Source organism: Falco peregrinus, chromosome 5, assembly GCF_023634155.1.
Source record: "Falco peregrinus isolate bFalPer1 chromosome 5, bFalPer1.pri, whole genome shotgun sequence".
In the NCBI taxonomy this organism is placed as follows: domain Eukaryota; kingdom Metazoa; phylum Chordata; class Aves; order Falconiformes; family Falconidae; genus Falco; species Falco peregrinus.
The window spans coordinates 3,329,764-3,552,763 of NC_073725.1; the positions used below are offsets into that span (position 1 = coordinate 3,329,764).

The 223,000-nt window shown below is 43.1% G+C and overlaps 1 protein-coding gene across 2 annotated transcripts; it reads right to left on the minus strand.

Annotated features, from left to right (window-relative positions):
- Nucleotides 1–8,785: 8,785 nt before the first annotated feature.
- Nucleotides 8,786–170,998, minus strand: RAPGEF5 (Rap guanine nucleotide exchange factor 5). Of its 2 annotated transcripts, none has more exons than XM_055804925.1 (26): nucleotides 170,744–170,998; nucleotides 140,689–140,739; nucleotides 139,460–139,566; nucleotides 138,349–138,470; nucleotides 137,329–137,497; nucleotides 131,252–131,318; nucleotides 123,208–123,256; nucleotides 107,814–107,890; nucleotides 102,100–102,225; nucleotides 73,314–73,417; nucleotides 72,887–72,975; nucleotides 44,066–44,144; nucleotides 41,873–42,017; nucleotides 40,121–40,218; nucleotides 39,320–39,350; nucleotides 38,293–38,350; nucleotides 35,146–35,295; nucleotides 32,327–32,424; nucleotides 30,485–30,607; nucleotides 29,107–29,285; nucleotides 25,743–25,833; nucleotides 23,048–23,098; nucleotides 21,851–21,938; nucleotides 18,442–18,506; nucleotides 13,847–13,901; nucleotides 8,786–10,469 (listed from the first exon to the last, which is right to left on the minus strand). In XM_055804925.1, the coding sequence occupies exons 1-26, from the start codon at nucleotides 170,930–170,932 to the stop codon at nucleotides 10,351–10,353; spliced, it is 2,580 nt and encodes an 859-aa protein (XP_055660900.1). In that variant the 5' UTR covers nucleotides 170,933–170,998; the 3' UTR covers nucleotides 8,786–10,350. The 2 variants fall into 2 exon arrangements, with proteins under 2 accessions (XP_055660900.1, XP_055660899.1); XM_055804924.1 differs by having other exon boundaries at nucleotides 38,293–38,371; nucleotides 170,744–170,996.
- Between the last annotated feature and the right edge of the window lie 52,002 nt (nucleotides 170,999–223,000).

Consider the following 223,000-nt stretch of genomic DNA (forward strand, 5'->3'; position numbering starts at 1 on the left):
TGTGGAGTAAAGGGCCCACACAAGCAATGCTACAGCTGCGATGCCAAGCAGGAAGTTGGGCGATTGCCTGGAGATAGGGGGGCCGTGCCCTGCCGCACTCCAGCTCCCCGCTGCCTCTGCCAGGTTCTTGCCTCTTTTGCCTTCCCTGACTTTTGTTCAGTGTATAATTGGTTTAGTGAGCGAGAGCAGGAGAAGCGCCGACGGTCTGGAAGTGCTCAAGGACAGGTAAGAGCAACCTGGACTGTGTCCTAGCTCTGTGCGACCTCAGCCAAATCTCTCGGCGTCTCCCTTTCTGAAGTTTCTTCATCTGTGAAACAGGGACAGCAACTCCTCTCTGCCTCCTGGTGACTTTAACCAGTTAGCATTTTCTATTTGTCCTCATATCCCTCTGAGTGGCACTAAATGAATGAGGGTTTTTGACATTTTTTTTAGCTGCTGTTCACAAGCACCCCTCTTCCCAATTCCAGGGAAGAGCAAGCGTTAACAGCCCCTGTTATCACCCCAGACCCATCAGTGACTGTCCCTGTGTCCCTGTGACCATAGTCCCAGTATCACAGCAGCTAGTCTCTGGGGAGACCCGCAATAAGCTGCAAGCACCAGGCCCAGTAGTAGGGTAAAGCACAATTACCAATTTGCGTACCTCAGATATGAGGTTTATTGTGTAGAGGAGGCTTGCCTTGGATGTGATCATTTCCCAGGTTCGTTATTTGTCTCGGTGTGCAGGCTCAGGAGCAGCTGCATCAGCACAGCAGTGGGAATGATTGATTGCGGCTTGTCTTTCCTTCCTCACAGCTGAAGTCAGCTCATCACAAAGATATTTCTTAAAGTACTTCCCTATTAGTTGTTTCGAGCCTTTTGCTGAGTATGCACAATTTCTCAAACAGCTACAGCTTAAACAAATATTTGACTCTTTTGGATGCTTCTTCACAGCTGTGTATGTGACAAATTCACAGTCCTCCTGCTCGCCAAGTCACACCAAAACCTGATTGACCTGACTTCCCGCAGAGTCCCTACAGCCGTCCCTGGCCAAGAGCAGGCATGGTCAGCCTTTCTGGATTTTGCTTATTTTAGCTGTCACTGGCTTATCAACCAGCAACTTACAACCAATTCCCAAATCCTCCCATCTTTTCTATTTGCAGCTTCCCTGGGACACCACGTGGCAGCTCCAGCTGTGCTCATGGGAGTACTGCAGATACGGGGAATTCGGGGTGGTTTGCCCACTGTAAAGAGGACATGACCCATGATGGCACAGGGACAGCAGACCAGCCCCAGAGCCCCTTCCCCAGGGCACACAAGCCAGCACAGCCTTGCTTCACACCCTGATGACCGCAGCATTTAAGAGCTCTAAACTCAGGAGCACCCTTTTTCCTTCCATAGTCCAATTCATTTGCAGCACACAGTATCCAGGATCAAAGCCCACCACTGCTACACAAAGCAGTTAAGTTGCTCAGGTCTCCCCCTTATCAAAATTTGGGTGTAGATAGCTGCGAACTGTCATCAAGAGCATGTGTACAACAGCACCTTCCAGGGAAAACCTGCGCCTTGGGCTCACAAAACTGCTCCTTTGGTCGCACAGTGAATTCAGCCTCACGCCATTAACCCGGCAGACAGGGGATTTGCTTACTTTTGTGAGATGCGCCCAGACAGCGCTGTGGTGTGTTTGGAGAAGCTGCCCCAGACCAGCTGCTCACACTGCAGCCAACCGCTCTGGGTGAGACGCTGACTCCGGGGCGACCGACAGCTGAGAAGGCACCAGTCTTTATTCCCGTTAGCATCTGTCCTAAGTGAATGTGCACTCTCATCATAAAGCCTGAACGCTAAATCCATGGGGAAATGTGCACAAAAAGGCTGAACAGATAATCCCATCAGGCCACTTAAATGGGAATCTGAGTCAACAAATCTAATAAACTGGGGTCAGTGGACCACGCAGATGACAGAGGAGCCTCTCACTGCTGCATTATGTCCTGCAGTCCCTTGAGGTCACACAGGCGGTTTCGATGCAATAAACTGACTCTCCAGGCACAGGATTTCACCACTAGATGTCAAAGGTATCTCAGCTTTCAGAAGGGATGAGATTGCCTGAAGGAGGTTAGCTGCTGGAAAACCTTGTTCTAGCTAGCAGCAGCTTTTGCTGCGACCAACCACAGCCAGCCAAGCCCTTTGCTTGGTCAAAATGGTGATGTGCCCTTTGCGGAGACTTCCCCCATAAAAACCCTGCCTGTCTTTTTGTAACAAATAGCTCTGGCAGGTTCTTGTCTAGTTATTTCTAGGAAATGATACCCACCTTTGCCACATTACTACTACCTCTCGATGTCCTCTGAAAACCTTAACATTTAGCCTAAGTCTTTTTTCATTTGCACTTGTACAAAGCCATACCAAGTTCCCTGGAGTCACCCAAATTGCTCTGAGAAATAAATCAAGCTGACAAAAAGCACAAAATGAAATCTGATTGGCTAAACTAAATTACTTTTAAATAAGAGTTTCTGCTGAAGAATGTAAAGTGAATTACCTCATTTAAAATGAAGTAAACTTCATCAGACAAGCACTAACAAGGGTGTCTACATGCACTTCAGACATGTGACTTTTCTTCAAATTTGTATGTTATTTTCCTCTGCCATGTTGGATTTATTCAATTCATTCCCAGTCCTCTTTTATACCTCTCTGCTAGCTCCTGCTATCACATCGTCAGCTACTGGACCTAAAACGTGGCCTCCAACCAACGACGTGCCCTGATGCTGGAGCAGATAGCTGTAGCCTCGAGCCAAGGTCGATGCTGGCAGCTAGCATCAGCCACGACAGTTTTCATCCCTATGAATGTGACAGGGTGCCCAACACCCAGCAGCTCTGCCTGGCCCTCTTCTGGCACAGCACCACGACCAGAGGTGCTGACCTTGTATGAAGCCCAGCAGCAGCAGCAGATGAAGCAGTTTGCAGTTATCGGCTGCTTTTGCATTCCGTTTCGTAGTGTAGGCAGGGACTCGGCCTGCCAGCAGACCTTTGGGCATCCAGAGTTTTTAAAGCCCAACAGAAATCAACAGAAAACCAACCTGACTTCACGCAGGCTTTCGGAACGAAAGAGAGGGACACCCAGCAGCTGGCCTTGTTTTGATGGAAGTTTTTCCAAGCTGCTTGATGTAACGTGAAGACTTCAAACTTTTGAAGGATTTATGGCTGATGAAGGAACGTCAGCTGGAGCAGCTGAGCAGAATTCCTCAGCAGACACTTGTCTGTGCCACAGTCACCCCCACCGACAGGCACACTTGCTGGGAGCAAGCCCCCACAGAAATCAGGCCCCCACAGCCCCATAACAGCTTCATTGCTTCAAGCCTTCACGGAGCACGATGGAGATGGAGATGGAGAGCTCTCACAAGCATTTGTCAAAAGCCTGTATAACTTACCATGGATGCGCTCCATCTGGGGCTCAATCCTCACCATCCTTTGTCATCTCTGGGTCTGAATCATCCCTGGTTACATTTGCTGGCAAATTCCCCTCCAGCAAAGCGCAGCTCTGCGCTTCCAAGCCATCTGACACAGCTGGCAGTACCTCTCTCAAGAGGCACTTCATCACTTCGGTTAAATGGGCAAGTTCTGCCCATTCCTCTCGCTTCTCCCTGCTAGGTGACACTCCTGTCTCACCCGTTTTCCTGCAAAGGCAGCTCCACACTCAGCACAGTCAATGGCAGGACTTTTCCTTTCCTTTCTTCCCCCCCCCCAGTTTTTTGGTTGGTTGGTTGTTGTTGCAGTGCCATTTACCTCGTGCCTAATTATTACAGCGTACAGAGCGGCTGTTTGCTGTTGCTAACCGCTTTTTCTTTACAACCTTACTCAGAGCACTAGCAGTCCCTCTGAACTAGCTCTTCCTACCACTGCAGGCAGGAAAGGACTTGCACCGGTGACAGTGACAGCAGGAGACCAAAACAAAAAGCTGCAAGTTGCAGAAGCCCTGACAACTTTCTGCAAGAAAACATCTTTGAAAGACCAGGCAATCAATAACCTGTCTCTTTCCACAAACCATCACCTAAGACCCATCTATTCAAGGCAGGCAGCGATTGTCCTTCATGCTAAAAAAGGCAAAGTAAGTTTGGTTTTCTGATCAAATGCTACTCTAAACTATGTTGATTTGCTATTTCTTAGCACCCCCAGCACTGCTCTGACCCCTTCCTACACAGATGGGAGCTGAAACTACATGGAGAGGAACTAACAGCACCAGGACTGTAAAGAGCATCGCATTAAAGCCACCCCACAAAGATCTCTCGTTAGGCAACGGTACTACTTGCACACAAACCCAGCACTACCCACCTCTCCCTGCAAAGTAACAAACAGCCAAATAGCCAGGTGCAATCAGTCAGACCCCTGCAGACGACACAAAGGGAGAGCTTCCCTCTCACCTGCTGGGTTTACGTGACCTCCTGAATGGCTCTTCTCCTTCCTGACCCCCAAATAAAGTTTTTTCCTCGTTTCTCTAGGATTGTTGTGGTTTTCTCAGTGGGGAGGTAAGGACGAGGATTGCCTCTACCCTGAGGATTCCCCCTGGGGAGGTGAGCCTGGAAAGGGTCAGCAGCACCCTTCAGAGCAAAGGAAGCTTTCCAAGGCTTTCAAGATGATGCCACTTCTCCTCCTCCTCCCGTAGTCTGCCTGGGATAGGAAAGGGACAGAAAAAAACATGCTAAAGCCCAGCCAGTTCCCTGAATGCAGATCTGCAAAGATCTTGGTGCCTCTTAAGCAAACGGCAATACAGACCTCCTGGGGAGACAGCCAGCGGCAGCTGCTTACCACTGCGGTGGGCAGTGAAAATCAGAATTATGCAGACTCTATTATTGCCATTCTTTGGTGTTTTAAAGGCTCTGAGGCTGGGCTGCTGCTGAAGCTCACTTTTGCCAGGCTCTCTGGACCTTTACAAGAGTCTTATGAAATCCATTGACCTCCCAGACAGGAATGCAGGGGAGAACACCTCTCTCCTTGCTTAAGAAATTGGTCATTTGCCCCACGTTTGCAGGCCCCCAGTTCTCCAGCTGTTACTAACTGCACCGCACGCTTCTTCTCACCGATACAACTACGGGCATTTTACAGCACTGCTGTAGCCACGAGGTAGGGTGCCATCACGCAGCTCTCCAGTGTGAAACGGTGATCACTGCAGGTGCAGAGGTAAACAGCCAGAGGAAGACTTACCTTCTTCAGGTTTTGCTGTGTGTGTAACTTGGCTGCCATTCCCACGGCACAAGAAAGCAGGACTCCAGGGCAGATGCTGTGTGGCACGAAAGCTCACTGGGATGTGAAACAGAGAAAATATTCAGGGGGTTTGCTTTTCAGGCTGGACGTCTTTTTTTCCACTGAGAAGCAGGAATCACCTCTACCCCAGACAGAGCAGCGATCCCCACGCAGGTCAGTCCCACTCTGCACAGGGCTGCGCCGGCCCCAGAGGAACCTGCCCCCACCTGCTGCCTCCCACCTTCGCTCAGCTCCTGCGGGAACAGCTCATCACAGGCCTCTCTAATCACTTCAGTGACAATTCAGAGTCCATTGAGCAGCTTAAATTGAGCAAGCCTTTGCCAATAAAGCTTTCTGGTTGACAGGAATAGAGGAGCCCTTGTCTGAATAGTTCAGCAGGGTGGTCTGAAGCAGGCGCAGCAGCCTCTTCTTGTGGCTCTGCTAGCACAGGTGGAGCTGTAAGGCAGCTGGCCTCAGCTCTGCACCTTCCCGTCTGCAAACCATCCTAAAGGTACTGTCATTCTAGCTCCTTGTGACAACGTCCCAGCAAGGCTGATGGGTGCAAGGAGAGCCCTTTGGTGCCAAGTTAGCTGCTTGTATGTAGCTGCGTGTGGCTTGAAGTGATTCAGCTGATTAATTGCAACTGGTTAGGAGATACTCCCCAGGTCTCCTTCTGAGCTACACTGTGGAGAGCAATAGTCTCCATTGAAGGGACAGTGATGAACAGCTGGGACTGTAAATTCTTCAGCTTGCACAGCTGGATCTGGAAAAGAATGTCTGGCTGTAAGGTATCTTTAATCATCATTATAGAGCTGTGTCAGCAATTTGGGCTTGCACTGTTTTAACTGTTCCAGTTAAAATTCACCCTACCTGTGTATTAACACTGGCACAAACACTCTGTAGGTCAGGCTCAAGGCTATTTAAGGTGCAGGCCCTCGGAGGATGAAGTACTGCCTAATTGTAAAGCTCTTCGAGCAGACATCGTGCTGCAAGTTACTCCTGTGTGAAATAGCCAGGTCTGGCGTAGTGGTACCCAGGGTTCGCAAGTGGAAAGAGTGGAAGGGCAGGAGAAGTCCCAGCTGCCTTACGGCACACTTGCAGCCCATCACGGGTTCTGCCTTCCCTGCTGCAGGCTAGCCAAGAGGAGGGAGAGGAAATCACATCAACAGGGACATCTGATGACAGGGGAAAGCATTTGCGGTCCCCAGTAAGAGATAAGTGCTGATAAGCAGACTCCAGAGGATATGAAGATAGATTTACTCCTCCCCTCTCCCACACGGACTTCTCATGGTGGCTCCAGGCCCCTCTTAGACTGTGCCGTGATAACAGGGCACAGCTGAGACCCCATTAACAGCATCCCTGCTTCTGAAACATCAGCACCAGTGAGTCCCACTGACCAGAGGCAGACACACAGCTCTGAATGGGGTCAGGCTCCAGGGCCTCTACACGAGTCTGCATCCACCTCACAAATGTAGCAAGGGTTTGTGGCACTGAAAGACTGGAAATAAAATACTCCCGTTAGGAACAGTAAGTGCATGTGATAGGCATGAAGGCACAGAGCCCAGACTTCATTAAGGTAGTTTTTATATTTTGTAAAGCAATATTAAAAAACACTGGAAAATGCAAGATAAATGTAACTGTTGCTTCTACAAGTTTTAACCTTGTATTGCTTGGCCATTTTGACATATAAATTATTGCTTACTAGCTCTCATAAATACACAACACAATAATATATACAGAGGCAGACAAGCATGAAATATGAAAAGGACAACATTGGCAACATTGATTCTGGTAAATCAGATTATTTCATACATACCAGGTCTCATAACGGTGGATAACTACTAGCTGTAGTCCCTGAGAAGTTAGGTAAATACCTTGATTTGGGGTTTTCTATTTTATTACTTTTAATGCAAGCTGACAGCGCGATGGCACTCAGAGAGAACAAACAGGCAGGTGTTCTTACCTCAGCTCACTGACTTCATCCCAGTATTTAACAGTGTATAAGATGACAATAAATAGGCTATGCAAATAAATACTACTCTGCTAAAACGTTTAGTATTTACATCTTTCTGTGTAATGTTACAGCAGCACATCTTATTATTTCTGATAACACCTTTTTTGTTGCCACTGTCATGCAAATGTGCTTTATTTCTATTCAAGATGGGGCTGGAATCAAAAAGCTGCGTCATAGAAACATATAAATTTGATGCAACAAAATCCCGTGCCAAAGAAGTACAGTGACCCAGCTTTCTCCTTTGTTCTGTCTAATTACTCCTCCTAGCTACTAAGAAAATATGCTGAGTATTTAACCTCAGTGTGATTGCAATAAACTGAACTTAAAAATTCATGGATTTTATCCTATGTAACACAATTGCAATATTGAAGGATATAAAAAAATCCTACAGTGTCACCAGTGCTGGACCCTGGCAGAGGCTGTATAGTGTCACCCTTCCTTGTCACAGGGCTCACTTCCATTTCTCCTCCCAACCACACCTTCAAGCTGCTTGCCGGTCTGCAGCCCAGTCCTGCAATACTTCACCTGTTGAACACAGACTCTGAAGGGCCTTTTTTTTTGTACGAGACACGCTACGTACAGATTTGGGCTATCTGCCTTTCCTTTATGCTAACAGTTTCAAGGTCCATATTTTCAAGTGAAACTGATGCACCCACCTCGGCTCCTCAGACCAGCAATTTATATCCCAAGTTATACAGGCCCCAATGAAAACTAGTTCGTAAAGTTTTCAACGGCAGTCCAAGTAGCCACCACACAGATAACGAGGTTACTGCTGGCTATGTGCCTTCAAACCATTCAGTACAAAGTCACAGCAGTGCAGATAGCCAGTGCCTCAGCTGGCTCGAAGCCTACTGGTACAAGTTAACCCATCCATTTGCTTCAACCATTTTGAACTGGCAGAGGTGGCTCTAGCATGCTTTCAAATCAAAGCCTGAGCCCAGAGTCATCTTTCCTCTTCTGTTTTTTGAGGGTTTCTTATTTCTTTTTTCCCCTTCTTTCATTTCCTGTCTTTCATTCTTCGCTGGCGCTGCTGCTGCTTCATCAGCAATAACTACCAAAACTATCACAGAGCCAAACGCAGCGAACTGAGAAACAGCCCCGCTTTCTCAGCCTGAATCTCTTCTAAAGCTCCCTTTCCCACAGGTTCCAACAGAACAATTTGTGGACTAGAATGTTACGCCATATGACCCGAAGCATGCAGGCTGGGCTACACACAGGCTCCTAAAAATAATGCCGTGTTAAAGAAGATTTCACAAGGGGGAGCTGAAAACCCAGCAAACCAGTCAGGTAACGAACGCGCTAAGGTGGGAATTCCGCAAGTGCTGTACCCAGAGAAAGACCTGCAGGAACACAGCATCTGGTTTGTGTTCCTACACCGCAAAAAGGAGCCCACCGCAGCTAGTATCCTCATCTGAACAGTTTTGGTCTGTTTGCACAAAAGAGTTATTTACAATATGTGCAGTCACATCTACAGAAGAACATAGGAAATTTTTACTCCATGGCCAGCAAGAGTTTATTTTTTTTTCTTTTTACTGGGTAAAAAGAAGATTTTTTTCTAAAAAAAAAAAAAAAAAAAAAAAATCATATAGTATTTGATAATAACAAAGTACAAGCAAATACATTTCTGAAACATCTGTTTCCTTTACAATAATAGATCTATACAATATTTCACAGATGGGAAAACCGAATGCATCCTACAGATTCCCCCACAGACTACTTGTTAAAGCTGCTTTTTTAAAAAATCCCTTTAAACCAGAGATAACACAATGATGAACAGCATGCTACTTCAGTATTCCCACATTTCAGTAAAGGAGCATTTTCTTGGAAGTCTTCCTCATGTGGAAAACGTACAGTTGAGATGGGCAAGCAATGCAATGTATCCTCCCTGCCCTGCAAAGGGACCGTTACGGTGAGTGTACAAACACATGCCAGACTGCACAGCACACCGAACACTGCCTGTGGCATTCACTAGATTATTTCAGGGCAACTTCTTAGCACTGAAAACCAGAGCCACGGTGACGGTGATGCTTAGATGTAGGTCAGCTACAGAAAAGACTTTAGAAGTGCTGCCTCAGTACATGCCCAGTAGTACTTTTAGCTACAGGAGAATTGGCTAGGGGAGGGGTGTGAGAGAGACAGAAGCAGTAAAGGGACGCTGATGCCGACAGCCTGCTGTGTACGCAGGTAATTACACCGGTACCCTGTAAGGTGTACCCATTTGTTCTTTAAAAACTAGAAGCGCGTGCAAGTTAGGCGAAGTTTTAGCTGCTGAAACAGTATTTCCAGGAGGTGAGTTAGGAATGCAGGCGGACCTAGGCATTGCCTCTGAATAGACACCAAGAAGTCTGTAATCCAAGCAAAGCTCCTGCTATCATAATTTATAACACGTTAACTGCAGGAGCTGGTGCTAAATCTGAGATAACTGAAAGGAAGAAAATAACATTTTTTCAGCGTACAAACAATTGTGTCCATAAATTGCAACAAAAGTGGATTGGCTCTTACAGTGTGATTTATAAAGCGGATTCTTAAGGGGCCATGCCGGCGTGAACAAACGTTTACTGCTGACCTCTGCATCACCACGTGCTCTTGAGTTTCATCTGGTGCACTGTCTTTTTATATTTCCATTCTTGTTTGTCCGCACTTATCTCAAATGAGATACTCCAGTGGGCTCAGGGGAGCTGGATTGCACAGTATTTTTGGCAACGATACTTTGGCAGCCTTGAATTAGTGAGGTACGTACTGCGGTGAACTGAAAATCAATCCCTCTGTGGCATGTTGCTTGCTGAAATGTTTTGCTGCTGTGACACGATGATTCCTTTCATTCTAATACTGGCAGAATCTGCATTGAAAGCTACACTGGACCAAACAATATTTTCACAGAAACCAAGCTCCTGAGCTCAAAGGACGCTGCTCCACGCCCTCCCATCCCGGTGACCAGCGCGGATGGCACCAAGCTTGCCCTGCAACTCTACGAGCAGCTGGCTCTTGCCTGATTTTCCTGTGCATGTTGTGTGAGCTACTGATAAAACTCAGTAAACTGTTCTTATATAGGGAAGCAACATGCTTGGCATAAACATTCACTTAATTCAAAGTGCTGCAGTTACAAGGTTATATGAAGCTGTGTACGCTCACACTCGCGGCTCTATCCTGTGAGAAAGCTCAAAGAGAGCTTGCTGGTTGTCGATGACATGCAGGTGATGGATGTATGGCTTCAGCTCATGATGCTCTTTCGAAGGAACTTCATTGCCTGCAAGACAGGAGAAAGGGGGTGGATCAGAAAGCCATGCCTTGCCCGCTGCTCTGTCCTGGGCGTTACCAAGTCCCCGGTGCTGGGTGCCAGACAGTCACAAGTACGATGGGCAGTGATCCAAAGGACTTGCTGTTTCCCTGCAATGCATGAGGTAACAGATATAGAAAAGGGGAGGAAAGGCGGAAGGAAAGGAGGAAAGGCAGAAGGAAAGGAGGAAAGGCGGAAAGAAGTAAGCAACGCTAGGCAGCTAGCGTGCGCACAGAAGGAATGAGTGGATGGCAAGAAGCTGACTCTTACCAAGTAGAAGATTTACTCCTGCTGGCAGTGCAGGCAGTCTGTCCCCTGCAAGGGTGGCTCAAGGTTTCCTTTGTGCTGCTCTGGCAGCACAGTGGGACCTTGAGCTGGGGTGGGCGACCCAGCCTGTAACTTTTAAACAACCTTAACACGAGTACACAAGACAGCAGGCCCCAGATAATTTCCTTCAGAGCAGGTGAAAGGTGACAGCACAGCAGATGGATACGAGCTCTTCAAAGCTGCTCTGACAAGGCCCCTGCGTTTTGATCTGTTATGCTTTTGATTTCTGATCTAGTAACAGAGACGAGAGTCACGCTGTCATTTCATGGGTGTTTATGTGGCAAGAGGAATTAGCTGTGTAACAGACAAACTGAAGGGTGGCTTGAATAGCAGATGGTTTTTGTTACAGGCTCGATGCGCGACATCGGCTTGTGGGAACTTGCCACCTGTGAAACCCTTCAGCATGGCTGGTGACCAGCAGAAGTGGAAAAGGAAAAGCTAAGCCCATGGCCACGAGACCCACCAGAAGACAGGCAGAGAAAGCAACATCCCCTACATGTTGCTGACTGCTGACAAACAAGTGAAGGTTGAAGAGCTTTGTTCTAACTCCCTGTCCTCAAGGAATGTTTAATAACATGACCATAAATTAAAAAAGAAACCCCCTCAAAATTCCCCAAACCAATCAGCTTAACTCACACGCTCCCTCCTGTCCTTTGTTTCATTATCATCCTTTTCTCCACGCTCACCAGACAGATGAGAAGCTTGCTGGGAACCAGCCACCCTACTTGTTTTTAAAGAGCACTGTGTGATGCTGTGGGTAGCGTGGGATGCCAGCGCAGCCAGGTCTGCATGCGGCTGCTAACAGGGCTCCTGGCAGCTACTCCTGAGCAGCCCTAACTGCAGAAATGTGGGAGAGAACGGGACAACGTGGTAAGTTTGTGTCAGGATACAGAGATGATCTCTGTGTTCTGAGGGAATAGAATCCCCACAGCTGTGCTGAACGTCCTGGAAAACATTTGTATTTCTCATTAACACCTGAAATGACAAAAGCTTGAATTACGTTATTTTCTCAGGCTGCTTTGCCTCTTTGGAAATGCTATTATTTGTTTTCAGGATTATGGTATAAAAGTGTTATTTCCATTAAAAAGGTATTTCAGTCTTAATTGGAACTTAACCAGTTTCTAATCCAGGAAGACTTTGGCCTGCAAGCTTAATACACATGATACAGTTCATGAACAATAATTATATTCCTTGCTTAGTTTTGTTTGAATTCTTCCCTACAGTGAGATGCCTGCTGCTCTTAGGTCAATCTGGGAATTGATGCAGCAGAAAGATTCACATTCCTGAGAGCAAAATAAGCCCACTAGAAAAGGAAACTATCCATAAAGTCTCAATAAATATTCAGTGAATTCATTTCATGCCTAAACGAATTTAAGAAAAAAAAAAAAGTGCCTACAGGGATGTCTGTATAAGCTGCTTTTTAAATGCCAGCTTGACAATAAATCAAGCCTGTGGTAAAATAAAATAACAATCACATATTTCAAACTACTAGATCATATGATAAATCTCAGGTATTAACCTTGGATTTATGTTGCAACACTTACAAAACCATTTGGAAAAAAAAAGGCAAAAACAAGATGAAAGATTTACAGCAGAGAAGCTGTAAAAAAAATTCACATTAAAAGAAACCAAAACTCCATTTTATAATGCCAAATAAGAGATGTTGTAACTTACAGAGGCATAGTTTGGATTAATCAATATTTCCTTCAGTATCCAGTTTAACAGAATAAAACCAAAAGGCACGTCCTTATCCCTCTCCTTCTGTCTCTCTCTTGTATATATCTCAAAATAACACAAAAACCATAATACTGAGCAGCCTTTGTTTAAAAAAATGACTGCACACACACGGCACACGGTAAATCTATGGAACAAATGTTCAGCAAAGCTCTTAACAGTATCTATCATTCTCCGAGGAATACGTATTTATACGTAAAATTATTGTTGTTTTTTTTGTCACAGTCCATGCTGACAGATGCTGAAAATTCAGCTGGAAAAAAGAAATGATTCAAACTCTTTTTTTTTTTTTTCCCAAAGGCTACAGCACAGTTCTAAACTTCTTTCTGGAAAAGAGGTTTTAGTGGCCTCAATAAATGACATGTTTCGTGGGTTTGGCTTAAAACCCAACCACTTCCTAACGTAGCACTGTGTTTGTCCCCTTCCTGTGGTTAACCTCTCCACAGAGAATGAGAAATGCTGAGCAGGGAAAAACCAAGGTTCTCCACTATGAGCAGCAATGCAAAGCGAGCTGGGGTCTTCTGCATGGTCCTTTAGGGTTGGATTCTCTGGTGGCTAATAAGGTGGAAACACAAAACAAACGAAAAGTCTTTTGTGCAGCTGAGGCACCCTGGCCATCCCCATCAGGGTATATCCTCCCGTGCCCAAAGCAGGCAGAGCTCTACCTGCAGGCTTCCCCCAGCAGAGGTATTAACCATTAACACACACCACCACCCCCCTTTCTGCGTCAACCACTTTCACGAAACCTGCAGGACCTCAGTGTCTTCAAGACCTCTACCATTTGGTGAAACGACCTCAAGAACCCAAACCAAGCAAACAAGCGCTTTTGGTGAAAAGCCAAGTGAAAAGCTTTGGTGATGAATACCACCTTTTAGCTACTGAAAGCCAAGACAGCTGCGAATCCATCAGCAAAACCCAGACTAGCAGGAGCCTGAGGTAACTCGGTTACAGCAGGGCAAGTGAGAAAGAGCAGCATACACCAGAGGCCTCATTATCAAGTGGCACAGATCTTGCACTGTATTTTGAAGAGGTGATAATTTTTGCAGGAAAATAATTTATCAAGAATTTGAAAGCTGTTTCTATAAACATTTTGTAAAGCAAAACCTCATCCAACTGTGATTTCTGTTACGTTCCAACAATGACGCCCCTTCTTACCAATGGGTTAAGTAATTGTCGACCATGTTTTGCTGCTGTAGTAAACCTGAGCAAGTGGAAAGAAAGTGGGGGGAAAAAAAACCCTCAAGGATGTACAAAGGCAAAGTAAGTAACAAGTTTTGACTACTCACCAAACTGGTTATTTCTGCAATGTCTCAATGACCGAACAGTATCCGCAATCATGTGCTGCAAAGACCAAATATAAAAAACACCAGCGTAAAAATCTGAGATGAATACTGTCATTAGAAAAGCCTGAAAAAAATCTTCTTACCCTACGCTGTACAGCAAAAAGCAATGGCAGTAAGGTAGAAAAAGAAGACAGCAGGAGAGAGACTTTGCTTTTTGTTTTAGTGATAATACATGATGAAGCAGAATTAGTCTAGAAGGTCCTTATTGATATCACACAGATCAAATGAGAACTCCCTGAGAGCCCTAAGGAAAGCGGTAAATGAAAAATAGCTCAAAATTGGCTTACTTTTGTTCCTGTGACTTTTATTAAACCAAATCCTACAGCAGGGCAGGCGTGCGGACTGGATGGGTACTTCTGGGTTCAGCCCCCAGCTTTATTGCATTATCAAAGTCTGCAACCTCACTTTCTGTCTCCATGTGTTGTCTAATTAGGCTGCAACCCCCTTTGTGGTACAGACTACACCTTTACGTACACCTGTACAACGCCTAGCACAATCAGGCACCGGTATCAGCTCGGCAGTTTTCTGCAGTATGATAACCAACACCAAACCCCAGCCCACAGCCTAAACCCTGCAAAGCAAGCACCCCGACATCTCCGCAGACACCTACCAAGTAAGACTATACCCTAAGTGTATTATTTAAAGAAAAGCTGGTGCTAACAAAATGTTGGATGTTCACTTAGATTAAGCAGAGAAAAGAAAAGGTTTAAGTTTGGTTTCTCAATCAGGCTCAGGTCTATAGGTTATAAAAAGTGGAATTGTTCACTATAAATCAGTGGAGTGTGCTCATTTTCACTAGATGTCACCCATAAAGTTCTTGAGGTATTACTTTTTTTTTTCTTCTTTATTTGACCGCTTCCGTGGCAACTCTTCACCAAATCTAGTAACTAATTAAAACAAATTGCAGTTAGCAGGAATGATTTAATAGCTCGTGCAAACAGCTGAGGCTCTTCTCACATCTCTTTAAAAAATAATTAGAGCCAGAAAAGATTAACTGTCTTGAGCAGAGTATGTTTTAAGACCAGAATGACACAGAACAGCTCATCTCTCAACACTCTGGGAGTGGCTTACAAAGCTCCTCCATAGAAAAGCTTATTCAATGGAAACTTTGTATTCCTTTCATCAGTAAATATTTTTTCCTGTTACCCACTGTGCTTGATTTGCCATGAAATCATGCGATCTCTTGTGTTAATGTCTTTGCACTGATTATAATGAAGTTCTAATGAGATGATCTAGATTTCATGCACAATAGTGTGAGTACTGGGAAAGCTACAACTTCCCCCAGTGCTGCTGCTGTGGTATTTTCCAGCTGATATCCTTTGCCCTTGGCTTTTAGAACTGAGAGACCCCACCATCACACACACTGACATTCTTTGCTGTTTCTCCTTTGTAGTCAGTCAGTGTGGGGTCCACCCCCAGACTGGCTTCTGAAGGTGATGCTCTCCTAACAAAAAACCTCTTTGTGTAACACTCTCTTAAAGCAGAATCCCAAATCTCCTGCTTTTAGTAGCCCAATTAGGCATTTCTCTCTGTTTTCGACTCTTTGAGATCCAATTGTAATACAAAAAAAAAAAATCAGTCAATTCATCTGCAAAGCAAATGCTATTTCCTGACTGTTTTAACAGGTGCTTGCATACCATTAGTGTGATGAGTAACACATTTCTTGTGGCCTTTCAGCCACAAGATCTGGGATCATTAGCACTCCTTTAGCTGCAAAGGATAGCAAAACCTCAGGTTTAGGAATTGCATAGATATTTGGGGTGGGGGTGGTGTTTGATATCCTTCAGCTGTGTGTACACAGACCTTACAGCGGAAGGCACTAGGTGAGAAGGTATTTTCTACAACGGTAATGGCCATTGACCTGTATTAGAGTTTGCTGGAGTGTGGCTAAGACATGTCATTGCTAAGATGTGGGTGATGGCTGACTGGAGAAAAAAAAGTTAATAAGCCACATTTCAGTGAAGCTGGTTAGTAAATACCATGGAAATACCTTGAGATGCAAGAGTATAAGACCATATTCCTTCAGATTTAGTTGGGGAAGTGGGTATGGTATTAAATATTGATGTAACACTATTCTAGACTAGAGTTTACCCAACACGGAGTGAAGCAGACCACTGCAATCCCTTCAACTTTTGCTAAAACTAGGTAACGTTAGAGCATTTCATTCCCTTCTGTTTGCAAATTCCCTTCTTTATATTTTGAATTAACTTCGCCTTCACTGCAATGATGTCATGTCAAATCAAGTTCAGTCACAGTAGGATTGTTGAGGTCCTTACGGTCTAAGAATATAAAGAAGTGGGGATTGCAGAGGCAGAGAATATCTTTTATTTAACCAACTGATAAAGTTGGAAAAAACAATGGTTCAGACTGACAGGTCCTCGTTCTTCAGGTGAGACGCTTAATACAGAAATGAAATATTTCAAAATACTGATCTACAGGGAGATACAAAAAACCATCTTTGCTTTGAAGTTCATAAGTAGAAATTCTGTGCATTTATGACAGTGAGTAAGTTCCTTCCCCAAAGCAGTAATCTGCTACGGTAGAATGATTCTTTTCTTCTTTTTCTGCAACCGCAAATGTGCAGGTGAGGTTCAGTGGCTTGATCCAAACCAAGCAGAAGTCAATGTCAATCCTAATTTTCCTCAGCAGAGGCCAGAAAGTGCTCAGCACAGTACAGAACACCAAGGAAGACGCTCTTCCTTGGGACAAAGCCCTTATAAATTAGAAAAGGAACGTGAACACACTGTGATCACACACTGTGATCATGTGTGATGCATCTTGTTAGGAAGTTCACGCCCATTGACTGAACACCTTGGCATCCAAACGAACCAGTCTAATACACATACTGCCTGAGCCTGCCTGGCACTCACAGTTAAATCTCTCTTAAGCCCCCATTCCTTAGTTAGCACTATTGCCTGCATTCAGATGTACACAGGGCTTGTGAGACAGCATGTTCCTGAGGGCATGATCTGACTAATAATTTGGAGGAAGCGTCAGTCTGAACAACCCTCACCCCACCACCATCACCCCAGACTCCCCCCCTGCCGTTCGGAATGCCCAGTATACATCTGCATGGGAAAGGTGAAATCCTGGCTCACGGAAGTCAATTGGTGAATTAGCAAAGCTCCCAGTGCCTCTGGAGACACGATGGTGGCAGAAAGGATTGGGAATCTTACCCAGCGAGTCCAGCATACAGGATTAAACAACAAACAAACAAACTAACCAGGTCTGGCTAAGACTGAACAAGAATCAGATCCTGCACATTCACTAAATAAATCTATGGACCAGTGGGGGGATTTTAGTATCAATTATTGTGCATCAAGGGCTAGTTTAATTTACATGTTAATTGGATGTACTTCCAAGAGGCAATGAAGAAGAACATGCTAATGAGTTTTATGCAAACACCTAAAGGTCAAACAGTTAATGGACTTGGGACAAGAAAACCTTTCAGCAAATGCAAATCGGTGTTCTTGTAAACTCTACAACAAGAAAAGGTACAGAAATCAAATAGAAAACACAAAAAGAGGAGCTCAGGTTCAAAAGTCAAAGTCTACATCTGCTTGCAAGTTGGAAGACAATGTATATTATGATAGGATGTGAAAATAAGTTCAACCTCTGGTTCATGAATAACTCCATGGTTCCACATTCATTCTCTAACAAGTGTAAACATGTGGAGAAAATAGTTGGGAACAATTCATCTGAACAGTCCCATGGCACATCTAGAGCGAGCGGGAAGAATATTTTGGTTTCTTGATCAAATAATCCAGGCCAAGAAAATAAAAATTAACTGAAAGTTTCTCCTCTCCACTCCACCACTGTTCAGATACACAAACTGTAGCTTTCAGTGCTACGCAAATGTTATCAACAAAGAAATGAAATATGCAAATTAGAGAAATAAAACCTCTATCAGTAATATCATGCCAGAGTAGATGTCATATGATATCTAGAGTAGATGTGGCCAAAGATACAACGTCAGTAAGTGCCTTTATGCATAAAAATTAGTATAGTGGTATTTACAGACAGTTTAATTCATATTTCAGGCATTATTTTCTTCATCATCTAACCTAGATCAAAAATATTACTTTCATTTAACATCCCTGGAATTGGCATACCAGTGGCAAGTGATAAACTAGAGAAACCTTTAGTGCCTTGAGGGGAAAAAAAAGAGGAAATATAATTCAGAGAAAGCTGAGGCAAGAGAACCGAGGAGAAATAGCCCACGAGGTGGTGCAAAGGAATAGATCTCACTGGGGGGTGGGGGTGGGAAGAGCGGAGTGTGACAGTGATGCTGGCCATTACTGGCTTAGGCATTTTAAACAGGAGTGGGGGAGGAAGGAGTCAGAAAGGAAAGGAGCAGTGAAAAGGGGAAGGGGAGATGGGACTGTTGGCTGTTTTATCCTGCTTGCTCGTTTTTAACCCTGTTTATTTCTTCCTGATTCAGCCAGAAGAAAATCTTTCAGTCTTACAAGATGAGGAAGGGAAAAGGAAGACGAAAACATAAACCTTTTTGAAAAACAGGAAGGACAAAATTAGCTTACCAGCTTTTCAAAATTAACAAGGTTATCCAGAAAAGTTTTATTTCCTTCATGGATGAATGTTACATCTGAAAAAAATAAAGGAGAAAAAATTATTTTTCACGGCTTTGTTGTTCAATACAAAGAAATAAAATGACTAAATGACAACAAAAAGAAAAAAAGCGGAAAAGTACCCCATTAAGGATTGACACAATACCTTGTAACAGGGGAACAGAAGCCTGGCATAAGGATGACATGGAGAGATTATTAGATAGCACTACGTACACTTCGTGACAAGAGGATTTTCGAGTGGGAGCATGGATTTCTTATTATACCTGTTCTGTGCTACTTCTGGGCACCCCAAGGGATGGCCCTGCATGGCATGCCTGTGCTCTGCACCCTGCGTCACCAATCCAGCCACGCTGCCCACGGCCGTGCCCAGGCTGGGGCTGGCTGGTCCTTGAGTCTAGAGCTCCATAGGGGCAGGACTGCCAGCTGCTGGAGTCAGCTCTGACACCCCCTTACTTCCCTCTGGGGGACACGACCACTCCAAAGTCTTCTTCAGAGACACTGCTACAGCAGTGGCCAGCCAGGGAGGTTAAACACAAGCTACCAAACCGAAGTGCAAACCCTTGAAATAAGCATTGTGGCTGGGGAACAAACATTTTTATGCAGTGGTGTTGGAGAGACTTTGCAAAGGTAACAAAAAGGTCAGCGTTAGGAAAAGGAAGAGGTCTGTATTTGGCTCCAGGAAGGGAACTGAACACGGTGTAATGAACTGGGGGTTGGGGAATATCAGGAGAAACAAATGTTGCTAAATTAAGATTACAACTAAAACAGTAGCTTGAGGTCATTTTCTCTGTTTTTCTCATGCACATTAAGGACATGAAGTGAGACCTATCTCAGACACGAAGTACTAAGGACATGGAAAAATTCCCTGTGGGGACTGAAGCTCTGAATCCCATAGTGCATCCTCTGGGTTGCTGAAAATACTAGCAGGAGCACCGCCACCATGCCCCCTATCAGCTCTCTCCTGGATGTGTGTGTACCCAGGAGTACCAGAAGTCAGCACTATTGCGATGAGACAGCATTCCAATACCATTACTTCTTAAATGTCACAGCTGTGTCTGCCAGGAGGCAAAGGGCACAGAGTCAATGGGCAACATCTCCCTCTCAGCAGAGGTGCCAGCCTCCAACCCACCAGTTTAACTGTGCATCTCAGCATTTCTCCTGTGCCCATCTCTAGGACTCCCTCTGATGCCCACTTGGTCCCCCTAATTTCAGGGATTTTAGGACTGGGAACCTGCAGCTGACACTGTGGGATGCTTTGTCACGCCATACACCCCCTTCATCCTCCCCCAAAACAGCCAACCTGATTTATTTCCTTTTGTTTCAAAGACTCACTCTGTGCCTGAGGGGCATTTTGTAATTGCTCAGAATGGAAATGATAACGGCTTCATAGCTGGTGGAAACCCAGAGCTGGGACTCATTAGGCAGAGGTCTGCGCCAGGAGTGCAGAGAGCTCCCATGCCCCCAGGGCAGCTGGGCTGGGGTCCACCTTGGGCGGGTGGGCAGGATGGCCACCACGCCAAGTCCAGCCAGCACTCCTGAGCAAGTGGGGCAAGCATGGCATACACTGGGGATGCCTCCAGCACCTCTCTGCCCCTGGGCAGCATCCCAAAAATCAGGGGCAGCATCCCAAAAATCATGACCTTCTTAAACCTCCTCTACCAGGTTGCTTTGGGGTACACCCAGAAAAAGGGACTGGGAAAGGACACAGCTTCATGACAGAGGCATTACTTATCCCATATCAATGCAGTTAAAAATCGTCCATCAGTTTAATGAAAAACTTAGACTGGAAGCAGAAATTTCCACACAGCTTTTTAAGTCAATGCCAGCAATGTGTGTATCTCTGAGGGTGGAAGGAACAGAAATCTGCTTTGCGGCCAACAACTTAAGAGTCTAGATAAATTCAGTGGAGCAGAAAATTGCATCTGAGTTAGGTTGTAAGGGTACATCACAGTATTTCATTACACATGTGAAAAATCTGGCCAATTTTCAAAAGCTGTGTCTATGTGCTGTAAGAGAGCCCTACATTTATATTTAATTAACTTTAAAAGGACACTCAACTTATTTTTCATAATTAAAGGTTATTAATGATTTTCATTTATTTCTTGAAATTACTTTTGTTCCTTTTGTGTTGAAACAGTAATCTGTTCAGTTGCTAATGATTTCTATGTGACCCATGCATACTGCATTGGTCTTGGAAATGACACTAATACAAACATGCTTGACATGGAATAAAGTCCTACATACTGTGCAATACCTTGGCAACACCTCCTTATGGATTACTGTATTGAAGAAAATTACTGTATTAATTTTCAGAGTCTCCTTGCTGTCTCCAATACAGTTTAGAGCCATGAATGCTGCTTATGTGCACGTTCTTATACACCATATTGTACTGCTGCACAAATGTCATTGCTACAAGCTACTTGTTTATGTTTGGTGCCTTTGTTTGCAGGCAAGACATGCTGGAGAACACTTAAAGGATATTGATTTTGAAGCCTTGATAATGGTATCCATCTGAATTAATGCAAACTCCTTTGATGTGTGCAAAGAGGGGAAGTGCCTGATGGCTCCCAAACTGTCGCTGACTGATCTGGAGAACTGTCTTCAAACATTTTAAACTGGCAGCAGCAGCAGCAGGTTGGGATAAACAGCCTAAAGAGAACACTTTCGGAATACAGGAATAATCAAATGAATTTGCCATGTTCAAAGACAAGGCAATTAATAATTAATGACTCCAAGACAACAGAATATTTGAAATACCTGCCACTTAATTAGCTGCCCTGCTTACTGTGTTAACCAAGTAGTTGTATTTTATTTCAATAGATTTTTTAAAAAGTATTTTTTTTATAGTAAGAATTTATCTCTTCCAGACCTACAAGAGACCCCAAAATCCCCTCTCAGGACAGACAGATGGGGCAGGTTCTGCCTTTCGGGTGATGCCAGGTCGGTCCAGCCCGGCGAGGCAGGGCAAGCATCCCAGAAGAGCAGCATGACCAAGGCCGCTTGTGCGGGTACCAGGTGGCCCCATTCCGGGGTCTGCAAAGTCTTGCTTCTCCACTGAAGAGGACGTGGCCAAAGCAATAACACACCGCTCTACCCACACCTGACGGGAACGTACTGAAGTTTGAAAACCCGTGTGAAAACTGCTCTCTTCCCCTTGTCTGAAAAGGCAGCTGCTTTTTATCCAGACCAAGTGGTATCTTGTAGATACTTTACTACACGTACTGTATTACTAGATACCATACTCCTGTAGTTCCATACTACATCTGCCACGTGCTGATCACAAGACCACATGAAGGAAAAATCACCTTACACTTATTTTAATTAATCACAATGAAGAAAAGCAGCCAAGCTTTAACATTACCTTTCAGAAGTAAGGGCATGAAGGGGATTTTCGGAGATTTCATTTTCTTGAATGCATCTCTGTAAGCTTTGTGATTCAGAGAAGGGTCCTACAGAACCATTTGGGTAATAGAGAGAAAAATCAATAGGCAATAAAAAGAGCAATTCTAAATCCATTACGAGCTTATGATCTGAACATGATTTAGATATAAAAGGTTTCTTCAGGAAATGAGGTAGATAAAGGTTTTCTAAGCTAGATGACTTACTAAACTGAACAGGAAATGTAAACAGTTGAAAGGAACAAGAGCAATTGCATTCCTCTAGATGAAGCAGTGCTAAAATGGGAGTGAGCTGCAGAATAGTCACTTGGACTGCTCTGTAATTTCCCCACAAATTTCTATTGGCAAAATCTCTTCAGCTTACTATCTAGCACAAAATGTATCCCAGAATATATTCCTGATTAATTTCTTCTTTAAAAAAAAAAACAACAAACAACACACCACTACCACCAAAAAACAACAAAATCCCCACAAAAAACTGTTCTAAGATCAATGGATCATACTGGAGAATTGCAAAGTAAATAAGAGTGTATTTCAGTCGTGCTGTGTAAGCAATTCAGAAAGTCATCTCAGTTTCCCATATAAATGAATGTTTTTGTACACCAGCTTGCGCACAATACTGAGAGAACACATTAATTTATAACAGATCCCAAGTACAGAAGCGTGACAGCCACTGAAGGCTGGATTGCACGTTCCCCACACCAGGCAGCGAGCTCACCATGCACCCACCTCCATGACAGCCAGAGGAAACGCTTGTTTATTCAGCTTTGATAATGCTGACAAAGACCCTTAGCCCTGGAATTTTATTTTATTTTTTTAAAAAATTTCAGTTGTCCTCCTTTCCTCCTGACCTACAGCATGTTGCTTTAGATAAAGGCTGATTAACCACCACAGCAAAAGAACAGCTTCCAAATTGATGCCAGGGAACCAACACCACATTCTCCTCTCTCTGCTATTCCTCCAGCTGTCAGGAATTCAGCCTTCTCCCTTTTCGTGTTTGAAGACCGCCTCGGAGCTCTGGAGAGCTGTGAGGCCTTTGGCAAATCACAGCTCTGACATGACAAGTTCCAGCTCCAGACAATAACAGGCAGCTCCAAATAAATTATGAAGAAGGCACGTAAGGCCAAGCAATGCCGTTCTGCTGTCAACACCATACTCACCGTCAAACTTTCAAGTTCAGTGAAAAGTTTCTTGAATTTCCCAGGAATTTTCTGAAGTGGGGGGGGAAAAAGGAAATTTGATTTAGGCAGAAAAATGCTGAGGCATTTTTTTTTCCATGAGACTGCTGTGGGTGAAGCACCTGCTGAAAGTGCAACAGGTAGTTAACCCGCACCACTCAGCTCCAAGAGCTCTAATTACAGACCGTGATCAGTGCAACACCAGTGAGGTACCAGACCCCGCAGCCCTGCCTCAGGGCCCGGCATCCTTCTTTTATGGAGGCTGCTTGTTAGCAGCTGGTTTTATTTTCTTCCCTAGCTCCCAGGCCTGCTGCATTTACCTTACTGTCTGTATCGAGTTAGAAGCAGTAACACCAGCTGAGAATTCAAATAATGTGATCACATCCAGGTTAAATCATTTGCTGTAATCAATCTTCCCCTACAACATGGGTTCTAGAAATTAACAAGCGTCATGCTTATTAGTGCTGTTTGATATACTGCTCCCAGTGCTGACCGATGTTACTACTGGTATATGCTGGTGCCAGAGAAAGAGATCTTTCCTTTACAGACGACTACTCCATCTCTGATTTCTCATCCTAATCCCACGGCGAGGAGCACAAAGCACCTTCCAAGGGAGCCCGGGGAACAAGCTACCTCCTTGCCCCACATGCTGACACCTGCTCTCCTCCACAAGCATCCGCTTCCTTTATCTGTGAGGTGCTTTAATGGATTCGCTTCATTATACCCAAAGCAATCATTCTACAGTTTGAAATTTCCTGCTGATATTTCAGACTTCAAGAGTGGAGTGCGGACCTTACAGTCTGTCTATTTTTTCCAACCATACTACTTTGTATTGTAAAAGACATCCCCCTCCTAGTACAAATCCCGTCTTGTTTTTGTCTTTAGACCCTGACACCCAGTGACACTACCAAGAGAAAAAAGATTCAGAACAACTAAGACTAAGTGAATGTGCTGTATGATTAAAACGCTAAAATACCTGAATATGGAATTGCACTTGCACCTTTTAATATCTTCAATCAGAGAAAGTTAGGCTCATTAAAACACTGCATACTGTAGAAAAAAAGTAGAGGAATATGCTTGGGAGCATACTACTACTTGGTTAAGAATTCAAGTGCAGAGCCAATATAATTTAGTGACTAAATGGTTGCTTCAATTTAGGTGGTTTCATTTACATGTGTAAGTAATTATAATTAATTTATAAACATTGCTCTACTTTCTGGAAGTCACATTACTAATGCAAATAACCTTCTGTTTTTGACATTTCCAGTGCAATGAAGTTTTATAAATAAAAAAAATATGCATGCGACTTCATAAATATTTTACGCACAGAAACATGACGTATTTACAACAATACATATGCAGACACACTCCCTGTTCCAACAAGCAATATTTTCTGCTCTTCCTGAGAGAAGTCCACCAGCAGCACACGATCTCCAGAGGTCTCACCACACAGCAGAGTTCTGTGTGTTTCCATGTGGGAGAAATCCACACCACTGCCGCCTGGTGCCTTTGATACAATACTTAGTTTCTTCTGCTCTTCTACCACAGCTCAGAGAAATAGGATGAAGGCAACCCGTAAGAGCAGGCAAGGGCAAATGTTCCCTATAGGGGCATTTTAGAAATAGGAGAGACAAGGGGCTTCTGTATCATCATCCTCAGGTATGTTTTTTTCCATAAAATTTTTGCTTTATCTGTTATTGAAAGTTAGCTTCTCCTTGCCTGCCTGAGCCCCTGTAACTCCCACAGACACAGTCACTGCCCTTGTTTCTCTGCCTGCCAAAGCCACCGACATATGCAGCAACGCCTCCACATGTCTGATTTCAGCTAAGGGGGAAGACTTTGCTCTGGAAAGTGTTAGATAGGTTTGTAAGTTTCTGATGGCGGTTTGATTTCAGCTGTTGGTGCACAAGAGTATCACCAAGGCAGGAGATCACAGCCGTTCTCTGTCGCTTTGTATTACAGGTTGATATTTTTCTGAGTACTGCTCACTTGTGATGTTGAGGGCATGGAAGAGGGATAAGCCTTCACCCCATCACACTAAATTACTCCTTCACCAATTCTTGGTTCATCAGCAGATATAGCAAGCTTGCAGATACTACCACTCAATAATTTACCTGGATTGAAAAAAAAATCCTCAATATAAACACAGAACCCATTGGGACCCTCCTCTAAACATCCCATGCTGTTTAGCAACCGGTAGCTTCTTTAGCAGATAATCTTTGCTCCCCAGTATGCTCTTTTCTCAGGGTCAATTTCCTAACTTTGTTGTTCAAGATGAGCAGCTGCAAAAGAGCTGATAAAGGAGAATTAAAGAAGGTTTATTTCTACTTTGTATTTTTTTAAATGACATTGTTCCATAATAAGGTATTGCCACCTTTATAAGACTTTCTGTTCTGACATCTACTTAAAATGCTAGGATAATTTATCGCACTTTTTTTTTAAGAGGGTAAGATCTCCTTGCTTTGTTCTTATTCAAAAACCCTGGAAGGACACATTTAGTTTTAGTTGAATAGCTGTGTATCTAAGTTTTCAGGTTGCAGGGAAGTACTGACACTAACTCTGTGTTTGATTTCAGCATGAAAAAACAGTAATTAGAAAGGAAAGGTAATTCGCCAGTATACAACCTTTGTAAGAAATGGTTTTGACAGCATCTAAAAGATAGGAAGATGCATCTTACCTCCCAGGTCTGAGACAGACGGCTGACAGATGCAGTGTTGAGACCCATAACAATAGCAAAGAATGAATTCAGATTTCTTTGGGCTTTACAGCTGTGGAATAAAAATATGAATGCTGTATTCTGAGTTTTTGTACTCAGGATCAGAGATAAATGGAATGCACAGGTATCCTAGGTTACTGAGTCACATTTCAACCCTCAGCACTAACATACAATCATCTTCCACATAATGAACTCATTAAATGTCCTCTCATGACCACCTGCAGTCTAGGTGATAGGGCCTCTAAGAAGTTTTTTAGCAAACGTTCCACTGTCTCATCAAGCCCGTTGTTGGCAGGTTATTTTTTTCCCTTTGCTGTCAAAAGTAATTTTCCATTTTCAGTGTTCAAGTTGCTCTCAGCCATCCTTTACCATACAGAATAATTCCTTGACCTCTATTCTGTTGTAGTATAAATATTTTCAACCCCTATTTCATCTTTTCTCAAATTGTACATCATTGGTTCCTTCAATTTCTCTTTGTGGTCATGGCCTGCAATCTACTTTTCCATATCATTATTATCCTTCATTGAATTCTTTGTAATTTATTTTAACTTTTCTCTCATCTGTTTCCTTCTTACCAAGGAGATGTAGTGAGACAGCGGGGAGGGAAGGAGAAACGTAATTACTATTTGGGATCTAAGTTCTTACACCTTTCTCCTACGCAAGTATAAAACAAATAGCAAATTATTTATTTGGAACAGCATCACACTTTGTCCTTGCCTTTAATTTGTCATCTATTATCACCCAAGGACCTCTGTCACAGCACTGTTCTTTACAATCATGCATTTATTTCTTCAGCTCAGTATTAGCATTCTCTGGCTGAATTACTTTGCATCTATCTAAATTAAATCTTATCCTACTGTTGTTTGCACATGCCACTAGACTCCTTAGATCATTCTTTTTTTTTTTTTTTTATCCCCCAATGCATTTGCAATCCCTCCTCATTTTTATTGTCTGAAAATCTGATTAATGTTCAATTTACATATCCCTATAAATTAGTTGCAGTTAGCACTGGTTCCAGTCCAGGTCCCTACGGAATGTCCTTGATACCTCTATTCTTTGACATTTTACTATATACGATAAGATCCTGCCTATTTCTAGTCCATAAGGGAATTTGAAATCCTGAAATATTGTGTCCTTTTCAAACAAAAAAGATTCCCCTTTCCCCTGCAGATTCTTGAAGACCACTATAAACATAGGTGTGTGTGTGAGAGAGAGGGAGAGTAAGAATCCTCTTTTAAGATAATTTTAAGTACAAATGAATCTACTGGCTTCACTGGGATTTGTCATCAGGGAAAAGTACATGCCCAGGCCTTAGACTGGGCACTTGCCAGCACTTGTTACAGGTTTTACAAAGCTTGTGCTCACCGCTCTACTATCTTGAAACGGTGTGTTTCTCACTTCACCTGTCTTAAAGTTAATCCTAACTTTGTTGCTTAGACTCCTTTTATTATTAAAGTCAGGCAGCTCCCGAAGGTAACTCATTCCAGGACAAGGAAGGTGTCCAACACCGCCTGAGCGAAGTGCCTGCTGGGTGAGCCCATGTCTCACAAAGAGCTGTAGGGAGAAGGTCTGTCTTGCAGCCAGTCACTGCCTGGGCTGCTGTTACAATCTACCTCTGTTACTCTAACCCTATGTTGACCTGGTCTGTAACTCCTCAGGATGTTCATTTCTAACAACATGCGAATTCATTTTCTTTACTGAATTACTTGTTTTCTGTTTTAGACTAACTCATCAACAGAAGCATATGTATCTGTGTTTCAAAACCTCTGTTTCCCTTTTATGTATTGAACACGTTCGTGTAAAAGCCTTCCATCTTCTTCAGGTGTTCCTCAACAGTGAGGCACACAAATGTTGAACATCACATCTTAGTCCTGCTGCTTTCCTGACAAGCTGAAAGTCATAGACAAAGATCAGGGCTGAATCCAGGAGCAGAATACAGCTGCTCACAGCTCCCTACTGATCTGCCTTAGTCATAAACAAAATAGCAGGGCTGCTTGTCTTGTGCCTCACGGTGAGAGTCCTGTGCTTAGCATGCTGTCTTTCCACCCTAACTGTTCATCTTTCATCAGCTCCTCCAGAACTGATGGGATATGATAATGTCTTCTTTCAGAAAGCTGCTTTCCTGATTAAAATAAAGGATTGCGAGCAAACACCACAATCGCTTATCTGTGCGTCCATTATTTCACCATCTACATGCTATGATGATGGGTGCTTCTACAGTGCACTGGGAAAGCCTGTCTACTGTTTACCGACAAATGTATTTAGTCTCCAGAACTTCAGCTTTTCACTTAACTGAGATGGAAATAATTCAAATACAGCAACATTTTAGTCGGATGACATATATATCCCTATTCTTGTGGGACAGACATGAAACTTTTGCTGGAATGCAAATTAATACCTCTGTGGCGCAAGCAAGGCACAGAGAACCAACCATTTCTGACATCGTTGGACCAAACTTGGCCATTGATAAGGCAGAAAATGAACGTATTACTGGATACCAATCAGCTTACAAACTACACCAAATTACATTTATGAATTACACTAGATCCCATTAGAAGAATTCATTTCACCAAAGGCACTGCTTCAGCAGAGGAGTCCTTTGTATATAAGTGCCTTGCAAATTAAATCAACCCAGCTGATGAAGGGAACAAATTATGTATTTTTCCATGAATGTGCATATTCAAATATTGCAGAAGACCAACAAGTGGAGAATGTTGCACATATTTAAATTGCTCTATTTTCTTTGTTACTAAAATTACAGAGAAAAGTCGTCTGTGTATATGTGTATATTGTATATCTCTATTCTGTTCCAAGGCATAGAATAAATGCTAGCACTATTTAGTAGTACTGCAAGAAATCAAATCTCCATAAATACAAGAGTACTCCAGAGAAGATTACATGGGGCAACACCTTACTGCAGCTATTTTCTTCTCTAAAGGTAGGACTTTCAAGATTATAACAGTTTTTTGGTTTCTGTGTAGTCTTTAGTGAATGGCTGCTCAAGTAGTTTTGTATTATGTTCCTCAGGTTATTTCTGCTAAGAAAGGAAATATCTCTGCACCATCGGAAATTTTGCAGTTGATACTGGAGATAGAGCAGCTAAGCTGCTGGTGAAGATTTGAGCAGCATATACTCTACCACATCCACATCTAGCTTTGGCCAGTGTGTGCTGTTGTTACTTAGGGATTGCTTTACCCAGGTATGCTTACTACGCTACTGAAACACAGGATGACAAATTAAGTTTCCTTTCTTTGCTTTTACACCTACTTCTCACCAAATAAAGCGTGTGAATTCAAGGATTTTTCTTGCAACATTAGTAACTTACTGGGCAGCAATCTTGATGAACTTTTTGACTAGCTGTACACGTTTGCAGAGCTGGCTGCAGAGGAGTATCTCGGTGGCAACCCAAAGCTGGACCTCGTTGCACCTTTGAAGCAGAAGACTGAGATTCTCGGTGTTTTCAGCGCTGCCCTGTCTACTGAACGTGAAGTATATCAGCTCTTGCTGGAAGACATTGGCAACATTATTAGGGATATAAAACCAACTTAAATGTAAATAAATCATAACTTATTTAGAAGTACGTTTTTGAAACGAGACCTGGTTACAAATGGTTATTTTTTTCATTGTCAATGAGTCAATCTCAAATGATTCAGGGTCCAGGTTTGGCTTAGCAACCTCTAGGGGCTTATTACAGTAGGCAGGTGGCCTCGACGTCCTGCAAGACATGCTCTCCTTGTGAGATTTCCTGCAGTTCCACTTCTGGCTACAGCCAGCTATAGGACATCAACAATCTCTCTCTTTCTATATTTCATCACTTCTGTTCCAGCATTAAAAAGCAACTGTTGTAGGACCTGAAAAATTTCTATTCAAACTCCTTCCCAAAGGTAGCCAAATTTTCATCAATAGAGATGTGGGTCTTGATTTGTGTCCAAAAAACCCCAAACGTGACTAGCTGGCAAGTGTCTAACCTGAATAAAAGAATCTGAAATGAAATATCAATGAAATTATCTGATAAGCAGCAAGGGAATTTCCCACTCATTTTCTCAGAAAGCCACCATGCTTTTCAATGATTGATATTTTAAAGTGACATTTTGTACTGTGAACTGCATATTTTACTCAGCAGCTCACACCAGAACCTATCAAAGTCATTGAAACAACCCAATGGGCACTGAAGTGGGCCATTATCCCATTTTATAAAGCCTGCCCAGTATTTTTTATCTCAATGAAGCCTAACAAGAACAGTAATGTCACCATCAAATTTGCTGAAACTGTGAATTCTTTTGTGGTTAAAGTGATATCAAGGACACCTATTTGTGGAGTCCTGTATTTACTGGAACATTACGGAGTGCAAAGGATAATTTGCATATTTAACATATTCACACTGTTTCAGACAGCTTTTAAAGAATAATCACGCTCTTTGCCCTCTTGAGACAAACCTCAATAAAACCTACCAGGTATACAGGGAACGTATGAGATGCCCCAGGACAGGGAAGTTACAAACCTTTGACAATTTTTTTTCAGTATCAAGGATTGCAACACATCTCTTGGACCTGATTCAATGCCCCCACCAATAAGACCTACCAAACCATGCTGTTATCACAGCAAACCGAGCATCAAGGAATACTAAGGCCCCCAAATGCATTGTAATGGCACAACTGCTGCATGAGATTAATACACCTGGAAGTGGGCATGGTGCTTCTTACCTCATGAATTGCATTGAAGAGGCTCCAGTCAAAGTTTGTTAGCTCTAAGGCAAGATCCCAGGTGTTGATTCCCAAAATTCTCACAGACCTTTGCTGCAACTCCTCATTTTCAGCAATTGGGTTCTAAATCAATAGCCAAGAGCAAAAGAATCCTCAGCAAATGCCAAAAGTTCTGCAACGGAACAGCTACTGGACCGTGGCACAAAACCGAGCTGAGTAAGCAGTCCTCTTCACGTGCACTGAGGGTTGTTCCTCCCCACCCCCCAATCCAAATCAAGGACTTACAGCCTATTTAATAAATAGCTTGAAACAGTAAATGGGTCACTAGCATCAATGATTTGCTGTTGGATTAAGCCTTCTCCCTCTTTCTCTAAACCTTGAATACAAACCGCAGACAGCATAATCAAAATAAAGTCTGAATTAAGACACCAGGAAATTTTTGTATTATAAGATACAGGAACCATTCTGCAAACACACCGGATTTAGAATAAAACCACAGAATTTGCCCACCAATCCACCTTTACAAATAACATAAATCTGTACTTTTTATGTTTAATCTACTCCAAATGTGATCATCAACAAAAAGCAATATACTGTAGATCCTGATTCATAAAAGTTACTTAGCACATTACTGTGGAGTGCACTGGTACTGCTGGTGTTAAGGGTCATTTGACATTTCCATTATTAGCTTGGATTTTCAAAGGTTTGCATTTCTCTTGGGTTATTTCACCTCATCAGGCTGAAAACTTGGCACATGAACCGTCTGCCAAGATGAAAGATTATTCTTATCAGTTAAGCCATTACTTTGGTGCTACATTTCTGACAGTTACAGCAAGTTTTGAGATTTTTATTATGTAACTAATGAAACTAGATTGGCTGTCACCTGTCTGCGCTGGAAACCTTCCCTTAATATTCACATTTTTAGAGGTGGCAAGAACGCCGGAGATAATGGGGATGACAGATTACAATGATAGTGGCGTGTCAGTTCTTCGGGGCACATTGATCCAGCAAAATGTAAATAGACATTTCTCATCCCTAGGATGAATGCACAGATCCCAGCAGTACTGACAACACACAAAAGTCAGTTGCGATACCAGCCTCCTTGAAACACGTGCATAATTAGCAGAAAACTATCAAAAGAGTAATTTTTTGAGTGCCTGATTGTTCCTGCCTCACTGAGGTTTTGGGAAATCATGGGGGGACAGACTCTGCAGTCCTGTTTTCTGAGGACAGAGGGAATGAGAGAGACTTGCTGCCCTTCGACCTGCTCCCCTCCCCAGCACCAGCGAGAGGATGGAGAGACAGACAAAAGGAAGAGGACATACCACCAGCAACGTATGCCAGCCACAGGCTGACCATGTGGATGCCACAACACTAGGTCACACTGGTGCCCAGTAATTTTGGTAGAACTCGCACAACACCTATTTCTACATGTAGTAATTCATGGAGTTTGTCCGTCATCTTGTATGATTACGTTCCGGCCACTTCAAGGGTTACAGAGGCACAATGTGGGGAAGAAAGAGTCACACAAGCCCTGAATAATCCTCATCCCATCCAGTCCTTTACAAGCACAAGTCAGCTTTTCCAGGCTGATGTAGATTGAAAGATTTAAGCTGTAGAGAAGCTTTGGTCTATTTGAAATTGATGAACAAATTCCATTACTGTTCAAATAACTGCTGTTAATGCAAGATATTTTTTTTCCAGGTAGACAGCAGCTCTGTAAGCTTTACTAAGGAAGCAAAAAATAAATGCTTTATTGAAAAAGTTCTCCGAGAGAATATTAAGTTTTTGATCTGGAGACAGACAAATCAGAAACGGGAAGTGTACAATACAGATCCTTACCAAAGAATCAGCCAGATCTTTTCGGTAGACAAACATACGACTGGATGACTCGAAAGTTTTTGAGATAGCCAAGTCATTTGGTTGTAGTTCATGTTTTTCTGTAAAAACAGAAAACAAAATACAAATGCTTCAGAAAAGGAGTAAAAGCTGTATATAAACATGAGAAAAACATCACAAATTATTTGTAAAGTCACATCAGCTTCTCAGAATGCATCTAAGCATCGAATTCAGTCCCTGTGGGGACCATCATCTCCACACTATTCAGGCACAATAAAGGCAAGATGTCTCTGATTGTGGACTAGAGCACAAAAACTTCCAGCATCTGCTTTCAACCTGGACTTCACATAGCACAGAACTGAAAGAAACCCTGAAATCATCTAGTCTAACCTCCTAAGTGTTATAGAACATTTCATTTCAACCCAGTGTATCTACTGTAAATGTAGTGACTTTCGTTAGGGCAAAGTGTTTCAGCCTCCAGAGACTGAGCTGTTGCGTGTCACTGGCAGAAAAGAGCAGGGGTGGAGATGTCATCAGTAGTTACAGCCAGTTGACAGCAAAAGAAGTTTAAAGGATCCCAGCACCGATGAAATTCACTCCATGGAGCAGAGTTGAAGAGTCCTTTATAGTACAGTATTTATATAAATTTATCTAGATCTAGAATAATTCATTTAGGAAACATCTGAGTAAAAAAAGCAGGACACACCAAACCAGTAGCAAAGAGAAAGGATGCTTTTTTCTCCACTCCAGAGTACTAGTTCAGCTCTGGGCAATCTTGGATGCACCAGAGAAAGGCATGGGGGAAAAGAAAGCAAAATCCAGAACACAGCTAAAAAAAAATGCCCTGGAAAAACTGCCTCTTCTTGCAGGCTGCAAATAATCTTCTGGAGACCTGACACATGAGACTTGATTACAGTGACTGTATTGATGTAGACCTGAAAGCACTACAAGCATGTTGACAGCTGCCTTGGACTTTTCATTGCCCATGAGGGAGGAGTAGGACCAGGAGGAGTCCGAGAGCCAAACATCATTTCAGACCATTTTCCCTCTTCCCCTCCTACTCACACTGACACCAAATACGTTTATGTTGAACTACCAATATGCTTCTTCAAGGTAATTTTGAATAAAAAGAGTTTATTTGCTCAGCATATCAAGAGTACCATAAAAACATGCTCGCCAGTGCTCACACTGCTGCCCTCCAAAAGGAGGGCAGCTGACAGTTCCAAGTCATGAAAAGAGCAAAAAAACCAACCAACAAACAAAAGCATGGCAGGCTGGTGTTTATTGCTCACAGCACAGGAGCGGCAATGCATAAGAACAAAGACACTGAAATAGTGGTATCTCTAATTAACTCAGGCAATGTGACTAAATAACATTTTAGGGGTTACAATGGTCATGTATAAATGAAAGTCCTATTGTACCTGCATTTTAATCACTGTTTCTTGTTGAACAGCCAAGGGGCAACCACTTCTATTGTGTGGCTTTCTTGCAAACCAATGTGGTCTAAAGATAATAGTGTGTTTCATTATTTATGAGTTGTTGGTTTTCTTTAGCTAAGTAGGCAGTTAGCAGCAGATTTATTGCTATCAGAGCAAAACTTGCCCTGCTGTTGAACAGGAGCGCATGACCTGAAATACAACAGCAGCACGGTGATTTTGCAGTGCTGTAAAATGCACTGGAAGCAAGCTTGGGTACACACAAGGGTAAAAAGAGTATGCCTGCAAATGACGTAGCCTGGCTGGCCAGGACACCTACACATAAAGCTCCTGTGTGACCACTCTGTGCCCAGGCTCTCAACAGCCAGAGCAGGGCACCTTCTCCCTGACACCCACATTGGTATCCTGCAGAAAAATGGTTATTTAATTAAGCTCAGCAGGGGGGAGAAAAACGTGACCTTCCACTTCTGAATCAAATGAATCAACAGAAATGAAATATATACAAATGCTGGCTGGTTAACTAGACTGACAAAGTAGCAGTACGTGCTGTGTCTCCAAGGGTGCTGCCTTTGTCCCAGGGGGTCAACACCAACTAATGTGATCTGAGAATATGGCCAAGATATTCTACACTCTTCGCTCCTCTTTGTAGATTCAGCTTCACATTTCTATGCACCTACTTCAATTGCTTCCTTTATATCCCTAAGAGCCAAAAGACACCACAATGAGCAAAACAATCTCACCAAAGAGCCTGAGACCTGCCAGACACCAAAGAAAATTCTGGGGGTTTGGCTGGTCCCCAGTATCGGCTCATGATCAGTCTGGTCTTCCTTAAAAAAAAAACCAATAAGCCTTCCTGTTCAATGAGAAACGCTACAATAATAGGCAAAAAGCATCAGCTGTAAGCAAGACTGCTTAGAAAATATTGCTTAGATTGCTTTCAGCATCTCAACTGTGCAAATACGTCTCGCTCCTTTCTGCTGGAGAATATTCATTACCCATGCCGTAAATGAGGAAACAGCCACGCATATAGCATTTGTTATTCCCTTTTATATTTTTAAAGCAAACCATGCCTCATTGCCTTCCAAATTAATTTAAATGTGAAAGTAGAAGATTTATCAGTGCGGAAAAAATAAAATCTTGCAATACTGCTGGAGACTGAGTCTCCTTTGCACTCCCTTCCTAGCAAGGAGATGCTGTATCTGGCAGTACCCAAGAATGAGCTGTTGCCATGGAAACAACTCTCTGGGAAGCAGCTCCTCATTGTTCCCGTGGTCATCCAGCTGTGGGCCCGCACAGGAACAGCTGTACCCTTGCACCAGAAAATGTCAGCCCTCTCTTACGTGATGCATTAAAAGGTAAGTAATCAGATGAAGGGAAGTTATTTACCACCAGAGAACGTGACTGTCACCAGCGCCAATTCCTCCTCCGGGTGCTGGATCTTTTCTGCTACAATCTTCAGTATCTCCTGAGCTGAAGTGGATACTTGAGCTTTCACACTGACATAGGAGTGCTCCGTTATATACACTCGGCAGAAAACTGCACAAAGGAAGACAGACAGGCTCAGCAGCAGGCAGAGACACCCAAACAGCAGGGGAGCATGTCGCAGACCCGACCATGGCAGTGCCCCGGCTGCCTGGCTGCTGCGGCTGCAGGAAGGGCAGCTGCTGCGCCCTGACCCACAGGGACACGAAACTAAGCATCAGTGTCACCATTTCCCCCCTTCCCACCTCCTCTCCCTGGGAATCGAGAGGGGCAAGCAAATGGAAACAGAGATACCCACAGCAATGCTTGTTCAAGACATCCTGCCCTGAGGATTTGTCAGGGATAACCCCCTCTACTGCCCATCATCTGTGCAAACCCAGCTGTTGCCATCTTTTCGCCCTTCCTTTTAGATTCAAACAGATTGCTGTCCTTTCAGTGTACTTCATACCCATTGCAGAAATTATTTTGGAAGTCCACTTCCACCTGGACCAGGAGGCTTTGCAAGAGCAGCGCTCCCTGGTCTCAAACCACTCCTGCTAGCTTATCACCAGAGTATTTTAGCACCAGCAGAGTCTGCCTAAACAGCAATGCAATTAGTTCCGACAACTCTTCCCTTGAATCACTTGCAGCACACATAAAAGGGACTGGTTTGGAGAAATTCCCTGCGCCCATCACTCCTACTGAAGTCCATGAGTCGGTTTGGCTCTGGCAGGGAGATTCCCACCGGTAATGCTGTGGTCACGGTCAGCTCAGCTAACAGTTTGTTTCTGTTACAAAAAGGGCCGTATGCTCTCTCTGCTTGCCAGAATTTTAGGTGTACATCTTTTGCCAAGTTTGCTGTAGCCAATTCTTTGGAATACATCTGCATTAAAAAGGAAAAACCAGAGCTGCAGACTTGCATAGGTATTTCAAAAATTGCATCTGCTATTAAGAAACTCCACAGCTCTTGGTTTCATACTCACTTCAGTGCTTAATTACAACTTTCCATTTCCTTCTACTCCAGAACTTCTTATTGCGGACAGGCTGCTACCATGTCAGCATAAGAAAAAACTTATTTTCTCCAGAAATGCTGTATTTTTTAAATTGCTTTTTATTGACGGATGTATGTAGCAATAGCTCTTTGCTTGTCCTACAAATCTTCATGCCTTCAGAGCACTTTCATTAAAGCAGACCATGCCAGAAGCAGTTAAAAACTCTATCCATGAGAATACCTTTTTTTTTTTGTGTGTGTGTGTGGTAGCAAAGAAAAAAATCAAGATGAGAAGGAAGAAGGAGCTTAATATTTAGCCTTGGGGAAGAAGAGTAATTTGATTTTATAATTTTTTTCTTAACCTGTCTCAGCTGACAGACAGACAGTAAATCAGATGCTCATCCTATGGCAGAATACCTCTTCAGAATGGATATAACTCATGAAAAAATAGAGACATCAAATGGCACTGTAAATTACTAGGTAGAAAAATACATTTTAAAAAATGTGATGGGAATATTTGGATTTCATATGAAGAGTGTGACACAACTTGCTTACAGTGAATTTGTTTGAAATGTCCTCCTCTCTGTCATTTGGGAGGGGAGAACGACAGCAATGTTAATTTATAACTGGGCTGTTGACATATCCTTTGTTTAACATTGAACTAAACCAACCCACAGGTCAGGTCCTCAAGCACAGCCATCACACTGGTTCCCCTAAAGCCTGTTCCCCCGCGCGCCTTTCAGACAACCTGTCTGCAGTATCTATGGGCATGGACCGTTCCATCTCTTCCAGGAGCCTGTGCTGCTCCTGTGAGGTGCAGAAGGGAATGCCAGTGGGATGAAGCAGCCATGGGCTGCTTCAATAGGGGATACAAATGCCTCCAGTCAAGTGGCATGGTGGGGCTTGGACAGAGCCATCCTTCACAAGCACCATCAGTCAGCAGCACTCCACCACCACCTACTTAGACGTCTACCCTCAACACCCGTCTCCTTTCTCCAGCTCCACTTCTGTTATTTCATTCTCTCAACCCCATCAGCTTCTGTAGCTCAGGCTCTCAAAGAGTGAGATAAAAGCCATTTAACCCTGCTGGAGCTAGCCTTGCTGGGTCCTTCCCTTCCTGTCCTGCTGGCCATGCACTCTGTCCCCCCATCTGGTGCCACCACACTCCCCTCCCCACTCACCCATGAGCTTTGCCTGACTTTTTAAGAAGAATAATGAGTGTGGGGGTTCTCATCTGGAAATAACATTTTTAGAAGCAGCCTTGGTAACATAAGCCTCAAATCTCTATTTGAAGCATGGGAAGAAGATACCTATCAGCAGCACGTATTGCGCAGAAAGACTTGGCACTGAAGGAGCTCGGGTTTTATTCTGCCACAAACAAGCACTAGAAATACACCGACTCTATCTGAACTCCCAGAGTTTTGTTCCCAGCGAGAAATGAAGATATATTGTCAAAGGGTGAGACGTCCAGGTAGGAGGCCCTTCTCCCTGTTCTCCGCTCATCCATGGTGCTCCCCCTCCTCTCTGCCTCCTTCCTTGTGCAGGCATTACAGGAGGGTGATGGTCTCGCTGTGTTTGTGCATTAGCCGTGATGAAGGGAAATTGCATTTTGAAATGGTTGCCACTAAAGTGAAGTGGCACCTTGCACTCCACACAGGGAGACATTTTCGAGAAGGAACTAAGGTGGGTTCCCAGTGAGCAGATCCTGGCCCATTTCATGTGACAGGCTTATTCATTCACCTTTCGCAACCAACATCTAGGTCAAGAGGCCGAGAGCATGAAATGCAGCATGAATAATGCCTGGTAGACGGGCAGCCCATCCTGGGAGGCACACAGCTCTGCTACAGGGCTGCTGGACGAACTGGACAGGGCAAAAGCCCCTTGAGATACCATGTCACTGTTGAACCCCTGCAAAGCAGGGGGCAAGAAGGTAGTCTTACACAGCCAAACTTTCTTCTTTTGTGACCCTAAGGTCCTGTTCAAAAGCTGTATGTCAGTTTTTTAAAAAAATAAATTACATTACGGGCACCTCATGAGAAACAATTTTGCAGTTTTTCCTCCACTCTTCCAATCATACTTACTTTCCTCTGTTTCATTCATGGTTCCTCTGTGCTGCAGCCAGTTCTCCTTTACACTGAACTGGTGGAAAAAGGTTTTATTCTGTGAGGGAGTGGGAGAGAAAAAAAAAAAAAAACAACAAACAACAAAACAGTGATTCTTTGCATCCCTGCCCTTTACAAAGCAGTAATTCACAGGACACAGCATTCAGCCCATACGCCTTTCCAAAAAGGTTCCCGTCTAGGAAATCCACCCACCGTTTCTAGGGTCAGTAAACTGGGAGTTGCTTTACTAACTGATGGCTAAAGTGGGGATTTTGGAGGAAGTGGGACACGCCAAAGCTAAGCAGCCTGTACGATTCAAGGTTCTCTGTAGCCATGTTCAGAGCTCATTTCTTATACCCTTATTCTTATATATGTTTCCTATGTACCAATCTGCCTATTTAGCAATTTGACTACAATCTCATGTTCTGCCTTCCAGATTTCTGCAGTAACATTTTAAGCTTATTACACACTTCAGCTTCAGCCTAGTAAATTTGACAAGCACAGCAATTCACCTCTGTGCAGTTTGTACGCCAACTTTCACTGGCTGCATCTTCTCCCTCCGGTTAAATAGACAGATTCATGTTCCTCTCTCTCCTCCTCTGTCCCTGTCACAACAAATCCCCTCTTTGCTCTGTCTTCTTGACATCCATGTCAATATGCCTGTGCCCAGCCTGGTTTGCCCAGGTTGCTACATTTCTCCACCCCAGTGAGGACACGCTCCCAGGCCTCTCCTGAATTCTGACATCTCAGAGCATCTTGTTAAGATGCTAATACCGTCACAGTCACTGCAGGTTAGCTCACACAGCTGATATCCAGGCTGCACTGGCAGGAAAATAAAATTCCTTAAGCAACATTGCAGGTCTAACCTCACTGATGTACCCTGTCATGTTTTTGGCCATCAGTCACTCTCAGCTGAGAAGCCAAGAAAAGACAGGGAAGCAGGCAGAAGGGGAGAAAGTGAGGTGATAAGTTATCTAGCAACCAGCAACAATCAGGTTTGTGTTACCTTTCGATGAGGTGAATACTCATCTACAGTGCTGAAACAAAAAGGAAAATCCAAATTATTCTTTCCAGCCAAAGTTTAGGAAAAGGAAGTTTTGGCTATTACAAAGTTTACAACATCAGAAAGTTTTTTAACATTAAATAGTCATCACAGAACAGCTGCAGAGCTCCTTCAGGGAAACGTAAGGGTGTCTGGCTCAGCCGGAAATTTTTGATGTGACTTGCACAGTCGATGTAGTGAAAAGCAATGCTGGCAGCCCACGGAGAGCACAGGCACACAGGCCCCCAGGGCAAGCAGTCAGGGTCACTCTCAGGGACACAGCTCCTTCCACTTACCCAGTGGCCAAACCACGGACACAAATGCCATTTGTTGGAAAAACGTGGCAAGGAAATCTCTTTTACAAATATCATAATTATTAGCAAAATAATAACCCTGAGATGACTACTGCAAAAGAGATTTGCTTCTCAGTACCACAGGCTGCAAAGATTGAGAATGAAGGTACCATCTGAAGTCACAGACTGCAGCTTCTGAGGGAAATTTTGCCAGCTTTTCCACAAAGAACCGCTTTACTGCAAGTCATCCCAACCAAAACTGATGGGAGTGACTGGTGAACCACACACACCACCCAGCAAACATCAGAGAAGACTGAATAATCTAGCTTTGGTTTAGAGAGGAGACGATTTATAAAAATGAATATAGTGCTTGTATCACTCATTGCTTTACTGAATTGCAGCAAGATGACAACAGGAATAGATTACGCTCTAAATAAAAAGGGACTTGATCACAAACATAATCAATACTTACTGACGGCGATGCATCCCAAGTATCTTCTGAAATTCTTTCAGGTCCTTCTCAAGAATGGGATATTCATACACATCATCCAACACATTCCTGTATATCGTCTACAAAATAAAATGGTATCTGCAAATATCTGATAACTCAAACATAAATCTAAGGCATCACATCAGTGGTCTAAATCAAATCAGGCACTAGCCTACTAAAACAAATATCATTATATTCATGCAAGACTCATAAGGAGAGAAAGTTCCTGTTTCAATTTCCCAACTGATCAAAATTCAGCTTGCCTTTGGAGAAACACTCTGTATCATCATCAAGTGAGAGAGCAAAACGTTGACACTCTTGTCTACAAACAGGAAGATTTAAAAAAAGACTTGTGGCTGCTACATGAAGTCACTTATCCAAAATGATAACAGGTTCGTTTGGTTAAGACTTTTAATATGGAGAATGTTGTCCTTTACTTTTCCTCATGTTTTCATGCACTTTAAATTGAGTTGATGTCTCTGACAAACAAATAATACACTCCTAGGTGTATACCAATAAATAAATAAATCAATCCTGTTTCTTCTTTTTGGGGAGGTATTGTTTGGACATCATCAGGGTATCAATCAGGAACCTCAGTTAAATGTAAAAGACACTACCTCAGATAAGATGTAAATAAACTGAATCGGCTTTTATATTGTAAGCAATATTTTCTCCATTTCAGAATCTGCACGTAGATCCTTCTTTTTTCCCTTCCAAGAAAATGAGGATCATATATATGAGCTGAGTCATCAGGTTTGCTTTAGCCCAGTTAACACTCCTGCATTCATAAATCTCAGCATGAATGATTCTGGCCTACAATCCTATATATTGCTTTTTGCACATATAACTTCAACCATCATTAATATTACTGCTGTTTAATATTGCACAGAAATTGTGCAACAATACCCAGCCACACACCTCCAGGGTCAGAAAGACAAGCCCTGCATTAAGATAGGTGCAACACAGCGTAACCTAACTGATGGATCTCCAGTTGCAGCCAAAGAGTCTTATTGGGAAAGGTGGACGATCCTGCAAAGTCTCGTAAAATGCTTTCATCTTTCAAACAGCAGGGAAAAAAAAAATTTAAAAAACCCCAAAACAATCAACAACCAGATGGAGCTTGGGTTAGTGACAACATGGCTGTTTGCAAATTTACAAGGGAATTACAAAAGCTTCTGGAACTCATTCAGAAAGATCAGAAGATCCTTGTTAATAAGTAAGGGTGTAATTTTATGTATTAAAAATAACATAAAGCTGTGCTGCTTTCTATGCGCACCTGACACAACACTGTGGAACAGCATTTCACTCCTCAGCTGAAGCGGCACCTCTTACAAGGCTCTCAAAACTCTCTCTTTGTCCATGATCCTCTGGATAATGACTGTTGACCCCGTTCTGGCAGACACACCAGTATGTCTAAGGAACATGCCCATCTTTGTAGTTTTATTTCTTACCTTCCTAATTTTTTCCATTGTCTAGAGAAGAGAACATGAAGTTCTATAATTTTCGTATCTGAAAGTAGTGGTTTTGACATTGAACATACTGACATTACAGGCTTCCTATCCAAACTATCTCTAAGGCATTCAAGGAAGACACATGTGAATCATTTTATATTATAGATTTAATGGAGAAAATTTAGTATGAGAAATTATGCTCTATAGCTTTTGCTTCTGGGACTTTTTAGACACAGAATTTTAATTAAACAGCGCTGAAATGCATCAGAAAGTGTGTTAATACCTTTAAAAATTGTTTCAAATGCTCATCTTCGTGTAACCAGTCTTTGTAGAGAGAAGTCCACTGAGACACCAAATGCAAGACTTTTCGTTTTCTACAGGACACATCAGAGTCATCCTCTTTCCCTTGCTGGTTCTTAGCACAATAGGTACAATAGATTAAGGAACAAATAACAACATTTCACTGAAATTGAAACATCGAAGTGATGGAAAAGGCTCTGCAATCATCTCATTTGCTAATGAAAGATTTTTTTCACTACGCTGCTGAGTTTTAAAAGTTTTATCCCATCTGGAGCTTTAGGAGTTTCATCAACTTTTTGGAATGAAATTCACAGTAATAGAAATGTCAGTTCATCCTCTGTGCCAACAGGATTTTTTTCCTTTATAGATTAGAGAGGCAAGTCTATAAAAGTAAAATCAATTCAAAAGGAATTATACAATGTTGAGTCATATATTTTCTGTGGAACTGGGAATAAACCTTTGTCCTGCACACCGATGCCAACTTGAATGCCTGTGGGAAGAAGGGCAATGCATCATTAACAAAAACAAAAAACTCAGGCAGAGGAAGTCAGTTTCTTTTCCTCTGCACAAATTACGCTATCTGCAGAAATAACCCTATTAAAATAAAAATAAGGTGAAAGAATCTATTTCCACCACTGTCCTCTATCCACAAAGCAGAAACACTAAATGTCAGAAGATACCCACTATGTACATTGTTCCTGTCTCTTCACTGTTCTTTCTTTTATTAGGTAAAAAGATGTTTTCACCACAAAAGGTAAAGAGGAAAAAAAGTAAAAGGAAAAAAAGAAAAGCAAGTTCATTTTATAGCTTCAAGTTCATTCAAACAATGCTTCATAGCTTACGGAAGTAACTGAAAATACAAGAAAAAAACCCTTTTATCTCAATATGAGTTAGACTAATATACCGTATCATAGGATAAAAGGAGCAGAGATTGCAAAATACTTTATTCTTCATTTCTTCTCTTCATGCATTCTGAAATGTATTACACAGATATAGGTACTCTAACAATTAACATATAGGTCTGGGTAGGTTTTAACCTTACTTTATATGTTACTTTGTAACAGTTATAGAGGTTCATTTATCTTTAAACAAAACCAGCAGACATAAGATTGCATTGTTGCTGTGAGTTAGGAGTCTTTCAAGCATCCTTGTGAAATAAGTATGCACATACACAAATGTGTATGTTTTGGATACAGGTTTATTCAGGGGCAGCTTTAGCTTTGTACATTCAATGTCAGAGCAGGAGGTTTCTGTTTATTGATTCCTCAGCTATGCAAATTCTAAACATTTTAACAGGTGAGTATCTCCCCCCGGCCTGGCACATGCCAGTTAGGGGAGCTCATATCCAATAATGTTTCCAGATTGAATCTTTTCCTCCACAACCCATTTGAGTTAAAAAAGCCAACATAACCTGAATTTTGGGAAGCTACAGATTTGAATCAAATTCCAAGTATCATAAAACCTTATGAAAATCAGAAGGAGAGGAAAAGTCCTTGAAAGATCAGCTAAACTAGTCCATCCAAGTCCACCCTAAGAGAGGCTTAAGTATGCCCTGTGTTATCCTTGGAACATATTTTCTAGTTTCTTCTTCTTAATATTCTTCAGTATCAATGATTCTACTGTCTCACACATTTTCCACTCCAGCGTTTCTTTTCTTAATGTAAAAAAAAAATAAAAAAATTCCTAATATCTAATATTTAAACTGACTTACACCAGTTTAATCTCACTGCCTCTTGTCTAGCATCCATAAAGGAACAGATTCTTCCCCTCCTCTTTAGGTACCTGAATATCGTCTCATTTATAGTTTCCCATTTTTTAGTAACACAGCCCAAATTCTTTGCATGTCTTTTTTTTCTAGAATGCTGGCAATTCCCACTGCTCTCTTCTGAAGTTGTTCTTATTTATTCATGCATTTCTTGGGGTGTGATGCCAAAAGCTCAGGTGCAGTCCACCTTCTAAGGATGCCACAGTAAATATTAGACAACTGCTCTCTTCTTCTCACCATTTTTATTTGCAACCTCAAAATAATCACGTGGGGTTGCACTTCAATAATATCAATATGCAAAGAACAAAATTATCCCAGGCATGGAATTTACTATGATATAAGGCTTGACAATAGATAAACCTAGGTGTAAGTGTGTGACCTCTGTTAATAGAACACTTAATAAAAGGATATTGCCTCAGAAGTGCCTGGCACAAGTCATCAGTGGTCATGAAGACTGTGTATGTGAGAAGGAAGTCATCCAGGAGAGTTTCTGCAGAGGAAGACAAAAAAGCCCAAGGTACAATACGTTAGTGAAAGGAGGCAGAGAGATTCTACTCCTGTTAGTGTGCATGGCAGGAATAGGACTCCCTCCCCCAAAAAAAGTCCTGGTAATTAAACTCTATAACTCGAAAGTTATAAAGTAGGTATGTTTATTGCGCGCAGATGCACGGGGGATCGCTCCTCCACAAGCGTGCATGCCCGAAGTGACGAACCATCTCACATTTATACAATGAAACAAATGAATATTCAATTAACGCCTACAGATATTCGTTACCTAAACCGCTTACTCTCGTTTCGTATGTTAATTAGCTTATCAATCCTTTGCCTGGAATGTGGTGGTCTTGCAGGTTTGCAGCTAATTCATGTCCTTGTCGGCCATCTAGTTTTCTTTAGCAAAGAGATTTAGTGCTCCCTCTAGATAACACTGGAATGTTTCTCATCCTTTTTATAAATAGCCCCTTTTGTTAGAAGAAGAAGAACAGACTCTTTCTATCATTAGTTATTTCCTTAAAACTATATGGTTACGTGACCAATCACCACACCTAAACTCCTTGAGCATATACAATCACGATCGATGTTTATTATCCCTCTTTCGCACTATTTCTTCAGATCAGTCCCAAAGCATACAGAATACATCAAACTTTTAAGTTTCAAACAGTTAATAATATGTTGCCAATGCAGAGATCAGATCTTTTATTTAAAAAGCACATCCTAAGCTCTCAAAGAACCAACAAGCACAAATATGTGCAAAATGAGCCACAGTTTAGGAATCAGTAAGACAAGAGTCGTTATCACCAACACCACCATCCTGGTTGGCCCTGCTGCATGCAAAGCAACCTTTCCATCAGCTAAGTTGTTTTAAAAATTCAGAAGAAAAAATTTTACTAATAGGAGAGAAAAAAACGTGATCAGCATGTACTGTGATTAACACCTACGCACAGTAGTTGAGAACCATGAAACAAACATTAAAATCTTTAGCAGGTTAGTCCATTGGGCATCAGTAGAAGTGCTGAGAATTTTTCTCTAAGGTTTATCTAATTACATTATGGAAGGGTGTTTTCTCTACCCTGGTTTCTAGAAGTCCTGCAGAAATGGGCCGCAGGTACTTGCTAACAAACGATCTCTACTCACAGCAGTTGCAGCATCTCAGAGCAATTTCCTCATTCCTCATTCCCATGCCACACTACTTTTAGGATTTTTCCAAACCTTTACCACACACAGTAGGAGGCTGAAAGGACTGGGTTTGCTCTAAGATGAGAGCTCAGGGCTTATCTCATGGTGGTCTTCAGCAACTCAATGGCAGAGCAGAGATAAGACCAAGCCAGACTTCTCCTGGAGGTATGCACCATCAGAGAGTGCAAAGGAAAATTTGTCTAGACACAAGGGATTACGTTACGTTCTTTCTCCTGTGAGGAGGGTCAAGCACAGGGATAGGCTGCCCGGACAGACTGCAGAATCTCCAGCATCAGGTATATTCAGGGCCTGAGCAAAACTCCAGAGCATCCTGGCCTCACTGGGCCTGCTTCGAGCAGGGGTTGGACCAGATGCCTTCACAGATCCCTTCCAACTGAAATTATCCCACAATTCGTAAACAAATTGGCTTCCAATTTTAGTAATCTACTCATATATGATGCATGATCTAGGAATGAATTTGTATTTGGTTCACAAAACCCCAAAATCTAGCTTTCTGCAAACAGACAAGAGAATTATATAGGTTGTCTTAACCTCCAAATAAAAATGTTTGTGTTTGGATATTCTGGTTGTTTTTTCTTCCCCAAATGGTAAGATTTTCCTCATGTTTTGAGGAATTCTTATTCACCATATTTCTCTGAATTCCACCAGGTATACTGTGTTCCCTTTAACAAGAAAACAGGTTTGCACCACCTTCTTTATCAGATAAGAACAGGAACAAGGACAGAGGCTGAACAGTAACAGAATTCCAGTTATACTGCAGAGCAAAAAATACTTTACCAATATAACTAGTTGTTACTAATTAGGACCAATTAGTTGTGATTTACATGGTGGATTTAGAACTGCAACGACTAAGGGCCGAACCATACCTCACATGAGGAAGATAAGGCTGAGCCCTGGTTTCCCTACTCTGATTTTCTCACGAATTTTGTTTGCAATCTGTTCCAGCCCAAGCTCATGATTGTGTATGAGTTTGTAACTGAGAGCATCCCAGCAGCATTTCACACCAAGGCTGCAATTGCACAAACATTTAGACCAATTTCAGTTACAACCGCTTTGGACCTCTTTGTCAGTGAATTATTGACCCCATAGCAGCAGTGCAGGATGGCAATAAGAATTAATCCATTTGTCATTCAAAGCCAGATATCATGTGGATATCAGATGGATGGATAGCTAATGACATCCCACCCTCTGAGCATGGGATTCAAAATACCTCCATTGTCTTTAAAAAAACCCAACAAACCAGCTAGATCAATGCATTTAACACAGCTGGTCTAGAAAGAACCCTGATCTAAAGACACATAGCTAAAACCCCTTGCATTCAGAAACAATTAAATTCTTTATATTTCACCAACACTGTTAAAAACTTTGGGAAGTATTATCTCTCCATAAAAAGAATATTTTGTCTCAGTAAATGAGAAGACATTGTGAACAGCTTGTTCTTTATCTGAAAGGTCATCTATTCATTCTGTTGAATCATCTTTTGGATGATACAATGCAGCTATTAAAGTTGGAGGTTTCACAAACATTTATTTGGAAACAGCTGATCTTGGAGTCAACAATCACATTTTAGTCCTTCACTAAACTATGTGTCTGTGCGGTGATCCTCACGAAAACAGAGACATTTACAACTGATTATTTCCCCAACTTTCTATTCTGTATATATGATCTCTGGGGCCCCCAGCATAACGAGGACATGGACCTGTTGGAGCAAGTCCAGAGAAGGGCCACAAAGATGATCAGAGGCTGGAGCACCTCTCCTATGAAGACAGGCTGAGAGAGCTGGGGTTGTCCAGCCTGGAGCAGAGGAGGCTCCAGGGAGACCTTACAGAAGCTTTCCAGGACCTAAAGGGGGCCTACAAGGGAGCCGGAGAGGGACTTCTTACAAGGCCATGTGCTGATAGGACGAGGGGCAACGGCTTTAAACTGAAAGAGGGTAGATTTAGATCAGGTATTGGGAAGAAATTCTTTACTGTGAGGGTGGTGAGGCACGGGGACAGGTTGCCCAGAGAAGTTGTGGGTGCCCCATCCCTGGAATGATCAAGGCCAGGTCAGGTGGAGCTTTGAGCAACTTGGTCTAGTGGAAGGTGTCCCTGCCCATGGCCGTGGGGTTGGAACTACATGGTCTTTAAGGTCACTTTCAACCCAAACCATTCTATGATCCTATAATATCCGAGTTTCAGCAATACATAGCCACGTGTTCAGAAAAGAAATTAAGCACTACCTGAAGCAAAACTGCAATGCTTATCAATGAACTCCTGCAATTGTTCAAAATAGCGTTACTTTATCATACGAACTTACATACCAACATACTAACACACCAACTTAAAAGTTTGTTTTGACTACCTGATCATCTGTTTTCCAGATGTCTATCTTCAGTTATTCCAGCATCCCTAAGTGGTGGAGTGGTTAGAAAGGCTGGTTTTGACATGATTTGAGTTTTGTTGCTTTTTTTTGCTTAATTTTTTTGCAAGAACTATGCTACAGTGCTATTATGTACTAATGCAATTATCTGGAAAAAAATTAGTGAAGGGAAGATTAAAACTGTGTGCTTGTTCACATAACTTACAACTGTTTTCAAGCTCTCTGTTCATCTCCCTCACTCTCCGTGCTCAATCATACATCCATCTATTCACAGCCTCTGGCTTCTAACCACCTTATGAAAACAAGGTATATCACTCAGCCAACTTAAAAGTTGCACATACGTATACATAGCGATTTCTTTTTTCTTCTAAATGGAGGAAATGCTAAGAAAAAGAAGAAAAACCTCATAAATTATGATTCCAACAGCCTGTACATAGGGTAGATCTTTTCAGATCTTTGCCTCTGAATTTGTTTAGAAATTTAAACCCTAAAGGAATGTTTTGAACAAAAAGAGTCTGGATTCTACATGTGGCCCATTAATAGCATCACTCATCCATTAAATTACTTTAATAAGCAAGCAATGGAAGTGCTTTTGCTAGATTAAATATCTATTACCAGACGTCACCTAAAGACTTCACGTTAATATTCACATTTTTTAAATGCCTGCACTACCTTGTAGGTATTTCCCTGAAGTCCTACTGTTCCCTGTAACTCTCTTCTGTATTTTTTTCCTAAATGCACTGTAATTTAAAATCATTCCAGGATGGTTCTTCATGCCATAGCAAGGACACAAAACCTGAGGGTGTACAGATTCTTCAAAACAAACAACTGCACACTTCTCAGATACTTTTGGGCAGTAATACATGTCCACAAATAATGATTTGCTGGTCTTAACCTGCAAACAGACAGAAAGGCTAACCATGAAAGGCCAATCTATCCAAAGCAAATTATTCATTCTGTTACTAATGGCCACCAAAAGCTGGAAATTTGAATGAGGAAGGGCTCCAAGTGTACAAGTTGGGCTGATAATTATGAAAAGAAATCTTTCTGGAATTTTTCTATTTAGACACAGTTGATTTAAGAGGTCGTTTTTTTAAAAAAAGGCAATTCTAGTCAGACCATTAATTATTCACAGTGCACCATACCCCCACTCAGAATGGCAATGAAATGCATACCTCTGCTTTTCTATTTTACTGCATCACGGTTTCTGCATAAATTTGTGATCATCTTCCCCATTATGCCCGTAGAAAAAGTTTTTCTAGTATTTGTAGCTAACAGGGTGAATAAAGTGCACAGCAATAGTTGGAAAAGAAAAGCTTCCACTGGAAGGGAAGTCTTTGTGTAAAAGCTGTGATGCTATGCCATTTTTATTTCTCTTCTTCATGAATTTTTTATTTAATCATTTTCTTCTAGCCATCAATCTAATTTTCCTTTGTTCCTCACAATTTTCCTTTATTTGGCTAAGCAATTATTACAAAGCATGCAGTTAGCTTGCAGCTACGGAATATTTCATTTCAAAGAATCTCAAGCATTTTAAAGCTTCATTAAGACATGCAACAGAACCAGCATGAGTTCAACGGGCTCCTGTTCTTGCAGCTTTTTGGGGGCAGCCTCAGGCAGTCATCTCACTGCACCGAACATGTGCAAGTACCATAGGCATAAAAATAATAAAAAAGCAGGCACTGTGCTTGTTCGTTATTAAATAATCAATTCACACCAGCTTCTGATGAGACAGTTCCTCACAGGCTGTGCATGTCCCTTCCTTTCCCCAGGTGAAATAAGGCAGCACGGACACCCGCTTTACCAGGAGCAGTTACTACCACTCTTCCCATCTTTCTGCAATCTACAGGTGCTTCTGCAACATACATTCAGGGTGGCTGAGGGGTGGAAAGAGCAGTATATAGGCATGGGATGTTCTCACACATGTGAATTACCCAGGGAACATTTGCTTTCAGCTGGCAACTAAAGGACGCAGCAATATGTCTACAAGGGAAGTTGCAAGTGTATTGCACGTATAAAGTGATGACCGCCAGCAGCAACGACGGTGTATTTGGTGGGGAAGGGAGAATCTAGAATCTCAGACAGTAAATGGTCATTTATTTGGATAAATAACACACCATATATTCCCACGTACTTAAAATATCCAGAGGATTCCCTGCTGCTTTCCACGTGCCCACTTACCTCTCTAACCAGACCATACACTTTCTCAGCGAGAAGGCAACTGTACAAATATTAAGTCATTGTGATGGCACAACTGTAAATGCCAGTAGAGTAGAATGGGTTTCTCACATGGGTTTAAATACCAAATTTGATTTTTCAGTGGTTTCTTTTCTCCCTTCTCCACCCTCTTCTCTAGGCAGAGTATCAATTACTAAGCCTTAGGACAGAAACGAATACAAACTGTAGCAAGAAATTGCCCGTGATGCACATTTAACAAATCAGGACAGGCAGTATATTTCATGGTGTTTCCATCTTCAACACCTGTAAGGTCTCAAACCTGAGCATTTTCTTAAACAACCACAGTGGTACAAGTCATCAGTGGAGCAGCCGCACATTGTCAACTTGTTACATAAACATGAAAAGAGACTTAATCTGAAGGAAATGCCTTTGTCAAATGGAGTAAAAGTTAAATTATTTTTATTAAATTAAACATATTTGAGGACAGCTTTTAAAAAGCGAGTATTTCAGCTTAGATATCACACAGAATGAGTACAGAAGGAAAAGGAAGGAAATATTTCAGAGTTACAGATAGATACACCTCCCTAACTACCCACCTAGCAATTCCTATGTCCACGTATTAGTTACTAGTATGTGTGTGCAGCAACCAGTGTCTTTCGACCATCACAGCTAAAACAAAGCTCTATACACATCTACATTACAAACATGTTCAATAGCTCAAACTGTGTTCAGAATATACCTATTGCTCTATTGCTAACATTAGACACCTGTCCGGCTAAGCCAGATACAATTATTCCTAATGGCAGTCCTGAGTCATTAATCCCTTTATACCCACAGGAATAGATAACTTGAAGGCAAGTTCCATTTTTTCCTGGTTTTCTGATCACCTTGTTACATCCTGAATAGTTTTTGCTTTGCTGCTTTCTCAATGGCTACCAAGAAAAAAAACCAACAAACCCAAAAAAACTGGTAAGAAATAAGCCAAACGAGTCCCTTCACTTTCAGTGACAAACTGAATGCTGAGATGACAAGAACCATTCTCTTTTTCATACTGAACTCTACAGAGCAACTTTTCAGACCCTATTCTTCCTACTCCATAGCATTTCTGTTTCCATGTTCTTTCCTTTGCATTACATGTTTATTCAAATATTAAGAAAAAATAAAGCTACGCAAAACAAGGTGACCAACAGGATTTAAATATGCAATGCATCAGTCTTTTTTCTTACAATTACATGGTTTACAAAAGGCAACTTCCTTTTGTTGTAAAAGAGGAGTATAAAAATATACTCTGCGCATATAGACTCTATATTCCTTTATCTGCAGATTGTCTACGTCACGTACTGTTAGTTAGGGAGAGGATACTGATAGTGAAAACAAGTAATCTGTTCGTTTTGGGTTTGTTTGTTGTTGTTTTTTTTAATAAAACTTATCACCATTCTCAACCCACGTCTCTTCCACTTTGCACTGTACAAATCCATTGTGAATGGCTGTGCAAGAATTACAGAAAGATTTAAGGGTTTTTCAGGCTTGTATTCCCCACTAAATCGGATTACAAGAAAATATAGATGAAGTACTGGAATGTAAGTCTTTTTTTCCACTTTATGCAAAGCAGCTATACAGCTTTCTCCAAGGATTTGCTGGAGGAGGCCAAACCTGTATGGAGACTGGGGGGAAAAAAAAAAAACAGGAATGGAAAAAGAAGAAAAAAATAGTAAAAAAAAAAAAAAAAAAAAAAGATTGCGTGAACAAACAAGCCACTGGAATTCAGTTACCTTGTAGGTTAAAATGACTCTTATGGCAATCTTGTGGTGTCAGTTTGGCAACCCTATCTCATGCCACACAGCAGTTGTGGTTTTCACTATATGAGAAAATTAAACTGAGTAAAAGGATGGAAACTCACGTACTGAATTAAGAATATTACTCTCTAAACTCCCTTTCTTCAAAGCCGAGGAAATCACTAAATGCCTTTACTGCTCAATTTATCTTTCAGAAGCATACCAAATCGAAGGAGATCATAAGATCTTCTTCATCCTGAAGCATGTTAGAACCCGAGTATAATGCACTGGTGGGCAGCGCGCAGGAACTCCAGCAGCATGACTCATGAATGGGGGCTACACATGCACTGCTCAAACATCAATGCAAACTCTAAGTTTTGTGCGGTAACGGTTGGTGTTTTGTGGAGTGGGTGGATTTTTTGAGAAAAACAAAGACAAAGAGAGAAAGAAATGTATTGTAGACAACATACAACAAATTCTAAAACTCTTCAGCTATGTCATGTCCCATTTGTGATTAGGGCTAAGATGATGGGATGACCATATGGTCAGCTCCTGACGTCCCCTTATATTAATATACTTACCAGTATTAGCCAGAATTCTGAATTTAAAGCTCACCAACAACTTCAAAATCTGCTCTCATTTACACTCACTGTGTCATCCCTATCTTGCAGGACCAGCCACTTCCCTCTAACCTTTAGTGAGGCTCATACTCCAAAGTATGGTTGGGGGAAATAAAACCAACAAAACCCACTGAATCCTTTCGGGTTTTCTATCTTCCTATGTATGACTGAAAAGCTAGGCTCAGTAACGCTAATGCACCTTGTGAGTTCAAAGCACATACCGGAAATCATTTTTTAAAAGAAAATATTCACCGATGGGTTTAGCAACACCGTAAGTGCTTGGGAATAGGTAAAACTTGCATTCCTCACAGTCATCAAAAAAAGCAGCCCTGTGAGATGGGGTTACAGCTGGGCAAACAGATGAGCTCCCTGTGCCTGAGTAAAATGGATGCCGATTACTTACTATTCTATAGGGAATACACATTTTTTGCTATTAAATCTTCACTCGCTGGGTTCAAATTAAACTAAATGAGAGCTACAGCAAAGAATTTTCAAGTTTTTCAGCCTCTCAGTGCTGAAAGCTCTTAAGCTTGATAAATTCTTGTCACCCCTCTTACTCCTTTCTGTCAAATGCGAGAAATTATAATTACACCTCAAGGCAGACACAGTTACATGCAGATTTTTTGCATGTTTTCGTTCACATAATACCACAAAATCTGAAACCTTTCAGCAATGCAAACGCATGTCCAGAGAGTTGTAGTTGTAATCAGAAAAATGCTTGTTCTGCAGAAACGGAAAAACGATTTGAGGGCAACGCTTTCCAAAGATAGGAGTTTCTCAGTAATCTCTAATTCCACTGCATTTTACAAAAAATGTCAGGACGTGTCCGAGTACAAACAGTAAATGCAAATTGCTATCATTACTATCTGATCTAGCAAGACATTGTTCACGTCTGAGATGGTGCCGAGTGGTCCCAGATTTCCCTTGCATTCAGCAGATGGCCATGGTGCTCAGTACCTTGCAGGATTAGCCCTCAATTCCAAATCAAATCCTCTAATAATGCTATGCCACTATGGACACAGCATGAAGCAAAAAATGAAAATTATGCTGAGAAAGAAAGGTCAATGGAAAAAAGAACATCGATATATAATTTGCTGCTAACGTATTAAAATAATTATAGTAGTTATGTCATCTAACCACCGAAGCACCAAGAAATCAATGCACAAAGGAATAAAGAGCAAGCCATTTATTTCTGGTATTAGGCTAGAAAAAGAAAATATATAAGGGCAAGATATTTAACCTGTACAACCAGATTTTTTATTAGAGCACAAAAGTCCGAACTAGGAATAATTTCTAAGGTCATCTCCCAGAAATTTCTGGCAGTGTTTTAACATCTGCAGAATGAATCAAACACATTCTGTCTGGTAAGGTCAAAGATCCTCCTAAAGTTCCATTCCAGTTGCTGCTATCACATGTATTGGAGCAGTTTCTTATTTTGTTTGAGGGACAAAAAGCCCTGAAACCACAGGCAGAGAGCAAATGTCAAACTTGTCTAGCTTTAATGAGACACTAATTTTTCCACGTAGAAATCTGAGGCTCTTTTATTTTTCCCCAGGTAGGAGGGAGCCCTGGTGATTAATGTGCAGCTATAATGGTTTGGGTTATTTGAAATTACTGGACAAATCCACTACGCTTTATACATTTCTAAGTACTAGAAATATTGCCTATAGCAGTCACCCTAAAACATTGCTACTTTTTGTTAAAAGAAGCCCTTGACTACTGCAACTAAAACACTCAAGTTTTCCAGGCAGTGAAACTTCACTTGACAGTAAAATGAGGTATTTCAATGCACATGTGAACTCCTCACACAAGCCTCACTGCAGAAGGCAGCACTCTTTGTTCCGATCAGGTATCTTCCAAAGTACTTTAGGGAGAAAAACCCATCCTCTCTTTCCATTAATTGTTTAAAATAAGCCAGCCAGGCCAGGAGCAGCAAGACTGAGGATAAAAGGTTTAATGGTTCCCTTTCATCCTTCTGCCCAGGGTCCAGCTGCCTTATGGGGCAGAAGAACCCCAAAAATATAAATATTTATATATATATATATATATATATATATACACACACAGAGAGACCTTAATTGGCATTATTTTAAAGTAAGTTAGGACTATTAGTCCAAAATGTTTTAACTTCAGTACCTAACGACAGGCTCCAAAATCCACTGTGTTTGGACAATACAAAGTTCAGCAAATTATGATGAACACGGTATAGCGACCAGAATACATTCCATACCAATACTTAATACGGATAAAGGACAGGACAAACCATACACGGCAATACCACATATAAAGCTCTGCAGGTCAGGTGCAATGCCTGGACTTCAGTGTGCAGTGTTATCTCCATCACCTGCTGCTAACTGCTTTCCATACCAACCGGAGGGAGAGGTCCCTTAAGGGAACAGAAATGTATGGATCTGCACTGTGTATTTTTAAAAGCGTTTAGCGAGAAGCTTTGATCTGTTATTTTCCCCCTACAAAGCAGCAAGGGGAAATTTCTTTGTGCTTTGGCCCAGGGAAGGAGATGTAAGAAGAATCTTGTTTGCCCCTGGGAGCCCAATTATCATAAATATGCTAAGCAGTGCAGGCTCCCCAACATGTGGCACTGGAGCATGTGCAGTAAGCATCACAGCATCTCTTCAGGGAAGCCTAGCATGACAAAGCCTCCACTGGCAAAACGCTCCTGGCTTCTGTAGATTTGGCAGAACTGCCTACAAAGGGAATGACGGCATTTTCATCTAAGCAAGAGCTGTTGGATTTTGTCCAAATCTCTGCGTAAGACAGCAATAACATGCGCTACACTAACGTGCAGATCACGCACTTCTTCCAGCAAAGACAAAAGCAATGCGTTGGGTCAAGTGATGGGACATCTTTGGTGTACTGGGTCGCACCGCCCAGGTTAGGGTCTTGCATGTGCAGCTGCGGTCCACTGTCACGTAACCTCAAAAGCGGCAAGTCATTTGCCAACATCTTCTGACATATGGAGGCAAAAGGCCCAGCAAAGGTGGGTAGGGCTGAGATGTGTTACAGGCTTTGCTGAGCAGGGGGCAAGGAACAGGGAGGAATATACTTTGCAAACCCCATAGGAAACCCAGAGGGCGTTAGCATACCGAAGCGTCACTGCAGTTCTGAAGGACGCCACTTCTTGCATATTTTGCCCCAGGGTGTACAATACTTCAGGCTGATGGGCACACACTTCTCAGATACCTCTGAAATAACTTAGGCAATATCTAAACACCTACAACACACAGCAGAGACCTCCTTGTCCTGGGAGGGAATGGCAAGAGGGACACAACACCCAAAAGAACCTGAAAACCAAACAGGGCCAATATTTGCATCTTAGATTTCCATACGTGCTTTCCCCTCAGCTCCTTGGGGCAGCGAAGCACGGCTTTACAGCGTAAAGCCGCAACAATGAGCATCAGAGCAATCATAAGGCAGTTGCATTTTGCTTCCCTGTGTGGTGAACAGGTTCCAAAAAAATCCTGATGCGTTTTGTGATGATGATATTAAAACACAAGGTTACATTAATGGTAAACGTATTTACATTATATATGTCCTTGTATTTAAGAACTTAAAATTGTACTTGCTATACTATGACACCCAAATCATTCTAATGACAGGTTAACATGTAATTAAAGACATCTTTTCTCCTTATTACAACTTAATGGAAGACAGCAATAAAAACCCACTTTGTACATAGTCTGTGTATGTATTAGGAACATCTAACAACTTCAAACTATCGGGTTTGTCAGCACAACACTGTACTGACAGCAGAAAGAAAGAAATAACAAAGGTTTTTGCTTGCACAGTTTAAAGATCATACAGGGGTAAGACATGAGGGACAGACATCATTATCCACAGTTCAGCTGCTTGCGAGTATTAAAATACACGCACGGGCATGTTTCCCTGTGGCAGCAGAACTGTGTTCTTGTGCAAGCACCTTTGGCTGCTTCCAATATGCTGTAGTTCAATGTGACACTTTTGAGAAAGAACACCTTTATTTTGATTATTTCCAAATTGTTTTCACTCACCGGGGAGCTCAGCATTAGATCCTTCATTCAGCTGTACCAGAATTACTCAGACTATTTGCCAGCCTTGCTTATTTCAGTTAAATAAAGTGGAGATATTAAACAATTACTGGATGAAAGCCCGGTGGGGTAATTTTCTAAAGCTGTATATTCACTTTTACCATTATTTTGGATTTTTAGTGCTACCTGTTGATTTAGTCACAAAAAAAATACATGTGGAATACAACTCTCTGATAGGCATAACTTTGCACTGGTATAGTCCAGCTTTCTTCTTTTGCATTTTTCTTTTCCAAGTCTTACAACGTACTGTATGTTTCATGCACACACTGGAAAATGTCTACTGCAAGGGATTTCTTATGCAAGAAGATTTCTTGTAGAAATTCTTTGTTCAGTTTTTTACCCCTTCATCAACACTGCCACTGTTCCTTGGACTTCCACGGGGCAGAGAGGAATCTCCTTGGCCAAGACATAAACACTTTTCTGCGCAAGCATACATTAATCTAATGCAGTGTCTAAGATAAAGGTAAAAACCACAAACTGCAGTAACAGACTGGATACTGGGCCTCTTGGCTCATCTGCTCCATGACCGTGTTTCATCACTACACATAACATCCAGCTGTGACTAGTGCTTGCTGCCATCTTTCATTTTTATAGCTCTTTTTGGCCGTAAGTACCAGCACATTTTTATAAAACGTGGTTTATTTTTCCAGTGTACAGAGAAAGGGGAGGCAGACAGGGGCGCAGCAGAGGCAGGATGTACCTGCCACAGCTGACGGTACAGACCCAGCCTCCTCACTCCCATCCTGCTCGCCTCTCCATGGGCCCATGCACACACCACCAGTGCAACTGGTCTCCTGCTAGCAAGGCCAACATCACAAATGGTGAAATTCAGATGGTGACCCAGCTCCAAATCACATTTCCCTATGAAATTTCCAAACCCTCTTCAAATTAAATAGGACAACAGCAGCATACTTTCTAATTTCCCCCAGCACTTCTTTTTTTCTTGTTCCCCAATGGAAAATGGCTTTTGCAACTGAACTGTCTGTCCAACTGTCTGTCAGTCTTGCCCTCCCTTATCCCTGTAACCTTTGAATCTGTTGACCAATTTCAACCAAATTTGAGACAGCACAGCAAATTCTCAAAGACATCATGTTCCTATAAGTAATGGGAGTAAGCGCATCTGTGGAAGAAAGAGACAAATCATTGTCTTGCTGAAGTAAAAGGCTGCCATTAAGCACAGCTATGTTTGTAGATATGAAATAACTCAGCCAAAGGAGATGTACTGATAGCACCTCAAGCTGCTGCTGGTAGGACTGGGGTTTTTTTTGATTAAAAGATACAATCTTGAACACTGGGACTACTAGCATCACTGAGATATCCTTTTTATTTAAAATTCTGCAAACTGTGTCCATATCCAGTTTCTCTTACAGGGCTTCCTGTCACTATTCTTCCCATCTCCCTGCTTGCACCAGGTTGCTGGGTCTTCTCTTAGTGGACCCTATAAACTCCCAGGGCAGAGCACTGTCTCTCACTTTGTCTTTGTGTAGCACCAGTCACACACACTGTGGCTCCTGAATGCCTGTATATATGTAAAATGATAACTCCTTATCTTTATGAAAATAAGGTCGGTTTTTTCATTAAACTGCCTTGCTTATTCAGTTAGTCATTAAGGTCAATTATAAAATCCATTCTTAATTTTTTTTCTTACTAAGAAGCAGTATCCTTGCTGTATTCACCCCTGGTCAGTCTATAGAAAACAATCAATTACACAATGACAGGCCCAGATTGCAATCACTTGTCCATGGCTGCAGCCTGGTAGACACTTCTGCTACATGCAACGCTTCCTATAGCGTCTTTCAGGTTACAAAACAGTAAGCATGGATTTATTTTTACTAAAGACTGCCTGTCAGAGAAGGTAGCAAAGCATCTTAAAGGAAGACTCGGAGGATTACATACCACTCTTAAGCTTGCTAAATACTCCCTATATCAGAACACAGATTTAGAAACAATTTTCCAAATCAGTTTTTAGAAACACATCACCGATTACAGTAAATATATAGGAGCTGGAATCAATTCCATTAGGAGCTGCTGTTTTAAAGACACAGCAGCCCACATCCCAGAAGAACAATGACGTATAATATGCAAGCTCATTTAATCACTGTATCCAATTACAAGGAGGAATAAATCATCACACACATATCTATGTCTGAATTTTAAAAAGTAAATAAATCATAAATAGTCAAGCCAAATGCTGTGAATCTCTGGATTCACTGATTAACAGAGTTAAGTGGTGCATTCCCTTCCTGTTTGAAATGAGAGCATCCAAAATCTATTAACAACATCTAATTATGTTAAGATAAATAAAAAAGCTGCCTCTTTTTTGTTCAGTTTGGTGCTCGATCATACACTACTGCCATTCTCTGCAGTAGGGAACACAAAATCATGACAGACATTGACCTAAACGGCATTTGTGTATGGTCTAATGACTTTCCTAGTCTCTCTGCCCCGATTCATACCCAGGTCTCTCCTAAGTCATAGGGGTTCAACAGAGGAGCTGCCCTTCTTGCTAACACTACATAATAGCACTTTGGGCAACTGCTCCTTTGCTGTAAACTCCCTCACCCCAGACCTACACCACTGTACCCTCTAGGAGGATTTAAACGTTCTCCATTTGTCAAGAAAACCCAAACCAGCAGTCTCTTGCAAGGCTGATGGCACTTTCATGTTTTTTTCAGACACTTTTGAAAACTGTTATTAAAGATTCACCATTCTTTCTAGTCAAGAACATAGCTGTAACTGCCCAAATTGCTTCTTAATAACTTTGATTCCCTGAACAAATTTCAGTCCTTTAAACGGGGATGTTAAATCAAATGCCTTATTGGCCCATCTGCATGTCAAACCCCTGACCCAAGCAGGGAGATCAATGACAATCTGATACTAACATAATCTGTATGCACACATCAAATAAAAAAAGCTGTTCAAGATATTTAGATAACCTGAAAAAGCAACCCAAACATGTCTTGAAACTTTTGCCTAGAGATGGGCCATTGTGCTGGACTGTAACAAAACTTGCCTCAACCCAGTGGTGCCTCAACTGCACCAGGACAGGTCCCAGGAAAATGCTATCCTGCTGCTTTGCAATAGAAGAGAAATATTTGGGAGAGTACTGAAGGGGACCCATGGGAGAAACACAGCTTCAGCTGGCAGAAACCGTCCCCCGCCTACAGGTTTAGACTTCGCTTGCCCAACATGCCCAGGTTTCCCAACTGACCACATCCTAAATCTCCACGTGTGTGTTTTGGGGTTTCTGCCCACAGAACACCTCACAGGTCCAGGGGGGTCCCACGGTGGCAATGGCTCCCCAAGGTCTCACACTGCCCTGGGGACGAGCTCCGAGCCCACCAAGCAGCCCCGCAGGGCTGTTTCCTCGCAGTCAGGTTGGGCTCAGGCAGGTTGATCCAGGTTTGTGCCTGTTTCCCCACCTTATGAATTACTCAGCCGTCCCTGTGCAGCCTCTTTGCTCGTGCCCTGCAGCTGAAGGGGCAGGTGAGGGGGTGTTTCACCTCCTGTGAAGGAATGCGTGTGTGGGCGCTGAACTTCCAAATCATCCAGTTGTTACCTCCCTGCCACTGCTTGCTGGCACATACCAGGATGGCCATTTTCCACCTGTCCATTACAGAGTTACCTCTACAGAGGGCAATGCAACAGTAAGAGGAGCAGCTGTAGTCACCTTAACAGGGAACATGCTTGCATTTGCCCATTATTGGTGGTTTCCATGCTTTGGAGCAATGCTGCACACCCACTGCGGCTTTAAGACTGTGAATGAAAACCCCTGATAAGAGGGATCTGACAAATGCTATTTGTTTGTGGTTGTTTTTCGCTGCTGTTTGTTTGCTTCAAGCTTGTGGCTGTGTATGCCCTATGATGTACTAACAGTAACAAGGAACAAAATCCCACGGACCAGGCTCCTATCGGGGCGGGGACTGAAAACTAACAAGGGTTTCATTATTGTACTGATGCCAGGGCTCTGAATTCACGACTGGGAAAGAACAAAACCAGTATCTGGCTTTCTGGTTTGTTTTTTTTTTATCTGCACTGGTTCCTAGAGAGAGGTCAATCAGTCCTACACCCTAAGAAATGGAGGTGGGGAGGGTTAAAGAAAGGCTGCCTGGGAATCAGTAGAGCCTCTGGGAAGGAGGAGAGGAGGGGGGGTATAATGGCTGGAGGGGGAGGGAGGGTACAGGGAAAAAAAAAAAATGGAAAGAAATTGAAAAGCGATGGAAGGTGAGGTATAAAGGCCTCTAGCAGTCCCAGGTCAGACAGCATGATTTCTCCATGATTACATCCCTGATTCTGGCAATTTATACCTCCATCAAAACTGAAGTTCAAGCAAAGGAATAAAATCCTAATTCATTCCAAATGCTGTCACAAGAAAGCCTAAGTTGTTTTTTTTTATTATTAGCTTCCATCAAAATTAGATCCATCAACACTGCCACTTTATTTACATTGATCTATTTTCCCTGTTCTCCCACCCCAGAATGTTTTTGCACTCGGTGTCCTTGAAAACAAGCCATCACATTTTCACTTCAGAGAGAGTACTGGTTTGGTTCCGGAAGGATCTCACAAGTGTTTCTGAACTGAGACGAGGTCATCTCATGATCTCAGCCTGGCTCAGGAGATGGTGATGTGAGCTGCTGCTACAGCTACAACTCACATTGGTGTTTTTTACCTTGTCTAAAATACGGGACAAGCAATTTACTTTATTGCAGTAAACTGATGCTATATTGAAAAGCTTTCTGCCAGAATCGGCTATACTCCATGAGGGTAACTGACATCTCACAAGAAACCTTTGGTTGTCAGAGTAATGTAATTCTACTCTTATTTCAATCTCTGAAATGATCAAAATTGACTTTAAAAAAAACAAGCAGGCTTGTCTCCAATGCCAACTACATAGACTCTCCTGAAAGGTGTTATATACCCCAACTGATACCAAACTGCATCAAGCTTTTTCTTCCAAAAAAGCAACAGCAATTTAAAGCCTGCATTACAAGCTTCCCAACTGCAGTTAATGCACAAAGCTTCCGAATTAATGCCAAGCACATTCTGCTTCACTTAGACAGGCCCCTCCATGCTCACAAAAGTGTTCCTACTACAACCACCTCTTCCTACATCCAGCAGCCAATCTTCTCACTTGCCCACTAAAATCAGAATCTAGCAAAATAATACAAACCACAGCAGAATCCCCTGCCAACCTCATCCAGCACACAGCAAACCAGCCCTTCAGTAGCTGCTGTCGCAGCTGTCCCTTCCCCTCCTTTTTCCCTTGGACATGATAGCGAAGGCAGCAGCCAGCGTTAGGGCAAGGCAGAGCCAACCTCCGCTGCACTTGATAACCCAGAGTGTGTTGGCACCAGTTTGCCAACGCCACAGACAGGCTTTCTCAAGCAACCGTGTTTATTCAGCTACGCAGCAAGCAGAGGTATTTGGTGCTGTAATGCAGCTCAGGGTTCACAGCTATTAAGGGAGGTCTTAAAATCCCACAGAAAACCTCATCAGGCACTATGTATCAGGAAATAGGCATCAATCTGTTCCAACTAATGGTCCACAAATCACTCTTGGGCTGTGGCTTTTTGTTCTTGATTTCCCTGCATGTCTTTTGAGCACAGGGACTTACAGAAAATGGTAACGTGGGAAAGAAAACGGCTGCATCAGCATACTATACAACAAAGCATCACCTAATGGTAGTAACGGGCAGCATGACAGCGAGCTTAGTAAAGTAACAATAATTGTAGTTTGGCTATAGCCAAAACCAGTCCCACTCCTGCGTACAAAAGGACTGAAGCTGCTACTTCCATAATACCATGAAACTGTTTGAACTCAGGGCATGTTAAGAAGGATTGCAGGGGAAGAAGGAATTAACAGCGTGAGAGTAAATTTAGTTCACAAGGGGGAAAAAAGCAGCTTTGAAGAACAGATTTCTTTCAGATTTTTAACACAGAACCTCAAAGCACAGGTCTTCAGTGAATCCATCCTTCCACCCTGTGGGCAGCGAATGAACATGCTCTTTATATTCCTCAGAAAATGTTAATCTCACAAGAAAATCATTGTATTATAGCAACTTTGAGCACTGGAACACTGGAATTCAAACCCTGAAGACAGTACATGATCTGTATTCTTGGACTCAAAGATGCAGCAAGTACGTCAAGATACAGTTTTATGTTTTCAGCATTCTTACAAAAAAATTCCACCACTCGGGGAAAACTTCCAAAAAACTCTAAATTTCAGAGCACCATCTCAGAGTTTTATAACGTTACAGAGAGCCTGCTCTTGGGAAGGAGTGCATTGCTGTATTCTGAAAACAAGCTTCCGAAAGTGCTGACAGCAACACAGCAGTCATTAATGGACAAATTATTTATTTTTATATATCTTATAAATATATTTATATATTTATTTATGAATCTCTGTGTTGCGGAAGAAGAACACAAAAAGAGAGTACTGAAGATAGTGTCCAGTTTTTTGACAGTCTGCAGGTCAGGATTCAATAGTAAAAAGCCTCAAGAAGGAAGGAAAGGAAAACAACGTTCAGCGGTGAGAATGAGTAAATACCCAGGAAAGGGGGGGGGGGGGCTGTGGTAAAGGGGACATGGTTGGGGTTCCTGAAGGCCTGCATGGTCTGCAGCTCCCACTGAAGGAACAGGACGTGCAGACACTTCATAAGAAGGAGCAATACGGATATTTCAGTTTTGCGTTCCCAGTTCTTACCCTCACAGTTAACTGACCTGCCAGCCCACACACCATCTGCTGCTATTATCTCCTACAAATCAGGTCCCACTTCTCCTCTACTAGAAACAGCAGCTCTGAGATAACTGGGTATGTTTTGTAATCAGTCGGCTTCAACGAGCCACATTCTGGGAAGACAGGACTGTACCTGGGGGCTGAGAGGATCTAGACAGTTGTGTCATCTTCACAGTTCATGGTTGTCTTCTCCTTTCAGACCCCACACGTGGTGGTTTGATCCCCGCAGAGGAACGGATCTCCAGCAGAGAGAGAAGTCAGTAAGTTACCATGAGTCAGACTGATTTCAGAATTTGGCCGTGACTTGCTGCTAAGCTGATGCTGACTGCCTTTGCCTTTGCTGTTCTTAGGGCTTACTAGCACCAGTATGACATTAGGTGCAACAGAAGGAAAAGCTCCTTGTCTCCAGACCTGCAGCTGTGGAACTGACCCAGCCTCCAGCGGAGCATTTAAGCCAGACAGGGAATCAACCAAGTGGCTGGCATACATTTAAGATGACAACTCCCTTGTCATGAGAGATCTCTTTGGCATCACCTGTGCATGACTCATTCCTTTTTGCCTTTATGGCCCTCAGTCCCAAGCTTCCGACTTCAGAACACTAGTTATTTCTACTATATTTGACACTGACCAGCCACACTCGGGTGATTAGAAAAGGACTCAGAGGCAGAAAAGGCAGAAACTAAGAGGCAATCTCTGCTATCCTTTTTATCACTAAAATACAAGCATTTTTATGAAATAAAACCTTGCAAGTATTTTTTATCCCTTCCATACTCACTTCTTGGCTTAACACCACCAAACAATCATGAATTATCAAAAGCATCATTCTGAAAATTGTTCTACAGAAATATTTCTCAAATAGAAAAATATGCCTCTATGATCTGAGCTACTTAATGCACCTGTTTATAGATAGATAGATAGATATCTATACACACATGACCATGTAGCCTTTCATACATCTGAAACACTTACTCCATTGGTTTCATAATTTGTATCACCTAGACTTCCAATGTCATTAAAGCAAAAGTGATTTCACAAATAACTGATCAGAACTCTCTAGGGTCACATTAGCTTTCCAGAAACCTTACCAAATTCACAGTGTCAAAACAACTTGTCTTCCAGGTACCCCATCAAAATATTTGTATCACCCAAGCTTATTTTGCAGTACAACAAATTAATACATTCTGCCTCTTACAACTTTAAAACCAAAATAAAATTAAAAGCCTTTTTCACCGACTGAAGAAAATTATTGTTCTTCACCTCTAAAAAAACTGTCCTGTTAGACCTACACTTCCCAATTTCTTTCTGTTTAAACCACTAAAATCATCAAAACCCCTCATATTGTCTACAATGCACAGCATAATAAATGGTTTCACACTAGGTTTTCATGATGGCTCCTTATCACTGTCTCACACAGCAAAAGGTGACAACTAGCTATAATGCACCACAGAATTACACAGAAAAAACTGAGGAACTAAGAATACTATGATCTAATTGATTATCATATATAATGGGTAACTTTTTCCTCTGCAAATTTGACTCAAACACAAACCACATTAAACCATTGCCTCAAGCTATTCTTGTACATGGTACAAAAACTTTTATTTAGGTGCCCAAGGTGCTCAAAGGTGCCCTGGTGCTTCTGGGCACGTTGAAACCATATGTTTGTCTGATGGCTACCTCAGTTCCTTTCCCACCTTGCTAGGGTGTGTTTATGCTATCAAAAGTATTTGTGGTGCTGAACTGAAAAAACACCATCAGTGTCTACAGAGCGAGTCCTGATCATGAAGACAGCTCTGATCACTAAGACTTATCACCATTCCCCATGCTGCCTCTAGTTCCCCAGGCACTGGATATCATGGTGAGACAATCCAGGCGCAGCATTCCTGGACTCCACCTTTCCAAAAGTTTGCCCCAAACAAGCTTTAGTGCCCAAGGGCAAAAAAACCCACTTTTTCAGGTTTCAAGTCCTCATTTCCCAGAAATAACTGAGCTCCTGCCAGAAGACGGCATCTTAGACATATTCCCCTCACTGGCGTTCCCTATTAGCTTAGGCATGGCTGCAGTGAATCCCAAACACAGCACTCCTCCTGCAAGCTGATTCATCTCACTAACGTTGCTGAAAATAATTCTACCAAAGGAAAAAAAGAAATAGCTTCCTACTAAGATACTTAGATCTGCTTGGCACAAGGTCAAACCAAGTACAGCAGAGAAGGGGCTACATGGCAATGAACTGGAGAACAACTGGAGGATGTCAGATCTTCCCATGTGAGTAGAAGCCAGTGTCACTGCCACCAGCCTTGGTCCCAACCTCATGCTACCCCCAGGGCTTCTGCTTCTCTTGTCCCAGCTCCTAGCCCTTTGCAAAGCCATTCAGCTGAAAACTGTTAACTCTGCTGCCAACTGAACTGGCAGCTTGCTCAGTTGTTCTACCTGAAGGAACTAGTCTCTTACTATACTCTGATTAATCACTCCCAGACTGCAATGTGCTGCATGTGATACACTGGGTCAGATCAAAGGTCCCCAATGAAAGAGAACCAGGTCTTTGACAGGAGCCAACAGAGGATACCCAGAGGAAGAAAAAAACTAAGAAAATGACAAATTCAGAGTTATCTCTCTGATGCAGCCTCCTAGCTTCCAGGGTGCAGCGCAGACTTTCCGAACGGGAAGTTGTATCAACAACACTGCAGCCATAGAGTTTCTGCCATGATTTTGCCTAATTTGGTTTTAAACCCTTCCAGCCTTCGGCTTCCACAAAATCCTCACAACAATGAGTTTCACAGTTTTGCTCTTTATTAGTTATAAACCCAGTAATTTCACCGTGTTACAAAACACTTCCCACATTATGAGAAACAATGAAATATCTTTCTATACTCACCTTCCCCACACAATTCATAGTCTCATAGGTCACCATATGCCTCTTTTATAGATACTGCTTTTCTATGACGACCAGACCTAGACTATGTATTCTTAGATGTATTCAATCTATACTTCTAATCACTCTTGCTGTTGTTTTTTGGCTTTCTTTAGTTCATTTACAACTTTTCTGAGCAAGGAAAGAAAGAACCATATTATACACACCATACTGCACAGTTATACAATGGTTATAACTATAGTTCTTGCTTGTCTTCTTTCCTAATTGTCCCAAATACTGTTTGCCTTTTTGATCAATGCTGATCAAAACTTTCCAAGAACTATCCACACTATCTCCAAAGACCTATTTTCTGCATATTAGCCAATTCAGCACCTCTGCTGAATATGTATAATAAGGATTTCCTTTTCTCCATGTTAGAAAACACATTACTCTGCACTTTTCAAACTCAGATCTCATCTGCAATTTTATCACGCGGTCACACAGATTTTTATTCCTTTCATCTTTCTTCAGCTACAGGGCTGCTTTGAGGGGGCCAACTCCCAACTTATTTTCCCAGTCCTACTCTGCCCCATTCTTACTACTTTCATGAGGCTATTTTTGACTTGGATCAGCTTCCTGATCTAACTCACCTTGCAGGGACACCTAAGCAAAGTTTGTCGGTACGATGACAAGACAACACGACAGCTCAAACAGGCAGTGGATAACAGGTGGGGATAATGGAGTATACAAGAACATCATCTTCAATGGTCACCAAAGGTGAAAAACCATGGCTTAATTTATGATGAGACCCTCAACCATTTAATATTATCAGTACATGCTGTTAACTCAGTTTTCACCCCACACTCCGCAGCGCCCAGTCTTCAGTGAAGACTCCTTTTCATTTTAAACACTGACACAATTTACTCTTACCTTTCATTTTCTCTCTTTTAAGTCATCACCAGTCCTGAAAAGTTTCTTCTCCCTTATCAAAAGGATCTTTAAATTTCTTTATGGATTTCTGGCAAGGGACTTTATCAAAAGCATTCTGGAAGTACAAATATAAGATATAGGCAGACCAGACCATATATACCCTCATACTCCCTCAAATCTTTAACAGCTCTAAAGGATACACAAGATCTGACTTACCTCTGAAAAAGAAAAAAAATGCCTTCCCTCATTGCAGTATTGCTGCATGCATTTCTTCCTTCTACATTTACTGTACTGCCACTCAATTTCCCAGCACAAAGTCCTAACTTTATGCTGCAGTTTTGCATCTAACCAAACTCCTGCAATAAGTCCAGCTGCTGAAGGTCCTTCTCTCCTGTTGTCCTCACCTGCACACCTCCCGCTCCCTGCTACCCTGTCCCTGTGTCACCGGCAAACTTTGTGCCACTGACAGACAAAGTGGGTCAGGAGACCACTCCATCTTAAAATTAATAATTTAGTATTTCCTAGGTTAGTATCAGCTAGGACCAGCTCCCTACTTGAGCCTGCTACAGAATCACATGACAGGCTGTAGAGACACAGAGGGACCAGTACAGAGGCAGGAATGAGTGGCTGGGGAAGGCTGAACTGCTACATTTGACTACAGCACCAGTTTATGCTGGAATAATGTACTGGTAAAACGACAAGCTTATTGCTCAGATGTTCCCCAAACAGAACAATTTCTTTTAATTGGCATCAAATTTTCCCCCTTCCTCTGCCACCCCAGCTGATTTATATGATAGATTACACAGCACTGTTAGGAGTTCAGTAATTTCATATCTGAGATCCTTTAGAAGTCTTTGGGGAGTAACATCTGATCCTGGTGATTTGCTACTATTCATTTTATTGATTTATTCTAAACCTACTTCTACAGATAAGACAGCTTAGACTCATGCTGCATGAAGCAACGGTCCTGTGCAAGAACCTCCCCAGGTTCTCTCACACTGAATACTGAGACTAATTATTTTAGCTTTTCTGTTATTCTAATGCTGATGTTGCTCCACGCAGTCTGCTAAACTCTTTGCCTCTCCTGTGGGCATGGAAGTAATATGTGTTTAGCCCACTCAGTTCACCAAGCTTTCCTAAGACTTCAGGGAAAAGTTTACAAAATCCCTCAAAATGATGACAGCTAACATTTCATTATAAAGGACTGGTAAGAGGAAAGGCTAGCAGACATTTATTGTCTCCATCCTAAGAGCTGGAAGATAGGATCACAAAGCGTTGGACAAACATTCAGCCCATGTGCATCAGTTCCACTGACGTCGATTGTATGGAGTCACAGGACTGTTTTTTAACGCCTTTTACTCACCAAGAATAAAGCGCAGTGAGCAAAAGTCCTAACAACATCCTTTATAGCCAAGACACACAGAAAAAATATCAAAAAGCAATCAGATTTTTTTTTCTGGGATTATTAAACTGAAGACAACACCTAGAAAGGAGGAGCCGTATTCCTTTTTTGCAACATCATTTAGCTGCTGACTATGATCAGCTCATGCAAGACAGCACTGTTCTCCTAAAAAAGTCACATACAGTTAATTCCGCAGAGAGTGCTCTTACCCAACATCAAAGCAGTGTCATTGGTGCAAGTGTAGAAACAGGATGGATTAAATAAAAGCAACCCTTACTGCACAGCACTTCCAGGACAAACTGACATGGTCTGAAGGCCCCTCCTAGATGCTAGGTCAGGATCCCAAAGCTAAAACTGCTCCTGTGTGTCAGGGCACAGTCCCAGATAAGGTGACACAGCATGGTACAAAGGTCATTACTTCTTTCTTTTCCTATTCCTAAGAAATTCACACCATACTTACACCTTTCTGCATCTGTTTTATCTACATCGTGAAGAACTGTTCCCTTTTTCTGTCCCATTAACACTTCTCCAGGCCATCTTTTGTCATACTAACTTCTCCCCCCTTGCCACAATCCCTTCCACCCAGTTCACTAAAAACGGTACATCAGTTAAGACCGACACCATCAAGTTCCTCCAGACATACCATTCCTCATTCACATTCTTTCTCCAGATCTCCACTTCCCACTGCTGCTTGCTCTCAAAGACCTTCACAAATCAATCTCTTCTCTCTACTCATTCCCTAAAATGAACCCCACAGTAGGGAGGTGAAAGACATGTAGTGTCATCAGATGCGAAGAGGAAGATGATGTTCTGCTTCGGCGACGTTCTGCACTTAAGCTGCCTGAGAGCGGTGGCCCAGTGGCCAGAAGGATATGGTCTGGGGCATCCAGGCAGGCCTGGAGAAGTAGCAGTGGATGTCATGATCACTGTGTCATTCCAGAGACTGCCAAACATTGAATGTAACCACCACAAGGCAAAACGGCATGTTTGAATAGAGACCACCAGTCAGAGGATATTTCCAAGACCAGATCAAGATAACATCCAGAGAAGTAAATGCTGGTAATGCTCAAGAAATAAAAAGGTTTTGCAGAAAAGGATGACAATTCTGAAAGAAATGTTGTAGTCAGTGGGAAAGGACTATTGATCCTGAGAGGCTAAGATTTGGCCTCTTGGAGATTACTTGTTCAAATCCCCGTCCTTGATGAGGATTAGCCCAGGAGGCATGCCTTGCATTTTCTGCCTGGATATTGACATATTTAAAGTGTCTCACTCTGTTCAGTTCTTAAAACTTCAAACTGTCCTCTGAAGTACACACTAGGCAGACATCCCCCAGTGATCCCAACAACCTTAGAGATGACTCAGAGAAGTTGTTCGTCACAGAAATTTGAAATTTCCATCCATGTCATGGTAGGAAACAAGAACAGTCTTCTTGGGGGTTGGTACATTACAGGCTACAGTAAGTCAGCAAGACGAAATCTCTCCCCTTTCAGTTGGAAGCCTGGCAAATCTTTGTCACTGGCAAGCCCAAATTTAAGGTGATGCCACAAGAACTCACATACACTCCCTGGCATCACACATAAACCCTCAGTCATTAAACAGTTATTAAGTACATTAAGCTTAAAGAGTCTTGCAAACCTCAGGCTTCCAAGACATCCTTGCCTACAGAAGTCATCTGAGCAATAGAGTCCAGCATCCTCTTTAGCGTCCTCATTTGCTGTAACAGTGCTCAGCCACGTCAGACAATGGGACGACTCTTCTGGTCAGGTCCCCACCTGTTTATTATAGCAGAGGATGCCACAGCAGACTGCTTAAGGTATCTTGCTACAGGTTTAGCAGCAGCTGAAGGGAGCCTTGAGGCCTGGACTGGAGCCCAGCTAAATTTATTCCAGACCAGCCCCACAGCTTCCCTTTACTCACCCAGCTACAAACAGTACCTGCTGACTTGGGCTAAAAAATGGAGGATGGCTGGGAGCAATACATGGAGCATCATTCAGCCATGTCAGTGTTTATAAAAAGTGGTGCTCCGTGACCATGCTAGCCTCGGGAGATAGTGGATTTTTTAATTATTTTTTTTAATGACCACAGAGGGTTGCGGTTATGATTTGTTATACAAAGGCTAGGAATGAAAACATGCAGAGCATCCCTCCTTGGGAAGCAGTGCAAAGGGTCAAACAGAACAACAGTCCCCCATGCACCAGCGTATGTAAGAACAGCTCTTTCTCATGTTCTTTACAGACACAAATAAGCAAACTGGGCTGGGGGCTGCAGGGAAAGCAGGAGGCCAAGGAAGTCATCCTGGAATTGGCAAACTGACAGCAGGAGCAGCAGCTGGGTACAAGAACATCGTCCTTTTATGTTCCACAAATCTATGCCTGCTAAAACACAAGCCTGCGGGACTCTTGCGACATAACTGTCCTCTGAGATTGGCCAGACTGGAACTACAAAAAATACAAAGAACGGCAAATCCAAGCACACAAACAGCAGGATGCCTTCAGGTACACACTCAAAGATGTACACACGTACAGCCGATATGCCATACATCCTCATGTCAAATATCACTGAGTCTGCAAAACACAGCGATAAAAGCCATTACAGGGGCATCTGCCACATAAAACACTGGGAAACATAACTCCCAAAGTCTTCTATTTCGACAAAGTTCTGTATCACCAGATTAATCAAGTCAGAAGAAAACAGTACCTGAGGAACTACCCTTGAAGTGGAGGGCGACTGGGCATGCTTCTTTTGTGATGGCAAACAACTGAAGCCACAGCTACTTTGTTCTGTCCCCAGGATCAGGTTAACCTTGGCTACAGGGCAGAGCTAATTGTTTCTTTCTAAAAGGAGTTAGGATAAGGCACAAGAGGTGAGGGGAAGCCAATCAACCTTTAAATACATCGCCATCTGTTAACAACCAGTCAAGTAGTGGTTTAGCATTTGTTTTGAGGGCAGTTTACCAGCCCCTCTCTGTAACAATAAGAACAGGCTTAGGAACAGCCTCCCGGAGATGTGAGGGAGAGAGCGCAAAGAAGAATGAAAGAAAAGGTAGAACACGTGAGGATGTATACAGCATCTAATGCTTTATGTAAGGAGTGCTTTGTATTTACTAACACTAAAATATAATGCGTATCGCTAGTGAAAATTTCATTGTTTTCCAGCAAGCTCGTGATCTTAAAAAAAAAAACAAACAAGGAGATTATAAAGGCGGACAGCTAATGCTCCTTAATCTGCATATGATAAACATTAACGGGGAAACTTAATCTGGATCCAACATTTGACCTAAAGGGCCAAGGAAGGACCCTTACTACACCGCCTAAGAGCTGGCTCAAGTAAATTACACCCAGAACTAGTCTGCTGAAGGAAAACAATCGCAGCCTCTCTCTGCACTAAATATTAATGCCTAGGCAGACAAAAGCAGCACTAGGAATACCATAATAATATCACCAGGAGACACTCTATACGTTTCTTCGGGGCATTCATACATCAGGGCTAGGAATATGCCTATTGTCCCACATTAAACTAATGACTTGTCCCGAGAACCCAATCCTGACATTCCTCTGGGAATTGCAGATGTTATTTCTATTTTCAGTCACTTAAAAGGATTAAAGTGTGTTTATTCTCAGTAATCTCATTTGTAGAGAGAGAGATACAGAGGCAGCAGGAGTATGCGTTTTAACTCTAGTGGGAACGATCAAACGCACAGCTCCATTTACTGCCAGCTGCCTTCCTCGGCTCTTCGGTGTTCCGGACCTCCGGAAAGTCTCACCAGCCTGGCCGCTTCCACTCAAACCATCTATGAATCGCAGCTTGCAGGCACTTTTGATAAACTGCCCCAGGAGCTCTTGGTGACAGCAAGCTGTGCATATAGCCAAGAGATCCAGCTGAAAATTAAACTGCACGTCAAGTAGCCCGATCAATATAATAATTGCTTTAGGCTGGAACAAACTACAATGTCTGTCGAAGACACACAAGTACAGCACCAGGCTACACGCTGTGCCTCGGGTTATGAGGAAATTTATAAGCCGTGCTTATGACACAGAAGATGAGCCGAATTGCCGGGCGGTGGCAGAACGGTAGTTAGCCCGGGGGCTGGAGTGCGCGGCAGGTATTCTCATCCCTGTAACAACAGCTTATGCTCATCCCCGTAACAACAGCCTGGCTGCGAGGGATGGCAGCCTCTGCCGAGGCGGCCGGTGCTACACGGAGCGGGCCGGCCCCGCGGCCCGGGCAGCGGCGAACGCCCAAGGCAAGAGGGGCTCAAGCTGCCGCCGAGCGCGCGGCTGCCGAGGGCTGCCCCGGCCGCCGGCGTCCCCGCTGCCGGCGTCCCCGCTGCCGGCGTCCCCGCTGCCGGCGTCCCCGCTGCCGGCGTCCCCGCTGCCGGCGTCCCCGCTGCCGCCGCCCGCCCGCGGTCCCGCCGCCCGCTGCCCGGTTGAACACCAGGCCGGAGCGCGGCTCTCGGCCGGGGGTGCCCCGGAGCGCCCGCCCCGCTCTGCCGGCCCAGCACCGGGACCTCTTCCCCGCTCCCACCCCGCACCGGGGACGGGCGCTCCCCAGCCGCTGCGCCCATCCCCCGCCCCCCCCCCGCGCCCGGTTCGCTCCTTACCCGTCTCTTTGTCCTGGGCGGCTTCCAGGTGCAGGTCGCTGAGGAGATGCTCCAAAATCTTCTCCGGCGTCCCCGACACCACCACGTATCTGTCGGAAAGCAGAGAGTCCCCGGAGTCATCCTCGGTGGAAGACTGCGAGCGGCTGCTCCACTCGTCCTCCTCGTCCTCCTCGTCGATGTACTTGAAGTAAGGCACGTCGAAGGTGGGCAGCGGCCGCTCCCCGCCGCGGCCCGCCAGCGCCTCGGGCACCCGCACCCTGCCGCTCCCCATGGCGCCCCGCTCCCGCCGCGCCGCCCCCCTCAGGCGCGCCCCCCGGGGGCCATCGCCCTGCCGGGGGCCGCGGGCCGCCGCCCCGCCCGCTGCCGCCGCCGCGGAGCCCGGCCCGGCCGGCCCAGCCCCGCGCTCCCGGAGCCGCGGAAGCCTTACCTCCCGCGCCGCTCGGGGGCCGGGCTGCGTGACCACACCTTCCGCAGCACCAGCGCTGCGCCGGCCTCCTGCCGCGCCCGCTCGCCGCCGCCTCCATCGTCCGCCTTGGTGCGCAGGGGGGGAGAGCGACAGAGAGAGCGCGGTCAGTGCCCGCCGCCGGCCGGGGCCGCGGGCTCTGCCCGGCTGGGCTCGCTGCTGGGGGGGCTGCACTGGGGAAGGGGCTCCCTGCCCTGCGGGGCCGGGGGGAGGAACGGGCTGCGCTTTGTGAGCCGCGCTAGGCATCGTGTGTTGGATGTAAATTCGCGGGGGGGCGGGGGAATGCGGTTTCCGTGCCCCCGAGGTGACGGCTCGCTCAGTTCCCAGCCGGCCAAACAGGGCAGGGGCAGGTAACAACAGCCCGAGAGCGGGGCGCGCTCCCGAGCACGCCGGTAACGCAGCAGCAGAACACACCTTCCGCGAAGCATCTCCCCTGTACCTCAACAAAGGCGATAAAACCACTGGGACAGGCATGCGATGCGTGCCGCTCAGCGCCTCCGGAAATACTCCGCGTACAAATAAATCCCCCGCCCCCCCCCCCCCCCCCGCCTTTTCAACAACTTTTGAACTTGGGGAAACAAACCGCCCCACAGAAAGTTATGCGCTGTGACCGCCTCGCGTGTGAATCTCGCTGCGCTGCGGACACTGACTTTCTCCCCGGAACGGACGGGCGCACAACGACCACCCGTTTGTGCCCAGCCCGCCCGGCCGCCCCGAGCAGCAGAGGAGGCCCGGCTGCTGCCCGACACGGAGCGCTGCAACGCGGCGGCTGCCGGAGACCGGCTCGCAGCCCCCTGCCAGGTCCCGCCGGCAGCCTCCGCCACCGGAGGGTGAGCAACACGAAAGAGGCAGCAGGGTCAGTGCAAGTGCATCCACTAGCTGCTGTTCCTCTCGTTCTGACCTGGTTTACTTAAATCGTTTAGTATGTCAAACGCTCGTACAGATACTACTCAAGTGAAAAAAAACAGCGTTTGCGCATCAAGTGCACGGCATCCAGCAGTGACAAAGTCTTCAAGTGGGCTACAGACTGCTGAGGAACAGATCTTGGCAAAACAAGGGAAACAAACCACTTTATGATTCCTGTTTCTGTTATTTTATTTCCTATTCCAAGACCCAGCGAGACTGATTGCTGCTGCTGGTTGTCACTGTGGTGCAGGCATGTCCAAAGATTCAGCCCCTGCCCTGAAGAAGTTTTCTTTATCAGTAAACAACATGTAAAATTGATCTGCTAAATTTCTACAAGGTCAGATGTACAGGTACTGAGCCAATTAATGTCAGATATTCATTGTAACACTCCCAGGGGACATTACTGAGCAGCCGCGTTACAGGAATACTGATGCATTAATTGTAATCTTCCATTTCACTGGCCATGGGTTTTTGTTGCCTACATATCTGAAAAGCTGCAGTGAAAGAAGCAGCAAAAGGGAAAGACAGGAAGAACAAGAAACAGGTGCAGCATTAAAGCCATTCACTAACAGAGAGGTTTACCCAAAGAAATAAACCTCTCCATTTCTGTCTTTTCTCTGGCATCCTCTAAACTAGCCCCGATCCTCATTTCCCTGTGCTCGCTGACATTCCAAATTGCAGTGCATACAGGGCATATATGTGATGCATAGTGCTGTTTATACAAACCATCTATTTCCACATATATGGGAATGGATTTTAAGCATACCTACATACATTACATACATGAGCAGCTGGCAGCAAGTCAACAGGGAGCACAGGGAGGGTGAAAGCTCTCTCATACTGAAAGGACATTAACAATGGTTGTTCTGGAAGACGGTGTTTCTCCTTCAGCTTCTCACCAAGCAGAAACATTTTCAAAAACCCTCTTGGGTGACTGTACGCAAATTAATTGCATAAAGTGCCCCAACGGTAAGATTTTCATAAGGCTCTTCCTCTTGTCCTTGCTGTTTTATCAGTTTTGAGGAAGAGAAAAATCAATCTATTTTATCAGGAAAGACAAAAATTGTGCAAAATCAAGGCCAATCAGATTTAGTTTGGATTTTCCTTACCTATAATAACTATTTCCAAAAGAGAAATTCATTTATTTTGCTATCTTCTTATAAAAATAATTTCACTTTAAGGGAAGAATTATTATTTCATTGAAATCCCACTTATGCACGACATTTTTAATGTTCAGTCAGACCCCTTAATCATACTACAAGCAGCAACAATTAATGCAAACAAAGCAAAACACAAAGACAAATCCTACGTATTTTCCCCGTTTTTACAAGTTCTGATTTCACTACAGATATTACTCTAAAATGACATCAAGGCACACTTCATTTATCAGAATCTTGAATGGTCCGTGAAATAATTAATTCTTTCTGGAAGAAAACCAGGCTGCTTGCAGCATGTTCCATCTAAATCTAGTGGCAGATGAAGAGGAGGATGCAAGTGGCCCCCAAGTGACAGCACCGTGCACTGAAGAGCAAGGCAGCACCCTAGCTGAGTCCCTAGAAGTCAGCAGGCTGACTCAGGGACATCTTCATCATACCCCCGATCAACAGCAAAGCCTCCTTTTTCAGACCTTTACGCAGCCCTTGCTTGAGCAACCTGCACCAGCCATGCAGGAGCACAGCGGCCCAGTGTTACCGTCTCATTTTACGGCTGCAAAGATGAATAGGGGCAAGGAGGAGATCAACAGCGGAATTGCGGTTCACTGGGGTGATGCTACACTGGCACCTTGCCTTTGAGCTCCCCACACTGTCTGTCTGACGTTTATTTGACTCCAGTGCAGAGGGTAGGGAACAACTCCCAGCTGCCTGGGTCAGAATATATTTGGACTTGTGCTTTCATAGAGGTGGGACAGGATTGTGTAGAGCACCAGGAATGCTGCAGAGGTGAATCACTGTCTCAATTCGCATGTGGCCATAAGCAAGTCACTCATGCAGACTCTCCCTGTCTCGGTTCTCCCTTCAAAAGCACCATTTGCATCCTGCTGGGATGTTAGAATCAGCTGCTGGTGCACACCACCCATCACAAGGAAATTTAGCTAGCATCCATGAAACTGTGCGTGGCAAACATTGAATTTCACATTTATTACAACTTTTAATTAATCATCTCTTGACAGCTAAACACAGTGCTATGAACCTCTACGTCACTTCCCAGCAGGAGTTTCAAGTAAACAGTAAGGCCCTCTGGACTCAGTGGATGTTCTAACCAATATTATGGTAAATTTTCCATTCCTCTCATCCATCTTCCCAATACTGAGATTAGCCGTTTATCTCCCAGGTAATATATTTTAACAGCAGACAAGTGCTACCTTTATTTTCATCATGAAAGGAACCCTGGGGTGGTATAAATATTTATATGATTATAAGAATGAAACAGCTGGAAGTCCTCGCTTAGCAGGCCTTAACTTCTGCAAGTTACGCTTTGCATCAGTAGGAATATGACCCTCTGAATTACCACCGGGGCAGAAGAAAGCAGAGGTATGTACGGTACTGCTGAAAATAGCCACAGTGTGCCGGCTTCCTTATGCAAGACATTAGATTTCTGGGTTATTTGCAATTGGCAGGGAAGAATCTGACCTATGGCCAAAGGAACCGGTAACTTTGGTGTCAGTCAGGGATATTTCCATGTCCCTTGAATTCACAGAATCACAGAATGAACCACAGAACGGTTGGGGTTGGAAGGGACCTCTGGAGATCATCTCGTCCAAGCCCCTGCTAAAGCAGGCTCACCCAGAGCAGGTTGCACAGAATTGCATCCAGGTGGGTTTTGAATTATCTCCAGAGAAAGGGACTCCTCAGCTGGGCAGCCTGTTCCAGTGCTCTGTAACCCTCAAAGTAAAAAAGTGTTTCTTCATACTCAGATGGAACTTCTCGTGTTGCCGTTTTTGCCCGTTGCCCCTTGTCCTGTCGCTGGGGACTGCTGAAAAGAGCCTGGTCCCATCCTCTTGACACTCACCCTTAAGTTAATTGATTACATTGATGAGATCCCCCCTCAGCCTTCTCCTCTCCAGCTACACAGCCCCAGCTCTGCCAGCCTCTCCTCACCAGGGAGGTGCTCCAGGCCCCTCACCAGCTCCGCAGCCCCCGCTGGGCCCTCCCCAGCAGCTCCCCGTCTCCCGTGACTGGGGAGCCCAGCGCTGGGCCCAGCACTCCCGATGGGCCTCACCAGCCCGAGCAGAGGGGCAGGATCAGCTCCCTGCACCCGCTGGCCACGCTGCCCCTAACGCGCCCCAGGCTCCCACCCGCCTTCTCGGCCACAGGGCCACCGCTGGCCCGCGGGCAACCGGCTGTCCCCCAGCACCGCCCGGCCCTTCCCCGCAGAGCTGCCCCCCAGCAGCCCACCCCCAGCCTGTGCCGGTGCAGGGGCTGTCCCTCCCCAGGGCAGGACCCCGCGCTGGCCCCTGTGGGACCCCATGAGGTCCCCTCCCCCCGGCTCTCCAGCCTGCCCAGGCCTCGCCGAGGGCAGCACGGCCTGCTGGTGTCCCGGCGGTTCCTCCCAGTGTGTGCCATCGGGAGACCTGCCGAGGCTGCGCTCCGTCCCCTCAGGTCACCGATGACCCAGCTGAACAGGACGGGACCCAGCACTGACCTGGGGCACAGCGCTGGCTACGGGCCCCCGGCTGGGCTCTGCGCCGCTGGTCGCAGCCCCTGAGCTCTGCCCTCAGCCCGCGCTCAGCCCATCACTGCCCACCCGCCTGACCCACGCTCCTGAGCTTGCCCGGGGGCTCTGGTGGGGGACGGTGTCAAGAGCCTGGCTGAGGTCAAGGTAGGCACCATCCACCGCTCCCCTCATCGACCCAGCCAGTCATTCCGCCGTAGGAGGCTGTCAGGTTGCCAGGCATGGCTTCCCCTTGGTCAATCCACGTTGACTGTTCCTGGTGACCTTCTTTTTCTCCACGTGCTTGGAGCTGACCTCCAGGATGAGCTGTTCCATCACCTTTCCAGGGATGGAGGTGAGGCTGACCAGCCCATAGTTTCCTGGGTTCTCCTTCTTGCCCTTTTTGTAGACTGGAGTGACACTGGCTTTCCTCCAGTCCTCAGACACCCTCCTGTTCTCCATGCCCATCAAAGATGATGGACGGTGGCTCAGCAATAACGTCTGCCAGCTTTCTCAGTGCTCGGGGGTGATCCCATCAGGGCCCACGGGTTTGTGGGTGTCAGGTTTGCCTAAACGATCTCTAACCCGATCCTCCTCGACCAAGGGAAAGTCTTCCTGTCTCCAGACTTTCTTGCCTCCAGCATTTGGGGTTGCTGAGGTCCGGCCTCAGCAGCAAAGACGGCATTCAGTACCACCGCCTTCTCTGTGTCCTTTGTCACCAGGCACCCCTCTCATTCAGCAGCGGGCCCACATTTTCCCTAGTCATCCTTTTGCTACTGATGTACTTGAGGAAGCCTGTCTCCAGCATCTCTCCACATGCTTTTATTAAAAAGGGACCAGACCCAGAACTACCCCAGCAAACCCCAGATCCAGAGAGACTCTCACATTGCTGGCTTCAGTGGGTAAAGGAGTAATAGAGCAATTAAGAGGTAACTTATAAGCACCTATAAACTTAATGGAGCATGGAAAATCCAGTCTGCAGACAGATTTTCCTGCTGCCAAACAACCTAGCAAAGGCAAAGAGAATCTTCTTTGGGCAACACGCTACAAAGCAAACTTTACACAGGCTATCTGCTTCAAAATCACATTAAATAACAAAGAAATTCCCTCCTCTAAGAGTTACAGACGGCAGGAACATTTTGTTTCCATAGCACAATTTTGTACAACTGACTCAACGCTATCAGATAATGCTCATCACTTCTGCTGCTATGTCTTTTGATGCTGATGCCAGGGCATGGCCTTGAGAGGTACAGGAAAAGGCATACACAAAGGATTCCTGGGGCTGTTTGTGCTCTGAAAAAGAGACCACTCCCCTCAATGAATCCATGGCGCTTCCCTGCACACACGGATACAATTCCATGTAAAAACTGTGAAATACAAGAGTGGAGGCTGGAAATGGGTTCAGAAGCACAAGTGTAGAGAGGCTTCCACTGCAGTGCAGGGAAGTACTCAGATAACTGACAGAACAGGACAAAAGCCACAAAATGACAAGATCCTGATTTCAGAAGACTGATTGCTTTCCTGGACAGGTATTTTTTTGCTTTGATATTATAATCAGTTCCTGGTGCATATTACCCATGCAAAACAAGAATTACAAGAACGTGATTAAGACAGAAAGGTAGAGTCCGAAAACTGGAAAACACTGACTAGTATTCTTTAATTTAGATTCTTTTAAAACATAATAAAACTTTTTTTTTTCTTGACTAGGCCCTGCTCCATCCCTACAGCTCTGCCTTGTTCAGCACATGTTGAGGTCTTGCTCTGGGACTGGGTCCAAGCTGCGACAAAAGGTCCTTGTCTGTTGGGACCCTGCTGTACCCACTGCAAAGGCTGGAAGCACCTGCCTCCACAGTGTGACACTGAGGTCCCCAAACCCAAACCTGCCCACTGAGAACTAGTTTGAACACAGCAAAAGTTACAGTTACAGCTGCTTTAGCTCAGAGCTCTGTCCAGGCTCATTACATCCTACAAGCAGATCCTGGCCGTAAGAGCAGAGAGCTACAGCTGTAAAGGAAACCCTTCACGGCTCAGGCTGAAGCATGCTCAGAGCTTACTGGGCCTTCAAATATTAACCTGCAAAGCTCTAGAAACTCTTTACACAGCGTGTATAAACTGCATTTTTTGGCTCTAACTTGGGCCAGATTTGGGCAGATATTTATGAAGATGGTACAAAAAACCAAAGACTTTTCCCCAAAGGGATTTCAGATCCCACTTCAGAAGTATAAGAGGAAAAGAGCTTTTCAGAGAACTACTGCCAGATTTTTTTTCAACAAAGCAGAACAGTATTTACCCCTAACCTTACTCTCAGCAGCTTCTGAAACATGTTGGCTGCATTTTTCATTAAAAATTTAAATAGGCTGAGGCAGACACCTTTCAAAATAACCAGATAAGATGCAACAACTCTTAGAAGCAATGGAAAATGAAGTCTTACAACGTGAGGCATTTGCCAGTGCTAGTAGTAGACAATGAGATGAGTTCTGGCTGTAAAATACAAACATATTTATATCACAGACATGAAAGAAAGTACAACCCCTCCCTCAACATTCTATTAACATCTCCTCCTGTAAGAGACACTTTTTCAGACAGCATCTATCAAAGACTAAGATGATTGCCTGCTTACACTTCACTCTGTTTTCCCCTGGAATCTGTCATTGTGGAAACTGCAGAATTAGATTTAAAGTCACCAAAGCACAAACAGATGTACAAAAATGACTCTATTCTTTAAAGGCTATTCCTCTTTATTTTCCAAAAATGAAAATGAAAACACATCACAATTAAGTGGAGATGGATGACAATATATCTGATCTCTGTGGATAATCCATCTCAGAATATGTTGCTGTATTTCGCAGAGTTTTGAGAGAGACCAAAATCTGCATTAAGAGGTTTGATTCTCTTTCAACTACAGCAGGAGAAAAGCATTCCAAAGTCCCCAGCACAGCTTAACCCAGCTATATAAGCAGGAGACCGGTATTTTTTCTGTGGTGGCTACCCTCTTTTTATTCTAGAAAGACAAAACCAAATATGAGCTAGTACTCTACCTCTATTTAAGATACCACAGCACAAAACATTTTCAGTGGAACTGCCTACCTTGTAGTCAGTTGCATGATAACCACTTTTTCCAGATTTCAAGGGGAAAATTACCTTACAGGACTGCAGGAACATCAACAGCAGCTTTTCATATCACAATTCTTAAGAATCAAGAAAATTCTTACATAAGGCTGTGTTATTTTATATCACTATAAAATACAGCTCATAGCATATACATATTACATTTTATTATTTTTCTCATCCAATGAACTTTTCTCAGGTTCTTCTTTGTACTCTGGTATTTTTTATTTCCTTCTGCAGTTGCTAAATCTACCTTCATAAACATGCACTAATTCACTGTATACTGAGAGAAACAGAAATCCACCAGTGACAAAACATAAAATACTTTAAATGATTTGACCACCATGTTCCCCAGTAAAGGGCACCCAGGGATCGTACCAAAACTTCCCGCTGGTCTCACGCTGAGCTATCGGTCTCAGAGATGAACAACAAAGAGCCGATATTTGGCTCAACACAACCACCTCTGAATTTATCAACTTTGCAAATGGTGATAAAATAAGCATGAGCTACATCACAGAAAAAAAATCAAAATCCTTTGTTGCTGAAGCCGATTTTGAATATTGCATCTGATAATGCACAGAACAAGCCCTTTTAGAAAAACTGTTGGTGCTGTCATCTGCATACTGAGTATCTGCGGCAAAGGCAACGTTAATAACAAGTTACCCTTGTAGAGGGGTCAAAAGGACAGTGCTGGTAAGACACAGATGACAGACAACAGGCATCAGGGAAAAGATTAATATCCCTACACAGTCATACATCAAGGAACTCAATTTTTGCCTGTAATCCCAAAACTGCTGAGAGTAGGATTATTCCTGCTTTCCCTATTACTAAGAAGAAAGAAACTGCTCATGGGAATAGGGCACTGCTAAATGCAAGTCCTTATGTGAGCAGAAAGGCTGTGGTTAGGTCCTAGGGCAAAAAAAATAAAGCTTAACCTCATGATGTTCCCAAGCAGTGGTCCCACCGCAGGTGAGGTTGCGGCTTCATTGTGCAGGCAACTTAAAAAAACATGAAAAAAAAATCTATGTAGCTCAAGAAAGACAAAAGGAGTGACAGAAGAGGACCCTCACATGGCATTTCATTGCAGATTAGTAGCAAGAAATGCCCTAAATTGAGACCAAATTGTCTGTACCCCTGACTAGCCTCCAGTTACCTCCAAATATCACCATTTAAGGTGAGTGCACTTTTACAGATCAGGCTTTAATGAAAGGAAACAATATGTCTAACACAGGGAAAAGGGCACACTTTCTAAAATGACATGAAAAAACTCATTACTGGTGTCACAACCACCGAAGTAACGATATCATAACCTTAACACTCCACAACTCTTTGTCAGCTAATGAAAAATGTCTTTTTAAGACGACTGAAGGCTATGCATGTTGGTTTTCCATTTCTTGCAGCACATGCTCTTCAAAGCTCTTAGTAGGTACTTTTGACAGCCTGACAGAGAGCTACTTCCTTGGCAAGGACAACCTAGGAGACGTTCTCTCTGTAACCATACAACAGCAGAGGGGAAAAAAGGGGGAGGGAGGGAGGAGAAAGAGACAAAAGACACGAGGACGGTATTAATATTGTTATCATTCTCTCACAGCTGCCAGGGCAGCACTTACTTCAAAAACACCAGGATATGGAAGAATTGCAGGCCTGGAGCATGCGTATTTGTAGAAAAACCTGCACCACACCAGGGCAAATTAACGTGACTGTAGAACAAAAGAAGCAGGTACCAACCGTCCCTTGCAGTGCCCTTGCAATTAACATGCTGGGGTGTGGAGCTGGCTGGAAATTTTCCAACGCAACTTTTTTTAAAATGTGGATTTACTACAACTCAAACAGTGCCAAAACACATCAGTTCAAACAAAAAGCACCCTGCCAGGCTCCCTGCACCGCCTGCAGTACTGCCCACCCAGGCTGGCAGGGCTTCTGCATCCCCTGCCCTCCAGGAGCTCATCAAGCCTGGAGGTCCAGGTCCCAAGGGAAGTGGCAGGAAAATTAAATCTCGATTTCTATCCTAAGAGAGTTTTGCAATTGTACTATTTTCATCCGAATGGAAACTTCCCCTGCCCCCCACCCCCCAGCCCAAGAATGTAAAGTTTCCTGTAGGACAAAAATTCAAACGCCAGATACAAGTATCTCATTTGCCTATAGAGTAGAATAGAATAGAATAGAATATGTAGATGAAGCAACAGTTTGATCCCACAGCTACAGAAGAGTGTCTTCCAGTGACGTCAGTGGCAGCGGATCAAGCCTTATCTGCCCTGAAAAGTATGAGGGAAATAATATAAAAAGTGCAGGAGTGCAGGACTTACATCTTGGTCAGGAAGGGGCAGGAGTGCTGAGGATTTGAGGAGGACTGCAGAGTTAACCTAGATACCCCAGGACTGATAAAATATACTACTATTACCATACACCTCAGGGAAAGAAAAACAGAAGATGATTGACTAGATATACAGAAGTTATACTTGAGAATAATCTTAACATCAGAAGAGTGAAATTCTAGAAATTACTGGGGTATGAGGGGAACTAGGTAACAACCTGATTAACATCTAGCAGGGCTGGAACTTGGCTTCTACGGCAGCCCCCAGACAGTTTTCACACAAGAACGAAAACTGCAGCTCACTGACATTAGTGGATTTAATTTATTAATGTAGACTAATATTCAACTTTGTAAGGACACGTGTACAAAGGCCTTACAACCTTTATAATGGGTATAGCGATAAATAAGGTCTCCTGCAGGAATGAGAGAGAGAGAGTAAATATATGACACTGTCAGCGTTATATTGCTCTAATTACCCGTGTTGGACACATACGGCTTCTAAGTCAGACAGACAAGATTGCTGATCTCTTTCTTCGCCTTTCCCTCCAATTTATACTTGCTGTGAAGTGAAATATTATTTTTAAAAAACTGACATTACTTACTACCTACCAAAGCAACCTTTCTCTCTTGCCTTATGTCCATAGCACCTCTCAATGCTGCCAGTGCCGTTACTCCAATAAAAATAAAATAAAATACATACTCTATCCACATTATATGCTACAATTCCAAACTAGGAAGGCTAAAATTTGTCTAATAAACTGAGGTGCTGCTCATTACATTTACCACTGTAAGGCATGTATCTTTTTGTTGAAGCATTATGCCCACAGAAGGATTCAGCTGAATTTTCACAAGTGAGTACTCAGCAAAGGCCAGGAGCTGGTTCTGGCCTTGCAAAAGCCTTAAGATAAACTCTGAAACTGAGAACACTATATAAAGCTCAGACTCATTCTCAGGAACTCCAGAATTAAACTCTTTCAAATGCACTGACATTTAACACAGTCTTCAAACAGCAAGTGTGAAAAAGCACTGAGTAAAGGAGTAAAAAAAAAAATATATCTAAAGCTAATGTTTAAAATAAACCAAATGTATTTAACTTCTAGCCCAACAGTAGATGTCACAAAGTAGAGTGCACATTCTGTGTTTTGGTGGTTGTTTTCAACTAAGTTAGATACAATGTAGTGATTTCTTTCAAGAAAAGCATGAATCACTACAACTACAGTTTTCTTGGGTTTATTTGATGGTTTTAACTCCCTTCAAAACAGGCTGAAATGACGAGCCTTTTAACTAATGCTTTCTAATTCATTCATTTCAATCATTCAAAAAATAGATAAGCCACTAATCACTCACAGATTTGATAATGTATCCTAAGTAGACAGCAATGCGTAGAGCATGCAATCAAGCTGCTAAAAAGAAAGGAAAGAGGAGTTAGAAGGAAAAATAGAACTCAATTCTTCCACCTAATAGCAGGAGATTTGATTCTGCATTTGTTTTGTAGGATGCTCACTGATGTCAATGAATAGTCTACTAAAGAAATGAGAAAAATCAGGCTGCTTCTGTACAGGATGCTTTTTTCTAACTTTACATGCACAGGAGCAAATTAAAGGCTTCTGGGTTAGGTTTTTTGTTCGTTTTTTTGCTTTGGTCCAAGGTTTGCTGTCCACATTTAGCAAAAGTAAAAAAGAAAAGAATAAGGGAGGTGAGAAAGAGCGAGTTAACAATTAACTAGCTGTTGTCATCAATAATTCATTCAAAAGTGGAGGTTACAGCACACAAATAAAGAAATCTTATTGAAAAATTACAAGGAAAAGAAGAAAAGTGCTTTTTTTGTATGCCTATGTAAAGAATAATATAAAATGATAAATTTAATTAGATTTTCAGTATTGAAGAAAACTGAAGTGTCACAAACAATAAAAATTACAAAAAAATATACAATGCCAATCATGACATTTTGAAGTAGCACTTCGTATTTCTCCCATTTTATGATTTTAAGTAATCACATATTACATTACTTTTATTTTGTTCTAGATAGAATCACGTACCTGCTTCTTAACTAGCTATGTGCTCAAAAAATTATTTCAGTACGAATGCTGGCAGTTTCTCTTCTTTCTTTAGATAACACAATTGTGCCCAACTTTGGGAAGGAGGTAGGTTAGTTACACCGAGGGCAATCTCACCATTTATTCAAGTTTTGGAATGCAAAATGCATGTTACCATGGGAACTGATAAATTACATGGTATCTGCAATAAGATGCAAGGCATCTTGAGTAAACACTTATCTGTGCACTTGTGTGGCCTCCTCCACACAGAATGGTTCCTTTGTGGAGGAATGAGTGCAGAAGCATGGCAGAGTCCAGATTTCACTGTCTCTTCTGCAAAAAGTTGATAGAAGTATTTTAAAATGTTATTTTTACATGGGGTGACTTAACCAGATCTATCATTAGCATAGGAGAAAATACTGAAAAAAAGATCAAACATTGTATGTCTTGCTAGGATTTGCCTCAATTAAGACCGCAAAACCTTACAAATGACCTCTCAAACTCATTTAGTGCTCTGGCATCAGAAGACCGTTCGCAACAGCACGGGACAGCAAAGCCTTCCTAACAGCGTGAAGAGCTGCCAGAGGTGCAGCAGCACATCGCCCTGGGGCAGCTGGAGCTGTTACCGCCTCCGGCCACCTTCCCCATCCTTCCGATGGATGTGGCCATCCCCAAAACAAGGACATCTGATCTACCCTTGCATCAGCCCTGAACCAGGCTGCTGCCTGTCTTGCTGCACTCTGACCCGAGCAGCAGCAAACATCCAACCGCTCCCTCAGATCGCCTCCCCGCCTCCCCGCTCTTAAGAAGACAGCTCCCCAGAACAACCCCCAAACCGTACTGCTCTTCTGCGAGCCCATCCTAACGTATCAAATACCCATCAGTTGCTGGGCTTTGACTGTACATCCCTCCTGGCCTTTTCTGGCTCTTCTTCTTCAGACGCTGTCATGCCCACACAAAGGCTCTTTCCACATCCTTTTGATTCACCTTGAGAAGCAACACTGACAGCAGATTCCCCAGCAATGTCCCTTGGATCACTACCTTTTTCCTCCCTCAAAATATCTCCTCCTTCTTGAATTCCTGAGCAACCTGTGGTGTTATCTATAGGGAGAGGCAGAGCACTTCGCCATGATGCCACTTGCCAGCTTCTGATATTACACTGTGTCCACAGTGGTTTCTTCAGCCAGCAAGGGCTCCTCTTGGAGATGCAAATGTCTACTGACTCACAGCTTCTCCTGATCCCGTTCTCCCTCACGCTACATCCCATGACTGTCAGACAGCATAGTACAGACTACTCAGACACTGCCAACACCTATGTCACCCAAGAAATATCAAAACTCTCAGTATTTGAAAGGCATATCGATGTGGTGCTTAGGGACATGGTTTAGTGCACAGTGTTAGGTTTACAGTTGGACTCGATGATCTTAAAGGTACTTCCCAACCTAAATGATTCTGTGATTCTACATATTCCCCATCCCGACCTACCTTCCCTTATTTCTGACTTTGATTCCTTCCTGACCTTCGTAGCTTTGTACAAGTTACATAGCTTTCTACAGGTTTATACTCTTTTTGTATATAACCTTGAGCTCTCATCTAACATCTTCTTACTCAGGAAATTATTTTTATGCCTTATGTCTCAGAAAGTCACCCTATCCCCTAAGCCCTTCCAGTAATACTTCTTAAACCTGTTTACTTTGTCATTGCTGGGCTCTTCCTTCCCACCTTGTTGGTCATTTGCTATTTGACCTGAACCTTGACAGGTAAGGAGATGCCGTGGGTGAATTAGAGACATGCTCTGGAATTCATCAGCTGTCACAGAGCATTTGAGTAAAGGAAAGATAAAATGAGATGTGTGAACAAATGACCAGGTCTTAACTCCCTAATAGAACCCTGTGGAGAGGGTTACAATATCCAAGTACTCCAGGGAAATAACTAATGATCCTTTCTTCAGTTCAGTCATGTTTCAAGAAGCAATTGCCTGAGTTACTAAGTGCTTGAGACTGCCTCAGTAATTGCAATGATTTATTTTATGCATCATTATAACTACAGCACTAGGTCAGGAGGACTTCTGCCTTCTAGATGCCTGGAATTTTAACACAAGCATTGGAGGATTTTGCGACTGCAATCAGAAACACAGAGACCACAATGATTTGACCTGGGGGGGTGGGGGGGTGGGGAGAACAAAGTCTAAAATCCTTGGTATATAAAACATTAGGTTTCTGTTAGATTTTTAATAAAATGAATGATGTTTTCAGCTGAGCCTAAGCAGAAGTTGCTGATTTTCCTCTGCTCCCTTAAAATGCAAGTGATAACAATCTAATGTTCCTCAAGATCTTTGTTAGGATTTTTATTTTTTTTCCAGTGTAAGTAATGAATGTGCCATTTACAGTGTAACTACCCACTCAGTAAAGACAAACCCTGTTTTCTCTGTCTTATACCTCTATCTACTCCAGAAGAAACTCTCCCTGTGCAAAGCATGTTTCTTCCTTTACCCCAGCCTGCACTGGTGCAGTGGCTGTCTGTTAACAACCAGCAGAGAGGGTAAGACCTTAGGCTTGTGAGCATTTACTTGATGTAAGAAGTATGTTTACACATAGCTACTCACCTGGCCTACCAAAATAATGCTGTGCCAAAGGATATTTTGTGAGGACGCACACCCATTGTGCAGGTGGATATGTTTGCATAGCAATGAAAGGGTTTGAGCAGCAGCTTCTCAGGCATCCCCATCGTCCTGACGTTACTTAAACCCTGTTCCCCAGTCACCTTTCCTTTTAGCTATGTGAGGCTTCACTGGCACGGAAGGACCTTTTTAGGACAACGATAATTTAGAGTGCTGTCATCACCAGAAGTTTCAGGCTATTTGAAGATCTTGAAGACCATTCCCTTCCTCCCCCACAAACTTCAAACTGCTCCCCCATGGTAACTGAAGTAAAAGCATTGCTAACCTTCAGCGCTGTTTTTCCAATTACTGTGTTTCAAGGTTAGCAATGTCGAAAATAGTAAATCAACCCAGTTTTCAAGGTCAGAATAAGAATCACAGCAACGATAGTCCACAGTGGCGTTCATTCATTTGGTATTCGAGACACATTCTTTCTGAATATCAAATCACAAAATCATTGCCAATTAATCAGATTTTAAGCTTTAGCTTATTAAATATTAGACTATGCTAAAAATGAAATGCAGGCGTTTATTTGATCTTATTAAGATGTTTCTGTACAGCATGATCTAATCCCCTAATTATCTATATCTTTGTATTATCTCAATTGTTATTTCAATATAAGTAAATTCATAACAATCCATTTTAATGGAAAATATTCATATACTAAAAAGTGCTAAAGCAATGCAAGTAAAAAACCTGAATGTCAAGATGCTAAAAATGAAAATGTTTCTCTACATTGTGTGAGCCAGGAAAGCAAGAGCTCACATGACATTTGGCAGTGATTTTCCATGATGAAGCAACTCTTTGGGGCTTTCATTTTCGTAAAAGCCCTAGTCTATTTAGAGCTAGCTCCTAGCTCCTTGCCCTTAACAATGCAGTACAGATAAAGTTCATTAAATATATTGTCTAAGGTAGGAAAACCAAGTTTTGCTCTAGCAAGCACTTAATGTGTGCATGGCAAATCGGAAGGAAAAAGTAAAAAGGACTGGAACAAATTATTTGTTATAAAAGCAAAAGTGGTACGGGCATATTGGTATTACATGTTGTGCTGCATTAGCAAAATTGCTCAAATGAAGAATCCCCAGAATGGGAAGTATTATTAGATCGTAATCAATAGGATTTTTTTCAAGTAGGCTGGGCACCCAACCATTTGACGCAGGTCTCTTCCATGCACGAGAGCACTGGAATACTGGAAACCGCAGCTTTAATGAATTACGAGCAAAATGGCAAATGCCTATGATTTTATAGATAATTTTCACTTATAATGGTCAAGCAACTTTTACAGCTTTTCAAAACTTCTGCCGGAATGCTAAACCTTTGTTTCTTCTTACAGCAGGTAAGACATGACTTTCTACCATAATTAAATTACTAAATTGCCTTTTTTTTTTTTTTTACTCTTTCTGTTCTTAGGGGATCCTTAATACATATTGAACATCACACAAATTAAAAACTAATAGGATTTTAAAACAGTTATATGCATGATTTACTGTATAGCTTTTGTCTTATACAAGTATTTACTATGTACATGTCACTGCCATGAAAACAGTGTGTCAACTGATAAGCCAGCAAATCTTAGACAGAATTTAAGTGCATTACTACAGTGGCTGAAAAAGGAAAATTATGTAGTGGAATTGTAGCCTTTTTCCCTACACAGTACGAAACAAAGTTTTGCACCAGGGAAGAGCCAGTCGTACCTGTACGTACACATATGTTACCTGCGTGATAGCTGAGGGTGGGAGAGTGAGAACAGATGAATTACAGGGAGCATACGGCCACCCAGTGCAAGAACAGAGCAGCTCTGCTGTAAAATTGGAACAGTTTCTGCATACACACCTACAAAGAAATATCTAAAATGGAATAAGAGAGGCAGATTTTTAGGGGTCTCCTGAAATGAAGGCTATAGCTGCTCCTCTGGGAAAAAAAAAAATTATTAAGGGCCACCTTTAAGAAAGTATCCGATTTGGGGGTACCCTATCTATAGCATCCTTCAGCCAACCAGTGCAACCTAACTGCTCAAACACCACATCTGCTTGGCAGCGTCCTGAGAGCCTACGTTCACAATGCTCCCGAAAGCAGGGAAGCGGCACTTCCATATACAAATGAGGATCTGAGACACAAAGACGTTCGGTCATTAGCCCAAGGTCTCAGAGGAAGCCTACACAGGATGGGGAGCTTCTGAGTCCCTGTCGGACACCCCAGCTCCACCACCCACCCTTCCCCTTCAGGAAAGCAGCTGTGGCAATGGGTACCTACAACTGTTATCTGCAAGATAACCCAGCGAAGGGACAGCCTGCATCTATCACTTCCTCCACCAGCAGGCACTGGATGGAGAGCAGGGGAAAGGTGACCTTCACAGCCCTGATGTCCCCGAGGTAGGGGCACAGGAATTTGTATGGGTCTCAGTTGTGATGCCAGAGATTCAGGTTTCAACCTGAAGAATGGAAAAGGAGGTTGAAACTTTTCAGAAACTGCTAGATGAAAACTCGATGCAATCTGAAGAGAGGAGGAGGAGGAGGAGGAGTGGGAGTGGAGTGTCAGAACAGATGGGTCACCAGGAAAAAGCAGCTTCTTTCTGTTACCAACTGAGACTGTGTGTAAATGACTGGTTATTTCTACAGTGTGGAAAAAGGTTCCATAAGTAGTCCTTGTAAGTGACCAGCTTTGCTTTTAGCAAGGTTTGCAGTCTGTTTAATGAATAAACACATACAGCACATGCATACACAGGCATCCATCTCTACGCAAGGAGAACTGAGGGACCACAAGCACCTCAGCTTTCTTGGTGGAGGAAGGTTCTGCCATATCCTTGCTGAAGTCCTGAGAAAGGCCCCAGATGCAGGATTGCCACCTGCAACATGCAGGATTTGATGGGTTCCCACTGGGGCACTGGGCACTGCTCAAACTCCTCTGGAAAATCTTGCAATGCCAATGATAAAGCAGTGGGACAATCCTCCACGTGGGCTTAATTTACTTCTTTTGCCTCTGCGGGAAACAGGAGTAAAGAACTCTCTGCAAAGGGAGTTTTGTTTAGAAGCCACATGCTTCTTTTACACAAGTTCATCAAATCTAGGAAAGAAAAAAGAAATCAATATAGCCCAATGATTAGCTCACTATAGGTACTGCGTACAGACTGACAGATTGTTTGGACAGACTGAATCAATGTGTTGATTCCATTGAAAAGATTCAGGTTTCACACATGAGGAGACAAAGCCAGCGTGTTGGTACACTTTCCAGCTATTTGCCATCCACAGAGGAAAACCCAAGCCTGAATGTGTCTGTTTTTTAGCTCAAAGCTTGAACAACCAGGCTTTGCATATGAGAGCTGAAATCCTGACCTCTTCACTCCAGCCAGCTCTGATTAGTGTCTTCTCCTCTGACCCTGACCACATCAATTCTCTCTATTAACCTGCTAAATATGGCCAAATAGCAAACACTGCAAACAGTAAATCAATCTAACAGTTGTATTTGTATCCACATATATGTTTTAAAGGTTTCTGTAGTGAATAAACCCCTACTTGAAATACCAAAAGTATTTTGTAAAAAGGCCTAAACTGATATTGTGTTCATTGAACAAATGTTAGTGCTCTACAAAAGGGAAAAGACACTGTTGTATTGCAACCAAACCAAAAAGGTGATGCATATTTACATTCTGTGCTTGGGTCCTACTCTATGGAAAGAGCAGGTTCTTTTTTCCCTTCCAGCACCGGGCTAAGGAGAAATGCTGCTCCTGACAAAGCACGCACAGGTCTGCTCCCCTCACCTTCCAGAGAAAATGGGGACAAATTAAGGGATGGTGCTCTCAGTCCAGCCCCTCCAGGTGAGACAGCGGTGTCAGCCAGGCTGGTGGGGGGACAGAGCTGATGCACAGCAGCCAACAAAGGGATGTGAGCTGTATGCCTTTCCCTTGATCAAAAAGGGCAGTGTAGTTCAGCATCACCCCCTGTTCAGGGCTTACCCTTGTTCAGAGCTTGGAAATTCATCTAAGACGTGATTTTCAGCAAGCTGTTAAAGGAAATACCATCTGCTACTCATGCTCTTCCTGAGTTAGGTCATTCTATTATTTTCCCAATCACCAAATGAGGCTAAAGTACTTTTTCCTGCAACCAGCAACTGCTGCCGCTCCCACACGTCACAGCCTTCCCTGCCTGGATGTGCACGTTCCAACCAGTGACAAAAAAAGCAGGGGACTGACTGTCTGCCACATGGTATCAGAAAATATGTTCGAGGAAGGCCGCAAGGTCATTGTTAATTTCAAACCCTGTTTCATGTCTCCACATGAAACATCTAATTAAAACTTTTCACTGGGTAGTTAAAATGAAATCCACGCATATGCACTTGAGACCTCATTTTCGTGTGCTGTGAATTAGAATATAGGAGGTGCTGCACACAGCAGTAGGAACACTAACCAAGGAAGGAGAGGGAATACCTGCTTTGATTTAGAGGAAGACAGTCAGCAAAAATACCGCTAATCGCCTGGGTTTTCATTTCTTTGCTCTTTGTGCTGCCACATGCAACCAAGAAAAATGAATGCAAGCAGTGTATTAACTGCTACCAAATCAGCATTCTCCACAGGTGACTGCATGTCAAGCACATCTTGCAAAATGCCACCACCTTCCAAGGCTATGACACGACAAAAGCATTAGACCCTAAGGGCTATACTCTGCTCTTACCAAAAAATACCTATCAACATCAGCAGGAGCCGAATTAAGCTTTAAAATGCAGACACGGTGAGTGACAGAATGGCCAGAGCAAAAGGACAAGGTCTGGAGTTTTTAGGGATGTCTCATGATTAAAATAAATCCTGGGAAAAAAAGAAGCCTGCAAGAAACGCAAGGTCAAGTTGCCCTTTCTTGCTACGGAAGAGGCTTCAGCAGTGGAGGCAGAAAGAGACACTATACAGCTGCCCCTTTCCAAAAAGTCCCCAGTGCAGACAGCCTGACTCTGGCACAGGGGAGGCAGCTCAATATAAGGAAAAGGCTGAGTCGTCACACTGGCGTGCTCCAGGTAGTCTCCAGCGCCTGCCTACAGCAACAAATACCAACAAATGCTGGTAGCATTTGTTCCAGTGAGGTCCTGACACAGGCTGTCGGATCTCCACAGAAAGCTGGGTTGCTCTGGCAGCCGGGGAGGGCTGTGGTGCCAGCCCAGCAGCACCTGAAATCAAACGTGACCCCACTGACTGCAGAGCATCCTGCCACTGAACAGCACTGACCTTAGCATAGACCTGCAGATTTTAGTAAAGAGTTTGCTCTGATGCAGCTTCTACTCCAAACAGGACCAAAGCTTGCCATGTGGAAGCGTGTTGACCTGTTTAACGACACTAACCACACATGTTCTGCATTACTGGCCCAATCTCCACTTCAATGAAACTGAAGATTCTTCCTGAACTTATTTAGGAGGATAGGGGGGGAAAAAAAAAAAAAAAAAAAAAAAAAAAGGGAGAACTGCTGAAGCACTGAATCCTTTTTACATGACTGATCTCTGGGCAGGCTACCAAATCTCAGAAAACTTCCGAAGAGGATGATGTGGTGAACAGCCATCAGGTTCTGGCTTATCAACAAAGATTTCCCATTATCTTGGCTGTTTCTTCTCAGCCAGGTCCACTATAAGCCAAAGCCAGGTGTCCTTGATTGGTTTCAATTCCAAGAGAAAAGTCTAGTAAAACAATGAATGACTTAAAAAGATCTGCACCATTGAAAGTTGAAGGACAAAATTACTTCTGAATTTCAGAAACTGCTTGGAATTTCTGACTTAAGTTTGCATGGTGCATATTCAAAGCATTATCACTTTCCTTTTTAATCTTTTCAAATTTACATAACAAATCCCCTAACTTGACAGAGAGATCAAGGCACTTTTGTTACTTGGGGAGTTCCCAGGACAAGAGTGGAAGTAATTACATGGAAATAGATAGCAGGATACGTCCACTGTATTAGCAGCATAACTGGGAGTTTATCGATGTCATAAATCAGAAAAATAAAGAACATTCAGAACATCATCAAATGTATTGTTCACACAAAGAGAGGGATGGAACAGTAAATTTAAAACTGGAAAACATTAGAGCAGGTGCTTTGAATTCATAAACTGGTAACTCCTACTTCTCTAAAGGGAGAAAATGATAGATTAACTTTATGTAAACCTTTGGGCAGTCTAGAAACAAGCAAGTAAGTGGTTCAGAATTTGGAGAGAAACACAGAATCAGAGGAGAGTGACAACTTGCAGATGACAGCTTTCAGAGAGTTCCTCTGCTTTTTCACATAGATAAATGGAGCAGAAGGAACCATGTTTTCAGTGTTGGGGCTACCAAGAACTGTGTAGTCCCACTGCCCGTGAAAAACGGCACTCTTGTCCTCTACTTGCTCCCCAGACGCTGATCCCCACTTGTCATTCATCCCCTTCTTTGTGCACGTAAGCCTTCATGAAGCCACATGGTGAAGGACAGATGAAAATTATGCCAACCAAAAAAAACCCAAGAACGTTTAATTTCACCCAGGTCTGTTTCTGGATTTGGTAAGTCACAAGGCTTTGGGGAATGGAGGAAGAAGGCCACGTTTCACTGTGAACAGCAGAGCAGCTCTTGCCAGGAAGGGTCATCCCTGACACCACATTTCATTCTCACCCCAGATCCATATTCCCATATCATGAGGGAAACTAATCCAGTTGGAAAACAGGTGTGTTTATTTCATTTTTCAGCTGTACTATTCCATGTCTCTTCACAGAACACAACACGGGGCAGCCCAAGGCTGGGGACAGGTTGGGGTCGGGGTAGGGATGCTGCCAATGGCACAGCCACTAAAGCGATGCCTGAGGAACTCAAGGGCTGCATAGCGGCTGCAACTGCTTGGCCTTGCCTCAGCTACGCTTAGGTTTTTAAAAAACATCCCCCAGCCCTCAGCGGTTCAAAGTCCAACGCACTTCCAGCTTGCTGGGATCCCCAAACCACCTCTCAAGGATCTCAAAGCAATTCCATCAACATTCATTAACTGCTGCAGGTTTTATAGCACCCCTTCAAGGTCCCACATGTTTAAGACCCCATTTTATACCTGGGTAAACAAAGGTGCAGAGAAGTGACATGATTTGAAGAAGGTTACTTATTAAATAACCGATGGAGTCAAAAATAGAAATTCAGTGTTCTGGCTCCCAGGTTTTAGCCTGCTAAATACCTTAGGCCCTTTTTACCCCTTTCCCACCAGTAGCTGAAGTATTGTCCCATACAGGAATGAGTCACCGTTCCACACCAAAGAAAGCCCAGCATGCAAAATGTGTATGTGGAATTTCCTTCTATACAAAGTAGTTTCACGGTACAGAATAAATCAAAGAGGAGCAAATTAGGCTTTCTTTTCTTTTAAACACTAGGCCGAGCATCTGGAGGAAAGAACGTATTATGGGAATTTGTAACTTGACTCAAAGGGAAACAGTGACTTTCCCACTCAGCATGTTCCTACCCTGTTCTCACAACATATCATGTAAGCACAAGCATGTCTTCTCTCAAGTGTTTTATTCTTACTGAAAGAAGGACTGCATCGTTTCACCACTATTTTGCACTCCTGGCAAGAGGGCATTCTCCTCCGAAACCCTGGCCACATTCAATAGACTCAACAAAAGGAGTAGTAAGTCCTCTTTGAAGTATGTAGTAAATAAAAATTACTTTTCTTATTATTTTAAGAAAAGTGTTGAAAGAGACTGAAACAAAGCTTTTCACAGCAGCCAAACGATCCCAGTCCCACACCTGAGCAGGAGGATCTTTATCTCTGGCAAACTTTTCATTTCAGAAAGATGCCTGTGACTGTTCTGCACTGAAAAAGACATCCTAGGACCTGCAGAAGTCTTTTATTCTCAAGATAAAGAGATGAAGAACAGGTGATCCCCTGGGGCTATGCGTTCATTCCAGCAGATGAAAGATCGACCGCGTGGAATAGGACACTCTCTCCAGAACATGACGGAACTAGATTCAAGTCCCTGTTCCTCCCGATTCCGACCAGAGACTCGAACTTCAGGTTGCCTCCACAAAAAGCATGTACCTACCTCTTAATTACTTACTTTTACTCAACACAGAGCTATAAACTGACAATCTCATTGATAGACTCGTTTTCTTCTTGGCTTGTAGTTGAAGATTAGGTCAAAATTGCAAACTATCATCTTACCCTGGTACAGCTCTTTCTGCTAACGCTGGCAGATCTAAGAGGTATGAAGGGAAATGGTGAACTCCTGTGCTGATGTCCTAAATCCATTCTCTTTCAATGACTTCAGACATCTATACCACTTTGCAGCTATTCAAGCCACAGAAGTTTCTGCAAAAACATGTACAGTACTGTAGTTGTTATGTCCACTTGATCCACAGCTCTGCAAGGGATGCAGAACAGCTTCCAGAAGCAGTAAAACTGCACTCAAGCTACCCAGTAGATCTGTCCCAGGCAGAGCAGATACAACAAAAGCAGTGATGATTTTTTTTTAAAAAAAGTAAAGCACAGATTTCAGTCACTGACTGCGTTCAGACATTATTTGATGTCATTGGTTTAAAGACCATTTTTCCATCAGAGCCCTGATGACTGACCATCAATTCAACAGTACATCAGCGCAAGGCCACAGCTTTGTCAAGCTACAAAAACTGCAGCTCTGGAGACGTCCTGACCTTCATTCTTGTCTCCTTGCAGGCAACCAGCTGGACAGGTAGGTGCACCCTAAAAATAACCTTGATGTGTCATGGCTGGAATTTCCTCAAGAAATTCCTCGGTTGTGAGTAATCTATACAACGTGAGGCTCTAAATCGTTAATCTTCTTTTGTAAGCCTTTTTAACAGCTTTAGCCCAACCACCAACCTGCTTCAATGAGCAAATCATCTGTCTTCTTAATGAGGCCGCTGATTACAAAAGTTAGTACCCATAAATTGACAAAACTATTCTTCAGTATCTGTTGCCCTTCTGAAAACATACCTCTCCCCCTATAATATACCTCTTTCATCTTGAACTGGCTAAGTCACAGAATCAATACATTCAGGCTGTATGTACTTACATACTTTTAAACAGTATGTAACTCTAATTAATATATACATTAAACTGTAAAGAGATTACAAGGTGGATTCAGGAAACATTCCCCTCCCCATTGATGCATGGAAGTACTGGAAGAGCCCCAGCCTAGAATATAATTTATGTAGTTGAATGAAGAAAATCATATTCTTTAGTTCTCTAATGAACGCATTAGAGAATCTTAAATTTCCTTTGAACATTGGTGTCAGTTTGTAGAAAGCTTATTCCGTTGATCTGACCATGAAAACAGTACTATACATAATCTAATGAGTATTTTCCCCATACTGATGAGGTGAAACATTGACAATTTTTCTAAGACAATGACACTATAAACAGTCATGATTTTCTTAATGAATGCAATGCTTCATTGAAATGATAACTGGAAACACTGTACAAACAGTATCATGTCTATTATAAAGGCATCATTTGAGTTGTAGTTGCTTAAAAGGAGTTCCATAAAAATATGGTTTAGTGCAAATATGCCTCAAATGCATCTCAAAATGTATGCTTGAGCAAAAAAAGCTATGACAAATTACTTCAAAAGGCTTCACGTACAGAGCTTGCTTTCTATATTATAATTAATGCTAACAGTAAGCAAAATTCTCAAAAAAGCAGGCTCATTTTATAGCTAAATATTTTAGTACAGATTTTTCATCTATTTTCTGTCAAAGCAATTGTTTTAAAGGAATGTAATATTTGAATAATATAAAAATACAAATAGCCAGTTTTACATTTCCCTAGGCTTATGAGTCTGATTTGAATGCAGTGATAAAATTAGAACTGCAAGCTTGCAGCGTTATTTTTACTTTATCCCACATATGGTAATAAAATAATTTCTGTCTGTTTTAGACAACCATTTTATTTTATTTATTATTAATACATTGAATCTCATTGTAGAAATGCAACAGCACAGGGAAAAAGCTTATCTACCTGTTTAGAAGCTTATTTACTACTACTTAATTCTACTCATTAGCAAAACAAGTTTTAGGAAACCTAACACATATGGTAGATTCAATGCCTTAATTAAGAACTTTATTCTAACACATTAGCAAGTGGGAATGGGGAAAAAAGTCACTATAATTTAGCTTGTGTTTTCCTCTACAAGTCTGTGAGCAGCATTACAGTTAAAGCACTTTGCAAGTGTTATATTCACCAGAGAGGAAGCTGGCACTGTGTGCTACGGAAGAACACCGATTCCAACGCAGCACTAACCTGGTCACAGCAAGCTTGCGGTGCCAAAACCAAGCAGCTCACATATAACAGAGTTTGAGTACAAAACTTTTTAAATTACAGGACTTGTTCAGGACGCTCTTTTTTATTCAGACCGTAAATCTGAAAAGAAACGCTAGCGTACCAGAAACCTGAAACAAAAGCAGTATGGACTTTCTGACTTGAGCATTTGAAGTAAAAATGTTGCAGGTACAAAATCTTTGCATATATATACCGCAATTTTGCACCCTACAGAACGCATCCAAACTGAAGGAATCTATTCCCTCTCCCATCACAGTCCCAAACCAAGCTTCCCTCCAGTGAACCACCCCAGCTGTCACATATTTTTCCCTCTTTCAGACCATCTGCTTTTTCTGAGAAAACACAATTGTATTTCATCTCCTTCTGAACCAGCAACCTAAACCAACCCATGCTTCACCTGCCCATTGTGGACCACAGATGTCCAACAGCACACCTTGAAGAATACCTTTAGGTGTTTTATCTGCCTGAAAACCTCAAGAAGACCAGACTCTTGTGCATCCACGTCATCTACCTTTCCTACATGAGTCACTAAGTTCTGTCCTCGAATTCAGATGAAGATGGTGTTTATTTATTTGAATGATAGGAGGGCTCACCAGCACTCCTCACAGCCTGGCTCCCCGTCATGCTCCACACCTCATCCGCCATACAGGAAAAGTTACTGGGGTCATTGGGTACCAAATTCTTCAATTAGACTGAGTTGTCTTCCTTCTTCAAAGGAATGCAGAAAAATCAGCAAAGCCCAACCATACTACGTGTGTGTTTGCTGTTAATGCTGAAAAAATCATGTGAGGTCATACTAATCTGAAGGGACCTGCTTTAGAAACACAGTGGGTAGCACTGGTGGCCCAGCTCCATTTCCCATTACGTGCATGGGACACAGTACACAGACAGGAATTATGCACGTGTACACTTCTAACCCTGTGTTTGGGGAGGGGGGTGGTGGTGTGTGTGGGGGGGGGGGGGGGGGTTGGCGGGGGTCTATGTATGTGTTGGGGGGGGGGGGGGATGCGTGTGTGTGTGTGTGCGCACATATTCCTGGAGGAGAACAAATGAGAACTCTGCTTAAGGCAAAAATTCCCCCTTGGCCATCTTGGAAAGAGCAGCTTTACTTCCAGGTGGGTTACAAAGCCCCCAGCCTTGAACGACCACACTGCCCTGGGCTGACCAAAACACACAATCCTGTAAACCAGCAGCATTTCTGCTGCAGGATGGGCTGCCAGGAGGCCAGGCCAGGTAGCCAGCTCTCCAAGTGCAGGAAGAAGAGCCTGGCAGGGTGTTCAGGCATCTCATTTAAAGCCTGAATGCCATCCCTTTGCGGAAGGCAGATCATCCATGAAAGCACAGTTTGAGGTCCCCAGCAGGGAAAGCTGGTGAAAGCTTTAGTCCAGGGATACCTCCTGAGAAATGAGGGCCCTGTGGAGAACGAGCAGAGCCACTCCTTTTTACTGTCTACATTGGGTGCCCATTACCCTGTGTTTCTAAGAAAGAGATGTACGAGTAAGCTATGCTTTTAAAAATAAAAAAAGAAAGATGGGCATGTTACACATAATTTTGTAAGGACACCACACCCTGAACATGTTGTTCCTCTAACATTTACAGTGAGCACGAGGGACCAGGCAGCAAGCCGATGCCAATGAATCTGCCATCACTTCTGTAGCAGCAGGATGAGATGGAAAGGTCTGAAAGCCCACATCCGAGCAGTACTCACCACGACCCAGCCTGCTGCTTTTCTCCTTGGAGAAAAGAGGGAACAGCTGCCCCGAGCAGTGAAGTCTGCCCAGCCAGCCAAATCACGCCACCTGCACATGCACCAGGGCAGCTCTCAGACCACAAGGGAGGAAGGGAGGGAGAGGAAGGGATGGAAGCTCACAGCTTCCTGGACATATGTGACCCACTGCTCCCACCAACGCAAAGCGTGGGGGTTTTTCCAGGGAAAGTAAATGACCTGAGTCAGCTAAACCGAGAACCCTACAACAGCCCTTGCCCACGTTCAGTAATGCTTTCTTGGTGGCCACAGTAGAGTGGCTGGGGGCTTGGCAAATACACCCACAGCGAGGGCTGCAAGTCTCTCTTACATCTGGGCATGGGCTGCCCAGAGCGTAGGGAAGAGTCACGTCACCCTCCACCCTGCAACACCCAGCAAAGTGCAGAACAGGGTGGGGGAAGCACACCATCATTTGTTATTGCTAGCACTAGCTGCAAGATGTTCCCCACCCAGAAAAAAAGGGCACAGGGGAAATGACCTGGGCTTCTGCGGTCTCTCAGACGACATTTCTCTTTCCTGTCCCCTCCTAGGTCTAAAGGCACATCCTTGGCTGAGAGCACTAGCTGCTGCCTTATACCACTCAGAATGGACATGCGCAGCTTGCTCTAGCTCCTGCTAAGCTGAAGTCACTCGTCTTTCTAAAGAGCAGCAATTGCTAAGTACCATACTTTTCAAAGGAGAAGAAAAGCTGAGCACTTCTTTCCTTTCCATTTTTGGAACTGTACTGTAATCCATGCAGCTACAGAGCTGCAGCTGACACCACAGCACCCTTTGCAATGACCGCAGCAAGCAGCAGAAATTTCTACTGAATTTTTGGAGTATCAGTCCTGACATTCCCCTCTCTTCTATGCCCACAGCATCTATAATCTTGCTTCCAAATCCTGAAACACAACAGAAACCTTCCCTGGCTTAAAATCTTTTAGGATTAACCTAAACTTTTAATTGTGCTTTGCTGATACAGTTTAAAGATATACAGAAATTCTGCCAGATGTCCATGGCTAGCAGCTCAGCTGAGGAACAATCCAGTCTCAGGGATTTGAGCCTGGCTAATTACCGTCCTCCCTCATGCACACCTACTGATACAATTACATGTTTAACTACACCAGACTAGACCTTATACACTGCCGAACGGAACAGTGTGAAGCTTGGAAATAAGACTTCATCTTTCTCTTTGCCTTTGTGCAGCCTTACTTCAGTAGGAATGAGCTTGCAGATGAGCTGAAAAGTATTTCTTTTCTAAATCACATGCCTTTTTTCTACTGTCCAGTGAGCAGAAAATGGAATAAATTACTTATACATAATAGCAAGACATATGAGGACTAGGTAGGATTTTTGTTGTTTCTTGCAGTTATTATCCCGGGCACCTTTAGATGAATATGCAATCAGAATAGAAATCTTTACTAGGAGAACAAAATTAGGATACATTGTGCTATAAGCAGAACAGTCAAGTTTTAGTGCATTTTAAATCCAGTTATTAACATCTGAATAAGTGCTTTCAGAAGCATTACACAGAACAGAATGCTGCTTTCTTCAATGTAACTTTTGGTTGAAAACACAATTTTTTAAAAGCAACTGCTGAATTCTCTATCCAGACCATTCTTTTTAATTCACACTGAAAAGCTCCAGCCAATACGTGCACCCAAATGTATCAGCAGCAAAGTAATTTTAAGACAATTTAAAGTACATGAAGCACTCTTATACCTTATACTTTATTTAAATACATCCTAAACCCCAAATATTTCATAATCACTAACCACAATTTGGTAGAAAGCATCCTGAAATCATCTGCTATGTCCTGTGTGTATAAGACATTAATAACAATAACTGACAGTTAATGACAACACAATACTTTAAGTGTGTTGACAATTATTGAACTGAACGCACTTCAGAGAAATGTAAATGCCAGAGGAGAGCAGCTACAGTTCCATGACTAATGTGTGCCCTGGATTCTGACCATCAGCTTTGCTATTCCAGTTTTGTGACCTAAATCTCCCTCCCCTACCAGAAAGAAACAAAAAAACCAAACGAGAAATGTCTTACGTGTTCTGCCTTCTCCGGTGGTTTTCTATCCGCCTGCAAAAACTGGCAGTTCTCTCTTGCCAGCTTCTGGACCAGCTCAATCCGTCCGATGTCATCTCTTCCCTGAAGCTTGCACAAAACCCCTGCCTTAAGGGTGGGAGAAAGAGCAAACAAATACTTAAATCCACAGTCCCAGGACATGACACCACCACAAATTTCAACCTTAAAAGAAATGCATCTGTTTTCTCATGTTTGTGGTACTTCTGTGCTGCTTGCTGAACACAAACGAGTTGCTGCTTCCTGGGAAACAACTGGAGAGGAGCTGAGGCACAGAGAATCTGCAAATGTATCTACTTTGGAAGAGCGAAGGCAGGGCTAACTAAACCAGCGCTCCTCTGAGTGTGACTATCAGATACACTGTGTTTTATTTGTTCCTGTCAGCCTGTTTCCTGTTACATAAGAGAACAAGAGCAAGAGGTTAAAAACTCATGGGAAAGTTAGCCAGGAACAGCCCTGGAAAAAGAACGAAGCGCAACACAAGGCACTCCTAAAAATAACAGGCTACAACTCCCTCTGCTCCCGCTCCAAACATTTTTCACGTATGCAAGCCTCAAGAGTTAAAAGACAGTTGTGCCACGTTTATTTATTCTGTAAATAATAAATCAGTATCCCCTGGTTTTGTTTAGGGAAGAAGATGAAATTTGCTTTAAAACTACGTTACAACTATTTTTTGGCTACTGCTCAGCCAGTTATTCAAGCTATGCTGATAGTATTTCATCAAAACTTTCAGCACTGGTTGTTTTCTAAAAATCCTATATCTACCTGTCTATCTATATCCATATGCATATATATATATATATACACACATGGAAAGCAAGAGGGAGGGAGAAAAAGACAGATTTGTGCTTGCACACAGGCATGCCAGACCCATCACAAGGTTAGGTGATGAGGGCTAAATCGCTCCCAGCAAAGTCAGTGCTTAATATCACTGTCCATTATTTGCTTATGTATGTAGTGTCCGCGTAACCGAGACCTGGCTCAGTGGTACCACATAGCTTTTGGTAGCCCAGATGTTTCCTGATGGGAACAGCATATGCCTTGGGAGGGCCAGTCATGCGACATGGCTACAGTATTGCTGTACCACTTTAAAGGCAATCTGCAAACAAACCTTTTTCCCACTTCCTCCACCCTTTTCATTCTACTATTCATCCTGAGTTCAACTGAGTTGGTATCTACTCCAAAATACACAAAACATCTTGTAAGTCAGGTCCAAAAGCAGGGATGCCCTGACCACTAAACCACAGTGTCCTGCTGGCTCCAAGCCTTTGGCCTTGAGAAACTGCTGCTCACGACAGCTGAAGGTGTGAGAGTGCCCACCCAAACCATCCTACAGTCTGCTGGTTTCTCTGAGGAAGAGGGAAACGTGGGTTAAGGTTTCTTCAGCTGAGGAGTAAAACAAATTTACTTTCTAAATAAGTACTTTAATGCTGATGGGAAAAAATGGATTCTATGACTAAGTGCAAAGAGTCATCCTTACGGAATTATTTGAAAGAAATTTTTACATGCCTACATTGCTCTAGTCTGGATGAAGGCATCTCCTCACAAGCTTGCATCAGGCATCTGTGCTCTGGAGAAGAATTTCAGATACAGCCTGTGCTTTGCATGTCCTATGCTTAGCCCTCAGCCCCCTGAGGAACCCAGCTTTCCCATACAAGGAACCTACGTGCTGGTTTGAAGGTCAGAAATCCAAAGAGAAAACAAGGAATTGCAGTGCCTAACCTGAAGGTCCTTACGTTTTCTATCAGATTATCTTTTTAACTTCTGAATTGAGGACACAGATTTATAGCACAGCATTTTCACCTGCAGATCAGGAATAAGACTGATTTTATCAAATGTGGAAGCATATACTGAACTAGTTGTCCAGGCTTATTTAATCAATAGACATAAAGAGGTACCTAAGAAGGTAATTTTTTTTACTCTACAGTAGACATTTAAAAATAGTCAGATGAGTCGTTTCCTAAAATTCTCCTTCTTCTCCACTACTTTACACAGGGAACATAGGCAACCATCGCAGACTTGGCTGAAGACTGATGTCTGCACTTCACAACACTTCGATGGCATCAGCTAGAGCCAAACCTGCTTATTTCATGGCTTTGGGATGTTTCTAGCAGAGTATAACATCTGTGTGCTGTAATCCCCCCAGGCTTTTAGGCTTAGGACAACTCAAAGTCTTAGGGCCTGTTAGGGTCTCGAGACTATAAAGATTTATAGTCTTTCTGGATCTGGGATCTTAGTACTATGGAATCACTTTTCACCCCTTCATGTTTCACCCAGACGAGTCAGACCATGACTTACGAGTGGCATAGACCGTTACAAGTCCCCGTACTTCAAATGTCAGATGGACATCAGCAGAAATGCAGTGTTCCCTCTGCTGAACAAACACTTCATGATCTCCAGTGTATGAAGCAAACCCACTTACGTTAAGATGAGGGACTTCAGCTGTGGGGTAACAGTTGGCTTCAGCATGTTCAAGTGGAGGAAACACCCCACAGAAAGACAACTTTCTGGACACGAGCCCCTCTCACCCCTCGGTCTCTGCCGGTGTTCAGACAGAGCATATCAGTGCTTTCTGCGTGAACGCGCAGCTCAGGGAAGAAGTAACTCTAGATACAAGCCAATTAGCCCTGCCATAAATATGGTCTGTATTCAAATCAGCAATTTCATTAAAGAACCATATTGTCCTGTTTCAAATAACTCCCAAGAAGAAATCTTACATTTTAACCTGTTCCCTCCTTCCTCAATTATTCCTTAAATTAGGAATTACAGAGAATGTGAAAAATACATTTATTTTATTTGGTTTCCAGAGGTTAAAAGTTCATCTAAAAAATTTCTGGGAGGGCTAAGGTATTATTAAATTAATTGTACATGCTTGGTTCTGGGAGTAAAGTACACACTTGAAATATGAAAAAGCATGTTTAGCCTTTTGTAATTAAGAAGAAGATGATGAATCCCTCACTTTTAATTCTGATTTCCTCAATTATTCTTACTTTCCGCTATAAATCTTTCTGCTAAGTACTTATAAGAAAGCATCCTGATCAACTAATTAACTGATGACAGCTTCTAAAAGTTGGTTGGGAAGATGTTGTTAGAGTCTCCTATTACTGGTCATTTTCACTTGTCAATATAAATTGAATTTTCAGGCAGTGCTTTTGAAGCTGTTAGAGGAAAGGATAAAGGCAAGTCGCCCTACTTGCAAAGTGCAGTTTCCATTTGTATTTTGTGCAGGCACACACCCTCCAAAATCCCACATGCCCAGATATTGGTGCTTAGTCCTCTAATTCACATACACCAACAGATATACAAATACTAACTTATGTGAAGGTGACAATCGTAAAGTTATGTATTTTAACTGGCTTTAATTTAAAATGAATGATAAAAGAATGTAGGAGCTTTATAGTAAGGCTCTTACTACCATTCACAGCCCAAAATTATTACAATTAGAGGTGTTTATGCAATATTTGAAATCAAATCAAAAAGTTTAACGGGAAGGAAAGTTAATTAGTCACTACTGAGTTTGGAAAAGCAAAGATGCTGACAACACATTTTCTGTTTCAGCACGTCTATTGGAAAATATTCCCTCTGTAAAAGCCAAAAATGAATATGCTAGCAGTGACATGGAGGTGAATTAAGACATCCCTAGGCAGACAAGATGGGATTTTTTTTATTTACAAGCATGCTTGCACCAGTTTTGTTAACTAACTCCAATGTAAATGAATCCTCAGTCCCACAGCGTGGTGGTTAGAGCAGCCACCACACCCTGCAACTCTGCTAACAGAAGAGGTTTGTGGTGGTTTGGGTTTTTTTCCACAGCACCACTGTCTCCCATGTCTGGTGAGAAAAACCACAGTTATTACAGGCTTCACCTTTGATGAACCTGAAAACTTAAACCCATATGCTACTGCCTCAAAAGATCATTTGCTTTGCCCCAGCCACATGCACAGTCTCAGTAGAATGGAAAAAAACCCCATTCACACCCTGAAAGCAACCTGTATTGTTTGCAGGATGCTGCGTTTATGGCACTGACAAACAAATTGGAGCAACAGGTGCTTTGATAACGCTCCTGCTCTCCTCCTGGTTGCGTACATGAACACTTTTGTTAACTGCTCACTTCATAATTGTTTAATTTTAAACGTTTCAAATTCTTTCAAACCTTAGAAGCTGGTTTCCAGCTAAATAAAAGCTGAGCGAATAAATATCCCAATAATAAATTCTTAGGGGCTTTTATATCCTGCCCATGTAAATATATTAGCTGGCTACTTAGGACTTCGAGTACACATGTCGTAGTCTTTCTTTTTACACCTCTGACATAAATGTGAACATTTTCAAAAAATAATAACTACAACAGTCAAGCAAGACTGAGCATACATGAAACCTGAAAAAGAAAACAGAAAGCCAGATCTTTTGTGCAGTCAGGTCAGTATTTCCCCTTGGGTCTTTCCTATAGCTCTGTAACATACACCTGAGCTCGAGAAGGCTGATCCTCAGCCCCACACTGATATGAATTAGGAATCAAAGTCAGGTAACAAAATTGTCACACATTAGGGCTTCTACTACACTTCGTTGTTTGTTGTTTTTTTTTAATAGAGTTGGAACTGTGTGCAATTAAGAAAAGAGCAGGCCATTTCTGAACATCCTGCTTAAGCATGACTCCAAAGGGCAGGCTAGTAAAGCCCACATACATCCTGATGCAGTAGGGATATCTGCACGGTCCCCAAACCTTCTGCCTGCACTCTCCAGGTGCCTGCCATGGTCCAGAGCTGCTACCAGCACTGCCTAGAGCCCCTCCTGGGCTCACTGTGGCTAAGGCAGCCCCTGCCTTTAGAAAGATATACATATTGCTTCAGCCAGGCTTGCTCACAGGCATCAGTGCAAATCCTGTCTTTCTTGCACACAAGTTTTTAGCAGGCAGGGTGTTAGGAGATAAATCAGACAGGAACTACAAGTTGCATCTGTGGGAAGGAGAAAAGCAACTGGTGGGGAACATAAGATTTCAAGAGGAATAGAAGAAAAAAAAAGTCAAGACTGGGTAAAATCGATTTTAAATTAAAAGCAATAATCAGTACCAATACAATGAGCAATATAGTTGCATTTGCACAGTTTGAATGCATGAACTAAATGATTGAATGAACTGGAAATTAATCAAAAAAGATTCACAGAATCAAAAAGTGTAAGCAACTCCACAATAAAATATCTAAAATGCGGTTACATTTCTTCTGAGCAATATCTAGAAGCATGCTTTGGTTGTAAATGAGGGACATCAGGAAAGGAAAGCAAAAGGTTGTTGCTTACACTCAAGTGACCAGTAAGTATCCTCATATCATTGCATGTCTACTTACAGTGATTAAAATTCAATCAAAATGTCACATGCCCGTGCCTCCTAAAGCACACCTTATTTTATCTTCACATCTGGTATATGTTACGTGTATGCTCTAAAAAGAGCAGAGATATAGTTGAAGAATGCTGTCCGATCGCAAAACCATGGGATTAATTCCCAGCATAATCATCAATCTTATTCTAAAGAGTCACATAAGACAATATATAGCAGACGACCCCCTTCCTAGGGCTCCCTGTGCAGAACATTGAGGAAAATCCATTTCCCAGAGATACTGAAAGCAGATCTTTCAACTTGTATGTCTGAAAAACTTCCCAAGACACTATTAATCTCACACATTTACCTGAGCATCAGAGGTATCCTTGAGTTCTTCTAGTCCTCTTATTTCTTGACTGCTGTTCTCTTCATTTTGATGAATTGCTAAAATAAGAAAGAGGGAACATATTGGAAGCAGGCAGGTTTAAAAAGAAAAAAAAGTTGTGGATCAAACTTCTAATTTCCAGAAGGGTCAAAATCAGAGTTTTCAGTTTACCTAGCTGAAGAAACGAACACCACTTTTGCAGGGACACATCAGACTTCTGTATTGCAACCAGCTGTATCTATAGGTGGGTTTAGTATCTATAAGCCAAGATACCCTTCCAGTCAACATACCCACCTATTATATTTTGGTGGGACATTAAGCCCTCAGATGTTCTGAAATGTAACACATGGCGGGTTAGGAGGGTCAGACCCGATGAAACACATGAAAAGTGACTTTACCTTACACCATACTCATTTACTTACAAGCACCATAGTCAAATATCCATCTTGTGTATGCACCGAGTGCTTTGCCAGTGTAGCCATAGCAGTTGTGACTGAAAAACCATCCCTGGAGTGGCGGAGCTGGCAAATCCATTTCCTGACGAATGCCAGGCTCATGGTTTTGCTGGAGGGGCAGGAGGGTTCAGCTGGTGTGCTTCCTCTTGTCCACCTCCTCTCGCCTTCACCCCTGGGTACCTGAGCTGGTCATCAGGCTGCGTCCGAACAGCCACAGTGGTTTGGGACAAGGATCACCAGTCCTGTTTTGCTTTAAAACAAAATCCTGAGGCAGCCCAGGATTTGATTGATGAAAAAACTGGCTGTTGAGCAAGCAAAAGGGCTGGCAGGTAGCAGTGCCACCTTCACCAGTCACCCTCACCTAAATTCTCCTGAACCCTTAGCCTGAATCTTTAGACATAAAACCAGGTTACCACGGCTGAGCTTAAAACATAAAACCAGGTTACACACGGCAGTGTGAGCCATGAGGTGTAGCTTGGTGTGTCTGCATGAGTGCTCTGGTTCTACTGCAGACAAAAAGCAGCCTAACCTTTAGGCAGCATCCAGCAAAGTTAAAAGTAACTTTAGAGTGTTCTTGACCTCTAAAATAAAGCACATAGATTTATTTTCTTTTTACTGCAAGATTTCTGCTGATATTGCTATGTCATATAGGGTATAATTCTTCTTTCTTCCCCCACAGTCATGCTATCAATAAAAAAAAAGTAATAAAAACATAATTATAAAAGGAGGGGTTGGGAGGAGTCATTTTGTCAATACAGTTTATTCTATTCAGGGATCTTTTTTAATCTGTTACCAAAGGAAAACAAGTCTGGTATAAATCTTCACTAGTGGGTCTGCTGGCATCACTTTACCAGCCAGCCTCTGAAATTCAAGGTGAATGCTGAAAACACAGGATCAATCTATAGCTATAACAGAAAGCAAGTATAATGGGGTTAGATAACCCAGCAGCATTTACAGCCAGGCAAAATGAAAACACTGGGACATTGTGGCATATCTCTGCCCCAGGTTGGAAAAATAACAACCCCAGGCAGCAGTACCCAGTGACTGCCCCAACAGCCCCGTGCGGCCCCTGCTTTCCCAGATTTCCTAGGGCAGGGTTTCCCAGGCCAACCTATTCCATCCACGCAGACTCAGGCTCTTGCAGCCCCTTCCCTTGTAACCCACCTCCCAGGCTTCTTCCCCAAGAGCCACCTCGATCTCTTGCACACTCTCACGCGTACGTGACCCCGTTCTACCCACTGCCGCTGTGGGAGATGCAAAGAATTCAGGACATCCATTGCAGAACGCTAGTCAGAAGAACCAGCACAACACAGAACACTGTAATGCCAGAAGGCATTAGCAAATGCTGAAAAATCATTGTTTGAGCAACCGCAAATCACTTATTTCTGTGGCTGTGTTAGCAGAAACACAACATTTCCCCAACTCTCCTTTCAATTTTCTGATTTCTCCTAAAATCAATTTGCTGTAGCCACTGATGGGCAAAACACCCTCACAGACACTGGCTATTAATCACGGCATTTAAAGGAGTGGCACCTTGCTAGTAACAAGAACACAGGTCCAGCTTTAAGTGATTTCCATTGATCCCGCCAGCTTTTCCGACAAGCCGGAGCAGATGGGCACTCCGCAAACAGCTGGGCCAGGGGAAAAGGTTAGTGGCAGCCAACTGGCTTCTCATCACCAGCTTCTAAGTGTCCCCTTCCCTGCCCAGTGCCAGGATAAGCACATCAGAGCATTTTCCACCAAAGCAAACAGGCCGATGTTCAAGGAGCAGCACGCTGTCGCTAGCCTGGCTGGCTGGCAGGTGAGCGAGGGGACGGTATCTGGCCCAGGAGCTGTCACAAGCAGTGAACACCCAGGGCTGAGGGCAGCAAAATCTTATACCTGGCACAAAAAGAAAGAGAAAGAGGGTGCCTGTCCACAACCACAACAGATACAGGTATCCCTTTAGTACTGAACAATTTTAGCATCAGCAATTTTAAAGATGATGAGAAAAAACCCTCAACTTAGATGTACCCTAAAGGGAACAGCTTAAAAAGAAGAAAACTGGTTTTATCAGCAATTTCACAGCTCAACTCTAAAAAAAGCTGAAAAAAGTTCATAATCCAAACCCAGCTCTCATTGGCGTCAATGTTGTTTAGACAGTGTAAGGAATGTAGAAAAGAACCAGTAAATATTTTCTTAAAGGAAAAAAAAAAATCAGCCAGAACTTGCACTGATGTTCTTGCAGCCCTCTTGGGAGAGAGGGAACAGTCGGCCTCTTTTTCATGGAATTTCCATCATGAACTTGATTTTTTGTGTCCTGTCCTCTCTGCCTCTTATCCAAACCCGTAAGAACCAGGCACTGTTGAACCATTTAACTACATGCAGGGAGCAATACTGAAGGAATCACACCGCCTCATACATTTTTTTCCACTGCAAGAATGTAGACCCTTGAAGGCTGAAGTGGCCACACAAATGAATAACAAGCCTTAAATATATTTTCTTGGTTTCTGTATGAAAAGTTTACTACATATTTTGCCTATGAAATACAAAAAAAACCCCACATTAATTTCTTAGAGTATTTCTGTGTATTCAGAAACTTATGTTACTGGGGATCACCACACACACATAAGAAACCAATTTCTATACACTGCATGCCTCCTATTACAACTCACAGGCACCCCTTGAAGTGGCCCAGGCGCTGCCCTCATGGGCTTTTGTGCATGCAATAAAAGGTGTGTCATAAAATATAAGAATTCAAGGATAACTTCCCACTCACTGTCGGTTCGCCATCTATTTCTTAATAAAAAGGCTTGATGTTGCAAATTCAACCATAGGAAAAGTGACCGGAAGGTTAGGGTGGGATGGGAAAGATTTCCCAGGCAAGTGTTGATTCTGGGACAGTTCCCTAAAAATGTAACATGTACGTACAAAAAAGTTGTGAACTTTGGAGCTGGGCCAAACCCTTTCTTCTCCGCCAGCATAAACCCAGCCTTGCTCCCTGGTGCAAATACCCCAGCAGGTCTTACAAAGTAGCAACACCAGGGAAAGGCAAAGGTGGTTTACCTTGATCTATAGGTATCTGTTTGATATTATGTTTGGGTTCATGCTTGAGACCCAAGACAGGAAAAAAATACAAACAAAGATAGAGGGACCAATCCCCTTTTCTATATGCAGCATTTCTCCTCCTTTGGAGGTCACCATGAATGGAAGAAAAAGATGTTAAATGAGCATTAGCTTGCTAATATGCAGTTCAAATGTGTCCATTTGCAAATTAGCCTAGGGAATTCAGGATGTTGATTTTTTATGGTCACTTAAGGATCACAAGGGCCAGCATCTGATCTGAGTTCCTTGTGTCCCCAGGGACCAGAGCTAAGATTTTGCTAGCAGATTCTTCGATAAAGTAATGTTGGAACAGAGAATTCTTGCAGGGGAGAGCCTTGTCCTTTAGTAATCCCATTTCAGCTCATTAAATCAGCAGAAAAAATAACAAAGAAATAAGAAACAGAAGTAAATCAGTTTATACTAGCTACCTCAGCAGAATCAGCCACCGCATGGCATTGTGAAGGGAAAGGGAACGTAACCATCACTCTCACGCTGGAACCGAGCACATCCTTTCTGTCACCATTACCGACTGAGAGCACTCCCCCACTTTTACTGCCACACCACAAAGTTTAATGTAGATTTAAGGCATTGGAAGGGACTTGTCTTCCTCAGCAGCACAAAGCATTACAGGCACGTCAAAGGGCTCACCTTAGCTAGACAGCCTGGCATGCAGGGAGGGTCACATCAGCCACCCGCAGCAGTATGGACCTTCTCCTGGCTATGGAAGAACCCTGCCAAGGGCTACTCACAGACCTGTGCCTCCACGATACGCTCTTCTGTATGCCCCCAGACTTGAGGATAAATTAATTATGTTTGCTGAGTAAGATTTTAAATACACATTATTTCATTTCAATACTTTGTCTTATTCAACGCAGAAGAATCTTTCAACCCAACTGAAAGTGGAAAGGACAGTTTAAAAAAAAAATAATCCACACATAAACCAACTCCTGGAACCCGTGGCATTGCAATCTTCCCAGAGGCTTTGCTGTATTGTGTTTTCTTCCTTTTCTATAAATGAAGTTTCTTCTTTCTACCCCTTCTGGCTGCAGAGATAACCTTCACAACACAAACCAAGGCACTAGCGTCATTCTGCTGCTGCAGCCAGCCAGACTGGAACAATAACAGCAGCAAAGGTGTGAACTTCCTCCCTTTGGCTTAATAGGGTGTTAACTTTGAAAGCTAATTATTTAAATGTTTGAGAGAGGACTGCCATCACAGTTAACCATTTTGCTGCTGAACAGCAGACAGGAACATCTGTCCACCCGTAAGCAACTCACTCTAGGTAGCACCCACATGGTCATTCCAGGACAGAAAGCCAGCTTAGCTCTTCATCACTGCTGGCTGTCCCACACCTCCTGTACTTACTAGTCCCTCTCCGTACTACCATCAACCATTTGGAGTTGGTGAATTGGCAAAGTATTACTTTTAACCTGGCTCAGTTTGATGATCTGGTTGTGAACAAAGCCCCCCAGCATCAGGCAGGGCAGGGGACAGGACAACCTGCAAGCCAGCACTGCTGCCAGACCCCTCGTGCCACACAACTCCAACTCCAGCCCTCGAGCTTGCTGTGAAGTCCAGCTGTGGGGACCAGGGCTGCCTGCCTTTTTGGGGACAGGGAACCCATAAACGTCGCCCTCGGCAGTCATGCAGTTTACCTCTGCAGTGCCCTAGGCTGCTCCCAAGGCTGAACTTGCCTCACAGGCTGCAAACCCTCAGGCATCGCCCTGGGAGCAGCCCAAGGGTGCAGGGACCCCAGGTGCACAAACACGCCCGGCTCGCCCCCACAGCCCGAGCGGGAGCTGGATGAGTTCACCGGCCCCACGGGCAGCTCTGCTTGCCACAGAAAGCTCGGTCACGCCTCGGGTTACGTCCCTCATGTTTTCAGATGTTGAAACCCTTCATTTCAAATGAGAATGTTAATTTATTATTTAGTGTTCTTTAACCTGCTAACATCCTAGAACACCAAAACACTCTGCCCTTTGTAAGATTTCAATCCTTTCAGTACTGTATGATCAAAATTCATATATGCATCTCTTTTTCCTAGCCGGTAAGCAAAAGGCACCTACGTGCCCTCTACAGATAGGAGACACACACCACCATGGAACTGGTAGAGACCACTTCTGAACAGAACAACTTTGTTTGTTTGACAAGCCAACAGATTTTCACTGTCTTATCCCTCCTAGATGGTTATAGCCTGTTTTTTCTGTCCCTGTCAAAGTATCGCTGTTGAAAAGACCTCAGGAATCTGCAATAACATTCCCCAGGGTAAGCCTCCAGTGCTCTGAATTGCCAGCAGCCTGCACCAATTGATTTATCATCAGCTGCTGGGAAGCTCACAACTTTTAGCATTCTCATATCCCAAATTTTTTGAGAGGCATGTTTCTTTTCTTTTTCCAAATGAAGTTGCTAGTGTAAAGCTTTTCAGAAACAAAGAGCAAAAAAATCATGTCATTCTAAGCTAATTTCATGATTTTTGAAAACTTTATTGTTATTTTGAATATCCGTCGTTATTCTTTGTGGAGGACATACAGCAAGCCTTAGTTACAGCTGGTTACTATGGCACCTCTGAGCTGTTTGACAGTGTTAAAATGTTTGCTGATGCTTATTAATTTATCAGAGTGGGAAAAAAAATGAATAGCTAGCTCATCCTGATACCGCTGGGGAAACTAAAAGCCAGATCCTCTAGGTTATGTAAGGCACTAGCGCTGAGCAGTGGAAAGGAAGATGAGCAGCAAGTAAATGCTTTACAAACCTCAGATTTGGGGACCATTTTAAGCCAGACCAGGTCCTCGTGCATACTCCTGTATTTTCCAAGTCCATTTTCCAAATTAAAGGGGGAAAACCAACACACTGAATACCTCTGAAATCCCCCAAATCTGCATATAACAGACAGCGATAATCCCAGGAATAAAACCCTCAAACTGAGAATTGGTTCCTTATTTACCGTGAAACTGTAATCTTTTCCCAGAAATTACTGAAAAGAGAAAGCTTTTTAAGCTCATCCTTAACATGTTCCCTTTTATTAGCAATAAAAAAATTGCCTTTGAGCTTTCTCATTCCTTCCCACTATTTCTGCATATATATATGCAAATTACTGTACAGATTTTCCTTCGCCGAGTACACTACGTATCTCTGAAACAGTTGGCAGACCCCTGGGGGAGTGTTGCCCAGACAGCTGTGCAATCAGCTGAGTAAATCAGCTAATTAAAGAAACAAAGAAAATGCAAAAATTATTAAAGACAGACTCTTGCTTACAGCATTATTCAGCACCTCTGTATCTAAAAAAGCACAGCAAGCATGGGATGGAATAAAGGTGCTTGTAAATTGGGGAACAAATTATTGCACAAGTGACAATGATGCCGTTTTCTCTCAAACATTAATCTGGGATTCGTGATATTTATGCTTTGTAGTTTAAATCAATTTAATATAAATTACTCCATCATTTCATTTCATTTCATTTTAAAATTACAAAACCGTGAAATGTAATGTTGGTTTCATAACTGATTTCTGTATGTAAAAAATGGTCATTAACTTCAGCTTGACCTTAGGTGTAGAACTAATATTGAATTTGCACAGAGGCTACTCATTATGCTGGTCTAGTTTCCACACAGAAAAATAAGTTCCCAAGGGTCCTAGTGCTACAAGCCATTTCTCAGATCTCAAATAGGAAACAGGGCTCCCAAAAATGATGCAAAAACATTTCCTCTCATTGCAGAGTTTATCAAAAGGAACAGATAACAGCAAGGGTAGGAATCTGCAATCTAAACAGAGCAAAGCCAGTGTGGTAAGAAAGGAGGCTGACCCATTTAGACTTGGTCTTGCTGATCCACACACCATTAAGGCGCTGTTCCTTTCCGCTGCATCTGAATGACCACAGGAAAGACAAGCCTCAGCTCTAACGAGCCACGGGCTTGCCTCTGCTATATAGCCGGTGTAAAGTAAAAACGAGTGGACCACGTATAGCCACCGGTATTTCCCAACTAAGTCAGATTACAGCCAGGAGCCTTTGCTGCTGTTCTTTTCACTTTACCGTACAACTGGTTTTACTAGGAAGTTCTGTTGATTTTATTTATCAGAACTGAAGCTTTTCCTATGGGTTCGAAGGCCCGCATGTCATCCAAGGTGGTAATGCATTAGAAGAACATAATTTTAAAACACCTCTGCCTAAACAAGGGAGGCATTTTTTAATAGGTAATCAACTACTGTCCATCCATGTGGCCGGGGGAGGTTTGGTTTTCAATGCCTGGCACTTTGTCATACATACAAAGGAAACCCTACATCTGACACCCACTTTGTGAACATAGGAACTCACAGAATTTTTTTATCACAGAGGAAAAAAAAGCGGAAAACGAGTGGCAAACACTGTAGGATTACTACAGGAACAGACAAAGGCACTGTTCTTTGCAGCAGTAGCAGCCCAAGGAAAACCATTCAATGGCTGAATACAGAAAGCTTTAACTTTTACCCCTTGCTTTTAGACGTTCATTCTCACATGCATGATATTTAAAATTTTCAAAAATCAAGTAGCAGTGTTGCCTGAGGTGTTGGAGGTGTGGAGAAGAGCCCATTACATGATCAGCAGGCATGAGGAGAATGATTGCTGGGAACTGATCAAACGAGGAGGTAAGGGCAGTAGCTGAGCAGGCTGGTGCAAAGCAAAACTCTGCTCTCTATTCCATGGAAACATCCTCCAGGCACGGCCAGGAAGGGAGCAGGAAATAAAGAGGACTCTGAATAAATAAAATTCTGTGAGCTTTCTGTAAATGCCTCTCCCAAAACACTGGAAACAAAACATTCACCTGGGAATTGGTCTTTCGCACAACTGCTGTCTTTCCGACCTTATGGTGCAATCCCTTTTTGCATATGTGCAAAATATCTGTCACCTACACAGCTATTCAGCATTGCTCATTTCTTTGGTGTGGCTCACAAATCACACAGAAAGTCTAAAAAGTTCTGCAACAACTGCAAAAAACAGACCATAAACTGCCAAACCCCCTCTCAGTGCAATTCCCTCCAGAGAACTCTCTGGACCTCTTTTCCTTCTTTTTCCAAGACTGGGTCCATTCTGCTTTACATCAGCTGTTGAACAGACAAAGGCTGGTGAGTGTAACTGCACAGAACGTTCACGGATGCTGTCCAGGGCACTTCCCACCCCCAGCATTGCCCAGGGTAGTCACAAAGCGGCTGGTCACTGCTTGAGACACGGCACAGCAGAGGGGGGTGGGGTGGGGTGGGGTGGGGGTGTGTGTCTGTGTCTGTGTGTGTCTCTGTGTGTGTGTGTGGTGTTCCTGACCAGCCACCACAATGAGCACCATGTGCCAGGGCCACAAGGCATCAGGTCCTACCCTTCTGAAGCGCTGCTGGTTTCTTCGTATGCCTGATCTCAGGAGTAATGCAAGAATCCCACGGGATGCAACAAGACATTGGCCCTGAGGGGTTAGCACACCCTTCAATAAGGCATAAAATGTTTAAAAAGGATCACTTAAAGAAGTCAACAGGATTATGTCCCTTCCTTCAAGGCACGAAATCCTTAAAGCACAGTTAACTTTTAAAATATTCCTAGCCATGTTCGAGGTGCAACTTTTATTTTGAACCACATTTCAATGCACAGAGGAAAAGTAAAGATAAAGTTACCAAGTTCTATCAGGAGCGTGACACTCCTGCACCTTTACTTTGAGTGGTGATTTCTCCAGGATGAATGCTATTAGTAACACTTGCAGAAGAACTCTTTATTCCACACATTTTGATAAGTTCAACCCTTGCTTTAAAGAAGTGGATGCTTGAAGGAATTGAAAGTTATAATGAAATAATGTCTTACTTAAGTAAATAAACCCACTGAAAAGAGACATAAGGGGACAAGACAAGCAGTAAGATCCTACTGATACTAACCTTTTCCCACCCTTCAAACTTTCTCAATCTTTCCACAAGGGACAATGCACATCTCTCTGGCACAGGACTACCACTTTATTCTGTGAACAGGAGAATGTTTTTTCATCCCACTTTATGCCCTTTTTTCAGTGGCATAAAATAAGTGCACATTTTACACCATAGATACTGTAAATCTGCTTGTTTACAAAACCTATAAATTCAAAGGTTACTTAATATGTTTGAGATTTAAACACAATGCTGAACTGTTCTGTTCTTGAATGACCTCATGTATTTGTAACCTGATTTTTCAAGTATGTGTACAAATCTAATTCAAATTCACAATGATTTCCATTGTCTATATAACAAGTCTGTTCTACAAGTAAATAAAACTAATGACATAACACAGGACATTCATATAGCACCAAATGACAAAGTTTTTGCTAATTACCGTGGAGTAAAGTTGCCAAGAAGTCTCTCAAGGATCTGTGCTACTTGGGGAAAAGGGCTGAATGGTAAAGATGCAGTTTCCTGAGTTAACTAAGCTGATAAAAGAGCTTACTGCTGCCAAAAGTGTCTTACTGGGCTCCTTCCCACAGCCCTCCACCTCCCCACCCTGATAAGAAGCTTCTCACAGGGGTATGACAGAGGTGCACAAAATCCTGAACAGTATGGTGATGAACTGGGAATGGAAAATTCACCATTTTCCACAACCAAAGAGCTATGTCACAACAGAGTAAGGGTCATGGTGAATGTGTTTAAAATAAAAAAAAAACCAGAAAAAATATGCTTTCACATAGCACACACCTGAATTGTGGGACTCGATGCCAGAAAAGGTGATGAAGGTCAGGAGCATAAGCAGGCTCAAAAAGTATCTTGATAAATTAACGGAGAAAAGGTCCACTAAGGGCTACCTAACACGACAGTGTGGGTATAGCAAAATCCCTCTAGCACAGACTGGTAGACGCTGAGTATATACATCAGAAGGAGAACTGTACTTGCTCTGTTTCTCTGCTCTGAGCATCCCCTACTTATCACTCAAAGTAGGATCGGAGCTGGATGGACTTCTGACCTGACCCAGCCTCGCTGTTCTCATGTTTTTAACCAGGATGACATTGCCTGGAGTGTGTTCGAATCAAGTCACACAGTCAGCTCTGACAGCAGTGCTGTCGAGGTGGTGCACAGGCTGGGAAAAGGAATAGCTGTTCACAGCTTGCTTTTTATTCATGTCCACAAAGTTCAAGCCCCAGTGACTGCTTCATATTGAATCATCCGTCCCAAAATAAAAGTACTGAGCAAATCACATAGGCAGTTAAGTCCCAAGAGAATCAATACAAAAGAAAAGGGGAAGAGTGGATATGCATACATATATGTCAGAATAGGGTGGAGGTAATCCAGAGGATCTCAAATATAACGTTAATACATTGCAAAAGCCATATTATAAACAAAATGTAAATAACCCTTCAAAAAAAAATATCAACAGAGCTTGTCAATTTAAGAACGGCATGACTAAAAAGTATCTAACTATATTGTGGACATCTGAGTACCATTCTTAAGAGGGAGCAAAACAACAAAGTGCTGGGGCTTTTGTGGCTGCCCTGCCCTTCTCAGTGGAGGGAGAAGCACCCCCAGCCCGGTCGCTTGCCGCTCCAGCAAGCTTGGAGAGAAGCTGCAGTTGCCCTCTTTCTACCTCATCAATACTCTGTCAACTGTTATCTTAATTAGCCTCTGTATACAGAAACACAAGGACCAGAGCCGTGCTCTTACTAATGGCCCTTTGTGCGAATGAAGTTACAGAAATTCCTTTAGATATAAAGTTAAAGGAATTTACTGGGTGATGTCATAGGATGCAGCTATGTTCATGTACAGAAATGCAAGGCATCTTGTTTGTGGATGGGATTAACACCAGTTCCTGACAGATTTTGATCAGTTCAGAGGTACCTGTGTAGCTACGCCACCAGCTAAAGCCTCCAGCCTTAGGCTATTTGCTGCTTTTTATCCTTGTTTTAGCTACCATCTCTAACACATAGGAAACATGTCATGAGTCATGACAAGCAATTGAGATAAATGCCAATCCTTGTAAACCTTCAGATGAGAGGCTGCTTTTCTGTTCTGTTTCAGCACACTTGCAAAAGCCAGCCAGATATAAACACAATTCTAATGCCAAGTGCCTACAATTAAAAACAAAGTTCTCTTCTTCTGCTCCAGTTATTTGCTTCCCCAAGACCTTTTTTTACCAAGCCAAGGAAGAAGCATTTAATCTATTTATTTCTAAGGTTAAGCAAGAACAATGTTAATGCATTTTTATAAGCCACAGAGAAGCACGCAAGCTCATTTCCTCCTCTTAGGTCACCTTTCTCATGAGACCTTTATTCTAATGAAATATAAATGCGCTTTCTAGTCAACACTGTTACTGAAGGTCCACCAAAACTTCAGGATTACAGGCATTAATTTTATCCATTTTTTATTTGCAAAAAAACCTAAAAATACTGAGCTCCCTCTGCATGAGGGCTCTCAAGTACCTCTCTGTTGGCTTATGCCTTGCTCTTGGAGTGGTATACCTGTGGTACACATCTGAAATACAAAAAAAGAGCTTTGTTCTACAGAATTTTTTCTTTTTTGGGGTTCTTCACTTGTCCTTGAGCCATCTGTCAGTTTTATGTGTTTCTCCTATTCTTCCACCCCACAATAAAAACAGAAGAACACCTCTTGGGCAAAGGCATTCTCACACACACACTACTGACTTTTTGTTTTCTGGTAGCTGACATTCTGCATCAAGTCAGATCCTGTACTAGCAAGAATTTGATACTCTGCCCTACCCCATAGTAGGCTCAGATCCCTGCTTTGGTTTTCAAAGCATTTTGTAAGTAGATAACAACGTCTAAATCTCCAAAGCAACCATTCTGGCCCAAGAACTGAAATAGTAATTACTACTTCTCATATCCATACACTAGGTAGCAAACCCACGCTTCATTTAAACAAAAATAAAGTGTTTCACCCGGTAACCAAAGGCAATGTTTTCCCCCTCCAAGCATAGAAAACCTCTCTAGTTGGACCCTCTTCACCTCTTGCAGAGGGAGCTATGGTGTTTGTGTGATTGTATAGCATTTTCCACGCAATGCAACCCAGTTATTAATACAACAGCTCTAGACAAGTAATATTAAAGCTTTAATCAGCCAGTTTTTCTAGTACAATTAAATCACTGTGAAGTGCCTCTCTAAGGACAGAGATATATCCAGAAATTAAAGTAATCCAGGAACAAATTATACAGTCCTTCCATTAAGCAAAAATACTCTTTTTTTTTTTTTTTTTTTTTCCCCTCTTAGTGGTAGTACTAACCAGTTATCTAGAGGAAATATTTTGAAACACTGTAATTTAAAAACCACCAAACCATCAAAAACAGTACAGGAACCTCTGCACAATAGCTTTGGCTTTTGGGCTGCCAATTCCTAGGAAAGCTTTTGGTTAATGAACCAATTAGCCACTGCAGGCAGGTTTCAGCCAGCAGGTTAGGACCATGCCCATCATCAGTGCTCGCCACTCATGAATCCCAGGGCGGATGAGCCAGGCGCTCAGGCCATTCATACCAGCCTGGAAGCCACCCAGGGCAGCAAGCCCAATCTATTTCTGCCAAAATAAACTCTTTGCCTGATCTTTGTTGGTTTATTTCCTGTAATTATATGGAGTCTTGGAGAAGGTTAGAAGAACAATATCTTTGAAAGCTACTGTGGTTTTTAGCTCCAGAAGCGCTTTCTCAGAAATAAGCTTCACTTCACCAGGCACAGCATACCATAGCTTGATTGCTAACAGTAACTGCTATGCTGTGAATTTAACCATCAGCAATAAAGCAAAAAAGCATAATCAACCACCCTAATTTACTCTGCTCCTACTGTACTAAAGGCATTAACTTAAATTAGACCTTACAGTTATGCTTGATCATGTACCCATTCTTACAGCCATCCAAGATGAGGCATAAAGAAATGCAAATTCCAGCACAAGCATGCACTAGTTAAACTTTCTAAAGAGGTATCTTTTGTTCAGATCTAAACCCATATTGTAAGTGTTTACATTAATTTATTAGGAAAGCCAGGTCAGCGCTTGAAAGGTCTATATAGGGAGCTTTGTTTATTTAAGGCTGTGCGTTTTACCTAAAATACGTCTACCTTCTCAGTGTGGGTTGCAATTACACTAGTATAAAGGACACTGCAAGAGCTATACTCCTTTGCAATTTTCATCTCCTGCAGCTCATTCCTTATCCAACTCCCACCCCATTTTCTACTGACAACCATTATGTAGCCATCCTCCAAAAGGAAGTGAGAGGGCAACTCAGGTTGAAATCAACTCTTTTGGGGAATGGAGTTCTCATTTATTGCCAGTAGCAGTAGTAATATTTGCCAACACAACTGCTGAGAAGCAGGGAAAGAGATTTCTTAGAAACCTATAAGCACTAAATGAAAAGGTACATGGCACCATACTCTTAGCCCATTTTACAACAAAACAAAAGGTTACCTTGAGCCTTTCTTTAAAACAGTCTGGGTTTCTCTGCACTGAAGCAGAGCAGAAGCATTTCCATGTTCAGCCATTATAATTCAGGTGGGACTGGGGTGATACCAGGTAAGGGCAAGCAGCTGAGGGGTGTTAACTTTGTAAACTACCATAGTAGTTTCAGAAGCAAAGCTATTACACAGAAACAATTTAGGTCTGAATTCACATTTAGACTTGTGTTTATTTTCTGCAGATCTACATTTACAGATGACTGTGGATATAACCTATGGGTACTTCTATTTCCAGCCAAAAATGAATTAAACCATGTCTAGAATATTTTTGTAAAACTGACATTTTCACAAGGAAATATTTGCAGGTATGCCAGCTACATCTTCCTGATGCCTCCAGTTTAAGATAGCATGTTGTGTATAACGACTTTGTGCTGTACAGGTAAGCCACAGATAGAGGAGACACAGATATTACAACACAGTATTATTAACAGGTCAGAAAATAGCTAAAAAGGTGCAAGATCCACAGTCTTAAATTCTAGCAAAATCACTGAAGATCATAAGAGATGCTCAGTGCAAATGCTCCCAAAGACCTCAATGGCTTCAGGAACACACCAATGATTTAAGGCAACTCCCCTCTGTTTTACTCTAGAAATATATTCAACTCTCATTTTACCACATGCCATTTGCCCTTACTGCAGATAACTGCACCGTACATGAAGACACCAGAGAGTTAACCCTGTATAGAGTCAGGTCTGACCAAGAAGGTTTTGCCAGTCCCCATGCAGTGCCTAGAAAACACAGCTCAGCAATGCCGATACCTTCTGAAAGTGGCTGTGCTACCAAACCCCGACAGAGCTGACCTGACTAGGTATTTCAGTGCCTCTGCACTGTATCACCAGCATTTGCTGTAAATGTTTATGTCAGAAACTTTCAGTTATCCATTTGCTTTTCTCCTTCTACTACCCTGATAACTGAGACTTGCTTTTACAGCCATACGGATGTATAGACAAGTCTTCAGGAAAGAACACTTTCATGCATGATGTTGTCCTTTTGCTTTAGCATAAAGAAATACACCTGACTGGGCAGGCAAAACAGGGAAAATGGCAGGAGATACTGGTCCATAAAAGGAAACACAGGAAAATTATCAACTTATTTGTCTTAAATGTAAGTCACATAAAGACACAATCTTCTTTTATAAAGCGCAAGCCCTGAGAAAATAGTGAATTTGGCCAGAAAGAGAACCCAGTTCACATTCAACTGTAACACTCCGATTTTATCAGCTAGGTCATTAGATGTGATGATCTAGGGGAAGAGAAGCTAGACTGTAATTACATTGTGCTATATACACGGATTCTCCAGTGAGAGAGGAACACGATCCACTGTCTTTGCTTCCCCGTGTTAGTAAAATGGCAATGGCAGTTCAAATCCTTCAATAAATTACAAAAGGGAACAGTGTTACAAAACCTGCTGACTCACCTGACTTCCTTGCTTTTAAGGCAATGACAGCAGCCAGTTCTCTCTGTACCTAAAATATCAGGAAAGAAAAGGATGGTTATAGTTACTAGCACAGTTGAACAAAACAAAAATGTAACACTGGTAAGATGCTGGTTATCAATCATTTGGAGCAGTCAACTGCACATGGAATTATGCAGGTACTTGGTTTTGAAACTACAGTCACTTTTCTTAGCAAATCTATTTCCTCTTCAGCTGGGAATTCTGTGATAACTATTTTTTTTAACTTTAATTTCATGTAAATACTGCACATTCTTTAGGGAGCGGGCAATTCAGCAGCCTGACCTGTAATTTATTTGCACAGCATACCTCTTTACCTCTTGCCACAAGCACACACTTGAAGCTTCTTCCTTTCCTGGTTAAATGTTTGTTTTGCCTCTGCTGAGCACACTGTAACGTTGGATTTATTGTGTGACATTTGCTTTTTGGAGCTTTCAGAAAAAAACAACCTCTCCTAACAGCATGGCTGAGCATTTCAGGAGCAATTTAGCTTGAGATGAACACGCAGAAGTAAGATCTACATGATTTCCTGGTTTACAGGCTACAGCCAGGTAGTAGCCAGCTCCCTTCCTCAGCCTCTTGTCTCTGCATTCTTCGTATTTTCCCTATAATCTCTGCATAAACTGTCCCTTTAGCCAGCTCAACTCTACATCTACTTCTCTCCATAGGTCAGTTCCTTTCTCTATCAGTAAAATTCTGTATTCTGCATTATTTTTATGCTTCATTCGTTCTCACTGCCATCGTCCATCCCATTGCGGCTGCTTTAAATGGCCTGCACTGAACCTACAACACCCTAGACACTCTCTCCTGCATACACCTCAGATCTTCCCTTCCTCTACCCCATCCACGCTCTCAGACTCTTCTGTTCACCTCCCACCTTCTTCCAGTTTCCCTCATTTTCCCAAGATAACCTGTCTTTAGTATTAAAAAAATTATGGGACATTCAACTATTTTTCTAGGGATTATCTTACCTCTCTGTACAGTCTCCTGCAGTGCATACTAGCCATCTCGTCCTAACAGAACCTGGCAAAGTTCAAGACCATTATGCAGTGGGAGTTTTGACATCCAGTTTCTGAGAGCATGTGAAACTTAAAACGTCATTCACAAGACGTGTGGTATGATCAGAGTAAGGCACAAAGCCCATGAAGGATCCCTGAAGTAATACAATTACTAACAACTGTCAACATGTCACTCCCGCAGCTCTGAAGAAAAGTTTAGAAGTGTGAAACAAGAATAGTTAACGTTACATTGGTCTGAGCAGAAAGACAGACAAAATCACCCAGGACATCTCAGTACAATGGTAACTTCAGCATCCACTGATGAGATACTCAGCAGCCACGCAGCAGTATGATCTACTGTGGCAGAAGGCAGTCATACCAGAGACCACATCCTTCCTCTCCTTGCATCCTTCCTTCCCTTGTGTCAAAGGACCAGGAAGTTTTTTTGTCCTTGCAAGGTAAAAGGATCTTTTCTACTCCTTGATGCTGCCCCACTGAGAGGGACAGAGTTTTCTGCCACTCCAAGGGTGAAAATATGAAGCTAGTGCCACAGATTTCTTAAATGTCGTCCTGTTTCCAGCACAATTGTGCACGCTGGCAGTATTGCCTTCCCTTCCTTCCTTCCTTCCTTCCTGTACACTCATTCCCATGTCTGGAGAACCGTTAATCATGATTAATGTAAGCATAAACTGCAAGTAAAACGGGAAAGAACATTTCTTCTGTGGAAAAACAACTTCTGTGCATGCTTGCTTGCAGCAATATACACTAGTAATAATACATACAAGCTACCCAGAGTCAGAGTGGGGTTTTCAATGAAAGCCCAAGTTGTTTCTGAATAACACCACCACCAATTCCCTAAACTGCTCAGATCCTCTCCCTTCATTAAACTCAGCAGGAGGTACCAGTGTCGATGTCTTCATCCTGGTCTATTCTTACAGGTTACTGACAGTAAAAAACAGTGCACTGCTGTCTCACCTTTATTTTTTAGCATTTAATAAATACGTTATCTTAAGATTAGCCTTAGGAGACATTACAATCTGCAACATTTATAAACATACCAATTAACCCAATCAAACAATTGAAAAATGCAAATCTCTCCATAAGTGTCCAGAAACCCCACCTTTTCAGAAGAAAAGACAGCAAGCAGCATTGTGGCATCCTACAGTTATATTTGCAGTATTACATTTGCTTATATGGTGGCACTTTTCAAGTTTGAAAGACAATGCTAACATCACAGGCAATAAAAAGGTTGGGTTTCAGTATTTTGTCTATGTTATGCAAAGTATCTCATTGTTTGCTGTGTGCCAGGAACACAGCTGGTGTATTACTTAATCTGAGCAAAAACCTTCAGTTAAAGCAGGAGAAAAAGATGTTCCTCTAGTCTTAATGTTAAGCAAATGTTCCTTCATCAAAGGGTTTAATCCTGACAGCCTGAGCTCCCTCTCGTAGGACTCATGCAAATCACAAAGAATTGGTATTGCTGAGCATCCTTCTGGATTTGCCTGGTGTCCTTAGATTTCATAATCTATGTGCTTTTGTCTATTTTAGCATAAACGCACTTGACGTCTCTGCTGGACATGTAATTCCTATGCATCATGACATCAATGGAAATCCATGTACAACATTCATTCCGCACTGCACACAAGCTACATAACATAATATCGTACTTCTTCCTAATAGGATTCCAGTTACTGCCTGTTTGACAATATTGATAGTTGCGTATCACATTGAAGATAATAATGTGGGCTCAAAGTAAAACACACATTCAGACAAGATCTATGTTTACCATATAGAGATATTAAATACAAAAAATTAGTTTATATGTATAGCTTTTAGCTACAATGCTAACACTCTCTAAATAAGCGTTACATTTTGAGCAGCATTGCAGATGTCAAAACTGATTCCGTTTAAAGGCCAGCTTACCACACAGTATTTACAGAAATATTATGAAAATTTGAAAAAGAACATTCTGAGTAAGCATTGTTGGCATGTTACCACATCTTAATCAGTTTTCTTTTTTCAATATGAAAGAGCAAGAGTATTCATACAGAGTGGAACCTGTGTATACTTCTTCTTGATTAAATACAAATGGAATATTTATATGATGAATTTCTCATCTTCAAAGGGAAGAGGTAGAGATTTTTCAAAAGTAACTACTGTTACTACTGTTCTTTTCTTGTCTACAACTACTACAACCACTGTTCTTTTCTTATCCATGAATCTGGTCATTTTATCACAGAAGGCATAGTTGTGCACCTAGTAGATGGCACGTACCACCCAAACTTTTTGCGTTCTGTCTTTTTTCTGCCTATAGTAGTATTTTGTGAAACAGTATTCTAGATGTCAATGTGCCAAACAGGACTTCATATCTAGAGGCAAAATGTCAATCCTTACAGAATCTCAAAATGAAATCCTGTACCAGAAAGCTCTAAACAGCAAGGTTCTGCAAAAGAAGAGCCTTCACATTTTTGCATCTCAAGTAACGGTAAGTTGATGGACTCTAAATAAACATAGTATTGGCTGACATCTTAAAGTACCAAAAAACTGTATTTCCCAGATACACTACATTAACATCCTGATATTCTCTTCTGTCCCATCACAAGGTAAAGTAAGAGCTTTGCAGTGGAAACACTCATCAGCCATCCCATTGTGCTCTGGTTTTAGCAGGCAAGAGACTGAACATGAAGCTGCTTTTTGGGACATGACATGGGATGCATGACAGCTCTGGAATACTTCTTTAAACCTTGGGGTAATCATTGCATTTTCTTAAAAATTCATGATGAAAAAGATTATCTGATGTAAACATATTTCAAATGGCACTTTGCACTGCTTGCATGTCAGCTGGCTTTACAACTGACATTCGATGGTGTTGTCAGTGCCTCACTGTAACGGAGCATATGATATGAGCATATAATTCGATAGGCTCCATTCAGTTATCTTGACTGACTCTGCTTCTTCCATTGTAGAATAAAGCATAAAGAAAAAGTGAGACTCCCCCAGCAAGTTAGTTTCTTATCTTTTGTATCTGACCCTGCTCTTAAAAGAGGTGTATTCCATACATTATCCACAAATGAAGATGATAAAGAAACTTCTGAAATTTTTTCCCAGCTGCCCTTCTGACTTGGTATCACTCACCACAGCTATCGCTATTATCTTTACAATCTTCATAACCATTGTTTAAAAACAAGAGTGCATTTCCCTAACTAATCAGTTCCAGACTGGCTGAATTATCAAAAAAATAAATCACAAATTGTGCAGTGGATGTGAAAAGTGGAACTGTACAAAAGCAACAACACCTGGTAACAAAAAGAAGTAGGGAACAAGTCATAAGTGAAAGGCCAGCAAAAAAAAAAGTCAGGCTAAAGTAAAGAAAAAAGGAGAGAGAGAAGAATTCACCAAACTTGTACAGATGCCTATGTCTGTGCTAGTCACTCTATAACCCCTTCACAGAAGGTGCACACAGGACCAGTGGAGCCTAAGGTATGACTGTTTTTCCCTAAAGTATGACTTTTTTTCCCTAAAGTAGACTTTCAAAATTAATCATATATTTAGCATCCTAAAAGTGCCTGCTTCTGCTCCCTGGCTATAAGGAGCACCTGGGGAAGCTAGCTCAGATGTAGATGCCTGCCATATGGACACTTATATTTAGGTGAGGCGAGTTCCACCCTCTGCAACAGCAACAGCTTTTACAGAGTTACAGAAATATATAACTAGACCTTACGTGCATACATGCCTACAGTTTTTCCTGTGCTTTTAGATGCTAAAACAGTGATTTGTATTTTAGGCACACAGATTCCTCCAGTGTTACTTGGGCTGGATCTTCACAATCAGCTTAGGTTTGAAAATTAGGGAATTTAATCCCCCCAAAAAGAAATGCTGACACAGAAGCATCCTTCTGACCTGACACAGAATGTTTTATTCCATTACAAGAAAAGCAAAAAGAAAAGCAGAAGAGAAGATGGTACTATCACCACTGCTGGGATTTGAACGTCCAAACCTAGAAATACACAAAAAAGTCAACTCTAGTCTCTGACTGCTTTAGTGCTGGGTTGGAAGCAAGGGTTTTGGTTTTATTTTTCCACTTCTGAAACACTGGTCTGAAGGGTATTGTGAAAAGGATTTTGAATTAGAAGTTCTTCAAGGAATATTGGTTCGATTCTGCAGCAAATACATAAACATTCGGTGAGCCAAAAAGCAAGATAGTGTGAACATACTTCCAGTCATGGCTAATACCTTCACTTTGGGTTTCCAGGTTTTTTTCCATACAAATTCTGAAGCTGGCAGCAAAAATAAAATTGACAACATGTATCCTGGTGTATCCAGCCCTCTGCTGAGTAGTGCAAGGTAAGGGCTGTTCATATTCCCTTGGGACACATGAAGGCTCTCCATAAATTCACAGCGAGTACTTTAGATCCCATTCAATTGTATAGAGGAAAACAATATTCTGGAGGAATAAGAGCGAGAAGTTCACATACAGATGCTAGTATTTGGAAGATGCTGCTCTGGTCTTATGTCTTTTCTCCAGGGATAGACTAGAAAATCATTATAAAAAGCCTGCACAGTTTTGTGGAAAATCAGAAAATGCAAGAGAAAATATCAGTATTTTTGGCAGTACCATGGCAATACATGGGTCTCAGGCCATCTGGAGATGCAACTGTCTGATTTTTCTTTAGCTAGAAAAATGGTTCATTTGAAAAAAACAACAACTGTCCATGTGCCCTGCTGCTGGAATCAGTCAGGATGCAGGTCAAAGGTTTGACCTTGTAAGCTAGATGTGAAGCACTTGGAACTCACTGTGAAATATTCACATATTTAAGGATAGGCATTTTACTCAAGTGTATCCTGCAACAGTTAGATCCAGTTGTTAATACTCAGAAAGTCACTTTATTTTGTTGAGTGCTGGTTTTTTCTTAACTGATGAAAAAACATTATTTTTCTGATTTTTAGTGATTAAGCTTTTGAGGGGTACTGGCAATGTTTTATAGCATTGGTAGTTTTGTGGATTTTTAAAAAGATACAACTTTGCAAAAAGTTTTTGTAATTTTTCTATTTTTTCCTCTTTATGGAACTAAAAATGGAGGATATTGAGGTTCTGAGTTCTTTCATTTTCAGTGAGGAAAAAATGGTAGTGAGCACAAGGAATTTGAATGTAGAAGATATTAAAAATAAAAAACAATTTTAAACCACAAAATTTTCTAATGTCATACAATTTAAATTATTTTTGCATAAGGTTGAGCATACAGAACAACTGGCTTTCACCTGTGAAGGCATTTGTCTTAACAAGATATAGCACAAATTCTCCTTCCCTTCCATTTTTCAGCAATTTCAAGATAGTACTTTATTAATTTTACTTAAAATAGCTTTTTAATCTCATGCCTTTTTCATGACAACTTTACCCTGCTTGGTTCACTTTCATCTCTGTATTTTCTCACAAACCTAAAACAGAACTAGCACTACTTCCATGTTTTGCTCATACCATGATTTAGGTGTGACGTTTGCAGAACCATACAATCGCAGAATGGCTGAGGTAGGAAGGCACCTCTGGAGGTCATCTGATCCAAACCCCTGCTCAAAAGCAGGGTCAGCTAGAGCAGGTTGCTCAGGACCATTTCCAGTTGAGTTCTGAACATCTCCAAGGATAAACACTCCACTACCCCTCTGGGTAACCTGTTCTGCTGTTTCATCACCCTCACAGGAACAAGTTTTTGCTTATGTTTAAGCAGAACTTCTTGAATTAATTTTTTGCCACTGCTTCTTGTCCTGCCACAAGACATCAGCGTGAAGAGCCTGGCTGTCTTCTTTATTCCCTTCCATCAGGTATGTATTCCATACATACACATTGATAAGACCCTCCCATAGCCTTCTGTCCTCCATGCTCAACTGCCAGTTCTCTCAGCCTCTCCTTGTAAGCCAGACACTATACAACCCCGAATGATCATCTTCATGGTCGTTCACATGCGCTCCAGTATGTCCACATTTCTCTTGTACTGGGAATTCAGAACTGGAGCCAACACTCCAGATGTGTCACACCAGTGCTGAGTAGAGGGGAATGATCACCTCCCTTAGCCTAGGGTAACGCTCTTACTAACGCAGCCCAGGAGGTCCTTGGTTTTCTTTGCCACGCTGGCACATTCTTGGCTCATGTTCAACCTGTTGTTCATCGGGACCCCCAGGTCCTTTTCTGCAAAGCTGCTTTTCAGACAGTCAGCCCCTGGCCTGTACAGGAGCACGAGGTTCTTTCTCCCAGATGCAGGACCTTGCATTGCCTTTTGACCCTCATGAGACTCCTATTGGCCCATCTCTCCCACCTGTCAAGGCCCCTCTGAATGGCAGCACACCCATCGGGCATCTCAACCATACCTCCCAGTTTTGCAGCACCTGCAAACTTGCTGGGGGTACACTCTGTGCCATCATATAGATTACACTGGATCAAGTGAATCTAACGTAACCTTCTGAAGTCCTGTCGGTCTGCTTCTTAGAACAATGATCTTACAACAAGATGCACCAAATTCTAGCACAGACAGGATAAGCTGTTGTTTATTATGATGGAGTTTATTGAGGCTAAACCTAGGTGGGAAGCCAGATACCCAGGCTTCCCAGGTGGGTCTCCTCAGAAGCTTACAATAATCTACACCAGGGTTGCTGAGGCCCTTTCTCTCCCTTTGTCCCCCACCCCATCATTGCCTTCACACTGATGTCTACTTGACCAAGAGGATCTGAGTGTAAGCTCCCTGGCAGAAAAATCACCATGATCCTCCAAATTGGTATCTCCTGGGCCATGGATAACATGGATTACAAGAGGGCAGGCTGCAGCAGTCCTTATTTCGACCGATTTTAATAACTGGAATTGCACACTAAGACCTCAGTAAAAGCTTCCTCCTTTCAGAGATAAAAAAGTAGTTTGCATTACAAACATCTGCTCACTAAGACAAAGTCTTTAATTTGAAAGGATCCAAAACATGACAATATTTCAAACATGATCAGTAGAAACTTCGATGCAGTGACCTTACCGCAGAAGTGAGACGAGCAAGAATTTCAGCATTGGTTTCTGCTGTATCTTCTATTTTTTGATCAGGCCTTAAAAAAATAAAAATAAGATTTTATTATTCCTTTCATTCTGTTTCAATATCCTTTGATTCCTAGAAAGCAAGGAACTGTGTAGCCACAGGCACTGATGTAAAAGGGCTTTTGAGATTCCACATCAAATGATGACTGCAATATGACAATAATTAATTGTGTCAGTAACGACAGAGTACACCCTTTGTCCCTTGCTGTCAAGAACTCTTTTGATTGGACTACTGTAAAACAGTGAGAAAATTCTTCAGCTATAAAAATATGATGAAGAACTGAAGAATGCAGGACCCTCTTAGTTCATACTCCATCAACAGAGCAAAGACTTTTCCCTCTGTCCACCAGCCAGCTTTGCTAAGGTGTAAAGCAACACCTATAGAATGCAAGCTCACATAGATAGAAGCATACAACATAAAAATCATTATGTGACACATAAAGTTCGACATCAAAAAAAACCATGACAATGAAAAGAATACCTGTAAGAAGCCATAAATCGGCAAACTAAAGCAAGGGCTGAGAATATTTCTTAGGTTGCCTTGACAGTTACTCACAAGACAGAGAGACTTAATGTGCCTTTGCAAAAGTGAGGCAGTAGAGGAAGAATCTTCTAGAAACTGTCACAGAAGTCTGACCCACACGGAAAAAGCCAGACAAAAGCTGCTGTGGACAGCAGGGAACAGGACTATGTTTTTCTTTAGAACAGTCTAGTTCCCTCAAACAACTGCAAGCTTTTCAGAAGGTTTATTGACCATCAGAAGACAGATACTAACATGAAAGGGTTATTACTATGGGAAGAAGAAAACAAAAATGCCCTTGAGATCTTTACTGTTCATGGTATTCAAGAAGTATGGTATGCCAGCAAACTGAGCAGACAGGCAAAACTGCAGCTGCTGTAATAAACATAAATCCCAGGTATTAGCAGAAGCTTCTACCTTTAAATTATTTAATTGCTTATATGCCTTGATGTGTTTAGGGAGAGAGCTGATAACATGTCTGGAATATGCATCTGATATATTATGGTTCCTATATCCCATGTCCAAAAGTTTCTTTCCCTGATTAAAAAATAAAGGTCAGAAGGCACATAACACATGAATTCATCTTGGGGCGAGCATATTCAGACCAAAATGGTAATTCAGATTAGAAATCACCATTATTTTCACAACTGCTTTCCTATTCAAAGAAAAATGGGATTTAACGTTTCAAGTATTATAAACAGACCAAAAGAAATAAATGACTGCAGTTTCATTTACAACAACTGATTTATTTCCTTCTCTTTATAATTTGTAAAGAGATTAAAATAACTGAGCTTTTTAGATGCCTGTGTTTCCCTACACAGCTGATCTCTTCTGATCTCTCAGAACCAGGCTAGGACCTGATTCTTCTAAACTGAAGGCAAAAGATAACAGCTCAGTAGACGCAGCCACAGATGCAATTTATAAACCCAGAACAGCATATAGCGTAGCTATTTCCGTCTTGGGCCTTTATCACTTCGTCTTCTATTTAAAACCACTCCCAGTATGCATCTGCATATGAGTATCAAATACTTCTGAAACCATTAATATAAAAATTATAGTCAGCACTCCAGTATCAGAGAGGAAGAGTGCATTATGATACCCAGGCTAATGGAAAAAAATAAGATAGAACGGACACTAAGGAACAGAATCAGGACAGATATCAGCCTATTTTTTTTTCAAAAGGGGCCAGACAAGACTTATCAGGACTGGTACCGAACAGGAGCTACAAAGCCCAGGCAAACAAGCCTAATGCTTCTACAGCTCAGCGGTTGGTGGGCTCGGTAGCGTGTTAAGCAGAGTAAGATACAAGGATATTCGTCCTAGACCTTCATGAAGGCAAGTCAGGTCCAGCACAATTATTACTGCACACCACATGAAATCAACTACAGTGCTTCCCAACCCGCTGAGGGAGGAAGGGATATGGATACACCCATGGTCCTGCGCCTGCACCTCAACTGCCCAGCGTAGAGCCACTACATATGTCTCTACACTGGCTTTACAATACACCTACAATGCCAATGAAAGACCCATGGATACCTTAGAGCCGTTTGCATTCAGGAAAAGCTTTCCAGGAACTCCACAAGGCAGTAACTAAATGAATATCCAATCATGGCTATTTACATTAGGAACAAATTACTTCTAAGAATGGTTACTTTTCTGAAATTAATAAAACGTAAATTATTTCAGGACAGAAGGTACAGAATATAATGTAACAGTTTTAAAAAGAATGTCTCGAGCAGTGTGGGAGAAATAATAAAAAAAAAAACCCTGTTAACATCTCTTCAAATAATTAAAAAATATTATGGGATACATTTCAATAGTCTAAGTTATCCAATTCATTCTTGAAATATTCACTGAGTCTATCAGTGGTTCTGAGAATTGGGTGTTGCTAAAAACACCTCCATTTACAAAGGAGGAAATAGAAGCACAGCAAGATTAAACACCTGATACAAAGCCATTACAGTCACTGGAAAAGAATTCAGGAGGCATTGGATGAGAGCCTGTTTGCCCAAGGTTGTAAGGAAGTCCATGGCACAGTTTTCAATACAGATATTTAGTTCCCAGGCTATTGCAATGTTCACTTTTTTTCCATTCAAGAAGAGTTGGCTGTGATTAACACAGGGTCTCTAATGACTCTCAGGAGGCCTCTGCATCAGTCCCATCTCATTTGACCAACGTTTAAAGGGGTTCAGTCCTGTGGAATACACGTAACATTACATTTCAGTTTAGTGTGAGCTGCTAAAAATCTGCTATGTAACATCTTGTTTTCCATGATAGCCTCCCACCAATATTATGTTTAATGTAGGGAATTTGCCAAGGCAAAAAGCAACAGGGAGCATTTATTCAGGAACCATAAGCACGTCTCAGGTTTCAGAATGTTATTTTCACTGTAGAAGTTACAATAGAATTATTTGGTAACACTGCTAATACTGACCAGAAACAAATACAAATCCATTAAAAATCTGTATAGCAAGTTGAGTCTGGGCCACATTTATTTAATAGGGTTTCCAGAAGAACTGTTGAAGGAAGTCCCCAGAGCTGCCTCTGCCTACTCAGGTCTACAGACTCCGGGAGAGCAGATCCATGGTGCTCCACAGAGACCCACAGATGCACCCAGCATCCCAGGACCACCAGGAGATGTCCAACACTGCTTTTTGGTGCACAAGCAGACAGTCATTTCTGATTTCATCAAAAGCAGGGAATCTAATTCATAAGGTACAATTCCTCTGTCCCTATATACATACAGAATTAATGCCATCAATACAGACTATGATTTAAAAAAAAGACAGAAATCTTCTTACAAAAATATTAAATTTCAAAAAAAAGATTGTGCTTCCAATGGTATGCAAAACAGCTTATACATTTGAGAAAAGACAAACACTCACTACAAGGAAGAGTTTTTACAATTGCCCTCTTTCTTCATGAAAAAGAGTATATGGGTTTATTTAACCTGCTCAGGTAACTTTAACACCTCATCACATCTATTCCCTTTCAGATTTTGTTTTAGCAGTGTATTAATTTACATCAAGCATGGAGAATTTTGAACCTGGTGTCCTGGTTTCAGCTGGGATAGAGTTAACTTTCTTCTTAGTAGTGGTTACAGTGCTGTGTTTTGGATTAGTACGAGAATAATACTGATCAAATACTGATGTTTTAATTGTTGCTAAGTAATGCTTACTTAAAATCAAGGACTTTTCAGTTTCCCATGCTCTGCCAGTGAGCGGGTGCACAAGAAGCTGGGAGGAAGCAGAGCCAGGGCAGCTGACCTGAATGGCCAAAGGGATATTCCATACGATAGAATGTCATGCTCAGTATATAAACTGGGAGAAGTTGGCCAGGGGCTGCTGACTGCTGCTTGGGGATGGGCTGGGCATCGGTCAGCGGGTGGTGAGCAATTGTATTGTGCATCACTTGGGGTTTTGGGGGTTTTCCTTCAGGTTTTATTGCTCTCTCTTTCTCTCTCCTTTTCATTACAACTGTTGTTATCATCATCATCATCGTTATTATTGTTAATATTATATTTCAATTATTAAATTGTTCTTATCTCAACGCACAAGTTTTACCTTTTCCCTATTCTCCTCCCCATCCCTCTGCTGTGGCGAGGGGGGAGTAAGCAAGCAGCTGTGTGGTACTTAGTTGCCAAGTAAGGTTAAACCATGGCACCTGGAAAAGCCTCCTTTCCCTTTAATATCACACTCCCTTCAGAGTATACCATTATTTAAAATTTGATTCCTTTGATATATATTTTTTTAAAAAAAAAAGCATTCTTACAATCTGACGGGTAAAACCTCCAGAAAATAATTCTTCAGTGACAATGTTCCCAAAAGGAATCCAGCTTTAACTAAAATTTGAATAATGTGAGCAGGAAGGAGCTGTAAATGTACATTAATAAATAATTGTTCAATTTGTGTGACAGGGATCATCCTCCACTAGAAATGACAGTTGCACTGGAATGACAAAACTGCAAAGCAGACTGTAAACTCAAACCTAAAAAGTCTTCAACCCACTTTCCTACCCAGCATCCTTCATGTAACGCATCAATACGACCTTTCTGTTCTTTCTTTTTGATTCCTTTGTACAAGTAGTCATGAACTGCGATAAGTGGTCTGATTTGCAGTGATAATGAGGAAAACCCCAATTCCCACTGAAATCAAGATGAAATTGCCCTGATATTAAAAGGACAGACAAACTGCTTAGCACAAGAGCAGGCTGGAAGACAAGAATTTCTATTTGCAAAAACATTCAAAGTTTTTCTCCCATGTGAGTCATTTGCTTAGAAGATCATGTTCAGTCCCCTGCTGTAGCCAGTTTGGGGTCCTTGTCACTTGGCTACACTCATTAAAGCTGACCTAAGAAATATGCTTCCAAGGGAATCTCCACTCCAGAACTGCCAATTTCTTGTTGGTAAGGGCAGGCAGCAACAGGAGAGGGAATCAAGATCCTGCCCTGAGCAATGAAGAAAAACTATTGAGATTTTTTTTCTACCAGCTCAACATGCCTGAATTTAAGAAGCTGGGCTTGAGACAGCTTAGAGGACTTTGGGCTTTGTGCTCCTTTAAAATATTTCCATTGGACATTTATTTGAGAGTGTGTTTTTAAAATCTAATATGTAGAGAAGGAAAGTTCTTATAGAAGACAGTTTTGTCTTTGACATCAAAGAGAATAAATTCCAGTACTGGCAGAGTAATAGTTCTCCACAGTGTATCACATTTGAGGATTCATCATGCTAGGCATAATGAAAGAATTTAACTCAACTTATCTATCCAGGACAGTTCCTGCAGATTTGCTAAGGCATGAGGGGTCATGAGCCGCCAGACCTCTCATTGACACCTTTTTCATATATTATGGCCTCTCACTGTGACACAAATAACTATGGTTTCCTTCTAGCTGCTCTAAATAGGCAATGTTTAGAGCACAGCTGTACCAGCACAGAGGGTGTGATAAAATCCAATAGTCAGGTGAAAGAGGGGACATATAGGAAGCGAAACTCTTAAAAGGCTTATTCTGAAAAAGGAATAATAATGTGAGACTACAGAGCTCTGGCAAACATGCAGTAGGAAACTAAAAGCAGATGACTGAAGCTACCACATTTCTACCCATCCTCTCTATCCATCTGACAGCTGATCCTGACACAGCACAAAGGCATCTGATCTGCTAGTCAATCAGCTCCACAGCATGCCTGCTGCCAAATTTGTTCCAAACCCTCAAATGTAAGAGACCAGAAATATGATAAAGCCATTTGCCCAGGTAATATAGCAAGATAGTAGTCAGCAAGCTAGTGCATAAGAACAACAATATGCAAAAAACGTCAAGTTGAGTGCCTTCGTTTATCTACCTGCACTGACTTTCTCAGATGAAAAGCCTAACTCTACAAAACTTGTCAACTCTGAAAAGAAAGCTGGTTCATTCGCATGGTGTTTGGGGGTCAATAGTGTCATTATAAGCCAGCCATTTACAAAACAGTCAGAAAAAGTTGCAAACAGCTGTACACACACACTTACAGATTACACATGTCAATCCTGGGAGGAGACAAGGGCAGTAGCTGAAGTAGGAGCTTTACTCCATTCTTCCATCCTTCCGCTTTCTCAAATTCACAGAAAAGATAGGTGCATTCATCTGCTGAGAACTGGTAGAAAGCATGACTGTCTTGAAAATAGAGTTGTCTGTCCACTGTTGGAAGAAAGAACATTAGATAGCCTTTAAACCTTTACCATGTAAAGCTGCTGTGCCCCCACCACATTCTTATTGCGCTTGACTTCAATGGTGAGCTGCACCGCCACAATATACTGTCAGCATGCACACACAGAAATCTTCCATAACACCTCACCTTTTCACAAGGAGGACAGTTAAGTGTCTAGCATAGACATGAGGGTGGGGTATCCTCTGAGTTGAGCTGCCTAAGTAGACCCAGCTACAAAAAGTAAACTCTATCAGATTTCCAGAAGTTGGTTACCAGTGTAATGATCACCAACCACATTAGCTAAATTTGGTGGGAAAAATGGGGACAGCCAGGTAGAACCTGGCATCACCATTGTCTCAAGGTGCTGAATCCTCTCCCAATCCATTGTAGTCTGAAACTATGAAAAACCAAGAGAGGAAGAGAAAAATTACTAATAGCTAGAGATGTCGTCTGGTAAAGCCATGATCTGCAGTGACTAAACAGCTGCTGTCCTGTGAAAAACCTAAAAGAGCTTGTGTATTAAAAAAAAAAAAAAAGGCTGGAAAATACATGCATGCTGTCTGCACCCTGGTAACAGGCAATTACATTTGCAAAAGTAAAAGGAAGGAAATTGACTAAAAAAAAAAAAAAAGAAAAAGAGAGATAAATCTTTGGTGTTTACTAAATGAAAGGTCACAGATGTGAGCCTACCCAAAAGACAGTAAAATAAACAACTGTCAGGAAAATCGGATTAATCTGCATTTTTTTTACCCTCCTTCCTCTCTCATCAAAACCATGAATTTTTTCCTATGCAGGAGAAACCGATAGCCTTTCTCACGCTGTAAGCACTATCAAGACTGACCTGATAATATAATGCCCATATCCAGGAGAAGCTGCCACACTCCAACTGCTGTAGATCTGCACTTAACAAAAGGGCACTGCTCCAAAAGCCAATCTACAAGTTCGGATCCAACACAGCTTCTCCTGAAAATAAGCAAAACATTGTTTCTTACACTACAGTAATATTAAAGTGCTCTTTTATAATAAAGAGCTATTTTTTAAAGCTATTAAAAGTGACTCGTTTTGTTCAGCAGGGCAAACCCTTTGTCTCATTTACTAGTTTTTGTAATCCTATTCATTTCAAGGGAAGAAATTATTCTGGCAAGTCTCAGGGGATGCCCCTAGTTACAAGAGAACTCGTGTTAAATGAGTAAGTTCCCTTACATACCTAATTCATGTAGCACACTTTACAATATGTAATATTTTTATCAATTTGTGCTGCATACAGACAGTTATCCAAAGATGTGTAAGAGCTAAATAAAATCCAGCTTTTAGCCTCAGAATTTTATTTCCTTTCTGAGCATAGGCATAAGCGATACAGCTACACAATATATGTGTAAGACCTCGAGTGTCCCTCACCTTTCACATTATTAGTTAACTTAACTTTTTAAATCATCCAAAAAAAAGGAGTTACAGCTCTTTCTTAAATACAGATATGAATGAATGCTGCTATAATAGAGACCTGTATATTTTGGCATAACTGAAAAACAGGGGGAAGTATTTGTGCTGTAATGCAGTACAAATAGAAAATCACTTCATTACAGAAATATGACATAAATTACATGCAAAAATCACTGTGTAACTAAATCTCAGGAATCCAACCAATCTGTTTTATAACTCCAGACCAGGGCTGAATCTAATACTCTTCCTTGTCAACAAAATAACAGACAAACACAATTTTGTGTGAAAACATAAGCAATCAGGACACTGCTGTTTTTTGATCGCAGACAAATTAACATAAGAAAAGGTATTGAAATATATGAGATTTTAAAAGATTTTTTTAGAAAATATTTTTGATTCTTATTAACACACACAAAATCTCATTCTTAGAGTTTACCCTTTTGTCAAATCAGGGCATAGACAAATGCAAATAAAACCCATCCAGTTGATTAAAATGAATGATCTCGGGTTACCTGCAAATGCCAGTAAGGTACACCCTGTCTTTAATCAGGTCAGATGCTTGTAGAGTAAAAATATTCCTGAGAGCTCTCCCAGCACAGGAAGAACTTTCTCCATAAATCTGAATAAAAAGAGAAATTGTAAACTGTGACAAACAGGTCACATTTCTGCTGTAGTGAATCTCCTTGCCAGTGCCTACTCCCTCCCTCTGTGCAATGCCTTCCCCCCAGCTAAATGACAAGCAAACGTTCAAAGCCTCATAGGAAATGCACCCCAACTTCTGCCATACCCAGCTGTATCACGGGTTGCAGATGCCTCCACAAACTGGGGTACTTTTACAATTGCTGCCTTACAAAAGCAGAGGTTTTGCTGTCCGTCAGCTTTAACATTGAACAACAGACAAGGTCAAATGAAAACAAGTGTTATTCTAGCAAAACAAAAAGACTATATTAACTGTGGTAAACCCACACAAATATAGTTAAAATTAAACATTATTTCATATGTATTTGAGTTAAATAATTTAACACAAGCCTAATCCACACTGAAACACCTTTTTTTTTACCTTTTTGTTCAGAAACTTTGGAGCTACCCTGTGATAGCTACAGGTCAGTTCATCCATACCTTGCCAGGAGGATCTGGTCCTTCAGACAGGACACACCTCTGACTTCCCCCACACCTCATTTCTACCTTACACCTCAAGGCTTGCAGGACTCAACTACATCTTCCATAAAACTAAGTTCCACCTGGACTCTGTATACCACTCCTTACTGACGAATTTAACTCAGGCTTCTGTTGTGATGTTTCCTCATCATCCCAAAAAAAGATGAGTAACATAAATGACTAACTTGAAAGAAAAGCAATGATGCAGTTTCACCTTCTTTTTTTGTTTGTTTCCTATGTTTAGGAATCTTTCAAGGAATATAAAATTGCCCTGAGACAGGAAAGTCTTGTGACATGCAAAAACAGAGCTCTTAAATACTGCAAAAGCAAGCTTAAATGGTGGTAATAGTTTAAATGGCTCGGAAGTGAAGGCATGTCAGAATTCAAAACAATTCAGTTTGCAAATTTAGTAATAGAAGTAGACAATTTCTAACACACACAAATTATAACTTGTTAACTGGATTTAACTGCAGGCCATATTCACATATGTCTTCAAAGCTATGATTAAGAGGCTGAACCAACACAAAAAGATTCCTAATATGCTGTTTGGTTAAATGGAATTAAAAAGAAGCTTGACAAGTACCTTGTTTGAAGGAGTTTCCAAATAGGGATTTGAAATTCTTCTGGACAGGGTCTGTAAGACAATTTGGTAGATCTTTAGGGTTTTTCCATTTTTTTGTAGGGAAAAAAAAGTAGCAGCAATCTAGTCCATTTAGCTATTGAAATCTAAATAAAAAGAATTTATCAAATCATCTGAGTAGTCTAACTTAAGTCTCCAAATAGTATTTTAACATCAGCAAAAAGATTTGGTAAACTCAGTTCTGTGTTGTTTGCTACATTTATTCTTGATCTGGAAAAGAAGACGAGCAATGAGGTGGCAAAGTCTGTAGACAACACACAATTATTTGGGTCAGGAAAGACCAGAAATGACAGTGAAGAATTTCAAGTTAAACCTAAAAAAAACTAGGTGAAAAGACGATGAGGTCAACATTAAAAGCAGCATGCACTAGAGGTAGAAAATGTAATTACACATGCTCTAATACCTCTTAAAGCAAACTTTATCAATTCAGTAAAGACACTTCAGCATCACAGAACACTTCTCAAGGAAGACCTCTCTTATAAATGAAATTCTTAACTGTAGTTAAAAAAAAAAATAGGATAAATGAGGAATAAAATGGTGACCAGTGGGGAGGTAAACTTTGCTGTAATGCAGATCAGCATTATCTTTGCCATGCCACATGCCACACAGCATCTCAAAAAAAGAACGCTTCAGTGTTACAGGGGATTCAGACAATAATAGTAGTAGGAATAATAAGGGATTTGGATACATTTTCATATGAGAAGAGACAGAAGAGACTGTGACTATTTACATTACATAGGAGAGAGTACAGGAGATATAATGTTATTATATAAAATAATGAAATAGCACAGAGAAAAAAACAGACTTTCTGTGTCATGTTTTACGTAACATGAAAATAACTGATCACTCAATGAAATTAGAGAGGACTCCTGTTTGAGGAGATAGAAAAGAAAATTACATCTAACTGTTCACAGCAAGGAAATACAAATGGCAAAACCTTATTGCTGATCAATAAAGATTGGGGATTTAAAGTTATAAAATTAACAGTGAACCAGACCTCTGGAAGGCAAGCAGACAGAATAAACATCTCTACAAGAGCCTGGTTAACTCGCCTCTACTCACCATAATACTGTCATATTTTGTCAATATTAAAAGACAAAACATTGTCTACTCTGATGCTTACTGGCAACTTCTCGTACCAGAAGACACAAATAAACATTGCCTGAAAGAAGTCTGGAAGTGTAACAGAAGACATTGTGCAGGTGCACTGGCAGCACAATGGGAAGATTGTGTGATGCTCCCTCGCATTATTCCAACTTGTAGGCAGTGTAATTAGCTCCTCACTTTGAGAAGGATCCAATTCACACTTGGTATATTGTAATCATAAAAACAAAATCATTCTTCATACCCTGTAAGAATTACAATTACAGCATCCATATCGCAGCAATGCCACCTGCTTTCCCCTCCACCCCTATATTCTTGTTACTGTATTTATAGAAAAGGGAAGTGACAAGGAACAACAGAAGCACTTAACGCTGTTTACCCTTCCACACTCATCACAAACGTTAGGGCAGGTCCACGTGTAACAGTAGCTCCATATGGAAATACTGTAACACAAGAGTTTAATTCCCCTTTTGCATAACCAACAAAGATGCTGCAAGAGCACAACGCTGCCTCAGATCCCACTTGCTTTTCCTCACCAGCACATTACGAACACCTCTGTTCTGCAGCAGCCCTACATACCACCACTTCACTTGGTTTCTGTCCAAGTCTTTCATTCAACAAGCCTCACTCACTGCAGCAGCGCAGTCGAAGCTCATACATCGATTTCCCCCCTCCCTGCCCCATTCCCTGGCTGGCACCAACAACATTGTCATCAGCAAGCTAATTCCAGCAATGCCGGTGGGAACTACAGCCGCTGGCATTGCACTGGCCCAGTCCCCAGTGTTCAGAGGATGGCTAAGCCTCAGCCAGGGAAAATACTGCTACTGCAGCTTGCAGTTACATGACAGCACAAGCTTGAACTCAGCAAAAAGGACAAATTTGGTGGCCTTCTACAACAGGGTTACAGCATTGGTAGGTAAGGGAAGAGTGATTGACACCATCTATCTGGACTTGTGCAAAGCATTTCATACTGTCCCACACACATCCTTGCCTCTAAAATGGAGAGTTATGGATTTGATGGACCACTCAGTGGGTACAGAATTGGCTGGATAATTACACTCAAAAGAGCTGCAGTCAACAGCTTGATGGGTGAAGACCAGTGATGAGTGGTGTCCCTCAGGGGTCCAGGACCAGTATTATTTAAATTATTTGTTGGGGTCATGGACAGTTGGATTGAGTGCACCCTCAGCAAGTTTGCAGACGACACCAAGCTGAGTGGTGTGATTTACAATCTAAAGAGGATGTCATCCAGAGAGACCTTGACTCAGGTTGCAGAGATGGGCCTATGTGAACCTCATGAAGTTCAACAAGGCCAAGTGTGACATCCTGCACCTGGGCTGGGGCAATCCCAAACATGGATACAGGCTGGGTGATGAGTGGATTAAGAGAGCTCTACAGAGAAGGACCTGGGGGTATTGACGGATAAAAACTGAGTATGAGCTGACAATGTGTGCTCACAGCTCAGAAAGCCAATTGCATCCTGGGCTGCATCAAAAGAAGTGTGGCCAGTAGGTCAAAGGAGGTGACTCTCCCCCTCTACCCCACTCTCATGAGACCCTACCTGGAGTACTGCATCCAGCTTTGGGGGCCCCAGCACAGGAAAAGACATGGACCTGCTTGAGTGGGTCTGGAGGAGGGCCACAAAGATGATCAGAAGGCTGGAGCTCCTCCACTATGAAGACAGGGTGAGAGAGCTGGGAACTCTGCCTGGAGCAGAGAAAGCCCTGGGGAGACCTTATAGCAGCCGTCCAGTACCTAAAGGGGGCCTGAAGGAAAGATGGGGAGGAACATTTATAAGGGAGTGTAGTGATAGTGCAAGGGGTAAAGGTTTTAAACTGAAAGAGGATAGATTTAGATTACATATTAGGAAGAAATTGCAAGGAGTCTGCAAAAGGTGAATGAGGCTGAAAAGTAGCTGAGAGAAAAAAAAAAGCTTCAACTTTATCCTTCAGACCACACAGGGCTAGCTCTGGTGCAGGGGAGAGGGAGGAATTCACAGCCCTGGAATGGGAGGAGGGAAGACAGTACAACGGCTTCTGTCAGTGGCACATCAGCCTGGAGCAAGCATTAAACATTGGAGAGCCCAGAAGAGTACATTGAGCCTGCCACACAGGAATCTACACCCCCAAAATTTCTACAAACATAAGAATATGGAAATTGCATAGGAGAAAATAAAAGTAGAAGTAGAAAATAATCTTTCCTGTTGATGGTAGTGCAGCCTGTGTAATGCTGAAACACTGCAGTTAGGCTGAAATTGACAAAAAATTTTAGGATTATACATCCTAGCTACCAAGGTAGGTATGTCAATATTTTTGAATACCCCAACCTTTGGGCCCTTGTGTAGGGGGAAGCTAAAGGTATTAGTAAATACAGGCTGCTCCTCCAAAATTATTTTGAGAAGCACACACCAATTTAAAATACATTTGCAAAAAATACTCGTCAGGATGAGCCAAAATGTGCTTTTAAAGCAAATTAATTAGTCACCAAGCAAAAAACCCATCTCTTACGAAAACTACCTTGGAATAGCTATTGCTGCCCACACCAAGTGCTGTTTTCAAGGCGCTGCCACACCAGCATCTCCCTGTGCCTCTTCACCAGCTTGAGGAGAAGCTTTGCCAAACCATGTGTCAGGAAGGAGATGGGCATGTGGTAGCACTTATGGTCCTGGGATAGGAGACCATATGTGGAGCAGATCCAGAACTCTGGGTGTCCTCCAGAAGGGCTTTCCTATTGTACATGAGCAGGTGTGCACAGGTAGCCTCAGCTTCCCTGCTGGTGATGCAGGAACAAAGAAGCAAGGAGCTGGTGTCTTGGGCTGGGCAATCAGGAGTGTGAAGTATGAATGTGGCACACGGACAGCATCCTAGCTTGGGGACACAACTTGCATGTGACAGGAGAGGACAGCTGGAACAGGTGGCCCAGGAAGTGGTTTTGGAATAGGTCTGCTAGGATTCAAATCTGAATACGTCACAGATAATTTAGTCTGAAACTGGGAAATATTATAAAGGAGTTTAGTGTGGTATTTAAAACCACTATAAACCCAGGGAGCAGAGCAATGGTGCTAAAAGAATGGAAGGATCAGAATGAAGTGACCAGCAAGTAATTTAAAACAACCAGGAAAACAGAAAGAAATACTCCTTTACAGTCCATACCAGCCACTCTTTGGCTAACAATTCCAGCTCATGGAATTATTAGCTAAAGAATCAAATAATCCAGCTAGATTTTTAAAAGCAGTAGCTAATTCAATGACTGATACTACCATGCAAGGTCTGTATCTGGGTTTACATTAGTATTGCTTCAACTGGACAAGCATTTTTAAACAAGTTGAGAACCTCTGCCATTATTTAAAGCTAAGCATGCAAAGATATTGATGGTAATATTCCAATATCTGAGCATAAACAGATTTTTGAAAGGTTTGGAAAGAAATTGCCAGACAACAAAGCAAAGTGTACTAATACAGGCACTTTTTGGTCTCCTTTAGAAAGATCAATTTGTATCTTACTGTGAGATGCTGACTTAATTCTTTACTCAGCAGAGTACTGAACTGGCTCCACCGCAGCAACTCCCTATGCATTTACTACAACCTGGTTAATGTTCTAGTCAGGAGCTGAAGATACTATGGAGCATGTTTTCAATCATACCTTTTGGAGATATATTTGAATTTTCTCATTGTTTTTAGGTCTGGGATTTTCCTTTGGCCTCATCCCAACTTCTGAGGATGACTTGTCCACTAGTTTCTCATGCTTTGCCTCCTGCCCAAGCTGTTCCAACAACTGTTGATATTTCTGCCATTGCCAGCACTGCAGTCACAGTAGCATCAGCAACACTCCATACATCTGCTAGCAATTTAATCACCATCATGCTCAGAAAGAAATAAAGCAAGAGTGCTTGGAGCTCCAATTCAAGTGCTTTCCTCAGGTGGGTTTTTAGTACAGTGGTAGCAGTCAGCAACCTGTCTATGCTAGAAGTTACACTTCGACACTAAAGAAGAGGCCATAGAAATTGTAGGACAGTAATAATTTCAAATATGGGATGCAAATGTTTTGCCTTTCTTCTAAGAGCTTATCATATGCCTGTGCAGTTAGCAAGAAAAAAAGAAGTCAAAATGTGTTAAAAATAGGGAAGTGAAAAATTTTTTTTATTAATCAAGAGTATTCCTTTTTCTAAATCTTTTACAGTGGGATTTACGTTAAAACTAAAAGGAACAAGAAAAGGCAGGATCAGGGCTCTTCCTGCACCCCAGTAAATTGTTTAAGATTCCCCTCCAAGTTTTTCAAATAATCAGGTTTTTAACTGGTTGCATTACCAAAAATTGAGCATAATGTCATGAAAATTTACCTGTTTTCAGTTTACAACACAGTCACCAATATTTCTCTGTTTGATCAAGGCTTGATTTGCAAACTTGACCATGATCGGCTCTATGCTGCTGAACAGTTCTAGGAACATTTTTGTGTACAAATACATGAAAAAACAACTGTTCATAGTTTCAGGGCACTATCACTGTGCCCCTAAAGAATTCAGCATAGTACTTGTGCATTCCAAATTGGATTACTCAGTATACTTAAATTAAGCAAATGCTTCAGTGTTGTGCTCTGTCAGGGCTTATTCCCTAAATATAAATAGCCTGAAAAAAAATCATCTCATTTTGAAATGCACATCGTGTAGCACAGACTACCTGGTAATGAGATCATTTCTATTCCCCGACAGGGGGATTTCTGTAACTACTCAACACCTGAATCCTAAATTGGCTAATGTGACCACAAAGGAAATTATATATTCAGACAGCTTTCCAACAAGCATTTAAGCACCCAAGCCCAAAACACACTTTCACCAGTATTCATGTTGGAAACTTCTCACGTTCCAACCATGAGAGACAGAGTACGGAAAAGGATCACAAATACAGCTGAATCCAAATTCACTCTCAAAAACAATCATCCATTTGTGCTTTTCTCTCTTTACTGATCACTCAACACTAACGATACAGTGGCTCAGGAAAAATTAAAAAAATCCACCAGAGGTATTTACTTAATTTCCCTCAGGCTTCTGTCCCGCTCCATGCAGAAATCAAAAAGTAATTATTTTTGTCCTAGACAGATTTCTTTCTCTCATTACAAACCATGACAATGATAATGCTGTAACAGAAACTACTGCAACTGTTAGACTGATGGAACCCTGTGGGTTTTTTCTTCAGAAAGATTTGCCAGAGTTGCTGAAAGCAAGCAGCAACAACAATTAAGAGAGTTTCCACTCCAGCCCCGATCTGAACACGAATCCTGCAACAAACCTGGGCTATACCTGTCCAGCACACCCTCCTCAACCTGAAACACAAGAAGGCAGCAATTTCTGCAGGAGTAAATGCTCATTTATTCCCAGTGCTTACTCATGCCCAGCAAGGAGCGGGGGAAGGGAGAGAAAATTACTGAACAGTTTGGCTTATCACTTTGCTACCTTCAAATTTTTGCATTTTGTATTATAGAAGGTTTAAGCAGAAATAAGACATGGGTGCCGTGTTTAGTAGGTGAAATGCTGCCATTGTAGCATTTCAGGGCGGCTGGATATAGGGAGTGTTGTCATGAATCCAAATCCGTTTCCATGTGGCAGCAGATTTTTCCTCATGGTTGCTAAGGCACAGCAAGCAGAGTTGGTTGGAAAGCTAGCTGACTTTCAGCAGATATCATTCATATGAAACCATAGAATACGCCTGACTTTCTGCCAAATAATATTCATAACAACCAACCTTCTCCCACTGCTCCTCTTGAAATCTGCTGTCAGAAATCATGGATAACAAAGAACAACCAGTGGAACAGTTCTCTCCATTAATATTTATTTAGGATTCAATATAAAACTATTATAAAGAATCATTTATAAATAATCTTCTTTATAAAGGAAAGATTTTTCCCTGATCATCTTAAATGTCGTATACTTAGGTGTAGCACAAAAAGGTCAAAAAGCTGTAAAAAGAGAAACCTGCATTCAGCAGAGCTTGCAGCGTAGGGTTCTCAGGTGAGCCTGCAAAGCCCTCTGGAGAAACCCAAATGGGTCATTACGGAAGGAAACTGAAGAGTGTATTCCTGCCTGTTCTTTGTATAAAAAGAACCTGCAAAATAAGTTAGTTTCAAAAAGGGATACCCACAACTCATGGTTCATTCTTACCTCTCCCAAAACAGAAAGGGATCTGCAAAGAAAATGGCTGCTTTAACAACAAGCAGTGCTCTTTAGGTTTAAACAATTATTTCTGAGACAATGACGGTCAGGAAAGCAATGCATTTAGAAGCATTTCTGTATTTTCCAGTACCTACCAAACTAAATACGGATGAATGGGTTTATGCTTCAAAAAACCCTCTTAGTTAACCTGGCATAATATTAAAGTCTCCATAGCCTGGCAAGAAGGGTAATTTAGTGCACAAGAGCAAATTTTGTTTGCAATGCCCTTTTCTTTACCCAAAAGAAGGTAAGTATAGAAAACAGTATCAGAGAAGACAATATGACAGGACTGGCTGGTTGCTCTCCTCCCTCTTCCCCAGACCTACCAAAGAAACACCCTGGTAGAAAATCCCTGGATAAATCCAGCTTCAGGAACACAATACCACAGGCCCAAACCTCCTCTGTCTGTATCTTGCCCCTCAAGCAAAACTGTGACATCCTGACACAAAAGACAACTCAGTTTGAGAGAAAGCTGATGTTACTCCAGTCTACAAAAAGGGCAAGAAGGAGAACCCAGGAAACTATGGGCTGGTCAGCCTCACCTCCATCCCTGGAAAGGTGATGGAACAGCTCATCCTGGAGGTCAGCTCCAAGCACGTGGAGAAAAAGAAGGTCACCAGGAACAGTCAACGTGGATTGACCAAGGGGAAGCCATGCCTGGCAACCTGACAGCCTCCTACGGCGGAATGACTGGCTGGGTCGATGAGGGGAGCGGTGGATGGTGCCTACCTTGACCTCAGCCAGGCTCTTGACACCGTCCCCCACCAGAGCCCCCGGGCAAGCTCAGGAGCGTGGGTCAGGCGGGTGGGCAGTGATGGGCTGAGCGCGGGCTGAGGGCAGAGCTCAGGGGCTGCGACCAGCGGCGCAGAGCCCAGCCGGGGGCCCGTAGCCAGCGCTGTGCCCCAGGTCAGCGCTGGGTCCCGTCCTGTTCAGCTGGGTCATCGGTGACCTGAGGGGACGGAGCGCAGCCTCGGCAGGTCTCCCGATGGCACACACTGGGAGGAACCGCCGGGACACCAGCAGGCCGTGCTGCCCTCGGCGAGGCCTGGGCAGGCTGGAGAGCCGGGGGGAGGGGACCTCATGGGGTCCCACAGGGGCCAGCGCGGGGTCCTGCCCTGGGGAGGGACAGCCCCTGCACCGGCACAGGCTGCGGGTGGGCTGCTGGGGGGCAGCTCTGCGGGGAAGGGCCGGGCGGTGCTGGGGGACAGCCGGTTGCCCGCGGGCCAGCGGTGGCCCTGTGGCCGAGAAGGCGGGTGGGAGCCTGGGGCGCGTTAGGGGCAGCGTGGCCAGCGGGTGCAGGGAGCTGATCCTGCCCCTCTGCTCGGGCTGGTGAGGCCCATCGGGAGTGCTGGGCCCAGCGCTGGGCTCCCCAGTCACGGGAGACGGGGAGCTGCTGGGGAGGGCCCAGCGGGGGCTGCGGAGCTGGTGAGGGGCCTGGAGCACCTCCCTGGTGAGGAGAGGCTGGCAGAGCTGGGGCTGTGTAGCTGGAGAGGAGAAGGCTGAGGGGGGATCTCATCAATGTAATCAGTTATCTTAAGGGTGAGTGTCAAGAGGATGGGATCAGTGACAGGACAAGGGGCAATGGGCATAAACTGCAACATGAGATGTTCCATCTGAATATGAGGAACATCTTTACTCTGACAATGACAGAGAACTGGCACAGGCTGCCTGGAGAGGTTGTGGCATCTCCTCTGGAGACATTCAAAACTCGCCTGGACACGGCTGTGCAACCTGCTCTGGGTGAGCCTGCTTTAGCAGGGGCTTGGACTAGATGATCTCCAGAGGTCCCTTCCAACCCCAACCGTTCTGTTATTCTGTGAAAGAGAGGAGTGGTGAACTGGCAGAGGGGGATGCCTGGGTTAGAGAAACTTTATATTCCTGAAAAAAAAAAAAAAAGAAACAGCTACACTCTTGCTAATGGTGCATTTCCACCACAGTGAAGGACCATAAAACATGGCTGCTGACAAGCAGGTCATGTCCTTTCTCCATCTCCTGCTTCATCTTCCCATCCCCACCAGTCTTTTGCTTCGTGCTTCCATGCATGTCTGTGAAGCGATATCCTGAATCGAGCTGAAGGACTGGTAGCTTCAAACTGGCTTGTTAAATAATGACTTATTTTAACCCAGGTTATTTCCCTCCACCAGGTCACTGGGGAGCCATGCAAACATGATCGCTAGCAAGATGGGTGGCAGGGGCACAGGCAAAAGCAGTGGGACATGGAGGGCGGCAGGAAGGGACAGCTGTGCTCAGAGGAAGCACTTGTTTATGTTAAATTAAAACTATCCAAGGAATGATGGCATAAAACACGCCTAATAAATCCTCAATGTCTCTGCTCTGTCAACATAAAAAGGAAGTTAACTATGCCCACAAAAACTGGCAAGACAAAATTCAAAGGTGTCAGTAATGGGGAACTTCACCTCCCACCTTCATGTTCACATAAGTACATCAATTAACTCCATAGATCAACTGTAATCTGCATGGGCTACAGCTGTAGTGTGCAATGTAGAAACAGAGCTTAAACAATTTTTATCTTCTCTTTCTTATAAAACATTATGGACATTTTCAACCTATATGTTAATACAATGCTTGCAATGAAAGTTCATTAACTATGAAAAGAAGAATCAGAATTTTACTGCTTTTTATCATGCTTTACATAACATTAAAATATGCAGAGTACATTTAATTGACTATTCATGCTCCTTCATTAACTTAACTTTATGGCAGCATTTGTGCTCTAGCTTGGCATTTCAGCCGTACCTTTTCTAATGCTACCTTAAAAGCTTCCTAGTGCACTTCACTCTTCCTGGCTGTCAGCAACATTTCACAGGGAAGCAGCATCCTCACTTTTTTTCAGTACAAAATAGGCACTATACAGACTCCCACCACAAAAAAATCAGCAATATTGCTGCATTTATTTCTCTTTCAATCTCAGCATCTAATAAATAGATTATGGTCTTTGTAATCTACCATCATGTTCCTGCCCATCAGCATCTGGTTTAGTTTTCATCTGGAGGGTAGCACACAGGAGCAGATGGGTGTGTTTTTTTAGTGTACAATGTTTTAGGCAACAATTAATATTTCTAATGATGCAAATTATAAGTTAATAATGCATTATTTGAAACTTCCAAAAGAATGCACACTGGATATTTCACACTATAATTTAAAAGATGTTCCAGTGACAGGTTACCAATTCTTTTCAGATAGATCTAAATGAAGACATCAACAAAACAGTAAAAAGAGAAGTCAGAAGTAGGAAAATATGGATTGTCTGCATACTTAAAAGCTTTTCAAAGTACCTCTGTTGGCACATTTCTTTCGTTGCCAGCTAAATACCTTCTCATGACACATTCCAAAAAAAAAAAGAAATCAGCATGGCACATCAACTTGGCAAAGACATTCTGCAAGCCGGGCAGCCTGACTCACAAGCATGCATTAGTAAAAAGAAATTCAATGAGAAAATCATGTGTCAGACACAAGAACTAATGCCCAGGCTGTGCAGTCTCCTTCCTGGAGTTTTCATAGCTTGACCAGACAAGGCCCTGCACAACTGCTCTGGCTTTGAAGTTAGCCCTGCTCAGACCAGGGGCTGGACCGGACAACCTCTGGGAGGTCCCTTCGAACCCAAAGTATTCTGTAATTCTCTCCTGCTCCATCACTCCCAGACACAATTTTATTCTGCTCTTCCTACCAGCTGCATCAAGCATGGCAGAGAAAGTCTGTGGATCTGCAGAGCAACCAGAAACACTTTTCTAGATGCACCCTGTGTTTAAAAAAGGCTCTTAAAATCACATATTTCCAAGTTAGCCTTTCACCAAAACTCCTCCCCATCACACTACCCGATGTGCCAGGTCTCAGCTGCTGAGGAGCAGATGTACCTCTGCTGTCAATATTACTGCCATATTATTACCAGTTAATACTGGTGCCAGAACTCAGCCTTCAGGAAGCCACATTCTTCAAAGATTAAACATCATAAAAATTTTAAAGCAGACAATCAATGAAACAAATGATGCATGTCACCTGTCACTACCAACCAGCCATCATGTAGATGTAAGTTCAAATGCTCCCTCCCAGGCAAAATCAGCATGGTTAGGTCCTTTATTTCCCCTAGTACAGGCGCAGGAGCCTTCCTGTGAACTGACCCCGCTGCAAAGATGCTCACCTCTGCCACAAGAATCGTTAACAAGCAGCAGAAGGAAAAAAAATATCCAGTATTGCTGCAGCTATGTTAGTGAATCAGATGCAGAAACAAAACTACAAATATCAGCAAATATTCAGATCAGCTACGAACGATGCTGACAATATACAGCTAACATTGTCAATATAAATTACATATTATTGAATAAGAAAATCTATTAAAATCTTAATTTATTCAGAAGACATTTGCAAATAAAGAACACATTTTATAGGTTTTGATACCTACAGTATATTTAATGTTTCAAGTACAAAAAGACAAAGTTAAAATTCAGTGCTTTGATTACGATTTATGAAAATACCTCACAGTAAATTGCATCAGTTTAGTTTACTATTTGAAAAATGCCTATGTTTCTGGCAACCGTTTTTTAGTTTGTTGGTTTTTTTCGGTTGGATTTTTGTTTGGTTGGGGTTTTTTTGCATGAGCTGCTCACAAACAGTCCATGAATTGCTTTACAAGCATGCAAAGGTATGTTTTTAATGTCCCTGCTGTCAGATAACTCCACTTTTACCACTGCCGGCAGAAAAGGTGGGTCACCCAGTAATTTTCCAAACCTTATTCCTAGAAGTAGACCACAATTATTCCTTTCAGGTACAAGACATTGAAATTCTTTACTCTGTTTCTGAGAAACTGATTTTCTGATTTTGCAGAGACCAACTGACCTACTGGACAAAGCACAGATTTTGTACCTCAACTTTACTCCTAAATCTGGTGTGGTCGCAACCTTCAGCAAGTCGTTTCCCTTCCCACGCGATGGGAATGACCATGACGGCTCTGCGAAGTGCTTTGAGGTCTACAGGTAAAAATCAGCTACCAGCTAAGGGCTATAAGCACCCAAGTTCTCTGCCACGTAGCCAGGATAGCCCCATTCCAAGTTCAAATATCTATAGGACATTTAAAACATGAAATATCATATAAAATATGATAAATTCATTAATAAATCATGAATGAACCTGGCAACTTTTGTTGTTCCAGGGTTTTCAAAGTGTGGGAGCAGTCTCCAAGCTGGGTGAACAAGCTCTGGTTAAAGAAGCTTGTATTACAACCTTACCAGTTTGAGAATCTGCAGCGCTGCTGTTTGTATTGGCAGCACTCCGTTACGTGACCTCTTGGGGACAATATAAATTTCACTGACAGTAGCTCTTGGCACAAGGCAGTGCCAACCTACTATGGACTGGATAGTGGGAGTTCTTAACCACTCCAGAAGAACAGCTGTCATTTACTTTTCTGTAGAAAAACTATTAAAAGTTTAACTGTTTTAGTTTCATGAAGCAGTCGAGGCCTCAGTGCACAGAGAGCTTAAAAAGCACTCAACAGGCAAGCAAAGAAAAGAGCGCGTTCCCTTGGATTGCACAAGCAATTTCTTGGCAAAGTAGATCCAGAAACTCCTGACCTGCCCTCAGCAGAGCCTCAGCACTACTTGGAGCTCTGCTACGGGCACCTTCAAACACTCTGCAGAATGGGATCACACTAAGCCTGATAACATCTTTCTTTTTGTGTGCTTGAAAACCTTTGGTCTGGCTGTCGAATCAGGAACAAATGAAAACTAAAGTGCACTCCACGTCCAAAGAGAGGTTTGTTACCTTTGAGTTGAGGAGGGAATTGAAAACAAGGCAGTTCAAAAGTCTCTACCAGTGTGCCAGAAACCACCGCATGCCTATCATTCAATCCTGATCACTTAGCACACAGAGTAACATGGGAAGCAGTGTGCAATAACCGTTAGATATGAAATAGGATTAGAACACAGACAGGAGTTTGGCATATACAACCAACCACTAAAAGCAGCTTAGGTAAATTTAGCCTTCACTAGACTGAGAAGTTACAGAACCAGAAAGTATCACAGATGCAAGACACAGATGAGCCTTGTAAATCTTTGGACGTGGAAAAACAGCTCAAGTGCCAAGTACCGAACACATAAAAGTTTGACTTAGTACAATAAGAACATAACCAAATAATATAAATGACATATCTTATGCACATTAAGCTGTTCAGAAAGTAAAAGATGTGCTCAGCACCCCCAAGGTCAGAGAAAGAGTTCAGCCAGCTTTAGATAGGAACCTCCTTCATGTTCAAGAAAAGAAGAACACAGTCTTTGAAGTTAGGCAAGACTTGCACCCTGAAGAGGCAGATTTCCTTACTGATATTCTTTACCCTTAAATATATTACCTGCCTTTCTTCTGATATATATCTTTACTTTCATTCTTTGTTCATCTAACAAACATTTGTACACATTTGATATCACTAAAGTACACAGATATGTCACAATGCTGCATTATTCTGAATTTACATGCTGTAAATTTACTCACTTAACTCGGTTAACTCTACATGTCCTTATTCCTACTGCTGTGGATGTTTGATCCCTCTGTGTGAGGGCTGGGGGTTTCTTTATCTCTTGAAATTTTCCAGCTGGTTCCAGGGAGTTTTCTCATGTTGGTCTTCAGTTTTGAAGGGTAGGACTTCGCTCCAACAAGAGAAATTTGAAAATGTCATTAATAGAACTGGTCCTTACAAGGATGCTCTGCATTCATCATTTATTTTTCAGATAACATGGGCGAGATAAGACATGGCCTGCACAGGTGATTCCTGCACCTCCCCTCAGGCTTAGAATACAGATGTGCAAACTCATTTTAAGCAAAAAGCCACAAAATTTTACAAGCTACTCTCGTGAGATTAATACTCTCTGTGATGATAACCCATGCAAATTCATAGAAAAAGGAAGTATTAAGCTGTGTTGCACTAAATCTTTTGTGAAGAAAGTATATATGAAAAAAACTATTTTAGGCAGCCTAACTAAATAAACAAACAACAAACCTTCCTTCAATTTGTCCCACATCAGTCTCTTGTCCCACGTGAGGTCACTAATCCTTATAATTTCCCAGCCCTCAGAAAAAAAAAAAAACTCCAGCAAAAGTTGACATGGCATTTAAAGCATAAAGTTTTGTTCCTTGTATGCATCAGGAGGCCTTTAAAGAGTTAAAAAGGCACAGTTCCTTTTTCCTTTACAAGGCAGGTACTATTCTTTCAACAGGAAAAAAAAACCAATCACATTTTGAGTCAAAGGATTAGAAGGCTTTTCTGGTTTTACATCCGATTAAATTATCTGAATGAATTAACCTTTAATTGCATTTGCAACTATTATCTAGTTTTGCATCCCAACAGAAGTCCCACCATATGATGTCTATATCCTAGTTAATCTTATTCCCATATTCAAAGGCATATGCACACACACACACAAAGAAGCACTAGTCTAAATTAGCATGCAAAATGTGTGCAGTGGAAAAAAAGAAGTCCATAGTATTACAGCAGTGCAGGGATCTGAGGTGAATTGTATATTATGAAGTTGAACATATATGCCTGCATAAGATGTATCTCTTGACACTGAGAATGAACTTGCTATGATTTTAACAAGCTCTCTGTACATCAGGTGCTGTAAGGAAGATTACTCCTCCAGAGGAACTGTTTGAGGGTTGTCTCACCATCCACCTGATATGGGGATAGTCCAGAAAATATGTATCAGAAGATCACGGTAAGGGTTTAACTGTAGTTGGCACAGTCTAGTGAAACCCTATGAAGCATCTATCCTATTCAACTGTTTATAAGCTTTTATTTTAAAACTGAGGTCTTTTGGTTTTAAAGTTGGGGATGACTTTTTTTAAGGCTGTTTCAATACGTACATGAGGCAGTAACTACAGCCCACATCTGCAGAATCTGAAATAAACCCAGACGAGTACCTCACCCCTCACTGAAGACAGCAGTGGTAGCACTATAGCTAATTTTAAAGAAATACTCATTAGAACACATAAGAGAGAAGCAAAAGGACACAATGTGAACATAAGCATGCTTATCAGTTCTGTGAATCAGGACGTATAAAAGAAAAGTAGAATAGCCTCTGCATTACTCACAGCCAAAGTATAGCTGAGTGTATCCTGAACAAAGCAACCTCAAAGAGCCAGCAGAATGGTCTGCTGGTGCCACAGTACAATCAGAGGAAAGGACTCACACATCACCGCCTTTCTACAGGGTCACATTTCCACCACCCGAAGACCATCACACTGGCAGCCAGTGTTAGGAAAAAGTACATTTGAGGAACTCCTGGCCAGCAGACTAAGCAGCAGCTCACGCATTCCCTGTGCTACTTGGAGCTGCATCTTCCTTGCCGTACCACAAAAAGCACTGTGCAAGGCTTTCCCAGGGTCCTCCTTTACATATCCATGTAAGGCAGGAACAGAGAACCGAGCCACCTTCCTCTGCTTCACCAGATCGTCTTCACCCAAAGATTCTTGAAGGGGTGCTTTGTCCCATGGAAATAAAAGCACCAGAGGTGAAGACTGACCACATTTTTTCCCTTCAAGGGACAAATAGAATTAACTCTCTTCCTCTTTAATATTCTGCATCATAGCCAATGCTTGCAACATTGATCACTTCAATATTCTGTTATGCTCCTTCCACTTGCCCACTGTATCCTGGTTACCAGCCCTCCCAGATTTAAAAGTCAGTAATAAATATCATTTTAAGTCAGTAAATGTTTTCTGACCTATGCAAAGCAGGAGGTGGGAGACAGAAGAGAAGGGGGAAGATGGAGAACTGCTGTCTTTAAAAGTTGGTTCAAGCAACATGCCCATAGAAGATGCTAATTTGTTACAGAATTTAGACTGAAATCAGGGAAGCAAAATGGTCCCGAAGATTAATATACTGCAGTATTCCCCACCGCAGTGACTGATCTGTCAGAGACTAGCAGAGATGCTCTGTATATGTTTCTATAAACATTAACAAAAAGCAGGACATCAGTGACATCCTAACAGTCTGCTGTGATGCTCAGTCTGCCCTCATCACTTTACCAAGGAAGCCTGGCCCAGCCTGCATGCCCTACCAAAGCAGGTAATACCTGTTCAGACTCTTCCAGCCCCTTTGCCATGACAATCGCAAAAGTCCATCCAGCTCAATCGCTCATTCTGCAGCAAGGAGACCCAAGCCATTGGTTAAACTCTGGCACTAGAGCAGATTGATGGCAAATCACCACTTAGTGTAAGAGAACTTCATTTTGAGATACACTGTCTTCAAAAACCAGTTGATTTTCACCCCAATCAACTTGCCTACTACTCCATCCTTTCCCACACCAGCTTTTGAGAGATGACTTCAAACCAGTTGTTGTCTCAGTGGAATCACCACCACAAACCACGTGGCTTTTCACCTATGCCAGCCTAAGCCTATGGGATAACGTATCGATTTGATCACCTCTCAAGAGCCAAAAAATAACTGTAGCAAAATTAAACAGAGTTTCAGCACCTTCTTGGTATGCAGATACACACATATAGACTTCTTCAAAAAGCAAAGCTTGCAAAAAGATTAGAAAAAGTTAACAAAAGTTTTTTCACCTCTAATCTATTTGTTGCCTTTTCTCTGTGCAATGCTGTAACATCTGCTGTGGGCATTGGACACACGAGCAGAAGTTAACGGGAGAGGGCCTCTAGGACACTGTTCCCGGTCCATAAAGCCTTGCTTTGGAATTCACCTCCCTGCTCCTTCCACCAGGATACAATCAAAAGATCAGATGGGTTCATGAACAACAGAGTAATGGGAACGGGAACACTCTGGGGTTTGGAAGATTACACAGGAGGTTTGTTTGCATGTTTTTAGCGTGCCTCATGCTTGTTGACATTTTTAACTTCTCCACTTGTGCCAAGAGATAACAATGACTAAGTTAGGAGGGAAAAAGTCATGGTATAAAGAAACAAACAAACACATACTGATACTGGAGTTGGCTCAGGCTGAAAAGATGATGACTCACAGACCCTCAGTATTTAGCTTTGTTTCTGAAAGTCAGATAACCAAGAACTGCTAAAGCAAGGGATGAAGATTCAGTCTGTTTTCTTGGTTAACTCAAATAAAAAAATTAAAAATCAGGATTCTTGGTCTGGAAGTCTCACAGAATTTACCATTATTTCAGTGACAGGACAGTTTTTAACTCAAGTTTATAAAAATAAATTATTATTGTCTCTGGATAGCTTCTTTGGAATTTTTTAATTTATGTAATGTTTCCTTATCCACTCCCACCATCCTGCCATAAACTGTCCTGTAACATGTTTTGCTACTAATAAGCAACAGAAGCAGGTCCTTTTCTACAGCCACAATAAATAGATTCTCAAAGACAGTAAGTTTCCATTGTTTTTAATAAGACCATAGCTTTGATTTAATTGCAGTGTTGCTCTGTTAGCTACACTTTGTGCTTAAATAACAAAGTCCACTACAGGAACATTTTGTGCCTCTGTTTTTAACAAAGGGCTTTAGAAGATTAGGGAACAGCTGTCTGTAATGTGACATTCTTCAAAAATCTTTGCTGATTTACCTGTTATATAGTTTTGTTCCTAGCAGCAGTTTTGCCATAAAGTTGTCTAAGCAGAAAAACAGAAAACAAACAAAAAGGAACAAAACGTGTTTTTCCCCTCCCTGCTCACTCTGATGTATTGGAGAGGTAGCTGCTTCTTAACATTGTATTCTCGACTCTGTCACTGAAGTTTTAAAAGAAAATCCTGATAGTAGCATAGCTCTTGCAGAGCCATGCTCAGAGATTATTTGACAGAGTTGTTGATCACTAGTCAGTATAGAGCCTTCCGAACAGTTGCCTGTCCACCCACTGAACAGGAGCTTCACCAGTCATGAATACTCTTACATTCCTTACCAGAACAGGAGAGCCTTCGACACACCATGTTGTAACAAGGTCAAGGCTGACATGATACTAGCTGGTTTTCTTATATGTTCAGAGACCATCTAGACAGTGATACTCCACAGTTGTACCTCCAACTTCAGAGGTAGTATAGACACCCTAACACACAAAACTCCTCAAAAGAAGCTAAAGCAGTCTTTCCTGGAGAGACAAAACATTGTAGTTGATCAAGCAATAGCAAAGTAATAAAGGACAAGAATGGGATTAAAGAGGCTGTTTTCATTAAGAACAGGAAAATACCAAGATGCCCACATGCCCCAATGTTATATTCTAGGCTAAATGATGTTTAACAAAACAAAGCATATGCGATTTTGGTTGGTCACAATCAGAAGTCTATAAACAACTTCAGATGAACCTAGTCAAGGTAGGTGAGTGGACAACTCCGTGTTAAATTATGTTTATCCACATCAAATTCAAAGTAACACCCATGGAAGGAAAAAAAAAAAAACTGACAACTTACATGGTTGTAAATTAACTATATCAGCTTAAAGAAAGCAACCTGAATGGCTGTGAAGACATTTCCGTCAAGAACTGATCTGTGTCACCAGGAACTCTAAAACAATAGCAAATTGTTGGATGAAAAGCCTGTGTGATGGAGTGAGGGAGGAAACTGCACAATCTATGTATATCAGCAGTGCAGTCTCACCTAGAATATTACATTCAGCACAAGCCATCACAAGTTCAAAGTGACACTGCAGAACCAGAGTTCAAAACAAGGTAAGAAAAATTATTACAGGTGAAATTAAAGGTGGGATAGGGTCACTGAAATTAAAGGTGGAATATTCAAAACTGAACAAAATGAAATGCTTCATTAACAACAGAATAAAACAAGACACATTTTTCCTTCCCCTGTAAAGTCATTACCACCAAACCCCACACACAAGCTCTGTAAATGTAAGTTCCAAGGTGAGTCTGAAGCCAAAATACTAGCCAGATTCATTAAAAGCCTGGATTTGTATATGTGTGACATGAAAAGCTGCAACTAGAATGGTTAATGGTAACAACGCCCAAGAATCACCATATAAAGTTCCCCTGGTTATTTGAAACCAGAAAAAAAACAACAATGTGGAAGGCAGACTATACAACACTGGCCCACACGCTCTCTTGAAAGCACAAGAAATTTATATTTGTGGATAAAATCATTACCTGTTAGGTTAACTTTAAAACTTACGGAGATAGGACCAGGTGAACCATAATCTTGACCCACTACAACATGGTTTTTATCTGCATTAGCTTACTCTGAAATAATTGTTTTGCTTTTTAATAAAACCTCTACCAGTATAATGTAAATATTTATTGCCACATTGAATTGCAAATGATCAACTCAAAAATGGGAATTTTAAGCAGAGCTTCAGATAAATTCTCAGTTTATGCATACACGGTAGAAACTGTGGACAGACATCTCAATGGAAAAAAAACCACCAAAAAAACAAAAAACCAAAAAAAGAAACAACACTCCTGCTATTCAGCTTGGGGACTCACCAGTTTTAATGCATGTCCTGGCAACCTGCGAGACCTATTGATTTGCAGCCATTCATTCAAGTGCAGTGAAAGCCATAATTAGATAAACAGCTTTGGTAAAACTAATCTGAAACTCATTTGTTTTGGGACTGTCTGTTTAACGAGATAAAACAAGAAATTAAATACCTGCTGAATGTTCCTCTTTGCATCCTTCAACACAATAATAAAATTATAAATAAAGAGGTATACATTTAACTACCATTATTATCTTTTGTATTTTATGTATTTTGTTCCAGCAATTGCTGTCAAAGACAATTACAATTCATTAATTACTAAGCTCTAACAGGCTAACCAGTTTTATCAATCTCTTTCGTACATGTAGATACTGTGGAATCTAATCTTTTAATTAGGTCTTTTAATCATATGTAAACACTCTTTCAGCTGACTGAGTATAGCTCTAAGATGGTATGCATGGTATAAGTTTTTAAAGTATCAAAGTCCATTTTTTACACAATTACACCATTCTTTGTGAACAGAAGTTAAATTCTGGTTAAGTTTTCAAAAGTATTTATAAAGACTAAATCTAGCAGGGTTATTATATTTTGTTTCTTAACTTTCTTTTTTTTCCAAGAAAATGCAGAGGAAGACTACTTTAAAGAATTCCTATGCACAAATCAGTGCCAACATGGACAGATCTCACAGCTTATCCTTCTTAAGCCAAAACACACTTAAGCTTGGCATATACTGTGTCCTCACCTTTCTTCTTCGGCAGCTAAATACTAGATTCTGGTTTTGTTTCTTTAGGACTTGCATCTCCCGTAAGTTTGGCCTTCCTTAACAGACACCACAAATCTTGGTTCATCCTGCAACGCAGATTCAGCAGCAGACTCACAGCCCACCCCCCCACATTTACTTTTGCTGCCAAGAGGCTCGAGGCACTGCAAAAATGACAGACTGCAACAAAGCACTGGATTGTACGCAAGCTGGGACCCAGACCAGATCTAAGGGATTCTTTTAGCTCATTCCTCCAGCCATCCGGTAAACAACAGCTTTGTGACTTTCAGAGCTAACCATGCATGTGCATTGTTTTTCTCCCCTTCCTTCCATATTTTAAAGATCAATTCATGCATCACTGAAGTGCGTTCACCTATGGGATGAAATGGAGCATCTGTTTAACAGTGTGCAGTAGCAGTCTACGACAGCGAATGATTACCACATCCATCTCAAATTACAAAGTGTTTTAGGATCACTGGGTCTAACTCTCTTGGCCAGAACTTGGCCAGAAAACCACAATTAAATGCTTATCACCCTAAAAAAAAATAAATAAACAAAACCCAAACACCTGTTCTCCCTCCCCCAAGCCACATCATAAATTCTCAATGCTCACAAGTGGTCTGGATCTCAATTTTCTGTTGGGTTATTTTTTATTTGTTGGTGTTTTTTTGTTTTTTTTTAAATCAAAAATGCCGTACTTCCTCTGGTTCACTACTACTCAGTACTGACCTGCAGACTGCATACTGTCCACTGCATCATGAAGGGCATGGTTTGACATACATTTCTTTCACCAGTGGTATCACTGCAAGTAACCACTGCCCCTTGTTTGGCGCTGCTTGTTCCATAGTCCCAGTGATGATGCTGACACAAGGCCTGCAGAGATGCTCAGAAGGACCAGCTGCAGGAGAAGCTACCAAAGGATCATGACGAAGCACACATACAAAAGACTGCCAGAGAGGCTCTGAACTATTGCTTTCCTTACTGCTCTAACTCATGTAGCCCATGTGTGTCTTAGTCATATAAAGACTTAGGTATGAGATTCAAAAAGCAAGGAAAGAAAGGCAACTCCCCCCAAATGAAGGAGAACAGGAAGTAAGTTGCATTCCTCACAATCAGTCTTTTTAAAAAAAGCAAACTAGAAATCATCTGACATTTTAAGCTTTAATGGGTTAATTAAGTTGTAAAACTGAATGCAAAAAGTCCTTAGTGATGCTATGAATACAGCTCTACTGGTATTTATATAGACTGAAGGGATTTTTTCCCCCCTCAATCAGCGGAATATTTTCTTTTACACTGTAAAAAAATATATTGACTTTTAATCAGTTAGCCTGCTGTGTCCTCTCCAGGAAAATATCTTGTGAAAAAGGAATTCATCAGAGAAAACTGTATACTGTAAGATTTAAATATTATCAGCCCTAGCATAATACAACAGCCAGAAGTAGATCATTTTACAAGGTCAGACTAACCCAAGTCAAACTGTAAGTTAACTGAGATAAAAGACATCATGACAGTTATGAATAGCTACTGCTTTCTACACCTGGAACTTGAAAATATTCAGATCCTGCTTCCATGGGTTTTAACTTTAGAGCCCCAATGACTTCATTTTTATCCTTAAACTTCTGCCAAAAGCACAGATACAATGAAAAATATTTAAATCAAAAGGTGTCACAGCTAAAGTTTATACAGCAGACACTAAGAAACAACCTAAAATATTCCACTGAAACAGATCCATGCATATGAACCCTACAGGATCTGCAAAGCAGCCTGATTTGGGGGGAAAAGAGGTTTAGGAGATTGTGCACAAAGAGCAGAGCAGTGTATGGATGGCCCGGCTAAGGCAGCCCTGAGGGACTACAAAAGAACCGGGCACTCTTGCTCTACCCAGAATTAGAAGGCGTCCCATTTTATTTTCAGTCCTACAGCACCATACTGAGCCCCAACCAATGCTAAGGCTCTTTTTCTAGGCGTGAGTATGAACCCCTAAGAGAAGAGGGCTCACATCCCAAGGAGACGACTGCCCGACCAGACCTCCAGCACCGGGGTGCCTGGTGACCAGGCACAGAAACGTGGCGAGACCTACCCAGGGTCCTGAGCAGCTCAGCAGAGGCACCCCAAAGTCTGCACCCTGACCCCCAGCCCTTCATACACGGGCTGTCGCACCCTGCACCCACCTGGGGCGAGGTGAAACCAGGGTGGACAGGGGCACTTCAGCTATTCTTGAATAAGCAAGTTACAGGGTGTAAGTATAAAGAACAAGCGCCTTGCTTCCCCATATGTGAAATACTACTTTAATCGTTACATAGTAAGGATAAATCTGTTTTATTACAATGGCTTTCTGTGAGTCAGGGTGAAAAGATGGCACATTCTGCTTTCCTATTTTTCTCTTCCTCTTTTAAAAAGCTATTGCTGTCTATTTTCAGCATTTCCATCAGCATAAAAATGCACAGCTTGTTTTGCAATTTCCTCACGGTGCAAATGGAATTCAAACCACTAGGGCCATACAAGTAACAACAGCTGAATACAAACCTTAATGGAGTTTGTCATAATTGTACAGGGCAGTGTTGTTCACTCATCCGGGCGGCTGGGAAATCTAGCGTGAATTAACCAATAATACCGGTTTGCAATCAAGCAAATTAAAGTATACAATTCCACAAAGTGAATTTTGTTTATCTCCCTTTAAACGTATAACTAAAGGGACAATCAGCTCACATTTAAATTGAGTCTTTCATCAAGATGTTACACTAGCAGAAATTTTGCCAATACTCGAATACGCTCCTTTCAATTCCAGTGGAGCTGATCTTATTTCCTACATAGATTTCCTTGATAGGTTTCCAAGCCACACACAGCAGCATCACATCTGAGGATCAGCAGGCTACATCCCTTAGAAACAGAAGCAGAACCAAAAGTGAAAGTAGTGAAATCCTTGTCCAACCAGGATTACAAAAATGTGCAGGGGTGATCAATATTTTCTTTCAGAGTCCTTAACCCAATAATATTAGTGGGTAATAACACCCAATAAATTGAAGGTGTTATTACCAACTCAAGAAAAGCAGCACTTAAAACACTGAGCATGGGCAAAATTAACTCAAGGTGTTTTCAGCTTGAGCTCAATTTGCAGTATGGGCAACAAAGACAAAACCGTGTTTCGTAGCAGCCAGCTTTGGGTCAGAGAGGGACTCACGAGGATATGCTCTGGCCAAAACGAGGAAAGGAAACAGAACCTGTCCCATAGCTTACAGCAAGCTGCTACATTTTTTCTGCAACAAGGGGTCAATGTCAATTTTATGCACCTTCCATGAGCACCAGCCGCATGATGGCACCTCTTCCCCATGCACTGGCAGTGGCACCTGCTAGTGCTGCATCTGGACCTTCACAGGGACGCTCCAAAGCGGCTGACATGTCAGTCCAGGCATTGCCAGCCTCATACCCAGTGCCAGAGTAAGACCACAGGCAGTGGACATCATCCTGGCAACCAGACTAATCCCCAGGCTCAGGGAGAAAAATAACTTTGCATTCTGCAAAACTTATTAGGTTACTTCCTAGGGCAGAAGAGTAGGCTTGCATTCCACTTCATTCAACTGTAGTTAATCAAACCCAGGCATAATTTCTTAGATGTCATAACACATGGGCTAATTAAGAAGTATTTTCAATTTAGTAATTCACTGAACACTGACTATGAAACAAATTATTATGCATATAAACACAAGGGACACTGAAATTCCCCATCAGCTACTGTGGTCACTGTCACTAAGCTATTTTATTCATTAATCAACATTTCAAGTGTCACCAGTCACAGACCTGGTAAGTGTGAAAGACAATTATCTTAATCAAATGTTTAGCAGGAATATATCATGAGCCTGATGACAATAAGAAAAATTCAAGACTACTTACCACAACTATTTTTGGTCACATAATAACTGCAAAAGTGACAGGGGTATTACATTACTGAGCAGAACCTCTACGGCAGTCTTGAAAGCCAAATGTCACCAATATCAATCAGCCTACTTCAATAACACTGCTGACAGTAAAACTCCCAACCAGTATTTTTGTGCACTGATTTCAGCCAGTACAGCATCTCCTACACACCGCACCTTCTTAGAGAAGAAGAAATTCCAAAATTAAAGCCTCTATAGTATATATAAACATAGGTACCAGAGCAACTGTTCTCCTGACTTTTTTTCTCTTCTTCTCATTAACAACACTGGTCAAATGAGCATAAAGGTGCTAATGAAATGTGTTGACGGCACAAAATTGGAGGCATTGTCAAAATAAACATAAATAGAATGGCATACGAGAAGATTAGGTGACTTCAAGAACTGGAATATTAGGGAAAAAGTGTAATTCAGCAGCATGAAATACAAGGTCACTCAGGCACTGCTAAGCTGAGGAGCTGCCAACAAGGATATGGACTGCTACAAATGTCAGTCATTGGTGGGAAGATTACCTGAGCACGAGGCAGATCTATATGCTTGGCTCAATAAAAATGTAACTATCAACCACCAGCATAACGTAGCCATGGAAAGAAGGACTGGAAATTCTGAGTATTTCCAGTAGTGAATTACTAATGTCCTGGCAAAACCTCATCTACAACGCTATGGTTTCCCTAATCACAGCATGAGTTGATTAGAGGAAAGTAACTTGAATGACATAAGCAACTGAAAGCCTCTTACAAGAGATGAATAAAAGTTGAGCAAAATGTAGGTTGAGAGGTTCAGATACTTCATTTAATTAAAACAGATTGCATATAATTTGATTTTTTTCCCCTGCCAAAGAAGAGTTGTCTCCAACAGCATGACAGCTACTAGTGCCAGAATATATGATAGATATCTCTAATAGCTCCAACCCTCTGGCTATTTTCAGCTCAGGAACCTTCTGTGCCTGGTGAGGATTATGCATGTTCAATACATTTCTCTTCCATGAACTTCTCCAGTCTCCCCCTGAACTCATGTAAACTTTTAGCATCCATACCCCAACTCCTGTGGTTTATTTTCAACCCGTAAGCCTACAGTAAGTTTACATCCTGACATAGACACACAGCAAAGCTGTCACCCAGAACAGAGCTAAGGTGAAGACAGTCTGAGAACATTTCCCTGGCCGAAGACCTCCAGAAACCTCACAAGTCATTACAGGGTTTCAAAAAAGCAAGAAGTCATGGTATCTCTACAACTTCCAGCAAGCCAAAAGGCATGTCCCCTGGTGAAGGTTTGTACAGGCCAGCAAGTTCTTTCACAATATCAGAGTAATGGGGTTTGACACCATGATGTCCAAAAGGTTTTGCAGCTCCACTACTGTGACAGAGCAACATCCATGCTCACATACAACAGCATTTTGCTTGTGTGTAAACGTGAACATAGAAAGCAGAAGAGGTCGTTAAAAATGTGTGTGTCCGTGTGCGTATGCAAGGTAATTCCTCCTCTGACTTCTGAGCACTTCCCTGCTCTCTCAGGAGGCATCCAGTAGCTCCACTAAGAGTGCAGCGGAGTGCAGTGAAAGGAATTTTGGCATGATGGAGTGACTGCTGCATGGATGTGCCTGCAGGACCCCACAGCTGGCATTCTTGGTACTTCTAGGGGCAGAGACCCCTATTTCATCACTAATTACAAGAAAAAGGGGAGTGGAGGAAAACATCTTTGGCAAGCACCAGGAAGAACAGCAAAGACAGTACATAACCATGCTTACTACGTGCACGCTTAACACACACCTCAGGGAGGCAAGCTTGGAAACAGAAGGGTCCCATTTTCCAAAGATTTTGAGAAAGCATATGGCAGAGTGGAACGGTTCCACAGGGCACAGCAACCCACTGCAACAGATCCCTCCTCTGCTTCTGACACACAGACACAGCTACCACAGCAAAAGAATGGATCATTTTCTACGGCTTTATCCAGCAGAAACAAAGGAGCACCAAGCAGAGGATGAGGAGTAAAGCCCACACCTTGCACCTGCAGCCTAACCCCCAGTGCCATCTCAGACATCTGTGCTGCACCTGCCCTAAGACCAAATTTAAGAAAAAAACCTACCATCAGGGACAAGGCCAATGCCCAGTTCAAAGTTCAGGAGCTTAAAAAAAAAAAAGAAAGCACTGGGCTTCCCTAGCCAAGGAACTGGAGGTTGTTTTTACCTAAACGGCAGAAGCAGTACAGTACGGCTCCACAGCGCACAAACAGGCAAGCAGAACAGTTACTGCAGCTTTTCTACAAGGTGTTTTTCCACCCCTAAGTTCTTCACATGTATTAAAATTAAACATATCCCAGCACAGTAAGCCAAAAATACCCACTTGTACTCCAGGTTTTGGATTCACTGAACTGAGAGGGAGACAGTTATTTTGTTACACTACATTTTCATTTACCCCCATCTCTGGTCCCAATTTTTAGATAGTCTAGTGCCAAGGGCCAAGGGCTGAGGCACCCAAACAGATTTAAAATATTTATTCCACCCCATACTGGTTTGCAAAATGTATTCAGGTTTTTTTGGTATACTACTCTCTACTATTCAATGCTTTCCTCCTCCCTGCACCACAGGAAGTGGTTGAACAGCATGCAGTCGAGTACATCCTTAAAACAATTATAGCACCTTTAACACTTCCATTCTATTTTATTATCCATAGTCCCCAAGCATGCACACATGCAGATTATCCCCGCTTTATAGATGTGGACGCAAACTGCACTGCAGGCGGTCCCTCAGCAAGCCAGCATCAGAGGCAGACCCCCTGTTCAGGGGTCATAATATTTTTCTAGGAAATTAAACAAGCCAGAATTTCAGCTAGTCAGCATTTACTTGAAAACAGCTCACCTAAGTGAGCAACATTCCTGATGAAACCAGCTGGACAAATAAGACTCTCAGCTTGGTGTTTGAGCAAACAAAAAAGCACAAAGAAAAAGTCACCAGAGAGGAAGATCAGACTAAGTTGGGGTTTTGTTTTTTTTCAAAGGGATAGAGTGAAGGGAGATTTCATAAGCAAACAAAACCCTCCAAAAATTAACTTTGGATTAACTTGAAATATTTTGTTGAGGTGAAGAAAAAAAAAAAAAAAAGCATCTTTTTTCCATATTTGTTTTATTCAACCTTTCTCCAACCTTAATTTAAGACTTTTTTAATTTACAAGTTATGCTTAAAAGGGAAAGTATAAAAATGGAAAAAAAAGCTGTACTTTATTACTCTGACATATCCTTTCACTCTCTCAAATACTGTCATTTTCAGGGTTCAAGTTATTCTCTACATTGAACAGAAATATGTGGAAAGTGTCATGCCCCTAAAATTCCATTTCTCAGTGGGGCGGAACGCATGTGCATGGAACGGCCAAGAATCACCACAGGGCACTAATGACAGAGCAGGCTGCTCCCTGGGGAACCGCTCGCGTAGGACAGACCCTTCATGCACCCAGGTGTCCACTTTGTTTCCAAAGGGAACAAGCAACGCTAACATCACTACTGGACTCCTAGCACTACCTGCACCTCAGAACACCCCACTAGGCACTTGCATTGCTGAATAATTCCATCTGTGGGAGAATCCCTGCAAACCCAGATACAGTAGAGCACAGCAGTCCCATTCTCTACCCGGGACAAAGCCACCGGCAAGAAGGTCCTGCTGGAGCCACACAGCATCTCCACACAGCATCACCCAGCGATCCAAGATCTGCTGGGTTGACTTCAGACTGCCCTACAAACTCACCATCTTCTCTCCAGTCTTCTTCCTACCAGGACAGACAGTTCAAAAAAAACTCTGCAGTATGACCTACAGGGTACTGGGAGGCGAAGCCACAGATGACACCACCACTAAATCTGTCACGTGCTGTTTGCTGGTCTGTAACATGGTACATCAGCAATGACAGGCAGAGCCTCAGCTGGGACTGTATGAAGCAAGATGGGTCCAAGGCTTCAGCAAGCGCAACAGAGAGGCTGCCTGACCCAGGAGCTACCCAGGCTTCTCACCAGGGTGTTAACTCACACGCTCAAAATATTTACAGAGTAACAACTGCTGTACCAGTCACTTGTCAAATGCTTTCAGTAGTGGTATGAGGATAAACCTGAGCCTGCCCCGCGTGGCGTCTCCCTGAAGCATCACAAATTTGTTGTGCTAAACCAGTATTTCAGACCTGCCTGCAAACAAACACTGTTACCAGCAGTGGTTCCACACTGCTTCTTACCTCTTCACTGCACTCCACTCCTTTGGTAGTACGCTGTTAAAGTGGAACAAATGCAATGCAACTCAGAAAAGGACTCATCTTTATTGGAAGAAAGATATCAGTCATAAACATCCTGTTAGGGCAGGGCAAGACTTGGTTATTTAAAATTAACTGATTCCTGTTAGCTCTGTGTTTATATGGACAACTTGTTAAGTGGGTTACTATTTCACCTGAACAATAAAAATCATTAGGCATCTCCACACAGACTTGCTTGATTCTGTGGGTTAAGCTCACTTGAGGAAAGAAAGAAATCCAGAACAGGAACCTGAATCAAAACACTGCTCAGAAATAGCTATTATGCTGCAAATTCATATACTACCTTAATCTTCTATCTTCCTTGCCTGTATATCTTCTTATAACAAAGCAATCAGTCAGGAAGTCTGGCTTTAAATTCACACCCCACTGTATTTCACAAGAACTTCCCAATGCAGAGAAAACATTCGTTTACACGGGTGAAGTACTGCAAAGTGGATGAAGACACAGATACACACCACGCTGACTTCTCCCCACTAACTCCCTGCAGGGGCACTTATCGGTGCACCGAAACCACGGGGCAGCTTGCTTGATCCCGCACCTGGACAAGCCCACTCCCACGCAGGTAAACCCACTCCTTCATTTCGGCTACTCGGATGACGGGTTGCAGTCTAGTTTGGGCCCGCAAGTAAGGTTCGCCGTGCCTGGGTGGCGATCCCGATCCCACCCCGCCATGTGGCTCCAGTCACAACTGGGAGATTCCAGAGGCGTGAGGCGCTTCCCGGCGGCGGTGGTGCCACACCGTACCGCGGTGCCCGGCCTGCAGGGCCGTGCCACCAGCCTTCCTAGACGAGGGCGATGGCGTGCGCTGTGGCCGGGGATCTCCACGACGCCCACCGGCCCCCACGGCCGCAGCCCCGGCAGGCAGGCGCGATGGGGCCGGCCGTGCCCAGAAAGGCACTGCAGCGTCCACGCTGAAGTTCACGGCTTGAACTCGCGTGTGCACAAGCCCGGGCACACCTGCCCGTCGGCCCGCACCGGCGGTGCCACACGGCGGGGCGCAGGGGCAGCGCCACCCGAGGAGCGCGGCGGTGGGACGGGGCGCGGGTGCTACCGGAGCTGGCGGGGCCGGACCGCGGGCACCCCCCGCCCGGGGCTGCCGAGCAGCCGCGCCGCCGCACGATCGCCCGCGCCGCCGCCCGGCCGGCGGCCCCCGGGGAGGGCCAGAGCCGGCGGCCCGCGCCTCCCCCCCCCCCCCCTGCCGCGGCCCGGCCGGGGGCGCTGCGGGTGCCGCCCCGCCTGGCCCGGGCACCGCCGCCCGGCGGGCAGAGCGGGGGGCGGCCCCGGCGGGGATGCTGCCCCGGGCGCCCGCAGCCTGACTCACCCGGCCGGCGGCGGCGGCGCTCTTCCTCCGCAGCGTCAGCCCGCTCCTCAGCAGCGCCGGCAGCTCCCGCAGCTTCTGCCGCAGCTGCACCGGCGGCGGCGGCTCGTGGGCTCCGCCGCCGGGGCTCCAGCTGCGCGCCAGCTCCGCGCCCTCACACGGCGACGGCATCTTCACGGAGCCCACGGCCATGCCGCATCCCTGCCGGGCTGCGGCGCGCAGACCCGCTCGCCCGCCCGCTCCGCCCGCCTTCCCCTCGCGTCGCCCCGGCCCCGCTCCCCCCCCAGGCACACGGGCGGGCCGGCGCGCACCGCCCGCACCCCGGCCCCCGCACGCCGCGGCCCCGCCGGGCGGGCAGGAAGGGCCCCGCCGCCGCGGGCAGCCCCGGGCGGCGCAGGAAGCCCGGCCGAGCCGCCACCGCTCCCGCGCCGCGGCTCCGGCAGTGGCGAAGCGCAGGTAATGAGGCGGGTGGAGGAGGCGCGGGCGGGAAGCGGCACAAAGTCCTGTTAACTCCTTTGCGCTCGGGGGCCGCCCCCGGCCGCCTCCACACCTGCCGGGGCCCGCGCCCGCACAGAGCCCGCGCAGGGGCCGGGCGGCGGCCGGAGGGGCTCGGGCTCGGCCCGGGGGCGGGCGGCCTCGGCTCCCGCCTGGAGGTTGGCAGGGCCGGGCCGGAGGAAGCCCCGAGCGGGTGGTGTGACCCGGGGCTGAGCCGGCGGGGCCGGGGGCCGCCCGCCAGGCACCCTGTGGTCCCCAGGGCTCGGTCGTGGCAGCAGCGGGTGAGGGCCTTCCCTGCGCCCTGCCCAGGAGGTTCTGACTCGGTGAGGTGGCTTTGGCCTCCGTGTGGGCACTGACGCTGGGGAGACGGCCAGCTCGCCTCGGGTGGGCGACTGGCTTCCAGTCATCCAGGTAATCCCTGGAAGGGAACCCTCAGTGCCAGAAATCGGTTCCTGTGCTCCTTGTGTGAGGAAGAAAGATACATGCAGGGCACTGGCCTGGAGCGCGGTGCCTGGAGTTACGGGGCGTTCTTTAGCCTCTGGAGCCTGGCCTTTCTACCTCGTGCTACAGGTGTTGCTCTGCCAGGCTGGATTCTCATCTGTTTGGGTCAGAGAACTGGTTGTGAGGTGGGTCTCCCCTTACATATCTCTTCTGCCTCAGAGCTACAAATAACACTGACCCTGCTCTTCCAGGTTGAATTCCCCAGTGCCTAAATGTCTCAATAAATAACATTATAGTCAAGTTAGTTTCACAGACACATTACAGAAAGCTATTGGATTGTCCCAGCCGAGAGGTCCCATCGGTTTCAGGAACTGACCCTAGTACCCCTCCGGCTCTGCAGGGAACTGGCCTAACTATGAAACTTGACCTTGAAAAAAAATAAAAAAAAAGGAATATTGTTTTTTCCACACTGCTGTCCTCCCTGAACCAGTTCCTCTGGTGGTTTCCACGCCGATACCCATGGTGGAAAGAAATGGCAGATGTGCCCAACCTGTGTCAGGATGCCAAGACACAAAATAGCCCCTTCCAGCATCAGTGTGACACTGGGTTACCAGTCACCGAATGCAGCAGCAGTAGCCTGGCCTTTCAGGTGCGCTGAACCCGACAGCAGGCTGCTACGAAAACGTGATCCTGCCCACAACCCATGGATGTGTACTCCCTTCACATCTCTTCTGCAGGTTCTGGTAACCATCTGACTCTAGTCAGCTGATCAATCTGGTGGAAAAATAACACCTCAGAAAATAATGAATTTTCCATTGAGCAGACAGCTAAATTGATCCACCTTGTGACCACACAGCCACAGGATCGAGGAAGGCAGAAACCTGGAAGTGAGAGAAAGCAGAACTGTTCCTTTCAGCAGCCATCTGTCATTAAATCAGCTTAACTTCATCCTGTGCACATGACTTCATGAGCAGCACAAACCAGGCCAGCTTGGGTACTCATGAAATGGATAGGGTTTGCTCCAGCCACATTCTGCCACCACCTCCTTCCTGCTGGTATCAGCAGCCCTTGCCCATTACAACAGCCAAATCTGAGAAGTTAATAAAAAAAAAATTACATTTTTTTTATACAGAAAGTTGATACAAAAAAAATCAGCTATTTTAGTGGAGTGATATGGCCCGTCACATGATGCCTATTGCTGACATAAGAGACAGAAAAGGGGCAGGAATGTGACAGCCCTAACTCAGATGAAAAGTGTGCTGCAGACCCCAAAACACCAAAGAGATCTGGGAGCCCAAGTTGGCAACACCAGCACCAGTCCCTTTGCAGTGGCAAGTGGGGTTGTGCCATAAAGGTGCTTTAGCCAAGGCTGCACTGCATAATCAGGTATGAGGAGCAGGACCAGCACTGGCTGTTCTGCGTGATGCCTCGTGTCCCGAACATTTCTGCTTCACTTGACTCACTCCCCAACAGCCCTGCAATGTGGTTTTGACAGCTGTGTTGCCTGGCAGCCACTCTGTCACAGCTCAGGATGTAATTACGAGGAGAGGTGTATCTACGCTCAAAAGAGTAATGGATCCTTAGTGTACAGGCTTCACAGAAGGACCGTGTTCTTTGTCCGCGTCTTCAGGCACTGATACAATACAAAGCGCAGTAAGACAACTCAGTAAAGTGTGACTTAATGTGACAGACTGGGGTATAACCAGAAGTAATTTGATTATGTTAAGAAAGGGTAAAATTATGCCAGTGCTGGAATTTCTTGTTGTTTTTTTAACTGAGCAAGGTAAGTATAACTTGCCAACAGTGTTGAAAGAGAAATAAATATGCTCTGCAGTGCATTTGAAAATTAACAGCAGCTGGATAACATAATTTGGACTAACAATTGTCAGGAAAACAGAGTAGATAGTAGCTAGGTCTTTCTGTTTCTCATTTGGATCATTCCTGGTTTTGGGAAGATTATGATAGGAATTGTTTAAAACAAAATCCTGTGTTGCATTTTTTGTTGTCGCAGAAGGTTTAGCTTAGCTGATAATGGCTCACGAATTCATTATCATTCATAATGATAATGAATCTGATACCTGTTCTTTTTCTTCCCAGGAAGAGGGGCGGGGCAGAGAGCAAAACTAGATCGGTCAGGAAGCATTTGGCAAAACAGTTTCATTAAAAAAAACAAACAGTGTGTTGCACGCAAAATGTTGTGTTCAGAGCATCTTTCTCTCAGTGAACTGTCCTGGAAGGGAGAGCAGGGCTCTGAGGGAACACGGTCCCTATCCTCGACAGGTTTGCCCCCTGGCTGACTGTGGGTTTTCTGCCCCTTGCAGGCAGCTGCAGTAACAGAAAAGGGGTATCGGATCTACTGGCCTTGTGCAGGCACTGGGGAACTTAGAGTTGCCCAGATTAAACACTTTTAATTCAGCCAAACACAAAGCAAAACCAAGGAGCTACTCTCTCTGGTGCTTCTAGCAAGACATCTAGGTTTGAATATACCTCCCAGAGTAGAGCCTGGACAAGGTTTTGTTCTCTCGCCTGCAAGAGACTTCATATAAATATAGAAACGTCTATGTTTAAATGGATACAGGATGTGGTCTGGAGACCTAAGCAACTCTAACGCAACTTTACAGATGTGGGGCCTGGGAGTGTCTGCTTTTTTTGAATGTGTTTGTTTTTCTTTCATGGTGTAGCACAATCAAAAGACATGCAGTAAAAACAATACAAGTTGTTTCATGCCTGTATGTGTTTCATATCAGTTTTTAAGTAGATCATTGCAAAAAAAAAAGAATTACCTGGAATCAGACATGTCCTGACAAAGCATAATAAGCTCTCATTTTGGACTTAAAATATTAGAGTTCTTGACGCTGTAGGAATAATTGATAGATGCAGCTTTGGTTTTCCCTGCATGAAGTGAAGATAGGTAGTGCAGGGGTAGCGCTGCGGAGTGCTGAGGTGCAGGAGCCAGATGTGAGGAAGCCATGACAGGCAGTGATGCTGCACCAGCAGCTTGCAGCAGTCCTTTTTGAATATTTGCTCTCCCTGACCTGGCAGGAGGCATTCAAAAGAAAGCAAGATTTTTCCAAAGCAACAACACCCACTGTACAACCAGCCAAACATCCCTTCCCCTTACCCAGGCAGCTCTGCCAGAGTGCGGACGGGGGGGCAATGCTTTTGTACCTTTTCAGAAACTGGGTTGATTTTCTTCTTCCCATCCCTTCAGGAAGGAAGCAAGCAGGTTTTTCTTCACGCCACCTCTTCTCCCATGCAGGAGGAGGTGAGCTGTGTGCTGCCCACCTCCCCCTACCACATCCAGATGCATGTCAAAGGAGGTCCCTTTCTGCGGGACTCCTGTGCTTTCACAAGAATCATATCCTACAAACTTCAATTTGCCAAGTGTTACTTGAGGCCCGATGTATGTGAATTGCAGACTCCCTCTGTCACGCCCTGCGACCCTGCCAGCTCTCAGGCTCCCGACATGGGGTAGCCTGGCCTGGCAGATTTTTTATTTCTGGCTCTAAATGCACTATGTGCAATAATGCTGTAAAAGGGAAGGGCTGGGGAAGGCTTTGCACCGTCCTGCTGCTTCGGTGCCTCCCAGGAGTTTTGGGGCACATTTCCCGGTCCCAGGAAGGGACATGCGTGCCCCTCATCACTTCACCCACAGCACAAGTGTGGCAGGTGACCATTCAGTGGTTGTTAGCTTTTTGAGTTGTTAGCACCCTTCCATCTGATCAAAGGGTGGGATCCAGCTGAGTTTTAAATGTTAGATATAGTCAAGTTATTGTGGGTATAAATAGCATAAATCGATTATCAGAGCCATATACATCAGGGGCATGTATGTGGGTCACGCATACTTCTTGCAAATCATTTAGTTTCTCAAGTTTTGGGGGTTTTTTTCAAAGAAAAACTTCGAGCTCTTTTAGTACCATGTCATCACGTAGACCAAATATTCGGTGACTTAGGCTCAGAAGCACTGCTTGCAGCATTTCTGAGATGTGAAAGGCCTGCAAAATGTAATGCATGCTCAGCAACAGAAAGATACCAAAATGGCAACAGGGGATGAGGAAGAGGGAGATCAGTGCAGGGTGTGACTTGAAAGACAGCAGAATAGGAGAATAACTACAAAAAAGAGGGAAGAGGTGAAAGATAAAGGAGATGTATGAGTAGGTGAAATATTTCAAGTAGTTTCATGATTTGTGTGACTCATAGCTGGAACGGCTGAAGCGGCCTCTATTAATTCAGCCCCCAGTTTTCTCTTGACAACCTGTGAACCTCTTCACTTCGGTGTCTGACCCTTTCCCCCCCAGCGCTGCGCTAACAGCCGCCTGCCCTTCTGCCCCCAGCGCCTCTTCCAGGCTTCAAAACTTGAGGCATCTTCAAATGACTGCTCAGCCAGTGTCTTGCCCACGATTCCCGCAGGGAACTGGAACGCAGTCCCTGCTATTGATTCATCAGCACTCAGAGGAGAGAGCTCAGGAACACCCTGAGCCACTGGGTTTGTTGCTGCCACTGTTTGAACCAGAATCATGGCACCGGTCAGAGGATGGGTGTGCTTGTTTGTAATCCTAAATGGATCGCCTTTTGCATTTCCTTTAGTCATTTGGTCCTTTTTAAGAATCACTGGGCCGTGATGACAAGGGCAAAACTAATGTAAATACAGCCAAAAGCATTGTATGGCGTGCAGCAAAACTTCTCCTTTAACACAAACCCAAGGCAGAATGCATTCGCTGCTGTAATTGTGATTTGCCAGAGCTAATGGACCTGACTCAAGTCAGTTTGATTTGTCTTTTTAACATATTTGGAAGCAGGGGACCTTATGACCCCTCAGGGAGATTAAAACTCTTAAAACTCTCTTGTCTGGCCTTTTCTGTCAAAACAATGTTGCCATTGAGCTATTGCTCTCTCTCTTACAGGCCGAAATTAAACTACAAAACCAGTAACATCCCCAACAGAGTTTGTTCAGTATTCCTTTTTCTTGTCAACAAAACACAGAAATCTCAAAATGACAAATCAATATCTTTTAATTAAAATTTTAAAAAGAACCACATAAATGGGCCCATAGAATCAGAAAGTTTTTCTGACAGCTGCAACCAAAATTCAAGTTCCTTTACCCCCAGGTACATGGGCATATATGTAATTTTATTTTATTTTTTTAATATCTAATGTGAGAAGCTTTGCATACATTTACAGAAGAGATGTGTAGGAGATTTTGAAAGAGGCAAATTGCAGTTAGGTGCTAAATCCTCACTGAAAGTCAATGGGAAATCTCCCGTGTGATTGATGGTTTATCTGCATATTTATTTTTTCTTCCTTAGCTATTTATGTTTAAATTCATGTTTTCTGCTTTAATTCATATTTTATGTTTCTTCTCCATATGTGTAAGTGCAAGGATGCTTTAGCCTGATTTTGTAGAAACTGGGTTTGAGACACTGTGCTGCCTCTTTGTACGCCTGAGACCTCTCTGTGAATCTTCAAACGCATAAGCTCATCGAGTACATTTGACGGAAGTATTGAAATCAAAAAACTAAGTCCTTAAAAGTATTCTGAAAATAGACAGCCAGTTAAGAGCTGTAGTTAATGCTTCACTGAGGTAAAAAGTGCAGCATTTCATGAGACCCTAGAAAACCCAGATAGGGTATCAACCTCAAGACACAAATCCATAGAAAATCAGGCTACATTGATGCCTCTGCTCACAGAACAGAACACTCACTACAGAAGTGTGAGGGAGATCTGTGCATGTTTCTGTATCCCATACATCTCTACAGTGGCCACTCATCTTTCATTTGAGCAAGCTACCGTAACGTAACAGTAATGACTTTCTTGTATGATTATATTATCATTTGCAGAAAGAGATATTTGCATCTCTGTGCCCACACATGTGCAAGGTCATCTTTTGTTTTAAGTAGCATCAGTTTCCTTCGCTGCCTCCATGCGAGCAGACCTTAGCCCTGCATAATCTCTTTGATGAAGGGAAAATACAAACCCACATGCCAAATATTTTGAATCTTCAGCATAAACCTGGATCTATGTTGACAAGCTTTTCCCAGGGATAGTAACATCAGTAAAATATTTTCATTCCAATTTCTGGAGAGGTTGGAAAAATCAACAAAAGAATAGCATGAGATCAATTGCCAGAAATAATATTACCATTTTAAACATGAAGACATCTCACAACATCTTGTGAGTAATGAAATGCTTCAAAACATTTCCTTTAATTTGGTTTGTTTGTGTTGTGTTCTGGGTTTTAAACGTGCCTGATTTTTCCTGCTGAATAAGAACACCACAGCTGTGGAACAGAAGCAGCAAAGCAGATGACTGGGAGAGAAAATCGCCTCCGATCAGGGATTCAGAAGAGTCTCCACTGTACAAGGGATGATGTAGGTGTGCACAATGACTGGACAGATTTCTTTGGTTTTGTTAAGGGTAACATTTCCTACTGGTAGAGGTAGTCAAGTACAGCCAGACGAGCACCAGCAGAGGTAATAAGACTGTGGAAAAATCCAGGTGGCTTTCTGCTTTCCATTTCAGAGGTGGTAGAGCAGGGACGGCACACTCAGCAAGTCTGCTGGCACAGTGTGGGAAGGCCAAGTGCTCCTGCAGCGAGCGTGTGCCTCTGCTCTAGCAAACGGCTTTTGGATGGACCCACACAAGAGCATTTTCAACTCTGTGTCCAGAGTTACGGCTGACGAGCCATCGAATCTCCCTCCAACAGCCCTCCTGGGATTTCTGACTGCTTTAGTTGTCCTGTGGGACAGCTGGTCAAAGGGGCTGTGGGAAAACATGATCAAAGCAATCTTGTAATTATTTTTTTAATGACCTATTCAAGGAAGACAGCAGAAGTTGCTGACCAGAACAGCTCTCTCTGTGCTGAGATACCCAACACACCTGGAGGAAAGAAGAAACTGGCTGTGTCCTGCCTACCCCAACCTCTTCCCCCTTCAGCCTCCTCTAACTGCTTACAGGCACCCCCGGAGACTTCTGAAAGGCAAGAGGAGTCAGGGAGTTAAAGAAATTGGGAGAACAAACCAGTTTGCCCTAGGACACAAACTGGTGGGTCCAGTTGAGACTATCCATGGAGGATTATGGATGCTGGCTTGTAAAGAGGGGTGGATTTCAGTGAGAACCTCAGGTACAGTGGCTTAAAATATTCCTGATTTTTGATCTTGCTAGGTGTACATTTTCTACATGAGAACAGTATAGCTCTGGGGTGTGCATGCGTTTAGCTGTCTGAAATGTGTTTAGGTTACCTGGGAGCACCCAGCACCGTAGAACAAGACAGCTGTGGTCTGGTCCCCTGACAAGCCACGTCAGCAGCCGTGTAAAACCTGCCAGAGGAGAGTCACAGTAAATGCACAGCATTTTTCTGGACCTATGCATGAAAAAGACATGAGATGAATTTTCCTTGCCCATAAGAAAAAACTGTTCCCTCTTACTGAAGCCTTGGAAAAAGACATTTTTATACTTTGCTGGCAAGACCTTTGTAGTGTTTTCTGAGGCTTGGGTGCACTACCATTCTAAACAATGTTATATCTGTAGCAGTAATGAAATGAAATTATGAAGTCATATTAAAGTTAAGCTCTTTCTAACAAAATATGAAACCAAAATAATCTAATTAGCAAGTCGATATTGAACATACTAACTTACAGACAAGCAATTCCTAGACTATCTAATGATGTATTAAGCTAACAGCCCAAACAACAGTGTGTATCAAAGGAAATTTAAGACATTCTGCCAACTAGAGGACTTGGCTAAACTAATACATTTGTAGCTGAGACTAATTTTTGAATTAGAGCTTCAATAATACTCTTATGGCAGCCTGCCTAGACTGTTGTGGTTAGAAAACAGCAATTCTTCCCTTTTCTTCCAGTATTTTTATTCATTTGCAACATAGTTTGTGAAGAATATAACTTGAAAACCAGCCCAGCATCCCACATCACAATTAACAGTCAAACCTTTAAGGTAATAATTAAGACAATTATTGCCCCAACCTTACCTGTGATTCCCTCAACACAGTCAGATGTTTACAGCTAGACACGTATTTCTAAACATTGTCCTCAGCAGCAATTTTTTCAAAAACTGAACAGACATTAAAGAAGGAAACGGAGAAATATTTAATTAAATATTTGAATTTTGGCTTCCCAATTCTTGCCAAACTGTGTTTGTCTCAGGGAGACTGACTCGCTTTTTAGTTAAGACCTAGGTAGCTTTCTGGTATTAATAAAGTAATGGACCAGTAAGCTACTCTTTCTGGCTTGCAGTGACTCAATGTTTGATTCTTCTGACTTGTTACACAAGGAAAGAGTAAACACCTGTTGTGAATCTCTCAAAGGTTCATGTGTCTCACTTACCACAGTTTTTCAACAAGATAATAAAAGCCACCTGGGAAAAAAGGAAAAAAGGAATATAAGTGGCTGAAGAAGGCTGATAAAAATAGGTTGACATATAGTGAGTCCCTCCAAGCTTATATTAGGTCTGTATTACAAACTAAGAACATCGTCTTATCAGCCTTTACTGAAGCTGCCAGTCAGTAAGTACTGGTTACTGATTAAGTAATTCATGAAAAATTCTATTTTGGCAAGCGAGAATGCCATCTGAATGCAGTTATTAGAACTAAATGGGTCATGTAAAATCAGACAATTTGTCCTGTGAGCTTCACTGACAAAGCTGAGCCAACTTGGAGAGCGACTGAGAACTTATTCTGTTTGAGAATCTTAAAGCACATCAGATATCATTAAAAACCAAATAAACGCGTTTCAAAATGGAGAAAAATGGAACAGAACCAGTTCTTCATATTGATTCTTCACCGTTGGGTTCTGGTTGTTTACAGTGTATCTACACATGAACCAATAAATTAGGGCCACTTTCCTGTCAATGGAGAGAAAAGGAGGTTGTAGGTTTGGATTCAGGCACTCTGTTTTGGATGAAGCATGTCTTACAAATGACATTTTATCTCCACTGACTATAAAGTGAATTAAAGCAAGCAGCTCAAATCTAGGCAGCTGCACTGCAGACACCTAAATTTTGCACTGTGTTTTTCTGTAAAATGGGTGTAAAATGTAACTAAGCCAGGAGGGAACATTGACATTATCCTTGGCAATGCAGACTGATCACATACAGTACAAGGAATTTAAAAAGTGGACTTTATATAGTCCACGCAGTCTACACAGTCATTCGGTTCTTACCAAAAGCTGCACAGATCTTTGTTAAGAGTAGAACCCATCTATATTGCTGGTTTATTTATTGTTTTTTTTTCTCTTTGCAAAGTCTGAAATCCACTGCCACTAATCCACTGTCACTGAGTGCTCCATAATACAAATCCATAAGCAAATAAATATATCTAACAAGAGTTGCATTGATTTCATATACATTGTACAGTACCTGTGATTGGCAGTTTATCAGTGTATCAGTTGTTGGCTTGTTTATAGGAAAAAAAAAAAAAAAAGCGTTTGGATAACATCAGCCAAAGTTAACAAACCGCTCAGGTAAATGTATGCATGCCCTACACGCTCATTGTCTTGGATATTAACTACATGCCTTAATTAAACAAACAGGGTTTATCTTTCGTTACATCACAATAAAATGATATATACTTGTCTGTAAAACTACCTGGTAGGACCTGCAAGACAGACTGCACGTCTGAAACCTTTGTCCTACCTTAGTTTTAGGGAGAACACTAACTTTAAGGTGAGCCATTTGTTGTTTAACCTGGTCGCTGGAGGCTGTGTTGCCGTGGATGAATAACCAGCACTTAGTCTGAAGACACCGTTCGGACTCACGGCATTTTCCAGCTGCTAGGCACAACGGAGGAGGAGGAAGGGGGAGTCCAATCATGTTTGCACACTGCCACAGACTACAGCATGCGTAAAAGTCACCGATATTTTGAAGACAGTGAAACGATTCGGACAGTTCATCCACTTTCAACAACACTGTGGGGAGACTGCTGGAGCAAAACCACCAAATTCTTCCTTCTCTCTTCCTCAGGACTGTCACAGATAAACCCTGGCCCAGTAGCGAGCCAGATGCGGCTCACCAGCCCAGATGTCAAGATTACGGGCATCACAACCATCGTTTCATTAGGACACCAGCCCTAAGTCCAGAGCCTCTGACTTGGTCACAAAGACTTCAACAACCACCAAGGTCTGCTACAATGCAAACGTCTGTCTTCTTCCCTGGAGGAAAACATGAGGGGCTTGTGAGGCGTTACCACGGACACCACTGACAGTCAGCACACTGACTACCATATGGCTCTGTCTTTCTACCATCTACATACACCTCCCTAGCTTTCTGGCACCGCATGTGTTCCCCTGTCAGAGGCATGAAGCATGAGTGCCAAGTAGCAGAAAATAAAAGCTGAGGCTGTCCCACACTCCCACAAAACCTTCCTGCCCACCTCCCTCCACTGATGCTGCCAAATTTCACCCCAAGCCTTCCTGTAATTCACAGATGATTCAATTAATCAAATTTCTTGAACAGATAGATTCCACGATCAAACAAGCACCAGAAATGCAGGACACCATCAAACGACACCACCATACCCAGCAGTCCGTCAAGGCTCTCAGTGGCAATTACCTTCAACCAGCACCAAGTATTACATGCTGAGGGAAGGGCATGAATAAAGAACTCCGAATACAACATTTGCTTTTCCTCCACCGTGGTAAACAGATGCCGTTTGACAAAAATAGCTGACATGGAATGCCCAGGAGAAGGCTGGCATGCAAAGCGTCCCAGGTGCATGGCTAACAGCCTGCTATTGACTACGGTCAACTCTTCTCCTCCCTGTTCCTAAGCAAGCTCACAAAATAACCAAAGATGAAGTGTAGCCTTGTATAACTGAAACTTGATGTCTATATTCAGATCCTCTCAATGGATGTGAAACCATTTCAGTAGATGCAAAATCTCCTCTAGACACTAAACACCCTTTCTCACACTCCTGGAACTGCCTAAAGCATTTGATACTGTCTCAGAGACTCAGTTCTTTTTCCTGAGAAAAAAAAGCAAGGTCCAGGGTAGCAATCTGAAATGGTCTGAGCTCTTTCTGCAGCAGGGAACTCAAAAAGTAATGAGAGAAAACTGCAGCTTTATCACAAACTTTCACAGAGCTCTTCTTCAACATCTGCAAGCAATGACTAGATCGAGCAGCTGGCAAACCCAGACTTAAGTTCCAAAGTTGTTACTTGGAAAGTCAGTTGTACCACCTTTCTGAAATCAAGACCTTGCATGGCATCATCTGACAGTCATTCCTGGCTGGCTGAGAAACTTGTCCCTGGTAGATTATCATCTGGTTTTAGTAAGTCATGCTTTGATCTTCCATCATCTGGCTATAGCACACAGTATATGTTGGCAGGAAACTACAGTTGCTGTAAAACACCGCCAGGTATCTTCTCAGACACACAGGCTATCACAAGCATGCCAGACTTTGCTACCACCAGAAGCCATCCTGTTGTACACAGGTCTTTCCTCAGGAGGAACACACAGTGAAGCTCACCGTGGACCTGACGCAGTTTCCTCAGCACATCGTCAGAACGTACAATAGAGTTGCAGCTTAAGAACCCCACACAAGTGGCAAGGGGAACATCCACGCTCAGCTGAAGGACTGCGAGCGGTGACAAATTGAAATTACATTTGAAATTGATTCCAACACTTAATTATGCTCACAGTGAAAACTTTGCATTTTAGAAAGGTATTTATAACAACCATTTTAGTCATCTAATTAAAATGTGATTCAGAATACGTAAGCCTGAGAGCCTAACTTCCCTGCGTGTCCAAAGGGAACTATATAACAATGTGGATACTAGCACATGGCTCAGAGCACCTAAACAGATGCATAGAACCAGACAGTGTAAATATCTATCTTTGCCTTCGTTAGCTTAAGATAACCTAGGGCCATGCTCCAGTTCAGGTTTGTCACCTTCACATCATCACTTTTGCCATAACAAAGAAATGTTGAAGCAGACCAAATCTCGTTGTGGATGTAGTGAGGATCATACTACTGCAAGACACAACCAGCAGCACAGCTGGAACATCAGCCCACGCTTCTGTGCCTTGCTGGCGGGGGGTAGGCTCAAGAACGTACTTATGCCCCGCTCAGCGGGGCCTGTAGAAACAGATTTCAGCTGTTACAACAATGCCTTTGCCTCCGGCACGCATCCGTGCGAGGGGTTCCAGCTTCCATTTCCTGAGCATTGCTCATTTCCTGGAACATCTGGAAGTATCACAACCGTCTTCCCCGTTTCTCTGCCAGCCTGTCCTCCAAGGCAAAGGGTTCAAGTGGCTTTGTTTGATTCCCTTTTACTGAAGTTTCTCTGTTATTTCTGGGTAAATACAAACAACCCCCACCTATGCTTCATTTCTTGCCTACTGTCCCATGAAAAAACTTGGCATTACAAAAGATTTGCCTCATGTTTACCATCTACTGACTTGAGTGGCTACTCCTTTAGTCATAAAACTCTGTCTGCACTCTTCTTAGTAGCTGCACAGCTTTGGGGTAACTCTGCAGGCTGCTGTCCAGGATGCCATGCTGCTCTCTTCTCACAGCATCGCAACACTGGTTTGTGCTACTGTAGGCAGGGGCAGGAGGTGTTCACAAGCTGCTGGGACTCCCACGTTGCTGGCAATGGTTGTGCCCCCTCATCCTCCATCCTTGTTATTCTCCTGTTTCATCCCAGCATGAGGGTCAGGAGAAGAAACAACAGACTGGACAGGATTATCATAGGAGCAGGGCAGGCCCTCAAGGTCATCATGGGTAGACGGTTTGCTTTTGCTCTGTATCAATAACAGCACAACTGTTTCAGTTTCACATCTCACTGGCAAAATCAGGGGCAGAACACTGTGAGGCTGCCTTAGCTTTCTGAATGATTGAGCATGTGTTCTCTCTCTGCTCCCAGGTGGCATAAAGCACAATCACTGTCTTTTGTTGATGCTGTTTTGCTTTCTGAAAGACTGAATTCTAAATCCTGGCTTTCAAAAACCCAGTTCACAGCATTCTGCATTTGCTTATTCTGAAGAATGATAGAGGCAGTAATGAAACACCAGCGTGTCAGTCAGTGCAGGGTGACTGCCGGAGTTTTTACACTCAGCCATGCAGAATGCCTTGGTGGACACAGGAAACAGTTTTCTAACCCCTTCGCACACACTTCCCTGCTGGAAATTCTTTACAGGTTGTTTCCCTCACCTGAAGTTTTACAAATGAATCACCAACACGAATCTGAGTCTCCTTATGCAGCTTTTAAACAGCCCAGCTAGAAACTGTTTCATATTCAAGAGAGTCTTAATAGGGAGAAGAGTTAAAGTCTAACACCCATTGACAGGCATTTAGAAAAGCATGTCGGACTACAATGTCACCTTACCTTTGCTCTTGAGGCTGAAGTTTCTGAGAAAAACGCACAGATGTACTCACACAACATACGCACATTGAAAGTGTTATTTTTTATTTACTCTAACTTGGCTTTTTTTCAGTATATCCCTTTATGTAAATTCCCTATGTACACCTCAATACGTTTGCAATGGTATTTATATATTTTATAAGAAATGGTATTTATTTCATTTTATAAAAAGTATCTTTTGCAGTGGTATCTCTAAACCATTGAGCAGTCTACCCGTTACTGCCCCTATAAACTGTGTACAGAATATATAAACATCCTGGTTTTTAAATATGCATCAGCCTGGATTATGTCATGGGCAGCAATTAACCTCCATTATAAGCATTTAAAAAAAAAAAAAAAAAAAAAAAGACTGTCCAGTGCAAAGCTTTATATAAAAAATGGTATGGATAGAGGCACTAGGTTAAAAACAACTGAGTTCCTGTGGCACAGGCAGTCCATCAGCTGAATCACAATAATTGACCGTGTGCATGTTCTTAGCATGCCCCAATTGCAAAGTAAAATGTGTTAGTTTAAACCACCATGAAGGTGCCCGCACCCTCAGTCAATAGGATGCAATGGGCTATTGCAACTTACACTCCACGCCACGTCTTAGGACAGGCTTAACCGTGACCTTGGTATAGCCTGGAAGCTTCCACTGTTACCTGCCAGGTCATAAAGAGCCAGAAGAGCCATTCATTATTATCAGATTATGGTACAGAAAAAACCAAGGATCAAGAACTACCCACCAATGCTGCTTCAAGCAGTGAGGCATAAGTATCTGCACCACCTTGGGCTGCCCAAAACAGTGAAATGTGACTGTGTCATGAATTGTGAATCCTGGAATCACATGGTCCACCTCAGCTCCCAGTACTTTCAGAGAGTTATAAAACTACCTGAAACAGAAAACTGACATTTCAAAACTCCCATGAAACATTCTTTTTTGAATTCTAGGTTCACAGTATAAAATTGTTTCATTTTGACTAAACCATTTATCAAACAGATACGCTGAGATTTTATATTAAAATAATGTTGTTACTGTTCCTAGCATCCTTTAATACAATCTAAAACAATGCTTACTTACTCATTTAGTGAAGTAGGTTATTTGATACTACTGAAAAATCTGCCTAATGTTGATAAATCAAGTAAAGCCAGGTGGTCCTTTTCAACCTGATCAAAATTTTTCACAAAATTCAAAGGGTTTTGTGAGAATTTTTTATTTGGAAAAAAAAAAAAAAAATGTACTGCTGCAGAGGGAGTGTATTATTCCTTAGTCAAACAGTGAAACTATATACAGAGAGTAGTAAGAGTGCTTATAATGTCTGCTAGCTACAAATGCATCTGTGACGATACAGGTCTTATCCCTGTACGGATCCATACTTTGCTGGTCTTGGCTTCAGTCCCTTCACTTTAGGCTTTAGTCTTTCCCACACTCCACTTCCTCAAAGATTTCTGGAAACCCAGAGGAGATTTAAACAAGAAAAATAAACTCCTATTAGTCTGAGAAACACAGCTACTCTCTAAAAAGAGACTCAAAATGGAAAGCAGGCTGAATAATCAGAATCTGATTTTATTCAGACAGCTCATTAAATTCTGCAAGTCCTGAATATTCTGCTCCAAGTTATCTCCATCCCAGGAGAGAGAAGTGGTCGCAGACTTTATGCGTATTTCAGAAAGAACTAATACAAGCTGGATGAGAAGCTGGACCATTGGGTCCAAAAGACAACATTCAACAGTCAGTATAATTGGTGTCTGGTTACAAATGGTAGTATTGATGCTGGCACTGTTAAACGTCTTCGTCAGCAAGCTGGAGAGTGGGATGAAGGATGCACCCTCAACAAACACACAGGTCAGACCAATATTATAATCAGCATGTAGAAGGAAACAGTTTTTCTCGTAGGTGTTTGTGAAGCCACTGTGTCCAGTTTTACATCCCTCAGAATAGAAGTGAGATCAAAAAGTTGGAGTAAGCTCAGTGGAGGGCCACCGAGACAGCTGAGCACTTGGCCGGTGAGGCAAGGCTGAGGGAACAGGGCTTGTTCAGTGTGGAAGAGAGACAGCTTCAGGGGACACCTGACAGCACCTGCCGGCCTTGGGGGTTACCGAGAAGATGGGTCCAGGCTTTTTTTGGAGATGCACACTGAAGGGACAAGAGGCAACAGACAAGTTTCGTCAAGGGAAATTCTGACTGGATGGAAGGAAAATAATTTCACTGTGAAGGTGGTTAAGCAATGGAAGAGACTATCTGCAAAAAATGGCTGGTCTCCATAAGAGATACTCAAAATTAATTAGACAAGGTTCTGAGCAACCCCATGTAACTTTGAACCTGGCCCTGCTCTGTGCAGGGGCTAGGACTGGATGTCCTCCAGAAGTCCCTTTCAACCTAAATTTTTTTGTGATTCTGTGACTCTTTTCATCTATAAAATAAAACAGATTTCTATTTTAAAATACTTTGTATGAATTTGTAAAGAAAGGAAAGCGAACATCTCAAAATGTAACCTTTAATTTGTACAATCAGGTGAAATGAAATTATTATTTACAATTGAATGTAGGAGTACTCCACAAGCCTTTAATCATGCAAATGACAACTAGTGCTTCCCTTCTTTACAGGTTCATAAGCTGCGCTCATCAACGCAGTATCTGATCAGCTTCTCATAGTGCTCTGAGCAACAGGACTAACATCTGGCATGTCGTTTGCTTCATGGTTACTGGCATTCGCTTCTATCTGTTTAGATCTTGACTCCTTTTGTTAGGGACATTCACATAAACAGGATGTTTCGCTTTCTGCCTGGACCGATATCTCGTACTGATGCAAGTTCTCCTGCAATAGCCATTTTTAGCAAGGTAACGTTAAGGGCTGTGATTACCAGCAGACAAAATCAAACCTGTATTCAAAATGACAAAACAAAATGGAAACTTGTCCAGATCCTGCTAGAAAAACTGCTCTCTGTCTCCACTTGATCTGATAGCAGCAAATGTAATTTGCACAGCTGTTCTTCAGGGACTTACACAAAGGCTTCAGGCTCTGGGAAGACCTAACCTTTGTTTCTTTCTGGGCTGATTCTATCTCATTTTTATAAGGTCATAAATCAAGGCTAGAGAGAGAAAATATATTTGGGCTTTTGAATGCAAGAGGAATAAGAAAAAAAAAGCTGTCATTTAAAGCAAAGTCCTCCCCCCACCCCTTTTTCTTCCCAAGTGCAAGCTCCCTGCTGTACAAATCAAAAGTATGCACCGAGACAGTGCCTAAATCTTTTATGAAATGGGCCCTTCACTTGCACTTCAATGGAGCTTGCTGTGCATTAGTATTTCTTTTAATGGCAGAAGGAAATAATTCTGTAGTTAGGGCACAGTGCTCCCTGCTGCACCTGGTACTTGGGTTGGATGCGGGGTGGATGAACTTCCGAAGGGAAAGAGAATTGGTGTTGGTCCCTTTGCGTTGTCTCCTCATGGTCCCTACAGTCCTGTAAGGCTAGAAAACCTGCAGCCCGAGATCCATAAGGCCCCTATACGTAGTCCCTGCATAGCTCTCATGCCCATACCGTGTTGCCTGACCTGCAACGTGACCCGTCCTGCAGCAGGCGTGTGGCAGCATGGGGTAGTTAAGCAATCCAAATCTCAAGCCAAGGTGGGAAGTAAGCCAGCAGAGGTGGCCAAGGTCAACACTGCTGGGTTGCTGAGGGACACGGCTGCATGCCAGCATTCTCCCGCTAGCGGCACATGGAAACCGCCTGGGAAGGTACCGCTGTCTTCCCTGGAGGAAATGCCTCCTGGCATTCCCTCAGCCCCCCGGTGTGCTCGCCCCATGCCTCAAGGACACCCAGGGATTTGGACATGAGATAGTTCATGGACATGCACCAATTTGCCCAGCCATGGAGAACTGGATTCTCTCATGTCAGGCACACGGCTTTCTTACTCCGCTCTCTTCCTTCTCTCCAGCCACTTTGTTGCCTGCACACCCCCCCACACACACACACACTAATCACGAGGCAGAGGATAGACAAGTACTACCTTGTTTCCCCAAATCCTCCTTCTTGCACAATATCCTCTATACCATAGCAGGCATCTCTGCCGTTCCTCACCCTTGTGCAGACATCTGAAGGTTGAAAGAATTGCTTCATGCTTTTCTTAAGTTGTTGACATTCATATAGCCCGGGCAAGACTCACTTCAGATCAATGCAACTCACAAGGGTGCATGCTCACAGACATATTAGCACCAGCCTTCAAAGCAACCCCTCAAGCCCAAAAACAACAGGAAAGAAGGCTTCAAAAGATACGTCTACCCCCTCCACAACATAATATCCCATGCTCGCCGCAAACAATAGTAACAGAAAAATGTGCCCTAACAAGATTCAGGGAAGACATTGAAGTAAATTCAGCTGGATTCCCTAGGAAGAACAGACTCCTCCAACATGGAAGAGAGGCTTTTTTCTAAAGGAATGCTTAATAATACAAAAGCTGCAGTACTATCATCCAAATATTTGTTTTTATCTCTGTGCAGGCAAGCCCGGCTCTGTTCAGTCAGATCTTGCTTTACTATATACTTCCAGCGTGGAAACCTTCCCTACCTGTTCTTGAGTTTTATAAACACTCACGCTACCTCTAATATGCATTTCATTGTATTCTTTAGGTATAAACTCCAATTATAGACTGATGGGTAGAGAAGGGAAAAGCCCTCATTTCCTTATACTTTAACCTAGCATATTTTTTAGTGTCTCAGTTGTTGCTTTGGTTTTACCTGGTATCAGATATGAGATATAAATTGTGCTTAGAATAATTTTTCATCGCTGTTTCTTGAAGCTGCCAGTGAGTTTATTAAAACTGAAAAGGTAATACCCCATATTATTTTATGTATGCTGTTTTTTCTCTTCCAGTTCCTTTTGTCTGAACCAGAAGTCATTGAATCTAATCAGTTTTTAAAATACACATTTAAGGGAAAAACGCACTAGAGGTTGGGTTTTTTTAAGAACTAGATGCACAGCTATGATAAAAATATTTCCAACATCATGTTGCAGTATGCCACATTTCTTCCTGTGCTGTTTTTTGTACATTCTGTATCTTATTTTATTTCAGGCTGTTTCTCCGTGTTCAGAAGCAATTGCTAATGTCTATCAGTACTGAATGTTCTTTGAAGGCTTGTACTGAAGCACGGAGCTCAGATCAAAGTTCATTCATGCTTTCCAGGTGCTACTGCAATGAGGTATTTGGTTTGCTACTGATAATTGCTGAAGTTTGTAATGAGAAAAAATATGTTTTCTCTCTATTCCTCTGCATGTGTTTATCTGTAATATAATGGTAAGGCAGAAGAAAAGCTGTTAGAAATGGCACTGAGTATCTTGAATCACAATTTGTTTTCATCTTGTCTACACAGTTTCTGCCCAGTCGCTGAAATCTCATTTCCTTCTCTGAAAATTAACAACAAAGAACCACCACAATGTTGGGAAGCTACATGCCATAGCTACTTCCCGCAGTCACCCTGCATTCTCATCTTCTCATGCTAATTTATGCCAAGGTCCGACTGCACAGCTGAGCAATGACTGCCACACCTGCAGGCAGATAGATAGGCAGCCCCCCCAAATAACTTCTGATTTCCACATCTGCCAGTTTAAGGGCTCACTATCTGGAATGTCCTTTCCCGTAATCCTGTTCAGTAAAACATCTTTCATTCTGTTCCAGCTTCAAAAGACAACAAAAAGGTATCTTTTAATCTACAGTGACTGGCAGATGGCCGTTACTTTTCTTGAGTGTAGTTTATCAATGCTGCATCGATGCCATTCTCCCTTTGACATTAGCAACTTGAGTTTGCACAGTGAGGGTTGGGTTTTTTTGCCAGAAATCACATTCCATTGTCTCTGCAAACATTGTCTGTTCTCATTTTCACATAATTGCTGCTTTATTAAGCAAAGTATTTAGAAAGTTCCTCCCAAAACCTTTACACTGAGTGCTTTTCAAAAAACTAAATGCTAACAGAACAATTTCTCTCCCTTCCATCACTACAGGAATGTTAATTAGCAGGGCTGTTTTTCTCATTTTTCTCAATCTTCTCCCCTCATATCTGTATGTGCTAGTTAGACACCATACTGATGTGGGCAGCCTAAGAACCAGAATAGAATAAAGAAATATTAGAACAGCACATTGCCTGTCTTAGTGAAGGTACACATGAGAAGAAGTTGCAGTGGGAAAGGCACGTGAACGAGGAAGCAAAGAAATGGAAGAGAATTTTTATGGTTTAGTTTGGGCCTGATCTTGCAAACATCTGCTGCTGAGGTTATACCCTGCTGAATAATTCCACATGGCGCAGAATCATGTTAGAAGGTGACAAGAGTAGAACCAAGCCAATAACGATGCTGAGTCAAGTAAACCCCTGGAGAAAGTTCACATATTCAAAACTATTGTTTCGTTTCATGCAGACAACTGAATGATGCAGCACTGGCACTCACAGACTTTTCCTGGTGCTCTAACTGGCTGCTCAGCTTTAACACAGGCAGACACGGCAGGAACATGCATGAAAATGCAACCTCGGTTGCAGGGGTGCTTGGAGAGCAACTGTTCCAGCAACAATCACTAGCAAGTGACAGCCACCACTAGGAACATGACACCTTTCCAAAGAAGCTGAAGCCAAGAAGCCAGCAGGCTGCCTTGCAATGGGAACGTGGGCACAGAGAAACACAGGCTTTTCCTCCGCACAACTCCTAACGCACAGTCCAACGTCACTCGGGAGAAAGGTGTTTGGACAGGAGGTGAGGCAGCTCAGATCTGAAGGTCCGCTGAGCCAAACCACTAACTTAGCATCAACACTTGGTACATCTGCTGCTGCGTGCTGGCTTGCACAACAGCCGTCTCGCTCTGTGTGCATGGCTTTTGCGATCTCCCCCTGCATACTACACCTAGTAAATAGCCAGCATAACACTTAGTGCTTACTGCAGCTTTTGACAGACTGAACCCTGGCAAACTTGAGTACAATTCCTCTGAAAGAGTAGAACTTTGCCCACCGAGAAAATTTTCAGGCCATCTCTGTGGCACCCTGCATGCTCTGTTGGAGGGATGGTGGGAGGGAGATCCACAGCATCACAGAGCAACTTGTCACATCGGTATGAGTTCAGATGATGCCTATAGGAGCATTACTCCGTCAAAAGCATACTTTGTGGATATATATTGTAGAGGTGTACTGCAATATACACATGCACTACATACAGTAAACAACGTGGTGGGATTTCTTTGACAGATGTACAGCACTGCCATCAAAACACAGCTCCTTCCAATATGGTGTGAAGGTTGCATATAAATAGCCTGTGTCACCTCAAGCGTTTGGCAAACTGCCAATCTTGAGCAGGCATCGTTATCCCAATGCTGTATTTCTAAAATAATTTTTCGAGAGCATAGAACCATCACATTTCCAAGGTTCACAGTTCATACAATCACAGAACCACTGAAGCTGGAAGGGACCTCGGGAGGCACCTAGACAGCCTCCTGCTGAGGTTTTTTATGGCTCGGCCCAGTTGGGTCCACAGCTTCTCTGGGCAACCTCTTCAGGTTTCAGTTGCCTTCTAAAAAAACCCAAAAAAACCAAACAAAAAACCCCCAAACACACAAAAGCCCCACAACTTTTTCCATGCTACACAACAGAAAATATTTTTTTTCCTGATTTACTGAAATGGTTTCAATAGATCTGACAAGTGTCAACCAGTCAAACGGAAATTCCAGCAGCAGTTACATAAATGCCTGAAAACAGGCGTGTTTAGAGAGGGAATGCTGATGCTGAGCCACAGCTGTGTCACTACAGGTATTCCTAGACTTAAAAGACACAGTGCTATGTTAGTAACCCTCATCTGAATGACCCCAGGTCAGTTCTACTTGGATGAGATTTACATTTAAGTATCTTCGCAGCAAAGAAAAGGGAGAAATAATTACATCTACATCCATCGCTTAATTTTTAAGCCAATTCATCCATTGTGGTTGTCTCTAATCAAAATGCTACCCCCAAAAAATTTTGCGCTAGGTATATCATAGCAGCCAGAGCAATCCCTTCCCCACCTTGTGAAGGAACAGAGCGTTTGAGAGAGGAGCCTGGGTTGTGCTGAATGCAGTTAAATTTACAGCCAGTTCCCAAAATAGATGTCAAAAGCCCAGCAGGCTCCTCTTTCCTCCATGGTTGCCCACATTGTGGAAACCATTCCACCATCTTTATGCTCATTAGACAGCTCTTCTTCCACCTTCCCCAGCCCAAGCAGGAGCTCTTACCTTCTGAACCCATTCTTAGTCCTGCCAACACATTCCCTGGTCCCCGAAACTGGCTGGGTTTACCTTGAGAATTTAGCTCTGGCAAGTATCTGCAATACCATGTCATTAATTTGCATAGACATATAGTATAAAATTGGTATATGGCTGCTTTGTAATTTCCAGGCACACATGCCAAGAAGAAACTCAGCCCTACCTGGGGAAGCAGATGTTAAGCCACCGGCATGTGAGCCTAGAGCTGATGGAACAGCGATTCCCATGTTCAGCAGCCGGCAGGTGAAAAAAACCCTGCACCCATCCGGGATGGTAATGAACAGGGAAGTTCTCCTCATCCTTCAGGGGCACAACTGGTGTTGGCACGGTCCTCAGGCCCCGCAAAACCTTTCCCTCTCCCCACCTGCAGTGTTGCAGAGGGGCTCCAGCCATGGCTCTTAATGTGGGCAACAGCTTTTTCCCCGAGTAAAGGGGACACTTGGGCTTCTAGAGATATTTTGCAGCACCCAAAGGCTCAGAAGCACTAAACACCTCCAGAGTGAAGCACCACGGAGGCGATTGCTACCTGAACCTTCTACTGTGGTGTCCTGAGTTATACCATGTTCACAGTCAGCCAGCTGGCAAAAAATAGATAGGAATGTAGTTGGCCAGAGAGAGCAGAACTTGCAAGGCAGCTTTCTGCTTTGCATGTCCTCCGAGCCTTCTACCAGCATCACGCAGCTTGGTCTGAGGACAGAGCTGAGAGGAAGCCCTGGCCTCCCAGTCTCAAGGACACAACCCTTCAGCCGATGCAAACACCTTCAACAGCAGTTTGCTGCCAGGGGAACTGCCCAATTCCTGTCGTGCTGCAAGAAAATCCCTCTCTCTCTCCCCCTCTTTTTCAGCGTGTTTAGAGTGTCAGTCTCAGGGTACCAGCACCCAGGCTTCCCCTCCCAGCTCTCTCCAAAATGCTAGTAATGAAGCGATCAGGACAGTTCAGCAATCAGTGTCTTGAGGTAATCCTTCCTCTTTGGCAGTCAGTAGGAAATAAATTGCTCGCTGGAGCCTGCTACAAATATACCACCCAGGCACAGATAAAATCCCTAAAAAAGGATGTGAAAGACAAAGATTAATCAAGGATCCTGCAGCTATCAGAGGAAGGTATTTTTAATGGGAAAGAAAATGGCTCATTTTCCTGAGCATTTCTCGTGTGATTTTACCTTGATGCAAAATGTAAACACAGAGCCTGGAACCCAAGAGATCTTTCAGAAATTTTCAGTATCACTAAGCATAGGATTAAAAGAAATTGGAAGTAAATACCGGCCAGTGTATCTGTCTTACATGAAGGTTAGGTGAGGTGAAGGAGAGATAAAAGTGGCCAGGAGAAAGACCATATAAATTTCATCTTTTGACAATCTGAATAGAGAAGCTGGAATGGAAATCAAAAGAGTGAAAGAGCAGCCTCAAAGCACTTATTGACAGCAATAGGTCTAGCTTAGAGAAGGATTCTTGTGCTGCAGATATTTTTGTACATACTTCGCTGATGACTTAATGCATCACAATACTTGTTTTAACTTCCTCCACCGCCTTTTAGGGGAGGATGAACCTGATGCTGGAGCAAAGCACACAGAGGGTCTGGATCAGTGTTTAGGACAATACAGATCTGGAGGGTTTTTGTCTTGTTTGAGGATGAACTTTACCAATTCCTTTCTAGCTATTAGAGGCACCTGTTGGAGCTTGACATGTGCATATTCACATTTAAATTCCAGTTCAGTAGGTTTAGAAACCTATCAGCAGAGTGCTGTGTTCAAAACAGTGCCTATTGCTGACCATTTCTGCATTGGTTTCAAGAAGGCAATAGATGTATTTTTACTCCAACTTCTAACTGCTTCACTTGGCAATTTATCTCATCACTCCTTTAAAAAAGCTGATGAGACTGACAGCTCATTATTATTTTTTATCATCTTCCTAGTGATGATAGCATTAGAATTCATCACCTTGAGAAGACACAGGAATATTCAAGTTGCAGGAACTTTATGTTTAAGGTTATAATTTTGCTTTGAAGCACCACATCCTAAGACTTCAAAAAGAATATTCCTCTGCAGTAAGGAAAGGATGGAGGAAGAGAAAAAATACAGCCACAGCCTTGCAAGTTATGGTAGCTGATCTTACAGTATAAAAATACTTCAGAAGCTGTACCTGAATTTATTTTAATATTTACTGAAGTCAAACCCTCTACTATCAAAGATGTAGTAACTGCAGTTTGCAAATGACTCCTGAGTCTTACATCACTGACTATACTTCATCATTCTTTTACTGTGGTACCTTTTTGTACACCATGTGTTAAAGGCAAGCCAATTGAGATATTATAAAAGAATTTTGTAAGTTTGCTCCCTGGCCTTTCTGCTCTTATTCCCATCAGATGACTAATACACAAGCAGGACAAACCAAAACCAGTCTCTAATTAGCTAAGCTAATTAGTTCCAGTAAAATAAAACCCAAACCTTTTCACTATTGTAAGGGGGGGGGGGGGGGGGGGGGAAGTAATTTCACTTCCCACTCCTAGTATCCCCAGTTAAAACTGATCTCATCTCCTGGTATTCACACACCTGGTAGCCTGCCAACGTTCATGAACCCTGGGAGGTTAACAGAATCAAGGCAACAGGAAAATCCAGGGGCGTAAAATAGGCAGCAAATATCCAAAGGGATGCTCTCCTTCATGACAAAAGCATGTATGCATGTCTGTAGCTCATCTGTTAGTTGTTTCCAATCCCTTTGCTTGTAGAATGCATTATTCTGATAATATTTTTGCCAAAACCAAGCCTTTATATTTTATTTTTCTTTTGGCCTACATGAAAGGAAATGGAAGTTTTTAAAAATGAATGCTACAAGTCTAGTTTTCATTCATTACTTAGTAGTCAACTAGAAAAAAGGCACAGATCACCTGGATTCTTTGGGAGTTGCCTTTTCGCCAGTGACGTATGTGTGACACGGACTGTGCTACACCAGCCCTTCCCCAGGACAGCTTACACCTTCCGACGAAGCACAGGTGTTTCATCGCCACGTGCCCAGCTCCACCGTATCCGAGCCTGCTGCTCCCAGCAGAGACCCTGGGCTGTACTGGGGCAGAACACCAGCGGGTGCACAAGGGCCGGTGTGTGCAGGGGAAGGCAGCAAAGGTGGCCGGTGCCAGGGCATGAAAGAGAAGTGGTGGGGAGGGAGCCTGGGATCTTCACTGCCTGGGTCCAGGTGTCCCACCGCTGAGGGAAGGCTGTGGCAGGAAAGCAGGGGACTGGGCCAGACTGGGCAGGTGAGTGGACATGGAGAGGAGACATCAGACAAAGATTGCTTGGTTGGTTGGAGATACCAATGACATCTTCAGAAAGGCAGGGAAGGGACGTTCCCAGAGCAGCCAAGCTTGTCTCCAGTTTTGTCTCCTTTGTGCTCTCTGCTGTCGCTGGGTGATGTCATTCCCTCTTCCTCCTCCCCTCTGCTTTTGTAGTGAAGTGACATCCTTGGCTCCAGACCGGACAAGGGCAGAGCAGGCTGTGTGATTATTTCCTTCCCAAGGCAGGTCAGGTCTCCGTCACCGAGTGTCAGACTGGGGCTGTTATAAGACTTTTCAAGGCCACCAACACGGAGATGATGAAGGACCTCTGTCTGCAGTGGCAGAGGAGCTGCTGCGCTTCTGCTACGTGGCTTCGGCAATTTCTGTGCCCAACACATCATCCTGAGAGAGAGGAAAGCGGAAAGATGTGTTCACAAGGGAAACTCTGCCCTGTGGTCAGGGGCTGTCCCCATGGTTTGAAGAAATGGGAGACACACCTCTCCAGTATACACAAGAAGCCAGCTCAGTGTTTCCTCTAGTTCGCCTGGTTTCTCTTCAAATATTAATTTGGAAATCCCGCATTCCTAATACATGTGCTTCACACTCAAAGAAGCCTTTACGAAAGGGGAAATGGCAGCCTGGCTAGCTGGGAGATGTGGAGGTTAGTCCAGCAGAAATGGGTTGGTAATTTCAGGCCAACTTTATCCTGAGCCTGACAAAAATTGCTGCTTGTATTTAGCATAAACCCAATATTATTTAGGTTCCCTTGGCTGGATCTGTACTACACATCTGTGTTTCAGGCTGTGGTTGTAGCACAGAGCAGCTGCACAGCCCCACATTCACCCTTGCAGGACTCATTTCAGTGTTTTTTTGTTTGGTTTGTTTGGTTTGGGGTTTTTTTGTTGTTTTTGTTGTGGTGTTTGTTTGTTTGTTTTTTGCGGGGGGGCTTTTCAAACTAGTTACTTTCAGAGGAAACTTAACCAGGTGCTGTGATCCACATGTACAGAGAGGAAAATATACTTTAAGCCTTGATGGGAAAGTGAAAACCCAAATGAATGACTGGGGGCATTCATGAAGAACCAGACTAAGCCTGCTTTGGAGTAGAGGCAAATTGCATCAGTAGAGGTGTGGGGCTCCAGCACTGACATCTCTGATCTGTGGGCACACTCCTGTCACGCACACACACACCCCCTAAACTGAATAATTCATAGAAGAGGGAAAAGGGCAGAGATACCTTTATCTCCTTGTCTTTGCTTTGAGCTACAGCCTTGAGAACATAAAAATGGCAGTTTGGGGAACAAGGCAGCTGTGCAGTTCAGGAGCAGTAAGTACAAAATAGGTAAGCAGGAACTTCTGGCACATGTGACTGTTAACCAGCCTCCTTTAGTTAGTACAAATTCAGTGAGCAAGCAAAGTAAAAAGACAAAGCAAGCCAAAAAAAAAAAGGCAAGCAAAAAGGAGCATGGATAAGGGAGAGAAAGTAGGACCTGTTGCATCCCATAAACAGTGGTGTTAAGGCACTTGGGACAAACACTAAAATCATTACAGGAAAATTTAGCTGCTGAAGCCAAAAGAAGACCTGACAACACATTTGAAATACCAGAAGGAAGCCTGCTAGACAACTCATGGTAGGAGAGACTAGGAGAAATAAGGATAAACTATCGTTACCTAATATACAAACAGAGTATGAAATGCCGCTTGCATCCAGAAACATATTTTTAATCTTCCTCATATTACACAATTATAAAGCTTTTAAAAAGCCTTGCAGTTCAGTGGTGTTTTGTAACTGTAAATCACTATGTGTGTCAGTAGCACTGCAACTGCATAAACCAAACCTCAGCTGTTAAATGAGCAGAATCCCATCCAATCTGATGTGCAATTTAACTTGTCTGGTGAAAGCCTCCCATCTGTCTTGTTCCCAGGTTACTGGGAGGCGACGGCTCATAACTACAGCCCTGCATGTGCAGATAGAAACGTGACTGAGTGATGCTTTAAAAAGGATGCCTACCAAGCCACCTTTCCTGCTGCTTGCAGCGTGTCTTGTCTGCCCCTCACCCAGCTGTGAAACCATTGCCCAGAGCAGGACGCACAGCTGGCCCCGAGGTCAGAGAGACGCGGGCAGGCACCCCACCGTGGGCTGCAGCCATTGCCCTCCCCCCCCCGGCCCCCCAAGACAGCTGCACGGTTTTTGCCAGGGCCAAGGATTGCTGACATTAGCAGTCGGCAGGGCAGGAGGGTTGCTGAGCCCCAAAGTGCTGCAGGCAGCCTCAGGGGGTTGTTCTTGGTGTCAGGCGAGGGCTGTGTGCTGGGGAGAGGAGCAAACCTCACAGGCCCAAGCAGTGACCGGGAAGGACAAAAAGATTCAGCCTGGAGCCAAAGCTCAGCTAAATATAGCTATGTTTCAAGCATGCAAACCACTACGCTAAAATACCCAACATACTGCACTAGCTGAACCATTCTGAGACAGGGGACAGGATACCTTTTCCTAAGACCGATGATTTTCTTAGTTACTTCTTTCTTTTTTCCATTTCTGTGAGAATTTGTGCAGTTTTAAACACCATTTAAGTGGAAATGTCAAGTACTAGCAAACCACGCCATGGCACCTAACACAACGGAGGGTAAGGCTGGTTCTCCAGCATGTTGCTACACAAAAACCCTACAGCACTGTAGAAGAACAACAGTAATCAATAAAACACTATTGCATGTGGCACTTAAAAGGCAGTATTCTTCAGAGAGCAGCATTTAGAGAATAGACTTCTTCCGTGAGCATGCTGGTACTCAGACTTCATCAAATAAAAGCACTATCGGATAAATTAGTTTATGTTTGGTGAAGCCTTTGAAGAAATATGGCATTGTGTATATCGGTGCCAGCTGTTATTTGTTTCAGGAGTAGTGGGGCATATTCTGCATTGGACTGTGCCAGTACAATCCCCTTTGGCTTCAACCATGAGATCTGAATAAAGACAGGGTGTAAGATCAGAACTAAATTTGGCCTTTAAACTTTAAGAATTCTGCTTTTACCACCTGTCATCTCCTCCTGACTTTAAATTCTACCCCAAAGCAGAGAAAAGAAACTTTTCTTATACAAACAAGAGGTATATCACACCCTCAGAAAGCAGTTCTCCCTTGCCTATGATTTCCACACAAACCATAAACCAGTACAAGATATTCTGAAGGAGAAGCGAGCTCAGGCAGCTCAGAGACACACAAAACATGAAAATGGCAGAAGTACTACAGAACAGTGGTATGGACAACAGGGGAGTTATTACACTATGAAAGATGCGTACCCAGACTAAGCTGGCTCCTAACAGTTCTGCACAAAAATCGTCATTAGACACATCTGTGCCGATGTCAAAAGATGAGACAGATAAACACGCTAAAATGCAACCCATGCAGTCCCGTAAGTGTACTTGAGAGGATTGTGTTGAGGCAGGAAAATACTGGCTAGAAAGCTACCAATAAATATAAATCCTCCTAGAAAAATAATGTTAGATATCACCTCTAGTCTCCTTAGTATTTATACCCTCCTTTAAGCTGGCCTTCACATATTTCTTAGACAAAAAGCTGAGCGTAAAGCTCTCCAGTATACCTATAAAGCAGGATGCCGCAACTCCAAAACAAGTGAGGTGTCTCTAGAGGGATCCCAGGCTTTAGGTTGGTTTTGTCCTCCAGAGAGGCATCGTAAGGGTGGGAACAGGCAGACACCTCCTTGCCAGCAAACATGGTGTCACCAGTAGCAGTCCCTACCCACACAATTGTGCCTCTACACTGTAGTGAGACCCACAATTCATCTAAGGAGGACACCACCTGAGCCATCCATTCGACATCTGCACACAGACATTTGGAAAGCTCTGGTATTTCTGTTCCCACCACGAGTGGCAGGCATCCTTCTGTGCATGAAGTCAGTACAGATCTCCATTCTTCGGAAAGGACGCAAATAATTATATATATAATTATATATATTATCTCATCATAATTATAGAAGATACCTATATATACTGCACATTATGTCGACTGTTAACTGCTTAGAGCTTGCCTCTACTTGCAAGACAAGTGCATAAATTAAGAAAATTAAATTATTTAGAAAACGTTGTTAATTTAAAATTCTATTTTTAATAACCCTAAGAAAGGACAATCTGATATCAGAGAAAGAATAACTTATTTCAAGATAAACCAGTATGGCTGATTCCAAAATAAAAGACTGGCCCTGTACAAAGTTTAGCCTGAGTATCCTAGGATTAATAATCCCAAAGGCTCTGCAAGTATGCATATACACCTCTCTGTCCATCCAGCTGCATAATCACTCCACAAAACCTCAAAGAAAGCAACATATTTTTTTCTAACAAATGCAAAGAGTGAAACCAATCAGATAATCCAAAAAGGCCAAATTATGAAAAATGTATTTCATTACTGAACCAAAAGGCAGGAAACTGGAAACACAGATTATTACCTTGGGAGACTCAAGAAGCCTTTCTTTTACTACATTAACTATCCCCATGCATTACTCATCACAGATGCCAAATTAGACAGTTTTCATCTCTGGTCACTCCTAGGCAAGCCGCAGCAGCCCACCGAGCCAGCGAGAGGACACAGGGCTGGCGTGGCACGGGTGTGCGGTGGGGATGAGGAGTGGCCCCAGCCCACCTCCACCTTTCTTCAACAGGAGCAGTTATCCCCGGTGAGCAGGCTCTGGGGCACAGCGCGTTTGTTCTCCTGCCTGCAGGAGCAGGGACGAGTTTTGCTTCTCCCTGAACGACAAGTTGTGCCATTTCAGGCCCTGATGCTTGCCTACCGTTACAAAAGCAACTCCTTGTAGGATTTTATTCTAGGCTTCTTCATATTCTTGCATCGCTCGGATGTCTGGAGGAAAGTCAGAGGGGTAGGAGCAAATAAAAGATTAAAGACAGATTAAAAGGCCCCGAGGATCCTTTACTAATCTGACAGATAAAGGCACATCCTAACACCATGCCTCGTATGTGCACCATCACCTGAGCTTTGCCCCTGTGGCCTTGGGTGCTGCTTGCCCAATATTTCTGCTGGTGCCCACACCTCCTGCTGCCTTCCTCTCCCAGCAGCTATGGTTCCCTTTCTGCCCTGCAAAGGCCTTTGTTATCATCCTCTTTCTTCTTTTCTTCCTGTTGCAGTGTGTCATTTTTAAAGGGCTGTCCTGGGGGTCTGGGAAGAACGAAGGCCATATCCATGTGTGCACATATCCGCGTGTGTGTGACAGTCCCCCGCTCTCAGGGGTGGAAGACATGCCTTGTCCTTCACTGCAATCTGAGCGAGTAAGCAGTGGAAGAGCGCCCAGCCTTGGGGACGTGTGAGCTCCTACGACTGAAGCAGGGGAGCCGCAGTGGTTGGGGGTTGAAGCCCCTGATGAATCCCCCCCAGCATCCCAACAACTCCCATGTCCTGGGGTGTCAGTTCACAGCCCAGCACCCTGGATGGCACCAGCCCAGGAGATAAGCTGAGCAGGACACACGCAGGCCGGCCCATTTCTTTGCCACTGATATTTCAGAACCGGCATTTCCCAGTTAATTTTAGTTTGCTTTACCAGTTGATCCCAAGAGTGGGGGAAATTCTGTTTTTTCTCTTAACACTGTTATCCAATATTGCGTTGAACTGCATACATACAGCCAGAGGGAAAACTAAGCTTAGCAAGTACTTCTTGGCAATCAGTTTTGAAACAGATGTTCAGCTGTCGTAAGATGTATTGTGGTAGTGGGCTGGGCCCTAGTACAATGCACAGCCAAGGATGTAGTGACAATTGTACAGGATTAATTAAACTTCCTGAATGACCTCACTTAAAGGCTCTGCAGAGACCAGATAAGAATCACACAGCTTGGCCAAGAGCCTTAAAAGGGAAAGGAAAGGGAGGGAAAAGGACTTTCCGTAAATGTGCACTTCTTTCTCCGGTTCGGGTTGTGGAGCAGCACCTGCAGGGCCTGGCAGAGAGGGGAGCACCGCTGCTGCTGCTCTTGCTTAGTTTAAACAAAAAGAGCTGAAGGGGTCAGAGGTGCAAGCAGACGGCCACAGGCAGCCCTGCAACCTCACAGCAGCACGCGCAGTCAGCTCCCTCCCCCACTTCCCCAGCAGTCCTGCTGCCCTCGCTCCTTGTGCTGCACTTGTACAGCACTCCCCATCCACTCCAGGATCCCAGGGCACAGAGGGACCCACCAACACAAAGCCAGGGGCACCTCTGCTGCAAATAATGTAGTGTCCTAGCTCGCTCCCTCGTCAATGCATCGAACTCTGGCTCAGTCCAGCTGACAATCATCATCCCACAGTCTGAAAACACGAAAGAAACCATTAGAGAATTGGCTTCTTCCTCCTATATCAATCTTCCAACGCTACCCTAGTTGGCTTTGCAACCTGACAACACCCCACAGATGCCCACTTGCCACTTTGCAGAATACACAAGCCATACCACAGCGTCATGCTACTAAAACCACATCTGGCAGGTGGCAGTGCAGCACTTGGGCACCCTGAACTGCAAAGGTACTCCAAAAAAATTACATCTTAGGTCATGAAGGAAACACACAGATACTAGGGAGTTTAACAGGGCCAGAACATGAACTTCAGCACTGCCCATACTGTTAATGTTGCATTTTCAACAGGCTCCCTGGCCTGGTTGTGTCTCCCAGGCAATGCCCAGACTTACTTGAGGGGACACCACCATGTAGTGACTATTCTTAAGAGAGAAGATGGACAAGGCTGCCTTGCACTGGAGGAAAAGAAATCGTCCATCAGCTGAGCAGCAACGCCTTGGGATGAACAGGACGTGGCCCGTTTTACTTGCACATCAGGGTGACCATGCAAGGCCCAGAGATGTCCCCTGGTGCTGTTCTCTGGACACGAGCCACTTCACACACCTTCACCTGGGAACAAGGGATGGCCCCTGGGGGCAGATGCCTCTAGCAGCATGGATGTAGCCGAAGGTATTCAAGTGCTCAGCTTCCTTTGATTTCAGGCACACAAGTACCTTCAAAAATAGAGGCTGAATTTTACCATAATGCTGGCAGTATGATTTCATGTCACAGCTGACGTTATGCTCCACTGGGGTGGTCCTGCTCTCCACCACCCTCACATCAGTTTTGGTGGCTCCATTTTCCATCACACCAATCAACTTGCCAAGCAAGGGCATGATCACTAGGTGTCTGGCTAGGGAAGCAGCGTGGCATACAGTCAAAGACTGTGTGAAAGAGAAAGGGGATGCTCCTTTCCACAGCAGGCAACAGATGGGTTATCTTAGATGTAAGAAGTGCAGCTGGAGAAATGAGATTTGCAGTTCTTAGGGAATAACACAGCTGCTGCTCTTCTCTGCACCAGTGGTACTTGCTGTGTCCTACAATGCCTGGAGAACACATGCTGCTATAGAGCTTGGTTCACACACCTTTTCTTCCCACCAGCATCCTGTTACGGCAATGCGCACCAAGTGCCAAATGAAGTTCTTAGGCTCTACTCGCACAGCCCTGATGCTGACCTCAAAAGGGGGTTTCCCCACAGAAACTATGGAAAGAAGGGTTTGGAAAATTACCCACAGAATGGAAAATACTCTCCTGTGAAAATTACGTTTCTCAATGTGGGAAATACCTTTGGCCTTTCCTACCCACAATCCTGAACAGGAAAACAGTGTGTCAGGAGAGTGATTACAGAGGAATGTTTGGTCGTCTTAATGTTTTTAATATTACACGTCCAATGTATGCACATGTTGTTCTTACTGTGCTATATGTAATACAAAGAGTTGTGAAATACTGCTGAGAAGCTCAGAGGCTGGAAGAGTTAAATAACTTGTTGAAGTCCCACAGCAAGCTGCTGATAAGAATCAAAAACAGAATCCATATAAAACAGCAAAAAAAGAGCAGAAACCAAAGTGATTGGCAAGATGCCTATCTATTTCAAAGGGACCACAATTTAATCCCTGGAGTCTTGACTTCTAACCTGCCCTACTTGTGGCACAGCAGATTATCAGCTGGGAAACTGCTCGTTTCAGGCTGATCAGCATGACAAAGCATGTGACATGCATCTTGATAAGCAAGTTACGATAAATGTACTTTTAAATACAGTTTAACAAAGTAGGTCTAGTAGACAGTAGAACCATCGGAAGTGTGGTGAAAATGTTTTCCTAGATTTATCTGCTTTATGTGATCCAGGATCTGAATCTCTGCCATTCTTACACAGCCCAAGAGTCCAGAAAATTTATCATTTGCTCCAGCAAAATACAGTAAGTTTCCTTCCCAAATAAGGAGATTGCCCCATGGAATTTAGAACAGCATATTCAAATAGGGCTAAACAATTTCATTTAATCTTTAACATGAGTTTAATTATTGCATGGCTTGATCTCCTGAGTTTTCCCTTCACAATTAGACACCACAAGGAAATAACCAAAGACAAGAAGAAAGGAAGAGCTGTGGATGTCACCATGCTCATCATGGGGCATCTCTCCTCAGTAAAATAATAAAATAGCCAAAAAAAAGCTGTGCTGCTTCTGTGGCAAAATGAGACTAAGAGGAGAGCCATCCGTATTTGACCACACACATGTTGCAGGAAGGGAGTGGCTAGCCTGGGTACCAAAACACCCCTGCCCTTGAGCACCTCTGAAGCACGGGCAAGCAAGCCAGCCTTTCTCTCCCAGGCTGACCCTTCCCGAGCAAGAGGCAGGAGCAGAACTGCCTCAAGCAGCCCCAGAGAGGTGCTTGCTTTGTCCCTGCCCTAGGCCAGCTCTGGCCCCATGCTGGGAACATGTGAGCCAAGCTGCCAGCGGGAGACAAGGATGGCTGGGGATAGCAGCAAACACTGAGCCCACACCAGAGGGCCCGATGGGCAGCGCTCCATTTTCTCTGCAGGATGGGAAATAGCAGTATCACATCCTCTGCGTGGTCACAAAGTAACCACGTCTGTGCCCTGTGCTGTTTGCTGTTAAAAAGATACTATTCTTGGAAAAGAACGCTGCAGAACGCACATTTTCTACTTTGTTTTCCGCCTATGGGGCTCAATTTAGCTTTAATTCCTTTACAAGGACCCACACAGACACACGTAGTGACTTTGTACAGATTCACAGCTGAATACTTTCTGCACAATGCCCAGGCTTTACCTGTAGTAACATCTCAACTTTAAAAGTAACAATAGAGGGGAAAAAATAATAATTAAACTATAAATCAGTTGTGAAAACAAGCACATTAACCTGCTTACAGTGGAGCAACAGAGCATGCTCTTTGCCATGGACAGAGGATCTGGAAGCAGGGTCCAGCTCCTGAGCAGGTGTCTCCAGCAGTGCCAACACACCATAAATTAATCCACTGTAAACCCAAGGTTAAAAGGCTGATCTACGTCCTGCGGCAGGACAACGGTTGCAGAGGCCCTTCTCAGTCCAGAGATTCAGGTGGAAACACCTCCAAGGTCTAGAGATCCTTAATTCCAGCTCAGGCCTGTGATTATAAATGTATAGTTTTCTGCTTTTTCTTACAATATAAAACCTCTGCAGCTGAAACAATTGTTTGATCCATAGGACTCACAGTGTACAAACATGATCCTTCAGGACTTACTCAGACAAAGTTCTCACAACCTCAACAGAGATTTTCACTAAGTGATTAAAGCAATTATTTTCCTTTGGTATGGTTTTAAAATTATGTTGACAACAAAACAAGCAACAATAAAGTACACTGAAAACTCAAGGAGGATTTAGATAAAAATCAACTTCATCATCTGTGTTCAAATTGTCTTGCATGAGATGAGACAAAAACCCTAGGAACGGCCCAGAACTGAGCATTTTCAGATTTAGGAGGAAAAAAAGGAAAGAAAGAAAAGTTAAGTGAATTTCTTCCACTATTGTGTTCTGGTTTTTGGGGGGCTTTTTTGTTGGGGTTTTTTTTTTTTCTTTCCTGAACTTTTTTACTTAAAAAAAAGAGTAATTTGATCAGTAAAAAACCCAGTTTTGCTAAGAAAATTCCATCCCAGACTTGACAAAGCAATTTTGATGCTATTTTGGACAAGCCCCTATGCAAAATGAATGCTTTCCTAACCTCCACCTCTGGGCTTTTCCATCAGCTTTCTGTGGCACACGATGTCTCTGGCACGAGCTGAGCACACAGCTCCATCTGGCTGAAGCCTGCCCTGTGCTGCAGAGTCCCAGTGCTGTCCCTGCGCACACCGATTGCCAGGCACCACCGACAAGCTTTGGCTATTGCCTGACTGCATGCCATGATGCTGCTCCAGAAACCCCCGGGACTTTTTCAGTGTGTGTTGACACAGGAAGGCAGCTAAGTTCCCCCGTGATCATCACTGGCACCCGCTGAGCAGCCACCTCTCTGGGGTGTCCCATGGATTTAATCTATCATTAGATAAGATCGGGCCCATTCCAGTCAAGAAGAAAGTATTACATACACAGCATGCGCGTGAAATATTCCCAGGTTCTCTCATGGCCAAAGGAGTCAACATTCTATTATACCAATATAATATTTTTGCAACCTAGAAAGCAATTATTCTAGTATTGAAGCCTGACATCATAGATAATAATCTTTAATGTCAAAAGCAAATTACGACAAATAGGTAAGGCACTAATGGAACAGATGCTCTCTGCAGGCAGAAGGAGGGTATGTTGCTCCAAGTAGCTACATCCTCCCCCTCCCCCAGTAAGCTATATTAACTGCTCTGACAGCTCTTTGTGACAGATAACAACCCCACTAACAAGCACCTGACCCGAAGTACCTGTTAAAAGTGTCACTGTCACTCCAGTGGGAGCTCTGCTAAATGCTGCTCTCCAGGTGAGGTGGAGCAGCTCAGCACAAACAGACCGTTTGGTCCGCTCCTCTCCTGCAGCCTTCTCTCAATGAGCCATGCTCCTGCTTTTCCATGTCCTACAGTGTGCTTGGTTTTCCTGCTACACTCCTTAGAGATGCTGGCAGGATACAGTCCCAGTCCTGAGGAACTGGGAAGCCCTCTCACATTTGCCAACAGAAGTTGTGGAATAGGGTATCAAAGCTTTTAAATTGACATTGCCTAAGAGTTCCCAAATGCTTTCACTATTTCAGTTAAAAACAAGAGCGAGGTAGCAAAATACTTCAGATGCACTTCCCAGGAAGAGGCAGAAAGCACGTTCAGCTTTTCCAGTCTTCCTTCCCTTTAACAGCACGTTCTGCCCCGTGGGGCTTGGGTTAGCAGCAGTACCCCGCTCACCAAACACGGCTGCAGTGCAACGCGTCTGTGAGAAGCTGTGACAAGCACAGTACAGGGTGAGGTGGGGGCAGCAAAAGAAGGTAGGAACCGACTGGGGTTTTATTCTCTAGGTATTAGTTCTGCCAGCTAGCATAAATTTAAAGAAGAAACAAAACAGCAGTCAGTCAGAGGGAAACACCTGCAGCTCTTAGAGAGTCCCTCAGCTTTGAAGTTGAACTTCTTTGTTTCACCAGTTTAAATTAAGCAATTAGTCAGTAATCTGCTGCCGATTTTTTTTAGCATGCCTCCCAAACAAATGTTACCCATAAGCCTTTGATAAGACTATGGTACAGAAAGGGCACATCAGAAATAGCTCCAAAATTTGTTGTTGTCACATCTAAGGGATAAAAAGCCTTTTCTCTGCTGCAGGGGTGGGGAAAAGCAGAGTATTTGAATCAAATTAGCCTGCTGGGTACCTAAGAAATATAAGTGCATGCAGAGCGTATTGACCACATACTGTTCCTGCAGGGGGTTGATAGGGAACATATGTGAAGACTTGATGATGCTGGAAGGATCTGGAGATTCCCTCCTCCCTGCCAGCGAGCTTTCTTTTGGCTGCACAGTTTGAACCTGATTCAGTCCCTCCACTCCTGTGATCTGCACCACCAGGCCTGTGCAACCAGTGCTAGATTTCCCTCATGAAAGCAAGAAGTTTTACATAATCTGTCTCCTGGAAACATTCATCTCAGCAGTGCTCTCCCTCCCATGGGTGTCTTCTCAAAATCCTGCTGCTCTCGCTCTCCATTTGTTAATCCCCCAGATAATTCTGCATGTGCTTAAGTGATGCCTGGGAATAGGAAACTTTCTCCAGTGGGGAAAGAGAAAAAGAAGTTAAAGAGAGAAAAAAAGAAGGTAAAGCTTATTTTAAAATGTTTTTTTTTCTTAATGTCTGGGTGACAGAGTCCATTGAGACAACACTGACTGCATATTTCTTAGGCAGTAGCTAGCACCAAAGTCCCAGCCCTGTTCCCCTTAGACCAGGGAGCTTTGTGGAACAGAAGACTTTTCCCGTGAGACTCCACTTCTCAGGAAGGTTTATTTCCCCACAGACTGAGATCTAAGACCACATGCCTAGGAAGCAGAGAAGGGAGCCTTCCCCTCCATCTTAACCCTTCATACCACACAAACCACCAACCTACTAACTTCCCTGACCTGCCGTGTTTGCCCCAGCTGCACATCACACTTTCCAGGACACTAGAAAGACCATGGGAACATTTCATGAACATTTTGAGGGCATGTGCTGTGCTGTCATGTTTATGGCTTTAAACATCCTCAATATCTCACACCAAGCAAAAGCTAAAACAGGCCTCAGTCGCAGCATGCACTGTATCTTACTGTATCACAGACCCCACAGGGCCCCCACAATCAAAATCAGTCACATTCACTGACACCTACATCCCTTGGATACCTCCACACCAACAAAAGTCGCTCAGTCCTCTGTCTGCATTGAACCCACTGGGTTAATTTTAAAGCTATCTTTGAATTATCATGACAACAGCAAATGGAAAACCTTAAGCTTCTCTGCCGGGGATTTAAAGAGGGCAAATATGGCATAATTATAACGGGAGTCACAATTCCTAGCAGAAAGAACTTTTTAAAACCACAGGTAGGTGTATTTTTCATAACTTCAATTTTTTAAAAGCACGTAAGGATTGAAGATAGAGCTAGATTCACATGCAATGACAAAATAAAACTGGCCCAAATCCACAAAAAATGGAGACAGAGAAATGCAAAGTTACATCTCTGCACATCTGTTTTACCTCCCCAGGTGGAGGAGCCACTGCTGCCTCTGCCACCTCCCTCCATCACCTCTGTCTGCTTGTGAGAGATGGGCAAGTGCAAGCGGCTTTGCCAGGCCAGGTCTGAAGAAGCTCTGGGTGGCCTTGAGTGGAAGTGGCAGACACTTTCCTCTGCCTCATGCAGTCGTGCTTTTGGGTTTATGCCTGGAGACCTGGTGGACTTAGCCCCCGTGTCCCAGAAAGGTTGCATTGCATCATGCCTGCAGGCCCTTGGCAGGGGGAAGCAGAAGATTTTCCAGAGGAAAGCCCCAACAAACAGCCTCTTGGGAAGAAAGTCAGGCTCAGATTTAGGTCTGTGGTCATAAATCGAGAATAGAGGGGAAACTCAAAGAGCTGTAAGAGCAACATTTGCAGGGTAAGCATGCTGCATACCCTGCTACACCACAGGATAGCTGTCACCTCCATGGTGACATCCCCTGCAGCTTAGCCCACTGCTGCTGGGCTTTAGTTCTCTGTCTCCTTCTGCTAGGGTCTGGCTTAGGTGAGACCAGTCCTGAAAGTATTAGGGCACTGTGGTCCCTCCGGGACTCTCTTGCCCACCATGTGCCAATGCCGAAATGCCTGTCCAGCTCACACGTCCCAGGAGCGGGGCTCTTCCCTTCATGGTTTGCACCAAATCTCACCCACTTCCAACCATCTACAGGATGGCCATAGCCTAGTTTAGCTGGTGGACAAGATTTCAGCACAAAAAGCACAATCATTTGTAACTGAGTTGATTGATTTGTACTTGACAACATGTAAGTGGTTCAGAGTAGCTACACGGGTCTTCCTCAGTGCTGCACATAAAGGTCTTAACTGCTTGAAAGCTTAGCTCGGCTTCCCCCCCTCCCCCCCAGCTAAACTCTCAATATTGACTACTATTAGAAAAATGGCTTCTCCTACAGCTCTGGGCCATATGGCTGTGTTATTATTATTACCAGAATTAAGGACTTCAGCCATCTGCCGAGCCATCAGCAACCATTCCCTGCCTGTCCCCTGCCCCAGCTCCACCACTGCAGGCTGCTCCAGGAGCAGAGCGTGTGCCCAGGAGAGGAGAGACTTCTGCAGGCAGCCTCAGAGCTGTGACCAAGGTGGGCTGGCTATGCCACCAATTATTGTTTCAGAATGGGCCAAGCTTCTCAGGAAGCTGAGACACCTCCTTTCTTTGCATATGAGATAAGGCTGGCACCAAAGGCGGTGAACAAATTTGGCCTTGTTAGCAAAGCTGCCATTCCTCTCTCACTCCATTAAGACCAGTATTCCTGGATTTGAGGCTAACCACAAAAATCTGAATTTTTGCAAAGCCTCTTCTCTTGTATTGGAATGAACAATATCACCAACACACTTTGAAATCACCTGGAAATGTAAACTTCTGGCAAGGAGAAAAATCAGACCACATGATTTTATTATTTTTATAAAATCTCAGTTGCCATAGTTTGCAGGTGAAGAGTCTTCAATTTTACATATGCAAATCAGGCTATTCATAGGAGCCATTATTAAATAGATTGTACGCAACACAGCCTGAATACAGTCCAGTCAGCATTAATGAAAAAAATTGCAGATGAGGTAAAACAGAAGGACCTCAGCCTGGCAACACAGCGAACCACAACTAACGAAGCACCAACATTGCATCTCAGGTGACCAATCTCTAACTTTTCAAATTTTGTTCTGCATTTAAATATTTTATTAATAATTTATTCTAATGCCATCTCAAGTGAGTAATGAATGCTATCAGAATTGGGGTTTTAAAAGCCTCCAACAACAAAGGAATACCAGACTCCTATAGATCAGCCTGCCCTGGGTATTAAAACTCAGAACACCTGTTTTAAGCAGAAAACATCTCTATAGTGGATTCCCCAAAGGCTATTCAGCCAACTACAGAAATTTTATGTTTACCTTGAAAGCAGTCATTAGTATAGGCTAATGATGTATAAAAACATCCCTAAAACCTGTGGTTATGAGCTAAATAATTTCTATTGTCTCAAATGAATTCAGTAGGAAATGCTGTAATAAGAACAAGAGCATTATAAATAACAATTACATACAAGCAAAATGCACCAAAAGAACAGACAGGTTAGGATATTCCTGAAGGTCCCGGCAACGTTTTTTTTGACTGCTACAATTTTTCCTGTCCCTCCAAAATAGAATAATGGGTGTTTCTCAGGTTTTCTACATAACTTGCTTCCAAAGCAAAAAAAAAAACCACAACACCTCAACGAATCCGGTACATGGTCCTTTTATACCAGCCTGCTTGCATGACTACAGTGTTAAACAAATCGCACATTTTGGATGAGGCCATGCCAGATGGCCTTGTGGCTGTTGCTGGTCACAAGTGTAACACTGCCAGGTTTTGGCCCAGCAGCTACTCAGGTTCTTTAACAAAAAATCAAGACAAGTTTCAAGTAAGAGTCATTCAGCCAAAGCATCATCAATGCATTACTGTCCTGAAAGGTGAAAAGAGGTGACCAAGGAAATTGAACCAAGAGACAAAAGGCTGCGTCTGGCACTCTTTTCCTGGATGCAGTTGAAGCAGCAACACCCCTAAGAATTCAGTATTCAGTAGTGCAACCAGAACTGCCCAGCGTAACAGAGTATCATAAATATCCAATGTATAGATGGCTGAGATCTTACTACTGCAACTCTGCTTCTGCAAGGATCAAAGCACTCTGAAATGGATCAAATGAATAATTAATAACCATTGCCTGTACACCACCAGCATGAAATTGCTCATTTAGTTCTAATCCAAGTTAAATCTCGGTTTTCCAAGACCAGACTTTTTATAAATTTTACTGCAAAACCCCACTATTTTGAAGATGTTTTTCCAATGCCATTTATGGTTTGTTTTTCATGACATCCTGGAAGAGTTTCTCTTCATTGCTTGCCTCACACAGGTGAATTACACAGCAGTACCAATCTGCAGGATGCAAACCATAAACACAGTAGTCTGTCAGAAATGCAACAGCTGCCGAGCAACTTGACTGAGTAGCATCTACACCTCAAGACTGGAGGTATAGTATGTTGGCAGAAGCTATAGGAGGACATATACAAGACCAGAAAGCAAGACAGCGATGTATAGTTCAGACATGGGTTGTCTTCACAAATTATATTAGTTTTCACCTCTTTAGACACAGTCTTTGCACTTCCTTTATGTGCACTCCCTCCACAGAGGAGGGTTAACAAGGATTGTATGTATGCCTTTTCACCTCCCTGGCATTCCCCCAAGGTCCCTGGCTTTAGCACTCTCCACCAGCAGCCAAACAAGGCTAGATGCAACTCTCCAGAACCTGTCAAGGAAACCTCAAAATGCAGCCAGAAGAAATCAAACAAGCCATGAACCAGAAAGTTATTCCAGAAAAATTTTATATGTGGGTGCCTGGGTTATCTTAGAAGCTTTGCTGCCTTAAACACAGTTCACAGAGTCTGGCAGTTCTTGAGTTCTGCCTCCACAAAGGAAGCCCACAGGGACTTTGTTCTCATATTTTCATTACTTTTTTACTTTGACCAAAGAATAGAAGCATCTTGCTGATAGGAAATACTAGATTCGTAGAGTTAGTAGAGTTTAAGTTTTCTGGACATGGTCCTTGGAGTCCTGGGAATATGATAACTTCCTATTCGTATCACAGTGACCATCAGTAACATAGCTGACCTAAATCTTAATCTACTCTTACTAGTATCAGTAGTATCACCTTAACACCAGAATGAGTTCTAGCATTAATCACACATCCTTGAAAGCTTCTGACCTTTAAGAATTAGATTATTTGAAAGAACATAAAAAACATGGAGAAAGCAGAAATATTGGCTTTCCCAACTTTCCCAGGGACCTCACCCCTATCATGAAGCACTGAAGAAGCACTTCTGAGGGCTGCAACCTTCCACCTGCATTTTCTCCAGAAATCTGAGAGCCCAGCAGAGGACTGCAGGTTGGAAACCGCACTGACCGGGAGCCAAGCACTTGAGAACTTAGGATAACAAGAACAGTGATGTTTAATGACTTGGCCAACACCACTGAAAACAACTGCCTGTGTGTGTTTGTATTCCACTGAAGGCACACAGTGCGTATATGGCACATTAGACTTAAAAGCTGCCAGTGTACACAATGAATTATGCAGCAGTGTTTATTGAACAATTTAACTAATAAGCCATCTTAGATTTAAATAATAATAATAATAATAATAATTTTGCATGTAAGGCGTACAGTAAAAACAATTCATGCATTCTAAGTGCCTGGAGCAAAGCTTACCTTCCTTAGCAGAAGGCTTACCGGGAGCCAACAGCTGAGGGTTTTCCAGCTATGCAGAAGAACAGGGACAGGGAAACAACACGCTTCTAGTTCCTTCTGCTGTTTCAGCCATCCTAGAGGTGGGAGCTCAGGACTGTAAATAATACAGTTGTGAGGCTTTACCACTGAGGTTAACTAAGGACCTTAGCTGGCAGCTGCAGATCATTCTTTCATGGACATCTAGTGCTAAATGTAGCTTGAGATGATAAGCAGAAGCTGATGAAAAACAAGTGAGAACTGCAAGACAGTGAAGTGACAATATACAGACTTGGGGATCTTGGTGTCATTATGTGGCAATCACCCAAATATTCCAAGAAGCCTGTCAGGAAAGAAAACCAGAATTTTGCAGGACTGCTTTATGTGCTTTAGGGTCTTAATTACTTGGGTATTAGTATGGTATGTAACATTATGATTTGCTGCAATTATATAATTACAGCAATATTACAAAATATTATAATGCATAAAATGGATATCCTAATGCTGCATAATTACAATCTGCAATATAATACATGAATTGATTTGTATACTATGTACCATTACAGTGTTACATTCCGGCATTTCCCATGTTCCGATTGCAAATTGCCACTTAAAGCATTCCCTTAAATCCCTAGCCACAGCTCACTTGTGCTTTCCAACCTGCCTTAATTTCTTTTCTATCTTCATCACATAGTTTCTGCCTAATCTGGCTGGCTCACTGACTTGTGTTCCACCACAACATTTTTGCCTTGGCACTTGTGGTATTCCAATCTGGTCCTGACGGATTATAAGCCATTTCAAATGAATGCACAATTGTTCAAGAATGTAACCACAAAACTACATAAAAACAAAGCTTCTCCATCACTTAGGGTCTGGCTTTGTCTTATCCGCTAACTAGAAAATAATAACCTTTTGGAACTATTAGTGGAGCGTAGAAACATCCTTTAGTTTGAGTAATATACTGTAAATTAGCTTATCTACATACTGATTGTTGAGCATATCTGGAACCAATGGATCAGTTACAGTCTGTAACAGTTGCCTTACAGCTCTATTTGTCATGACAGCGATAGAGAGTCTTGCCCTGGATCACCCAGGGACCTGCAGCCTCCTTTCCAGCTCTGCTGTCCACTTTGCACACTGCCAATCAATCTCCCAGAAGTAGCAATCCCTTGCTTTTTTCCATATTCATTTAGCAATAATGACAAATAATGGGTAGCTGTTTTGTGTCTTGCAAATTTAAATCCAAACACATAACCCATATTACTAAGACCTATGGACTTTGTTCCAATTTTAGCTACCTTTAAAAATATGGTAATTTCATTTTCCCCCTTGAGTTTGCATAGGATTATCTATGTAAATAAGGGAGTAAATCCCAGAAGTAGCCAGAAATTTTATTAAAACTTTTTTCACAGGTAGTTGAAAGGCTTTATCTTTTTATAAGAAATTTCTATTTATAGGAAATTATTACTTATACCCTTTAAAAAGTCAGGCAACGTTCCAAATCACAATTTAAAAAAAAAAAAAGCACAACATCTGTTTCATAAAAACCAAAATTTTGACTACAGAAAATGAGAAATTGGGATTTCCTACAATACCAAGTTGATTTGCAGGTTGGGTGGTTGAATCTCCCCCCTGAATTAGAAGCTGCCACCAGAACACACTTGTCATCAAACATTGCCAAGGACTCCTCTGGTGGTGGAGCCAAACAGCCAGATGGGGGTGATGCCATCCAGCCACAAAAACGATGAGCCAGATGCATTTGCAACAGCATTTTCAAAGTTTTTGAAGTTTCCCATTTTAATTTTAACACAGTAGTAGTATTTTATACAGATGTTTTTAATACTGTACTAATTCAATGTCTTTTGCCTCCACCAGCTCCAGTAATCTCTGGATTAGCTGAAGCTAAAGGAGGGAGCTCAGCACCTCAGAGTGCTCGGCCAAATAAAGCACAAAATCTAATCATAAATGATTCAGTATTTGAACAAAGGGCATAGTTGAAAAGACTGTAATTTTGAACCGATCTCTGCTTAATTTAATTTGCATTCAATGTCTTTCTGTTGGTCTCCATTAATATAGCCTACTTGGCATTTTTGTCAAGTAAATCTTTCTAGGTTTTTCCCCCTCCTCCATCACTTACATGCCATTCATTGGAAGAGATATGGGCAAAAAAATGCTTTTCAATAAACCCAGAAGGTTTTGTTCAACTCCCTTTTAACTTCTCCTCCCTCTCTCTATTAATATAATGTTCTATAAAGCTTGGCCTAGATTTTGTGACTGCATCATATCTTTCAAGGAAAAGATTTCCAGAGCCCATTTGTGTTTCACTATGGGACCAGAGAGCTGCCTTGCTCCTCCTGCCCTTTGGGAAGCCATCCGCTCACGCCATACTTGGATACCTTGGATAACCTGCTCTGCATGATTCTGGTTTCTGACCTTAAATACTTTAAACGGGCTAAGTTATCCTGTGGAATATCAAACCCTTAAGATACATTTGGCCGAGTAACTCGATTCATCAGCCACTTGTAAAAATTGTCGTCACTGCAGGCTGCTGTTTTAAATAGCGATTAGGACTCAAATCATACTGTTTAAAGTATTGTTTATAGCTATTTAATATTTAGATTCCTATCGCTTTACCGTCATGTCACTATCTGCTTTCTCGTAACCTAAATGTTCCGTATTCTTGTTTACCTTTACCCACGGGCAGCACGCTCGGTTTTTAATTAAGCTGGGCGGGAGGCGCAGGACGGCCGGCGAGCGCCCCCTAGCGCCCGGAGGGGCCCGGTGCGCGGGGCCCCGCTTTGGCCCGGCCATAGCTCGCCCTCGTTCCAGCGGGAGCGGTACAGGGGAGCACAAAGATGCAGCTTCACAAACACCGGGAAATTCTCTGTAGTCAAGAAAGAAAAAAAAATTGGCATTTAGGATGAGAACTAAACCGGCTTCAATGTTTTAAATTTTAAAAAAAAAAAAAAGTCTAGATTGAGGCATGAGAAACATTTCAAAAAAACAAGCTCCCAGGTAAATAATTGAAAGACTGCTCCCCTGACAAAATGCTGGGGGGCTTTGGCTATGGTACCACCAAAGCTCGGGGCTGGGACGAGACAGAAAAAGCCTGGAGTTCCCGGTGCGGTGGGGCTGGAAAGCAGCTGCCATGGAGAAGCAATGCTGACAGCAAGCAGAGATGCTGGCTGCTCAGGGGCAGGTAGATGGATCCGCTTACCTAGGTGGCTGGGTTAAAAGTGAGCCTATGGCCCCATGAAGAGTGGGGTTCAAAGGGTCCTGTCAGAAGGCATGTGAAGGAGGTAAGGTGAAATCTGCTCTCCTTCGTCTCCCTAAGGACACGTTACCGAACACCATTTTTGGGGAAGCTCTGCAGACCAGCTTTGGGAACTTTTTCCTGCCATAATTACATGCAGCTGTATTTTTAGCCCCTCCATTTAAGTACATATTACCTCTTAAAATCCCGAGAGCTTTTTTTAATAGATTATTAGAAGGTTTTTTCCATCCTTTATTTTATCTTTAATTAGCTGTTATTCATACAAATTGGGCTAATATCAAAAGAAAAATATTTTCATGGAATTCACTGCAGGCAAACTAAACCATCTTTTTTGAAGTTATTTCTGTAAAATTAGGACTATTTTGTCCTTATTCCCAGTCGCTTTATTATCTGTGCACAAATTTGGCCTGATAGAACTTGCAGCATTCCCAGTTCTACCTGACACCTGAGGCATTGTCCAGCAAACCTTGATGACATCATTGTGTGGATGTGAGAGTCACCAGTCTGCACCATGTCTGTAAGCTGGTATAAAGCACATGTGTGAAATAAGTTATTTCCCCAATCCCGTCCTCTGAACACAATGTGCTGCTGTCAGTCCCACACCATGAAAGGGTTTGTGTTTTCTGTCACCACTAGTTTTCTCTGATGTCAAAATACTTGTTGAGAAGATGTGGTGGTATACATATTTATATTGCTATACAATATGGTGGGTTTTCCCCTAAAACAAAGACTGGGTCAGGCTCAGTGCATTCAGAACTGGGAGGTCTCCACTGGAACAGGAGGTGGGCAGAAAGTCAGTCACCTCATATCTTTCGACCAATTAAGGCTTTGCCCATAAAGGTTCATATAAAATCTTGATTTGGATTTGTATGAAGCTACTAAGGATCAGCAAAGCAGCTGCTACAACAGTTAGCAGAATTTAACAAGCTTTTGACAAAGCTCATTAACACTACACTGCTGCAGTCCGCAGGCAGGGCCAGCAAGGAGCGAGCAGCTGCTGCTGTGACACTCGAGGGTGAGCTGCGGCAGCTGTGCCAGGTAGCAGGTCCATACCTGGAAGAAGAGGGTTTGAAGCCGTTCCTCTGCAGCGAGAACTGTACAGCCCCAGCACAGACCTGCCGTGCAGAGGAGCCACTGCACAGCTGTATTCTGAGCATCCCAGCTGGTCACCACCTGTGTGCAGAGACAGGCGGCAGGGACCCCATGCAACCCTGCTCAAGCTCCTGCCACCCTCCGCTGTCCTCCAGAGAGCTGTCCTGGCCCAGCACGATAGCAACTGGTGCTAGGGCTAGTAGCCATTTGCTTTTGTGTTAGAGCATGAGTGGACTGAAACTACTGAAAACCTACAATATTCCCTGCATGTAAGAATGTACGATGCAGCTCTGCATGCAGATCAGAAGAGACAGCACTGCGCAAGACTAGCATTTTAGCCATTCACACCGAAAGTAATATTATGATTTTGCATTCATATTTCTGTCCACCACTAGTTCCTTCACCACCTCACAATATCTTTTACAGTGAAGTGATGTCTCAGATGTCCCAGTTCTGGTTCAGCAAGGGACATTTACTTTATAGGAAAGCCCAATAACAAATTTGGCTTGCACTGAAACAACTCAAAAGCTCCCAACTAACACTGATGAGAGCTGAGGAGAGCTCTGAACTGAGTAAAGCCCATTCTGATATGCAGGAACTGAACACTGGAGAAGGGGCCCATGGAAGAGCCATACAGCTCCTGACTGAGCTCAAATGCAAAAGGAAAGCACGCAGAAGGTAGAAGCAGAGACAGGCTACCCGGGAAGAACATAGAAGCCTTGTCTGAATTTGCAGAGTGAAGCCGGGAAGGCCAAAGTTCACCTAGGCTGGAACACATAGAGGTCATTTTGGCCAACAAGAATTATTTCTAAAAGCACACTGGCAGCAAGATGAAATCTAAGGAAGCCATGGCCTTGCTGTGTAGCAGGGCAGGGAACCTAGTGACAAAAGACACGGAGTAGGCTGACTGCTTTTCTTTCTGGCCTTACGTTTCAACAGTAAGGTCTGCTGTCTGGTCTCCCATTTCCCTGATCCTACTAGCCTAGTCTGTGTGAGCATGCCAGAGGGCAGCAAGGGGAGGGCTGCTTCACCAGGGAGGGTGAGACAAGGGTAAAGACAGCACAGGCAGGGATCTTGCCACAGGGGTACGGTCCCACAGCCCTTGAGTAGGAGCAGCGACAGCAACAGGTCCTATCAACCATCCAGTGATCATCAGGCAAAAGCAAGGCAACGAGTCAGATCCAAGGTCAACCCAGGAAATCAATGAGTCATGACCACCAGGAAACAGGTCTGGAAATAGGTCCTACAACTGCAACATAGCTCAGGAAGGGACTCATCGTCTGGGCCTGGGCTCAAGAGAGCTCCTGGCCTCATGGTCAGTGGGGGTGTGGGTGGAGATCCCAGGTGAGGGTGGTTAAGGCAATTACAGCCTATTGGTGCACTCAGGGCTTCAGCAGAGTGAAGAGTTGCTCATAGTTGAGTAAGATACAGTTAAAGAGCATTGAAGCCAATCAGATAGAAACAAGTCTACAGGACCAGATCGGATGGGCCTGAAAGTCCTGAGGAGTTGTGCGGGCCCTCTCTATCATCTTTGAAAAGTCATTGTGACTGAGGGAGGTGCCTGATGTTTAGAAAGAGACACATCACAGCTATCTTCAAGAACAACCACCCAGGGAAATGCACGTCAATCAGCTTTGTCTTAGGTACAGGGAAGGCTGCAGAGCAAATCCTCCTGGAAATCTTTTCCAGCCACGTGAAGGTCATGAAGATGATTGGGAGCAGTCAGCATAGATTGTTCACAGGCAAATCACGGCTGACTAACCTGATCTTCTCTGATAAGATGCCTGGTTCATCGAATCATTGAATAGTTTGGGTGGGAAGGGACCTTTGAAAGTTGTCTAGTCCAACCCCCCTGCAAAAAGCAGGGACCTCTTCAACTAGATCATGTTGCTCACAGCCCCATCCAACTTGACACTGAATATTTCCAGGGATGGGGCCTCTATCACTTCTCTGGGCAACCTGATCCAGTGTTCCACCACCCTTATCATAAAAAATTTCTTCATTATATCTAGTCCAAGTCTCCCCTCTTTTGGTTTAAAACCATTACCCCTTGTCCTATTGCTACAGGCCCTACTGAAATAGGGAAGGGCAAGATCCCAAGCCCTGGGTCTCAAGAACCTTTTCAAGGCGCAGTGTTTCCTTTACACAACATAAACATGTTGAAAGACTTCATCTATGCTTTATCTAGGCCAGCTTCCACAGGCCATCCCAGACAATTTTAGTAGATATATACACTCATAAACACTGGATTAGATGAGGCATACCGTTTCTGCATTGTGGCTGTTTCTGTGTTCCCCTCGAAGGTCTTGTGAGGTTTTATTTCTTGTTTAAAGCAGTAAATTACTTCTGCCAGTTTTCTTTTTATTGCCTTTGTCTGAGCAGCAGAGCAGAGAGGGAGGCATTCTTGGCTGGGGCTAGAGGGAAAGCCTGTGAGAAGTGTCAGTGCCAAGACCTTGGGTTTCATGCAGTGTGTGTGGCATCAGGATCGTCTTCTCTCAGTCCAATACAGCTAGGCTCAAGGGAAGCACAGTCTCTCTTTCAATGAAATGTATGAATCAAGCATAAATATTTTGTCTCTTGAAGACAATAGGTTGTTACATGAGTGCAGTTCAGTGGGAGTATCTTTGGAGTAATGGAGGGAATAGTTCCTTTGGGGTCCACTGCTGAGCAAAGGAGTCATTCATGGGAATTAGCCCAACTGGGATCCCTCCAGTGCAGAATTCCTCTTTGTTGTGTACAGCTTTGCACGAAGTCCTGATGCTTTTCCCAGGTCTATTTCTAAATCTCACCAATGCACCCCAGACCCATAACTGATGCAGGTAAAAAATGCATTACATCAGTTAACTCTTCTTCTAGGGCCAATGCAGATCCACATTAGACTTGCAGCAGCTTTAGTGGAGCCACTTGTTAGAAGAGGAGGTGAGAACTGCCTTTGTTAAGTGCATATCTGGGCATTGAAAATGAATGGCCTCGTTTCTAAAGGAATGGAATCTTCATTCATTAAATAAAACACAATAAACTGTGTTAATGGTTAACTGCACTGAGAAATAATGAAGTAATGCCTAGACACTATTTTTCTTATCCATGTACTAACATTTATCAACTCCTGAAGTGCGATGAAAATATTTCCCTTCACAAGTCACAATGCTTTTCAAAATGTGAAGACCACAACTTATGTTATGGCTTCAAAGTCCTCTAAAAGACAGAAAACACAAGTTCCTCTGGAGAACACTTCTACATTTAAGTGATATTTCTTTCACATTTAGGTCATAAATGTGAAAGGCAAAATACACCAAGTGGTGAATTATTTAGATAACAAATGGAGGACATCACAATGGATTGAAAATAAAGTCATACTTAGCTTTGTAAACAAGGAACTTACCAAAGAAAATTGTTTCCTGCATATAGTACTTTGCAGAATGAGAATAATCAGACTATATCTAAAACTGAACACATTTCCTAAAAGTCTCAAACATGACTGAAATGAGCCTCCGTGCTATGACTGAACCTCTGATTCCTAGACAGGCTCTGGTGACTACTCATGTGAACGGTTTTAGCAACAAAATGTTTTTTCTGCAATCACCCTGCTATCTGCTAGAAAGACAGCACAGCTAGGCACACACAGTCCAGGAGGATCCTGCAGAGCACTGATGATAACTTTTTGACACAGGTGGTGGCAGGATCCAACAAGGTGAGGTGTGCTGCTGGACCTTGTACTAACAAACAAAGGACTGGCTGGGGATGTGAAGGCTGGGGGCAGCCTCGGCTGCAGTGATCATGAGATGGCGGCGTTCAGGATCCTGCATGCAGGAAGCAGGGCAGTAAGATTGCAGCCCTGATGGAGGAATCCCATGGGTTAGGGCTCTGGAAGGCAGGGGGGCCCAAGAGAGCTGGCTGATATTCAGGCATCAGTTCCTCCAGGCTCAAGGTCGGTGCTTCCCTATGAGTAAGGAATCAAGCAAAGGGGGCAGGAGGCCTGCGTGGAAGAGCAAGGAGCTTCTGGCAAAACTCAAACAGACAGATCATGGAAAAAGGGACAGGCCACTTGGGAGGAACAAAGGAACGTTGTCAGAACATGCAGGGATGCAATGAGGAAGGCAAAGGTCAATTGAGAATTAAATCTGGCAAGGGATGTCAAGGACAAGACAGGCTTCTTCAAGTACATCAGTAGCAAAAGGATGACTAGGGAAAATGTGGGCCCGCTGCTGAATGAGAGGGGTGCCTGGTGACAAAGGACACAGAGAAGGCGGTGGTACTGAATGCCGTCTTTGCTGCTGAGGCCGGACCTCAGCAACCCCAAATGCTGGAGGCAAGAAAGTCTGGAGACAGGAAGACTTTCCCTTGGTCGAGGAGGATCGGGTTAGAGATCGTTTAGGCAAACCTGACACCCACAAACCCGTGGGCCCTGATGGGATCACCCCCGAGCACTGAGAAAGCTGGCAGACGTTATTGCTGAGCCACTGTCCATCATCTTTGATGGGCATGGAGAACAGGAGGGTGTCTGAGGACTGGAGGAAAGCCAGTGTCACTCCAGTCTACAAAAAGGGCAAGAAGGAGAACCCAGGAAACTATGGGCTGGTCAGCCTCACCTCCATCCCTGGAAAGGTGATGGAACAGCTCATCCTGGAGGTCAGCTCCAAGCATGTGGAGAAAAAGAAGGTCACCAGGAACAGTCAACGTGGATTGACCAAGGGGAAGCCATGCCTGGCAACCTGACAGCCTCCTACGGCGGAATGACTGGCTGGGTCGATGAGGGGAGCGGTGGATGGTGCCTACCTTGACCTCAGCCAGGCTCTTGACACCGTCCCCCACCAGAGCCCCCG

What these genes read in the sequence shown, in the direction of transcription:
- RAPGEF5 (XM_055804924.1), bottom strand. Translation starts at nt 170,932, where the DNA reads ATGGCCGTGGGCTCCGTGAAGATGCCGTCGCCGTGTGAGGGCGCGGAG. An exon ending in GCGCCGCCGCCGCCGGCCGG is followed by an intron (nt 140,740 to 170,743) that starts GTGAGTCAGGCT and finishes ATTGTCTTACAG; the next exon opens with ACCCTGTCCAGAAGAATTTC. An exon ending in AGTATTCACCTCATCGAAAG is followed by an intron (nt 38,372 to 39,319) that starts GTAACACAAACC and finishes ACTCCCTCACAG; the next exon opens with AATAAAACCTTTTTCCACCA.